General features: G+C 44.8%; 1 protein-coding gene and 1 non-coding gene across 3 annotated transcripts; one reads left to right on the forward strand and one right to left on the reverse strand.

Annotated features, from left to right (window-relative positions):
* Nucleotides 1-14,690: 14,690 nt before the first annotated feature.
* itprid2 (ITPR interacting domain containing 2) lies at nucleotides 14,691-230,866 on the reverse strand. Of its 2 annotated transcripts, XM_085985960.1 has the most exons (19): nucleotides 230,650-230,865; nucleotides 118,099-118,332; nucleotides 100,936-100,984; nucleotides 95,709-95,758; nucleotides 95,423-95,479; nucleotides 87,247-87,289; nucleotides 87,054-87,152; nucleotides 85,073-85,281; nucleotides 82,655-83,421; nucleotides 76,024-76,108; nucleotides 64,326-64,411; nucleotides 61,074-62,306; nucleotides 60,597-60,674; nucleotides 57,242-57,369; nucleotides 43,971-44,121; nucleotides 41,907-41,966; nucleotides 39,807-40,283; nucleotides 24,373-24,488; nucleotides 14,691-15,717 (listed from the first exon to the last, which is right to left on the reverse strand). In XM_085985960.1, the coding sequence occupies exons 2-18, from the start codon at nucleotides 118,289-118,291 to the stop codon at nucleotides 24,378-24,380; spliced, it is 3,876 nt and encodes a 1,291-aa protein (XP_085842086.1). In that variant the 5' UTR covers nucleotides 118,292-118,332; nucleotides 230,650-230,865; the 3' UTR covers nucleotides 14,691-15,717; nucleotides 24,373-24,377. The 2 variants fall into 2 exon arrangements, with proteins under 2 accessions (XP_085842086.1, XP_085842087.1); XM_085985961.1 differs by lacking the exon at nucleotides 60,597-60,674 and having other exon boundaries at nucleotides 230,650-230,866.
* Nucleotides 178,772-178,874, forward strand: LOC147120287 (U6 spliceosomal RNA). The gene has a single exon (XR_015078238.1). It is a non-coding gene; the product is annotated as a U6 spliceosomal RNA (small nuclear RNA).
* Nucleotides 230,867-288,358: the final 57,492 nt, after the last annotated feature.

Genomic DNA, 288,358 nt, shown 5'->3' on the forward strand with positions numbered 1-288,358 from the left:
GGAGCCGGCTACCGACTGCTTCACGCCTCCTCTCCCTGTCGCTGTCGGGGCGAGGCGCTAAGGCAGGGGGCGATACTCAATTTGGCAGATTGGGCGCCCAGTGAGCGTCGCACGCTCACTGATGTCACGATCTGCCTGGCGTTGTAGTCCCCGGCACTAACTCGTGGCGGCGGCGCTACGGGGGCGGGGGGGGGAATTTGGCGTGCAGCGCTGGATTCACCTCGCTGCGCGCTACTACCTTAGCGCCCCATTTGGCGCCCCCGTCAGGAGCTAACCAACCAAATTTCTCCCCCAATAAGTTATGTCATGAGTGATTGAGGAAGAATGTACTACCTTGACTGCTCTGCTTTCCAAGTGGAGGAAATGTATATGAATAAAGAGGTAGAGTTTCCGTGAGTTTATGCTAGTTTTATCAGCGCAATCCGGGTGAAATCAGCTGAACCAGCCCAAAAGATCTGGGAATTTTAAACATAAATTATGTCACATGTAAATTGAGTTTCCGTAATCTTTAACGCTGGTTTAAAAATATTTTCTCCAGAAGCCGTCCCCACCCACAAAACTGGCCACGACCTCAGGTCGAAAAAACAAGCATGGCGAGTTTCCGCCGATTGCGGCCGTTCTTCAAATTGAGCTCCTTTTCTGAGGTGCACAGGCACTAGTAGGCATGTTTTAAAAGTTTTTACATGTTAAAAAAATAATTAATTTACTGAAAAACTGACTAGTGTACACTATTGGTTCAGTATAGTTTTTTAAAGTAATTTTCAGTGATTCAATGGTTACACACAGGTGGAGGACTAGACACTCTTATTAAAAATGCTTATTTTTTGTGATGAACTCATTTTCAGCTGTGTTAATAAAACTGCAGCAGGTTACCATTGCTTTAAAAAATATTCCTTGATATATTGAACAAAGAAAAAAAGTAAACGATTACGATCTATTACGCTACCCGATTGTGCTGGTTCATGGAAGATTTTACGTTTGTGATTATGCTAATGATTTTTAGCGGAAAACTTGAACTGTAACCTAACCAGCGCAATTTCATTGGGAATTGGCACCAATTAGAAAATCATACTGGTACCCATCAATTAGGAACTGGTTCACAAGTATCAAAGATCCATAACTCACTCAACACAGCCCCAAAGAGACCAATCTTAGCTATGACAAACTGACAATGTGCTAATTGTTTTTAATTCTATTTCAATCTACATATAGACTGGGCAAACCAAATTTGCAGTAATAGTATAGAGGATGAATTCATGGAATATATACAAGATAGTTTTCTAGATCAGTATGTTGAGGAACCAACTAGGGAACAGGCTATTTTAGATCTAGTATTGTGCAATGAGAAAGGGTTAATTAATAATTTTGTAGTAAAGGGGCCTTTAGTGAAGAGTGGCCATAATATGATAGAATTTTATATTGAATTTGAAAGTGATTTAGTTAAATCTGAAACTAGGGCCTTAAATCTAAACAAAGCAAACTACATAGGTATGAGGGGCGAGTTGGCTAAGATAGATTGGGAAAATACATTAAAAGGTATGACGGTAGACAAGCAATGGCTAGCATTTAAAGAATTAATACATAATTTACAACAAATATATATTCCTTTAAGGCACAAAAACCCCACAGAAAAAGTGGTCCAACTGTGGCTAACAAGAGAAGTTAAAGATAATATTAGATCAAAGGAAGAGACTTATAATGTTTCCAAAAAGAGTAGTAAGCCTAAGGATTGGGAAGATTTTAGAATTCAGCAAAGGAGGACCAAGATATTGACAAAGAAAGGGAAAATAGAATGAGAGTAAATTAGCAAGAGACATAAAAACAGACTGTAAAATCTTCTTTAGGTATGTAAAAAGGAAAAGATTACTGAAAGTAAACATGGGTCCCTTAGAGGCTGAGACAGGAGAAATTATAACGTGGAATAAGGAAATAGCAGAGAAATTAAACAAATACTTTGGCCGCAATCTTACCTTTCGGTGTGAGTTGGGAGCGGGTCAGCTGACTTGCGGGTTCCAATCCCGCCCCCAACGACGCCCGAATGTAATTTTATGTCAATTGGCCTTGTTAAGCCCGCCCTGCGGGCTTGCTGGCCAATTAAGAGAACGCAGGTGTCAGATGACGTCATCTATCGGTTTTCTTAAAGCTCTTTTTTTTTTTGACAGCTGATTTTTCAGCGTTTGACAGCATTGAGGTGTTGCAAACACTGCCAATCACTTAACAAAGGTGAGCCCTTGCACCCAGGCTCTCCAGAGACTCTCGCCTTAGGATAAAACAGATGGCAGCTGCAGGTGAGGTTACAGAAGCAATCTGTCACTGGTGAGAGAGGTTCTCCCAATGAGGTGGGACTACACAAACACTTCAAACCTTGTTACCTACAGAAAAGTATAAAGACATTAAAAATGATTTTCCCAACATTTTCTTACCTCAGAAACTCACCAGTGTACCATTGGATCCTTCACACCACCTCTGCAGCTGTCATCAATGCACAAACCTTACAGGAGTCCCACAGCACACCACACTTACCCTGGCGTGGTGTCCGGATGTCGGGAAGCTCACAGTCGACCTGGCAAAATTGATAAAAGCCTCTTAACTGCCTGTAACAGGCAGTTAAGTGCTTATAATCTTCTTCATGCCGCTAGGTGTCGGGTCCCTGCACAAACTGGGGACCCGACACTTGGGAAGATTGTATGGAGGCGGGTTGACAGCGGGTTTGGGATCCGCTGTCAATCTTTGCAATTTTGCCAGCAGTCCCGCCTCCAAATCCATCCCGAGCGCTGGCAAAATTCCCCCCTTTGTCTCTGTCTTCACAGAAGATGATGCAAAAAACTTCCCAGAAATAGCGGAGAAACAAGGTTCTAGCGAGAATGAGGAACTGAAAGAAATCAATTTTAGTAAAAAAAAAAAAAAAAAGAGTACTGGAGAAATTAATGGGACTGAAAGCCGATAAATCCCCTCGACCTGATGGGCTACATCCTAGGGTTTTCAAAGAGGTGGCTATAGAGATAGTGGATGCATTGGTTATCATTTTCCAAAATTCCATAGATTCTAGAATGGTTCCCACGGATTGGAAGTAGCAAATGTAACCCCACTATTTAAGAAAGGAGGAAGAGAGAAAACGGGGAACTACATACCAGTTAGCCTGACATCAGTAGTAGGGAAAATGCTAGAATCAATTATTAAGGACGTGGTAACAGGGCACTTAGAAAATAATAATAGGATTGGGCAGAACTAACACGGATTTATGAAAGGGAAGTCATGTTTGACAAATCTGTCAGGGTTTTTTGAGGTTGTAACCAGCAGAATAGATAAGGGGGAACCAGTGGATGTGATGTATTTGGATTTTCAGAAGGCATTTGATAAGGTGCCACACAAGAGGTTATTAAACAAAATTAGGGCTCATTATACAAGCACGGATTGAGAATTGGTTAACGGACAGAAAAAAGAGAGTAGGAATAAATGGGTCATTTTCGGGTTGGCAGGCTGTAACTAGTGGGGTACCGCAAGGATCAGTGCTTGGGCCTCAGCTGATTTGGATGAGGGGACCAAATGTAATATATCCAAGTTTGCTGATGATACAAAGCTAGGTGGGAATGTAAGTTGTGAGGAGGATGCAAGGAGGCTTCAAGGGGATATAGACAGGCTAAGTGAGTGGGCAAGAACATGGCAAATGGAATATAATGTGGAGAAATGTAAAGTTACCCACTTTGGTAGGAAAATAGAAAAGCAGAGTATTTTTTAAATGGTGAAAGATTGGGAAATGTTGATGTTCAGAGGGACCTGGGTGTCCTTTTACACGAATCACTGAAAGTTAACATGCAGGCAATTAGGAAAGCAAATGGTATGTTGGCCTTTATTACATGAGGATTTGAGTATAAGAGTAAAGACGTCTTACTGCAATTATATAGGGCCCTGGTGAGACTACACCTGGAGTATTGTGTACATACTTGCCATAGAGGGAGTGCAATGAAGGTTCACCAGACTGGCTCCTGAGATGGGAGGATTGTCCTATGAGGAGAGATTGAGTAGACTAGGCCTATATTCTCTAGAGTTTAGAAGAATGAGAGGTGATCTCATTGAAACATACAACATTCTTACAGGGCTTGACAGGGTAGATGCAAGGAGGATGTTTCCCCTGGCAGGGGAGTCTAGAACCAGGGGTCACAGTCTCAGAACAAGGGATCGGCCATTTAGGACTGAGATGAGGAGAAATTTCTTCACTCAGAGGGTGATGAATCTTTGGAATCCTCAACCCCAGAGAGCTGTGGAGACTCAGTCGTTAATATAGTCAAGTCAGAGATGGATAGATTTTTGAATATTAAGGGAATCAAAGGATATGGTAATAGTACAGGGAAGTGGAGTTGAGGTAGAAGATCAGCCATGATCTTATTGAATGGCGGAGCAGGCTCGAAGGGCCAAATAGCCTACTCCAGCTCCTATTTCTTATGTTCTTATGGTCACATGAAGCAATGTTTGCACTCTGAACTTTTGAGGGTTTTTTTAAATATAGAAATGATAGCTGAAACTGAAATGAAAATTTCATGAGCAGTGAAGATAATTCAATTCCTGTTGCATTATTAGGGCAATGATGGTCTTTCGCCTAAACTTCAATCTTTATTTGGGTTAACATCAAAGGGAAAATAAGCTGGAGATGAACCCATCAGTCAACTGTGCTTTCTTTATGGGTGTCTCATGGAGATATATCGCAACTAAAGGAAAGTCAATGTTAGTTTTCATTTTCTGTGCCTTTTGTAAAATACTGAAGACGAACATTCGAAAAATCAGTGATTCTTGTAATATTGCTGTAGCCAGTGTTTTAGCAAATCTAACGTCATTATGTTAACTTATTTAACATATCATCACAGAATGAATGGCACTTGAACAGTGCTGACACAAAAGAAAGTGATAAGTGAAGGGATTCAAACCAGAAGCGTCTTTTAAGAAGGATTCTTTGTCCATAATCTATTAGTCAGCAACATTGGTCACTTCAATTCTTGAGAAAGATTTTTTACCATTAGTAAAATATAACTTCCCAGCTTTTCATGTGCAGATGGGAAGAAACTTGCAGACAGTCAGACAGCTAAAATTTACAGATGTGCTTGCAAAGCTTTAATTTGGGTCCTAATTTTTATGAAGGGTTATTGGTCAGATTGCCTGAAGTAATGCCTTAGTTTTGATAAATTAATCTATTTAAAACTGGAATGTTCTGGTATACAGAATAGTAAAGCAACAGTAGGGTTAGATAAGTTTATGAGGAAAAGTAAATAAAAGACCTGTTTTAAAAAATCATCAGTAAACCAGAAAGAGTGACAATTGTGGACAGCTCACCAAAAATATACTCCAGAACTAGCATACCACAGAGAGAGACTGAATTATTCCAATACACCAGTTAATATGCTACTGCAAGCAAGTTTTCCTTTATTTTGTACGTTTTGTGTTCACTAAGGTAAGGGACTTTTGCCACAGGATGCCAGCACCACGCACTTCCATATCAGGAGTACTATAGGCCAGCGCTAAAGTATGTTCCTTCTGCACTGCTCGCAAAACATAACCCCAATATCAGAAGAATACGGAACTTTAATTCTCCACTCCACTCCCACTCACCGTCCTCGGTCTCTTACACTGTTCCAATGAAGCTCAACGTAAGCTCGAGGAACAGCACCTCATCTTTCGATTAGGCACTTTACAGCCTTCTGGACTCAACATAGAGTTCAACAATTTCAGACCATAACCTCTGCCCCTATCCTTTTTTTTCCATTTATTTTATTTAATTTTTTTATATATTTTTTTAAATATATTTTTTTCCCCTCTCTTCCACATGGCACCTGTCTTTCATTCTGCCAGTGCCATTTACACTTCATCTAGAGCCATCTTTTGTTTCTTAACTTGTCCCATTACCATCTCCTTTTGCCTTGCACCATCTCTTAATCTCTCCTGCCTTTCATCCTATCACAGACCTTCCCTTTTGTTCTTTCCTCCCCTCCGCCCTTTTCCTGCCCCTGCACTTGTTTAAAAACCTGTTCGATCTCCAGCTTTTTCCAGTTCTGACGAAGGGTCATCGACCCGAAACGTTAACTCGGTTTCTCTCTCCACAGATGCTGCCTGACCTGCAGAGTATTTCCAGCATTTTCTGTTTTTATTTCAGATTTCCAGCATCCGCAGTATTTTGCTTTTGTATCAGAAGAATACCTCTCTGCTGAACCAACATATGCTCCATATTGTTGGTGTTTATGTGCTTTCTGACTGACATTCTTAACTTGTGATAAATTCTGGAAGTTTGGTGCGATGGACTCCTGTCCCTTGGAATTGGGCTGAGACCGTCAACTAACATTTCATGGAAGGCCTTTGCAATCTGAAAGGGAGGACTGTGGCAGAGCCACCAGGCGACTCTGATCTAATGTACATAATTATCTTTAACAAATTATTAGCTACAGAATGAATCGGTATCTTTGTTCATATTATTGCATGTACAAAGCGCGGTCCCTTTAAGAATGAGACCAAACGCGCTGACGTCATCATGTTGATCACGTGATCCTCCAGCAGCGGGAAAACGTGATGACATCATGACGTCAGGCTGGGGAGCCGCCCTAGCCAGTCCTCGTGGAGCCAGCTAAGAGTACAGACCTGTAATTTAGTTCTCCTGTGTTTTCGTGTCAAACTCTGTTGAATAGTATTAAACATCGTTTGTTTGATAGACCGACTCGACCTCAGTCCTTTAGTTAGGAATCTAGCCATTCCTACAGTGGTGACCCCGAATTTTCGTGAACAATTTTCACAGAAGAAGCGAAGCGAAACGAAACATGGAAGCGAACTCCGTGGCTTTGAAGCTCCCACAGTTTTGGGGACAACAGGCGGCCTCCTGGTTCGTACAAGCAGAAGCACAATTCGAACTCCGAAACATCGTTGCGGATCAGACCTGTTACCTTTACGTGGTCTCTGCACTCGACAGCTCCACGGCCTCACGGATCATCATCCTGCTCGAAAACCCCCCGGTTGACAGCAAGCATGATACTCTTAAAGCGCGGTTAATACAGGTCTTCGGGCTCACGAAGGCGGAGCGGGCCTGCCGACTGCTCGCTATGCCCGGGCTTGGCGATTCCAAGCCATCTGAGTTAATGAGCCAGATGCTCACGCTCCTTGGCTCTGAACCACAATGTTTCCTCTTTCGGGAGTTATTCCTGAGTCAACTACCCGAGCAGGTTTAGGCTGCCCTCGCCAGATCGGAAGCCACAGATTGCGCAGCACTTGCTGCAGAAGCAGATACGATTTATGCGGTCACGCAGCAACACTGCGCCGCACCGAGGCACCCCTCCCCCACGAACACCGCCCCGACGCCTCCATCCCCCGGCTTGTGCTTTTACCACGCCCGTTTTGGCGCGAATGCCAGAGGCTGCCGCCCTCCCTGCAGTTTTGCGCCTAAAAAAAACCCAACACCAACAGCAACTCCAGAAAAGGAGGACCGAGTCTGAGGGACGTTCCGCGGCCGCGATGGCGATTGGAAACTCCGGGAAGCTCTTCTACATTACAGATTCCCTTTCGGGCCGGCGCTTTTTATGCGACACTGGGGCATTGTGTAGCATCCTTCCTGCTCAGTGCTCCCTTTGGACTGTTCGAGTTTCTACAGATGCCATTTGGGCTCAAGAACGCTGCACAGGCTTTTCAGCGACTAATGGACTCGGTCCTGCGGGATCTTAAGTTTTTATTTGTCTACCTCGACGACATCCTGATAGCCAGCTCTACCAAAGGGGAACACGTCTCCCATCTATGCACCCTCTTTCGGCGCCTCAGCCAACATGGCCTCATAATCAACTCGGCCAAGTGTCAGTTCGGCCTACAGCAGATTGACTTCTTGGGCCACCGCATTACTTCGGAGGGCGCAATTCCGCTGCAATCAAAGGTCGAAGCAATTACGGCATTCCCAAGGCCGCAGCCCACCAAGGCTCTTCAAGAATTCCTGGGCATGGTGAATTTCTACCACCGCTTTGTACCGAAGGCAGCACAACTTATGCAGCCCCTCTACGAGGCCCTCAAAGGCATGGCTGGAAAGGATACAATAGCCTGGACGGTCGAAATGGACAACGCTTTCAACAACACAAAAACCGCTCTAGCCAATGCAACTATGTTGGCGCACCCTCTGCCAGGTGCCACCATCGCCCTTACCACCGACGCTTCCGACTATGCCATACAGGAACAGTGGGTCAATGGGACGTGGCAACCACTGGCGTTTTTCAGCCGCCAACTCCGGCGCAATGAACGCAAACACAGCACTTTCAACCGGGAGTTGCTGGCGCTGTTCCTGGCTATCCGCCATTTCCGTTTTTTGTTAGAAGGACGTCCCTTCACTGCGTTTGTAGATCACAAACCACTGACCTTCGCCATGGCCAAGACCGCCGAACCGTGGTCGGCTCGACAGCAGCGACAGCTAACTTCCATTTCAGAATTCACGACAGACATCCAACACGTAGCTGGCAAGGACAACTTGGTAGCTGATTGCCTTTCTCGCGCGACCGTACGGGCGGTCCAGCTGGGCATCGATTATGCCCTCAGCCACCGATCAGGCATCCAACCCTGAAACACAGGCGTATCGCACCGACACCTCTAGCCTCCAACCGGCCGATGTGCAATTCCACGCAGCAGGCACCTCGTTACTCTGCGATGTCTCCATGGGAGATCCCCGCCCGATCGTTCCAGTTGCCTGGTGCCGCAAAGTTTTTGACGCCATACATGGGCTTTCCCATCCTGGCGTGAAGGCATCTCAAAAATTAATGTCGGCTAAGTTCGTCTGGAGAGGAATGCGTAAGGATATCCGCGACTGGGCTAACACCTGCGTTGTCTGTCAAAAGTCTAAGGTCCAACATCACGTCAAGGCCCCATTGGCCACGTTCGCAGTACCAGAACGTCGATTCGACCATGTCAACGTGGACCTCGTCGGGCTGCTCCCACCATCACAGGGCTTTACACATATCCTCACCATGGTCGATCGTACTACTAGATGGCCAGAGGCAGTTCCTTTGGCATCTACTACGTCCGCTGATGTCGCCAGTGCATTCCTCTCCTCGTGGGTCACACGTTTCGGCATTCCGGCGGACACTTCTTCAGACCGCGGTCCACAGTTCTCTTCCGAGCTCTGGAACGCTGTGGCCCAGGGTCTCGGCATCAAGCTTCACCGCACCACGGCCTATCACCCGCAGGCAAACGGTTTGTGTGAACGTTTCCACAGATCGTTAAAGGCATCACTGAGGGCCAGCCTCCAAGGCGCCGGATGGGTGGATACGCTTCCGTGGGTCATGTTGGGTCTTTGCACGGCACCCAAAGAGGACCTGCAATCGTCCGCCGTGGAGCTCGTGTACGGCCAGCCACTCTGCGTACCGGGAGATTTCCTGCCGCTTCCAACTGAGCCGCGGTCCGCAGCTGACCAACTCAGCAACCACCGGGAAACGGCCAAGGCTTTTGCGCCTATCCCAACTTCGCATCGTGGCCTTCCATCTTCACACGTACCAGCGGAGCTAAAGAATGCTGAATTTGTATTCATTCATCATGATGCCCTTAGGGATCCGCTCAAGGCCCCTTACACAGGCCCTTTCCGCATACTGGAGACAGGCGACAAGAGTTTCTCCGTAGACATCGGTGGTAAACCCGACCACATATCCATTGATCGTCTCAAACCGGCAGACCTGGACATCGACCGGCCAGTAGAGACCACACAGCCACCACAACGTGGTCAACCTCCCACTGCATCCACGCCAGACCCAAGGCTTCCATCCACCAGCCCGCCAGCTGTTCAACAATGTCCACTCCAAGAATACAGGAGTCGCTCTGACAGGCTTGTCAGACCTCCTAGTCGATTGACTTTTACTGTTAAAGACATTTCTAGGGGGGGGGGCGCATGTGGCAGAGCCACCAGGGACTCTGATCTAATGTACATAATTATCTTTAACAAATTATTAGCTACAGAATGAATCGGTATCTTTGTTCATATTATTGCATGTACATAGCGTGGTCCCTTTAAGAATGAGACCAAACACGATGACGTCATCACGTTGATCACGTGATCCTCCAGCGGCGGGAAAACGTGATGACGTGATGACGTCAGGCTGGGGAGCCGCCCTAGCCAGTCCTCGTGGAGCCAGCTAAGAGTACAGACCTGTAATTTAGTTCTCCTGTGTTTTTGTGTCAAACTCTGTTGAATAGTATTAAACATCGTTTGTTTGATAGACTGACTTGACCTCAGTCCTTTAGTTAGGAATCTAGCCATTCCTACAAGACTTTCATTCCCTCAGTCTCAGCTCTTTTTGTCACATCAGGCACCAGTGTGACTTTGAGATGTTTGAGTTGTTTGCTGTCACAACTTGCTATAGCTGATTGTAACCTGGAAATCAGAACCAATAGCAAAGGTAGAGTCAGCGAGACAGTGTCCACCATTTTCTGTTGCAACAACTTTGCAACACTTCAATCCTATGCTTAGTAATGGCTCATCCTTACATTACCAGGCAATGTATAGATGCTCACAATTCCTCCAGAGTGTTACAAGTGAAACATGCATCTGCAACCTAAAACCCATAAGATTAAAGGCAACAACAGCATGTCTATTTACAAGGGAAAAGATAAATTGGAGACGTCAGTGGTGTCATTTAACCCCATCCCCTTCCAGTAACTATCCCACTAAAGCAAAGTCTTTCCATAAATCATCATCATATAGAATAAAAATACTGACTCCAATTGATTACTGTAGTAGTAAGGTTTCTCGAGGGGCCACGCGATTGGCCCTCAGGTTGCAGAAGTGATCTCAAGTGTATTGTAATCATTGCAGCTCAAGGTCATTTCTGTAACCTGAGGGGCAATCATTTACCCATAATAGTCCCACATCTGCAGTTAATATATCCTGAAGTTGAATTTTTAAAACAGGAAATATTTGCACCCATTTTGAACCAGCTATAATCCCCACTTCAGACCATTAGTGGTCAATAGTTTTGATCTATTGCCTTTTAAAATCATTAATTTGTGACCAGTGCATGCTGATGTCAATCACCAAACAGCAGTAAAATCTATTTTCCCACACATAGGAATATGTCCTTCAGACATTCTGATTGAGAGTTTTAGTTTCAGGAAATAAAGTGTATAGTTTCAGGCCATGACTTCAATTCAATTCACACTTCAGTTCAAACTTGAAATAGTGTGACTTTAATGGATGTCATACGAGTCGCTTAGATGTCTAGTTAAAAATAAGTCAGTGCATCAAAACTATTTGAAAACAAATATTATCACACAATAAGTTAAAACTTAGAATGGGGTTCCCCCAATGGCTCAGCATTATTGGCTAATGAGTAGCTTTGCATTAAGAAAGAACCTGCATTTACATAGCACCTTTCACATCCTTAGGAGAGCCCAAAATACTTCACAGCTAATTAATTACTTTTGATGTCTGGTTACAGCTGTTGTGTTGGTGAACACAGCAACCAAAATGCACATAGCAAGATCCCACAAATAGCAATGTGATAGATGACCAGTTAATCTGTTTTTTTCTTTTGGTGGTTGGTTGAGGGATAAATGTTGTCCAGGATACTGGGAGAAGTCCCCTACTCTCCTTTGAATAGTGCCATGTGATCTTCTATGCCCACTTGAACAGGCAGACCAAGGTTCTTGGTTTAAAAACTCACCAGAAAGAGCACACCTCCCTCAGTACTGCACTCAATTATCAGCCCAGATTATGCACTTCTTCATGGAATGGGGCTTGAACCCACAACCTTCTAACACAGAAGCAAGATGCTACCACTGAGCCAAGCGGACACTTATGCACACATGGAAGATGGTGTGGGTACTAACATTTGCCTCAGCACCCCTGGGTTGAGGAGGGGGAAATGGGCTAGAGCTCTTGCTTCTGATTGTAGCCAGTGACTCTTATTGGACGTGGACAGATGTGGATGTCAGGTGAGGGCAGGATCAGTACAGCTGCAATGCCTCCCCCCACCTGTACCTCACCACAGTTAAACAAACTTATTAATTTATTTACACACAATGAACCAAGCCGCTCAGTTGATGATGCACAATGCCACAGGACACTCCTATTGGCACACTGATCCAACACAGCTGCATTCACATCTGATCTTCGTGCCCCTAAACTTACTTTCCCCTCGAGCACTTCCCGTTTTTTCCTTTGGAATAACCTTGGCTGAAACACAGCTCTATGTTCCCACCCACACTGGGTACCTCTGTTGGCTGGTTGACACATATGTGAAAAAGGAGGAGGGCATCAAGTTTTTCCCCTCCTCATCTTAAGGCACTGGGGTACAGTTTGATTGGCACCAGTCACCCTGCAGTACCTTAACCAAATGTCGATTATTCTGTGAGCCTCGACAGTGAATGTTGGTAGCCTCTGACTGTGATTAGGGCATCCTATCAGAGTTCCTATTCTCACTCAGTATCCACACGAGTGCACTTATATTGGGATATATTCAAGAGAAAGAATCCTGGCCAATTTTTCCCTCTGATTGGAGTGATCCTGCAGCTGCTCTGGCTGAAAACAGCTAACTTTGCAGAAGCCATGATTCAACCTATACTTTTCATTTTCCCATCTCTCAGGATTTACTGGAAGAGTGACAGGGGATGCCAGAAATATCAGATGGCACATAGCCAGACTGCCCACATCCACCGTTTTGTCAGCAACCATATTTATGGGCCCATGTACAGCCACCTGGCAATATTAGAGAATAACTGCTTCCACAGGCTTAGTTTCAGCAATGAGGCAACTACAGAACTGTGCCATCTTCTTGAAAGAAGCTTGGGTGATCGGGGATGAGGAGGAGGATGGGGGTCAGGAGCAGTGGTAATCGGGAAGGGGGGTTAAATGTGGGGTCAGGAAGAGCAGTCCTGTTCTGCCCAGCTCCACATTCAGGTAAGTAATTTACCTTCTTTGTTGCAGGTGATTCCTAAGGCTGGTTTCTCTCAGTGCAGCCTGCAATGGTGCTGGCTGCCTCAGGGCAAACCAATCTTAGAGAGGGGATCTCCACAGGCATTAGGTCCTTGGCATATGCAACTAATTGGGCCTAACGTCTGGGTCAGGCATGGGTAAAGGACGCCTCTTGTTTGTTCTTACCCAATATGGCGGTCGGTGCATTCCATCTGGAAGTGTGTGCATGCTTCCTCCCGTCATTTTGGGGCCTTAGGTATGATGCAATTTCTAGGCCAATCACCCATTCCAGGCTTATTTGAAGGTAAAGATCTACTGAAAGCACGGCTCCATGGAGACCAAGACCATCCTTTTCAGCTACCAGGATCATTGTAAAGCATACACTGGCAGCTTGAGCTATTCTTCATTTGCATAGACAAATCAGTACAATACAACCCCCCAAGGTCTCCAAGATCATTGTCTGTTGCATAGCTTTGCAATGCAAAGGCGGCTTACCATGTGGCATGCAGAAGCCGACGAGGAATGTTGCTGTGGAAACACGAGTGCAGCTAGGGAGACTTGTGCATCACCATACCAAGAAAGTGGCTCCACACATTTTCTTCCAGTTATTCTCGGGAAGTGGGTGTTGCTGGCAAGGCCGGCATTTATTGCCCATTCCTGGTTGCCCTCGAGAAGGTGGTGGTGGCCCTTTATCTTGAACTGTTACAGTCTGTGTGATTAAGGTGCTCCCAAAGTGCTGTTAGGAAGGGAGTTCCAGGATTTTGATCCAGCGACAATGAAGGAAAGACGATATCAGGATGGTGTGCGACTTGGAGGGGAACTTGGAGGTAACGGTATTCCCATGCACTTGCTGCCCTTGTACTTCTAGGTGCTGGAGGTTGCGGGTTTGGTGGTTGTCGCTGTAGTGCATCCTATACATAGGATACACTGTAGCTATGATACGCCAGTGGTGGAGTGGACGTTTCGGCTTCTGGATGAGGTGCCAATCAAGCGGGCTGCTTTGTCCTGGATGGTGTCAAGTTTCTTGAGTGTTGTTACGGCTACACATATCCAGGCAAGTGGAGAGTATTCCATCACACTCCTGACTTGTGCCTTGTAGATGGTGAAAAGGCTTTGGGGTGTCAAGAGGTGAGACACTCGCCGCAGCATAATCTGCCTCTGACCTGCTCTAGCAGCCACAACATTTATGTGGCTGGTCCAGTTGAGTTTCTGGTCAATGGTGATCCCACAGGATGCTGATAGTAGGGACTCGACGATGGTTATGCCGTTGAATGTCAATGAGAGGTGGGTTAGGCGCTCTCTTGTTAGACATTTGTGTGGCCCATAATACTGCTGATAAGCATTCCTGAATGTGAGGAAACAGAGTTAGCAGCAGCGACAGTAAACGCGGTAGGCAGAGTACAACTTAATTTGAATCATATTTCCCTGCTATCCCTCCCTCCAGAAACGTGTAGTTTAAGTGTGCGCAGAAGTCAGTTTGAATGATGTACAGCCTATGCCTAGAAATGATAAACACTCAGCAGTCTAGACATCGTTCCAGCAGGGCCACACAGCAGGCCCACATCACATCCCTGCACAGGGTGCAAAAGGCAAGATAGGAGCACACTACTACCTCCCACCCTTCCCTCCTTCTCCGCATCCTTCTCTCCTAATCCCCCCTCACCCCCTTTCCTACACTCTTCTTCCTCTCTGCCCACCTCCCCCTCCTTCTCTCCTCTCCTTCCTTACTCACAGTATGCAAATTATAATAGAATGGGTTTTACAAAAATCACATTCAGAAAGAGCCTTTTATATTTAAAATAAATATTTATTAGTGATTTCAATATATTCCACATGCATCCCAAGTTAAACATTTGTACAATTTCCTTTAGCATACATTCCATATACAAGAACCATAGCACACTTTTAGTAAATGTATGTATCATAATATATGTATCAAGTACAAATTAGAAAAAGCTTTAGGCACTTAAGTACTTTTGCATCCCAACCGCTGTTACTGCACCCTATTCAAAATTACCAAATAAATTCAAAATTATCAAATGAATTAAATACTTAAGGCTTATAAAATACAGTGTAAGACTGCCCCTAAACCAGTTTGTAGCACTCAGATAGAAGCCCTCCAATCATCTTTAAATTCTCATTTTTTTAAACCTAATGACAAGCATTTTTTTCTCTAAAAATAAAATGCAGTAGACTGACTGTTTCACAGATATTAAGAGTGATGTGATTACAAACAGTAGTAAAGATGCATTTGTCAATTCAAGTTTGCCATGTAGAACAGTATTGCACAGGGAATACCTCAGAGAGGTCAGTGCTTCAAGAAGGGAATGTTAAACAAATTTCCACACAAGTGTTACAGCACGTGTATCTGACTTTAACTAAAAGTGGAATTTCAAGTTTTAACCTTACCACATACATATATATGAGGTAAGTTTCTAACAGCAAGACACTAACAAATATTAGAACAAATTTAAGTCTTTTACATGCTAACAAGGGACTGTTACATTTGAGTTAACCACTTTTAAAACACTTTTAGCTAGTAGGTGAAGCACTTAATCAAATACATAAAGTACAACTGAGGGTTTGTATATAAGGTGTTGTGAAAGTTGACAGGATAAAGGCAACCCATCTCAGCAGCAATAGCGTCTCCTGAAGCACTGGATATCTAAGTTGAATGCGTTTGATAGGTAAGTTCCACCAGCATAAGCGGTTAGAAGCCAGTATTCCAAGGAACAAAAATGAATTGTGTTTGTCTGTGTTAAGGAGACTCTTCTGAAACCAGGCCACAACCAAGAAATTCATCCTCGAAAATACTGAAAGAAAAGCAAAACAGATTAAATTCAAACTGAAAATCAAATGGGGTATGATCAGACAGACAATAAATAAAATTATCTCTGCACCTTATTCAAGTAATACTGTTTATAACTATTTACAAATTTGGGTCTACCATACATGCTTTCTTAGGTTCAGTGGCACTGATTACTCCTTTAAACAGTCTCAGCATCTTACTTTTATGGCAGTTGACTCTCACTGACCTATATCTACATATCTGATAGCATAACCTAGGAATAGGACAATAGCATTCACCTTGTGATCGGGACCAGATACTTTCAGATGTCTTTCACACATATTTTTTCAGTCTCTCAAAAGTAGACCAAGTGACTTGACTTCAGATGAATTATTATGCTGCTTTATTTCCCACCAGGTGAACGTACAAAATCAAGTTATGATCGTATTCACTTACTTCTATCAATGTAACTTGTACTTGCTTAATATAAAAATAATCAAATTGCTATGTTACCCCACTTCAGTGGATTGTTTGCTTGACTTAAAGCAAATTCTTTAACTCCTCTCTCCTGTATACAATCCTTCTCACAGCCCTTTGTTCCATGACTGCCTCTAGCTTTTTGCAGCTGGAGAGAGTCAGGGAGGAAAGGGCCATGAGAAAAATCTTGAATCCAGTGTCAGCTTTTAGTCAAACTTCTTTAGTGCCTCATACACCAGTGACATGAAGTATCTTGGCATGATTTACATCAAATTAGGGATTTGTAATTTGTACTTATTAGGGATAACAATGGCAGTAGAAAAAAGTGACGCAGATATCAGCAAGACAAAAATAGAATCCATACGGATAGAGATAAAAGATAATAAAGGATCAATCACATGAAAAGATGCAGTCTACAGACCACCTAATAGTGGAAGGGAGGTGGATGAAGAAATATGCAGACAAATTAGGGAAATGAGTGAAAAACATATAATAATAATAATCATAGGGGATTTCAACTAACCAGATATTAATTGGACAGGCGAGGTAGGTAGAGGGGATAAAGGAATGGAATTCCTACAATGTGTACAGGACTCCTTTCTAACCCAATACGTAAAAAGCCCAACAAGGGAGGATTCGATATTGGATCTAGTAATGGGGAATGAACCAGAGCAGATAAGAGAGGTAAAGGAGGGGAACATATAGGCAATAGTGACCATAATATAATACGATTTAAGATGATAATTGAGAAGTACATAAATATGACAAAAACCAGGTTAATAGATTGGAGAAAAGCTGATTTTGAGGGGCTGAGAATAGAACTGGGGGGGGGGGGGAAATGGGCAACAATATTGGCAAACAATAATGTAGAACAGCAATGGAAACATTTAAAACGGTGTTCAACAGAGTGCAGGAAAAATATATTCCGCTAAAAGGAAATAACAAACTAAATAATAATGAGACACCATGGATGAATAAAGCCATAGGGGAACAATTGAGGGTAAGGAAAGAGGCATACATTAAGTACATAGACAGCAGGGAAGTGCATGATAAGAGAGAATACAAAAAGATTAGGAGAGAAGTCAAAAAAAATTAGGGAGGCAAAGAGGAACTATGAAATTAAATTATCAAGGAACATAAAACAAAAGAGTAAAATATTTTATAGGCACATCAATAAAAAAAAGGTTGGTTGGGATGGGAATAGGGCCATTAAGGGATAGTCAGGATAATATCACAGGTAACGATAGAGAGATGGCAGAAATATTAAATAATTATTTTGCTTCAGTATTTACCAGGGAGATAGAACAGGTGGACATGACATTGGATGATGAGATTAGTAAATGAGATAAGTGCATTTAAAATAAAAAAAGGGGATACATTAAATAAATTAAAATCAAACTCAAAGAGGATAAAACCCCTGGTCTGGATGGATTGCATTCACGCATTTTAAAAGAATCTAGGGAAGAGATAGCAGAGGCATTACTACGCATATTTAATAATTTGTTAGAAAAAGGTATAGTGCCAGAGGACTGGTGGATAGCTAATGTAATACCGATATTTAAGAAGGGGGATAGAACATGTCCAGGGAATTATAGACCAATCAGCTTAACATCGGTGGTAGGAAAAATAGTGGAATCCCTACTAAAGGAGAAAATAGAAGAACATCTAGAAACCAAAAATATAATAATGAATAGTCACCATGGATTTCAATAGGGAAAGCCTTGTTTGACCAACCTCATTGAATTTTTTGAAGAGGTAACAGAGAATGTAGACAATGGTAATGCAGTAGATGTAATTTATCTGGATTTTCAAAAGGCCTTCGATAAGGTACCCCATAATAGACTGATGAATGAACAAGGTCAGCAAATGCAGAGATAGGGGACAAGTAGCAGAATGGATTGCTGGCTGGCTTCAGGACAGAAAGCAGAGAGTAGGAGTAAAAGGTAGCTAGTCACAGTGGCAGAAGGTGGGTAGTGGTGTTCCACAAGGATCAGTGCTGGGACCACTGCTGTTCACAATTTACATCAACGACTTAGAAATCAAAAACACAATTTATAAATTTGCGGATGACACCAAATTGGGGGAGAGAGGAATAGTCAATACTGAGGAGGACTGCAACAAATTGATATACCTATCAATTCATCCAATGAAAAGCGACGAGTTAAGACAGTAACTATAGGTTTTTATTGACTAAATAACAGAGCCCACCCTCGTGGGTGATCGGATCCAACAAGGAGGAATACCAGCCAGTCGACCACCTTTATACCTGGGCAGGTAGGTGGAGCCATGGGCGGAGTCAGCAGTGGTCAGCCCAGGTATAACAGCGTGACAAGAGGCGACCTCGTGTAGTGATACAACAGTGTAAACAGTGATAACCATAGTGTAATGATGTAACAGTGATAACCATAGTGTAACGATAGTGAACGATAAAAGTGGTTTACCACATTCACCCCTTGTTTAGATTTGAGTCCGGCGGGGTGAAGTGTACTACCAGTTCGGGTATGTCAGTCTGTCCGGAGGCCTCGTAAGCCTTTCTGATCGTCGCAGCAGCGGCGGCGGTGATGCAGTATCCAATGTTAATGCTGGTGTCTGCGTAGGCTCGTGGGGTTCCGGCATGCCGTCTACCTGGGCTGGATTTGGGGGGGTGGTGGGGGGTAACGGTGGTGTCTCAGGGATGCCCGAGGGTGCGAGGTCTCGTAAGGAGACTGTGTCCTCCCGCCCGTCTGGGTATGCCACATAGGCGTACTGGGGGTTGGCGTGCAGGAGGTCCACCCTCTCGACCAGGGGGTCCGTTTTATGGGCCCTCGCGTGCTTTCGCAGCAAGACGGGCCCCGGAGAGGTCAGCCAAGTTGGTAGCGTGGTTCCCGTAGTCGACTTCCTGGGGAAAACAAACATTCGTTCATGGGGGGTGGCGTTAATGGCAGTGCAAAGCAGTGACCGGATGGAATGCAGCGCTGCCGGGAGGACTTCCTGCCAGTGAGAGGTTGGGAGGCCCTTGGACTTTAAGGCTAAGAGAACGGCCTTCCAGACGGTCGCGTTCTCTCTTTCCACCTGGCCGTTCCCTCGGGGGTTGTAGCTGGTGGTCCTGCTTGCAGCAATACCTCTCGCTAGTAGGAACTGGCGAAGTTCCTCGCTCATGAAGGAGGAGCCCCGGTCGCTATGTATATAGTTCGGGAACCCGAACACGGCGAAGAGGTCGTTCAGGCATTTGATGACCGTGGTACTGGTCATGTCTGGGCAGGGGAAGGCAAAGTGGAAACGGGAGTACTCGTCAATGATGTTGAGGAAGTACACATTACGGTCAGAGGATGGGAGGGGTCCCTTAAAATCGATGCTCAAGCGCTCGAAGGGGCGGGTGGCCTTGATCAGGCTTGCTCTGTCCGGCCTAAAGAAATGCGGTTTGCATTCGGCACAGGTTTGGCAGTTCATGGTCATGGTCCTGACCTCCTCGATGGAGTAGGGCAGGTTGTGGGCCTTAATGAAGTGGTAAAGTCTGGTGACTCCAGGGTGGCAGAGGTCGTTGTGGAGGGTCTGCAGTCTATCAATTTGCGCGTTGGCGCATGTACTTCGTGATAGAGCATCTGGGGGTTCGTTCAGTTTACCAGGCCGGTACAAGATCTCAATCATAGGTGGAGAGCTCGATTCTCCACCTCAAGATCTTGTCGTTCTTGATTTTGCCCCTCAGCTTGTTATTAAACATAAAAGCGACCGAACGCTGATCGGTGAGGAGGGTAAATAGTTTGCCTGCCAGGTAATGCCTCCAGCGTCGTACAGCCTCCACGATCGCCTGGGCCTCCTTCTCGACCGAGGAGTGTCGGATCTCAGGGCCCTGGAGGGTCCTTGAGAAGAAGGCCACCGGTCTCCCCTCCTGGTTAAGGGTTGCGGCTAGGGCGAAGTCGGATGCATCGCTCTCCACTTGGAAAGGGATAGACTCATCCACCGCGTGCATTGTGGCCTTAGCAATGTCTCCCTTAATGAGGGAGAAGGCTGCGCACGCTTCTGCCGTCAGGGGGAAGGAGGTGGACTTCATGAGGGGTCTGGCTTTGTCCGCATAATTCGGCACCCATTGGGCATAGTAGGCGAAGAGCCCCAGGGTCCTCTTCAGCGCCTTTGGACAGTGGGGGAGGGGAAGCTCCATGAGGGGGCGCATTCTTTCGGGGTCGGGGCCGATGACTCCGTTCTCTACTACGCAGCCAAGGATGGCAAGGCGCGAGGTGTTAAACACACATTTCTCCTTATTGTAGGTGAGGTTCAGCCGTTGGGCCGTACGGAGGAATCTCTCCAGATTAACATCATGGTCCTGCCGGTCGCGGCCGCAGATGGTGACGTTATCTAGATAGGGGAACGTGGCTTGCAGCCCGTTCTGGTCAACCATCCGGTCCATCTCCCTTTGGAAGACCGAAACCCCGTTGGTGACGCTGAAGGGAACCCTAAGGAAGTGGTAGAGGCGGCCATTCGCCTCGAAGGTGGTATACTGGCGGTCCTCAGGGCGGATAGGGAGTTGGTGGTAGGCCGACTTAAGGTCGATGGTAGAGAATACTCGGTACTGTGCAATCTGATTGACCATATCAGATATGCGGGGAAGGGGGTATGCGTCCAGCTGGGTGTACCGGTTTATGGTTTGGCTGTAGTCGATGACTAGGCGGTTTTTATCGCCGGTCTTAACGACTACGACCTGGGCACGACAGGGGCTGTTGCTCCTCTCGATGATGCCTTCTTTCAGGAGACGCTGCACCTCAGAGCTAATAAAAGCTCTGTCCCCGGCGCTGTACCGCCTGCTCTTGGTAGCGACGGGTTTACAGTCGTGGGTGAGGTTGGCGGAACCCTGAGGGTGGATAGGCCGCAGGTGGTGCGCGGTGGGCGGTTTAAAGGCTGTTGGTTGTCGACTGTGAGCGGGGGGAGGGGTCCACCGTATGCCAAAGTGACACTTTGAAGGTGGGATTGGAAATCCAGCCCTAGTAGGACGGCAGCGCAGAGTTGGGGCAGGACGAGAAGTTTAAAATTTTTATACTCCGTGCCCCTAACCGACAGGGTCACAACACAGTATCCGCTGATGTCTGTTGAATGGGAACTCGACGCCATCGAGATCCGGTTGCGCGTTGGCTGGACAGTGAGGTTGTAGTGGCTCACCGTGTCTGGATGGATGAAACTCTCCGTGCTTCCGCTTTCGAACAGGCAGGTCGTGGCGTGGCCGTTTACTTTGATGTCCATCATGGACTTGGACAGGTGATGCGGGCGAGCTTGGTCCAGTGTGACGGAGGCTAGTGTATGGCTGAGCGAGCTGCTGTAGTCTGCGGGTGAGGCTGTGGTCGGGTCTGGAGACAAGGTGGCGGTCGAGTGTGGTGAACAAAATGGCGGTGCCCACGACGTTGCATAAAATGGCGGAGAAGATGGCCGCCCCCACAACTCACATGAGGCACTGCCGGTGTCGGTGGCCTTGATCAAAGATGGCCGCCCCCACGACTCACACGAGGGGATACTGGCATCTGTGGCCTTGATGAAAGATGGCTGCCCCCACAACTCGCATGAGGCACTGCTGGCGTCTGTGGCTTTCCCCCTGCAGGCCTTCGCGAAGTGGCCTTTCTTGTGGCAGTCGGAGCAGGTCGCGTTTCTTGCAGGGCAGCGCGCCCTCGGGTGTTTCGCCTGGCCACAGAAAAAGCAGCCGGCGGCCCGATCGCGGGGCTCCGATGTCGCAGCCGGTACCGGGGGTGGCGGTCCCGATCGGGTCCGGGACGCCGACGCTGAGGTAGGTCCCAGAGGCGGCGGTGCGAGGGGTATTGCGGTCGGGGTCGGGCCCGAGTCCCAGGGTCGCGCAGCACAGTACCTGGAATACGCCTCGAGGTCCCGATGGGCCACTTCCAGAGAGCGAGCGAGGGCTGCAGCTGTGTTCAGGTCGAGGTCCTTTGATTCGAGCAGTCTTTGCCGTGAGTAGTCAGACCGAAGGCCTTTCACGAAGGCATCGCGGATATTCTCTTCAGTATTTTCTGCAGCCGTTACAGCTTTAAAGTCACAGTCCCTGCCGAGTGTTTGTAGCGCCCGTAAAAATTCATCTACAGACTCTCCTGGCTGTTGCGGGCGGGATCTTAGGAGATGTCTGGCATACATAGAATTTACCGGGCTCCGGTACTGCTCTTTCAGCAGGTTGAGGGCGGCCTCGTATGTAGTAAGGTCCTGGATGAGTGCAAATACTTTAGGGCTCACTTGGGCGGTCAGAACTCTTAGTTTGGATCTCTGAGGCACGCCGGATTCTCCCAGGTAGGATTCGAAACAGCTCAGCCAGTGTTTGAAGTTGAGGGCTGAGTTTGCTGCCTGTGGGTTTAGATCCAGGTATGGCGGTCGGAGGGCTCGCAGCCAGGCCGGCTGCTGTGGCTGTTGTAGCTGGGCGTCTGACTGGTCGTTTGGCTGCTCCGTTAAAGACATTTCAAAATTTAGCCAATAAAATTGATATACCTATCAATTCATCCAATGAAAAGCGACGAGTTAAGACAGTAACTATAGGTTTTTATTGGCTAAATAACAGAGCCCATCCTCGTGGGTGATCGGATCCAACAAGGAGGAATACCAGCCAGTCGACCACCTTTATACCTGGGCAAGTAGGTGGAGCCATGGGCGGAGTCAGCAGTGGTCAGCCCAAGTATAACAGCGTGACAAGAGGCGACCTCGTGTAGTGATACAACAGTGTAAACAGTGATAACCATAGTGTAACGATATAACAGTGATAACCATAGTGTAATGATAGTGAACGATAAAAGTGGTTTACCACACAAGTTACATTAATAAACTTGCAGAATGGGAATATAATTGTCAAATGAAGCTCAACACAGATAAATGTGAGGTATTACATTTTGGTAGGAAGAATAGGGAGGTCACTTATCACTTGGAGGGTGTGAGTCTAGGTGGGGTAGTGGAACAAAAGGATCTTAGAGTACAAATACAAAAGTTGCACCGCAGGTTAGCAAGGCCATAAAAAAAGCAAACCAAGCACTAGGGTTTATTTCTAGAGGGATAGAATTGAAAAGTAGGGAAGTTATGCTAAACCTGTATCGAACCTTGATTAGACCAGATTTAGAGTACTGCGTACAGTTCTGGTCGCCATATTATAAAAAGGATATAGAGATACTGGAGAAGATTTACTAGGATGATACCAGAAATGTGAGTGTATACATATCAGGAAAGGATGAACAGGCTTGGTCTCTTTTCTCTTGAAAAAAGGCTGAGGAGTGACCTAATAGAGGTCTTTAAAATTATGAAAAATTTTGATAAGAGTGGATACAGAGAGAATGTTTCCACTTGTGGGGAAGAGCATAACTGGAGGCCATCAATATAAGATAGTCACCAAGAAATCCAATAGGGAATTCAGAAGAAACTTCTTTACCCAGAGAGTGGTGAAAATGTGGAACTCACGACCACAGGGAGTGGTTGAAGCGAATAGTATAGATGCATTTAAGGTGAGGCTAGACTAGCTTATGAGGGAAAAGGGAATAAGAGGGTTGTGCTGATAGATTTAGATGAGGAAAGACGAAAGGAGGCTCGTGTGGAGTATAAACGCCGGCATGGACTGGTTGGGCCGAATGGCCTGTTTCTGTGCCGTATATCCTATGTAAAATTATGTGGTTATAAACCAATGGAAATTTCTCACTAGCCACCTGTTCATAAAGTAGTGTTTCAGCACAAATAAAATAAATCACATTAGAAGCAGTTTTTAACACTTCAACATTACATAAAATATCAGGAACACAGTGACTATGGGGAGCCTTTTACAATGGCCCTATCTCTCAGACACAAATTAAAAAGTATTGTGACCTGCCACTTTCTCTGTATCTCAGTTTTGTCGTATTTTATTTTCACACATTAAAATCAACCAGAATGCAATTTTATTATCCAAGTCCAGTGAATGGTTGTTTAATCTCTGTGTTCCTTTTTAAATCAATACACAATAAGTTGTGCAGGACAAATGGCTGCCAGTGAAAGTGTCGACAGACCAAAACAGAGAGAGTATTAAAATACTGACAACCAAACCTAGGTAACTAAGGAATTAGAGGAAAAAGAGAAACAGGAAGGAATCAGACAAAACTGCTTTCTAGTTAGATTTACAGAACTTCAAATAACAGAGGAAGGCCAGAATTCAGAAAATAAAACCATTAAACCAGACTTTCTATCTCTCTATTAGCACCAAGACTTCAAGTTAGCACTGGTTACTCACTGGAGTTACAAAAACTCTTCCCTTTGCCCAACAGCAGCTTTACCGGTCGGAGATATCGCAGCTAGAAGTCCATCCACAATTTCTCGCTTTATTTCTCCAACAATTGATTCTCTTATCTGATGGGCACAAAAAAAAATCCTTCAGTGTCACAGCATGCTCACCCAATTGGCATTAAGCTGGAAGCATTTCTGAAATCCCTCCATTTTTCTTCGCATTCTTGGTATCACCAGACCTTGTAGCTCCTGCATGCAAGTGTAGACAGGTGGCTACTCCCAAGGCTCTGGCAGTATTCTTCTTCAGGCAGCTGCTACAAGGTAAGACAGTGGCCCAGCTAGGTCAACCATTCTGCATAATCCTCGCTATGGCAGTGCAGTTGAGATTAGTACTGGAAATGCATAGCACTTAATTGAACACTACTTGATTACAAAGACTTGTATATCTTGGCTCAGCAAGAAAGGAGTTGGGAAATTCACAAGATGCAGATACCCTCCCTACCAGCTCAATCCTAGACTCTTATTCATAGCACGAGAGCTAGGAAAAATGTTTCAAGTTTGTTTTGTTCTCATTCTGTAGCACTTTAAAAATATGTAGTACAGAGTGAGAACAAGCTGATGGTCTAGAATGATCATAAAACCAAACTTCACTATCTATACATTTAATTCATAAAAACATTAAAACTACTTATGGAGACAAGCTCCTCTAGCAGAAGATCGTGTCCACAGGGAATATAAAGTCGATGCCCCATCTAAACAAATATATCAATTAGTAAAACTATTTGGCGCAAAACATCTAAAATATAAACAAAAACTTAGCTGCCAACATTCATGTATAACTTTACAAGCAATGAAACCAAATGTCTAATTCTAAGAGATCTGAAGCCTAGTTCAATTTTTCTAAATACTTTGCATAATTTCTGATGTAAGAAAAAGGAGACTTACCATCAAGTAACTTTAAAGTAAGCTTTAAGTAACTTATAAACACACTATATACACAAGAGAGGTCTTTACCATGCCTCTGGTAGAAGCCTCTTACAATACTGAACAGACCAGTATTTATACCAGTCCAACAGGAAGTGACATATGACAGGAAGTGAGGTATGTACACAGTTCATAGTTCATAGTTCACAGGAAGTGATGACATAACTTCCCGGATGTTATCATTTTTATCACATTCTTCCCTCCTGCAGGATTAGGAGGCTGTGGTCTACCTTTTGGTCCGCAGCCGCCGAACAAGGAAGAGTCGCACCCGTTTGGATTCCCGTCGTAGAGGGTCGCTGGTCCACTTACATGCGGTTGGCCATTGGTCAGAGTCTGTGTGGCCTGGATTGCCCTGTGAAGGGTCGGGGAGATCATGGCTTCGAGTACGAGCCCCAATAGGTTCAAAGTCGGACTGCCTCTGTTCAGAGGGAGGTGCAGAGCTGGTCTGTGGCGGATCAGTACTTTCATGCGCGGTACTGGGAGGGTCGCAACCTTGAGCACGGGGTTCTACCGGCACCAAGCTAGTTGGTGTCCGATCAGGATCCTGGAGAGGGGTACCCGATAGGTCCCAAGAGTTTCCTGGTGAAATGCCATCACCCGATGTCCCACTAGGTCCTGGTGGGCAGGGAGCCAGATCCCGTAATGATACGGTAGATTCTCGGCCGTCGGAATATCGTATGTTTGCATAGGTGGGGTTGGCATCGGTTAGTTCGACCTCATCTACAAGAGGGTCATTTTTAGACGTCCGAACGTATCTTCGGAGTAATACAGGTCCAGGAGTAGTTAGCCATGACGGGAGTGATGTCCCATGAGATGAGCGACGCTGGAATCCAAAGAACCGCTCATGAGGTGTAGTATTTGTGGCTGTAGAAAGCAGGGACCGTATAGAATGCAATGCATCCGGAAGCACTGTTTCCCATTGCTGGTCTGGTAGGCCCCGAGATCTTAAAGCGAGACGTACGGAATTCCAGATGATACCGTTATACCTCTCTACCTGCCCATTTCCGATGGGATGGTATGGTGTTGTTTTGCTTGTAGCAATTCCCCGTTCTGAGAGGTAGTCCTTGAGTTCCCTTGACATAAAGGATGGACCCCGATCTGAGTGAATATAAGCCGGCATGCCAGAGAGAGAAAATACCTGCTCAAGGCAGCAGATTACTGTGGACGCCAGCATATTGGAGCAGGGGAAGGCAAACGGAAAACGTGAATATTCGTCGATCATGGCGAGCAAATACGTGTTCCGAGTTGAAGAGGGCACTGGGCCCTTAAAATCGATGCTAAGTCGTTGCATCGGTTGGGTTGCATGTATGAGTATACCATCTGAGGGGCGGAAGAACTGAGGTTTTAATTCCGCACAAAGCCGGCATTCTGAGCATATTTTCTTTACATCTCCAGTGGAAAAAGGGAGATTCCGTGATCGTACGAAATGTAGCATGCGCGTAACGCCAGGATGACACAAACCATTGTGGACATCCATGAGAGTGGAGGATGACATAGTGGAGCAGAATGCCCGTGTGAGGGTGTCCGGGGCCACATTCTCCTTGCCAGGCCGATAGAGAATGGTATAACCAAAAGAGGCCAGTTCCATCCTCCAAAGTTGTATTTTATTATTCTTAATTTTGGTTCGTTTTCGATTATCGAGCATGAAGGCGACTGATCGTTGGTCCGTGATCAATGTAAAGTGCTGGCGAGCTAGAAAATGGTTCCACTTCCGTACTGCCTCTATGATGGCTGTGGCTTCTTTCTCAACCGGAGGATAATGTAGCTCGGCACCTTGTAAGGTCCTGGACATAAATGCTACAGGACGACCTTCCTGATTCAGAGTAGCCGAGATCGCCACCTCCGAGGCATCACATTCAACCACGAAAGGGAGATTCTCATCAATGGAGTGAAGAGCCGCTTTCTCCAACTGTTTTTTGAGAAGGTTAAAGGTTGCAACAGCCGCTGTTCCCAGTGGAAATGATCTAGCATGCAGCAAGGGTTGGATTTTGTCCGAAAAATGAGGAATCCATTTAGCGTAGTATGCAAACAGACCGAGAGCCCGACGTAAAGAAGCCGGATTCTTAGGTGACGGGAGCTCTTGGAGCGGGCGAAGTCTTTCTGGGTCTGGCTTAATGATACCATTGCCTACGCAGTAGCCAAGGATGTTGATGGTCGGTTGCGACTCAACAGATTTGGATTCATTCAGGGTCAAATTGCGGCGATGGAGGGCATCCCGAAATTTTTGGAGGTTGGAGTCGTGTTCCTGTTGATCGTGACCTGCAATGGTAATGTTATCAAGATAGGGAAAAGTGTCCCTTAGGTTTTCCTGCTTAACCAGGCCATCCATTGCCCGTTGAAAGACAGCCACTCCATTAGTAACCCCGAATGGGAGGCGACGAAATTGGTACAGCCGTCCATTAGCCTCAAAGGCTGTGTACTGCTTATCTGAGACCTTCAAGGGTAACTGATGATAGGCACTTTTTAAATCGTAAGTTGAGAACACTTTGTATTCGGCCAGTTTATTAACCATATCATCAATGCGTGGCAATGGGTAGGCGTCCAAGTCGGTATATTGATTGATGGTTTGCGAATAATCGATGCATAGTCGCTGTTTGTGAGGTTTTAGAGGGTTCTTGACAATGACGACTTGAGCCCGCCAGGGCGACGAACATGGTTCAATGATATCCTCTGCTAGAAGTCGAGAGATTTCAGCCGCAATAAAAGATTGGTCTTCCTGATTAAAGCGCCGCGATTTCGTTATTATCGGTTGGCATTGAGGCGGAATACTGGCAAATAATGAGGGTTCATTAAGTGAAGCTGCTGATAATGCACAAAATGGTAATTTAGATGGTATATTAGAAATAGTAAGTCCAGGTTTGGATCCACCAAACTCAATGGTGAGTTTCTTATGCTGTTTTTGGAAGTCCAGCCCTAAGAGGAGATCACTACATAAGTCTTTGAGCACCGAAAGTCGGGTGGAGGGATACATACGACCATGAAGTGTCATATCAACAACACAAAAGCCGGAGATTCTGGTATTAAGTGATGACTGGGCCATCGCAATTGCCTGGTCCGATGGAAAGACATGTAGTTTCAATTTCGCAACAATCTGTTCCTTAATGAAACTATCAGTACTTCCTGAGTCAATTAAGGCATCTAAGGTATGCCCTTTAATTGAAATTTTTGTGGCTGCCTGAGACAGGTTCTGTGGGCAAGCAGCTGTAATTGGTGTCGTTGCACAGAGAGTGGCTAAAACTCTCGGTGTGCTTCTTCGGGAGAGAGCTCGAGAGGAAGCTTGATAGGTCCTAGCTGGAGCATCTTGATAGGCCCTAATTGGGGCAGTTCGGTAGGCCTTAGCTGGATTGGCCCTCGTAGAGGCCCTTGATAGGCAAACTTTAGCAAAGTGTCCTTTTTTCCCGCAATAACTGCAGATTGCATTGCGAGCAGGGCAGGTTTTCCTGGGGTGAAAAGCATCTCCACAAAAGAAGCATTCCTTCCTAGATTGCCAAGAGGCTGCTAAAGTGGGGTCATCCTCCTCTTCTTCATCAGAATTATCAGAATTAGATTCCCCCATGATAGGGTTCACCTGAGACCGCTTGAATTGTCTGGTTGCAGCTACAGCAGCAGATCGAGATCTGGGCAGCTGATAGAGGTCTGCATTTCTCTTTGCCAAATCCAGTGAACAAGCTAGGTCAAAAGCTTTTTGTAGCTCAAGTGTTTTACTTTCTAGTAGACGCTGGCGTATAAATGGAGAGGCAATCCCGCAGATGAAAGCATCACGAATCATTTCTTGGCGGTACAGCTCAGCTGAGGCTGCCTGAAAGTTACAATCTACGCTGAGCCTGCGAAGTTCTTGCAGGAATTCGTCAATTGATTCCCCTGGCCCTTGTCGGGCTGTGGCCAGTAGATGTCTAGCATAGACCTCATTTGGGGTCTTCGCATACAGTTTCTTAAGTGCCCGAATCACCTCTTCGTAACTATCCCAGTCATCAACATATTCGAACACTTTTGGGGTCACATAATTGACAAGTATCTTCAATTTAGCAGGAGCATCCACTTTACATTCATCCAGAAAATTCTCAAAAGTACGATACCAATGCTTCCATACCCTGCCAGCTGCTGGTGTATTCGGGTCCAAGTCCAGACGAATAGGTCTAAGGATTTTCTCCATGATGGGTGGTTCCCTGGATCCTTAACTTCCGAGTTTGTCTGAAGGTCTAGTATTTGTCAGTGTAAATACTAAGTTACTTAAATTGATGTAAGAAAAAGGAGACTTACCATCAAGTAACTTTAAAGTAAGCTTTAAGTAACTTATAAACACACTATATACACAAGAGAGGTCTTTACCATGCCTCTGGTAGAAGCCTCTTACAATACTGAACAGACCAGTATTTATACCAGTCCAACAGGAAGTGACATATGACAGGAAGTGAGGTATGTACACAGTTCATAGTTCATAGTTCATAGTTCACAGGAAGTGATGACATAACTTCCCGGATGTTATCATTTTTATCACAATTTCTTCACAATTTTTTTCAAGATAACTAAAATATGGAAACAATGCCTCCAAACCTCCGCCAGAGATTTGTAATTGTTTATTACAGCAATTACTAAAAGTGAACAAGAAATGTAATCTCTTGTGGGCACACAGTTTCTTCAGTCAATTAATTTAATACACAGCAGTTTTTTTATGTTTGTGTGGGAGAATTTGGACATATTCTAAGAACTGACTGTGCTGCATTTCTGCTATGTTGACCGTGAATCAGTGTTTGTTAAATGCTAATAGTATTGTTCACACCCTATAGGTTATGACTTTTCAATTTGTCAAACAGAGAGTGAATTTGAAATTTAATATCCAACCTCTTGTATTTAAGTACTAGGATCCGGTTGGAGCCACTGGATGGGAGGAAGGAATTTTTTTTTTTTTTTAGTGTTTTCTTTCTGCTTTTCTCAAATTCTTTCTTTTCTGTCCCTACAAAGTCAACACTATTACTGGTTATGATACACAGAATGCGTGTCTCGCTGTTCATTGTGTGAGTCAGATAAGCTGCTGAAAGGCTCCAAACTATATTACTGCTGTATATTTTTTTAAATTCTACATTTCTGAAGTTGAGAGTTGATATATTAATGAACCATGAACTAATGATAAATGGGCCAGCGATAAGAAATTGTGTCACTAACAATCATTTCTGAATGCCAGGACGGCAATCTTCAGTTAATGAAACCCTTCCTTATACCAAATATGATCAATGGATTTAAATAATAAAGTTTCTAATATTAAATATTTAGCAATTAATTGGACGAACAGCGTAGAAATAGCTAAAAGGTAAAGAGATCTGAGGGCATTCAGAGATTTTCCTTTTAGTATGTCAAGGAATGGTGGAGCAATAATGCTAAATTTGTACAGGGCTCCGGCCAAAATAAACCACATCTTGAATACTGTGTCCAATTTTGGTCAATAAATCACAAGGGAACTATTTAAGAGCTCTAGAGGCAGTATGAAGAGGAGCCACGAGAATGGCCGCCAGCCTCTACAATGCTGATTAAAGAAGCAAGGGTTATTTAGCCTTAAAAGGCAATGGAGGGGGGAGGGGAGAAACATCTTATAGAAGTATACAAGATACTAAATGGGACAGGAAAGGTAAACCTTGAGCATAACTTCAAGATCAGCCAAGAAAATAGGACAAAGGCATCCGTTCAAAGTGGTGAAGAGCTAATTCAAGAAAACGTCGTCAAACAAATAGTAATCTTGTGAATGGTCTAACTTTCACATATTTAAAACCTTATTGAATAAAGAGAACAGAATGATTAGTTTCTTTTTGAGAGACAGCATGACACTGGAAAAATCTACTTTTCTCAAGTATATTTTCCTTCTATGGTTTACCAATCCATTATCAGTTTAAGAACAAGCATAGAAAATGTACATTGATGTCCTTGAAAGAGTTTATTACCAGGTCATATTGAATAATATTCAAACCCAAACCCAGTTTCTAAGTTGTGCAAGGTTATTCACTCTTGGCATTTATGTGATATGATAAATATTCATAAATTGTGTTTCAGAAAAGTCTTTAATAACTCTGGCCCTAAGCATTGATTTATTATTAGTTCTTAGGAGGTTAAGTCAGCAATAGAATGATTTATAAACTTTACTTTTTAAATCTTTGTTTGCAAGGGTTGTTTCTCGAGCTTGGTAAACAACTATTTTGGATAGCGAGAGGGGGAGCAGGCTTTCTAGGGTGATTTCAGCCAAAAAATAAAATCTTTCATGAATCTGAATTCATAAAACAAAGGTTGCCAGTCTGATAAAGGCAGAATTGGCCTAGGTTTTCCCCACAAGTTTTATTTGATACAGATCCCCATTCTGTAGAGCAGACAATTCCCCTCACCTGACCCTCACCCAGTCTGTCTGGCTCTACTCACTGCTACCCAGAATGAATGTTTATAGGCCTCCACAGAGGAACTCTGGAAATGAAGATTAAAATGTCAAGTTTGTAAAAATGTTATTCAAGACAAAAGGAATTATCTAGGGAAGTAACCAGCAGTAGTGGTACTTAGCCAAATTTAAAATCATATTTAAATTAAACACGGGATTTGCACTGAACAATGGTCCAACTTTAGTCCAAACAGTAATGGTAATGTAGGGCACAGTATCAATCAAGAGATCAGAAGTGCATGTAACAAGAGCAATACAGTAATCATGGGGGACTTTAATCTACATATTGACTGGGCAAATCAAATTACCACTAATGGTGTGGAGGTCAAATTCTTGGAATGCATGCAAGATGGTTTCCTGGATCAGTATGTGGAGGAACCAACCAGGGAACAGGCTATTCTGGATCTGGTACTGTGTAATGAGAAAGGGCTAATCAATAATCTTGTGGTAAAGGGGCCTTTAGGGACAAGTGACCATAATATGATTGAATTTTACATTAAGTTTGAGACTGATGTAGTCCAATCTGAAACTAAGGTTTTCAATCTAAACAAAGGAAACTACAAGGGTATGAGGGACAAGTTGGCCATGGTAGATTGGGAGACTACACTAAAAGGTATGAAGGTGGACATACAATGGCTAATATTCAAGGAAATAATGCATAATTTGCAACAAACATATATTCCTCTAGGGCGTAAAAACCCAAGGGAAAAGAGATCCAACTATGACTAACAAAAGAAATTAAAGCTAGTATTAAGTCAAAGGAGGAAGTTTATAAAGTTGTCAGAAAAAGCGGTCAGCCTGAGGATTGGAATCTTTTTAGAAATCAGCAAAGTGGGACCAAGAAATTGATAAAGAAAGGGAAAATGGAATATGGGCACAAACTAACGAAAAATATAAAAACGGACTGTAAAAGCTTCTATAGGTATGTGAAAAGGAAAAGACTGGCGAAGGTAAATGTAGGTCCTTTACAGTCAGAGATGGGGGAATTTATAATGGGGAATCAGGGAATGGCAGAGAAATTAAGTAAATACTTTGGGCTGGATTTTCATTCAGCAGTCGGGAAGGAGGTGGGACTACAACTTGCGGGTTTTAGTCCCGCCTCCATCGACGTCCGGCCAATCGACGCGATTTTCCCTTGATTGACCTTGTTGAGCCCGCCCACCGGGCTCAGCAGGCCAATTAAGGGCCACCCGGCAACAGGTGACGTCACAGACTGAAATTTCATCTGTCAATAGTTTTTGACAGATGAAATATCAGTGTTTCACAGCTGTTTGAAGCTGTCAAACACTGACAGTCTGACTTCTAACCGGAGTCCTTCTACGCAGACTCAGTTAGAACTCTCACCGACACTGAAAGCTGAAGGCTGTCACTTTTGACAGATCACAGCCATTCGGCTTTCAGTGCCGGCTGAGTGATGGACTCCCGACGCCTAGAGGAAGAAAGGCTGTTAAGGTAAGTACAGGTAATTTAAACTTCTTTACACACATTAGACACACCAAACACACTTACCTTTGCACTCATGCACCCATCACTCATCACGACCCCTCCAAGCCCTTCAACCCGACGGCCCGCCTGTTCTAACCTGGCGTGGTTTGGAGCCGTCAGGAATCCCACACGGCACCCTTCAAAATAGGGATTCGGCTAAAAAATTGGCACTAATCCCTTCCCACCTCGGGTCGGTGGGTCCCCGCCTCCTCTGAAACTTACGTGGAGACGGGTTTTGGGCGGGGTGGTGTCGGGACCCCCGAATTCGGGAATTTTGCCCCCCGCACACCTAAAAGCCCGCCTCACTGAAAATCTGGCCCTTTGTTTCTGTCTTCACGGAGGAAGACACAAAAAAACTCCCAGAAATACGAGAAAACCAAGGGTGTGGCGAGAATGAGGAACTTAAAAAAAAATTATTAGTAAAAAAACAGTACTAGCAAAATTAATGGGACTAAGTGTCGATAAATCCCAAGGACCGGATGACCTACAGGAAACTTTGTGATATACAGCACCGACGGGACCGGCGTGTTGCCGATCTATCAAAACTGCCGGACATACAAAGTTAATGTTGAAGCATACGGAGGTTTTCATCTCTGTATCTGACAACAAACACTGTTGCTTAGCAACAGCTTCTAAAGAATCGGCTGCAGCTGCAAGCGTCTCTAGCTGAAGCTGTTGCTGTAGCTACAGACCTTGCGGTGGCTGACTGGGGAAACAAAAAGAATGAGATCTAAAAAAAACTTACAGAAAACGGCTCCTGATTTTTGCCGTTAGATCGAGTATTCCGGACATACAACCTCCGGATAAACCAAAGTTTCCTGTACATCCTAGGGTTTTGAAAGAGGTGGCCATTGGGATAGTGGACGCATTGGTTGTCATCTTCCAAAATTTTATAGATTCTGGAATGGTTCCTGCAGATTGGAGGATAGCAAATGTAACCCCGCTATTTAAGAAAGGAGGGAGAGAGAAAACGGGGAACTACTGACCTGTTAGCCTCGCATCAGTAGTTAGGAAAATGCTGGAATCTATTATAAAGGATAACTGGGCACTTAGAAACTAATAGTAAGATTGGGCAGAGTCAACATGGATTTATGAAAGGGAAATCCTGTTTGACAAACCTATTGGAGTTCTTTGAGGATGTAACTAGTGGAGTAGACAAAGGGGAACCGGCAGATGTGGTGTATTTGGATTTTCAGAAGACCTTCGATAAAGTCCCACACAAGAGGTTGGTGAACAAAATTAGGGCACATGGAATTGGGGGTAATATACTAGCATGGATTGAGAATTGGTTAACAGACAGAAAACAAAGAGTGGGGATAAACGGGTCTTTTTCAGGATGGCAGGCTGTGACTAGTGGGGTACCGCAAGGATCGGTGCTTGGGCCCCAGCTATTCACAATGATTTGGATGAGGGGACTAAATGTAACATTTCCAAATTTGCTGATGATACAAAGCTAGGTGGCAGTGTCAGTTGTGAAGAGGATGTGAAGAGGCTTCACGGGGATCTCGACAGGCTCAGTGAGTGGGTGAGAACATGGCAGATGGAATATAATGTGGATAAATGTGAAGTTAACCACTTTGGTAGAAAAAACAGAAAGGCAGAGTATTTCCTAAATGGTGAAAGATTGGGGAGTGCAGATGCTCAAAAGGACCTGGGTGTCCTTGTACATGAGTCACAAAGTGAATGTGCAGGTGCAGCAAGCCATTAGGAAGGCAAATGGTATGCTGGCCTTCATTACAAGAGGATTTGAGTACAGGAGTAAAGAAGTCTTACTCCAATTATATAGGGCCTTGGTGAGACCACACCTGGAGTACTGTGTACAATTTTGGTCTCCTTTCCTAAGGAAGGATATACTTGCCATAGAGGGAGTGCAACGGAGGTTCATGAGATTGATTCCTGGGATGGCAGGACTGTCGTATTCTCTTGAATTCAGAAGAATAAGAGGGGATCTCATTGAAGCATATAAAATGATTACAGGGCTTGATAGGGTGGATGCTGGGAGAATGTTTCCCTTGGCTGGGGAGTCTAGAACCAGGGGTCACAACCTCAGGATAAAGGGTAGGTGATTCAGGACTGAGATGAAAAGAAATTTCTTCACAGAGGGTGGTGAATCTTTGGAATTCTCTACCCCAGAGGGCTGTGGAGGCTCAGTCATTGGGTATATTCAAAACAGAAGTCGCTAGATTTCTGACTAGTAAGGGCATCAAGGGATATGGCGATAGGGCCGGTGAATGGAATTGAGGCAGATCAGCCATGATCTCATTGAATGGCGGAGCAGGCTCGAAGGGCTGAATGGCCTACTCCTGCTCCTATTTCCTATGTTATCATCTATATCTATATACAGTCGATTCAGAGTTCCTTTTCAACTTTTAAATTCAGCTCAATAAAATAGAACACTAACACTAAGTGTAAAATTGGCTGAATTTCAACTTTCAGCTGAATCCTGGCTAAGATGTTTAAGAATTATGAACATTATTGAAGTCAAGCATTAGTTTGGCTCAGTTGGCTACATTCCTATCTCCAGATCAGAAGATTGTAAGTTCAGGCCCCATTCTAGTTCTTGAGCACATAATTTCTTATTTAATACTGCTGCCACAGGGCTCTGCAGAAAATTAGACTGCTGCTGAATTTTTCTGCCGCCAATCTGCTCCCTCCCTGAACCATCTACATTATTGGGGGTGATAATTAACCAGCCAAACCAGAAAAGAACATATCTAATATGCTGGGAGGCATAGTGACCTGGTATACCTCCTTGCCCAGAAGTAACGGCAATAAAACCATACAGGTGCTATACTTTGTCAAGTTCAAGCTTAACAAACCTTTTCCCTAATATTTTGGGCTAAGTTTCACACCCTTGCATTTATTATATCCTCTACTAGCTGGGGAGCCCCGCGTTGCGAGGGCAATTTTGGGGCGCTTGGTCTCCCTGCCCGTGTGTCCCCCCTCTCCCTGTCATGTCCTCTCCCTGTCCTATCCCTCCCTCCCCTCTCTCCCTCCCCTCCCCTGTCTCCCTCCCCCACACCTACCCTCCCCCAACCCCTCCCCTCGCCCACCCCCTCGATTTCCGGAGGCTCCCCCCGCCCCCGCGATTTCCCGAGGCTCTCCCCCCCCCCCCGCGATTTCCCGAGGCTCTCCCCCCCCCCCCCCGCGATTTCCCGAGGCTCGCCCCCCCCCCGCGATCTCCCGAGGCTGTGTGCTGGCGTCATGGGGGCCGTGCGCATGCGTGCCGGCGTCAAGGCGGCTGCGGAACTGGCGTGACGGGCCGTGCGCATGCGTGGTTTCAAGACCGCCGGCGTGCCCCGTTGCCGGGGTAACGGGGGCCGTGCGAATGTGTGCCGTCGTCAAGGCGGCCGCGCAACTGGCGGCCTCTTTTTTTTAAAAAACTCATCAGCTCTCCCCCCGCGATTTCCCGAGGCTCTCCCCCCCCCCCGCGATTTCCCGAGGCTCTCCCCCCCCACCCCCCCCGCGATTTCCCGAGGCTCTCCCCCCCCGTGATTTCCCGAGGCTCGCCCCCCCAGCGATCTCCCGAGGCTGTGTGCTGGCGTCACGGGGGCCGTGCGCATGCGTGCCGGCGTCAAGGCGGCTGCGGAACTGGCGTGACGGGGTGGCGGGCCGTGCGCATGCGTGGTTTCAAGACCGCCGGCGTGCCCCGTTGCCGGGGTAACGGGGGCCGTGCGAATGCGTGCCGTCGTCAAGGCGGCCGCGCAACTGGCGGCCTCTTCTTTTTTTTTTTTAAAACTCATCAGCTCTCCCCCCCCCCCGCGATTTCCTGAGGCTCTCCCCACCCCCCCCGCGATTTCCCGAGGCTCCCCCCCCCCGCGATTTCCCGAGGCTCTCCCCCCCCCGCGATTTCCCGAGGCTCTCCCCCCCCCCCTATTAAATTGTTATTTAATTCCCTAACACAGCATTAAAATATTTACCTTAGTTCCCTAACACACAGAAAGTGTGGGGGAAAAAATTGTGAAAAATCAAGATGGCGGCCACTCACCTCGGTTCAGAAGGATAAGGCCCGCCCACACGCACCGATTGGTCGACCGGTCAGGTCACCGAAGCATAGGATTGGTCAATCGTCGAGTCACTCGACACTCAACTGCAGGATGGCACGCGCCCGTCCGATTGGTCGACCTCGACGTCACACGGTCGCTAATGAGATGCTAATGAGCGGAATGCTGAATGTTTTTCGGATACCGCGGGCGCGGTTTTTGTCCGGCCGAAACGTAAATACGCCTATGACCGGTCCGGAATCGCAAGCTTTCTTTTGAGGCGACGCGCGCGTCGGTACGCTCTGTAACTTTCAAACGTATAGAACACGGACAGACATCGGGACAGACAGAAGAGCTCTTTTATATATATATAGATATATCCTACCACTTCCATTCAAAGCCGAGACAAAATTCACTTATTGGCCCAGATATTCCTATCGCAGGCCTCTCGCGGGCTGCGATCTGGAAAAATCCGTGCTCCCGGGAGGTGCACAGTTCCATGCTGGGCCTCTCCAAACTGCCGGTGCGCAGGGCTCACGTATCGCAGGGGCGCAGGTAGTTCGCAGCGTCCCTAGGATCACGTGGGCCATAGGGAGCCAATCACAGAAGGGAAGACCTGTCAAATATATGAATGGAAATCACACCCAAAACATAGTAAAACTTCAAATAAATTTTTCAAAAGTCACATTTTTAAAATGACTTGAAATTACGTAAATTAACTATGAAAAAAATAATTAAAGGTTTTAATGGGGCTAAAAATAAACTTACCTTTTTTAAAGTATTTTTAAATGTTAAATCAGTGGAAATTATTATTATTATTATTTTTTTTTTAAAACTTGTTTCAACTCTTATCCTGGTAAAAGCAGGCGCAAGAATTGTAAGTGTTTTCTGCGGGTGGAGGGTCTCCAAAAAGCGGAACTCTCCGCCCGCAGACGCCCTTCTCCAGAGCAGGCGTCCGATCTGTCAAGAGCTTTCTTGACAGATCGGAAATGTCAGTTTCCAGCGCATGCGCAGTGCATGCCTGAAACCGGCATTTCTGATGTCCCTATGGGCAAGTACACAGCGCGTACCCACCCGTAGGGATCAGAATATCCGGCCCAATAGCTCACAGTTTATTTCCTCCTCTACCCAAACAATTTGATAACACTATTTAAACTTTTCTACTTTATCCCCAAATACAAACAGATTTAGATAGATGATATAATTCACAACTTCTCATTTAATGCAATCTGCCTTCAAAATGTTCAATAAGTTATCTATTCTTAACTGCTACGTCAAAGATATTTATATATCCTGTCCTCTTTCTATTAAAAAATCCTATGTCAACAGTCCCAATGGGATTTTCAATGTAAATTGTGTCCTCACCTGGTGACACCTGCCCTGTGTCACATTTTTCATAGGGCTTTTCTTAATCTGACATTGCTGACTATGAATACTTTTATGAATTGTTTTACATGTTCCTTCAGTTCCACATTAAGGACACTGGGTGAAACTGGGAGCACTAGATTCTTCATATCGGCTCCGAATCACCACCAGCTCAGATTTCTAATATGCCAAGTTAGTTTGAAGGTGAGTGCTACCTTTCATCAACTAAACATTTTTGAAAATAATTTTGTTTTTTTTTTTAAACTGTTTAACCTTTTCCCCTTAGGTTATGTTAGGCGATTACTTCCAATCCCATCTTGCTTCCCCGAACTCCATTTCAGCCTCCTCAGGCTTCCCAGATGTGCATTTTGGCCACGTTACAGAAGCTAAAGTTCCACCCACTTGGGCCACTTCAATTCATCTTTTGTGCCACTGGGAATCACTGGTACCTCACATTTTACCCATTGAGGCCTTGGCTGAAATGCTGTGTGTATCTCTCTGTCTCTGTCTGTCTCTCTGATCATATAAACAGAAGAGAAACAAGATGCCAAGCCTCCTCCTTCCAATTAAAAATTGTCCCAAGAAAACAAGAGGAAAAAATATGGGCCCTATAAAATGGAAAGCAACAGGCCCCCCTGTCAGCCAAGATCATATCCCACCCCATTGAGATTTTTTGCTGCCCTCCACTCCCATGTAGGTTCCCTGGTATTGCTCCTCCATCCTATCCTCCACCCTCTCCTCTCCCCTTCCCACATCTTCCTCCCCTTCCCTCCCTCGAACCCTGCTTGACCTGAATACTGCAAATGGTCTTGACTTCCTGTGTGTAACGCCATGCCGATCAATAATATCAGCACAATATTTGGTAGATTCGTTTTGAAATTATATTTTTTGACTGAAATGCAAAGCACAATCCTGAGTTTCCATTGTTGCTCGTTAATTGTAATCAGTGGATAACAGTTTTCAGTGACATCACCTATGATCTGCACAGAACCAGTGAAACTGTTTTCAGTTTAGAAATGGATATTATTCCAGGGTACAGTTAAAGTGCACTAACTGAAGTTTTTGGGCTGCAGGGTAAACTACTGCCCCATGGGTTACAAAAGTGACCACTGGTTTACAAAAAGTGGCACCTCTCCAAACCTCAGGGAACCGTTTATTACTACAGACCTCACCTAGCCCAGCAGGTGTCTTGTATATATAATCACTAACCTCTTGTAGAACACTTTGGAATTCTGGATGGTCTATGATATTGCTTCTTGCTTCTTTAGAGACACGGGCTGCTGTAGCTCCAGTCAGTTCAGACTTTTGGCTTGCTGTCGTTAAGTCCGCAATTCCTGATGAAAATCGGTCTTCTGTAACCTGCTCTCCCTGGTTAACTCGTGCAGGTGGTGAGGGAGTCAGCATAACTGAAGAACGATACACTTGCCTGCTTTGTGGTGATGAGGTAGTTTGGTTCACTGGTTTCCCATGCTGTGCAGCAGTGCTTGGTACACCTTGATGACCATGACCCAAAGAGCTTGGTGCTGAATACCTAGACATCCGGCCTGGGCTAGAACAGCGCGAATTTGACTCTAAGTTAGTGTAGGGTGTATAGTAGGATTGTGGGTACTCATATTCATCTCCTAAAGGTTCAGAGAACCCTAGTTCAGATCGAAGGTATGACTGCTCCCTCAAAAGCTCAGTCACCTGGATTTAAACAAAAATTAAAATAGATAAACCAGTTAACAGCGTGTTGTACTGAAAATAATATATTGCTGAAATTTTCTTCCTCCCAACAGGAGAGAACAAGCCTACTTGATGCACTATTTTATTTTTATTCTGTTTGATCTGTGTCATTTAATAATAATATAATTTAATACAGGTAAATGGAAATGAAATATCAATTGCTTAAAATCTCTAAAATGAGAAATGCTCAGAGTCTATTAGCTGGGAGATATACTTGGAGCACATCAGCTGCCCTAAAATGCCAATAGTTATAGCTACCTTTAATTCATTACTTTCCAACCAGAAGCTAAAGCTTTCAACTGTTAAGACTGTCAAGAATTTGTACACATGTTGACTCACTTTGTGCAGCAGAAAATTGGACTTGTGTATTCTATTTATTATGTTGCTTTATGGTCCTGTTGGGCTTTTCTCAAAGCATCAGTAGTTTACAAACGCCAATTTTAAACCACCTGTTTTACTTTGTTTTCTTATTTTAAGTTCCCTTTTGTGACTTCAATATTCACCGCTCCACAGCTCCTCTCAACATCTGGCTCAAATATATTTTACAGCGGAACTAAGTTCCAGAGCTCGACAATTATAAAACCCACACCACTCGGCTCATTACATGTCAGTAATCTCAGGCATGTATCCTCTATTAATAGTACATTGGGGAATTTGTTGCAATGTCAAAAATATATAATTAGCAATTTAAAAAATCTGAAGACAAAAATGACCGCTTGCGTGCTTGGCCAACACAATAGAATTATAGAATCTTACAGCACAGAATGAAACCACTCAGCCCATTGTGCCTGTGCCGGCTCTTTGAAAGAACTGTCCAATTAGTCCCACTCCCCCTGTTGCTAACTAGTTGCTAACCTAAGTCAGGAAATTTTATTTGTGATGGTCATTAGCAGGTGAGCTAGCTATACCAGATGTTGAAAAATTGCAGAGTTAACTGATATGCTGAGATTGGTCAATAAATCTTTTGATATAAAACTAGTCAACTTAATGTCCTCTGATTACAACATCTAGAATGTCAATTTTTCATCTATTTCATACAGATAGGACCAATGAGACATACTGTCACCACTTACAAGTACTTACCCATCAGTCTTGATAATCCAATAAATAATTAGCATAACTAAACACCCTTGTGCATCTCATTTGGCAAAGGCGTGACATTCAGTAACATTTTGATCAACAAGACAGCACTGCATATATTTAAACCTTTTTCCCCAGGTGTGCTATTAAGTACAATAATGGAAGATGAAAACACTGTGGAAGTAGAAAGATATTGGGAATCTATAATTGACATCATTTGCTGGAGTCTAAGTCAACTTACAGTCTCTAGGATTAATGGAAAATTGTAGCATTCAGTGATGCAGGTAATAAAGTACATTGATCGACTGCAGAATGCACAGGCTAGGGTGTTGATCACAGGAAGTTATAAATTCACAAATGTAGTAAGAAGCCAATCACATTGGGTGCATACACTTAATATTTAGTATATATAATATAGAGATAGGAGGGTTTCCGCTTCATCTAATTGTGTGCTTCAGTGCATTTTGTATTTATCACCATTCAGGGAAAGTCCAACTTACTTACCGGTTCCATTACATTGAGAGAGGAGGAAGACATGGTATCTATGTTATTAGTGAATGTCTCCTGTAATACACAAGCACCAGAAAATCAGCACTTTAAAATATGTAGAATGTAAATGCCATTCAGCAAATAGACTGCCTTTTCCAGTTCTACCAAATTCTAAAGTAAAATAATAATTACTAGCTTGAGGACAAAATCATGGAATTCCAAGCATCAGGCACATTCCCCTTTCCTTTTAATCGAGTTCCATTTTCTAATACATTTCCTTTATAGCCAGAGTACTGCTCATTTATTATTTCCCTAATACTGATAGCTCTTGAGAAAAGCCCGGGGATGTGCAGTGGTCAGCAAGACGTGAGGGAAGAAAAAGCACACTCCTGTGAGAGTGAAAGAATACCCCAGAGTGAGAGAGAAGAACATACATACGAATTAGGAGGAGTAGGCCACCAGGCCCTTTGAGCCTGCTCCGCCATGCAATAAGATCATGGCTGATCCGATTACTCCACATTCCCGCCTACCCCCGATAACTTTTCACCCCTTGTTTACCAAGAATCTATCTATCTCTGCCTTAAAAATATTCAAAGGCTCTGCTTCCACTGCCCTCTGAGGAAGACTCACGACCCTCTGAGAAAAAAATTCTCCTCATCTCTGTCTTAAATGGGTGACCCCTTATTTTTAAACAGTGACTCCTAGTTCTAGATTCTCCCACAAGAGGAAACATCCTCTCCACATCCACCCTGTCCAGACCCATCAGGATCTTATATGTTTCAATCAAGTCACCTCTTACTCTTCTAAACTCCAGCAGATACAAGCCTAGCCTGTCCAACCTTTCCTCATAAGACAACCTGCCCATTCCAGGCATTAGTCTAGTAAACCTTCTCTGAACTGCTTCCAACGCATTTACATCCTTCCTTAAATAAGGAGACCAATACTGTACAGTACTCCAGATGTGGTCTCACCAATGCCCTGTATAACTGAAGCATAACCACCCTACTTTTGTATTCAATTCCCCTCGCAATAAACAATAACATTCTATTTGAGTTTCTTCTCTTGGAAAAGTTATGAGACATAGGAGGCGAGAGGAGAGAAAGACAGATAAACAAGGAAAAAAATGAAGAGGTGTGTGAAAGTGAGAGAGAGAGAACACAGACACAACGATCTAGAGAAAGAACTAAAAAGGGGAAGAATTTCTGTTATTAAATACTTCCATCTGCCGCATGCTATATTCATGTTGATAGAGATTTCAAACCCCATTAGTCTTGGGAGCTTAAATGGTTTCAATCCATGATTTGCCATTAAGGGAATAAAAAACAAATGAAATGATATATGCTACATAGCTTACTAACCTTTTATTTTAATCTTAAAACTTCTCTCTCCCCCCCCCCTCATTATTAATCTTTTGCAAAGCAGAACATAACTAATAAGAAAAATGAAAAACACTGACTTAATCAATCAGGAAGCTAGAACACAGATATTACAATTACAAAAGCTAAACATAGACACTAAAAGTTTTATAATTAGCCTTTAGTGGTGATAGGCTGTTGAAGCTGAAAATCTGCAGTGCCTACTATGGTAGCCCTTTGACAAAACTAAGCACGGGGAAGATTTATTCTTTTCATCAGCAAAAGCTCTGTAGCATTACACTAGTTCTGTTAAACTGAAATGTCTAGAATATGAGAGAGCGGTGGTGTGGAATGGCACTGGGCATTAGCAGGGGCAGTCTCACTCATTCAATTCCAAATTTGAGCTGAATGGAGTGTGAAAGTGCCAAGTAGAGGCTGTGGCATCATTCAGCAGAATAAAATCAGAGGTGAGAGCGATGTCTGGGCAACTCTTTGATTACAAGGGCCTAATGTTGTGGCCTGGGAATGGCCCCTGCAAATGCCCCCTCTCAGCTGCAAAGGTGCTGGGCCAGGCAGAGGAGGAAAAAATTATTACAGGAAAAAGAAAATTAACCAAAAATATCCCTGTGAAAATGGGTGCGTATACACAAATCCTTTGTCTTACTGTGCCATCCAAAACAGTAATTTGGAGGAGGATCAATAGGATTAAGTTCATTCAACTCACAGCACGAGATGGAGGTCTGAACATGGGATACTGGTTTGGGGCTTTGAGCTGCTCCTCCAGAATGAACGATCGCTCCTCCAGCTGCAGTTCCAACTCTTGCAGCTCCATACGCACACAGTTCCGAAGGTTTTGCAGTTGGTCAGCCTCTTGCCTGCAAACAAGAAACAATTCTGGATCTACCTTTTCTACTCAGAATGCTCTTCACATGCATTAAACTACATTACAAGGATTCAGCACAAGACATATGCAGTGGTTTAAAATGTAGATTTACAACTACTTACAAGGCAATGCTAATATTGTCACTCCATTACGAGCTTACAAATGAGCTATTGTTCAGAGTTTGGATTTAGACCTAATTCTGGACATGAAGCCAGACCCAAAGAAACAGTAAAATCCAAAAGTACCAGTTTGACATCTTCATTGAGCTCAGAATTTACACAATTTCTAAAAGAAATGAACAGCTCATATACCAACAGCTTTGAATACAAGACTTCACATAATGCCTTTGTAATATTAATGACATTTAAAAAAGTGAACAGAATATTCAACATGAATGTTGGAATGCAGGTTTTTTGTAATGATTTGAGATGGACTTATTCAGCAGTTATCAGGTCTTCTGAACGCATTACCTCTCACTCTTCCACTGGTTAACAGCAGGAACGAAAGATGGGGGTGGGGGGAATACTTTGCCCTAGGCAAAATGACACATTGGCATATGCGCTCGTGCTCCAAATGAAGTAAGTGGAATATAATGCAAAAACAACTGAATTATAGATGAATAATTCTCTGTCTTAAATAATTGTTTTAAGACTCAACTAAACTAATGTTGATCGTACAGGATAAATATAGTTAGAATTAGGAACTGTGGACTAAATAAATCTATCGGAAGTGGAATAAGGAGGAAAACAAGTGAGGAGTGAAGGGGCTACCGGGGCAAAACATTCAGAGGCCTTTCTAATGGGTGGTAAGAGAGGCAAAGATCTGAAAATAAAAATAACCAAAGGTGCAAAACATAACAGAAAATTCTCTCAGTACAACAGTAGGACAGTCAGAGAAGAGATGAGAGTCCTAAAAGATTAAAAAGACAAGGTTAAAATGGAGGGTGAGCATAAAATAGTTGATAACTAGGCAAGTTTTGAATAACATGCTCTCCATAATCCAATAAAATGATCAACTTTGACATAAATGAAATGAAGAAGCTAGAGAGGGTAAAAAGAAATACACTTCCAGGTAAAGCAGCATTTATACAAGAGTCAAAGGCTGAGTGAGGGTTGACAAACTTGGGCAAATTGATGAATGTTGGGGAGATCCTGCTAGATTAGAAACAGGCAAATGTGGTGCCCATGTTCAAAAAGAGTGACCACACAGACCCAGGCACCTACAGACCCATCAGCCTTACATCACTACTGGGTAAAATAAAGGAATTATCATCATGAGTAAACTTAATTACCTCTCTGATAACTTACGAAATAGCCATAATGGATTTAGAAGGGGGGAGATTCTGCCTGACCACCATACTTGACTTTTTTTTTGTGACATCAGAAATGAACTATAGAAAGCCCCATGGTGTGGTATACCAAAAAGTTTTTAACAAAGTACTAAAAGGATAGCTACTTAAGCTAAAATTAATGGTGATTCAGGGTAAACCTGGAAATGCACAAGACATTGGCTCAAGGATGGGAAGCTATGGGTACCATGTTAGAGGAGTTATGTGGAGATAGGGAGAAGTTCTGGTGGAGTGCCTGGAAATTAGTTTGGACACCATTCACACCTTTGACTGCTGTGATTATCTCTCTGCCGAGGTGTGATTAATGGCAGTTGGAAAGGTTACCTGTAAACATCTGACATGATTCTCTGACTATATAAGCTGTGTCTTTATGCATTTCTCCACTTCACCTGAAGAAGGAGCAGCGCTCCGAAAGCTTGTGATTTCAAATAAAGCTGTTGGACTATAACCTGGTGTTGTGTGACTTCTTACATCTGAGTCAGAAGGTTGTGGGTTCAAATCCCACTCCAGGGACTTGAGCACATAAAGCTAGGCTGACACGCTGAGGGAGTGCTGCACTGTGGGAGGTACCGTCTTTTGGATGAGACATTAAACCGAGGCCCCGTCTGCTTTCTCAGGTGGACGTAAAAGATCCCGTGGCACTATTTTGAAGAAGAGCAGGGGAGTTATCCCCGGTGTCCTGGCCAATATTTATCCCTCAACCAATGTAACAAAAACAGATTATCTGGTCATTATCACATTGCTGTTTGTGGGAGCTTGCTGTGCACAAATTGGCTGCTGCGTTTCCCACATTACAACAGTGACAACACTCCAAAAAGTACTTAATTGACTGTAAAGTGCTTTGAGCTATCCGGTGGTCATGAAAGGCACTCTATAAATGCAAGTCTTTCTTTCTATTAATAACTTGGATCCAGAAGCTCAATGCAAACCAGTCAAATTCACAGATCATACCTAGATGGGGCTGTTGAAGCTGAGGAGGCAGCCTGTGAGCTAAGTCAAGAATTAAACAAAATATTAAGTTGCTGTAACAGTAGATGAAATTTAATACAGACAGATATAAGGCAAGCCACATAGGAAGAAAATATAAGCAGCATGCATAGAAAGAGAGAGAAAAACTTACATTTATATACCGTCTTTCATGGCCTCAGGCTGTCAAAAAGTGCTTCACAGCCAATGAGGTATTTTTAAAGTAGGTTTAAATGACTCAGAGGCAAGAGCACCACCATTGAGGCAAGGCTGAAACTATCCACGAATGGTCTTAAAATAACTATGAATGAAATTGAAAGACATCTAGCAGTCCTCAAACTCAGGCCCAACCAGGGCGGAGCAACAAACAATAAAGCAAATAGAATGCTGAACTATATAGCTGATGTGCCTTCAATAACCACAAAACTAGAAGTTATAGACTTTAACAAGTTGGCTTTTAATCACTAAGATCAGAGCTAACATCTCAACACACTGACTGGCTCACAGGAATGAGTCATACAGATCCTGGGATCTTTATGTAAGAGAAGTCAGGGGCGGAGCCAAGAGCCAAGACCTGGAACCTTCCAGGTTAGTCAGGGAAGAGGAAGTGAAACTATACACCGTGTGGGGGAGGGTAATATACATGAGTGCAAAACGAATACAGGCAAGACAAACAGATTTCATTACATTCACCCCTTCTTTAGATTTAGTCCATCGGGTGATGTTTCTTAAAAGTTGGTATAAGTGAGTCTGTCAGGAGGTTTTGCGGTTCTCAGTGATTGGCGCAAAGCCGGTTGGGGTGCCTCTAGGGGAGTGGATTCTGGTTCCTCCGCTGTCCGGGCCTCCGCAGTGTCTTCCAGGTTATCTGCAGTGTCCTCCAGGTTAAAGTTGGGTATTGATACCTCTGGGCGTCCTGTCTCTTTTTGGTGTAGGTCTTCCTCGGGTAGTCTCTCATCGTTCTCTCCGCTCCCCGAGGGAGCGAGGTCTTTTATGGAAACAGTGTCCTCTCGCCCGTCAGAGTATTCGATATAGGCGTACTGAGGGTTTGCATGGAGGAGCTGTACCTTTTCCACAAGGGGGTCCGTTTTATGGCCTCTCACGTGCTTCCGCAATAGTACTGTCCCCGGAGACGTCAGCCACGCGGGTACAGATATGCCCGAGGTGGATTTCCGGGGGAAAACGAACATCTTTTCGTGAGGGGTAGCGTTAGTGGCTGCACATAACAGAGACCTTATGGAGTGGAGCACGTCTGGGAGGACTTCCTGCCAGCGGGAGGTCGGAAGGCCTTTTGACTTTAAGGCTAACGTGACAGCCTTCCAAACAGTAGCATTCTCCCTTTCCACTTGCCCATTACCCCGGGGGTTGTAGCTAGTGGTTCTGCTAGTGGCTATCCCCTTTGAGAGCAAGAACTGGCGCAGTTCGTCACTCATAAATGACGTCCCCCTATCGCTGTGTATGTAGTTCGGCATGCCAAACATGCAGAATAGATTACAGAGACACTTGATGACCGTGGCACTGGTCATGTCTGGGCAGGGAATGGCGAAGGGGAAGCGGGAATATTCATCGATGATATTGAGGAAGTATACGTTACGGTCGGCAGAGGGAAGGGGTCCCTTGAAGTCCAGACTTAGGCGCTCGAATGGCCGTGTGGCTTTGATAAGGTGTGCACGGTCAGGCCTGTAGAAACGAGGCTTGCATTCCGCACAGATGCGGCAGGCTCTGGTCATTGCCCTGACCTCCTCGATGGAGTGGGGCAGATTGCGGGACTTTATAAAATGGTATAGTCGGGTGACCCCTGGGTGACAGAGGTCGTTGTGGAGACCCTGTAATTTGTCCGTATGAATGCTGGCACACATTCCCCGCGATAGGGCGTCTGGGGGTTCATTAAGGGCTCCCAGCCTGTACATAATATCATAGTCGAACGTGGATAGTTCGATCCTCCACCTGAGTATTTTGTCATTCTTGATTTTCCCCCTTTGTTTGTTATTAAACATGAAAGCCACCGACCGCTGGTCGGTGAGCAGGGTGAAACGTTTGCCGGCTAGGTAGTGTCTCCAGTGCCGCACTGCCTCCACTATAGCCTGTGCCTCCTTCTCGACAGAAGAGTGCCTGATTTCAGGTCCCTGAAGGGTTCGGGAGAAGAAGGCCACAGGTCTTCCAGCCTGATTGAGGGTCGCAGCTAAGGCAAAGTCTGACGCATCGCTTTCGACTTGAAAGGGAATGCTTTCGTCCACTGCACACACTGCAGCCCTTTCAATGTCCTGTTTGATACTGGTGAAAGCCTCCCGAGCTTCAGCTGATAGTGGGAAGGACGTCGATTTAATGAGGGGTCGGGCCTTATCAGAGTAATTGGGCACCCATTGGGCATAATACGAAAAAAATCCCAGGCACCTTTTTAAAGCTTTGGGATTGTGTGGCAGGGGCAGTTCCTTTAGGGGGCGTAATCGGTCAGGGTCCGGTCCAATTACCCCATCTTCCACCACATAGCCGAGGATACAGAGACGGGTTGTGTTGAAGACACATTTGTCTTCGTTGTAGGTTAGATTCAGCTTTAGGGCAGTTTTTAAAAATCTCGCAAGATTTAGATCGTGGTCTTGCTGGTTGTGCCCGCAGATAGTGACATTGTCCAGATAGGGGTAGGTAGCTTGTAGTTTATTCTCGTCAACCATGCGGTCCATCTCACGTTGGAAGACCGAGACCCCATTTGTTACCCCGAAGGGCACTCTGAGAAAATGGTAGAGGCGTCCGTTCGCCTCAAAGGCGGTGTATGGGCGGTCCTCCGTTCTAATGGGGAGCTGGTGATACGCGGATTTGAGGTCAATAGTCGAGAAGACTCGGTATTGCGCAATCTGGTTGACCATTTCTGATATGCGGGGTATAAATATTAACAGTCTGGCTGTAGTCAATTACCATCCGTTTCTTTTCGCTATTTTTAACTATGACTACTTGGGCACGCCACGGGCTGGTACTGCATTCAATAATGCCTTCCCGCAGGAGTCTGTCCACTTCCGCCTTGATAAAGTGTCTGTCTTCCAGACTGTACCGTCTACTTTTGGTCGCTATGGGCCTACAGTTCGGAGCGAGATTAGCGAATAAAGAGGGCGGGCTGATTTTTAAGGTTGATAGGCCACAGACTGTGAGTGGCGGCTGGGACCCGCCATATGCTAGCGTGACACTTTCGTGGTGGCACTGGAAGTCCAGGCCCAAGATTACATTAACACAGAGTTCTGGCATCACGAGGAGTTTAAAATCCTTGTAGTCCGTGCCTTTTACAGTCAGTGTTACCACACAGTAGCCCAAAATGTCCGAAGTGTGGGGCTTAGCAGCCATAGCAATTCTGCTCCGTGTAGGGGTTACCGTTAATGAGTGCCGCCGTACCAGGCTAGGGTGGATAAAACTCTCGGTACTCCCACAGTCAATTAAACATTTCGTTAAATTCCCGTTTACCTGTATGTCCATCATAGATTTTGTCAACAGGTGTGGCCTGGATTGATCCACCGTGATCGAAGCCACTGTTGGGCCCTGGGCGGCCGTTGAGTCGGGAAAAGATGGCGGATCCCAAGATGGCGGCCCGCACGGCACGCACGAGGCGGTGACGGAGTTGGAAATCGGATTCCCCCTGCAGACTTTGCTAAAATGCCCCTTTTTCTTACATTTGAAGCATGTAGCGTCCTTCGCTGGGCATCGTTGTCTGGGGTGCTTGGCCTGGCCGCAGAAGTAGCATTTCGGGCCTCGAGACATTGCCGCTGTAGTAGGACTCCTGGGTGAACTTCTGTGTGGGGACTCCGGCGGTGTAGAGCTGGTCTCAGACCTGGATGGGGAAGATGGCTGATTCCAAGATGGCGGCCCGCTCGAGGCGGTGAGGGCCGCATGGCCGGAAGAATAAGAGTCAGAGTTTTTCTGGACCACGTCCAGCGATCGCGCAGTGGCCACTGCCTTTTTTAAGTCCAGGACCTCCTTCTCCAGCATTCTCTGCCAGATATAATTCGATTTGAGGCCCGTGATGAAGGAATCGCGGACCAATTCGTCAGAGTACGCGTTGGCCGTCACGGCCTTGCAGTTACAGTCCCGGACCAAGTCCTTTAGGCCCTGTAAGAAATCGTCCATTGATTCCTCAGGTCGCTGCCTGCGTGTAGCCAGCAGATGTCTGGCGTACACTTCGTTTACTGGCCTCTGGTATTGGGCCTTCAGGATAGTGATGGCCTCCGTGTAAGAGGTGGCGTCCCGGATGAACGAATAAATCCGATGATTAACGCGAGTAGTCAGTAGACTCAGTTTATCTACCTCGCTAGCGGATGAGGCCCTCGCGAAGAGTTCGAAGCATTTGAGCCAGTGTCCAAATTGATTTGATGCTTCAGCAGAATGTGGATCCAAGTCCAGACGCTCTGGTTTTAGGAGTCGATCCATCCTAGTATTCTTTAGTGATTAAAATTGATGTGCCTTCAATAACCACAAAACTAGAAGTTATGGGCCTAGAAATTCAGTTGGTTGCGCCAGCAGTTAGCGCCTTAAGAGAAGTGAATTTCGGGCACTATGCGTGTAGCGCCCGGCCGCAGTGCAGTTTGCGCCTCGCCCCAAATTAAGTTGACCCTTAGCGCCGGCGCAAAGTTTAGCGCCCGCCCGGCTGCGCGCGCAGAAAATGACGTCACATCCTCGTGCAACGTCCTTTGCGCGCCCTGATTCCAAACTTCAGTCGGACCGCCCCATTGTGCGGCTGGCGGCCAGAGCGTTTGTAAAATGGAACGCAACACAGCCGACGCGGGCCCCAGGGAGCGCAAATTAAAGGGCACGTACCCTGCAGTATAAAGGGCAGCCATTTTGCAGCAAACACTCTTGTGCAACGGATTTCTGGACACACAAGGAGGAAAGCTAACTGGTTTCGTGCAGCAATAGCTCAGGTATTTTTGGACTCAGGCCAAAGCGCTGCAAGTGCCCTGTTGGAAATTTGACTGTTTGCCAGCATTTGATGGGGGTTGCATGGGGTGCCAACGCGGAGTTTCAGCGCCATGTGCGTAGGGCTCGCAGACGCGGGGTCAGAGGGGCAGCCCTGGCTAGAGGCAGAGGGGGCAACAGGCGTCGGCAACATAGGCCTTACCCAGTCAGGGTATACCGCCAGCAGCGCTCCTACCTCACCATGAGTGGCGCGCGATGTGTAAGAAGGCTGAGATTCCGAAAGGAGGTGGTTGCAGAGATCTGCCACCTGCTTCGCAGAGATCTGCGTCCAAAGCTCAGGTGCAGGACGTCTCTGTCGGTGGAAGTGAAGGTGACGGTGGCATTGAACTTCTATGCCACCGGCTCCTTCCAATCCGCTGTTGGGGACATAGCTAACATATCCCAGTTCGGCGTGCATCGCTGCATCCGCCAGGTGACCGATGCCCTTTTCAGAAGGAGACGCCAATTCATCTCCTTCCCCATGGCCCTGGAGAGCCAGCATCAGCGTGCAGTGGGATTTGCAAGACTCGCGGCCTTCCCCTTGGTGCAGGGCGCCATTGACTGTACGCATGTGGCTTTGCGGGCACCTCTGGAGCATGGCGAGCAGTATCACAACCGGAAGGGCTACCATTCTCTCAATGTGCAGCTGGTGTGTGACCACAAGCAGCGCATCCTGGCTGTCAATGCCTGCTTTCCAGGCAGCTGCCACGATGCCTTTATCCTGCGGCAGAGTACTGTGCATGACATGTTCGAGGCATAGCCTCCCCCAAGAGGATGGCTACTCGGGGACAAAGGCTATCCTTTGTGTACCTGGCTCATGACCCCGCTCCGCGCGCCCAGGACCGCTGCTGAAGAGGCATACAACGAGAGCCATCAAAGGAGCAGAAACATCATCGAGCAAACTATTGGGGTCCTCAAGCAGCGGTTCCGCTGCCTTGATCGTTCCGGCGGATCTCTGCAGTATTCGCCGCACCGGGTCTCCCAATTTGTCGTAGTTTGCTGCATGCTACACAACCTGGCTCTCCGCAGGATTCAGGCACTGCCACCTGACGTTGGACCACCACCTCAGGAGGAGGAGCAGGAGGAGGAGGAGTACGTTCCCAGGAGGGAGCGACAAGGTCCAAGGGCCGTCCGTCGCCAGCTTATTGAACGTAACTTCTAAGCCCCCTGTCAGGGAATGCCTTGTGGCCATGAAGCAAGATGAATGCAGCCGCTCCGCAAGCCCTCAGCCGGCGAAGGCAACAAAGACTAACAAGAACAACCATGGACACTGTCTGAATAAAGATAAATTTATATTTGACAAAAATGAAACCCCTTCCCACATGAATCCCAAAAACAATCAACGGCCCCCACAAAAAGTGCAACAAACGACTCACTCCCACAACCTGGGGAGGAGTAACTCCACATTTGAACAAACCAGGCCTCAACCTCGGCCTTAACGCAAAAAACATACCCATAAACAAAACAACCATGGGCAAAATAAAGATGTCCACCGCCATATAAAATGAAAGCTGACCACACCCTCTACTTAGTGGCCCGCGAGGGCAAGACCTTGTCCAGCCTTTTGGCGCCCCTGCCCGGCCTGCTGCTCCTCCGCAAGCTCTGCCCAGTGGCTGCTGCGAGGCTGGGGGAAGGCGCCTGAGGGTCAGATGTCCTTCCGCCAGATGGCCTTGGGGGGCGGCCTACACGGGCTTTGGGCCTCGAGGGGCCGGCTGTTGATTGGCGCACATGTGCATGCCCACCATCAGCTCCAGCCGCTTGCCGTTGACGCTCCACTGGGGGAGTGGCGGCGACGGATGGCGCAATGTGGGCAAGCTGGCGTATTGGAGGCGCTGGCTGGTGATGTCGCACGCTGGCACTCGCCCGGGCACGCACTGCACGATCCACTCCAATCAGCCGAAGGGCAGATCGCTGTGCTGCTGCAGCGCGGCGGGTGTCCTGGCGATGCCTGGCTGAGGCAGCGCGTGTGGCAGCAGTGAGTGCCCCTGTTGCCCTGGTCTGCGCCCGCATCACACCCGCCACTGACTTGACGGCATCAGCCAGCGACTCCATCGCCGGAGGCATCCGTTCCACTACCTCCATCATCATCCGGCCACTCTCGGCATTTGATGCCCCAAACTCCCGCACACTGGTCGCCAGCGACTCGATGGCCTCAGGCATCCGTCCCACCACCTGCATGAGCTCTGTGTGGCGGCGGTCCGAATCCTCGGCCATTTTGTCCAGCTGGCGCGCCTCCTCCGAGGTGAAGGTGGCCGGACTGGAGGCGGGACTCTCCCGCTGGGGAGCAGGGGTCCGAGCTAGGCGACCCTTGGCACGTTGCTGGCGCCGAATGTCCGCAGCAACTGCACTCCCCTCCGACCCTTCCCCCCTCTGGGGGGAAGGCCGCGGCCCACCCGCAGCCCTCCTGGGTGGCTGGACGCCACTGGTCCCAGCAGCTGCACTCCCCTCCGAAAGTTGCTCCAGGCTCTCGTCCAGGGAAGACGTGTCCAACACTTCGCCCTCTGCTGCGGGACCGGAGTCCTCCCCTGATGGTCCGGGTTGCTCTTCCTCCTCCTCCTCCTCCTCCTGTTTGGAGGGGCTGTCACTGGCAGCTTCAGGGAGCTCTTTGTCACCAGCTGAAAGCAGGAAGGCACAAGAGTAGCTTCAGAGTGAGGAGAGGGCGTCAGCGAGGGAGTCATGACTGGTGGCATTCAGCGCATTGGTGGCACAGTGGCAAAGGAGGTAGCTCGGATGCGCAAGTGCGACGAGAGAGGGCCAAAAGGCGAGGTCCTTACCATTGCCGGGCAGCGGAGGGTCGGCTTCTCCGCACGCTCTGGGCACAATCACCCGGCCTCCCATGAGGCCACTCACGCGCTCCTCCAGGGGAGTGAGCTTCTGGAACTTGGCGCGGCCTCCCCCGGTGATGTCGTGGCGCTTGCGATTATTCGCAACTTTAGCCTGCAAGAGAAAGGACGGGCTCTAAGTACGGTGTGTAGCCGTGACGTAGTGTGCACTGCCTCCCATGGTGGAATAGCTTGGCCAGAGTGTAGCCCTGATCTAGTGTGCACTGCCTCCCATGGTGGAATAGCTTGGCCAGTGTGTAAAGTGCAGAATGTGCAATTGATGCTCATGACTGTCCCAAAGCTGCTGGCTGAGGGCTGCCCATTAGGCCTTTCAGGTCCCTTTGCCCATCATGTCAGGTGTACATGCAAGAATGAGGAGGAGAGTGGAAAGGGTACTCACCCTGACAATCCTGGTCAGGTCATTGTATTTCTTCTGACATTGCACCTTGTCCCTGGGGGCATCGCCGTAGGACGACACCCTGGTGGCGATCTCCCTCCAGGCTTTGGTGTAGACGCGGTGGGTGGGATTCCTGCCAGTGTCTGGGAACAAGATCCTGCGCCTCTTCTCCAATGCTGTCAGCATGCTATCCAGATCACGCTCGGAGAAGCGCAGGGCACGCTCACGGGCCTTCTCATGCGTTGCCATGGCTCCTTGGGCTCAGCAGCAGTGTTGAGGCCTAGTTTGAAAGCTGCAGTGTGCAGGGCGTGGCAGCAGACCAAATCGTCCCTTCCCCCTTTAAGAGCCGGCCGGCGCCACGGGGTCTGCTGTCAATCAAAAAATGACCGCACCCGCGCTGCGCCCCGCCTCGGCGCTATCCCTCTGCACCGCCGGCTTAGCGCCTAAAGATAGTCGTGTAACGCCTCTTTTAGCGCTCCAGCAACCTCTTAGGGCGAAGCAACTGAATTTCGGCGAAGGGGGCGCAACTTTGGGGCGGGCGCTAACGTTAGCGCCCCAAAACTGGCAAAACTGAATTTCTAGGCCATAGACTTTAACAAGTTGGCTTTTAATCACGAAGATCAGAGCTAACATCTCAACACACTGACTGGCTCACAGGAATGAGTCACACAGATCCTGGGATCTTTATGTAAGAGAAGTCAGGGGCGGAGCCAAGAGCCAAGACCTGGAACCTTCCAGGTTAGTCAGGGAAGAGGAAGTGAAACTATACACCGTGTGGGGGAGGGTAATATACATGAGTGCAAAACGAATACAGGCAAGACAAACAGATTTCATTACAATAGCCAACAGTAGAGTACAAGTTGGAAAAAGTCATGCTTAAATTGTAGAGTGCTCTGGTCAAATCGCACCCTTGAATCTTGTAACAAAAACAGAAAATGCTGGAAACACTCAGCAGGTCAGGCAGCATATGAGAAGAGAACACACAAGTTAATATTTCAGGTGCAACCCGTTCTTCAAAATGGAAATCATGTCAAAGAGAGGAACACAATTTCTTATAGGAGGGCAGTCCTGGAGAAGTGGCAGTGAATTAAATATAAACACAAAGCAAAAACAAGCTATTTGAATTTTATGTCTAGTCTGACCACCAAGACATGAGAGAGATATTCAAGCCCTGGAGAAGGTGCTGATAGAGATGGTTTGCGGCATGAGTCATAATAAAAGATTGAGTTAAACTAGGACTTTTCATCTTAAAACCAGGTTTATATGATATTAAATTGGCACATTCAAAAAACAAACGGAGAATGGAATGTGGGATCTTGAAGCAGACTGTGCAAGACCTCACTGCACTTGGCCTTTACACCTGTGATCTACCCTACACCCAAACATTATATTTTACTCAATAAATGGTTATTCGTTATTCATGGAGTAAGTATTATATTCCAAAGATCCACACCGACTATATCACATACAACAGACTAGGGCCCCGATTTCCCCCCAGCCGTCGGGCGGGGTTTCAGGCGGGCGGGGGCTGAAAATCCCAAATTTGGGGGTCCCGACACCAACCCGCCCAAAACCCTGCCCCATGTAAGTTTCAGGGGCGGCAGGTACCCGCCCCGCACTGGGACCCGCCGAAACCAGGCGGGAAGGGATTAGTGCCAATTAACTGCCTGTTAACAGGTAGTTAACAGGCAGTTTTTAGCCTAATCCCTATTTTGAGGGGTTCCGTGTGGGTTTCCCGACGGCTCCAAACCACGCCAGGTAGAGCAGGCGGGCCGTCGGGTTGAAGGAGTTGGAGGGGTCGCGATGTCAGTGCTCAGGTGAGTGATGGGTGCATGAGTGTAAAGGTAAGTGTGTTTGGTGTGTCTAAAGTGTGTAAAGAACTTTTACTTACCTATACTTACCTTCACAGCCTTTCTTCCTGTAGCCGCCGGGAGCGCATCACTCAGCCGGAACTGAAAGCTGAACGGCTGCGATCTGTCAAAAGTGACAGCCTTCAGCTTTGAGTGCCGGTAAGAGTTCTAACTGAGTTTGTGCAGAATGACTCATGTCAGAACTCAGACGGTCAGTGTTTGACAGCTTCAAACAGCTGTAAAACACTGATATTTCATCCGTCAAGGACTCTTGACAAATGAAATTTCAGTCTGTGACGTCACCTGTTGCCAGGTGGCCCTTAATTGGCCTGCTGAGCCCGCTGGGTGGGCTCAACAAGGTCAATCAAGGGAAAATCGCGCGGATTGGCCGGACGTCGAAGTAGGCGGGTCAAAAACCCGAAAGGGGAAGTCCCGCCTTCTTCCCAACAGGTTCAGGAAAATCTACCCCTAGGAGTCTGGTCAACTTTCAATTTCACTTTATAAACAGTCTATCTTACTAAACAGCAATGAAATGTAACTAACTGCTTTTTAAAAAATAAACTAGTGAATAGAAGAAAGCTCTTTAGTTTTGCCTGTTCCTCTCGACTCTCTCTTACAATTCTTGGCATTCAAAATGCACAAAACAATCAATTTTGCAGAGACTCTACTCGCCAGATTTGAGCTTTGTTAAAAACCACATGGATCTTTTAAAAATAATTGAGGAAATGTAGTATTGCAAAGGTAAAAGTGAACAAGTATCTCTACTGAAAATGAATGCCAAGGCTATTAAATCTCACCTCTCCTCATCAGTCAAGTGCTGGTACACCATAGTTTGCTGCCTCAGCATAACGAGTTCCAAGTCCATCATCTGTGTTCTAAAAAAGTTCAGCTTCCTTCTCATTATCTGCAGCTCTTGATACGTGGTCTGAAAAAGGTTTTTAGAAAGTATTAATATCCTCTCACAGAAGATGACAAATAAATTGCATTGGCCCAGACTTTGCTGCAGCGGGGCATCTTACAGTGTCTGCCACTAGTTAAGGACTTGTTTGTGCATGTTTAGGCTTCAAAAGTTGCTGAAAGTGCGAGCTGATCGTGCCATGGCGAAGGAAACAGGGCAACCAACAGGGTATCTCCTTAACCAATCAGATTGAAGGGTTGTGAAATAAACAGCGCAAGGACTGAGAAGGAAGTGTAAATTAGAGTGGGTGATTTCAATGTCCAATCAGGCTCAGAAAGAGAAATAGAGAGGGAAAGAAAGACTGGATTCAGAGAGAAAAAGAGACAAAGGAAAAGTAAAAAGATATTAATTTTTTTTTAAATTTGACATTTTTAAAATCTCCAACAACAATACCTGAAGGAATGAGACTCCACACTTGTAATAGTTAATTTTCAGTCTGAGAGAGGTTGATTGGCAGTAATTAACACTTATCACATCGTTAAAAGGGTGCTTATGCTTGTAATGACAAGACTTAATTTACTGTGGCGCGTTTAGTTGGTATTTACTGCACAAATACAGCAACTTCACGCCATTCAATGCATTTCAATGGTGAGGCAGACAGCGAGACGCCGTTTTCGCGAAGCTAACAGTGGAGCGGCGCAACTCAGACAGCAACTTCTGAATATTGCCATTTAACCGCGCATCTGCTCCTAGTCTGAAGTTGCTGTACCATTTGCCAATAAATAATGGAGAGCACCAGTAACCTCGCCGTTATTTTGACAGCAGAATCTGGCCCATCACATTAACATTTAAAAGCTATTTTTAGGAGCAAATGTTCAGCAAAATGTTTTCTGCTTGGTAAAAGAGGAATATGTGCCATTTTCATTGCTGCTTTTTTCATTTATTCTTGGGATTTGGACGATATTGCTTATTCCTAATTACCCTGAGGGTATTAAGAGTCAACCAAATAATGTGTGACTGGAGTCACAGGTAGGTCAGATCAGACAAGTACGGCAGGTTCCTTCCCTGAAGGGCACTAGTGAAGCAACTGGGCTTTTACAACAATCCTGCTTTTCTGGTCATTTTGTTTTTCTGGTGCCAGCCCCAAAATTGGCAGATTTATTAAACTCATTTTCACAACATGCCATGGTGGAATTTCAATTTAAGACCTTTGGGTTGCTAGTCCAGTACTGTATCTTTTTTAGTTTAATGATGATACACTGGCAAGATTTTACATTATTCGTGTGTTCCGAAATAAACTGGAGAGTTTGCTGAACATTTTTTTTTACGGAAGATGGTGTCTGTTTAATAAAGATGTACGTCAGTTTGATGCACAGCTTTGAGGCGTTCACATCTTTCAAAGCACAATTACTTTTTTGTGACATTCACTAAGAACATATGAAAACAATGAACCTAGCACGAGCAATGTGTAAAATCAACCAATTAAAGAACAAAGGGGGCAAATAAAATTGCTCCAAATTTTATTTATGTTGATTTCTCCATTAAACTGAGCACAGCAAAGATTTATGTTGCCAGGTGAGACCTCTGATGGCATCCACCAGCACTGGCATTGTCTCATTTACTTTCACTTCACAGATGGTAACGGCAGGAAAGCAAATGGGTTACAAAAAAGTTCAGCTTCCTTCTCATTATCTGCAGCTCTTGATACGTTGTCTGAAAAAAGTTTTTAGAAAGTATTAATATCCTCTCTCACAGAAAATGACAAATAAATTGCATGGGCCCAGATTTTGCTGTAGTGGGGCATCTTACAGTGTCTGCCACTAGTTAGACTTGTTAGTGCACGTTTAGGCTTCAAAAGTTGCTGAAAGTGCGAGCTGATCACGCCATGGCGAAGGAAACAGGGCACCCGAGACCTGAGTGAACAGGGCAACCAACAGGGTATCTCCTTAACCAATCAGATTGAAGGATTGTGAAATAAATAGCGCAAGGACCAAGAATGAAGTTGCTGTCCGAGTTGCGCTGCTCCACTGTTAGCTTTGCGAAAACGGCGTCTCGCTGTCTGTCTCACCATTGAAATGCATTGAATGGCGTGAAGTTGCTGTATTTGTGCGGTAAATACCAACTAAACTCGCCACAGTAAATTAAGTCTTGTCATTACAAGCATAAGCACCCTTTTAACGATGTGATAAGTGTTAATTACTCCCATCAACCGCTCAGACTGAAAATGAACTATTACAAGTGTGGAGTCTCATTCTTTCAGGTATTGTTGGAGATTTTAAGTGTCAAATTTTAAAAAAGATTAATTTCTTTTTACTTTTCCTTTCTATCTCTTTTTCTCTCTCTGAATCAAATCTTTTTTCCCTCTCTTTATTTCTCTTTCTGAACCTGATTTGACATTGAATTCACCAACTCTAATTCATAGGATAAAGGTCTCCTCTTCCGACGTGTAGGATTCCATGAGTTTGAACCTAATTCCTAATGGGCATGGGTCCACAGCACAAAATGGGAATACTTTGGCACACATTGCACTAATTTAGCATTCTTGCTCAGACAAGCCATGGCATGGTTACTATGGGAAATGGAAAACTTCCCAGTGTTGCAGAAGGGAGTAGCTCTTTGGAAGAGGTCAGGATTAAGCCACATTTTTTGAGCAAAGCAGAGAGAGCTTTACTCTGCATTCAGCTCCTATTTTATCCAAGATTTGGAGTTAAAAAAACTTAATTCATGTGATGCAGGCTTCACTGGCAAGGCCTGCATTTACTGTCCATTCTTAGTTGTCCTTGAGAAGGTGGTGGTGGGCCTTCTTGAACCGCTGCAGTCTGTGTGGTGATGCCGCTCTCACAATGAAGCAGATAAAGGTTCCATTTGGTATATCAATACTCTTCAAAATGCAAACACAAATTCACAAAGCATTTATCATTTCTGATCTTCTCACTTGACCAATGCTTTCCTATAGTGCTATGAATAGAGTAATAGTTCTTTTGCTTATTTAGGATACATCAATTAGAAAAACAATTAAGAACTAATGAAAATAAATCATTGGAACTTGTACAGATGAACCAGTGGTGTGAAGGCCAGTGGTCGTAATGGCTACACTGTCAAGATAATAATAAAATAGGTCTGCAATACAACTTTGCTACAGGCCATTTCCATCCACCAACTAACACTTCCGAAATATTCTAGGGGCGGGGGGGGTGTGAAGAAATACATCAAAAAAGTAACAGATTTTATTTTAGTTTCAGAAGGCAACTTACTTCATAGAAAGGTAAAAGACCTGATCGTGATGAAGTATAGTAAGGGAAGGATTGATCACTCCCCTGAAACAGTGGGATCTGTAAATGTAACAAGTGATTTGATTAGCAAGGAACAGAAATAATTGGGAAGCCAAGGGACAGCTTTAAAATTTGCAGATCATATATAGATTTCAGATTAACAATTAAAGGCAAAACTGCAACAATCATAGTTAAACCTTGTTTCAAATGATTAAAATGTCCATGCCAGGCTAGTAACATGCAACTGCAGGCCCCCCTTCCACCTCCCGTCACATAACAAAAATGAATATTAAATAGTCAACTGTTGTTTATCCCCCAAAATATGCATTTCAGGAATGTGTGGTGTATTCATTACCACTGCATATTGAAGAAAACAGCATGCCATCCACCCCTAAACCTAACCAATAGGCAGAGTAATCTTATTTCCACAAATCTTAAAATAAATTGGTGCTTCATTACCCGAGAAAGATTCTGCACTGTGCCTCTTATCTCAGTCAGGACTCTGCGGAGCTGTGATTCAATAGCAGATGGAGGATTTATTGGAATGTGACGATAAGGGTGTGCCATGGGTCTCTGAGGATACAAATGTCCAAAAGATGCTGCACATGCTGCGCAAGTAGGTTCCAAGAGGTTGGGAATACTGCACGCACTCCTGGTTCTCATGTGATCACACAGAGGTTCTTGCCAATCTGAAGGGGGTGTATGAAGGGAACAGCAAGACTGTGTCAAATGCGATGGCATCGGTAATGATGGTGAGCTCAACCTATGTTGTGACATTTCATCGTGCCTGTTCAAATTGAACTGTTTTCTACTTTCTTTTTTTGCAGATGGGATAAAAAGCATTGATCGGCAAGTTGACTGCTCATCTTCATCATTAGTGGACATCTCCTTTTCCCTCAGAGCAGTATATTTGTAAGTAAAACAGGGTGAACTGCACTGTGGGCCACTGTCTGGCGTCAACTGCACATTTAACGATGACACAACTCGCACTGGACTGAGCAGCGTAGTTGGGAGGGAACTGGACCTTTGAAAAGTGGATCGCTTGATCTTTGTGAGAAATGCATTCTTGGACAAGGACTCCCCCTCTCTCATTATTCGATCGCTTGCTTTGCTCACTGGACGCCTTGCTCTTCCAGAAGTGCTCGAGACAGAATAGGTGTTTGTTTGAGCTCTCTCGAGTGCTGTAGTAATTTTATCGATTGACGAGGAGGAAAAGTTCATTGTTTCAGCAGCAGTAGCATTTAAAGCAGCAGGTGCTGAATACCAGCTTAGGGCAGAATCCATGCTGTCCTGCCTTTGACCAGCCTTACAATGCACAGAGTACATAGAAACATCTGGGTACAGCTCCAGCTCACCTTGCAATGAATATTCCTCATCAATAAAACCCAAAGCCCTCTGTTCACTGGATTGTATGGAATTGTCCACACTAGCAGCTTCCTCGCAGTCATTCTCAACCATTTCTTGTTGCTCATGTGAATCAACCACAGCATCAGAAATTAACTCGGCTTTCAAATCTAAAATTGTGTTTTTAAGATCCAGGGTCATATTTTCCACTGGTGTTTGAAACGGGGTGAAAAATGGTTGGTCACAACTCAGAGGAGTCTTAAGGTCATCGATTAAGGATGTGACTGTTGTCTCACTATCACAGCTGTCAGCACTGCTCCCCATAGCTTGCAGGTAACCATCTGGCCCCTTGGATAGAGCACAAGGATTAAATATGGGAAAAAAAATTCAAATTCAGCTGAAATAATTAAATCAGTCAGTTACTGGTTGCTTAAATGACATGACTTTGTATCCAGTTAGACATTCATAGTCTTCTTTGCATCATTTCAGCAAAAGGAAAAAAAAAAATTCAACATTAGGAAGTGGATAAATAAGGATCACATATAGTGTAACTGGTTACAGACTTCTAACTTGTCTACAAAGCAGAGATCAGTTATATACTATACAGCTGCTGCAATAAAGATCATTTACTTTTCACAACATAACTAACGCTTTAAACCATCGGGCAGAAGAAAAGCGGAACAAGTCGGTCTAATTTCAGTAACTATAGGCTACAAAAAATTCTTATACCTCTATAAATTTTTGGTAAACTAGTTACATTTTCTATCAAATGCTCACTATACCATAACTCTTTCTGCCTTTATTTCACTGGCTCAAGGGAACGCCTTACTGGAATGGAAATTACTGCTGAAATTTTGCAGAAATGATTGATTAAACTGCTCATTTAAGAGAAGTCAGTTACATAGCGGAGATATATAGAGGCGTGTGTTATACCAAAACAACAGTAATGGCAAAATAAAATCCATTTCATTTTGCCTAAATTGCAGGCGACACAAAATATAAATCCTTAAATAACTGGAAAGCCCCCAAAGTTGATCTTAAATAGGATCAGTCTCTAGGAGGTTCTGATGTCTGTCAGCAGTACAATGAAAACACCCTCCTCCGTGGCTGTCGTCACCCTCTCACATAAATACAACTATATAAGATAGATAGATAGATAAAACAGTTGATTTTGGAGACTTCTACATTTCAACTAAATTACCTGAAACTGTTAGTAAAATATTTTTGGACCAATCACCTGTCACAGAAATTTAACATGTAAAATCTAATCTTCTCATTTAAGTAGATGACAGACAGGAAAGCACAATGCATTAAAAGAATACATTAAAGTAAATTGTCTGAAAAGTTTTCTTTCATGGTGGTTAATCGAAAGTAATACGTTAATTGCTATAAAAGGTGAAACGTGTGGGAAAAAAACACAACAGGCATGACTTTAGGAACCAGCAACACCATAACATCAAGTAATCTATTGAAAAGAACAAGAGATCCTAGAATCAAAACATTTGGTACAAAGTAACAAGAGGAGTGAATAACACAAGCTCCACTGAATCTGATTATGACACCAGACGTGCGTCAACATAGCATCTGAGCCACAAGGGATGCAATAGCGAATACAGCTGTCCAATTTAAAAATCAATGTTGATTATTTTACAAATACCAGTACCTCTTCAGCTTTTAAAGTTACTGAATATATGACCTACAGCATCTGCTGGGTCTCAGTCGCCAAAAAGGTCACCAGTATCCCCAGGTATATGTTTCAATTGCAGATAGAACAGATTTATTAGGCATTAAAGATATTCTTAAAAGTCAACAGGACGTGCATTAGAAATCTGATATCCCCCTGACATAGTGTGGCTAATTTAGATGGGTAATTAAAGTGGATACACATTACAGATTAGGACAACTTTAGTAAACAGTGATATTGTGGTATTTTGCTTGTAACAGGCCCTTAAATCTTATTTGTCAATTTGTAAAAGGGACATTTAATTTCAATGAATTGAATACTTGCAGATTTAAAAAAATACTGCAAACATTTGAAAGTCAAAATAAAATAACATACAGAAGATGTTGCATCAGTGTATGCCAGGCTACAAATGGACAATAAATCCTATATTTAGGCAAATTATGTCCTTCTTTCAAGTTTGTTGAAGATTAAATCTGCAGTTTTTCCTCCTTTCATCATTTTTTCCTTCTCCCTCCCTTCAAATGTCATGCAACATTCCAACGCCAAAAGAGAAGGCCTATGACCTGCTCCCTGGTTTCTACCGACTGTCCCTACGTATTCTCCTGAAGACACTACATAAAAAGGTAACTATCAATAAGTAAACTTATGTACAATTTTGTTTTAATAAAGTAAAAATTTACTACCTGAAACTGCCCAGCCAAGTCGGAGGATGGATCTTCTGCAAAGCCACTGCTATCAGAATGTGAACTGCTGGTTCTTGTAAAATGTTCTGAAAAGTACAGTGGCCCTTGTTAAATCTGAATCTAAATTAGCATATATATATATATACGCACACAAAGCAAGAGCTAGAAATGGAAATTGGGGCCGTAGAAGTCATAATGGCAGGATGGAATGCATTGCAACAAACTAGAATCAAACTGGTTTTATCTGGCAGGTCAAAGTTGCATTAATTGTTCCGTTACAGTTTCTATTTTGACGAACTTATATTCGCAATGTAATGTTTCAATTACAGTTTGAGTTAACTTTCTACTTGTAAAGTTGTTAATGACTACTGGTTAGCAAATTCAAAACATCTGATTTATTCTTGGCTTAGATAAACCCTGTGCAGATTTCTCAATTTAAAGGAGAATCACAGGAACCAAAAGTTATCACTTCTTACCTTTGATTGCTGCACATTTATTTTCAACATGCTAGTGATTAATATCTCATTTGACCTCATATGTAACCTATTTCCTACATTGCTAAAGCTGCTCCAAGGCAGCTGGTTTCCTCTTTCATACCATCTTTTACCCTCAGCAATTATTAACACTATAAAACCAAAAGGTCATGCAAGACTAGTTAGTACACTAATCTCATTCCTGCGGAGGTCTAGAACATCTTTTGTACTCATGGCAGGGCACAGGAATAGCCTGCCACCTGATGGGCATCTCTTCCCTTCAACCTCTCACCATCACAATCTTTCTTGTCTTTCTCCATTTTATCAACCTATACTATGGTTGGTGCTCCTCTGAACTTCCCTCTCTTATTTCTTATGAGGGGAAAGTTTAGATATGCTCTTCTACAAACTCTAATCTGCCTGTTTCACCATTTTCTCCTTCCTCTCATGAAAATGCTGGCTCATGCTGAGATACAGCTCGCTTGCGTGCCTTAACCATGTGCCAATTCTGCACATATGGGCAAAACAATGAGTGTTCACGAGTTATTCAATCTTGTAGGGCATCACAGCCAAGCTTGACATCAACACAGTTCCAGTGGGTGACACTGAAAAATATCCAGAGCAGTGACCCGTGTCAATTTTCTCCTTCTTAACATGGGGCACTGAGGTAGATTGTAGCATGCTACCAGCATCCTAGCCAGATCAGCTAACTGACAGGGATTGAACCTGGGACTTTCTTGGTTTGCATGGCTCAGTTATGCGTCACCTGAGGAGAGGCAAATATATCAAATATTTTGTCCAAGTCAAGTTTCAACTTTGTAAAAATGAACACCGAGAAAGTAAATGAATATGGGATGAGAGATACATTTTTGTTACATGATTGTAGCTTTACAGAACCAAATAAAGATGTGTGTATTCCTTTAAATAAAATGATCCATAAAACCAATGAGAAACTAGATCTTAAAAAATTATTTGCAATCATTTTAAGAGCACTTATGACTGCAACACTAACTAGATTTTCCTTATAGGCAATCTTCTCTTATTGGTAACATATGTTGCATTGTAAATTATGGTTATCTAACAGGTTTCTATAAAGCAATTTCTATCAACTGTTGCGATACAATATTTTAAAATTGCTAATGCCCTGAGTAACGAATAATCCTGTTTTCCGATCAAAGTACAATGTGGTGTTATCTGATCAGTTATGGTTATACAGAATGGAAGGAAACCTGTCAATTATCAACTAGGTTGCAAATTCACAATCAACTCTATGCAGCTCCAAAGTTTGCTTTACCTCTTGAACAAAAAAAGGTTGTGCTGTAAGTATTGGACCCATCTGTTAGGATTTTTTTGCATCAAGCAAGTCACTTACAACTCAACAGGCCTAACAGCTTTTGTATTAATGAATGCATCAGTAAATTTTGTTCACGTTCAAAACAGGGAACCAGCAACAGTTACATTAGAACCATTTGATTAACCTAATTTGAAAATGCACAACTTTCATCCTTCAACCATAACCTGCAAGAATCCACTAATATAAATGTTATTATTGCTGAAAATAAAGGTTTATTTACAAAAAAAACTTAGCTGTCACTAAGTACATGTCATGACCTAGGCTTTATTAAAATTGGGTGTGTAAAAAGATCGCAGCCTAGAAATTCTCTTACATCATGCCAGTTTTAAAACAGGTGTAAAACAGGTGCCTAAGCATCCAATAAGGCAGGCGACGTGTACGTGCTCATTTCGCAAGTCCGCCGCCCACCATATTGGAAAAAACTCTGCATAGGCGTCCAGGGTCCACGCGTGAAACAGGTGTTAGGCACTTTCATTATGCAAATAGGGGGCTTAATGCCTGTTTAAGGCCCCCTGTTGCATAATTCATTTGCAACTGACTGCAGCATGCGCCATGCATGTTGCCGTCAGTATTCTTAGGCACTTGGCAGCCAAACCAGCCATCCTTAAAGGAACCCCCAGAGGTTGATGATCACTGCTCGCCCTCCTCCCAATTGCCACCTCCAGTCCGGACTCGACTTACGACCTCAACTGAAATCCAAGTTGGCCAATCTTAGTGTCTCTTGGGACTGGTGACTGCAGCTCGCTGGTAATAAACAAAGGAGGTTCAACAGACCAATTTCCCCATGGTCCTGCCATCGGCCTCAAGTGCATGCAGCATGCTCACTACCAGGATCAAGCCCCGAATCGCGCAACACTATTTTTGGGCCCATATGTTTTGTTGGTAAACTCTTGGAACAAAAACTTGATTTAAACTAAAAAACTTTTGTTAAAACAAATTCTGTTTTCTCTAAAGAAAGAAAGGCTTGCATTTATATAATTTATATTTCACGACCACCAGATGTCTCAAAGCGCTTTACAGCCAATGAAGTACTTTTGTGGTATAGTCACTGTTGTAATGTGGGAAACGTGGCAGCCAATTTGCACACAGCAAGCTCCCACAACAGCAATGTGATAATGACCAACTAAACTGTTTTTGTTATGTTGATTGAGGGATAAATATTGGCCAGGGCACCAGGGATAACTCCCCTGCTCTTCTTTGAAATAGTGCCATGGGATCTTTTACGTCCACCTGATAGAGCAGGCGGGGCCTCCGTTTAACGTCTCATCTGAAAGACAGCACCTCCGACAATGCAGCACTCCCTCAGCACTGCACTGGAGTGTCAGCCTAGCTTCATGTGCTCAAGTTCCTGGAGTGGGACTTGAACCCACAACCTTCGGACTCAGAGGTGAGTGTGCAACCAACTGAGCCACAGCTGAACCACTATAGCAAAATAGTAAATTATTAGACCTCACATACAGTTATTAGTGAACTGGTGGTCTTCATTATGTGTACAAATTGAGTATAAAATAAGCATGTTACCCAGGGACACTTCATGGGGCCAGTAGCATTGTAGGTAGTTTGCCTGACTTAATCTAAAGTCAACAGGGATCTGATGTGGACGATGAGAAGTATTTAGCACACAAGGAATGCACAATCAATAAAGCAAATAAAGGCTACCCTGTGATTGCAGCACAAGTGAACCCCAGATCTTAAAAAAGTCCTGCTCCAGGCACGCAGAGGTAATAAAGATTTTAGTGTACAAAGACAAGCAAGCTTTCGGAGCTACTGGTCAATATTGTGTTCCTGCTGTACAAGTTACAGCAGGCAAAAGACAAGTTAGGGCCACTGACAGTTTAAAGATCAGGGAAGACCCACCTTCAAACCTGGGAATAAAGTCACTTTTGAACTAATAAAATGTAAAACCTTGTGCCCAAATTAGATTTGAAAATAATGGGTTTAAAGTTTCCGCTTTGGACGCAATTGGCAATCTGGGCACAAATTGCGCCAGTTATCGGAAGTGAAGTTCTGGTTCAAGTTTCCGTACAAACTCATTTGCCTAATCACAAGCGTACAATCTGCCATAAACCAGCGCAATCGGGCAGCGTTTTAGAACGCGATTGTTTAATTTTTTTCCCCTTGCATTAAAAAAATTGCTCGATATATTTAAGAGTGGTGACCTGGTGCAGTTTTATTAATACAGCTGAAAATGGGTTTATCACAAAAAATAAGCATTTTTAATGAGTGTCCCGTTCACCACCTGATTTTAAATAACTGAAAAATGATTTAAAAACTATACCGAATAATTTACTACTTTCATTACTGTACAGTAGTCAGTTTCTTAGTAAATTAAATATTTTAGTAGTTTAAATAAAAAAAAATTTAATTTTTTTTTTAATAAAAAGGTTGCCTATTACTGCCCTTGTGCCTAAAGAACAGCTTTATTTTAAGAGCCTCCTCGAAGACCTGCAAACAGATGCATTTAGCGGAAACTCGCCTTGCTGATTAATTCATTCGGGGGCATGGCCAGTTTTGCGGGCGGGGTAATGCTTCTTAAACCAGAGCAAAAGATCGCGGAAACTCAATTATCGCTGGATGTAACTTGTGCTTGAAATTCTATGATCTCTCGTGCTCCTTTGGGAGATTTTGGGTGAATTGCGCTGCCTTGCAGAAACTCTACCCCAATATTCCTAAGTTCTCTGCATTTCTGCTACATCGCCAGCAAGAATTAATTCACCTGTCCTACAAAAAAGTTTATGAGGGATGAACTGACTTGATTTAGGAGTTTTATCACTTAATTTCTTTGGGGGGGGGGGGGGGGGGGGAGAGAAAGAGGGGGTGGGAACGCTACATTTGTGGTTATTTTAATCAGTCCACCATTGGTGGCCATGCTTTCAGCCGCCTAGGCTCTGGAATTCCCTCACTAAACCTCTTCGCTTCTCTACTCCTCCTTTAAGACACTCCTTAAAACCTACTCTTCTGCCCTAATATCTCATGTGGCTCAGTGTCAAATTTTGTTTGATAACGCTCCTGTGATGCGTCTTGGGACATGTTACTACATTAAAGGCACTATATAAATGCAAGTAGTTGTTGTAATTCTTTTCCAAATATTAGTTCATAGAAGAAATTTGCTCAATTATTAGTCAATATGGAACTAATCCAAACATACATAGGAACAGAAGTAAGCCAGTCAACCCCTCGAGCCTATTCCACCATTCAATTAGCTCATGACTAATCTGTACCTCAACTCCATTTACCCACCTTTAATCCATATCTTTGATATCCTTACCTAATATAAATCTGTTGATCTCCATCTTGAAAATTTCAATGGAGCCAACATCCACACCCTTTTGGGGAGTGAATTCCAGATTTCCACTACCCTTTGTGAAAAAGTGCCTCATGGTTTCAGAGCCCTAGTTCTAATTTGAAGATTGTGTCCCCTTATTGTGGATTCTTCCACTAGAGGAAATACAGGTAGACTATCCTTTATCCGCACTTCCGAAAACCGAAAACATCTAAAAACTGAAAGTTTTTTCGTGGAGCGTAAGTCGTGCGCACGACATGACCCGAGTGGTGCCAAACATGACAGGAGTGATCCAGGAGCTCTGCCTTTCCTTGTGAGCAGGGCAGAGGGTCACAGAGTTCCCTCCTGGGTAGGGGATTGCAGGCCGAGCCAGGCAGTGTGAAGGAGGTACCGGGAGAGTAAACCCAACAATACAGCGGCCCGTCCGATAGTCTTTTCTTCCCCCCACCCCCCGACCTGATTTGCGGGCCAGCTTAGTGTAGGAGTCAGCCGATATCCGGCTTTCCCACAACTGGCGGCGGCAGTCGAGCCCCAGACCCCCGCTAAGTCAAGGAATTCAGATACGGAGCAGGGGGAGCCGGAAACCTCGATCTAACGGCAGAAATCAGCAGCCGTTTTGTTAGGTTTTTTTTCTTCCCCAAGCACTTTTTTCTTCCCCTAGCATTTTTTTTTTTTTTTAAACAGTCAGGCTGTGGAAAGAGTCTCTGTAGCTTAGCAACAGCTTCAGAGACGCTTCCAAGGCAGGGCCCGAGTGTTTACAAGCTGTTGCTAAGCAACAGTGTTTGTTGTCAAAACCTTCTGAAATCCGAAAAATTCCGAAAACCGAAACACAGCTGGTCCCAAGGTTTTCGGATAAAGGATAGTCTACCTGTAGTTCAATTCCTAATCACTAACTGGTGACTCCTACTGGAAAATATATGTGTGGGCATTGTGCGAGAACAATTAGCTTTGGCTGTGATACTGCCCACGATGGAATGGGTCGCCTTTTGGGCTCGCACACAAATAAAGCCTATTTGCATGAGGAGGTTCAGGACCCATAGAACTATACCTTACCACGAGTCAAAAGTTTCAGGTGTGAAAGGGAGAAAAATAGATTACAGATCATCAGCCCTTGGTAATGCTAGTATCAGACTGTCACTGATGAGAAAGCTGTACCGCAAGGGAGCAGATTCCAGGTACAGAGCATTACTATCCACCAAAGATTCATTTTGGAAGGCAGTAGCCCACTAGTTTAGATCACTTAGAATTTCTTTGGAGGATTTAAGTAGCACAAGAATTGCCTACTTTGGAGATTAAGAAGCTAGAATTCCCTGAAAGTTTCAAATGTGATTCTGTGAAATAATTGGAGGGGCAGCTGAAGCCCATTTCGAAATCGGTCATGCACCTGTAAATGTTTGCTACAATTTTCAATAATTACTACAAAATGATAAAATTAATTTATATTTTTTAAATGTCTATATAAAAATGGAATTACTACTTAGGCATTTATTCAAATTTCAGGTAAAACATACTTGCCAGCCTGTTGAATTTTTAGGTACAAGTGCAAAATTAAAATTGCATTAAAAAGGGATTGTTTTAAACTATGAAATCAGTCTCAACATTGACACAAATTGCTGATTTCTATACAAGCCATGACTTTTGATGACAACCCTAACTACAGTGCAGCACACTTCTTCACTTCAGCCAAGTGGTGGCAGCATCCACAAGACTATTGAGGCAATATGGTTCTCTGTAAACTTTCATGCCAATAAAGCATTTGAATTGGGTGCACAACAGAACATGGATTCGACTAGTTTGCTTTGGTACACTTTTTATTGTGCAGTAGCCTTAAAGTTCCAATTTTAAATGAATTGAAGATACATTTTTTTAAGAATGAATTAGTGCACATCCCATAAACTGTATTGCTTAGAACTTGGAAAAATATTCTAGACTCCTTCTGAATACTTTTCAGCTACTTTAAACTTCTGTAACTATCCTACAGCCCTAACAGAGAGAATTAATGAAACAATAATTAAGGTAGAATCAATGTAAACTATACAATCATGTAAGGAAATGGTGGAGTGGATATGCAGAACTCCTCTGCATTGAACTCAGAGAAATTAATTAGTGATAAGTTAAAATGCTGAAGAAATCTTGAACTAACAATACTTTTCACTTAAAGCTGTAAGGTTATGGCACCATTTGGCCTTACCGATGTAGATTTTCTTACATTATTCAAAATTCAATAATGCAGTATAAAGTATCTTGGTAGCAAAGCAGTAGGGAACTAATGGTCTGAGTGGGTTTTATAGGAGGACCTAAATATTAGAGGATTAACTGGAAGTGCTGAATGTAATTTTATTATTCCTGCCTCAGTATGTTTTTATAAGTACTTGTTAGCGGATACCAAGAAGCAGATACTCTTTACATATTTCAATTGATAATTTTGAATTAAAGCTTTAAGGCAATTCCTTTGCGATCACACACCCACATAAAATCAGAATATACACGTTGAAGCACAATCCTAAAATAAATGATCCACTACAAAACATAACTCAAACCACATCAAAGCGGATTACTATTTGGTTATGCAATATTCTACAGTAGGAAAGTTCCAGCCTGCAAAATTACTGGTACATTTCATTAGATGTAACATTTCATGGCAATTATCAGATAATTTTTGAGCAATATCACCAAGCATGAACACCTTTGTATTAATGTCAACATACCGCAAGGTTACGCAACATTCTGAAAGGTGCTGCCAGTGCAGACAAAGGCAAAGCAAACACCCATTTATGGTTGAAGTAATAGAACACTTTTTTCAGCCAATGATTTTACCCTCATCAAGGGTCCATGCTAAGAAAATGGAACGTATTCTTGCTTTCTGCATCTAGCATCAGTATAAATACTGATACTTAATAAAGTATCCCAATAGTATTGAATTAAAAAAATTAAATCATAGAATAGTACAGCACAGGAGGCCATTCGACCCATCGAGTCTACGCTGTCTCTTTCAAAGAGCAATCCAGTTAGCCCCACTCCCCTGCTCTTTCCCCATAGCCCTGCAATTTTTTCCTCCATCAAATATTTATTCAATTCCCTTTTGAAGGCTACTATTGAATCTGTATCCACCACCCCATCAGGTACTGCATTCCAAATCCGAATCAGTCATCTCTCCTCATTCTTCCTACTAAAATGTATCACCTCACACTTCTCTGCGTTGAATTTCATCTGCCATGTGACCACCCATTCCACCAGCCTGTCTATGTCTTCTTGATTACTAACTTCCTCACTGTCTACTACACTTCCAAGTTTCGTCTCATCATAGAATCAATCTACAAATTTCAAAATTATGCTCTGTACTCCCAAGTCCAAGTCATTAATGTATATCAAAATGTTAGCGGTTATTTAGTGCAAGCTCTGTTGGCTCATTATTCTGAAGAATCTTGCATTGCAGATTGAGGTACAGTGTGTGACAAAATGGGGTATAATTTGCGGTCAAAGTCATGGTGAGGTTAATGGCACTCACCATTATTTATGTGCAAATGCTACAGCAACTGCAGATGCCCCGTTTCCCTCACTGATGTTATCAGCTCGAACTTTCAGCAAATAATAATGGACCCGAATTTGCGGTTCGAGGCTTCCTGCGGGGAAATGCCTCCGATCCGCAAAAAAAATCTGCGCCTACCTTCTGCCTCGGGATCCATGGAGACTCGCGCTCCTGGGCCTCTACACGTATACACGCGTAGAGGCCCACGTATCCGAGGGGCGCAGGCGGTTCGCAAGTGCCCCTGGGATCATGTGGGCCGGCCCAACCAACGAAAGAAGGAGGATCCCCATTCATGCTTATGGAAATTCCATATATATGGAAACCCCATAAGCATGAATGGGGATCACATGAAAAACACATTTACATACTAAACAAATAAAAAAGACATTTAAAATTAATTAACATACAATTTAATTAAACATTTAAAACAAAAATCTAATTTTTTGAAAAATAAATTTAAATATTTTAAAGGGGCTAAAGATAACCTTAACTTATTTTACAGGTGTTTTAATGTTCAAATAATTGAAATTTTTTTATTTTTACATTCATTTGAACTCTTACACTGGTAAAAGCAGACATTATGCGCAAGAATTCGCTGGGCAGTAGTTCTCCGCCCGCAGCTGCTCTTTTCCCAGGAATGGCCACAATCGGTCAAGAAGATTCTTCACAGATCGCAAGTTCCGGGTTTTCGCGCATGCACTTCGCACGGGAAAAAACGGAACTTGCGGGGCCCTTACGGGTGCACGCACCGGAAAATATGGACCATTGTTATTAGGTTTGGTTTCAGTTTCCAAATACCTAAGCTTCAGAATGTTTTTGAATGGTAAAGGGTACTGTGGTGACTATCAAGGCTTCTAAGGCAAAGTTCCATGGACAGGTGATTAATGGTAGCAGCAAGTCTAAACTAAAGGCCAGGGCATAAATTTGATGGAAGAGAGTTAAAATACAATTCTATCTGCTGCGTTTGTCTTTCTACGAGATGTTGAATTCAATAAATGAACTTCCCTAGTTTCTAGATTTACAGAGCCATACAGATCTCAAATAAAATCCCTGAGCAAGTAATCTATTAATTTATGGTCACATTTTAATTTTAAACCATTAAATAAGAGAAAGTTTCTTAGAATGTTGACTGTAGCAGTGGAATTACAGCACATGCGAATCTCAATATTTCTTATATGTAGAAACAGATAAATAAAAACGTTAAATGGCTTTCAAATCCCAGGAGAAAAATATTTATAACATGAGATTTACAAAGGGGGGGGTTAAAACCATTCATAGATTTCAAGGTACAGGGCGAATTTACTTTGACGTGTTCTATCCCTCTGCTTTGTTGCTGTAATTGTCTTAGTGCCACAACCCAGGAAATGCACTCGAACATCTGGATGTCAAAGCCAAAGGGGGAGAAATTCGGTTGTTAGCGCCACCGATTAATGCCTAAAGAGGCAGAGAAGTGGGGCGCTAGCCAATTTCTGGGCGGGCACAAGGCGCCTAGCGCCTCGCCCCATATTGAGCATGCATTTAGCGCCTGCTCATGGGCGCAGGCTGATTATGACGTCATTTGAGTGTGCAACGCATTTTGGGTGCCCCGGACTGGAAATTCAGTGGCGCCCCCCCCTCCGTAGTGCCTGGCGCTAATAGTGACAGCTTACCTGGACCTTACCAAGTCGCTCTCGGGCTGGAGGAGCGTTATTTAAAGGGGACTGGTGTGTTTTAAAAGCGGCAGCCATTTTTGGAGCACAACTTCCTCGAGAGCTACAAAGAGTTGCTGAGCTGCACACTGACAGCCATTTGACCACTGAGCCAGTGCAGGCAGACAATCTTCAGCCTTCTGACCATCACCTTGCTGTTGGTGAGCCTTGACAAGGGGGAACCTTCCTGTGGGCACTTATTATGGGGGCTGCATTGGAGGCGAACGTCCTGCTGCTGAATCATCTGGAAAGGGCACTGAGACGCTGGGAGAGGGGGGCGGGCATGGCCAGACGGAGGAGGGCCAACAGACGTCGCCACAGCAGACCTTACGCTGGCAGGGTTTTCCGACAGCAGTTTTCCTACATGAACATGCTGGAGGAGCAGTGTGTCAGAAGGCTGCGATTTAGAAAGGAGGTGGTGACTGAGCTGTGCCAGCTGCTTCAGCTAGATCTGCAGCCTCAGATAAGGTGCAGGACATCTCTGTCGGTGGCTGAGAAGATGCCTGCTGGCCTGAACTTCTACGCGAGCAGCTCTTCTTAGGCTGCGCATCAGAGGCTGATCAGAAGTAGCTTCTAGGCCCCTCTCACGGAATGCTTGCTGCCATTCCAAGAAGAGGAATGGAACCGGTCTGATACCCCCAAGCCTGTGAAGGGCATGATGCATGTAAATAGCAGGCATGGCCATTGTAAATGAAGAAAGTGTTTCATTACACAAAATGTGGTTCCTTCAAACATGAGAAAGCTATGGCAACAGAAAGCAAAACTAATACACTGACACATAACTGCCTCTCACACCCGGGAGACTGTCCAAAACATAAATCACATTCCGACCATCTTCCTTGGCCTTGATTCCACTGCGCCAACCAAAGCATCCAATGCCCCATCAGTGAGGTGTTCCGTCCTCTGCCTCACCTTTTCCATGTCTTGCTAGGCTGGTGCGCCAGAGATAGGCTCCCACCGCTTTGAAGGCCTACAAGGCAGTGAGTGTGTCTGGTGATGCCAATTGCCCTGCCCCTTTAAGAGCTGGCCGGCGCCAGTGTGTCTCAGGGAAAGTGATTATTGACAGCACCTTCGCTGCGCCCCGGCGCCGCAAAATTGGGTTGCGCCGCCGGGTTAGCACCTCAAGAGTAGCGTGCAGCGCCTGATTTAGCGCCGCAATCACCTTTAGGGACGCTGCAACCCAATATCGCGCTAGGTGGCGCTAAATTGTGCCTGGCGCTAAACTTTGCGCATCGCCAGGACTAGCACCCCAAACGCGGCTATACCGAATTTCTAGGCCAAAGAGTCATTTTATACTTAAAACAAATTAAAAACTTCTTTAAATCTGGAAAAACAGTGTTTTTAAGTCTTTCAAGTACATATTCTACTTACTTTTACTGGCTGCTGAAACTCTGTCATGTGAAACAGGATTTCTAGTTGCTGCAGCATTTGGTGCTTCACCTTCATTGCTTTGAACCTGTTCAATAAAGTTATAAGCTAAATGTGACCATTTAGATTTTGCAGACAATAAAGTTAGAAAATCCTTTTAAAGAAAAGCAAAATCAGCAGCTAGTCTCAACAGGATATAGCTCTTATTGTTACAATTTAAGCCCCTTTCCTTGTTTGCACGTTGCACTGAATAGTTTACAGTTAATTCCAAATTGAAAACATCTGTAACAACTTACATTTATATAGCGCCTTTAACATCCCAAGGTGCCTCACAAAGGCATAATCAGACAAAAATAAACTCCAAGACAAAGAAGGAGTTGCTAGGAGGGGTGACCAAAAGCTTGGTCAGAGTTGGGTTTTAAGGAGCATTTTAATGGGGGGGAGGGAGCTGGAGAAGTTTAGAGAGAGAATTCCAGAGCATGGGGCCTAGGCAGCTGAACACTGCACCAATGATGGGACAAAGGGGAGGGGGGGATGCTTAGGAGATCAGAGTCAGAGGAATGAAGTTTTAAAGAGGAGAGGTTATAGGGCTAGAGGAGGTTAGAGAGATAGGGTAAGGTCCTGAAGGGATTTAAAGGTGACGATGAAATTTTTTTATTTTTAAGCATTTGAAGAACCAGGAGCTAATGTAGGACTAAAGGAGAGGAGTGATGGGTGATTGTAATTTGGTGTGGGATAGGATACGGGCAGAAGAGTTTTGGATGACCGGAAGCTTACAAAAGTCAGAGAATTGCAACACCTGAGGAGAGGGAATAACTTACAAGGTTAGCTAACATGGGGTACAGGAAGGGAAGCTGGCTGATCAACAGTTTAATGGAATTAGGGTCAAGGAAGTAGGCCGTTTCTCACCGAGATATCTTCCCTCCCTTCAGCCTCTGCACTGAGTAACTTCTCACCCTTGGTGATTTCAATCTTCACCTTAAAACCTACCTCTTTGACCAAGCTTTTGGTCACCTGCCCTAATTTATTCTTATGTGGATCGGTGTCAATTTGTTTGTCTTAAAATACTCCTGTGCAGCACCTTGAGATGTTTTACTATGTTAAAGGTGCTATATAAATACAAGTTGTTGTTGATCTCAGCTCCCATTGCCCTCAACCCACTGAATTCACTGCCCTCCTATATCCCCTAAACCTCTCCCTCCATATAAATTCTCTTACCTGTGCTCACGGGTAGCCCCTAGACCTCGCCATCTCTCTTGGCCTCTGTACTGCCAGACAAGGCTATTTCTAATCACTTCTTCATAATGCTCACCATCCACCTCCCTCCTCTCCCTTCAAACCCCGCTTCCTTCAGTGTCCATGCCTGGGAAAAAAAAAACTCCCCAAATCCCTTACAACTACACAAAAGCCTAGCCTGTGGTCCTCCATTCACCACCACACTCCCACAGCTGCTGATCTGCTTAACCACTATCTCATGTCCACCTTGATGCCCTTGTCTCCAGCAAGACCCTTAATCTCTCCCACTCTGATTCCCCTAGTATGGCCCCAATCCTCTCGCCTTCAAGTTCAAGGGGTGCAATCTTCAGCGAATCTGGTGCACAACTGGTTTAGCCACCCACTGCCAGATCTGGTTGGACCACAAAGAGCCATCAGGCTGCACATTCCTGAGGAAACCACACTCTACTTCGGGATCATCCTAGAATGTGAAGATAACCCCCAGCTTCTTTTCTCCACTACCACTGTCTCCTTAAACCACTCTCCACTCCATCCTCCCCTCCAACAAGTGTGAGGAGCCCATGGACTTCTTCGTCATTAAGATTGAGACCATCCATTCTGCTGCTTCAGCCCCTTCCCCTTGCCCATCATGCCAGACCTCCCTCCAGGCTCCCCCTGCCTGAGGCCTGAAAATATCTGTAGATTATAATAATAATGTTTCTGATCATCTTTAAGCCTTAGACAATTATAATACCTATGTTACACAAACATACACACACAAACAGAAAAGCAGGAGAGATATACACACCAGATTTAAGATTATTCTATGGCCCTTAAATAATTCTAGTAATTAATCATTTTAAGCTGCAAGATAGATCAAGAGCACAAAATGTGCTGAATGGTTTGTTTGAATATAATGTGTTAGAAAACAAGAGTATGCAAAAGGAAGAGAGTAGCAAAAGTAAGCGTTGGTCTCTTAGAGGCGGAGACAGGAGAAATTATAATGGGGAATAAGGAAATGACAGAGACTTTAAATAAATATTTTGTATCCGTCTTCACACAGTAGAAGACACAGAAAGCAGACCTAAAATAGTGGGGAAACAAGGGGCTAATGAGAGTGAGGAACTTAAAGCAATTAAGATCAGTAGAGAAAAAGTGTTTGAGAAACTAGTGGGACTAAAAGCCAACAAATCCCCTGGACCTGATGGCCTACATCCTAGGGTTCTGAAATAGATGGCTGCAGAGATAGTGGATGCATTGGGTGTGATCTTCCAAACTTCCCTAGATTCTAGAACGGTCCCAGCGGATTGAAAGATAGCAAATGTAACCCCGCTATTCAATAAAGGAGGGAAAGAGAAAACAGGGAACGACAGTCCAGCTGTCGGGGAAATGCTGGAATCCATTATTAAGGAACATGGTTTTATGAAAATAAATTTGTTAAACACAATTTCCCCAAGAGTTTTTTGAGGATGTAACTAGCAGGGTGGATAAAGGGAAACCAGTAGATTTCCAAAAGGCATTCAATAAGGTGCCACATAAAAGGCTGTTATGCAAGATATGGGCTCATGGGGTTGGGGATAATATATTAGCATATACATAGAGGATTGGTTAATGGACAGAAAACAGAGAGTAGGGATAAGTGGGTCATTTTTCAGTTGGCAGGCTGTAACTAGTGGGATGCCGCAGGGATCAGTGCTTGGACCTCAGCTATTTACAATATATATTAATGACTTAGATGAAGGGACCAGGTGTAATGTATCCAAGTTTGCTGATGATACAAAGCTAGGTGGGAAAGTAAACTGAGGAGGACACAAAGAGCCTGCAAAGGGATATAGACAGATTAAGTGAGTGGGCAAAAAGCTGGCAGATGGCGTATAATGTGGGGAAATGTGAGGTTATTCACTTTGGTAGGAAGAATAGAAAAACAGAATATTTTTAAATGGCGGGAAACTATTAAATGTTGGTGCTCAGAGAGATTTAGGTGTCCTCGTACAGGAAACACAGAAAGTTAGTGTGCAGGTACAGCAAGGAATTAAGAAGGCAAATGGTATGTTGGCCTTTATTGTAAAGGGGTTGAAGTAGAAAAGTAAGGAAGTCTTGTTACAATTGTACAGGGCTTTGGTGAGACCACACCTGGAGTGTTGTGCACAGTTTTGATCCCCTTATCTGAGGAAGGATATACTTGCTCTAGAGGCAGTGCAACAAAGATTCACTAGATTGATTCCTGGGATGAGAGGGATGTCCTATGAGGAAAGATTAGGTAGATTGAGCCTATATTCTCTGGAGTTTAGAAGAATGAGAGGTGATCTCATTGAAACATATAAGATTCTGAGGGGACATTGACAGGGTAGATGCTGAGAGGTTGTTTCCCATGGCTGGAGAGTCTAGAACTAGGGGACGTAGTCTCAGGATAAGGGGTCGGCCATTTAAGACTGAGATGAGGAGGAATTTCTTCACTTGGGCTTGTGAATATTTGGAATTCTCTACCCAAAGGGCTGTCGCTGCTGAGTCATTGAGTATATTCAAGGCTGAGATAGATAGATTTTTGGACTCTAGGGGAATCAAGGGATATGGAGTTCAGGCGGGAAAGTGGAGTTGAGATCAAAGATCAGCCATGATCTTATTGAATGGCGGAGCAAGCTCGAGGGGCCGTAAGGCCTACTCCTGCTCCTAATTCTTATGTTCTTATGGTGAAAGAAGCGAAACACAATCTGTACTCAAATGGTTTAATGGGAAAATGCAGTCACTGAAATTTTATGGAATGGCAGTTTGGCAAATTCAATACTGGCAATTTTGCAACATATTTTCAGAGATTATATATCACAAAACTCTCAGTATCAGTCATTTTTGTAAGACCTTCAATTATTTATTCACATTACATAACTAAATACTTGGACACATAATTTTACTTTCATATTCATCCCCTCAAGCCTGTTCCACCATTCAATGAGATCATGGCTGATCTGTATCTTAACTCCATCTACCTGCCTTGGTTCCATAGCCCTTAATACACTTACCTAACTAATCTCAGTTTTGAAGTGTTCAATTGACCTAGCCTCAACAGCTTCTTGGGGGACAGGGTTCCAAATTCCCGGAAGAAGTGCTTCCTGACATCACCCCTGAATGGCCTAGCGCTAATTTTAAGATTATGCCCCCTTATTCTGGACTCCCCACCTGAGGAAATAATTTCTCTCCACCTACCCCACCAAACCCTTTAATCACGTGAAACACCTGAATTACATCACGCCTTAATCTTCTATACTCAAGGGAATGCAAGCCTAGTCTATGCAACCTGCTCACATAATTTAACTCTTGAATGCAGAATCCCCTGCCACAAACTTGTTGAAATGAAGTCAATATTTAAAAAATATTAGACAGTTACTTGAAAAAAAGGATTATTAAAGGATGTGGAAAATAGCGAGTACCTTATGTGAAGAAAAACCTGGGCACAAACCCGAGAGGAAAAATGGCCTGTTTCTGAGCGGTAACATTAAACAATTCTAAGCTATCTAAAATGTCCCTTGTGGGCACCTAAAAGGACCCTATGGCATAAAAGTTAAGGACACATGTGACCTTCAATAACTACAGATGGTTGATTGTCCCGACAGTTCTTTGTGCACCAAGTGACATACCTCAGTCACAACCTGCCCGGTGAGCCTGACTCTCTTTATGCACTGCACCTCCACCAGGCCCAGGTGTGTTTCATAGCATCTCAGTTATGGACCTATCTCGTCGTCGTATCTACCATAGTATGTTGGCATTGATTGCTACACACATAATAACCATCAGAAATTGCCAGCACTAATCACTGATCTGCTACTCAAATCTTTGCACTCATTAAAGGCATTTTTGACCTTCTGATAGTCCCCATATTACCATTACCATCAAAACTCATCTTCTGATGTAGAATACTGCAGGAGTTGAGACACGCCCCTTGAGAATTTCAGCTGGCCTTTTTTTCGAGCTTTTAACAAGCTGTGCTCGTACTTGTTTTTAAGGAGCAGGAATGCCCAGGAGATGAGTAATCCACAGCTAATTTCTTCAGTAATTCTATCACTCTATACATGTCCACCTTGTTCACAAAGCAGAGGAATGTCAACTCCCCAAATATTTATCGGCATATCCAGAAGTTCAGGGCCCAGGATATATTATGGTAAACAAAAAATAAATTAAAATTACACCTAATATATACAATCACCATTTCTCATTTTTATCAAGATCATCATTCATGGCGATACACAAATCAGTAAATGATGTGTTCAGTTTAAGCTTGTGATTTTAAGTTTATGGTTGGTCACCAGAACACAAAATGCAGTAATGTTTCTGTTTGACATACCACTAATATGGAATTCAATTATGCAAAATTATTAAAGAAATCAGGTCAGTTATAACTCTTTTTTGTCAAGGACTCAACTGATTGTTGCATAGAACATAACCCAGTATTATATTTGTAAACATAACCCAATACTGTATCCTAAAAACACAAGTGCTTCCTGTAGTCTTACTGAAACCACAAAGGAAGTCTCGACCAATATATATGTAAGATAAATAGAAGGTTAAAAATAAACATTAGAGGGTGCAAATGTTAGAAGATGCACATCGGTTATGGGAATGGCATGGTGTTATTTGTGTTCATACTTGCTCTGACAGCTCCAACAGGTTACTCCCACTCAATTGGCCAACATTCATATGCAAAATGGCATGATACAACAAAAAGACAAAGTCCCAAGGTGGGTTGTTTTACTGCAACCTAACTCTCCAAATCAGTTTGACTGACAGATACACCAGTAAGTCTGTCACATCTGTCACTGTATTATGAAAAAAGGGGTCGAGCTGCTGGTCAACAGAAATGAGCAGCCCCAAAACCCTGCAGTTGTCCACCCTAAAATTATAACACTGAAAGGACCACTCTTGAAATTTTTTTAAATACCTTTAAGAGGAGAGTTAAAATGGGGGGCATAGTGGTTAGCACTGTTGCCTCATAGCGCCAGGGACCCGGGTTCAAATCCGGTCTCGGGTGACTGTGTGGAGTTTGCACATTCTCCCCGTGTTTGCGTGGGTTTTCTCCGGGTGCTCCGGTTTCCTCCCACAGTCCAAAGATGTGCGGGTTAGGTTGATTGGCCATGATAAAAATTGACCCTTAGTGTTAGGGGGGATTAAATATGTGGGGTTACGGGGATAGGGCTTGGGTGGGATGGCTGTCGGTGTAGGGACCGGGTGCTAGGGTTTGGATGATCAGCCATGATCTCGTTGAATGGCGGAGCAGGCTCAAAGGGCCTACTCCTGCTCCTATCTTCTATGTTATGTTTCTATGAAAAGCACCTAACAGTTACAATGGCTGGAGGGCTGCAGATAAATATTGTAAATAAGGTGTTTAGCAAATCCTTTAAAAACACAAAACTGCAAAGTAACGACTTGCCTCTTCCAAATCAAATGAGAATTCCTTCTGCTCCTCTATCAGAGTTTTCACCAGTGGATGCTGAACAGTTGCAGCGGGCTCTTTGTCAGGGGTTGAACATGCTGGTCTTGTGCACACAATTGATGCACTTTCCTGTGAGGGGACAGATGTCTGCTCACTGATGGCTTCAAGTTCCAGGTCTGTGGATGTATTCAAGTCTTTAGTATTAGAAGAATCTGAGATTCCACTCTGGTCATGCAAGCTATTCCCCATACCTTCTTTAGTGGAAGCAGCCCCACTCTGCTTGGATTCTGTATGACCATTTGCTATGTTGGACACAATTTCCTGAGGAATAGATTCTGAGGGGCTAAAAGGACCATCACTTCCACCCAACACTTCTTCAGTTACTGGTTTCAGTGAAGGGTCAGTCAATCTACGCCATTTCTGAATCCTTTCTTTCTTTTGTTTTACCTCCTCTTTCTTCTCAATGTCAGTGATGCTTTTGTTCGTTCCAGAAGATTGTGATGCTTTTGAATTTTCTGGGTCTGGTGAAATTGGTTGATTGCTTGCTTCTGTTGCTTTTACCTGCTGAGCCCCAAGTAAATTGAGTTTTGATATGGTCTTCTTTAGTCTACTAGCTACATTGCTTCCAATTGCAAGAGCTGGACCTGCAGCTGGGACTTCACCCGCACTACCAATCCTTTTTATAGGAGCACCAGAAACTTGAGAATACAGTGAGGAGAATACATTAGCCACTGTGGTGAGAACTTTAATCTGGCGAAACCGGCCTGTAATTGAAGGGAAGAATTTATTATACAAAGGATAACATATATGATAGAGCATATGAAAAGGCAACAAAAGGATTCAATGCCAACATAAGCTATAACAGCATTGCTTGTCATTTCTCTATGTCATCTGAGCAGTAGACATGCTACATTCTTGAAATAGACCCTGCCCTGTATTATTTTCACAACTACTGCATATAACAGTGGAACTCCTGGAGTTCCATGGTGAATAGTAATGGATGGCTGCTGCCCAAAAGCCCATCAAGTTACTTTAGCTGAAGTGCTACCATGCCACATGAACTGCAGTAGATACCTTAAAAGATATTTGTAAAACAATACTGGTTAATCATGTGTTACAGAAAGTAGGTGTGACACTTATAGGAAGTGTGTGCTATATGCAAGATTTTTAATGCATCATAGATGTGTACACATATAATGCTGATAGGCCTTATTGGTTTCTAAAGAAGTTCTCTTCTGCTGTCTCCCAACCCCACTGCATTAGAAACTGCCTCACTGCTATCGGAGGGCTATTCTACAGCTTTTCAGACATTGACAGTCACAACCATTTTCTTTAGCACCAATATATTTCTCAACGGATGAAACAAAAAGACCCTAAAGGCCAGCGTCATGAAAGCACTTCATTGCTTGAACAGAGGTGAGCAGGCACTCAGTCCCCCAACTGCCATGTTTTCTGGGCAATTGTGCTCCCAATGCCGGCGCTACTCGTCATTTAAAGTGAAGGCTGAGGTAGGATTGCTGTCAGAGGCAAGGATGAAAACCATGTATTTTGTAAGTGCTGCTACATTTATCCTAACTAGTGTTGTCAGTAGCTGATTCTTCATCTAGTGTATGAAACAAAGGGATTGTCGAAAGGTAATGAAATAAAAGGTCAGTGTGGACATCAGGAGTACGATACAAAGAACCAGGAAAAGACAATGGGTGTGACCTGCATCAAAATGGAAGGAGAAATAAATGTAAAAGAAAAATTATTTTGCACTGAAGTTACTTCCAACAACTTGAGAATAGTAATTTTCATTCTGATAGCAGCACCATGGAAGGGAATTGTTTAAAATCTCTCCCTTTTCTACTTATACTCTTACACGCCATTACTTTTTTGTGTTTGTTTTGGGAGCGGGGAGAACTTGTGTTCAAAGTGAGGGATTTTATTGCTGGCGAATGGAGAACTTCTCTCATCCAGTGTCAGCATCAAGTACCCTCAGTCTGGTATAGCACTATCAAAAGTAGACTAAAACACTTTTGACACAGCCCCAACTGTGCATCTAAGGCCCAACCTCAAGAGTAGCCAGCCCTTAATGCAGCCAATGTAACAGCTCCCTTATCAGCCAGCCTGTGACATGGAACTGCCAACTTCATGTCACATTAGGAACAATTTTGCACTCTGGTACTTATTCTCCCTGGGAACTAGGCCAAGATTCTCCAAGCATCATGCCACTTGGAACACTTGCAGCCATCAGGGGTAGGAGATTGACTTGTGTTAAAACACAGATCGCTTTGCCTTTTTTAAATGAAAGGGAAGCATGATTATTTCTTCAGAAAATGAATGCATGAGTAAACCATCTGTTTAGGTAATGATGGTCGATGTGAAACACGCCTCCACAGAATATTAATTCATATGAAAAATTAAAAAACCTACTTGTCAGGGCAAAATTTGGATTGTCCAATTCCATACGTTGCATTTGAGCATCTAAAAATAGTTTAAAATCTATTCCTCTTGCAAATGATGAAGCATTAAAAAATCGACTTGGAATTTTAGATGCAAGGTCAGGTTCATCTGTTCCAAATCCAAGATTATACAGGACATCCTCAGGGTCTTCTTCATAAAGGTCCAATAATTCTGAAATACTGAAAGTATTAATAAAAATTAAATCACATTTGCTGCAATGCTAAAATTCAAAAGAATGCAAAAGTGCAGCAAGTAAAAATTGTTTAAATGTTTATCAAACTGACCAGGAAAATGAACAAAAAGACAATTGTGGCTTTATAGTTCAATCATTACATTTGTGATTCTGTTACACAGCAGTATAAATTGCCTTCTCAACTCGGGATGGGGGCTAAATGCCAGCCTTGCCAGTGATATCCACATCCCAGAATGAATAAAACAATTATGCAAATACTAGTCATTAGTCACTAGAATTAGGACTATACCATAATCAAATTTTATTTTCCCTTTTCTTCTGAAGGTACCAACACTTATTGGGGTATGTTTTCATGGGTGACAGCAGCCTTCCATTGCTTCCTTTGAGGGGGTACTTTTTGTATGCGAGCCTGCATTCTACCATGGGGGTATCACAGCTGATTTTTACTTGGCAAGTCACCATCACACCAGGCAACACTGGATAGTGTCAGGAGTAGGAACCTTGGCTGATTTTTCACTTCCTGGCAGGTCAATGGTAGCACCCCTAGTATTGCCCTAACTAAGATTACTAAAGCACTGAGGGCTTGGGATTAAACTTGGAACCTTCCTGGTCTGTATGACTCAGCTATTCAGTGTCTTAACTGGTTGAACCATTGGGGCTGAACCTACTGAAAGCCTAAGATGACACATTAAAGGCTTTCATGTTTTTACATGACGTAGCATTCAACTCTCTCCAATGTGTTTTGCCTGCCATCTTGAAAATCCATTTAAATGGACCTGAAAGTTAGAAACTGGGGTATTATTGATCACGCAATACACAGCCTTACTACTAGTGAATGGTAATAGGGATGGGTTCATACTTTTGTTCAATCCCTGACCAGCCAAGCTTAAAAATGTTTTTAATATCCTAATATCTATAGTCAGCTAGACAGCTAAACTTGGCATAACAAATTGTTAATGTGCACTTCTTCAGTTTTAGAGAATATGTGGAATACAGAAAAAGTGTTCCAACCCTGCAATCGAATAAGTTTAAATAGTTGGCTCTACTTAAAAGACCTGTATTCCATATCTGTGGGATACCAGCAATAGTTAACAGCAAACAATAGAGATATCACAATATGTAAATGATCAGCAAAAATGGAATGTGGATTATAAAAAATAAAAACATTAACACAAGAGTCTTTTTTTTCTCAATACCAGTTTTGCATTGAAAGATTTTGGATTATTTTTGCTGGAGGGGATAGTGAATAGAATAGAAAGCAATGAATATAGTAGATAATGGAGGGCAAATGGTGTCTCCTCCAAAATTAGGAACATTATTATTGGATACACCCTGCTATACAAGGCCACAAAAGTGTTGTCTTATGCGACAAAGGCAGGAAAATTAACAGAACATAAAGCAAAAGTTCACATTTGTCCTAAATAACAAATTACTATTTTAGTGCAATGTAAAACTATATAAAGCATTTGAAAAAAACGCAGAAGTAATTACATTGCTGGGCATACAAAAAATACTTCCACTCATTTTTCACAACGATTATACAATTAACTGTGCTCATCTAATTTATGTGAATCCTATGAAGCATATTTATAACAGCACTGTTTACTCAAGTAAAAGACATACAAAGTTTCTAGAAATCATCGTACAGTATACTCCGTGTATAAGTGCAATACACATTTATGAAGTATTATTATTAGCATATTCCTCAACTATTAACAAAAAGGCTACAGGCCTGCATTTCATTTGACATTCCCTTACCTAGACAGAGTTGTACTGCTCTTGCCAGAGCCAGTAGAGTTCATACTATTTCCCATTTGATAAAACTGCTTCCGCTTTTCCTTGGCTGATGTCCCATGGCTACAAGGCAGACATTATTGATTAGAAACAGAGAGAAAGACTCTTCAGAAATCAAAATGAAGAAATACATTTTTCTGTTGAAGCAGATACTAACCTTGCTGCTGACATAGAGTTACAGCGAGGGTGAAGATAATTAGCTGTGGGTGGAAAGTACAAGACGTGAATGATAGACTTTCTAAGGGCAATAACTTTTAAAATTTAAATACATAACTGGATATACACAGACAACCAGCTTCACAACCCAAAAAACAATAACCACTCATTTACACTCCAGCAGTCAGACGAGTCCGTGCATTAGTCAATAACTACAAATATGGCTGTTCCTTGGCAAGACAGGGCTCAAGCTATTTTACTTCAAGCTCAGCTCCACTTTAAAACATAAATGACAACCTTTACTCACTGCTTATTCAGTTTTCCATGCGTTTCAGCACATCGATGTTTACTTTTTTGTAGAACATGGCAATATACCACAAAGCAAAGACAACCTGCACAAAGGTAAAGTTGACTCTGTATAGACTTGCTAAACCTTTGACTAAACTTAGAAAGATGACATATAAGGGTAAGTTTGTGAAAGCCACAGCCTCCAAGAATGCATATTGGAAATTCCAGGGCATGCTGTGTATTATGATCGGAAAATCGGGCACAGCATGTACGCCAAAATGCATAAGATTACCCACGGAAGCATAAAGTCCGAAAAGTACCCTTATAATGACCAAAATAATCTTGTTTTAATAGGTAAGTGTGAAGTCTTACATTTTGGTAAGAAAAATAAGGTGGTTACATATTACTTGGAAAATAAGAAACTAAATTGGGTAGAGGAGCAAAGGCATCTGTGCGTACAAACACACAAATCACTAAAAGTAATGACACAGCTTAATAAGGTCATAAAAAAACACACCAAGCACTCGGGATTATTTCGAAGGATAGAATTGAAAAGTATAGAAGTTATGCTAAACTTGTATCGAACCTTGGTTAGATGGAGTACTGTGTACAGTTCTGGTCACCACATTATAAAAAGGGTATAGAGGCACTGGAGAGGGTGCAGAGAAGATTTACAAGGATGTTACCAGAAATGCGAGGTTATCCCCATCAAGAAAGGATGAACAGACTGGGTCTCTTTCTCTTGAAAAGGGAAAGGTGACCCAATAGAAGTCGTTAAAATTATGAAAGGTTTTGAGAGAGAGAGAGAGAGCTTCCACTTGTGGGTATGAGAAAAACTAGAGGCCATCAATACAAGATAGTCCCCCAAGAAATCAAATAGGGAATTCAGAAGAAACTTCTTTACCCAGAGAGTGGTGAGAATGTGGAACTCACTACCACAGGGAGTAGTTGAGGTGAATAGTATAGTTACATTTAAGGGGAGGCTAGATAAGTATATGAGGGAGAAGGGAATAGAGGGTTATGTTGATAGAGTTAGATAAGGAAGGATGGGAGGAGGCTCGAGTGGAGCATAAATGCCGGTATGGACTGGTTGGCCCAAATGGTCTGTTTCTGTGCTGTGTATTCTATATAATGCTACTAGCTGAAGTGCCCGGCGGTGCCGAGGCTTTTTCGAGGGCATGTTGTTGTTGGAAGAGAGAGAGCGACTGGGGGGAAGAGAGGGAAGGGAGGGCGGGGAAGGGAGGGCGGGGAAGGGAGGGCGGGGAAGGGAGGGCGGGGCGGGGAAGGGCGGGGCGGGGAAGGGAGGGGGGCAGGGGGGGAGGGAGGGCGGGGGGCACCCCCTCGCGGCCCCCCCCCCCCCCCCCCCGAGGGTCGTGGCCCCCCCGAGGGTCGCGCCCCCCCCCCCAACCGAGGTGAAGACCGCCGATTGCGCGCGCAGCAGGAGCTGAGACGCGGCGTCTCTCTCTGGCTCGGCCGGCGGGCCCGGTTACCAGGGTAACCGTGACGCTGACCAAGCCCCGCCCCCCGGCCGAGCCAGAGAGACGCCGCGTCTCAGCTGCTCCTGCTGCGCGCGCGCCCCCCCCCCCCCCCCGAGGGTCGCGGCCCCTCCCGAGGGTCGCGGCCCCCCCCCCCCCGGAGGGTCGCGGCCCCCCCCGAGGTGAAGACCGCCGATTGCGGCTGTGCGAGACGGCCGGCGGACCCGTTGCCAGGGTAACGCTGGACGCTCAGCAAGCCCCGCCCCCTGGCCGAGCCAGAGAGAGAGACGCCGCGTCTCAGCTCCTGCTGCGCGCGCACCCTAGCGGCGCTGGGCTGAGGCTCGGCCCTCCAGCCTTCGAGTGGGGCCGGGAGGTGCCTAGCTCGGGCGTGGGTGCAGAGGAGACGCCGAGGCTTCTAGGCCTACCTGGAAAAACGGGGAAAGGTAGGAAAATTAATGAGATTAGATAAGTTAATTACTTTCTAAATCATTTTTTAAAAAAACAATATGTGTTTTAAAAGCAACGTATTTTTTAAGACGCAGAAAGCGGGAAAAAGAAAGGAAAAGTTTGGAATCAAGATGGCGGCGACTCACCTCGGTTCAGAAGGATAAGGCCCGGCCACACACGCACCGATTGGCCCGGCGGCACACGCCAGCAACCCGGCGTACGATTGGTCGAGCTCGAGGTCACTCTGTCGCTAATGAGCGGATAATGAGATGCTAATGAGCAGAATGTTAAGGTTTTTGGGATACCGCAGGCGCGATTTTAGCCCGGCTGAAACGTAAATACGCTTAAAACCGTCTCGGAAGCGTAAGCTTTCTTTGGAGGCAACGAGCGCGTAGGTACGCCCTGTAACTTTCGAGCGCATACCCCCCAGACGCACACGCGATGACAGAAGTACCGATTTATATATATAGACTAGCTGGGGAGCCCCGCATTGCGAGGGCAATTGTGGGGCGCTTGGTCTCCCTGCCCCTGTGTGTCCCCCCTCTCCCTGTCATGTCCTCTCCCTGTCCTATCCCTCCCTCCCCTCCTCTCCCTCCCCTCCCCTGTCTCCCTCCCCTCCCCCACCCTCCCCTCTGTCCCTCTCTCCGGCCCCTCCCCCTGCCTAGCGCCTGAGGTCCGGTGCCGTTCCGATAGCGGGAATGCTGAGCGGCGGCCGGCGCCGGGAGCGGGCTCTCGCGGGCGGCGCATGCGCGGTCAGTGCGGGCGGCGCGAGCCCCCTGCGATTTCCCGAGGCTCGCCCCCCCCTGCGATTTCCCGAGGCTCTCCCCGCCCCACCCCGCGATTTCCCGAGGCTCTTCCCCCCCCCCCCCCCCGCGATTTCCCGAGGCTCTCCCCCCCGCGATTTCCCGAGGCTCCCCCCCCACCCTGCGATTTCCAGAGGCTCTCCCCCCCGCCACCTCCCCCCCGGCGATTTCCCGAAGCTCTACCCCCCGCTATTAAATTGTTATTTAATTCCCTAACACATCATTAAAATATTTACCTTAGTTCCCTAACACACAGAAAGTGTGGGGGGAAAAATTGTGAAAAATCAAGATGGCGGCCACTCACCTCGGTTCAGAAGGATAAGGCCCGCCCACACACGCACTGATCGGTTGACCGGTCAGGTCACCGAAGCGTAGGATTGGTCAATGGTCGAGTCACTCGACACTCAACTGTAGGAAGGAACCCGCCGTCCGATTGGTGGACCTCGACGTCACACGGTCGCTAATGAGATGCTAATGAGCGGAACGCTGAACGTTTTTGGGATACCGCGGGCGGGATTTTTGTCCGGCCGAAACGTAAATACGCCTATGACCGGTCCGGAATCGCAAGCTTTCTTTTGAGGTGACGCGCGCGTCGGTACGCTCTGTAACTTTCAAACGTATAGAGAACAGACAGACAGACAGACATCGGGACAGACAGAAGAGCCGCTTTATATATATAGATGAAGCCTTTTTCTTCCCATTTCCAAAATATAGCAGGTATAGAAAGTATAAATTATTCAACATATAATTTATACTAAACTATTATGTTGCATGAATAAAAATCTTGCAAGACATCTGAACTCTAAATATACATCATTCCAATCTGCCTTGAAGGCCTGAAGGGATAAAGGCAACACCCAATATATTACTAAGCTATACAGAGCAAAAGATTCCAGGTTAAATCTTTAATTCTGTGCGGATTTAGTCAGGAAAACAGTTGTGGTGCCGCACCTAGCCTCAAGGCTGTTGGCTGGGCAGAAAAAAGTAAACAAGCAGAATTCCCCCTCTTGACCATTTTCCATGCTGAAAAGAGTGCACATGTAAAATGACAGGTGAGAATAGATTAGAGCTTGGTTGCAATAGCTACAATGGACAAACAGAACGCTCACTAATCAAGCTCACATGATCACTAATCAAGCTCACATGAAGAACTGCTGGGCGGCTTCATCCACATTTAGCCAATGACATCCAGCTCGATCACTCCACCACTTCTCTCAATCCTTCCACTGCTTTTGTTCTGCCAAACTATCTGTTTGACATCCAGCCTTGCCAGCGAGCCCACATCCCATAAAACAAATTTATAAAAAGTATTGGATGAGCCACAATTTCCCCCAGCTAAACATTGGGAAGCTATTATCTTCGGCTCCTGAAAAAATCTCCTCGCCACCAACTCCATCCTCCTCTCCAGCCATTTTCCCAGACTGCTTGCAACCATGGCATCCCATTTGACCCCAAGCAAAGTTTCCAACCCCATATCCCCAATCACAAATATTGCCTACTTCCACCTCATCATCATGCAACTCCACCATCGTCCATGCACTTGTCAATCCAGACTTACTTATTCCAGTGCTCACCTTGCTAGCCTCCCCATCCTTCACCCTCCATAAACTTCAGCTCATCCAAAGCTCGGCTGCCCATACCACACCCTATAACAAGCTGCTGGCCGCCCCTCCGAATATCTCCTTTCTTAGCTCAGCATCCATTTGTTTTGATTATGCCTCTGTAAAATGCTTTGGGACAGTAAAGGCAGTATACAAATGCAAGTTGTTGTCGCTCATTGTGAGGAGCTGCTAAGGGCTGCTGCAGCTGTGGAACGGTGGCCCAACAATAGTTAGCATCTTCAGGAGCGGAGTGGAGGCAAGTACATTTGATTGCAAAAATATAATACAACTAATGGATCTCCCATGGTGTTGTTGGTGGGTATTCTTGGGTCTGGAGCACAGTTGTGATGTTTAACTACTAATCTGACCTGTACCTTTTACTGAAGATTGTTTTGCATTTGTGTGACCATCTGGTATGTAATGGTTGTGAGCTGGGTGCAAGGCAAAGTGGGTCATCTGGTATGTGATGGACATGTTCTGGGTGCAAGAAACAATGTGACATCTGATGCATGATGGACATGTGCTAGGTGCAGGATTGATAATTATAAACTGCCATGTTTAGAGATTTCCACCTAGATGGCCTGGAAGGAATTTTTACTTTTAAGTTATAATTTGTTTTGATATAAAGTCAGGTTCAGGATACAAATGCTTATTTTCCCCAGAGGTCCAGCATTCTTTTCTGACTTGTTAGCAAAAAGCCTGAAGCCACTAAAACAAAGGGCAGTTAGGAGTTTGATGAACCCTCCCAAAGAGAAATTGATTCGCCATTAAAAGCAATGATGCACATCAGTTTGTGCATTCCAACATCTCCAGAGGAATTCGCACCTTTTGGGAGTGGTTTCATCGTCAGAGGCAAGGTGGTGTCTTAGCTGAAAAGGCAATGTAGGTGCCATGTGTGGTTCTTGATTTGAGGTGGCAGTTTTTATTAGCAGCGCAATGAGTCAATCCTCAACACAGAGGGTTAGGAGAAAGGTAGAGATCAGGCTTGGTTTCATCCCCTCTCTCTGTCTTTCTCTCTCCCTTTGGATTCTGACGAAGGGGCATAGAGCTCTTGCGTTCTAATCAGCCAATGAGTTCAGTCAATCCAGGCTAAGATAAGAACAGACATGTCCTTTAAGAGAAAGGTTAGTGTTGGCTAGTTACAGGGATTGCTAGCTTGTCAAGGGAGAATAGTACATTAACATGCATATTTTGTTTATTTTTCATGTTATGAGGAGTGTTGCGAAATAAATTGAATTTCACTGAAATCATATTGAATCATATATTTCATGTAAAATAAACCAGTTTGTCGGTTTACAATTGACCTCATCTCACTGGAGTGCTCATCAGTCTGCTGACAAAAGGCAAGAGGAATGCTCTGAGGCACATGAGCGATCAGAGAATCCAGCACTTATTATTACGGCCTATTTCTGTCAAAGGGAGATTGTATCAATTTAGTACAATGCGCTATAATTTTACATTTGATTAATAAGCCAATAGCCTTAACTAAGATTGTTACAAATTAAACCCACTGTAACTGAATATGTTGAATTTTAAAGATCTTAAACAGTTCTGTAATGCGTGTTCTAATATCTAGTGCTGATCCAAAATTTGTAACACAGGCACACCGCTCTAGTAATAGAAACTCCATTGCCAAGGGTCACAAGTTCAAATCTCAGTTTCAGTCATATAAACTAGCTTACTCTTGCTTCATAAAAAAAACCTTGGAAAACCAGCAGAAACCCTTTTTTCCAAAAGAAACTCTTCATTTTACGTTTATTTTATGCCACAGACATCCCCTGTTGTAGCAGCTTTGTTCAAGCCTGATTAATCCTGTTTGTCACACAGAATTGTGAGGAAAATATCATTGACAAACATTAATCAGAAAATTGAATGTGATTAATTCCCATAAATGATTGAAGCAGACTGCTTTTTATGCATTTACAAACTCAGTTGCTTTGTATAAGTGGTTAAAATGTAATTTTCATCTCATACAGGAATCAAGTAAAGCCTTAAACACAAGGCACTTCCTCTTCGAACAAACCCTTCAATTGTATAAGAAAACTGCGTATTAATCAGGAGGTGGGTAACTTTTAATGACACAGCCACACGAACAGGACAGCTTTTAGATTCTGTTCCTGTAGCTCTGTCTGTAGCATTTTTTCTTGGCAAGACTTCCTTAACTTGTCAAACCACGTAAATATTTTAGGCACAAAAACGTAATGTTTAACCAACCATTTGTAGACAAGGTCTACATCCTAATAATAAATTCCACTGCGTTTTAATTCCTACAATGCATACATGGTACTAAACTAAAATTGGCCAACTGTTTGCCGAGCAAGAAAATCATTTTGCAGTTTGAACAATCCAGTTGTAGCATTGAGGCAGCATAAACATACCTTGAAGATCATATTACTTCACGGGTAACAACTCCATTCTCTGTACATTCAAATCCAGACAGTCAAAAATAAGATTGGAAAACAATCATGTATGGGCGGGACAATCAGTTTTTACTTTTGCGCTCCAGACAGTTGGCAAGCAGTCTTAAAACAGCTCTTAGAGATGGTGATGCACCACATTGGAGGATCCACACGTGGCATTACAGAGCAGTGGGACATGGATTCTCTCTTGTAATTTCCCCCATATCACAGCTTCTGATGTTAAGATATAGTATTATGGAGAAGGGGAAAGATAAATATTCACTAGACAGTCCTTTCATCCTGGGCTTGAATTGGAATCCAGCTCAAACTTATGGGATGAAAATCTTCTCTCTGCAGATACGTAAAGGCCCTTAAATTAAACCCATTTCTTAGTTGGCATAAGCCCACAGTACACAACTGACCCTAATCTGGCAACTTCACTCAGATGTCAAGGGTGCCTGATGTGTAAATTGGAACGGTCAGCTGAGAACCAAAGGATGATCATTTAGGGTTGGGATGAAGGTGAACTGTCAAGACAGAGCAAAGTGAGCTTTAATCTGCACCAAGCTTAGTCTGTCCACAACCTAGAGTGCTCATTGCTGACAAAGGTACTAAAAGTGAGATGGTAGCTCACTTGTGTACACATGGATCTTCACCTTAAATGATGGAAAAAAATTGAAGGAAAAACCATCGCGGGTCACACTCCCACATCAACTAACTGCGGTTTCACAATGGCACAGGCAAAGGCTTGAAAATAGATTGAACATTTCCCTAAATGCAGCATGGCACAAGATGGCTGTGGAAAGAAGGATTGATATCCTTCTAAACTTCAAACCTATCTAAAGTAAGTAGCAGAAAATGCCCAAATGATATTTCAGTGAGAGTTCTGGAACTTTTCCTTCTGCAAAAATTAGCATTTCCCACTTTACAAATTCCAGTATTCATGCCACGGCTAGACAGGTGTCAACTCCGAGGTGTTAAGGAAACCTAATGAACAGCAGTGTTTCTGAGCAACACTTCAGAAACAACTCACAATTAAATAGGCAGAAGGTACAAATGACAATTCTTTTTAAATGGTAACTCACAGAATTAACAAGCTAACAGAATACAAGAGAGGCCTGATGAAAATATTATTGCATATCCTCCATCACAAAACATACCCACCTTCTGCACCCAGCGACAGGTCATCCTCAAAGCTACATCCATTTTTTGTAATTGCGCCTGTTGAAACAGTCATAAGCTGAAGTGAGTGTAAACCTTTTATGTTTAACTTCCATTTCTTAAAATGCCTTTATTTATATCAAAATTCTTCTACATAAGTTACATTTTAAGCTTTGATTCTGAAATATAAAATTACAAAAGCAAAAAAATCACACCTATTAAATATCTACAAACAGGACACCTTTTCTACCAATCCAAAATAACATCCATTGGTAAGAAACAAACTTACCCTTCAACGGTAGAGGGCTTTGTTCATCCAAAGATGCCCCCAATGGTGTTCTGCAAGTATACAATAAAAGTTTAATAAGTTTGTCTTTTAATATGTATAAATGCATACTCGGCCTACAAATAAACAAAAAGACAAGCAGGTGAAAGAATGGTTACTGTGCCAACAGCTTCTGCTTTACAATTAAGAAACAGCTTTGGAGGAGGGGCAGGATCCCAGGATAAGTATATAATTGGCTAACTGTGGCTCCTCTTACCAGTGGTTTTTGATAAGCAGTAAATTTACCACCTACTACAACACACAAGACCTGTTGCCTTAAAAATTGTTCACTTTATTTAAACCAAACATTACAACAGTGACTACACTTCAAAAGTAGTTCATTGTCTGTAAGGCGCTTTTGGACATCCTGAAGTTGTGAAAGGCACTATATAAATGAAAGTCTCTCTTTTCTTTCAAAAAAGGGAGCAATAAAAAGCTGCTGGATAATGGAATACTTCTGTCTTGTGCATTGTGCTACATCAGGTAAGATTTTACTTGCATTCCAATAACAACTCAGTAGCCTCCTCATGCACCAATGCAGCACGTTTAATGGAAGAAACAAAGAATTGTGACAATAACTTGGGAGGAGCTAAAAAATATTATTGCTTTGCATTGCAGCCATGTCATTGCAAAGAAAACTGTGTGAAGGTCTCCTGAAATCAAGGCAGCCCCACTTTAAATTTTCCTCATTTCCTGCCAACTATATAGTGCTCACCATAGAAAATCCTCAACATTCTTTAATCCAGGGGCCATGGTAATTAACCATATTTCATGCAATACTTAATATTTATTTCCATGCTAGTCTGGTTGGTTTCTCTTGCACAATTGATGCAGAAATGGTTGAATTATTGTATGATAACTGTACAAACACAATGTTTCCTCTATGTAATATTCTCCAAATATCTGCATATTATAGGAAAGTTTAGGAATTTTTTACTAACCGAGTTATTCCATCTAGTCAAAGTTGTGCTTTAAATGCACACATTATGGGATGTATTCTGAAACAAATTTATTTTGTTTTTGTTACTGAGGAAGTTTTTTGGTTTATTACCCCAAAACTTATCTTCATCCAAAAATAATTCTGACATTTGGGTAACCAAAGTTTACAGTGTGAAAATTCTATAATCTAAACAATACTTCGTTTTAGGAAAGCCTATGAAGTTCAGAGATTAGTTTATATTATCTTGATAATCAGTGCAATGCTCTCCTTGGGAGAACAGTGGAAGGGAAAGGGCAATATACTGCAGTACTTCTTCATATTTCTATTGCCTACTCTAAAAGGACAACATTAAGGTTTTATTAGACCCTCAAGATGTATGCTCTCTCCAATAAAAGAAAAAAAAGACTTGCATTTATGTAGCGACTGTCACAACACAGCCAATGAAATATTCACTGTTGTATGAAACGTGGCAGCCAATTTGCGCACAGCAAGGTCCCACAAACAGCAATGAAATAATTGACCAGTTATTGGCCTAGAAATTGGGTTTTGGCGCAGCGACGGCTTTAGCGCCGGAAGTTAGTGCCGGAGCTAAGTCGCGCTGGGCGGGCCAAAAATTCACTACTTCTGCGCCCAAACGGCTGCCGGCGCTGCTGAAAGCTGTTAGCGCCTGAAAACTGGCGCTATGCGCTGAATTTCGGCGCTATTCCGGCGCTGGGGCGCCCGCTGCGGTGCGGCAGGTTCGGGAAGTGCAGGCCTCCTCCTTCCCTTAAGGAGGAGCTGCCTGCACCCGGCCGCGGCCCGCGATAATCTTTTTAAAAATGAGCCCGGCACCTCGGACAAGTGCCGGGCTTGCTTCTGTTCCGGGGGGGGGGGGGGGGGGGGGAAGTCCGGGGAGGGAGCTGCGGCCAGGCGGGCGGCGGGAAAGCGGCCGGCCGCCGCGGGGCCTTTAATGCGCCGGCGCAACGTTCTGTAAGGCACCTCTGCCAGAACGTTGCTTGCGGCTGCCACGGGCGAGGCGGCCGCAACTCAATTTCCGAGTTCGGGCGGGTTACCATGGCAACCGGGACGCTGCGCACACCGATGACGTCATCGGTGCCGGCGCAGCGCTACCGGCCTAACGCCGATTTAGGGCCCCTGTCAATTTCAAAACTGGCCATAACTTCGCCGCTAGGCCCTCTAGCGCCTCAAAAGCGGCGCTAAGGCCAGTGAATTTCTAGGCCATTCTGTTTTAGGTGTTAGCTGAGAGACAAATATTGGCCAGGACACCAGGAGAACTTTGCTCCACTTTGAATAATGTCCACCCGAGAGAGCAGATGGGGCCTCGATTTAACTTCTCATCTGAAAGACAGCACCGCTGACAGTGCAGCACTCCCTCAGTATGGCCCTGAAATGCCAGCCTATATTATGTTCTCAAATCTCGGGAGAGACTTGAACGTACAATCTTCTGACTCAGAGACGAGAATGCTACCACTGAGACAAAGCGGATGTGTGCATTGGCAAAAGCTTTATGGAAAAAAAGCAGCCGACAGCCAAAGGCTCTGCATATTTCCCATTGACTCAAAGGAGACATAATGCAGATTACCTCTACTATTTCATCTTCAGCAAGCTTGCCGACTTCAACTGTGATTACACTATTTAAAGGATGCACATCTTTGAACAGGTAATAGTTCTGGAATGAGTAAACTACTGCTTTTAGGAACTCTGCTCTTGTGGATCACAAGCTTTTACAGAGATTTACCATTTTAACAGCAAATTGTTTTCATTCTGAGTGCAAGGAAATTTGCAGAGTGTAACTGCATATATTCTACCAATTGAGTGCTTTTTCTGGAGCAAGAGCATTTTTACAGCCTGAAGGGTTGTACACATAAACCCATCACTTCACTATATATCTCAAATTTCATACAAAAAATTCCTGATAGTATTTTTGATTCTCTCAGGTTCCCCAGGAAACTAACATTTTATTTCTGAGCATGTCCCTCACAGACTTCTGTTTAAACCTTTAAGCAGCCAATCTCACTTATAAATATCCTCTTGTGGAGCGAAATCATAGGAGACCCACTCGTACAACATAAATAACCACCATGCATGCAAATGTTCAATAAGTGTGTATTAAAGCTAAATTTGTGTAATATGAATACTGTTGTAAAAGTACATGTTGTAGAATACCAATGTAAACTCAATTTATATTCAAGATGGAACAAATGGCTGGACCTCAAAGTGTAATGGATGACTAAGGAATTATTATTACAGAACTGTTTGTACAGAAAGCTATAATCATTTTAAAAAGTATTTTCCATGTACAAATGCAAATGGGTTTCGTATTTCCTGCTAAAAGGAAAGTTGGAATCTAAAACTTGCTACAACCCTTTTACCTCCCAAATATAGTTTTCACATTTTCTTCCTTGAATCACATGTCATGCAACTTGCAAAGAAAATAACAAAATACTTGGATTAGTTAACTGAAAGGTTAGATATGACATATCTGGGATGTTCAGGAGGATTTTTTTTTAATTGAATTCCCAGAGTTCACTTCATTTGTCACTTAAACTTATGCATGTGACAGCATTTAGAGGGCTTGGTTTAGATGTGCCAGAATTATTTGTACATTAGGCATATGGTGAGGTGATTACATTTTCAGTATTTAAGTGCCCACTGATTTATAATGCAGTATATCTGAATCCATTTTAAACATTATGTAGAAGCTTGTTAATTCTCAGGTGAAACACTTCATCAGAAAGGGGAGGGGAGCATAGATGGAGGAAAAGCTCAGAACGAGTCATCCTGCAGGAGTGCACCTTCTGTTGCAGCCATTCATAGAACAACATTAACTGCTGCTGTGAAGAGATGGATGTGGAAGACCTTTCTACCCTGCTTGCTGGAAGAGTAAGAAGCCCGACAGTGGGTCGACTGAAATAAATATTTGAATGCATAAAGGGGGAGGCAAGTTGAGGGTACTTCTGCTATTTTATAGTAAAAATACTCGAGAATTTTATTTGCAATTCTTGTAAAACTGTCACTTGTGGAATTTTAAGATAGGTCTCGCTTCCTGCTAGAACATTCTACTGACGTCACTGATGAGTGTCTCTTGCACATCTTGGAGCAGCTCCATAAGAAAATGGTGGGGGAGGAGGAAGATAAGGAGGGCCTTGACTACGGAGTGGTGCAAGAACAGAATCAAAGCCACAGGATCCCAGGACAACACGCCATACACTGCATTCCCAAATTATAACATAGTTTCCCTAGGATTCCTCGGTTCCAGAGCGAATCTGAGCCAGGCAGATGTTGTGGCCCGTTTCCTATGTAGCCACTCTGGGACACTCTCCATCAATGACATCGCCACCCTTGAGGGTCTCCGCATGCCAATAATAAAACTGATGATTTTAGAAATACAGTAAATTCTCAAGTATTTTTCTATAAAATGCAGAGTTCTATTCTTAGACCTACTTTTCCCTTCAAGCAAAACTATACATCGAGTCATAGAGTGCTCTAAGGAAACTAAACATAAATGAAGCCATGTTATGGAAAGATTAATTGTATAAGTAAAGCATGTGACCCTATCTTTTCTTGGAACTCTTCTAAAATCCTCAGGGTAGGAGAATTCCACATTACACTGCATATCAGGAAATTGCTTTGACCTTAAAACCATTTGCTTATTTCTGAATAGTCTTTGTCCTGTGGTCTAAAAATGGAATAGTATAAATATAGAAAGGCATTTGTACTAAAACAAAACTTCACAAAATTAATTAAAATCAGTGTTAATTGTTTGGTGTGCATTACTGTTCAAATTTAGAGATATATTAGACACAGTAGTAAGAAAATTACAATAGAATAAAGCTGCCACAATTGCTGCACCTTTCTGGATTTAGTGACTTCTAAATAGTTTATAACATTAAGGGGGCATAATCTCAGGATAAGGGGTCGGCCATTTAAGGCCGAGATGAGGAGGAATTTCTTCACTCAGAGGGTTGTGAATCTTTGGAATTCTCTGCCCCAGACGGCTGTGAATGCTGAGTCTTTGAGTATATTCAAGGCTGAGATAGATAGATTGTTGGACTCTAGGGGGAATCAAGGGATATGGAGATCGGGCGGGAAAGTGGAGTTGAGGCCGATGATCAGCCATGATCTTATTGAATGGTAGAGCAGACTCGACTGGCCGTATGGCCTACTCCTATTTCTTATGTTATAATTAAACATGTTTTTATTAAAAAAAGATCACCATATGCTCTGTTCCCCCAACAGAAACAGACTTACCCACAATCTTGAAGCCAAATTTCAATCTTCTTATTTGATATGCCATTTTCTGTCAAAGGAAATTATATCAGTTTAGTGCAATGTGTTATCATTTTACATTTAATTCACAAGCTATCAGCCATAACTAAGATTGTTAGAAATTAAAGCCACTGTAAAGTTGGAATCAGACTGAATATGTTGGGCTTTAAAGATCTTTAACAGTTCTGTAATGACTGTTGTAGCCACAAGCAATCAAGAACATGCTGCTTTTCAAAATACACAGAATGTTCAAAGTTCCAGCACATATTAAGTGCATCTCCACATTGAGTTACGAGTCCAATGATTTCACCAGATCATCACATCTTAGGAACTTCCTCAAGCGCAAATGTAGCAAGATGCAGGAGATCAAGCTAATTCAGCTGCTTCTGCAAATTTTGTTGATGTTCATTACAAAGCCATGAACTGAAATCTAGAATGACAACCAGGCAGCAAAATAATTTCCTTTTTTAACCTGCCACACTTGAAAAATAACATTTATTCGGTTATATTTATTTTAGTAAACTTTTCTTATCTGACTCTGAGGTACAGGGTATTTGGTTTACAGCATCAGGAAGCTGCAGTGCAAAAACATTATTGGGCCAGAAATTGCTGAACGGGGCTTGCAGCCCCGTTTTTGCACTTACCCCGCGCTCCTGCCAATCAGCTCCAGGGACGCCTGCACTTGCTAAAACAGAAAGAAGAATCCCGGGCAGCGTATGACGTCACGCCGCCCAGGAGCCAGGAGCGTGCAGTGCAAGTGAGACACGCCCCTTGAGGTCTCAGTTTCACTGGACACGCCCCCAATGTTTCTGTCAAGCTGCTAAGCATTTTTACATGCAAAGCAGCAGTTTAAATAGGTTTTTGGAAGTTTTTTGAAGATTTTGGTAACTTTTATAAACTTTTTAAAATGTTTACATTATTTTGAGTAATCTGAAGTAGTTTTAAAGAGAATTAAAGCAATTTAAAGACTTTTAAAAGCCCTAAAAGAATTTTTTTAATTCCATTTATTTATTTAGCAATGTCGTCGTCATACGTGTCTTCACACTGTTCCCTTTGGGGAACTGTATGAAGTGGTGGAAGGATTTATGGCCATGATTAACGCTCATTCCGTGACCGTAACCATCTTTGAACCAGCCATTAGGGCGGTTAGTCCTATGGCGGGAGGGTTTTACGGGCTCCCACAAGCTATACAAGGAGGGGGGGCCACCCACACCCACGGACGCAAATATCCCACTGGATGTCAACCCAGAATTTAGAGCCGGAGCTCCGACTTCACTTGCCGGGACTGTCTGGAGCGGGGTTCGAAACCCTACCCTGATCTGGCCCAGCGGCGGGGATCCTACCGCTATGACAAAGGCCCAATCCGATTAGCAACGTGAAATGGCAGCATAGGGCTCCAGTCACGGGGAGGGAAAAGGCGCAGGAAACGTATGGGTGTCACCTTTTGTGCGGAGTGGGTGGGCCTTTTGCGTAGCAGTAAGCATCCCCGCCGCTGGGCCAGAAGGAGTAGGGTTTTGAACCCCACTCCAGACAGTCCCGGCAAGTGGAGTCGGAGCTCCAACTTTAAATTCTGGGTGGACATCCAGCGGGATACTTGCGTCCGTGGGTGTTGGTGGCCCCCCCCCCTCAGATGGGTTGTGGGAGCCCGTAAAACCCTCCCGCCATAGAACTAACCACCCTAATGGCTGGTTCAAAGATGGTTACGGTCACGGAATGAGCGTTAATCACGGCCATAAATCCTTCCACCACTTCATACAGTTCCCCAAAGGGAACAGTGTGAGGATACGTACGATGATGACCTCTTGCGCAATGCACCTCCTTGGACCCTCAGTCGCAGATGCGAGGGGGCAAGTCGTGCAATTGTTAAATTTTTCATTTTATTGACATGTAAAATGTTGGCCCAGTAATTCCCTTCCAAATGCGCGAGTACGGTCGGGGTACTTGCGCATCTGGCTGGATGAAATGCCGGTTTTCAGCATGCACAGTGCATGTGGGGAAAACCGGCATTTCCTGTCCTCTGAACGAAGGGGTTCAGAGGCAGAATGCGTGCGACTGCACAGGCAGCGCGTGCGCAGTATAATTCGCCGCTTTCATTAATGCTTTCAGTGAGGTCAAGTCATTACAACTTACACATGAAAAAAGCATGGGTACAGTTGCTCCAGAGGCTGCGGAGGAAGATATTTATTATCGTGGAGCTTCTGAAAGTATGTATGTCTGTATATATTCCTTTGCGTGTTATGTATATATTCCTTTACTTATGTGTATGAATGTATTATTTAATTATGACTTTGAGAAAGTAACTTATTGGAAAATCATAATTAAAAACATTCATACACATTAGTAAAGGAATATAAAACATACATACATATACGTAAAGGAATATATGTGGACATACATACATAACTCATTCTCACATTCCATTCACACAGCCACAATTGCTCCTTCTACCTACCGTTCTGAAAACCCTTTTTAAAAAAAGAAAAAAATTAACTTTAAAACTTACTTAAAATTTCTTAAAATAACTTCCCTCCCTTTCCCAAACAAAAATATTGCATTTCAGAAGCTCCACGATAAAATATATCTTCCTCCGCAGCCAATGAACAACTTTACACTTGCTTTTTTCAAGTGTAACTTCTAAGGACTTACCCTCACTGAATCCATCATTGAAATCCACAAAGTTCACTGCGCAAGCGCTGCCTGTGCAGTCGCACGCGCTGTGAATAGACCTCGGGTCTGGAAATGCCGGCGTTCCCCGCATGCGCTGTTCCTGCTGAACGCCGGCATTTCCAACGGCCAGATGCGTGAGTACCCCGACCGTACTCACGCTTCTGGCCGCGAATTTCTGGCCCATTAGAATTTTGGAGTTTCTTGCCCCACCCCATCACTTCAGAAATTTCAACCAGGACAACAAATATTTACATGCAAGAAAAGATTCCAGAAAATTAGGTAATCTAAAAGTGAGAGTTAAGTGCCCAATGCAGTCAACAGAGCAGTTACAGGGGCCAAACATTATGCCATCTCGCCATGTTATGAAGAGCGAGTTGGCTTGTTTTTGTGCATGGCAATCATGGAAAGGATTTCAACCTCGCAATCGTCCCATTGGGGGAGGAGGGGAGTGGGTGGACAAGAATCAACTTAGGAAATTGATGGCGAGATGACAACTGTTATAAATCTCATCATCATGAAGAAATGACTCATGAAGTAACGCTGGACGGCCAGCTGGTGGCGCCGTCCAAGGAGTATAAATACTCGGGCGTGGGCCCAGCTTGCCCAGGGACATTTTGTAAGACAGGAACTAGTGAAGTACAACTAGACCTCCATGTTTTGAAACAAGTTGATTAAAGCCTTGCTTTATACTCGAACCAAGTGTGTAGTGAGTTTTATTACGTCAATTTAATCAACTTGATATCGACTCCACGCTCAGTGATTTCGGGAACAGCCAGCTACGACTTCAACTGCAGAAGGGAACTCCGGCGTAGTAATCATGGACAAACTACTCAGACCCGCCTGTCTTGACCTGGACCCGAATTCACCTACAACTGCTAAGGTATGGAAACACTGGTATCGTACCTTCAGCAACTTCCTCAGGGTGTGTGGTGAGAATGTTCCTGGTAAATTAGAGATACTTGGCAATTATGTATCTCATGTGTTTGACTATATCGAAGACTGTGTAGACTATGACTCCGCTATCCTAATATTACAGTGACTATATGTAAGGCTCCAAACGAAATTTTTGCTCGGCATCTACTGGCCACAACTCGACAACAACCCGGGGAATCACTTGACGAATTCCTTCACAAACTTCGCAGGCTCAGCAAGGATTGTAATCTTAAAGCTGTCAGAGCTGAGCAATACCAGGAGGAGTTAATTTGTGATTCCTTTATTAATGGGATTGCGTCTCCCTTCATACGCCAGTGTCTGTTGGAGAATAAAACTCTCTCGAGTTACAGGCTGCCTATGACCAGGCATGTTCCCTGGACTTAGCAAAGAGGAATGCAGATACCTATCTTTTACCTCGTGCACGGGCTGCTGCTATCACTTTTAATGACTCCTTCGATAGGTCTCGGGTGGAAGCCCTCACTGATGATGACTCTAACTTAGTGGATGACAACCCTACCCTAGAAGCCTTCACTGGTGACAACCCCGCCCTAGCGGCATCTTGGCAATCTGGAAGTGTTTCTTCTGTGGAGGTGCGTTCCATTATAGGAAATGTTGTCCTGCTCGTAACGCAACCTGCAATCATTGCAGCAAGAAAGGCCACTTTTCTAAGGTATACCGGTCGAGAGCTCCTGTTAGTTTTGCAGCTACTATCTGTAAAACTGCTCCTCCCCCAAGAACCACGACTAAGATTACAGCTGTCAAGGGTAAAACTGCCACTCCTTCCATCACAGCTGCTTTTCCCCAATGTCTGTTCCATGCAGCCACAAAGGTTTCGGTAAATGGACACATTTTGAGCGCACTAATCGACTCATGCAGCTCTGACAGCTTCATTAGTGAGCGGGCTGTCAGTAAGTTAAAACTGTGTATTTACCCCTCGGACAAGGAAATTGCAATGGCTCTGACGACACTGACCACCAATTCTTCCGGCTTTTGTCTTGTCGACCTTATTCTCAATGGCCGCACTTATTTCTCCACCCGGCTCGGGGTGCTCAAAAACCTATGCAGTGATGTGCTCCTGGGACAGGATTTCCAGAAACAACACAAAAGACTCACTTTCGAGTTTGGAGGGTCAAAGCCGGAGCTTACTATTTCCAAAGTACCATTCTGTGCACTTTTGGCGGCTTCGCTCGACGAGCCCTCCTTGTTTGCCAATCTTTCCCCCCCGATGTAAGCCCATAGTCACTAAATCACGACGTTTCAGCCAAGATGATTGATCCTTTATCGAGGCAGAAATCTCTCGCCTTCTAGCTGATGATCATTGAGCCATGTTCATCTTCCTGGCGGGCTCAAGTCGTCGTTGTTAAAAATCCTCTGAAGCAACACAAGAAACGTCTTTGCATCGATTGCTCGCAAAGTATTAACCAGTATACCAACCTAGAAGCCTACCCACTACCACACATCGATGATATGGTCAATAACCTTGCCAACTACAAGGTATTTACAACTTTTGATTTAAAGAGTGCATATCATCAAGTACCTTTAAAGGACTCTGACAAAAAAGTATACGGCCTTTGAGGCCAATGGTCGGCTTTAACAGTTTTGTCACCTTCCATTTGGGGTCACCAATGGGGTGGCCGTCTTTCAACAGGCGATGGATAGCCTAGTCAAACAGGAGAACTTAACGGACACTTTTCCATATCTAGATAATATCACCATTGCTGGTCATGACCAGAAGGAGCATGATGCCAATCTCCAGAAATTTTTTGACGTTCTCCGTCGTCGCAACCTAACCGTAAATGAGTCCAAATCTGTGAAATCAGTACCAAATCTGTGAAATCAGTACCATCAGTCAACATCCTTGGCTACTAGGTGGGCAACGGTGTCATCAAACCGGATCCGGAGAGACTTCGTCCACTTCAGGAGCTCCCTCCCCCTACGAATCTCGGCTCTCTTCGGATTTCTGGAGGATGGAATTGGCCGCCTTTGGATACACCATACATTATCGACCCGGCAAAGAGACTGTGGCCCCGGATACCCTCACATGGGCATTCTGCTCTTCTATGTCAACTTCGACGGATCTTCATACTGACTTATGCCATCCTGGCGTTACCCGTATGTTGCACTTTGTGCGATCTAAAAATCTCCCATTTTCTACGGAAGATATGAAAAGAACATGCTCTTCCTGTAGAATTTGTGCGGAATTAAAACCGCAATTCTTCCGTCCATCGGATGGCTCGCTCATACACGCTATGCAGCGACTCAGCATTGACTTTAAAGGGCCATTGCCTTCCTCAACGCGAAACACCTACTTTCACCACAAGTAAAATGACACCATACCATCCCATCAGTAACGGACAGGTTGAGAGATATAACGCTATCATTTGGAACGCTGTTCGACTTGCACTGAGGTCACGCAATCTACCAGACCAGCAGTGGGAAACTATGCTCCCTGGCGTGTTGCATTCCATCAGGGCTCTTCTTTCTATGTCCACCAATGTCATGCCTCACAAGCGATTCTTCAGGTTCCAGTATCGCTCCACTCATGGGACATCCCTACCATCATGGTTGGCAGCTCCCGGCCCCGTGCTGCTCCGAAGATTCGTCCGCTCTTCCAAAAACGATCCCCTAGTCGACGAGGTGGAACTCACAGATGTTAATCCCACGTACGCGCACGTGCGGTACCCTGATGGCCGGGAGTCCACAGTTTCGCTCCGAGATCTGGCTCCCTGTCCAACCGGTCCCACGGACCCAACTGATAGAGGGACCCACGGTAATGATGCCGACCCTCTGCGCTCCATTGAAGATGTCGCCCTACCTGGGACATCAAGAGATCTGCTGGCTACCCCACTGGATCCACTCAGGGAGCCGAGCGCTCCCCGTGGGATGGCCACCCGAAGCCAGGACGCCGGTCAATCCCCGGCTATCAAACAAGATGAAGCCAGCTCTGCGCCTGTGGGGTCCCGCGCCCGGAGTCATGATCTCCTCAGTCTCCCTCAGGTCGATCAAGGCGACACGGGCCCGGTCGATCTACCAGTACGGATCAAGCGGCCCAGGGACCAAGACACAGTCCGGGGAGACGTGCCTTCCAGCCATAAACAAAGATCTAAAAGACTGCGGCTATTCGTGGTCCGCCTAATCCGTTAGGAGGAAGTCGTCGGACTTCCAAAACTTTTAGGCAGGAAGAATGTTATAAATCTCATCATCATGAAGAAACGATTCATGAAATAACACTGGATGGCCAGCTGGTGGCACCGTCCAAGAAGTATAAATACTCGGGCGTAGGCCCAGCTTGCCCGGGGACATTTTGTAAGACAGGAACTAGTGAAGTACAACTAGACCGCCATGTTCTGAAACAAGTTGATTAAAGCCTTGCTTTATACTCGAACCAAGTGCGTAGTGAGTTTTATTACGTCAACAACAACTCCTTTGGCATAGGGAGATGGAACAAATGAGAAAAATGTAAGTTAATAAGAATTAAGGTGACTGTGATCTAGAGCAATAGTACTGGCGACATGTACCATTCAAAAATGGCCATGCTAAGCACCATCAGTGCAATTCATTATTGCCATCACATATATTCTATCTTACACAGGATCCTTCATCTTAGCCTTTGCAGTAGACTTGGCAAGTGGCTTCCTTTCATCAACCACTTAGTTCTTCTTAGCATTTCCATTTTTAAAATAACACAAGCACCTGAATGGGAGGTAACTTATGAAAATCCAGTAAAGGAGAACATAAACAGATCAGTGGAAGACCTCAGTTTATTCCAGGAGTGAAGATCAGTTCCTTAGTGAAAACAATGGGGGAGGGAAAGAAAGAGAAAGAATAAACTGAACAGGTAAAAGATATTTCCACAAATTTGCATAGTCCCAATTTGAAATAATCACAATTAATTCTATTTACAATTGTACATCTTATTTTAAAATGGCTTCCATGCTGAAAATGGCACTTGGTTCCAAGCAGCCCAAAAATTCAAAAAGATTGCTTTATACCTAAAAATGACATTTACGAGATTATTTTAAACTCAAGAGTGGGGTGGGACAGGGGAAGGGGTGGTTCGGGTCGACAGTCAATGGAGAGTTAAATCGGGCGGGGTGTAAAATGGGCATCCGTCCCGAAGCTGCCAGTTTCCCGCCTGGCGGGTTAGGTTAAAATTATCCCCTTAAAATGGTCCAGACATTGTTGTGAAGCAATTAAAAATGCTAATAAAATTCAAGAATATCAAGCCAGCAGCAGAATACAAATCTACACAAGTATGCCAAGGCTTTGTAAGCCTTAGTCAGACCATACACAGAATACTGTATTCTTTTTTGGTCCCTAGGACACAAGATGGGCTACAGAAGTACTGCACTGAAGTGTTAGCCTAGATTATGTGCTCAAGTGCCTGTGAACCCACAACCTTCTGACTCAGAGCTGAGAATGGTACCACTGAGTCAAAGCTGATGTTAAAAAAGTTGTTTTATTTTACCAAAATCTTTTAAATGTGCAGCCATTGTTTGAAATTTTTCTGTCAGATGGACAGATCTGCCAACAAGGTGCAAATTGATATCCTTCATATATAGGACATAGTTTTTGGCTTGAGTGTGCATTTCAATGCCTGAAGATACTTTTAACAGTTGGCATAAAAACTCCTTCTATTAAATGGAGAATAAAGCAAGCCAAACTCAAGACTTGCAAACCTAAGATTATGCACTTAACAATACAAAACATTCCAACTAATTTCAATATATATAACTCAAAACAGAAAGGAAATATAATACTGCCTATTTTAAAGCCCCTAATATACTAGACCAACAATCATTCACTTTGCTTCCAATTTCCACCCTTCCCTCACCTTCACATGGTCCATCTCGTACTCTACCCTTCCCTTCCTCGACGTCTCTGTCTCCGTGTCTGGGGATGGGCTATCGGCAAACATCCACTATAAACAAAGCAACTCCCACAGCTACCTGGGTTACACTTCCTCCCACCCCGCTTCCTGTAAGGAATCTATTCCATTCTCCCAGTTTGTCCGTCTCCGTCGCATCTGTTCTGATGATGCCACCTTCCATACCAGTGCTTCAGATAGGTCTTCCTTTTTCCTCAACTGAGGATTCCCCTCTACCGTGGTTGACATGGCTCTCGAGCATGTCCATTCCATTTCCTGCACTTTTGCTCTCACCCCTTCCCCTCCCTCCCAGAACCATGATAGGGTTCCTCTTGTCCTCCCATTTCACCCCACCAACCTCCACATTCAACAGGCCATCCACCGCCATTTCTCCCAATTCTAGTATGATCCCTCCCCTCCCCTTTCAGCATTCTGAAGGGACCGCTCCCTCCGCGACACCCTGGTCCACTCCTCATGGAATGTGTGCAAGATAGTTTTCTACATCAGTATGTTGAGGAACCAACTAGGGAACAGGCTATTTTAGATGCAGCATTGTGCAATGAGAAAGGGTTAATTAATAACCTTGTAGTAAAGGGGCCCTTAGGGAATAGAGACCATAATATGATAGAATGTTATATTAAGTTTGAAAGTGATTTAGTTAAATCCAAAACTAGGGTCTTAAATCTAAACAAAGCAAACTACATAGGTATGAGGAGTGAGTTGGCTAAGGTAGATTGGGAAACTACATTAAAAGGTATGATGGTAGACAAACAAAGGCTAGCATTTAAAGAATTAATGCATAATTTACAACAAATATACATTCCTTTAAGGCACAAAAACCCCACAGGAAAAGTGGTCCAACCGTGGCTAACAAGAGAAGTTAAAGAAAGTATTAGATCAAAGGAAGATGCTTATAATGTTAACAAAAAGAGCAGTAAGCCCGAGGATTGGGAGGATTTTAGAATTCAGCAAAGGAGGACCAAAAAATTGATAAAGAAATGGAAAGTAATATGAGAGTAAACTAGCAAGACATAAAAACAGACTGTAAAAGCTTCTATAGGTATGTAAAAAGGAAACGATTAGCAAAAGTAAATGTAGGTCCCTTACAGGCTGTGACAGGAGAAATTATAATGGGGAATAAGGAAATGACAGGGAAATTCAACAAATACTTTGTTCCTGTCTTCAGGGAAGACGACGCAAAAAACATCCCGGAAATAGTGGAGAACCAAGCCTCTAGCGAGAATGAGGAACTGAAAGAAATTAGTAAAGAAAAATAGTAATGGAGAAATTAATGGGACTGAAAGCCGATAAATTCCCTGGACCCGATGGCCTACATCCTAGGGTTTTGAAAGAGGTGGCTACAGAGATAGTGTCATCTTCCAAAATTCCATAGATTCTAGAACGGTTCCTGTGAATTGGAAGGTAGCAAATGTAACCCCACTATTTAAGAAAGGAGGGAGAGAGAAAACAGGGAATTACAGACCAGTTAGCCTGACATCAGTAGTCAAGAAAATGTTAGACTCTATTGTTAAGCACGAAGTAACAGGACACTTAGAGAATAATAATAGGATTAGCAGAGTCAACAAGGATTTATGAAAGGGAAATCATGTTTGATGAATCAGAGTTTTCTGAGGTTGTAACTAACAGAATAGATAAGGGAGAACCAGTGGATGTGGTCTATTTGGATTTTCAGAAGGCATTCGATAAGGTGCTACAAAAGAGGTTATTAAACAAAATTAGGGCTCATGGGATTGGGGGTAATATGCTAGCATGGATTGAGGATTGGTTAATGGACAGAAAACAGAGTAGGAATAAACGGGTCATTTTCAGGTTGGCAGGCTGTAACTAGTGGGGTGCCACAAGGATCAGTGCTTGGGCCTCAGCTATTCACACTCTACATCAATGATTTGGATGAGGGGACCAAAGGTAATATATCCAAGTTTGCTGATGATACAAAGCTAGGTGGGAATGTAAGCTGTGAGGAGGATGCAAAGAGGCCTCAAGGGGATATAGACAGGCTAAGTGAGTGGATAAGAACATAGCAAATGGAATATAATGTAGAGAAATGTGAAGTTATCTACTTTGGTAGGAAAAATAGAAAAGCAGAGTATTTTTTAAATGGTGAGAGATTGGGAAATGTTAGTGTTCAGAGGGACCTGGGTGTCCGTATACACAAATCACTGAAAGTTAACGTGCAGGTAAAGCAAGCAACTAAGAAAGCAAATGGTATGTTGGCCTTTATTACAAGAGTAAAGACATCTTACTGCAATTATATCAGGCCCTGATGAGACCACACCTGGAGTATTGTGTACAGTTTTGGTCTCTTTACCCAAGGAAGGATATACTTTCCAAAGAGGGTGTGCAACGAAAGTTCACCAGACTGATTCCTGGGATGGGGGGGATTGTCCTATGAGGAGAGATTGAGTAGACTAGGCTTGTATTCTCTGGAGTTTAGAAGAATGAGAGGTGATCTCATTGAAACATACAACATTCTTACAGGGCTTGACAGGGTAAATGCAGGGAGGATGTTTCCCCTGGCTGGGGAGTCTAGAACCAGGGGTCACAGTCTCAGAATAAAGAGTCGGCCATTTAGGACTGAGATAAGGAGAAATTTCTTCACTGAGGGTGGTGAATCTTTGGAATTCTCTACCCCAGAGGGCTGTGGAGGCTCAGGCGTTGAGTATATTCAAGACAGAGATGGATAGATTTTTGGATATTAAGGGAATCAAGGGATATGGGGAGGGTGCAGGAAAGTGGAGTTGAGGCAGAAGGGCAGCCATGATCTTATTGAATGGCGGAACAGGCTCAAGGGGACGAATGGCCTACTCCTGCTCCTATTTCTTATGTTCTCCTCCCTTCCCACTGTCCAGGGCCCCATTCACTCCTTCCATGTGAAACAGTGATTTACTTGTACTTCTTGCAATTTAGTATACTGTATTCGCTGCTCACGATGTAGTCTCCTCTATTCGGGAGACTGCTTTGCGGAACACCTCCGTTCAGTCCGTAACCGTGTCCCTGAGCTTCCGGTCGCCTGTCACTTTAATTCCCCGCTCCATTCTCACTCTGACATCTCCGACCTTGGCCTCTTACACTGTTGCAAGAAGCTCAACATAAACTCGAGGAACAGCACCTCATCTTTTGATGAGGCACTTTCCAGTCTTCTGGACTCAACATCAAGTTCAATGATTTCAGACTATAACCTCTGCCCTATTTTTTCCAGATGGCAGTTGTTGATGATTCTGCTATACCCATTTACACCTCTTCTAGACCCATCTTTTGTTTCTTTACTTGTTCCATTACCACCCCATTTTGCCTTGCACCATCATCCCCTTTGTCATTTAAATCACTCCTGCCTTCCACCCTATCACAGACCTTCGCTTTTGTTCTTTCCTCCCATCCCCCCTTTCCCTGAAACTTTAACACTGTTTCTCTCTCCACAGATGCTGCCTGACCTGCTGAGTATTTCCAGCATTTTCTGTTTTTATTTCAGATTTCCAGCATCTGCAGTATTTTGCTTTTGTATAAATATTAAGGACTCCTTACCAATAGAATGACTGTTGTATGGCTCCCAAAGCCAGCTTTATTAATCAGTTCTACTGTAATTCATCAAGTCTTCAGGCCATTTAGCATCTGGCACAACACTGCTTAATTTGTGGCACTTTAAGTTTTATTCTACAGTGTTGTCACTAGGATGTCAATAAAGCATAATGGTGTGTGTGAAATTTTCATACTATGTCCACTTAATTTGTGAAAAACACTTAGCTGTACAATAATAGATTTTGTACTTTGTGTCTGAGCTACACTAGGTGGTACTCATAGTTACAGGCCTGTACTGATGGTGGTAGCGGTGGAAACAATTTGAGGCTATGAAGAGTATCCCACAACATTAAACATATTAGTTTAAGTGAGATGTTGGCACCAATACACTAAATAGCCTGATGACAATACTGCTTTCTGCACAGTTGTATAAAAGTGTGAGAACTGAATTATTTAGAATTCTCCAAAATGTGTTTTACCTTTTTACTGCTTTATATGATTCAGCTCCAACTCTCAACTGTTCCACTGCCTCTGTCCTGTCAAACTGCTTATCTAACAGAGTCCTGAATGTGCCACAACTGCCACCAACTAAACATTGGAAAGACCAAAGCCATCACCTTCTGCCCCTGCCACAAACTCCATACCCTTGCCACCAACTCCATCCTTCATTCTGGCCACTGTCTCAGGCTGAACCAAACTGTTTGCATCCTCAGTGTCCTATTTAACCGAGCTGAGCTTCTGGCTCCATATTCGTTCCAGTACAAAGATGACCTACTTCCACCTCTAACATCGCTCTCTTCCACCCCTACCTCAGCCAGTTTGCCTCAAACTCTCATCCATGCCTTTGTCACCATTAATCTCGATTACTCCAGTGGTCTCCAGGTTGCCTCTCATCCTCCAATCTCTGTCAAATTCAGCTCATCCATCAACCTTCTGCTCATACTTATTTCACACCAAGGCCTGCTTGTTCTCACTGGCCTACATTGGCTCCTGATTGCTTAAAGCTTGAAATTTAAAATTTAAAATTCTCATTCTTGTGTTTAAATCCCTCCATGCCCTCACCCTCCCCTATTTCTGCAGCATTATAAACCCCCACCCTCTGAACTGTACATTCCTCGGACTCCAGCTTCTTGTACATACCCTACTATTGGTGGCTGTGCTTTCAGCCACCGTATTCTGGAATTTCCTCCCTAAACTGCTTCCCCTCACTCTCCTCCTTTAAGCCCATCTTTAAATGCCATCTCTTTGATCAAGCTTTTGGTCACCCTCTTCATATCTCCTCCTTTGGCTCAGCATCCGATTTTTCTTTCTGTCTCTGTGAAACATCTTGGAACATTTGTCTATGTTAGAGGAGTTATATAAATGCAGGTGGTTGTTGCTGAAAGCAAGAGGGAAATACAAATGTTAAAGAAGCAAAATTGCTGCAGTTCAAAGATGGTCCAGAGCATGTCTATCCGAATATTTAGAATTGATATTAAAATGATGCACTCTAATTTTAACAATCTCAAAATTGATAGATTTTTATTAAGAAAAAAAGGAAAAAACAAAAAGTGACATTGGATTTAACAGAAACCAGACCATCACTTCTCCCAAAGTTAACTCAAATATCATTCTCCTACCTCCAACTCCCATTACCCCAGTTCATAGACACACTGCACAACATCGAACTCCCTACATTTCCACATAGACACACTTCATTTAACCTTCCTGGTTCATTCTGGTACTCTTCTCCCCTTCCCCCCTGAATTCAAACGGGCATTCTTCTTCCACCTCCAACCCAGTTGAAGTTGACAGCCTTATTCCACCCCACTTCAAGCTGCTGCTTTTTTGCTTTCTCATTCAAACTGGCACTCTTCTTTTGCCGCCCAATTGAAACTAGCATTCTCTCTCCCTCTCAATTCAAATTGTATTCTTCCCCTGCACCCCCAGTTATGATGGCACTCTTCCCCCACCTTTAGTTAATGCTGGCACACTCCTTCACCCATCCAAAGAGCCACTACCAGCTTCTCCACTCTTTCCTTACCAACAAAACATTGCTCCCAACTTCTGTTCCCTTTATTAACCCTTCATTGCCATCTGTTTCCCACTTCCATGCAATTCTCCCATTCCTTCTACTTCATTCCTATCCATTTACTTCCTTCCCTCTCTCCTTCATTGCCAGCCATTTCCCTTTATCACTTTCACTTCATCATCCATTCCATCTTGCCCACTCCCTTTTAATGCCATCCATTTCCCTCTCCTCACTCCCTTCATTGCCATCCACTTCCCCATTCCCTGTCTCCTTCATTGTCACCCATTTCCTCTTAGCTTCGCTGCCATCCATTTTCCTCTCTTCTTCCCTCCTCCTTTCATTTCTGGTTATGGTACTGCAGTAGTAACCTAGAGGTCATGCATTCAACTCCCACCATGGCAGGTTGTGAAACAGATTTCCATAAATCTTGTAGGCTAGCATCTGAAAAAATAACCATGAAAATAGCCAGTCATAAAAAACCAACTGGTTAACTGATGTCTGGCAGCAAAGGTCACACCAACCCATTGGCCTATGCATGACAACTATAGTCCAGACTGTGATGGATTGTTAATGCTCTTTGATGTGGCTTAGAAAGCCACTCTATTGTACAATCACTTTAAAATATCATCTGATACAGCCTAGCAACCCTCTGTTATACAAACAATTGCTATAGCAGGCCCATGACCTTTATCTCAGGACAACTGAGAATGGGCAATAAATGCAGCCTAGAATTCAAGAACAAATACATTAAGAAAATTCCTTTCTTCCCTCTCAGCTTCATTGCCATAAATTTCCCCCTTCATTGTTATTCATTTGCCCCATTCCTCTCTCCTTCTCCCCCTCCATGGGTCACTCTTACCGGAGTCTTGCATAGTATTTACAGCACAGAAACAGGTCCATGGCAGTGTTTATGCTCCATATGAGCCTCCTTCCACCCTTCTTCATTTAACCCCATCAATATATCCTTCTATTCCTTTCTCTCGCATGTGTTTCCCTAGATTCCCTTAAATGCATCTATGCTATTCGCCTCAACTACTACTTGTGGTAGTGAGTTCCACATTCTAACCACACTCCGGGTAAAGAAGTTTCTCCTGAATTCCCTATTGGATTTATCAGTGACTATCTTATATTTATGGCCCCTAGTTCTGTTCTCACCCGCAAGTGGAAACATCATCTTTACGTCTACTCTATCAAACCCTTTCATAATATTAAAAGACATCTATCAGGTTACCCCTTAATCTTTTTTCTAGAGAAAAGAGCCCTAGCTTGTTCAATTTTTTCTGATAGGTATAACCTCTCAGCTCTGGTATTATTCTAGTAAATCTTTTTTGCACCTTCTCTAGTGCCTCTATATCCCTTTTATAATATGAAGGCCAGAGCTGTTCATAGTACAAGAAACTTTTTTTTTATCCGGCACCGACGGGACGCCAGTTCATCAAAAATTCCGGATAACCGAGAGCTATAGTAAAAGATATGGAGAGCTGAGAGCTCCGTATAAAGCAACAAACACTGTTGCTTAGCAACAGGTGCAGAACAATGGTCACAAGTTCCAAGTGTCTCTGTAGCTTAACAACAGCTGCAGCCACACCCAATTGCACAGCAACAGAGTGAGGAAGGCAAGTAATATGAAGTAAAACTTACCTGAACCTACTCCTGAATTTTGCCGGTTAACCGAGATTTCCGGTTATTTAGGTGCCGGTAAATCGAAAGTTTCCTGTACTCTTAAGTGTGGTCTAACCAAGGTGCTGTACAAGTTTAACATAACTTCTCTGCTTTTCAATTCTATCCCTCTAGAAATGAACCCCAATGCATTGTTTGTCTTTTTTATGGCCTTATTAACCTGTGTTGCTACTTTTAGTGATTTGTCTATCTGTACCCCCAGATCCCTCTGCTCCTCTACCCCATTTAGTCACTTATTTTCCAAGGAGTATGTGGCCTCCTTATTCTTAGTACCAAAATGTACCACCTCACACTTATCTATATTGAAGTTAATTTACCAATTACAGGCCCATTCTGTGTTTATAAATGTCTTCCTGTATTTTGTCGCAGTCTTCCTCTGTATTAACTACACCCCCCAATTTGGTGTCATCCACAAATTTTGAAATTGTACTTCTGATTCCAGAGTCCAAATCATTTATGTAAATAGTGGTCCCAGCACCGATCCTTGCGGAACACCACTTCCCACCTTTTGCCAGTCTGAGTAACTACCTTTAACCGCTACACTGTTTTGTAGCCAGCTTCTTGCTATCCATTCTGCTACTTGTCCCCTGACTTCACATGTTTTGACTTTAGTCATCAGTCTACTATGCAGTACCTTATCAAAGGCCTTTTGGAAATCCAAATACATTATGTCTGCTACATTACCCTTATCTATCCTTTCTGCTATTTCTTCAAAGAATTCATTAAGGTTGGTCAAGCATGACCTTCCCTTTAGAATCCATGTTGACTATTCTTCAGTATATTTTCAGTTTCTAGATTTTTTTCTATTACATCTTTGAGTAAGGATTCCATTATCTTTCCTACCACCGATGTTAAGCTAATTGGTCTATCGTTCTACCTCCCTTTTTAAATACAGGAATCACATTAGCTGTCCGCCAGTTCTCTGGAACCATTCCCGTTCTACTGCTGCTTTAAGTGATTCCAATTGCTGGATAATATAGGTGGCAATTCCCATCCACAGTATACAGCAATCAGGATCCCTTCCATTGCAGGCAGGGGGGTCCAATTCACATTGGCTTTCATCAACAAACAGTACCTTGCTGACTGGACCCACAAAAAGCTGATGGTTGTCACGCATTTTTTCTAAATTCATGTGTGTGTCGCTGGCAAGGTCAGCATTTATAGCCCCGAGTTTGATACAACTGAGTGGCTTGCTAGGCCACTTCTGAGAGCAGTTGAGAGTCAACCACATTGGTGTGGGACTAGATGCTTAAGGTTACAATGAGACGCATGTGCACACATCCATGCAGGTAATTCCTGACAACTAGTTGAAGAATTTTTTTTTTTTTTAATTGGTAATTAGGCTACACAAGAACAATTTCAAACCTATTAGCCACCAAAGTCGTATTCTTAATCATTCATCAAACTTGCATACAAATCTTTTGCATGCTAAGCATCAGAAAAGTCCTACCTTCAGTTGATGTTTCAGATAGTTCTAGATTTGCCGAACTGTTGTCTTCTGATAGCAGAGTGGTCTCCGTGGCAGCACACCTGTCGTCTGCCTCAGAGATTTGCCAAGAGTCTCTACTTTTTGCCCAAGCCTTCCGTTTATCTTTGGCATTTCTCCAGCTATGTGCCCGTCCGGATAGCACTGCCTCTTCCATAGCTACAATTACACTTCTTTTATTTCAGTGAAAATATCAACCTGCAAGTCCATAGCAAAGAATAACCATTAATACCAGCGCATTAGAAAGACAAGAAAAATCACACATTTTATTTTAAGCAGCTGACTCTCAGTGGTAAATGGGGATTGCAGGTAGAACCCATGTCCCATCTGTGAGGCCACATATCGATGGGCCAACTCAGCAGTTTTAGCCAAAAAGATTCCAGATTCATCCCCATTCCAGGTCTTGAACACATAATAAGCTGACGAGATTGGGAGAGATGTTAAACTGAAGCCCCATCTGACTGTTCTTGTGATTCAGATGAACATTGAGGAACTCATGCCACTATTTGAACTATTCTACTTTCAAATAACAACTCTACTGGTCTTTCCTCTCATTGCTGTTTGTGAGATCTTGCTGTGAACAAAATGGCTGTTGCACTTGCCTACTACATAAAAGCAGGCATTACTACAAAGTAATTTATTGTATGTGAAGTGCTTTGAGTGGTTTCTTAGAGATGTGATTAGCATCAGATAAATGCAAGTTAGTCATTTTTCTTTTCAGCTACCCCAGGGTTTCATACAATTTTTGTATAGTTAAAAACTGCCAATTGTTGAATTATCAGCTGCCTGTTCTCATGTAGTGGTGTTTGAAGTGCAGGCATTCTCATTACCTGTACCTTAAAGCGGTAGTCTCATTGTCAGACCACTTTTAAAAATTGAAACTTGGAAAGGATTGCTTTATCCTGTTTATTTTGGCATACTGGATAAGATTAGACATAGTCTGGGTATTAATGCCATAATTGGTTCTATTGCCTCTGGTAAGTTATTGAAAGAACTAAATTAACACTTAATACTGTTGTTATGGACATTCTTGTTTGACTGCAATACCTTTGCCTTAGTATCTTGGCATCTACTGAAGAAGCAAGTCCCAATTTCAGAAGCACCGGTCTATGGCACGCATAGCAAAAATAAGCAAAAACTACTGTATTGGTTATACAGAAAACATCGATGGAGAAGGCCTACACCTTTTATGTACATACCACATGTTCACATTTGACCAGCACAGTAAATGCTTTAGAAATCTAGCACACATGTCCACATTTGCAGATATAATTCAGCACACAGGCCCCACCCCACCCCCCGCATGCTGCTCCAAGGTTCCTGCCCAAGTCCTGTTGTTACTGCTACTGTAAAGCAAAGTGATTGAAAACAGCTGTTTACTGTAGGCACAAATTCTTGAGATCAGGAATTCCCACCCACAATGTGCAGATATATTTAACCACTTTGACTTACAGCAGCAGCCACAAGAAGAATCCAGTACAACAAGATTCCAGTAGAAGCCCTGGAATAATGCCAAGGTCAAGAGAAAGAGGGTGTGGAGCTGAGAGAGGTGCAGGGAGCAGAAAGGAGGCGGTTGCAAGCAGGGAGGAGAATGCCAACATGAACTGGGGAATGGGAGGGAATACTATGGGTGGGGGTGGGGGAGGGGGAGAAGAGTGCCAGATTGAGGTGGGAGAGGAGGGGGAGAGATCACCAGGATGACAGGGAAGGAGGAGAGGGAAACAAGAGAGTGCCAGTTTGAACTGGTGGTGTGTGGAGGAGGGGGTGAAGAGTGCTAGGTTCAACTGAGGAGGAAAGAACAGAGAGCACTGGTGGTTTGGAGGAAGAAAGAGTGCCTCGATAATGTCGGGGTGGGTGAAGTGTTTCTAAACAAGTCCAAATGGGGTAGAATATCACTCTGTGCTGGAGGGAGGAGGAGGAGTGGGGGGGGGGGAAGTGCCTGTTGAAGTCGTTTTTGGGGAAGTAATGGCTTGTTTGGTCTGTTGACAAACCAAATATTGCATAATATCCCATTTCTTTTAAGGTTAAAAATCTATCATCATTTGTGAAGTATTAAAATATATAACATTATCAAGAATGCACAATTTTTAATGTAAGCATTCAAACTTACCAGGAGCAAGACCCCAGAATTATGCAAACAGTTGCCGTGAGGGGGTGGGGAGAACACGTGGAAGGTATGTGCACAAATCAGAATATGCTGCCTACAGACCCAACTGAAATGGGCAGGAAGACTAAGCTTGAATTGCTTATTTTAAATGGGTTCCCCCCCCCCCCCCCCCCCCCCCAATAATAGGTTATCTGCTGCTACTGGAAGAAAAAGGTTTTAAAATATAAAGAAACATCATTAATTCCCAAATGGCAAATACAGAGTAGTTATCTTGTGTCTCCAACTCTTGTAGAGCCTTTCAAACTTTCATGTACTTATGTTTTTATTTCCCAATACAATTGAAGGAATTCTGGTTATACCTACAGCTTAAGTCCCAAGGCCAAACTCAAGTCCCACTGCACTTCCAATGTCATTACTTGATTTATTTTAAAGTTGTCAGCTTTTGTTTGTTTTCTAGGTTGGCACATTTGCTTTTATGTTGCTCCCATTGGAGATACTAGATAAGAGAATAGAAGCTTCGCCATTGTATACACAAGACCGTCAAATGCTCTCAAATATGACGTGGTGGGCATAAACATCCATAAATCATACAGAAGCATACAGTACTAGACATGAGTGAATGGGCAGCTTTTATTCACTATGCAATGTACCAAGAGTAGAAGCCTAAAATGCCTTCAATATGTTTCACACCTGAATGGAAACACATTTTTGAAAGGTTTTAACTTCAAGTGTAGTATCCCATCCTACTTCATACAGTACCAAACAAAACTGATAAATGGTTTATCACTACAATTACAAACATCTGACATTACAATCACTTGCTTATAGTCAAGATTGTAAACTGGTTATTTTCCACAGAGGTGACTTTTAGAATTCCTAGCCATTTATTTGCATATTTGACTACAGTTTATTTCTGGTTAAATTCAGAAGTGAGCCAAGAAACCTCTATTGCTCGGAAAGACATGCAACCAGAACACAGAGCTAGGAGAAAGTGGTTAAAACATTCCCAAAGTCAGTTTTTAAAACAGAGAGCTGTTGCAAATTGTATCAGCACTTCTGAACTATTTTCCTCTTATTCTTTTGAAACTGTAGCCCAAATGCAGAACAGTAAATGGATATAATAAATTAGAGACGGATCCTCATTTCAGTGCAGCTGCCTATAATTCTTGCACAGAAGCTCAAAATATGATGGCAACTATATCATTGGAGAGATGCCAATCCAAATATCTTTAAGAAACAGCCATACATGTGGCTAAATATTCATGGCTCTATTTTAACTGTTTCCGCAGACCACCAAACCTTTAGATACACCGTGTTTAGTTTCCCAACAGCAATTCCAATGGGGCTTTATATTTTAAAATGTAATTATTTTGTCTTTTAGCTATAACTTGTAATACATCAAATGGCTAACCTGACCTTACCATTTATAGTCTCTAATTATATACAGTTTAACAATTATGGTGATGCTATGCTTACAAGTTCTAATACATCTCTTTCCAATGTCAAAACGGTTTACAGTAGATCAGGAAAGATGTCAAATACTTTTTCTCTCTTGCAGCTACTGAAGGGTGGACATTCAAGAAGGTTCTCAATTCGGGCTACATCCTGGCTATTTCAATCAAGATTCAGACGTCATGGGGCAGGCGGAAATGGTTGACCTTTTGTATTGTTAGCTACTTAGAAACTTCCTGCTTTTCTGATTCACTTTCCTTAACCCTTTCAAATCTGATAAACGCCTCTTGGAGAGAAAAAAAATTACCATAAGACTTTTCTAAAACCAGTCGGCATTTCTAGGAAACTACCACCACAAAATTGAGGTACGTATCTTCCTAACCTACAAAATGCACCATGGAGCGCCACATCATCAGCTAATAATACAGAAAAACAATTTAACTCATTTATTAAAGCAAAACACTGCAGATTCTGGAAATCTGAAATAAAAACAGAAAATGCTGAAAATACTGCTGAGTATTTCCAGCATTTGTTGTTTTTATAACTGATTTATTAGTTATGTTTGTACTTCAATAGTAACATGTTGCATATACAGTACAGTACCATCAGGGAGAAAAGATACTACCTTCCTATATACTTAAAAATAAGGAAGCTGCTTTAACAATGAACTGAAATAAGCTTACAAGCTCTCCTTCTAAAGCAGGGCAATGGGTTAAAATACTACACTGAGGTACGGCAATAGAGCTCCATAACTATAAGGAAATGCTACACGGTTAGCTTTTCAATATGAAAGTACAAGTTTTTAAAATCAACCACCAATATCAGAAATGGGTTCAAAGAAACTTTAATATTTACACTATCTACTTAATATTTGTTTATGCCCCATGCAACACAGATTCCTTCCAGTTGAAATATCTAAAAAATATCTAATCCCAGAAAGTTAAAGATGTTTTTAAATAGTTTTAGCATTAAAATGAAAAAAGTTTCCCTCTTCTTTCAGGTGTCTCCACACAAGATAGCAGGCAGGCAATTTGCTTCCAGCTCTCGACAATATCCCTCAGGCAGACCACTGGGAGGTAGAGAACACCAGCTAGAAATGAGTTCCCAGATTCTCTATGTTTTTTTTTAATTCATTGATGGGATGTGGGCGTCGCTGGCTAGGCCTGCATTTAGTGCCCATCCCTAATTGCCCTTGAGAAGATGGTGGTGAGCCGCCTTCTTGAACCGCTGCAGTCCATATGGTGTAGGTACACCCACAATGCTGTTAGGAAGGGAGTTCCAGGATTTTGGCCCAGCGACAGTGAAGGAACGGTGATACAGGTCCAAGTCAGGATGGTGTGTGGCTTGGAGGGGAACTTGTAGGTGGTGATGTTCCCATGTGTCTGCTGCCCTTGTCCTTCTAAGTGGTAGAGGTCGCAGGTTTGGAAGGTGCTGTTGAAGGAGCTTTGGCGAGTTGCTGCAGTGCATCTTGCAGATGGTACACACTGCAGCCACAGTGCGCCGGTGGTGGAGGGAGTGAATGTTGAAGGTGGTGGATGGAGTGCCAATCAAGCGGGCTGCTTTATCCTGAATGGTGTCGAGCTTCTTGAGTGTTGTTGGAGCTTCACTCATCCAGGCAAGTGGAGAGTATTCCATCACACTCCTGACTTGTGCCTTGTAGATGGTGGAAAGGCTTTGGGGAGTCAGGAGGTGAGACACTCGCCGCAGAATTCCCAGCCTCTGGCCTGCTCTTGTAGCCACAGTATTTATATGGCTGGTCCAGTTCAGTTTCTGATCAATGGTAACCCCCAGGATGTTGATAGTGGGGGATTCAGCAATGGTAATGCCATTGAATGTCAAGGGGAGATGGTTAGAGTCTCTCTTGTTGGAGATGCACCTGGGCCTCCACTCAGCATGTTGCCCTGATTCTAACATTTTCCCCAGTGAAGTCAAACAGACATGACCTGCTCCAGACCAATGAACTGACCAAGTGTCTCACTGGAGATGGCTTCTAGGAAGGGTGTGTATGGCAATGGATTGGGGGGAAGGGGGGACAATTAAAAATGTTTTTGTATATATTAAATATAAAGTAGTCATATAGCTCAATTTAAATCATTATCTTTTTGTCAAGAAGTTTTGGTTTCACAGTTTAAAAAAACACAATGAACATATTACTGTACACAACCGTACGTTTGAATTGTTCCTTACAACAATGCAAAATTATCCTCACCACAAAAAAATTCCACAATTGAGGGAGGACTGAGTTACAAAAATAAGAGTTTGGGATTACATTCAGGAATGAAAAAAACGCCAACAGAGGGGCTCAAAAACCGAGCCTGTGACCGATATTATTCAAGTGGCTCTGACAACTTCTTAACCAAATAGGTCAGGTCTCTACATTAAAACCAGGTTTTAAAGAAAAACACTTCTCTTGTGTTTTTTTAAAGAGACCTTTTTCATTAAAAAAAAAATCACTGCAAGTACTTACCCTGGCCTGACACTAATGTTGTACTGCACAAGGTCAGGAAAAGAATTAATGAAAAGGATCAAGGTGTAAAGCTATTGACAGAAACCACCAGCAGCCTGCTCACATGCCACATCATCAAGTTTGCAGATGACACCACGGTAGTAGGCCAGATCACCAACAACGATGAGTCAGCCTACAGGGAGGAGGTCCAGCATCTCGTGAAGTGGTGCGCCGACAACAACCTGGCCCTTAACACCAAGAAAACAAAGGAAATAATCGTGGACTTCAGGAAGTCCAAAGGCGGAAGTCGCACCCCCATCCACATCAATGGGGCAGAGGTGGAAAGGGTGGCCAGCTTTAAGTTCCTCGGAGTCCACATCACGGAAGACCTCTCCTGGTCCCTCAACACCTCCTCTCTGGTGAAGAAGGCCCAGCAGCGCCTATATTTCTTGAGGAGGCTGAAGGGATGTAATCTGTCACCCCCGATCCTCTCTAACTTCTACCGCTGCACTATAGAGAGCATCCTGACAAACTGTATCACAGTATGGTACGGCAGCTGTAGCTCCCATGACTGGAAAGCCCTGCAGTGGGTAGTCAAAACTGCCCAACGCATTACCGGCACCCGGCTACCGACCATAGAACATACATATCAGAAACGCTGCCTACGGAGGGCACGGTCCATCATCAAAGACCCTACCCACCCCAGCCACAGTCTGTTCGCCCTCCTACCATCTGGAAGACACTACAGATGCATTCGCACCCGTACGACCAGATTTAGGAACAACTTCTTCCCCAGGGCTGTCATCCGACTGAACTCCACAAATAAACACTAAAGCCTGCACATCTGCCGATGCACTTTATTATGGTCATATTTATGCTAATATATATGTACAAATGTATGTTGAAATGTTTAAGTGTCCTAATCCAAATTGTACACTCTCGGGAGCCGCAAGCCTACATTTCGTTGTACTGCACTTGTGCACTAACAATGACAATAAAAGTTGATTTGATTTGATTTGATTTGACATGATCTATTGAAACAACTCCTGACTGGAAGAGGCAAACCTTTCAAAATGGGAGAGGGAGCTGGGCACGTTAATTTGGGGCACAGGTTTGTGCCTTAAATGGCAAGAAATCTAAGGAATCGTGTTGCCATATTATAAATTGAAAAGCATTATTGTGCAGTGGCTAAGAGACCCTTCTTAGCACTTTAAAATCTTGTCGCCTTCCTCCATAAGGAAATGGACACTCTTAGCCATTGATAGTTAAGTGGAAGTGTGCTCTAGCTTGTTCTCAAGAAGATGCTTCAATCTCAACAAAGTAGCAACCCACAATAGTCACACATACATGTCAACCACCAGATTCATGCGGAGACTCAACATTTTAGGAGCTCGATCAGCATTTGCTGACAAAAATCAGCACAAAGCAGACGCCTCTCCCTTTGTGCCACTTCTACCCCGACTGCTAATATACTGGACCGGTCCCTCTCCTCCACACCACTGCTAATGCTGGAGCAGGGATTACTGCCTGTGTCTACTGTAGGCAGGAACTCTAACTAGAGCAGGAATTCTCAGCAATAGTGTACAGAGGCTGCACTCGCTGCTTTGGTGCAGGGAATAGCATGGAGAGGGGAGTAATTTGGTCCACTACATTATAATAGTGCCTACACTTCAAAAGTACCTCAATGGCTGTAAAGTACTTTGGGACATCCGACGGTCGTGAAAGGCGTTATATAAATGCAAGTCTTTCTTTCTTTCACATAAGAGATTAGCTTGCAAAATTAAGGCACATGGGATTGGGGGCAAGGTATTGACTTGGATAGAGGACTGGTTGGCAGATAGAAAGCAAAGAGTTGGAATAAACGGGTCGTATTCCGAGTGGCAGGCAGTGACTAGTGGGGTACCACAAGGATCGGTCCTAGGACCCCAGCTGTTCACAATATATATTAAGGATCTGGATGAGGGAATTGGATGTAGTATCTCCAAATTTGCAGACGACACAAAGCTGGGTGGGAGGGTATGCTGTGAGGAGGATGTTGGTAAACTCCAGTACGATTTGGACAGGTTGGGTGATTGGGCAGAAACATGGCAAATGCACTATAATGTGGATAAATGTGAGGTTATCCACTTTGGTGGCAAAAACAGGAAGGCAGATTATTATTTGAATGGCAATAGATTGGGAGAAGGGGAAGTGCAAAGAGACCTGGGTGTTCTTGTGCACCAGTCGCTGAAGGTAAGCATGCAGGTGCAGCAGGCGGTTAAAAAGGCAAATGGTATGTTGGCCTTCGTAGCAAGAGGGTTCGAGTACAGGAACAAGGATGTCGTGCTGCAGTTGTACAGGGCCTTGGCGAGACCACATCTTGAGTATTGTGTGCAGTTTTGGCCACCTTATCTGAGGAAGGATGTTCTTGCCATGGAAGGAGTGCAGCGAAGATTCACCAGGCTGATACCTGGGATGGCAGGAATGACGTATGAGGAGAGATTGTGTCGATTGGGCTTGTACTCACTGAAGTTTAGAAGATTAAGAGGGGATCTCATCGAAACCTATAAAATTCTGTCAGGCCTGGATAGACTAGATGCAGGAAGGATGTTCCCGATGGCCGGGGAGTCCAGAACTAGGAGTCATAGTCTAAGGATAAGGGGTAAGCCATTGAGGACTGAGATGAGGAGGAATTTCTTCACCCAGGGAGTGGTGATCCTGTGGAATTCTCTGCCACAGAGGGCGGTGGAGGCCAGTTCATTAAATATATTCAAGAAGGAGTTGGATATATTTCTTAAGGCTAAAGGGATCAAGGGATATGGGGAGAAAGCAGGGACAGGGTACTGAATTTGGATGATCAGCCATGATCTCATTGAATGGCGGAGCAGGCTCGAGGGGCCGAATGGCCTACTCCTGCTCCTATCTTCTATGTTTTTATGTTAACAGCTGGACTGAGTGGGACACAGGAGCCAAATGGAAATTAATCGAAGGAGGAAATGCATGCAATGAAGGGGAAAGAGAAATGGGGAAATGAAAGGGAGGGGGGAAAAGGGGAAAGTAAGGGGAGTCAGAAATGTGTAGTAATACAGGAAACTCTCGTTTAAACGGCACCTAAATATCCGGAATTCTCTATTAACCAGCAAAATTCATACTCCGAAAACAACACCTCAATAACCGGAAATGTGTCCGAGTCTGAGTCTCCCGCGGTGGCCGAGTTAGTCAGTGGGGGTAGTTCTCCAAACTGCCACTACTCAGCTTCTTGGCGCTGTCAGAAGTCCTCAATAACAGGAGGCTGACTCTCCCGCGCTGTATACAGTCGTTTACTGTATAAGTTTTGTTTTACTGTTAAGTAATTAAAGAGTTATGGATTACCCTCAACTGGCAGTACTGTACTTAATCAAGAATCTTCCACCATCCATTTAACACAACATTCTGTAGGTGAGTACCCAATTACTGTATACTGCACATTTCTTGATTTTTTAAATTTTTGTTTGTTAAAAATAGCCTCAGTAGATAGCTCTCTCCGTCATCCGGAATTTTTAATCAACCGGCACCATCCCGGTCCCGTCGGTGCCGGATACCGAAGAGTTTCCTGTAGAAGGAAGGTGGCAGAAGCTGGGAGTGATGTTTAAAGGTGGGAGAGAAAAACAAACGACAGCACTGAGAGAGAGAGTTGGGGGCAGAATTAAGAGAAGGAACCCCTTAGAAATGCAACAACAACTTGTATTTATATAGCACCTTTAACGTAGTAAAACATCCCAAGGCACTTCACAGGAGTATTTTAAGATTTAAAAATTTGACACCGAGTCACATAAGGATAAATTAGGGCAGGTGACCAAAAGCTTGGTCAAAGAGGTAGGTTTTAAGGAGCATCTTAAAGGAGCAAAGAGAGGCGGCGAGGTTCAGGGAGGAAATTCCAGAGCTTAGGGCCTAGGCAACAGAAAGCACGGCCCCCAATGGTTGGGCGATTATAATCAGGGATGCTCAAGAGGGCAGAATTAGAGGAGTGCAGATATCTCGGGGGGTTGTGGGGCTGAAGGAGATTACAGAGATAGGGAGGGGCGAGGCCATGGAGGGATTTGAAAACAAAGGATGAGAATTTTGTAATTGAGGCGTTGCTTAACCGGGAGCCAATGTAGGTCAGTGAGCACAGGGGAGATGGGCGAACGGAACTTGGTGCGAGTTAGGACACGGGCAGCCGAGTTTTGGATGACCTCAAGTTTACGTAGGGCAGAATGTGGGAGGCCAGCCAGCAGTGCATTGGAATAGTCAAGTCTAGAGGTAACAAAGGCCTTTTGTGCTGTAAACATTTGGATTTCCCCCTCAGGTTTTTATGTACTTGCGTTGTTTTCCTCTGTTAGAAACCAAGGATGCCTAAAAATGTATATGGCTACACAAATAATACTGTGTTTAAATGGTAAGTTTCGTTTTCCTGGAAAACTTGCATTAGAATTTGAGACAGTCTTTTTAATCAGTTAGATTAGGTGAAACAAACATTCCACACGAGGGCCCACAGGATGGCCCTGTCAGGCTAGTTATCTGTTGTTTGTAAGTTCGGGCTTTGACTTTGTTAATGTATCTTTAATTTGGCCAGTGAAGGCCCAACCTATATTTCTTCCATTATTACTAATAACCAAATTATAATTTCTACAGATAGAATTTGGAGTTTGTTTAGCAGAACTGATTGCGAAGATAATTAAAAGTTAATTCGGAAAAGACAGAGAATGAAAGGAATTTGAGGAGGCTTAGGTATCCATCTTAGAATGGGCCATTTGCTAGATGAAGATGAGCTAGTGACTGGCTAACGTGTGACAGCTCTGGCTGGGGCCATGATTAAGAGGGACGGGGTTGGGCCTTGTACTTGCTGGGTCAAGGAGGATCGAGACAAGAAAGATAAGACACGAATTCTAAAGGAAGAACCTTCAGAAAGATTAAATAAGACAAACTGAATGAGGTAATGAGACCCCCTTTTGGGGAGGGCTTTCATCCAAGAACCAAGACAAAGAACTCGAGCTGTCATTGGTTGATGAGGTTTTAGAGGAACCTCTATAGGTTAAATGGTCTTGTCAATAACTTGGCCTCAGGCCCACCTCTAAAAAGAGAATAAAAATGACACCCCGAGTGCTTGCCCATACAGACGGTGGAGGGGAGAGCCGAGCCGAAGTTGCGCTGGTCGAACGCTCTTTTGAGTGATCCCACGCTCACCATCAGAGGAGAGAGAGAGAGAGAGAGAGAGAGAGAGGCCGGAAGCCAGCAAACTGTTCACGCATGCCAGCCGTCTGTCCGATCGGGCAAGTTATATTCCGTTTTAAACTCTGATTAAACACAATATACCCACCATATTGGTTTGCAGTCGATCCTGATTATTTGAAAGACTAGAGATAAGCTACTAATTGGCCAAATCTCTACACCTCCGGTACAAGTGAAGGAACTTTGAGTCTATTTACTGCTCAAGGTTCAAAGCCTGTGTAAATACTTGATTTCATGTCAGGTCTATTTCATGACAGCTTTTCGGAAGCGATTGATCAACCTATTCTAGTCTTCCAGCTCGGCCTTCGAGCTACAGAGTCAGATACATTTTATTCCCAACACTCTCATGTGGACTTACTTATGAGTACAGAATGTAGTGGGGGAGGTAGATGTCAGAGGGATATATATGCAAAGCATTAATATTTAACATGGTGCAGGGTGCATTTTGCTCAACAGTAAATATTAAGTTTCAGTGTTAATTGGTGCTGTAGATTTTCACCTACTAGGAATTTGACTCATTTTTCATAGGGCCAATACAGCTGACAGATGAGGCTTTCAAGCCACTAGTCTGGGCTGGATTCAAACTCAAGTGGCTAATCCACTATATTATTCTTTGATTTCTCAGTAGAGAGCCATAGGATAGAATCAGAATGCGCATATTCCATTCCAATATAATTTTTTTTTTTTTAATCTATCAATTAGGTAATCTATCTATTAGGTAAGCCACAGCAGAATGTTTTAAAAATTCATTCTTGGGATGTGGGTGTTGCTGGCAAAGCCATTATTTATTGCCCCTCTCTAGTTTCTCTGAGAAGGTGGTGGTGGGCCTTCTTCATAGCGGTTTGATACAACTGAGTGACTTGCTAGGCCACTTCAGAAGACGGTTAAGAGTCAACCACATTGGGGTAGGATTGGAATAACATACAGGCCAGACTGGGTAAGGACAGCAGGTTTCGTTCCCTAAAAAGGACATTATTGAATGAGTTGTTTTTTTTTTTTTAAATGCAACAATCTGACACCTTCATGGTCACTTTTACTGATACCAACACTTATTTCCAGATTTTTTAAACTAAATTCAAATTCTCACACTGCCACAGTGAGATTTGAACTTGCGTTCTTTGGATTATTAGTCCAGGCCTCTGGATTACTAGTCCAGTAACAAGGACTGCGTTCCTCTTCAAAGTGCTACAATTTTGTACAATTTTGCTGTTGCAGTACAGCATTATGCTTAAGAAATAAAACACAATTTACTATATGGATGTTTTGACATATAATTCAAACTACCATTTCTTTTTTTTTAATATGTACTGGCTGTGAAATGCATCTATCTTAACTCCTAATAAATCGCCCACTTTTGCAGCTCCTGAGAGTGTACATTTGGATTAAGACATTTAAACATTCAACATACATTTGGCTTGTAGTATATCACAGTATGGTATGGCAGCTGTAGCTACTATGACTGGAAAGCCCTGCAGCGGGTAGTCAAAACTGCCCAACGCATTACCGGCACCCGGCTACCGACCATAGAGCACATATACCAGAAACGCTGTCTACGGAGGTCACGGTCCATCATCAAAGACCCTACCCACCCCAGCCACAGTCTGTTCGCCCTCCTGCCATCTGGGAGACTCTACAGATGCATTCGCACCCGTACGACCAGATTTAGGAACAGCTTCTTTCCCAGGGCTGTCATCCTACTGAACTCCACAAATAAACTCTAAAGCCTGCACATCTGCCAATGCACTTTATTATGGTTACGTTATGTTAATATACTACAAGCCAAATGTATGTTGAATGTTTAAATGTCTTAATCCAAATGTACACTCTCGGGAGCCGCAAGCCTACATTTCGTTGTACTGCACTTGTGCACTAACAATGACAATAAAAGTTGATTTGATTTGATTGATTTGACTTTTCAAGATACATTTGCAACAACTTACAATTATACAGTGCCTTTAACATAGTAAAATGTCCGATACAGGCTTCTCTGGGTTAGCAACCAAAGCTAACAATAGCATTGCATCTCTCGTTACAAACACAGCTGACATTTTTTTTTTAAACTAGCAGTAAAAAGATCAAGGTTAGGCAACACTACATAAAACAAAAAGTGGTTACACAAACATGCTGTATGCAAAGCTCTAAATAGAACACTTAGCTTAGTTGTTAATGTCACTAGACCCTTGTTTCAGATTTTTTCATGTTGAGTTATATTGACCATTCATTCGTTCTAATCTGCAGTTCATTCTCTCTACAGATGGGTGTTAAGCGAATGTGTATTTATATATTGCGCACATTACATTTTTTATGTAAATACATAACAATTGGAACTTTCTTTAACCTTCTCCTTTCTCGTCCTCTCCTGCCCAGCCAAAAATATATATGGACTGGAATTTGCTGCAAACTTGCAAATTATTAGCAAATTCCAAGCCTATAATACGGCATCTGTGGTGCAGAAATTCCAGGAAATGATGGCGCGAGTGACTTATGCCATAATTTCCTAGGACTTTCGCGCTACTTCACAAAGACCCTCGCCAAAATAGCTGAACAGCTAATTATCATAGCACCACCCTCATTGAAATCAATGGTTGAGTTTGCTGAATTAAAGGCACTGTGATCGCCAGAGCCACTTAGATCATTACAAAATGGTGCCAAAAGTGCTCAGTACATTTGGTGCAATTGCAGGAATCATAGCTTACTGTTTAAGTTAAGAAATAATTTTCTTGTCCTCATTCAATGCTTTTTTGTTATTGTTCAGTAGTGCTCTTCTGACATTGTCTATGGTCACAGAGCAAAGTGCAAAGCAAACAAAATTATTAGGACCAGAATTTGCTGTCAAAATAATGGTGAGGATAATGGCACTCGCTGCTATTTATTCATAAATAGTACAGCAACTTCAGGCAAACGGCAGATGCGCGGTTAAATGCCAATATCCAAAATTTGCTGTCCAAGTTGCGTAACTCCGCCGTTAGCTTAGCGAAAATGGCATCTCGCCATCTGCCTCACCAGTGACATGCATTGAATGTCATGAAGTTGCTGTATTTGTGCGGTAGATACAAACTAAATTCGCCACAGAAAGTTAAATCTTATTATTTCAAGCACAAATAACCTTTTAACGATGTGATAATTGTTAATTACTACCAATCAACCTCTGGCACTGAAAATTAACTATTACAATTGTGGAGTCTCATTCCTTCAGGTATTAATTGTTGTTGGAGATTTTTTAAATGTCAAATTTTAAATCTTTTTACTTTTCCTCTGTCTCTTTCTCTCTCTGAATCCAGTCTTTCTTTCCCTCTCTATTTCTCTTTCTGAACCTGATTGGACATTGAATTCCCCCACTCTAATTTACACGTCCTTCTCAGTCCTTGTGCTGTTTATTTCTCAATCTTTCAATCTGATTGGTTAAGGAGATACCCTGTTGGTTGCCCTATTCACTCAGGTCCCTCACTGCGTCATTATCAGCTCGCACTTTCAGCAACTTTGAGGGCAAAAATATTTTGAGCTGAAGGGTGCAGAGGCAAGTCTTACTAACAGCAGATGCTGTCAGATGTGCTGCTACAGCAAAATCTGGCCATATATATCTGGTGGGAGTGGATTGCCAGTTTTCAGCCTTTAAAGTACAATTCGAATGTGACCTTTTTTTAATATGTAATTTGGATCGTTAATCTTACGCGCTGTAAATGTGGTCATTAGTGATCACAATGTGCCCATTTACACCTTATTAAAATCTAAATAGTAAATCAGAAATAGCACTGGGATTACAAATTGCTTGTGGAATTGAACACGAAAAGCCTCTGGTTTTGGTGTAGTTTGTACAATCTCAATGGGAAAAGGTGGGGGCGAGATAGGCACTGGAAGGATAGAGCGGGGGAATGGGACTGACTGGATTGCTCTACAGAGAGCCGGCACAGACATGATAGGCCGAATGGCCTCCTTCTGTGCCACTATGACCATGACTCATTATTGCCGCAAACAAATATGAAGCTCGAGATTATATTTTCAAGGCTGGATGAAAAATCGCTTTAGCTTTTAATCTGAAATAGTAATCCACTTTTGTCTGCTTTTACAGTTATACCATTTTTACAATAGGCATAAAACACCATTAAATGGTTAAGCTCAAATTGTGGCTCCACCTCTCGAAAACAAGAAACAGTGACGCAAGTATCTCAGTCTATTGTTGCAGTCTCCACTGCTGCTGGATGCAGTCCAGCAGCCTGTACTACAATTCCATATAAGCATACACTACGGTTCAATATTGCATCCAACTACCCCAGCTAACACTACAGCAAATGCCGAACCATGTAATAATTTACATTTCTAATGTATATGGAACAAATACGATCAGTTAAAAGGGACAGAATCACTATACAGTATTGAGGAGTTTTTAAGACAGTTCAGTTGACACAAGGGCCTGCTTCACTGCAGAGCAGCCATCCTAACATATAGAGTTCCAAGTGCATCAAACATATCTGCTGCAGCACCAACTTCAATAGTTAGGGGTTTTCACTAAAATTTATTAGTGAAATGGAAATTGGTATCACACTGTCATTGCATCATGGCACACTTGCAAAACATTGGTGCTTTTATACAGCACAATTGCTGCCAGGGCTCAGCACACCACAGGTGTAAGCTAACTGGAAAATTGATGGGACTCTCTATGACTGGTGGCCTGGATGGCCCACCAACAGCCGCACCAGATGTTTAATGGCCTGAAGACTTGAGTTACAGTACAGACTATTTACACAGCTGACTTTGGAACACATAGAACAGTGTTAAAGATAAGGGCCTAGAAATTCGGTATAGCCGCATTTGGGGCGCTAGTCCTGGCGATGTGCAAAGTGTAGCGCCAGGCGCAATATAGCGCCACCTAGCGCGATATTGGGTTGCAGCGCCCCTAAAGGTGATTGCGGCGCTAAATCAGGCGCTGCACGCTACTCTTGAGGTGCTAACCCGGCGGCCCAACCCAATTTCGCGGCGGTGGGGTGCAGCGAGGGTGCTTTCAATAATCACTTTCCCTGAGACACAGTGGCGCCGGCCAGCTCTTAAAGGGGCAGGTCAATTGGCATCACCAGACACACACACTGCCTTGTAGGCCTTCAAAGTGGTGGGAGCCTACCTGTGGCGCACCAGCCTAGCAAGACATGGAAAGGGTGAGGCAGAGGGCAGAACGCCTCACTGATGGGGCATTGGATGCTTTGGTTGGCGCAGTGGAATCAAGGCCAAGGAAGATGGTCGGAATGTGATTTATGTTTTGGACAGTCTCCTGGGTGTGAGAGTCAGTTATGTGTCAGTGTATTAGTTTTGCTTTCTGTTGCCATAGCTTTCTCATGTTTGAAGGAACCACATTTTGTGTAATGAAACTCTTTCTTCATTTACAATGGCCATGCCTGCTATTTACATGCATCTTGCCCTTCACAGGCTTGGGGGGTATCAGACCGGTTCCATTCCTGTTCTTGGAATGGCAGCAAGCATTCCGTGAGAAAGGCCTAGAAGCTACTTCTGATCAGCCTCTGACGCGCAGCCTGAGAAGAGCCGCTCGCGTAGAAGTTCAGGCCAGCAGCCATCTTCTCAGCCGCTGACAGAGATGTCCTGCACCTTATCTGAGGCTGCAGATCTGGCTGAAGCAGCTGGCACAGCTCAGTCACCACCTCCTTTCTAAATCGCATCCTTCTGACACACTGCTCCTCCGGCATGTTCATGTAGGAAAACTGCTGTCGGATAACTCTGCCAGCATAAGGTCTGCTGTGGCGACGTCTGTTGGCTCTCCTCCGTCTGGCCATGCCCGCCCCCCTCTCCCAGCGTCTCAGTGCCCTTTCCAGATGATTCAGCAGCAGGACGTTCCCCTCCAATGCAGCCCCCATAATAAGTGCCCACAGGAAGGTTCCCCATTGTCAAGACTCACCAACAGCAAGGTGATGGTCAGAAGGCTGAAGATCGTCTGCCTGCGCTGGCTCAGTGGTCAAATGGCTCTCAGCGTGCAGCTCAGCAACTCTTTGCAGCTCTCAAGGAAGTTGTGATCCAAAAATGGCTGCCGCTTTTAAACCACACCAGTCCCCTTTAAATAACGCTCCTCCAGCCCGAGGGCAACTTGGTAAGGCCCAGGTAAGCTGTCACTATTAGCGCCAGGCGCTACGGAGGGGGGCGCCACTGAATTTCCGGTCCGGGGCGCCCAAAAGGCGTTGCACACTCAAATGACGTCATAATCAGCCTGCGCCCATGAGCGGGCGCTAAGATTTAGCGCCGGCGCTAAATGCATGCTCAATATGGGGCGAGGCGCTAGCCGCCTTGCGCCCGCCCGGAAATTGGCTAGCGCCCCACTTCTCGGCCTCTTTAGGCGTTAATCGGTGGTGCTAACAACCGGATTTCTCCCCCATGGTTTTAAATTTGGGTTCTCCATTGGTAAGAAATCTCTAACATGTTTTGAGCAAGAAATTCTCAATTGGTGTTATAACCAAGGTCTGGTATAACAGGGGTTTTGAAATAGATATTCTTTTCTGGTGCGCAAGTTGTATACTAGTTAGAGATTGATATTTGTTACAGAGCAGCCAAGTTAGATTAATTCCGTGCTCCACAGGTTCAATGCTGTACTTAGAAATATTTCCTGCTGTTAAAAGCATGTATCCCGCTGTGCAATTTTTTTGGTTATAAATCATGTTGATTTTTAAGCATACATTGGTTAGCATGAACCAGGTTCTCACATTCAAGAGAAACCTTAGAGATTTGTATATCCCATCACATGTGGGGTGAAAAGCACTGGATTCATTTTCTGTCATAACTATTGATAATTTCCAAGATTCATGCAACAAAGTTAGTTAAATATTTTGACTACACATAGAAATAGGCTGAAACATTTGTTTTTAAAAGAAACACAGTCACCTTGAACGTCGATCCCCTCATTCCCATAATACGCAATGTACGATGGGACTCTAACTATTGGCAATTGAATCTCCCGGCCTGAGTGCACCAAATGCCAGCAGTTTATTTTTCCAAGGAAAATACCAAGTCCATTATGTTTCAAATTTACAAATTATTCAAAATGAATTAATACTGGTACTATAACTATTAGTAATGGACTTATTTTTTAAACGACATTTAAGGCAACACACTTCAGCACCATGTATTATGTTTCTTGTGTGGTATTCCTAGTTTATCAACTCAAACTGCTTCCCCTACCAAACCATCAGTGAGAGACCGGTAACCACCACTAGTCATCCTGTGCTGTTAAGCTCAAAATGTTTCTTCAGGGACAACCTATTTGCAATGACAGAATCTATAACTGGAGGGCTAGGTGCCAACATGTTACTGTACAATGCTTACACTTTTAATAGCTCTATGAATTTTATTGTGGTTAAATACGAGATAATGGACACAAACAGAACATGTGAAACATATATGCACTGTGAAAAGCATTCCAACAGTGAAGGTGGAAAGTATCCAGTAAACAAAGCAGTTGTCAACAAGGCTAATCAAGTAGAATAGTATTTCTCAAGGGTATCTGATAAGTCAAAACAAGTTGTTTTAACCTTGTATAACTCACTGCTAAATCCACATTTAGAAGTGTGCAAACGTTTTGGTATCATAGAAAAATAGGAGGAGTAGGCCATTCGGCCCTTTGAGCCTGCTCCGCCATTCAATATGATCATGGCTGATCCTCTATCTCAATACCATATTCCCGCTCTCTCCCCATACCCCTTGATGCCTTTTGTGTCTAGAAATCTATCTATCTCCTTCTTAAATATATTCAGTGAATTCGCCTCCACAGCATTCTGTGGTAGAGAATTCCACAGGTTCACCACCCGCTGAGTGAAGAAATTTCTCCTCATCTCAGTCCTAAATGTCCTACCCCATATCCTGAGACTGTGACCCCTCATTCTAGACCCCCCAGCCAGGGGAAACTTCCTGGCACCATGGGTGGTTCTGCTGCACAGGACGGGAGGAAAAAGAGCGGGAGAGCTATAGTGATAGGGGATTCTACTGTAAGGGGACTAGATAGGCGTTTCTGCGGTTGCAAACGAGACTCCAGGATGGTATGTTGCCTCCCTGGTGCAAGGGTCAAGGATGTCTCTGAGCGGCTGCAGGCCATTCTGGAGGGGGAGGGTGAACAGCCAGTTCTCGTGGTTCACATAGGTACCAACGATATAGGTAAAAAACAGGGTGAGGTCCTAAAAGCTGAATATAGGGAGTTAGGAGGTAAATTAAAAAATAGGACCTCAAAAAGGTAGTAATCTCAGGATTGCTACCAGTGCCACATGCTAGTCAGAGTAGGAATAGAAGGATATTTCAGATGAATACGTGGCGAGAGGAATGGTGCAAGGGGAGAGGGATTCAAATTCCTGGGACATTGGAACCAGTTCTGGGGGAGGTGGGACCAGTACAAACTGGACAGTTTGCACCTGGGCAGGACTCGGACTGATGTCCTGGGTGAGTGTTTGCTAGTGCTGTTGGGGAGGGTTTAAACTAAAATGGCAGGGTGTTGGGAACCTGTGCAGGGAGACAGAGGAAAGGGAAGCAAGGGTAGAAGCAAAAGACAGGAAGGAGAAAAGCAAAAGTGGAAGGCAGAGAAATCAAGGGTGTAAATCAAACAGGGCCACATTAAATAATAATTCTAAAAGGATTAAGAGTGTTAAAAAAACAAGCCTGAAGGCTTTGTGTCTTAATGCGAGGAGCATTTGTAATAAGGTGGATGAAATAGCTGCGCAAATAGATGTAAACGGATATGATATAATTGGGATACGGAGACACGGCTCCAGGGTAGCCAAGTCTGGGAATTCAACATCCAGGGGTATTCAATATTCAGGAAAGACAGGCAAAAAGGAAGAGGAGGTGGGGTAGCATTGCTGGTTAAAAAGGAAATTAACACAATAGTAAGGAAGGATATTAGCTCTGATGATGTGGAATCTGTACAGGTAGAGCTGAGAAATACCATGCGGCAGAAAACATTAGTGGGAGTTGTTTACAGACCCCCAAACAGTAATGCTGAGGTTGGGGATGGCATTAAACGGGAAATTAGAGATGCGTGCAATAATGGCACAGCAGTTATCATGGGTGACTTTAATCTACATATAGATTGGGCTAACCAAATTAGTAACAATACTGTGGAGGAGGAATTCCTAGAGTGTATACGGGATGGTTTCCTGGACCAATATGTTGAGGAACCAACTAGAGATCAGGCCGTCTTAGACTGGGTATTATGTAATGAGAGGATTAATTAGCAATGTTGTTGTGCGAGGTTCCTTGGGGAGGAGCAATCATAATATGATAGAATTCTTCATTAAGATGGAGAGTGAAGTAGTTGACTCCGAGACTAGGGTCCTGAATTTAAATAAAGGAAACTACGATGGTATGAGGCACGAGTTGGCTAGGATGGACTGGGGAATGTTACTCAAAGGGTTGACGGTGGATAGGCAATGGCAAACATTTAAAGATCGCATGGATGAACGACAGAATTTGTTCATCCCTGTCTGGCATAAAAATAAAATAAAAAAGGGGGCTCAACCGTGGCTAACAAGGGAAATTAGGGAAAGCATAAGATCCAAGGAGAGGACATATAAATTGGCCAGAAAAAGCAGCATACCTGAGGATTGGGAGCAGTTTAGGATTCAGCAAAGGAGGACAAAGGGATTAATTAAGAGGGGGAAAATAGGGTATGAGAGTAAGCTTTCAGGGAACATAAAAACTGACTGTAAAAGGTTCTGTAGATATGTGAAGAGAAAAAGATTGGTGAAGTCAAGCGTAGGTCCCTTGCAGTCAGAATCAGGGAAATTATAATGAGGAACAAAGAAATGGCAGACCAATTAAATACATACTTTGGTTCTGTCTTCACAAAGGAGGACACAAATAACCTCCCAGAGATGTCAGGGAACATAGGGTCTAATGAGAGAGAGAGGAATTGAATGAAATCAGTATTTGTAGGGAAATGGTGTTAGGGAAATTGACGGGATTGAAGGCCGATAAATCCCTAGGGCCTGATAATCTACATCCTAGGGTACTTAAGGGAAGTGGCCCTAGAAATAGTAGGTGCATTACTGGTCATCTTCCAAAATTCTATAGAATCTGGAACAGTTCCCATGGATTGGAGGGTAGCTAATGTAACCCCACTATTTAAAAAAGGTGGTAGAGAGAAAACGGGGAATTATAGACTGGTAAGCCTGACATCGGTAGTGGGGAAAATGCTAGAGTCGATTATAAAAAGATGTAATAGCAGAGCACTTGGAAAACAGCAACAGGATCGGACAAAGTCAACGTGGATTTACAAAAGGTAAATCATGCTTGACTAATCTACTGGAATTTTTGAGGATGTGCCTGGTAGAATAGACAAGCGAGAACCAGTAGATGTGGTGTATTTGGACGTTCAGAAGGCTTTCAATAAGGTCCCGCATAAGAGATTAGCGTGCAAAGTTAAAGCACATGGGATTGGGGGTAAGGTACTGACTTGGATAGAGAACTGGTTGGCAGACAGGAAGCAAAGAATTGGAATAAACGGGTCTTTTTCCGAGTGGCAGGCAGTGACTAGTGGGGTACCGCAGGGATCGGTGCTAGGACCCCAGCTGTTCACAATATATATTAATGATCTAGACGAGGGAACTAGATGTAATATCACCAAGTTTGCAGACGACACAAAGCTGGGTGGGCGTGTGTGCTGTGGAGGATGCAGAGAAACTCCAGTACGATTTGGACAGGGTGATTATACTGCATCTGCCATGCATCTTCCCAATGTGGATAAATGCGAGGTTATCCACTTCGGTGGCAAAAACAGGAAGGCAGATTATTATCTGAACTGCAATAGATTGGGAAAAGGGGAAGTGCAACGAGGCCTGGGTGTCCTTGTGCACCAGTCGCTGAAGGTAAGCATGCAGGTGCAGCAGGCGGTTAAGAAGGCAAATGGTATGTTGGCCTTCATAGCGAGCGGATTCGAGTACCGGAGCAAGGATGTTTTGCTGCAGTTGTACAGGGCCTTGGTGAGACCACACCTTGAGTACTGTGTGCAGTTTTGGTTGCCTTATCTGAGGAAGGATGTTCTTGCCATGGAGGGAGTGCAGCGAAGATTCACCAGACTGATGCCTGGGATGGCAGGAATGATGTATAATGAGAGATTGGGTCGATTGGGCTTGTATTCGCTAGAGTTTAGAAGAATGAGAGGGGATCTCATTGAAACTTAAAAATTCTAACAGGACTAGACAGACTAGATGCAGAAAGGATGTTCCTGATGGCGGGGGAGTCCAAAACCAGGGGTCACAGTCTAAGGATAAGGGGTAAGCCATTTAGGACTGAGATGAGGAGGAATTTCTTCACCCAGAGAGTGGTGAACCTGTGGAATTCTCTACCACAGAAGGCAGTTGAGGCCAATTCATTAAATATATCCAAGAAAAAGAGTTAGATATATTTCTTAAGGCTAAATGGATCAAGGGACAGGGTACTGAATTTGGCTGATCAGCCATGATCTCATTAAATGGCGGTGCAGGCTCGAGGGGCTGAATGGCCTTCTCCTATCTTCTATGTTAACATCCTCCCTGCATCCAGTCCGTCTAGCCCTGTCAGAATTTTATATGTTTCAATGAGATCCCCTCTCATTCTTCTAAACTCTAGTGAATACAGGCCTAGTCAACCCAATCTCTCCTCATACGACAGTCCTGCCATCCCAGGAATCAGTCTGGTGAACCTTCACTGCACTCCCTCTATGGCAAGTATATCCTTTCTTAGGTAAGGAGAGCAAAACTGCACACGCTACTCCAGGTGTGCCCTCACCAAGGCCCTGTATAACTGTAATAAGACATCGTTGGTCCTGTACTCAAATCCTCTTGCAATGAAGGCCAACATACCATTTGCCTTCTTAACTGCTTGCTGCACCTGCATGTTTGCTTTCAGTGATTGGTGTACAAGGACACCCAGGTCCCTTTGTACATCAACATTTCCCAATCTATTACCATTTAAATAATACTCTGCCTTTCTGTTTTTCCTACCGAAGTGGATAACTTCACATTTATCCACGTTATACTGCATCTGCCATGTATTTTCCCCACTCACTCAACTTGTCTAAATCACCTTGAAGCCTCTTTGCATCCTCCTCACAACTCTCAATCCCACCTAGTTTCGTGTCTTCAGCAAACTTGGAAATATTACATTTGGTTCCCTCATCCAAATCATTGATATATATTGTGAATAGCTGGGGCCCAAGCACTGATCCCTGCAGTACACCACTAGTCACCGCCTGCCACCCCGAAAGAGACCTATTTATTCCTACTCTTTTTCCTGTCTGTTAACCAATTTTCAATCCATGCCAGTATATTACCCCCAATCCCATGCGCTTTCATTTTGCACACTAAGCTCTTATGTGGGACTTTATCAAAGGCCTTCTGAAAATCCAAATACATCACATCCACTGGTTCTTATCTACTCTATCAGTTACATCCTCAAAAAACTCCTGTAGATTTGTCAAACATGATTTCCCTTTCATAAATCCATGTTGACTTTGTCTAATCCCGTTGATATTTTCCTAAGTATCCTATTGTCACATCCTTTATAATAGATTCTAGCATTTTCCCTACTACCGATGTTAGGCTAACCAGTCTGTAGTTCCCTGTTTTCTCTCTCCCTCCTTTTTAAAAATAGTGGGGTTACATTTACCACCCTCCAATCTGTAGGAACTGTTCCGTAATCTATAGAATTTTGGAAGATGACAAACAATGCATCCACTATTTCCATGGCTACCTCTTTTAGTACTGTGGGATGCAGATCATCAGCTTTCAGTCCCATTAACTTCTCTTGCACTATTTTTTTACTAATACTAATTTCCTTTAATTCCGCCTTCTCACTAGACCCTTGGTTCCCTAGCATTTCTGGGCAGTTATTTGTGTCCTCTTCCGTGAAGACAGAACCAAAATATTTGTTTAATTGCTCTGCCATTTCCTTGTCCCCCATTATAAATTCTCCCGTTTCTGACTGTAAGGGACCTACATTTGTCTTCACTAATCTTTTTCTTTTTACATACTTGTCGAAGTTTTTACAGTCCACTTTTATGTTCCTTGCAAGTTTACTCTCATACTCTATTTTTCCCCTCTTAATCAATCTCTTGGTCCTTTTTTGTTGAATTCTAAGCTGCTCCCAAACCTCAAGCTTGCTACTTTTTCTGGCAACTTTATATGACTCCTCTTTGGATCTAATACTATCAATTTCTTTTGTTAGCCATGGTTGGGCCGCTTTTCCTTTTGTGTTTTTGCACCAGAAAGGAATGTATAACTGTTACAATTCATGCATTTGTTCCTTAAATGTTAGTCATTGCCTATCTTCTAAAGGGCATTGACACATTGGAGAGCACAAACAGGTTGGTTCTGGGAGTTAGCACCAAGTTAGAAGGGACTCACAGAAGAGAACTTCTTTTCATGAAGGCAAAAACCAAGTGGGGAAATCCTGAGACACATGGATATTATAGATGCAAGCCAGCACTTGCATAACTGGAGGATACAAATATAAAATTAAAAAGTCAGAAGCAGGATTCAAGATTAGAAGAGCTTCTCCTTTGTCACAGAACAACATGTTTGGGGACGGGACTACCAGTTAAATTAGTCACTGTGGTGTCACCTATTATTTTGTTTGAAAATGATGGATCAATGTCTGATTGGGAATGTGATTAAAGCTTCGAGAGATAGGCATGTAGAACTCCAAGGTTATTCTACAGCTGGATCCATGGAAGTGGCATCTGTGAAATCTAACCGATTGTCAAATACTTTGGATTCTACTGTTAAATGGATTTCCTGGAATTGCCACCTGATCATCTTTAGGAGTTAGAGGCGTTTTACCAAGCTATTTCATTTAAATATCTTACTTGTGGGTGTTTGCATTCCTCAAGAGATTAAGTGAACTGGTACAATACACAGTCTGTAGAAGGAATGAGCTTAACCAGCTGAATGGATTTTCATATTTCATACTTATTCTTTTATTCTGGAATACCAAGGCTTCCTGATTAATACATTATCCAGACAGCCTCACTTGTGAAGAAATGTAAAAATGTTTCACAGCTAGCAATGGCATATTCGCCTATTTAGAGTTTTACCTTCAATCGTCCCACAATTGTCTTCTTTTTCTCCATCTACTTCCCCTCTCCATAAAAAATGCTCTCCTGCATGTTTAACCCTTAGGTTGTACAGTTTGCATGGTCCTAGTGGGATGAACATAGTGTACAGTTCTTCTTCATCAAACTGAACAAGTAAACCAGTTTTTCGCACCTAATTCTCTCCCCTTCGCCCTCTTTTCCCGAAGGCAATAACCCATGATGCAGCAGTTTTACACAGGCACCTACACATTCTTCAGTAACTTGCCCAAAGGGCCGTTCTTCAAGTTCAAGCATGGACAATGAACACAAGGCTATTTTACCATGGAGGCATCGTCAGCAAATCCAATCCTACGCTCTCTAGATGATTGACTCCTATAGGAAGTTTGTGTGTACAATGAATCACAAACAGAAGCGGGAACCTTGACCAATTTTTCTTGCTCCTCTGTCTAGGGATGCTGAGGCCAACTGCACCAACCCTACTCAGATCACTTAACTCAGCACAAACCAGTGATCTCCCTAGTCTGTATGGCTCAGTATCATATCACGCAATGCAATTCCTGACTGAACTATACCGCTTTTGCATGAAGGCAATGCCTTTTTTTTAAATGCTAGCCACATGCCTGTGCTCCTACCTTTGAAAATCCATGGAGTCTTCTTTTGAGCAGATGGTCACAGGATAATGAATAATAATATTTTAAGAAGATCTCCTCCACTACTGACATTTATCATTTCTGGACAAAATTATCAACTGATCTGTGACCATCTGCTCAGAGGAGAGTATGTAACAGCAATCTCAAATAATCCAGCAGCAGAATCATCAAAAACCTTGAGAACAGCAGCTACTTTGAAACTATACAGAACCTTTGAACAATGTGGTCATTTTCATCCCAGTTAGTGGGACCCTTGTTTTATTATTCTCTTGATTGTAATATGTTATCATGAAGATAGCCTCCATTTATCAATTACAGAAATTCACACAGAATTCACAGAAACCCCACAGTGCAGATAGAGGCCATTTCGGCCCATCGAGCCTGCACCGACACATATCCCACCCGATCCCCGTAATCCCTACACCAACACATATCCCACCCTATCCCCGTAACCCCACGTATTTAATCCCCCTAGCAGTAAGGGTCAATTTTATCATAGCCAATCAACCTAACCCACACATCTTTGGACTGTGGGAGGAAACCGGAGCACCCGGAGGAAACCCACGCAAACACGGGGAGAATGTGCAAACTCCACACAGACATGTTCGAAGTGCTGCAGCAAACAAAGAACAGATCAGTTACAATAATTGTATGGCACATTACGTTACTACAGAAAGAGAAAGAAACTTATTCCACATCAGCTAAACCCGTTAACCTCGTACATGTGCAACATACAGCCAAAAATGTCAGGCTGAAAGAATTGATCCATTCAGCTAACCATAGGCTGAAGGGTCACTCTGTTAAACTGGAGTCAGTGGAACAGAACATAATTAATCTGACAAATTGGACTTCTAAGATAATTATTTGAAAGAACAGTGTTCCAGATTTTCCTCCTTTCACTAGTAGAAAAGTCGATCCAAGAATAAAAGTAAAATTCTCCACTTTATATTCACTCATTAAAATTAGTGATTGGAGGGGAGCCTAAAGTCCCAACAAACTTTCTCATGAGATTTTAATCACTTTTCCAGGAAAGTGCTTAAAATTAATCACAATTACTGTTGAAATACAATTTAAGTATTAACAGCTTTGTACTGTAGTACCCAAAACCAAGTTTGGATGGCACCACAGCCAATATTCCTCCCAATTTTTTTGGGGTGCGCAGCCCCTTCGCGGCCCATTCACAGTTTCGTGCATACGCGAAACTTAACATTGAAAAAGCCGGTACCGGGCTGCATGGGCCTAGCGCGCAGCCTAGAGGGAACGTTGATCTCAGTCCTGTGACAATCGCGCCGATAACGTCACAATTCTGCACACACTTAAATTTAATCCCGTTTAAAAAGTTTGTAATCTAGAAGGATTTTTATACACTCCACGCTCCCCTCACCACAACCCCACCCCCCCGCCCCTGCAACTGAAGTTGGAATCGTAAAATAAATAGACGTTAGATTAATGAGATATATTTATCTGCCGTTAAAGGTAATGATTGAATGAAAACTACTGTATAACCAGTAAATTGTTTCATATGCCAAAGATTATTAACTATTCTCTGAATTATTAACCAGTAGGCCAAATTGTCAGAAGCAAAACTTTGAATAAATATACGTAATTGGCTGTACAACAAACAACTGTTAATGTCAGATTGCCCATATCATTTCCAGCCAGATAAAGCAAAGCCAATAATATTCCAGTTTGCAACTAGCCCCTGCAGCTGAGAGAAATCACATCTGCATATAGAAAATATTCTGAAACAGGCTTACCCACTGTGGAAGAGCATTCAGCGGTTGTTCTGAATTTACACATGATATAAATCAAGGAAATATTTGGGTATCAGGTCTTCAAGGAAATACTTGGGTATTAGGTCTTCCAGGAAATATTTGGGTATTAGGTCTTCCACAAAACAGGAATGCAGAATTCTCAAAATAAATACCATCCCTTCAGTTACATAGAACTTTACAGCACAGCAACAGGCCTTTCAGGCCCAACAGGTCTATGGCAGTATTTATGCACCACACGTGCCTCCTCCCACCCTACTTTATTTCACACTACCATCATATCCTTCTATTTCTTTCTCCCTCATGTATTTATCCAGCTTCCTCTTAAATGCATCCATGTTATTCACCTCAACCATTCCATGTGAGTGAGTTCCACATTCTCACCACTCTCCGAGTAAAGAAGTTTCTTTTGAATTTTCCTAATTGGATTTTAGTGACTACGGCCCCTAGTTTTGGACTCCAAACAAATGGAAACATCCTCTCCACATCTACCCCATCAAACCCCTTCATCATTTTAAAGATCTCTATCAGGTCACTGCTCACTCTTCTCTTTTCTTTACATTACAGTAAAGACACAGATACTCATGAAGGCAAATCAAGTTAGTCGTCAAGTTTATTTCAAAAAACTGTTTCCTGCTTAAATTCAAAATACTGTAATACAATTAGATCTGAATTCACAACCTTTTCATTAACATTTGACATCCAATTAAAAAGTGCTCAATGTTCTTGCAAAGTAGTGTTCTAATCTGTCACAAGCCAACATCTTGACATTAAAGATGGTAAAGGTCTTCGAAAAAAAGAATTTAGTTCATTACTAAATTCTCCTCATTGAGAATGTGACACCTGGTTTAATTGCCTCATGTGGCAAACATTGAAAAAACAGGTCTGACAAACCACAGTGATTTGATGACACAAATTGTGTTGCAAAAACATTAGTGCGTCACTTCTGCATGATATGATGACAGGCAAAGCATGGCTGTTCTGCTGTTGCTTTTCCCTGGTGACCACAGCAGTGCCTGTCCAATATTGTACAAGTACTTTACACATGTAATGTTGCCTTTTTACACTTGAAAACATTAAACACAAACACTGTTGTGTCAAGACCACCTTCTTCTTTGTGTACACTATGCATTCACGCATGGAACACATGCATTATTAACCCATATTCCAAAACTTTTCAATTTGGCTGCTTTAAATTTGTAATCATAGCTACTATTCTACTGAAACAATTTCATATAATCATAAGAAACATTACTAAAAATATAGAACACAACTTAATACACAATGATGCACTAAAACTAACCAACAGTATCAAAACACATCTTATTTTCTGTGCACATAATGCCTATGTAACAGCAACAACTGCACTTCAAAAGTAAATCATTGGTTGCGAAGCGCTTTGGAATTTGATTCTGAAAACATGACAATGCATTTCATAAATGCAAGTTCCTTCCAATTGTATTCTTCAGTAAACAAAGCAAACATACCTGATTTCAAACACATTATTAACCATGGAGGCACCAACCTCCATACTTAATGATGAGAAACCACCATGTGGCAAATTTCAGAATGCACACGCCACAAGACCACTTAAATATACACAGCAGATTTTAATACCAAATTCTCTGTACATCCAAACTGACAGATCAAAATGGAGATTTCTCATTCTGTGCTTGAGGTAATAGTAGTACATCACAAAGCTAAAACTTTCATAGCATTTACGACTTACTGGTGAAAATTTAGCAGTAAGACAGCACTGTGAATGTAGTATCTGAACAGAAACTCAGTGGATTTTCCAAGATGATAGACAGCTGCACTGATTGTGGGAGGGACAAAAAGGTAGGGAGAAGAGACAAGTACCAACAAGCACGCTCCACACTTCAGGTTAAAGAATTTGTTGGAGAGGGTTAACCTGCAACACAGAAGTTGCATATGATTAACTTTATTTAACTGTGCCCGAATGCATTAATTTAAGTCAAAAGATGAAACATACCACTTGGCACATATTTAGTGTATCATGGCCTTTCTCCAGTCCTTCGTGCACACTGAGAATAAGACAAAACCCCAGTTCATCATATGCAATCCTCAGTAAACCTTCACTAACAAGCCTACAAGTTCACCTCCATTTCAAAATGAAATGAAAAGTACTTTTTTGAAAAAACAAAATCTATTAGAACAAGTGGCAACATGTTTCCCTATTTTCTATACATACATAAGCTGGTGATGCAGCAACAAAACTACTTGTAGACTAAAAAAGGAATATTCTGCACCATTTGTCAATACTGTACAAAGACTAAGCTATAGCTTAAGATACAATACAGAGTTCCTGGCTTAGAGACAGCCAAACCTCAGAATTCAGTACAACCTTGACCTAGTCACAAACAAAGCAATTTTATTGTTTGAGATTTCTAGTTGCAATTTTAAGTCAGAAATTGCATCTTTGGTTACTGGCATTATCTTGTCAAGATATTCCATGTAACTGTTATTTGACAGGAAGGTGTTTTACCATGTTTTTATGCTAGATCAGGGTTATAATGGAGTCCAGTGACAGTATTATAGAATTTATTTTAACAAACAATACTCTTACTGCGTGTATACACACGTTTGTTTGTGTGTGCAGACATGTGTACATGTACACACACACACACACACACACACACACACACTTTCTGTAGCCTTATTCAAGGGGCCTGCCCGGACTACAGCAAAACCTATTTGCAAGTAAATTCAAATGCTTAGACAATATAGATTCTGGGAGAGGACTCTGCACACTTGTGCTTGCATGCCTGCACAGGGCTCTCTCCCAAGCAGCAGAACTGAAGTTTCAGCTGAGCAGTGTATTGGCTTCAGACGAGTAGCTGTGACTAAATGCACCCTAAATGCATGTAATGTATTGATATTACACACCATAGCACTTCAGAGTTAGGCACACCCTGCAGTGCCATGATGTCTGTAATGTGGAGGTTCCATCATACATAGAAATATCCAAACCTCAGAATTCAGTACAAGCACCTGTGGCAATCCTCCTTCGAAGCTACTGTCACTACACTATTGCTGCTTACAGTACCTTTTGATTTGCATCTGCTGGGAGAAACACTGCCACTATTGAAACAAGAAGCCTTTTAAAGTAAATTAATAAGCTGTTAAATATAATTAGATACATTTATTACTCCAATCAAAACCCTATTGAGATCAACATTTTAAATGTAGTTTCAGCCCCATAGGATCAAATGCAGTTAAGATCACAAGGGCTCCACTGGACTAGATACCCTGCAGCAAATGAAATGATTACATTTGGAGTTCCAGATCAGCGATGTTGCACAGCAGTACGCGAAGAATAAAACCCACGCACATATTCCATTGAAAACAGTTGTCAATATAAAAGTCAACGTTGATTGGTAAAATACGCTGGTTATAAGACGTCATCAAGTTTGCACAATAAAGAACTGCAACATTTCATGATTCAATATGGTGATATAATCACCAGTAGGGCCTGCACGATGAAATTATACAAGAACCACACTCACTGCAAGAAGTTCTCACTGCGACAGATATAATTCCATCACAGACATGCCTCACCATCAAATGGGTAATAAAATGTCAAAATTTCATAAACCATTTTCTACTTGGCTCCAGGATTATGAGGTCATGGCATCACTTGAGCTAATTTAACTTCTTACATGCACACACTCAACAATTCTCAACAGTTAATAATCCTCCACACCAGCTTTTGGGAAAGAAGCCCAAAATTAGTGGACTTCAGAGCATGGAGAATCAATTCTTTAAAAGACAGATACTAACTGTAGCAAACATTTCTTGCAAACTGTAATGTTTGGGGCATAGCAATCATGAGCTGAATACGCACACAGAGGGAAAAATAGGATCAAAATATTCAATATGAGTAGTTGTACCCACCCTTCCTGTATACAAAGCTTCTCACCATAATAATTCCTCAAAGATAATCATTTAAATAATTTAAAAACGATATGCACAAACCTATCAAAAGATCCTAGCAGTCCCAACCAAATTGAAGCAAATACCCAGGGAGTTATTTAAACACAAGAACTGTAGAAGAGTGGTTCTCAAACTTTTTTGGTTCAAGGGACCCTTTTCAAATGGATTAGTAATCACACCCCTGTGGCGGAGCCACTAAGGGACTCCAATCAATTGTATATAATTCCCTTTAATAATATGTTGGCTACAGCCTGAGTCTGTATCTTTGTTTTCACTGTTTACATGTACAGAGCGCGATCACTTTAATAGCGCGGGTAAACGCGATGACGTCATGCCGTTCATCACGTGATCCCCCACCGGCGGGAAAAACGTGATTGACGTCAACCATGGGACCGCCCTAGCAGTCCTCGTGGAGCCTCCGAACTGACTAGACCTATATTCGTTGTTCTCTTGTAGTTATCTGTTACTTTTCATTAAACCTCGTTTATTTGATCGCCTGAGTGGATCTCAGTCTTTTGGATAGGAACTAGACATTCCTACACCCCCATCTAAATTATAATGCTAATATAATACTCATATAATATGAAAGTGCTGCATGTAAAGAGTGTTTTAATAATGCTTTTAAGAAAACAGGTATTTACTTAGATATCAGCGCGATGGGTGTGCCTGCTTCTCACTGCAGAGTCTGTCTATCCATGGAGATGTTTGACCGTGACAAATTTGAACACCTATGTTAGATTCCTGCCACCACCACCCCCTTAATCTTCTCTGTTCCAGTAAAAATGTCCGAAACTTTTAAGCCTTTCTTCATAACTAGAATCATGCTAGTTAATTTTAGTTGCAGTATTCCTATGGCTTTAAATTATTTCCTATAATGGGGTCCCCAAAACGGCACACAATCCTCAATGGTAATTCAGTTGTGTATGGGGTGGCACTGGGATAAGAAAGGAGAAAATGAGAGCTGCAAATAAGTAAAGCCGAGCAGCAAAAAGAAATACAGAAACAACTGAGGAAAAAAACAATTGAGAAACACAAACGAGAGATTAAAATGCACAAATTCTGCAAGGATAACTATTTGACAAGTGACATTTGGTGAACTTAATAAACCTCCAAAAATGCATTTTATTTCAAAACTGTACTGGCTACATGAATTCTGAAATGTGCTTGCTCACTTTGATTTCATAATAAACATTTGCATCAATGCTGGAAGGAGATGGCACCTAACTGGTGCCTTTTGTTTCGCTGTCTTTGGAAGTGATCTATGATCATTTTTATATTGCACATTTCAATAATGAGGTTTTAGAGATCGTTATTTCTCACCTTTCGCTTCACGGGGGGTCAGGAATTTGCTTACTGAGCATAAGTGTTCTGATCAGATTACCAATGAAATGAAGTAGTTTGACATCACACATCTGAAGCAATCCCAGCACGTAATTTGCTTTTGTCCAGTATCTGCAATCAGCAACCAATTCCCAAGTCCCGAATATATATTTGCGCAGTGCCACTTTGTTCAAAGGACGATCAGTGTTGTGTCTGTACCTTTTTACCTAGACACAATTAGGACTCAATACCCAGAGATTCAAACATGAGGTTACTTTATTCAAAAAGGTGGTGGTTCTGGAGAGTATAGAACAAAGAGAACAAAAACCCAACCAAGAGAACAAACCCAACCATTTATCTGCTGTGACAGCGCCAGCACAGGTGGGAGGAGAACACATAATACATAACATATTCCTTTCCTCTTATATGAAATGTCCACATTATTCCTCAACAGGTAAGTTACTTTCAATGCACTCAACTAACCAAGGGTAGAGGTAGACTGCCTCAAACCCTGACTTTACCCTGGGGTTTTTCTGCCCCAGTCTTGTAAGTAAGTCACTAAGCCTACAGATCCATGCGTATTGGAGGCCGCCGCTCTCTGACAGGATACCGGCGGTCATCGCTGGCTTCCACAGCAGTAGGCATTGCCACAGGCCTAGATAGAGAAGGTGCCTGTGTCAGTCGAAATTCAGGAGTTTGCACAGGTGGAACAGTCTCTTCGACTTCCTATGTTGAAGAGCAGCACTGTGGCAAAGGATGCTGGTTTGCGGTATCATCCGGAAACAGTTCAGGCCAACCAGCTGTTGGAGCCTCTGTGGCTGTCTCTGCTCCTAGCAACAGTTGATCAGTGTCTCTTCTCCAGACGATGTCCTCAGCGGTCTCAACCGCGTAAGACACAGGGCCCGTCTGCGCGATCACCATAGCAGGAACCCATTTCGGTCCAGTGTTGTAGTTTCGAGCTAGGACGTGCTCTCCAGGGTGAAACCGTCTCTCCTTGGCTCTTTTCTCTCTCTTTTCAACTTGAGCTTGTTGTTGACAATGGACAACCTGCTCTGCCCTTGGAGGTTTGAGTAAGTCAAAACTTGTCCACAACTGCCTCTTCATCATGAGCGACGCGGGGGAAGTTTTGGTTGTGGCATGCGGCTCGTTCCTGTAGGACAACAGGAAGCTGTTCAGATGTTGGTGGATTGAGCCCTGACCTTGCGATGCCTTCAGGGCGTGCTTCAAAGTTTGCACGAACCTTTCTGCCAGGCCGTTAGTAGAGGGATGATAGGGCGCAGACCTGATGTGTTGGACACCACTCACTTGCAGGAAGGTTGCAAACTCCTGTGATACAAATTGTGGACCGTTGTCACTTATGAGTTGTTCTAGTGAGCCATAATGGCTGAACATCTCACCAAGTTTCTCAATTGTTTTCTCTGCCGTGGTAGACCTCATCACAGCGACCTCCGGCTACTTGCTATGAGCGTCCTCAACCACCATAAACATCTTCTCTTCTAAAGGACCGGCGAAGTCCACATGTACTCGCTGTCACACTTCTTCAGGCCAATCCCAGGGGTGTAGGGTTGCCAGCTGTGGAACATTCCGGACCCTTTGACATGGGGAACATGTTTTGGCTTTCTCCTCAATGTTTCCATCGAGACCTGGCCACCAGAAGTAGCTTCTTGCCATTTCCTTCATCCGAACCATCCCACTGTGGCCTGTATGAAGTTGTTGCAGTATAGGTTCCCTCAGAGGTGGCGGAATGATAACATGGCATCCCCAGAGAAGACAACCTGCCTGGACAGAGAGCTCATTTCTTTTTGAAACGTAAGGTTTCAAACTAGGAGAATCTCCTATAGCTCTCCCTCGAATGACATCGTCCATTACCTCAGACAGGACTGGATCGTTGCAGGTGTACCTTCGCACCTGAACTGCAGTGACAGGTGCTCCCTCCACTTGTCTAAAGTAGAAGATGTCTATCTGACGAGGCTCTGGGGGAGTAACAGGCAAGGGCAGCCTTGAGAGACCGTCTGCATTGCTGTGCAAGTCAGATTTGCGATATTTGATGTCGTATGTTTGTCCCGACAACAGTAAAGCCCACCTTTGCATCCTGCTTGCAGCAAGAGACGGAATTCCGGTGTGGGGCCCGAAGATTGAAGTCAATGGACAGTGGTCCGTCAGGAGTGTGAACCTTCTCCCAAACAGGTACTGATGAAATTTTTGAATTCCAAAAACGACTCCCAAGGCCTCGTGCTCAATCTTGTTCAAGGTGCGTGATGCGAAGGCGATAGGTTTCTCTTCGCCAGAAGGCATGATGTGGGATATGACTGCTCCCACACCATATGGTGATGCATCACATGCTAGCTGCACAGGTAGCTTTGGGTCGAAGTGTGTCAAGACCTCCGACTTCAGCAATGCTTTCTTTGCTTGGACGAAAGCTTCGTTGCACAGTTCAGTCCATTTCCATGTTTTGCCTTGACATAGCAACTGATGTAGCAGCTTCAGCAATGTTGCCAAGTCTGGAATAAACTTTCCATAGTTGTTAAGTAGCCCCAAGAATGAACGTAACTGGCTCACATTCTGGGGTGCTGGGGCCTCCACGATCACCTTGAGCTTTGACGGCACCTTATGCAGGCCAGTAGCGTCAATCACATGCCCCAGGTACTCAACTGAAGACTGAAAGAATTCACATTTGTCCTTACGAACTCGGAGTCCGTACTCTTTCAGTCGCTGTAGTGTCGCATCCAAGTTCAGAAGATGATCCTCCTCATTTGTCCCAGCGACAAGGAGGTCGTCCAGGTAGCACTGGACTCCTGGCAGTCCACTCAAAATCTGATCCATTGCCCTTTGGAATAGAGCAGGGACAGACGTAATTCCAAACGGAAGGCAGCAGTACCTGTATAGCCCATTGTGTGTCACAATTGTCAGTAACTCCTTTGATTTGTCATCGACATGCATTTGTAGATAAGCCTGGCATAAGTCTATTTTGCTGAACTTTTGCCCTCCGGCCAGGCCTGTAAAAAGATCACCAATGAGGGGAAGAGGGTACTGTTCCACAGACAGCACCGGGTTAATAGTCACTTTAAAATCCCCGCAGATTCGAATAGATCCATCTTTTTCAGGACAGGAACAATGGGTGTGGCCCATTTGCTCACGCTCACAGGCTCCAGGACTCCACTCTCGACTAAGGCCTCCAAGTTAGCCTCAACTTTTGGCCTAATTGCATAGGGTACAGGTCGGGCCTCGTGAAACTTCGGCTTGCTGTCAGGTTTAATGTTCAGTCTCACGCTGATCTTTTTCATGCTCCCAAGTTCACCACCGAAGAGTTCTGCATGTTTGTTTAAAACTGCAGTCAGACCGGACTCCCCTTTTGACATCATGCGGACTGCAGGCCAGTCGAGCATGATTTTCTCTAGCCACGCACGTCCCAGTAGAGATGGGCAATTTAACTGTCACCTCAATGGCACCTCTCATGGCCACAGGTTCGCCGGTATACGTCTTTAGCACAATGTTTGTTGGCTGAAGGGCAAGATGCTTTAGCATTTTGTTGTAGACAGTGTCTGAAACAAGGGACACAGCCGCGCCTGTGTCCACCTCCATCCGCACTGATTGTCCCTCCACCAGTGGTGACACCCAGTAGCCATTTGGACCACCTGCAACCGTCAGTATGTGCACCTCTTCCTCCTCAGAGATGTCGCTCCCCTATGTTTTGCTTGTTCCATCATACTGCACTGAATGAACACTCCTTTTCCTCTCTTGTCCAAATACAGACATTTTGCTTTCATGCTTCCCAGCTCTGTCTGTTCTTTTTTTTACCTCTACAGGCACGTTCAATGTGACCCGTTTTGCCACAATTTCGGCATTCCAGCTCCGTACACCAGCAGTCATTAGCATGATGGCCCGTTTTCCCACAACGGTAACATGTGCCGTTCCACGCACCTTTAGGCTCAGACGACACCTTGTGAACTCTCCCTGTTGAACTAAACTGGTGAGCCTCCTTTTCCGCCATCTCCATGGAGACACTAACTTCAATGGCCTTTTCAAGAGTAAGGTTGTCCTCAGTAAGAAGGCGCTTCTGTGTGGCTGCACTTTGCAGACCACACACAAGTCTGTCTCTAATGGTGTCATTCAGCACCTCCTTGAACTCGCAGTGTTCTGACAACCTTTTTAAAGCAGCAACAAACATAGTCACTGTTTCCCCCTCCTCTTGATTCCGTTTGTGAAATCTAAATCTCTCAGTAATAACCAGAGGTTTCGGTGAAAAATGTGCTCCAAGAATTTCCACTAGTTGTTTATATGTTTTAGTTCCTGGCTTAACTGGCTGTACAAGGCTTCGCAGTAAATTGAATGTCTTTGCTCCCAGTATACTCAAAAAGGTAGGCACGACCTTATCGTTTGCCACCGCATTCGCCAAAACAAAAGAGTCAAAATGTTGCATATAAGCGCTCCATTGCTCCACATTTTCATCAAAAATCACCGATGTTTCCGAATATAGTAGCCATCTCACGTTTCAAATTTTAATTTCTGTTTACTCACTACACCCGTCACTGTTCCGAGAGTTTTGTAATCGAAAACAAGAAAGTTCCCACAACATAGATTCATCCAATCCTCGTCGCCACTTTGTTGTGTCTGTACCTTTCTACCTAGACACAATTAGGACCCAATACCCAGAGATTCAAACATGAGGTTACTTTATTCAAAAAGGTGGTTCTGGAGAGTATAGAACAAAGAGAACAAAAACCCAACCAAGAGAACAAACCCAACCATTTATCTGCTGTGACAGCGCCACCGCAGGTGGGAGGAGAATACATAACAATCAGCACTTTTGAGTACTTAGATTCTCGGGAAGGCTGGGATTAGTACACGCGCGGGAATGGGTGAAATCTTTGCTTAATGTTGGTTGCAGGAGTCTGTCAACATGCTGCAGGAGATCCAAGCTGCCAATCCTCCGGATCAGTCCTATTAAAAATTGCCCTTTAGATAAATCCCCTGCTCGGTAAGCACTTTCATATTATTTTTGAGGACCCCCTGGAAAGTCTCTAAGGACCCCCAGGTTGAGAGCCACTACTGCAGAAAACCAAATTTATGATCTACATATCTACCAGTAGATTGCACACACTGTGCTGGATTTTGCAGATTCTGATCCTCCAGGAGCAGGGGGGGTGGCGCGCAGGGGTCCGATCCCCTACCCCGGGGGTCAGTCTTTGTACAGGGTGGGTTGCCGGTGAGTGAACTTGGGGGGAGACAGACCAGGAAGAAGCACTCCTGCTCCTCCCGGCCCAAAAGGATTGCTCCCCAAGACTGTGCTCGCCTCATTGCAGCTATCGGGAATCCCGAGCCCCGGGATCCACAACCAGCCCCAGTAAAACCGGCACTGCAGGTTAAAGCAGAGGTATCAGGGCCTCCGTCCTGCCCAAGTAAAAGTTGAAAGTGGGTGGGTTGAAGGCGGAATTTAGATTATTAAAACTTTAACTCCCCCCTCCAACCCACCTGTTTTTTCCATGTTAAAATTCCCCCCATTGAGTTGGGGGTTACACTGTGTGTGGTTTGGGGGGGGGGGGGGGGAAAAGAGAGAGGAGTGCAGATTACTGCTAAAAAGATTTATGAAGAACATACAAAATTGACAGGTAGGAAAAGATCAGCTGGTCCATCAAGCCTGTTCCACACCATGATGGCCGGAGCATCTGGGATATTTAGTATTGGTTTAATCCACACCACATACCCAAATACAAAACATACAATCTGCCTGACAAGCTTTACAGCCACCCATTTACACATTGATATTGGCCCAGATTTTGCGGTGAGTGATGATGATGAACTGTCAGCATTCGCTGTCATTACCCCTCTGAAACTGACCGTAACTTCAGGATGTAGCATATGTGCATCTAAACGCAGAAATCCTGAAGTTGCGGTCAATCATTCACTGTTCCACCACATCCGTACTGTGGACCCCCACCTCCCTCCCATAGCTGGCAATCAATAAAATCAGTGGAACTGACAAAAATTTAAACTTTTCCGCACTAACAACGCTGTTAAACACCTCAATAAATGTTAAGCCTCGTTGGAATAGGTGTAACTGGGGTTTTAACAGTGTATGGACTGCTGAACAACCATTCTGGCCCTGAAGAACTAATTTTATATTTTTGGATTGTCAAATTTTTCCACTATGAATAAAATTACTAGTTTTTTTTTAAACATTTTTAAAGTGTGTTCATCATATTTCAGTTTCTACCTTAACATGCGTATGTTCCAATCTTTATTTTGCTCTCTAACATTTTTTAAAAAGTACAGATAATCAGTGCATTTTATTTCCTGGTTTGCTGTCTAAGAATTCTTCAATGTAATTGGCTGCTTAGACAGCTTGATGACATCACTGCTGCTGTTCACTAGAGTTCCCCTTTTGACAACACTATGATCATTTTACACATCGAGGAAGCTAAAGTTCTTGCCACAGAAATCGCAAGATCTCTATGGGCAGCTTTCGTCGAGGTCAACGGCTATCGCCCTCGCTTCGCAGCTGACTGTAAATTACTGGCCATTAGCTCCACTATCTCAAGGACTAGTCAAGAGGTAGGAAGTTACATAGGATTACATGGGATATACGGCACAGAAACAGGCCATTCAGCCCAACTAGTCCATGCCAGCCTTTATGCTTCACACGAGCTTCCTCCCATCTTTCCTCATTTAAATCTATCAGCATAACCCTCTATTCCCTTCTCCATCATATGCTTGTCTAGCCTCCCCTTAAATGCATCTATACTATTCGCTTCAACCACTCCCTGTGGTAGTGAGTTCCACATTCTCACCACTCTGGGTAAAGAAGTTTCTTCTGAATTCCCTATTGGATTTCTTGGTAACTATCTTATATTGATGGCCTCCAGTTATGCTCTTCCCCACAAGTGGAAACATTCTCTCGGTATCCACTCTATCAAAATCTTTCATAATTTTAAAGACCTCTATTAGGTCACCCCTCGGCCTTTTTTCAAGAGAAAAGAGACCCAGCCTGTTCATCCTTTCCTGATAATGTATACCCTCACATTTCTGGTGTTATCCTTGTAAATCTTCTCTGCACCTTCTCCAGTGTCTCTATATCCTTTTTATAATACGACGACCAGAACTGTATGCAGTACTCCAAGTGTTGTCTAACCAAGGTTCGATACAGGTTTAGCATAACTTCCCTACTTTTCAATTCTATCCCTCTAGAAATAAACCCTAGTGCTTGGTTTGCTTTTTTATGGCCTTGCTAACCAGTGTCGCAACTTTCAGTGATGTGTGTATTTGTACTAAAAGATCCCTTTGTTCCTCTACCCCACCTAAACTCGCACCCTCCAAGTGATTAAGTGACCTCAACTAAGTAACTAAAATACAACATATAGAATGCAGATTTCTTTGCTCTTCTGAATTATGGGGTATAAGCGTGATCATAAAAATATCCATGAACTTACTCCCTCATTCTCCCCCATAGGGTTGCGAAGGGGTGGAAAGTTCCCGGTAAATTTCCAAAAATTTTCCACGGGAAGTTTAGCTTGGGAATTTTGCCCAAAAAAAGCACATGCTAGCATAATGTTTTTTGTTTTTCTTTGTATTTCTTTCATTTGTTTTCCACAGGTCCTCTCTTAAAATTACTAACAGAGATGGAATCTTAATTAAGGAATTTCTTAATCAATATATGTTTATCTTCTTACTTGGCTTGTTTTAATAGTTTTGTGTGTGACTGTGAACAAATGTGTCCTGATTGGTTGGATGACTGGATGAGCGATTAGCTCCCTCTGTTGGTGATGTAGCGTCGTGCGTGCACAGGTCATGCTTCCATCACATGGAGCATAAGGAAAAATTTACTCACCCCGTTGCAATCGTGCTGATCGACTGTAGTTCGACACAGAGACGAATGCCCTTTAGTTCTCTGCATAGAACAATTCCACGTTTACCGTCAGATGTGTGGAAGCATTTTACCCCAGGCATTAAAGATGGAAAGACATGTGCAAACACTGTACAAAGCCATATGTAAAGAATGCCACAAAGATGCAGCAGCATTTATCCAAATGCAACAACTTCACTCAAAGCATACAGCAGTCAGCCCAGAGTTCCTCTGCTTCCATTTCAAGAAGATGATGGTTCACATTCCGCATCAGGCTCCTTATCATCAGCAACTCCTGACCCACTTGGAAGGTTCTTTGATACAATGGATAGCCATAGCCAGAAGAATGCAGATGAGTGGCTTGCTCGAGCTGTATATGCGACAGGCTCACCTCTCATGCTCACAGCCAATGTGTACTGGAAGAGATTTTTCAATGTTATTTGCCCTGCATATACTGTCTTCCCACCAGACATGCTTTGTCTACTTATTTGCTGGAGGTGGAGTTTAACAGAGTCCAAGGAAAGCTCAAAGAAACGATAGATTGTTGCAGTTATCTCAGATGGGTGGTCAAATGTACGAGGGGAGGGCATCATAAACTACATCGCCTCCACTCCTCTCCCAGTGTTCTTCAAGAGCACAGACACGAAGGACAACAGACACACAGGTACATACATTGCTGATGAGCTGAAAGCAGTCATCAGCGATCTTGGATCACAAAAGGTCTTTGCAGTAGATACTGACAATGCTGCAAATATGAAGGCTGCTTGGGCTCAAGTGGAGGAGGCCTACCCTCATATTACATCTATTGGGTGCGCAGCTCATGGGCTCAATCTGCTACTCAAGGACATCATGGGTTTGAGAACCATGGAAACACTGTACAAGAGAGCCAAGCAAGTTGTTAAGTAGGTCAGGGGAAAACAGGTAGTTGCAGCAACCTACAACTCCAAGCAAAGGACAAAGAACAAGAACACCACACTGAAGCTGCCCAGCAACACTAGATGGAGTGGCTTTGTCATAATGTACAACAGCCTTCTGGAGGGTAAGGAGTCGCTGCAAGAAATGGCAATATCCCAGTCTGGGGATATGGAAACCACCATCAAGAAAATACTGCTGGTTGATGTGTTTTGGGAGAGAGTGGTAAGCAGCCTTAAACTACTCTCACCAGTAGCATCTGCAATTGCTCAGGCTGAAGGAGGTGACGCTGTTTTGTCAACTGTTCTCAGGCATTTTGCTGATTTAAAAGAACAAATCAGCATTGCCCTACCCACACCCCTGCTGCTCAAAGCAGAGGAGAAGGCAATTGTTCAATTCATACAGACGCGTCAAGAATTTTATGTCAAGCTGATTCATGCTGCAGCATACACGCTGGACCCAAAGCATGTTGGGAGACCAATACTTTCTGGAGAACAGATCAACAGCGTTTACAGTGTGATTTCTACCCTCTCATGCCACCTCAATCTGGACGTGGGCAAAGTTCTGGGAAGTCTGGCAAAGTTCTCTGCCAAGCAAGGTGTTTGGAATGGGGATGGGATATGGGAATCATGCAAGCATATCAGTGCACATACCTGGTGGAAGGGACTTTGTGCATCTGAGGCCCTGTCACCCATTGCATCAGCGATACTCCAAATCCCATCTTCATCAGCGGCCTCTGAACGAAACTGGTCACTTTTTGGGAATACGCATACAAAGGTGTGCAACAGGCTGACTGAGTGGAGAAACTGGTGACTATCCGGGCGAACCTACAACTTACTGAGCCAGATACAGAAGTGTCCACCACATAGCTAGACAGTGACACAGAGGAGGAAATGGACATGTCAGAGCCAGAGTCAGAGAATCAGGAGGAGCAATGATGAATAGAAGACTCAAACGGACAAAATAAAGGACAAATTACAGGCTAAAGAAGCTGACGCTCTTTTTATTTTATTTTAGATGGGTTTTTTTGTGGGGGTTCAATAAAGTTCAAAATTATAACCTAAATAAAGTTTTGAAAGCCTGTTTTTATTTGTATGGAACAGTATGTCTATTTTGATGACAAAGATAATATATGGGTCAGAGACAAAAACCATCAGTGTGCAAAAAAACTCAAAATTCCCATAAATTCCCTAAATTCCCATGGAAAGTTTCCTCTTTTAAAAATTCACGGAATTTTGCAACCCTACTCCCCCATGAACTTTAAAAAATGTTATTCTGTATATTTTTGCTATTGCACCCTCCTAGCAAATGTCCCATTGCATTGCTTATGATGGTGCAGTGGTTTATCGTGACGGGACTGTTATACCATGTAATACACACTGTTCCGTGGCTGAGCTCAAGCTGTGTTTAGCCTCTCCTGTTTCTTTAAAAGCACAGAATTCAATTGCTGTAAATAGGCACACCCTGAATTCAATTAGAGGTCAATTGCAGTTGATGAGTGAAGCTTGCTGATTGGCAGGTACTTGTAAATCCTGGCTCCAGTTCATGAAATAACTGCCCAGCTTTCTTCTTTCTTATACTTACAGATGGGGGAAAAGTACCACACTGATATTCTCTGTAAGGTGCTGCTGTATTAGGTCTCCCTTAAGGAAGCTATTAAAGGATAATTATAATTTGTATCAGCACTCCCTCTTATAAGCCTAACTAGCCAGGCTTCCCGTGCCCAGAGACTTCAGGTAGCACCAGAATCATATTTAACACTTTGCACAGTTACACTGGGAATCAGAATCCACATCTCAAAACACGCACGCACATGCACAATATGTCATACATTGTATCCCACAACATATTCTGGAAAACAAACCAGTTAGTCAAACAGTAGCTGGATCTGGACACTCGCCAGTACTGTAAACCGTGAAACCTGGACAAGTTCAGGAACAATCCAAGGTAGTTAGATTAGACTGTCAGAACCAGATTTCAGCTAAATTCAAAGACTCTCCAGTTCACGTAGATTATAAACGAAGTATGTAACTGATATTTCACATTCCTATCTCCCAAGTTCTCTCCTTATTGATAATGCTACTTTAACTTTGTTGAGCTCTTTCCCTCCACAACCCCCTATGCTTTTTCTGTCTCTCACCATCTTCCATTATTTGACTATCAACCACTCTTATTTCAGTGGCATTTTCATTAACCCAGCATTGCCAAACATCAGGACAGCTCGAACAGTACTTTATATAAACTTCCTGGATGTTTGAGGATTTTTTATAGATCTATGGACACTCTAATTGCACAAATGAGCCAGGGTAGATATCAAATGTAAACAAATTCTGGTAACTGTACCTTCCCGCTTCTGACATGATGCATTAGACTGGGACCCTTTGTACAATGAGATACACTGGGCTCTTTTTTTCTCTCCCCATTAAAAGGGACCCTACACTGGCCTTCCTATTCTCCCCAATAATTTAAAGGTGCTTTCAAAAGTGTTTTTGACAAACCTTTTCTCATTTGTTTGTGAACTGCAATGACATCAACTGGGTTAAAGTGCATCATTGTTTGATGGGGAAAAAAGAGGTTTTCTCCTTTAAAACTCCACAGGTAGGCAACTTTCATTATTTGTAGAGTGAAAGAAATTGGTAATTGTCCTCTTGCTTACTTTTCTGGCAATATGATGAAACATTAGAATGTGGACACTGAGTCTTACAGGCGTCTATATAGAGCAGCCCACAGGCCACCCCCAGTAAAATTGTGATACTTGCAGGTTAGATTTTAAACTGTGGACTTAAAATGTTGCATGCCAGGTTTAAAGCGATCGTCACTGCCTCAGTTAAACAGTATTGGGATTATGCAGAGAAAACCTGATCGAGCAGTACAAGTAATGTGCATAGAATCTGCTAGTCACTGAAGGCCATTTCTTGAAATTAAGTTTCCATTTCATGATGACCCATTAATTTGCCAGCATGAGGTTTATAGCAGATAAAATTAAAGCTTACAAAGCTGCCTTGGGGAAAAGTCTAATGGTTTATTTTGCATTCAAGGGCTCGGCAGGCATTTCCTGAACATTATCACAGTTCCTGCACTTGCACAGCACTGTACATTAAAGTATCCATGCTCCAGTAGATATAATTTTCTACAGAACTATGGTAAATATAACGTAGTCACCAATTAAAATACATATTTTCAGCTAATAAAATATAGTGCAATGCAAGACACTACTCAGATATGTTAAATTATATAACCCCCAATATTGCGTCCATGACTTCAATTTTTAATAATATTCTAATATACTATACAAATTAAAATAATTAAAAAGTGTTTGGAAAGGAAAAAGGTTTTTTCCCCACATAATCTTTTTTGCCCATAAAACAATGATGCACTTCAATCCATTTGATGTTGTTGCATTTCGTGTTCACAAACAAATGAGAAAAGGTTTGTCAAACACTTCTGAAAGCTCCTCTAAATTATCGGGGAGGGGGATAGAAAGGCCAGTGTAAGGTCTCTTTAATGGGGAGGGAGAAAAGAGCCCAATGTATCTCCTCATTGTACAAAGGGTCCCAGTCTAATGCATGATGTCATAAGGGGTAGGGTACAAAGTTACCAGAATTTGTTTCCATTTGATATGTATTTTTATTGAAAATGGGAGCACTTTGCCATAAGAATTACCTGTAGTTCACAGCAATCAATAACTAAAAGATTAATTAAGAAAGGGAAGATAGATTATGAAAGTAAACTAGCAAAAAATATAAAAACAGATAGCAAGAGTTTCTACAGCTATATAAAAAGAAAATGGGTGGCTAAAGTGAACGTTGGTCCCTTAGAGGATGAGACCGGGAAATGTAGGAGTTCGCAAAATCCCCATAATCCCTGAAGATCGGAAAATATTGGTCCACATCGTGGATGAAGAATTGTGTGATTTGAATTGTCTTTGGGTTGGACAAGGTTTTAAAACATGCCCAGAACCGCAAAAGGCTGCGTTGAGATGGACAGCACGTGGACAACACCGGAATCGAGGAACTTCGTGGAAAAATTCGCACACTTTAAGACAGTACACTTTATTAATAAAATTGTTCCCTGGAGTTTGGTAATTGTAAAGGGGTTTAAAAAATGGCCGTCAGAAAGCATAGCCAAAAAGGACAAAAGAAGCCGCTCGCAGCTCGTGGATGTCTGTGTAAGTGGGAGGATCAAGCAGTGGCAATCAGACCTGCCAATCAAATGGAGTTTCCCTTCTCAGAAGCAATCGATGTTTGTTTATTGACTTAAGGGGTTATCCACTTGAGCAGTAACCGGAGAACAATCGGTTTCTGTTTACACAGTAATCCAGCCCCATTCAAACCTCTTACACACACTGAGGCACATTGAAACTCCGGAAAATGACTTTTGAAAGAGAACAGTTTGGATTGAATGGGTTTTTGAATCACCCATCACTGAACAATAGGGCAGTTGGATTTCCTTTAGTTTTAGCCCAGGTGAACTCCGGATGTGGGCGGGTACACTTCAGCCCCAGAAGGTAGACACATCCAAACCACTCCAACCACTTTGAATCAGCCAATCACAGCCTTTCTCTTGTGTATTCAGACTTTTGGGCGCGAATTTTGCACAGAGCTTTTCAGCGCCAAACAGCAGGAGTTGGCAGGATATAAAGGTAGCTCCTGAGAAGCTATCTCTCTCTTACTTCCTTGGACCACGGGTGAGCAGGTTTCTGACTCCTCAGCAAGGCAACCTAGTAAGCAGTTAGGGGGTGGTAATTTAGGGGAAATTGCTAAGATTGTTTAATTAACATTGTAGCCATTAATCCCTGGTTTTTGCCATCTGCCTTCTCCCATTTAAGCAATTTTACTGTAATTACTGTGTTCGTGTGGTATAGTTTAAAATTTGATTATAGTTTCTTTAGTTTAATAAAAGTTGACTTTCTCACATCCAGATCAGTTGTCTGTTTTTAATATATCATTAATTATAAGTTCCTCCAGTCAGAACTGGAAGGTGGGGTAGCGATTCGAAACCACTGTTTAAATTGGTTACAGTGTAGCAGCAAAAGGCTGCCTGACCAGGTGAATTACCGTAGACCAGGTGAATTACCGTAAACCAGGTAAAAGGTTGGAATTGGTCAGAGTGCAGACAAAGGCTGCTGACCAGGTAAATTACCGTAAACCACGGAAAAGATGCCCCCCTACAGAAACTAGTGGTGGGGAACATGGAGATGGCAAAGACGCTGAACAAATATTTTGTATGTCTTTACAGTAGAGGACACTAAAAATATCCCAACACTGGACAAACAGGAGGCAATGTGGGGTGGGGGGGGGGGGGGGGCGGGGGAGCTAAACACGATTAAAATCACTAAGGAGATGGTACTCAGTAAAATAATGGGACTTAAGGCGGATAAATCCCCCAGACCTGATGGCCTACATCCTAGGGTCTTGGGAGAAGCGGCGGTAGGGATTGTGGATGCATTGGTGGTTATTTTCCAAAACTCCCTGGACTCAGGAAAGGTCCCGGCAGATTGGAAAACTGCTAATGTAACACCCTTATTTAAGAAGGGAAGTAGACAAAAAGCTGGAAACTATAGACCAGTTAGCCTAACATCTGTGGTTGGCAAAATGTTGGAGTCCATTATTAAAGAAACAGTAACAGAGCATTTGGATAAACATAATTTAATAGGACAGAGTCAGCATGGTTTTATGAAGGGGAAGTCATGTTTGACAAATTTGCTCGAATTCTTTGAGGACGTAACATACAGGGTGGATAAAGGGGAACCAGTGGATGTAGTGTATTTGGACTTCCAAAAAGGCATTTGACATGGTTCCACACAAAAGATTACTGATCAAGATTTTTAAAAATCACAGGATTGGGGGTAATATACTGGCATGGGTGGAAGATTGGCTATCTAACAGAAAACAAAGAGTTGGGATAAATGGTTCGTTCTCGGGCTGGCAATCAGTAACTAGTGGTGTTCCGCAGGAGTCAGTGCTGGGACCCCAACTCTTTACAATCTATATTAACGATTTGGAGGAAGGGACCAAGTGCAACATATCCAAGTTTGCCAACGATACAAAGATGGGAGGGAAAGCAGTGAGTGAGGACATAAAAAACCTGCAAAAGGACATAGACAGGCTAAATGAGTGGGCAGAAATTTGGCAGATGGAATATAATGTTGGAAAGTGTGAGGTTGTGCACTTTGGCAGAAAAAAATCAAAGAGCAAGTTATTATCTAAATGGAGAGAAACTGCAAAGTGCTACAGTACAAAGGGATCTGGGGGTCCTGGTGCATGAAACACAAAAAGTTAGTATGCAGGTGCAGCAGGTGATCAGGAAGGCCAATGGAATCTTGGCTTTTATTGCAAGAGGGATGGAGTATAAAAACAGGGAAGTCTTGCTGCAGTTATACAGGGTATTGGTGAGGCCACACCTGGAATACTGCGTGCAGTTTTGGTTTCCATATTTAAGAAAAGATATACTTGCTCTCGAGGCGGTTCAGAGAAGGTTCACTCGGTTGATTCCAAAGATGAGGGGGTTGACGTATGAGGAAAGGTTGAGTAGGTTGGGCCTCTACTCATTGGAGTTCAGAAGAATGAGAGGCGATCTTATCGAAACATAGAAGATTGTGAGGGGGCTTGATCGGGTGGATGCGGTGAGGATGTTTCCACTGATGGGTGAGACTAGAACTAGGGGGCATAATCTTAAAATAAGGGGCTGCCCTTTCAAAACTGAGATGAGGAGAAACTTCTTCACTCAGAGGGTAGTAAATCTATGGAATTTGCTACCCCAGAGAGCTGCGGAAGCTGCAACATTAAATAAATGTAAAATGGAGATAGACAGTTTCCTAGCAGATAAGGGAATTAGGGGTTACAGGGAGAGGGCAGGGAAGTGGACATGAGTCTAGATTCGGATCAACCATGATCCTATTGAATGGTGGAACAGGCTTGAGGGGCTGAATGGCCTACTCCAGTTGCTATCTTCCTAATACAGCTGTACATTCAAGGTGATCAGTCAAACATGTGCGTTTGCAAAAAGAAAACTGTAGTCAATGTAAAGCTAATAGTCTATTTCCGTTAATTCAAAGTCACTTAATTTGAATTATCCAAGCACTTTTTTTTAAGCACTGAATTCCCACTCTGCTGCTATTTATTTAATTCAAATTATTGGATAATTCAGGGTTTTTTAGCGTAAAAACGCAACTTTGAATTATCAGGAGCATACTGTAGTCTTAGAATTTGTAAAGGCAGCTCTAAAAGAAACAATTAATCCTATCGAATATCTCATCCAATCGGAGTTGTAACAATAGTTGACCTGCATAGAATTAACAAATAAATATTACACAGCACCTACAGATCATTTAGATGGTGGACATTGCACTGACGCATACTTTTAAACAATTGCAACAGGGTGTAGATCCTCAGTAATGTAGCGGTTACCGCATTCAACAAAACCAAACAAACTCTAGCCAACTGTGTAAACAGTGATTTAGGTCACATTACTCCTTCCATTCAGGGGTGTATGTCTACACAGTTGCTCATATGTGAAAAAGCATAAAGTTACTTAATTTACTATCAAGTCTTCCTCATTCGAGTTGAAAAATATTACCAATTTTGTCATATCTTAGACAATAATAAGCATCCCTCACCATGTGTAAATGGATTTGCAATCGGTTTTACTCTTTTGATCATAAATCTCATCTCTAATATTTCCCCGATGTTGACAGCTGTTAGCCACACACAGACACAAAAAAGTGTGGTCACTAGACTTACTTAATGTGCTGGTACCAATGAGCAGTTAGGGGAAAAAAATCATTTAGTTACTGTAATAGGCTTCTCGAGGGAATACTCTTACAATCACCAGTAATAGGATCCTAACCATTGGTATTTTACCCTCTTATATAACTCAAAATGCTCTCTTTAGGTATAACCAAAAATTGTAAAGCAAATACTGAATTTGTGCTCTTGGTTGTTTTCAGTGCAAGTGGACTTGGTATTGAATTTTCACACATCCATCATTACACTTTACTTAAATCTTAGTGATGACATAAAATTGAAACCCTACTGCAATAGAGACCAGTTTCACATCATACAATAGATTATCCAGGATTTTCAGACATGCAATCTGGTTTGCATTACAACTCCCAATGTTGACTAAATTAATGTGTCAGCAGTAAATTACAATTTGAATGAGACCCTCAAGAACATACCAGCTCGGAACCAAGGAGTTTCCAGTTGGGCCATTAACCATCTGTTATTTTAGAAAATGCACACAATTTTCAGTAGCAGAAATTATAAATTTAAATAAAATGACCGGGGTAACATTGAGATGACCAAATCTTTAGTAGCAACAAAAAAGGACAGGACATTTTTTTAAAATGTGGGAATCGCTGGCAAGGTCAACATTCATTGCGCGTCCTTAGATGCCTTTGAGAAGGGGGTGGTGGGAATCTTCTTGAACCGCTGTAGTCCATGTGGTTGATGTTCTTTGAGCATATTCTGAGAAAATAATGTGCATTCTCACACTGAACAACTTGCAGATTAAAGGATGTATCATTTTCAGATCACGTAAAGAAGATAACCATCTTCCACATACTATACAATGAAATGGTGCAACATTTCACCTTCAAGAAACTACAACTATGAAAATTAATGTTGTTTTAGGTTTCTCAGACCATGGCACCTTGTAGTGCCAGGACAGACTGTGCAGTGATGCTCATCCATCATCACTTAATCAATAGACTAATTGAAGTTCTCCAAATACTGTGACTGAAAATTCTAAAACACAATTGACTAAATAGAAGGAGCAATTAAGCTGCAGTGTTGCTAAAATAAAACTACTCCCAGTGCTGAATATTTAACAGAACTGCGCAAACTATCGAAACACTGCCAGTTTGGAACGGGACTGGCAGATACCTTAAGGGACAAGTTTGTGGGTGGGCTTCAAAGTGAAGGAACCCAGAAACGGCTTTTATCTGAAAAGGACCTTACGCGGGACAAGGCTTTCAGCATTGCGGTATCATATGAAGCAGCAGCACGGGGCGCTGCAGAGATACAACACAGACCGCAAGAATATGGCACAAACGAAATGTCATACAGAACAGAGAAGTGCTATCGCTGCGGCAGAACAACACACGACCACAATGATTGCTGGTTCAAAGACAAAGTGTGCAGACAGTGTGGAAAAGTAGGACACATAGCACGAGTCTGCAGGTCGGGAAAGAAAACCAGCAAGAAGAAATCTCCAAAAGAAAAGTACAAGAAGGTACATAAGGTGACGGAGAATAGTTCAGATGAACAAAAGAGTGATACCGACTCCGAAAGCAGGGAGCCGAGTTGTCTGAAACTACATAATGTGATCAAAACGGAAGATCACTGAACCATTTGGATCACTCTCAAGATAGCAGGAGTCCAGGTAAAAATGGAATTGGACACAGGATCAGCCCTAACAGTCATAAACCGACGGGACTACGAGCGGCTATTCTCACACATACCCTTGAGAGAGACAAAAATTATTTTGAAGACGTACACGGGGCAAGAAGTCTACCCCAAAGGAAAAATAAGGGTGACCGTTATATATAACGGTAAGGAAACACCAAAACTAGACCTGTATGTATTGCAAGATGGAGGACCACCATTACTGGGACGTGAATGGATCCGGAAAATACAGCTGGATTGGCATTCCATACAAGCACTGACTGTGGCTGCCAAAAAGGATGACGACGTCACACCTGGGCGACTGTCAAAGATCCTAACCGACGTGCAAGAAGTGTTCCAGCAAGGACTCGGAACACTAAAAGGCATGACAGCAACAATTAAAATCGAAGAAAACGCAAGCCCCAAATTTTTTTTAAGGCCAGACCGGTACCTTATGCGATCCGCCCAGCCGTCGAAGCAGAGCTGGAGAGTTTGGAACGTTCAGGAGTACTGTCCAAGGTAGACTGGAGCGAGTGGGCTACACCCATCGTCCCTGCGATGAAAAAGTCGTTGAGCAGCACGCCTGGGGAACCAAGGAAGGTTCGCATCTGTGGGGACTTTAAGGTAACAGTGAACCCAGTCCTTCACACCATGCAATATCCACTTCTGCAGATTGAAGATATTTTCGCCTCGCTATCTGGAGGGAAACGCTTCACTAAGATTGATCTGGCCCAGGCATATCTGCAAATGGAGGTAGAAGAAGCATCAAAAAAATACCTCACAATCAACACCCATAAAGGTCTCTACCAATACAACCGGCTGGTATTCGGGGTAGCATCAGCTCCGGCTATTTGGCAAAGGACAATGGAACAAGTCCTGCAAGGGATCCCAGGGACCCAGTGTTATTTGGACGACATCCTGGTCACAGGCGAAAATGACAGTGATCACCTCGCCAACCTGGAGTAGGTGCTCACTAGATTGAAAGAATATGGGCTCCGAGCTAACCACCCCAAATGCGAGTTTTTTAAAAAACAGATCTCGTATTGTGGCCACGTTATCGATAAAGAGGGGTTACATAAGTCCCCAGAAAAGATTGAGGCAGTAGTCAAGGTTCCAGCACCGGAAAACGTTTGATATTTGATTGTTAAATGAGTGTTATGGTACTGTTAATCTAAAAGGGGAGGAATTGTAATGTATGTACCTTTAAGGGGGGGAACTACTTTTTACAGCTCATGTATACTGCAGTACCGGCAGTGACCACACCTGTATATAGCACTGAGTAGTAATCTGTACAGTTCAGTTCCAGAGTGAGCCATGTTGAGTAAACACCTGTTGTACCGTTCTCCTGCAGTCTGTGTCTTACTACTGACGGACACAACACCCAGGTGCTGAATGATGAGACTACAGACAAAGTAATTTGCCCACATGGGAGCAGCCTCAGCAGAGTACACCATCCAGTTGTGCAATTTAGTATTTTGTAAATTTTAAAATACTAATTTGTTCTCTCTATGAATATCTTTTAGTTGTTGTTATTGATGGGAAGTATTCCTGGTATTCCACTTATTTTTGATGGTTTAAATTAGCATATTATACACCTGAATGCTCTATGTGAATTGAGAGAGAGAGTTGGGCTCTGTAGATGGAATCAGAATCAGCAATTCACACAATGAATGATTCTGAAATGTGGGTACTGTCGTGTAGGCAAAGTGCTTTTCAGGTTGACAGCACAAGACTGCCCACAATTCAGTATCAAGTGCGACTAAGTTACTAATCTCACTCAGGGAAGCTATGAGGATGGTTGTTGAGGGAGATAGAAAATTCACAATGGTGAAATTGGCAGTCCTCTTCTGAATTTGCATAAAGGCACATAGTTAGGCAGTTGGGCCTACACGACAGTACCCACATTTCAGAATCATTAATTGTGTGAATTGCTGATTCTGATTCCATCTGGTATAGACTTTTAAAAACTACAAAGCCCAACTCTCTCTCAATTCACATAGAGCATTCAGGTGTATAATATGCTAATTGAAACTATCAAAAATAAGTGGAATACCAGCTCCTGTATCTTTACAGTACAGGTAGACTATCCTTTATCCGAAAACCTCGGGACCAGCCGTGTTTCGGTTTTCGGAAAATTTCAGATTTCGGAAGGTATTTTATAAGACTGGGAAATTTGTCGGGGGTGGGTCGGCGGGAGTGGGGGTCGGCGGGAGTGGGGGTCGGCGGGGGGGGGGGTTGGGGTCGTGCGCCACTCTGGTCATGTCGTGCGCACGACTTACGCTGAACGAAAAAACCGTCGGTTTTTAGAGGGTTTCGGTTTTCGGAAGTTCGGATAAAAGGTAGTCTACCTGTAATGACAATAAATGATTTGGCAAAAATACACAACAGATCAAACTTCAGATGCTGAGATTCTCTCTGAAGTCTAAAAAACAGCCAGTTGCCTCCCTCTGGAAATATGTTATACAAGATAGAGGAGACCTGAAAATAAATTCCTACATTACATCGCAATCAATTTGATGCTCATGTTTTGAGTGACATGCAAGGTGAAGGGAATGGTTGACTTGATATTGGATATGCTTCTTAACTACCGACACACAGAAATTATCTGGTACACATAGCAAAGACTAGTTCTATACATTAGAAGGAGTTAGCACGCACAAAAATACTACATTCACTACAGCAGCAATTCCCAAAAAGGGATAGTGCACCAAAGTTATCAGAAGGCAGGGGGTGGGGGGTGGGGGGAAAGGGGTTGCCAGGGAGCAAGGAGATTGGGCTGGCCAAGAATAATAGCAACCAATGCAACCTCGTACAGCCAGAGGACGTGAACAGATCCAATCAGAGCAGCTTCTGGTGCAGCAGCAATCAGTTGCTATACACCAGAAGCAGCTTTGATAGGTCCAATGACCGCTTCTAGAAAGGGCTCTTGGGCGGCAGCTGTGCCTCAGTCAGTAGCACTCTCACCTCGGAATCAGAAGTCATGGGTTCAAGTCCCACTCCAGGGACTTGAGCACATAATCTAGGCTGACACTTCAATGCAGTACTGAGTGAGTGGTGCACATTCAGAGGTAACGTTAAACCAAGGCCACGTCTACCCTCTCAGATGAACATAAAAGATCCCACAGTTCTATTTTTGAAGAGCAGGGGAGCTCTCCCCCATGTCCTAGCTAATATTTATCCCTCAACAAACAGATGACCGCTTGCTCTTTCTGGGATCTTACTATGTGCAAATTTTCTATATTACAACAGTGACTATATTTCAAAAAGTACTTCATTGGTTGTAAAGTACTTTAGGATGTTCTGGGGTCATGAAAGGTGCTATATAAATGCAAGTCTTTCTTCTTTCTAGAAATCTGCACGGATTCGAGCAACCTGGTTATATTGTGACCGCCCCTTAATGCACCTCCTCTGGCTGTGCGAGTCTGCCCCACTTAAAGTGAAAGACATTTCTGTGGCATCTCTGGATTGCTGCATGAAAGTAGAATTGGCTATTTGAGGCACACAAATCCTACATCACTGAAGGCAGGATGAGCATTTTCAACTTCTCTCAAATTTTTTCCCCAATTTTTGAAACAATTAGGATTGAAGTTTAGGGACTACACTGTTTCTTAGGAAAAGTGGATGGGGTCTGATTGGAACATCAGCAAAACAAATTTGGAAATCTTTGCACTAGAGGAACAGTAAGTTTACAGAGACTGAGACATTTAGCAGAGTTCCAATATGCATCAATCATAATCCAAGTGGCAGCTCTAATATCCACTTAATTTTGTGTTTAATTTTTCATGCCAGTCTATTTTTATGGGTTTTTTTTGGATCCTCTGTACTATATGCATAAAAATACTAGAACTTAAGATTCTCAAACTACAGTACTCTTTCTGGTTTCAAACATCTACAACTGAAAAATGTCAAGGTTTGTTTTAAAATTTCCACTCTGAAAACTATAAAAGAATATCTAGCCTAGTTGCATCATAAAAAGAATATTTAGAATTATTCTGTAGCCTCACAATAACTTATTCACTCACCAGCACCACCTTGCCCAGGTTACAAAACATAGGCACAGGAAGGATATCATCTCAAATGCTCAAACCAGCAACTCAAGTACTGTCCCAACTCCAAAAATATAGGCCTAGAGCTTCCACTAGGCTGAGTGGTCTTTCAGCCCAATTTGCTCGAAATCGGCCAAACCAGCATAAAAGATCACAGAACTTCAAGTACTATCTTTTGCGCCAATTTAAAAAATATCACGCTGGAAACCGGCACTGCCCACAAAACTGACCACGCCCCCCAGATTGAAATAATCACCATTGGGAGTTTGCTAATTGCGCCCGCATGCGGGCCTTCGAGGAGGCTCTTAAAATTAAGTTGGTTCTTTTGGGCGCAAGAACACTAATAGGCATGTTATAAAAGCTTTTGAATATAATTTTTTTTTATTACTAAGAAACTGACGACTGTACCCCACTATAACTCGCAAATGGTTCAGTATATATATATATATATATATATATTTTTTTTTTTTTTTTTTAAACATTAGGGTAACTATACATCTCCGTTTTCCAAGGACAGTCCCCAGATGAGGTACTGTGTCCCCGGCAAACAATATCCCTGGAAGTGTCCCCGGTTCATGAAACTCGTCTCCGAATAGACTAGAGCCACATTCATTGGAATATATGCATATCATACCGTTAGACATAATCACAGTTTTAGGTCAATGGACCGAACAGTGTTACTGTATTATTTATAAACAAACAGTGTCTGAATGCGCTTCACTAGTGTGACGTCACATCTGTGGTAATTATATACACATTTGTTTTGCACGTTTGTAGTGTATTTGTATATGTGCAACTGTTAAAATATAGGCTAACAAATCTTGCCTCGGTATGTGGCGCAACCTACATTTTCAGTCTTGTTTACTTTCTTGTGCTCCCACCCTGTGTGTCCCCAGATTCGGTTTAGAAAATATGGTCACCCTATTACATATGAACATGGAGCAGGAGTAGGCCACTCGACCCCTCGAACCTGCCCCGCTATTCAATAAGATCATGGCTGATCTGATTACTCCACATTCCCGCCTACCTCCGATAACCTTTCACCCCCTTACTTATCAAGAATCTATCTACCTCTACCTTAAAAATATTCAAAGACTCTTCTTCCACCGCCCTCTGAGGAAGAGAGTTCCCAAGACTCACAACCCTCAGAGAAAAAATGTCTCCTCATCTCGGTCTTAAATGGGTGACCCCTTATTTTTAAACATTGACCCCCCCTAGTTCTAGATTCTCCCACAAAAGGAAAAATCCTTTCCACAGCCACCCTGTCAAGACCCCTCAGGATCTTATATGTTTCAATCAAGTCACCTCTTACTCTTCTAAACTCCAGCAGATACAAGCCTAGTCTGTCCAACTTATCCTCATAAACCCGCCCATTCCAGGTATTAGTCTAGTAAACCTTCTCTGAACTGCTTCCAACGCATTTACATCCTTCCTTAAATAAGGAGACCAATACTGTAAACAGTACTCCAGATGTGGTCTCACTAATGCCCTGTATAACTGAAGCACAACATTTGATGGAATCTGGAACAGTACCCATGGATTGGAGGGTAGCTAATGTTACCCCACTATTCAAAAAAAGGTGGTAGAGAGAAAACGGGGAATTACAGACCGGTAAGCCTGACATCGGTAGTGGGGAAAATGCTAGAGTCCATTATAAAAGTTGTAATAGCAGAGCACTTGGAAAACAGTGACAGGATTGGACAAAGTCAACATGGATTTACAAAAGGTAAATCTTGCTTGACTAATCTACTGGAATTTTTTGAGGATGTAACTGGTAAAATAGATAAGGGAGAACCAGTGGATGTGGTGTATTTGGACTTTCAGAAGGCTTTCAATAAGGTCCCGCATAAGAGATTAGCATGTAAAGTTATGGCACATGGGATTGGGGGCAAGGTATTGACTTGGATAGAGAACTGGTTGGCAGACAAAATGCAAAGAGTTGGAATAAACGGGTCTTTTTCCGAGTGGCAGGCAGTGACTAGCACGGTACCACAGGGATCGGTCCTTGGACCCCAGCTATTCACAATATATATTATGATCTAGACAAGGGAACTAGATGTAATATCTCCAAATTTGCAGACGACACAAAGCTGGGTGGGCGTGTGTGCTGTGAGGAGGATGCCGAGAAACTCCAGGATGATTTGGACAGGTTGGGTGATTGGGCAAAAGCATGGCAGATGCAATACAACGTGGATAAATGTGAGATTATCCACTTTGGTGGCAAAAATAGGAAGGCAGATTATCTGAATGGCAATAGATTGGGAGAAGGGGAAGTGCAAGCAACGAGACCTGGGTGTCCTTGTGCACCAGTCGCTGAAGGTAAGCATGCAGGTGCAGCAGGCAGTTAAGAAGGCAAATGGTATGTTGGCCTTCGTAGCGAGAGGGTTTGAGTACAGGAACAAGGATGTCTTGCTGCAGTTGTACAGGGCCTTGGTGAGACCACACCTTGCGTATTGTGTGCAGTTTTGGTCGCCTTATCTGAGGAAGAATGTTCTTGTCATGGAAGGAGTTCAGCGAAGATTCACCAGGCTGATACCTGGGATGGCAGGAATGACGTATGAGGAGAGATTGGGACGATTGGGCTTGTACTCGCTGGAGTTTAGAAGATTGAGAGGGGATCTCATTGAAACTTATAAAATTCTGACAGGACTGGACAGACTAGATGCAGGAAGGATGTTCCTGATGGTCGGGGGAGTCCAGAACCAGGGGTCACAGTCTAAGGATAAGGGGTAAGCCATTTAGGACAGAAATTAGGAGGAATTTCTTCACCCAGAGAGTGGTGAACCTGTGGAATTCTCTACCACAGAAGGCAGTACAGGCCAATTCATTAAATATATTCAAGAAGGAGTTGGATATATTTCTTAAGGCTAAAGGGATCAAGGGGTATGGGGAGAAAGCAGGGACCGGCTACTGAAATTGGATAATCAGCCATGATCGCATTGAATGGCGCAGCAGGCTCGAGGGGCCGAATGGCCTACTCCTGCTCCTATCTTCTATGTTCTATGTTTCTATAACCTCTCTACTTTTGTATTCAATTCCCCTCGCAATAAACAATAACATTCTATTAGCTTTCCTAATTACTTGCTGTACCTGCATAGTCACCATTTAGATTCTTTTTTATTCCTGCAAAATTGGACAATTTCGCATTTTCCCACATTATACTCCAATTGCCAGATCTTTGCCCACTCACTTAACCTATCTATATTCCTTTGTAGCCTCCTTATGTCCTCTTCACAATTTACTTTCCTACCTATCTTTGTGTCATCAGCAAATTTAACAACCATACCTTCGGTCCCTTCATCCAAGTCATTTATATAAATTGTAAAAAGTTGAGGCCCCAGCACTGAGCCCTGTGGCACACCACTCATTACATCTTGCCAACCAGAAAATGACCCATTTATGCCTAATCTCTGTTTCCTGTTAGCTAGCTAATCTTCTATCCATACCAATATGTTACCCCCTACACCATGAGCTTTTATTTTCTGCAATAACCTTTGATGTGGCACCTTATCAAATGCCTTCTGGAAATCTAAGTACAGTACATCCACCGGTTCCCCTTTATCCACATGTTACTTCCTCAAATAACTCCAATAAATTGGTTAAATATGATTTCCCTTTCACAAAACCATGTTGACTCTGCCTGATTACCTTGAACTTTTCTAAGTGCCCTGCTATAACGTCTTTAATAATAGCTTCTAACATCTTCCCTATGACAGATGTTAAGCTAACTGGCCTGTAGTTTCCGGCTTTCTGTCTCCCTCCTTTTTTGAATAGAGGAGTTACATTCGCTATTTTCCAATCTAATGGAACCTTCCCCGAATCTAGGGAATTTTGGAAAATTAAAACCAACGCATCAACTATCTCACTAGCCACTTCTTTTAAGACCCTAGGATGAAGATTTTAAAGTAATTTTAAAGTAATTTTCAATTATTTAAAATCGGGTTACTCACAGGTGGTGGACTAGAAACTCTGATTAAAAATGGATCGCCGATTGCACCCAAAGCGGAAAGTCTACCCCATAATTTTTATGAAGTCAAATGGAGTACAATAGGTATAACTGCAAGAACACTTTGGTTAATTCAGCAACACAAGTCTCATTGCCTCAAGTACAATGGCTACAATTTATGAGAAAGACCTTTCAAGTTTATGGCACTTCTAAAATTATGGGCTTCACATTTCATACAATAAACCCATCAATGCAATGCTACTAAGCAATAAGAAACTTAACTGGACCAGCCACATAAATACTGTGGCAACAACACTCAAGAAGCTCGACACCATCCAAGACAAAGCAGCCTGCATCCACCACCTTAAACATTCACTCCCTCCGCCTCCGGCGCACCGTGGCTACAGTGTGCACCAGCTACAAGATGCACTGCAGCAACTCGCCAAGGCTTCTTCGGCAGCACCTCCCAAACCCGCGACCTCTACCACCTAGAAGGACAAGGGCAGCAGGCGCATGGGAACACCACCACCTCCAAGTCACACACCATCCTGACTTGGAAGTATATCACCGATCCTTCATCGTCAAAATCCTGAAACTCCCTACCTAACAGCACTGTGGGAGTACCTTCAACACAGACTGCAGCGGTTCAAGAAGGCGGCTCACCACCACCTTCTCAAGGGCAACTAGGGATGGGCAATAAATGCTGGCCTTGCCAGCGACGCCCATATCACATGAACAAATAAAAAAAAAGCCACTTACTTTCAAGTTGTATCTGCATAAAACTAACAATTCCTAATTGAGAAAAATCCCATTATTTTCATCAGTCTCAGATCCCCGTTGTGTTATTGCACCAATGAAATTACACTCTCAACCTCATTCGTACACATTCAGGAAAAGAGGTTCTACTCAGTGCATGTTACTCATATGGACCCAAAAAGTTTCTGTAATTTCCACATAATAATCTATTTGCTTTATTGAAGGTACTTCTGCTTTTAGTTAAAAAGAAAACCAAGAAAAATACAGGTGGGTAGCCACCAGGAAATGGAGTGTTTTGGCAGAGGACAGTGGTTACAGGGACAAACATTACAGAATACAGTACATTACAAATGCCAGGTGAATGGTTGTAATCTGAGCTAGTGTCATGTAGTGAAATTCTATTGGGCACAGTTGTGTAGATGTTAGCTTATGAATTTCCTTGTATATAATCCCTTCACCTGCCTTTTTTGTTGTGTTTTTTTTAAATATAAAAAACTTGCAAGAAAGTCCTATTCGTGGTTGATAAAAAATGAGAATCTCTCCAGAAACAGAATCGTACAATAAAACTAGTAAAGATCCACAATAGAAACTTGCTTTTCATGCTCCATGTTAAGTGTCTCAGAAAGCTACACCTGCAAGAGGAATATTGTAAAGATGGAATGGAGACTGGTCTGTAGGTTTTAGAGATATTAACATTAAATGGCTAACCTACATCAACATAAAATGGCTGATACAATGTGCATTATGGGAAAGAGAAATAATACTAAACTAGCTCAATTTGGCAGTACATATACTAAAATTAGAATGATAGAGAAGATTAGCATGGTCCCTGCGCAAGGATGACATGTAAATTTTTGAAGTGTTCTATATTTTAGCCATCCGGTGTGGAGGGGGTCGGGCAATCTGAGGACCTCCTTGTGGGTCTGCCCCTGAGCTTGGCCAAGGTGGCCATCCACAGGTCCAGGTTAGATGCGGCAAGTGGGGGTGTTCGCTCTGGCTGCCTGTCTCTCTCCCACGTCTATGTCCACGCCCGGGTGGCACTGGAGTAGCACGCGGTGTCCACCGGTACGCTTGAGATGATCCGCGACCGGTAGGAACATAGGAACAGGAGTAGAGGCCATTCAGCCCCTCAAGCCTGTTCCACCATTCACTGAGATCATGGCTGATCTGCGACCTAACTCCATATACCCACCTTCATCCCATATCCCTTAGCTTTTTGTTAACCAAAAGTTGTATCAATCCCCGATTAAAAATTAACAATTGATCTAGCATCAATTGCCGTTTGTGGAAGAGCGTTCCAAACTTCTACCTCCCTTTGTGTGCAGAAGTGTTTCCTAATTTCACTCCTGAAAGGTCTGGCTCTAATTTTTAGACTATGCCCCCTAGTCCTAGAATCCCCAACCAACGAAAATCGGAAATAGTTTCTCACTACCTACCCTATTTGTTCCCCTTAATATATTGAAAGCTTCAAACAGATCACCCTTTAACCTTCTAAATTCTAGGCAATACAACCCTAATTTGTGTAATCTCTCCTCGTAACTTAACCCTTGAAGTCCGGGCACTGGAGAGACTGGAGTGCATAATCATTGTAAAAAATAGCATTCTTATTAAATTTGATAAATTCTTTGTTTTTTATGATTTTTTTTCTATTGTTTGTGCCCGCTAAAAAGGTGCCACTTTTGTTATTTTGTTTGATGACATTGGGGCAACCAGTGTCGTCCTGATTGGCCAGATAAAAAAAAAAGTAGAAACTCAGACAGGCACTTCACTGCAGACAGGTTGCCAAGGCAACATTGATAGAACACCAATACAAAAGCAAAATGCTGTGGATGCTGTGAAACGGTCCTCAGAATTGGCTAGCTGAAACCTAGAACGAGAGAAGGAGGAAGAGAAATAGGATGGATTACATTATAACATGCAATATTTATACCTACGATTGTGAAACATAAGAAATTAAATAATTAAAAGTAGACCCGTAGATGGGAATTGTATCATTACTTTAGGAGTGTTTAAGTTTAAAAGTTAAGCGAGGTTACCATGAATACAGGAGTTAGCAGGAAAGATCTGAACAGAGCAACCTTGAAGAGATGAGAGGTGAGGCCTACTGTGTGTTTCTGCAGAACCGGACAAAACCAATTTCTACCAATTTTCAGATAAAGGGAATAGTACAAGGTGCTGCCGTTATATTATATCCTGTGACCAAAAGTAGGCGTGGTATAGAAGGGGGTATAAAAAGCGAGGGCATACTGGTGCACGGTGTACAGCTTGGATCAAGGACACCGGAGTTCAATCTCAGGGTGTCTACAGTTCAATCCAGCGGGTTGACCTCAAATAACGCGAGCGTGTGACACTTATGTGTTTACTATGATTGATGCATCAATACAAGATAAGGCAGTAGCTAAATTTTGCATTTCTTAATAAAGCATTACATTTGCTGCAACCAGACTCAACTAGACGCATTAATTAATAAGTTTAGCTGGAACGCCTATAATCTGACAGTCAATAATGTGTGGCACATTAAACTTTTGTAATTGCTTATGTGGTAAAAGCCCTTTCACACTTTTTATTTAGTGCAATCTGAATTGCCACGGGTTTATAAAATCCGATCAATATCCAATTTATGGGGAGACATATTGCTAGAAGGAAACTGTGACGAAATAAGGAGAATTCTTTAGCTATTTCAGAAATATATAAAATAGTTAATCATTCCTGTTCCTTTGTAGCTACCCAATGACCTAGGTGTTACATGATAAGTTGACTTAATGTACAGAAATACTATACATCCAAACTCATCATTTAACTACTCCTCCTCAATAGGCCTTAATCGCTGCCTTTTGTTCTATGTTCTGTCTTGAGGTTAACTGAACAGATCTGAACAGGCCTGTACTGATGTACTGCCTTCTTTCCACAGAAAACACCCTCAGTGTTCGTGATTTGCATGCACAAAAGGGCGTCTATTTTCATTCTGCCCCTGCAGCGACTTGGTGCAATGTGTATTTGCCAGGGCTCTGAATGTAACTGTGATTATTTTATTCTATATATTTATATGGCTGTGGCAATATTATGAGGCAAGTCAATGTCCAGAAGGAAGTTAAGGATTAAAGCACAGTAGCTCAAACTGGCCACTGGAATCAAAGACCAGGCTCCTCTCGCCACATCCCATTCTGATCCAATGCATGTTACCAGGGAGTCAGAACATAGTGAACTATCACTACTGGTCAATGGAGCATTTCATAGAGTCATAGAGTTATACAGCACAGAAAGAGGCCCTTCGGCCCATCGTGTCTGCGCCGTCCATCAATCCCTGTCCAGTCTAATCCCATTTTCCAGCATTTGGCCCATAGCCTTGTATGCAATGGCATTTCAAGTGCTCATCCAAATGCTTCTTGAATGTTGAGAGGGTTCCTGCCTCTACCACCCTTTCAGGCAGTGAGTTCCAGATTCCAACCACCCTCTGGGTGAAAAAGTTCCTCCTCAAATCCCCTCTAAACCTCCTGCCCCTTACCTTGAATCTATGCCCCCTTGTTATTGACCCCCCTACTAAGGGGAAAAGTTCCTCTTTATCTACTCTATCTATGCCCCTCATCATTTTGTACACCTCAATCAGGTCCCCCCTCAGCCTTCTTTGCTCCAAGGAAAACAACCCCAGCCTGTTTAGTCTTTCTTCATAGCTGAGGCGCTCCATCCCAGGTAACATCCTGGTGAATCTTCTCTGCACCCTCTCCAAAGCAATCACATCCTTCCTATAGTGAGGCGACCAGAACTGCACACAGTACTCCAGCTGTGGCCTCACCGGCGTTTTGTACAGCTCCATCATAACCTCCCTGCTCTTATATTCTATGCCTCGGCTAATGAAGGCAAGTATCCCATATGACTTTTTAACCACCTTATCTACCTGTTGCGCTGCCTTCAGGGATCTATGTACATGTACACCAAGGTCCCTCTGACCCTCTGTACTTCCTAGGGTCCTACCACTCATTGTGTATTCCCTTGCCTTATTTGTCCGTCCAAAATGCATCACCTCGCACTTTTCAGGGTTAAATTCCATTTGCCACTTTTCCGCCCATCTGACCAACCCATTTATATCGTCCTGTAGCCTGAGGCTTTCCTCCTCGCAATTTACCACCCCACCAATTTTCGTGTCATCTGCAAACTTACTGATCATACCTTTTACATTCTCATCCAAATCATTTATGTAGATCACATCCAAATCATTTATGTAGATCACAAACAGCAAGGGACCCAGCACCAATCCCTGAGGTACCCCACTGGACACAGGCTTCCAGTCACAAAAGCAACCTTCGACCATCACCCTCTGCCTCCTGCCACTCAGCCAGTTTAGGATCCAACGCGCCAAGGCACCCTGGATCCCATGGGCTCTTACCTTCTTGACCAGTCTCCTATGCGGGACTTTGTCAAAAGCTTTACTGAAGTCCACGTAAACCACATCCACAGCATTTCCCTCATCCACACACCTAGTCACCCCCTCGAAAAATTCAATCAGATTGGTCAGACATGATTTACCCTTGACAAAGCCATGCTGACTATCCCCGATTAATCCTTGCCTCTCCAAGTGGAGACTAATTTTGTCCCTCAGAATTTTTTCCAATAATTTCCCTACCACAGATGTTAGGCTCACTGGCCTGTAATTCCCTGGTTTATCCCTGCTACCCTTCTTGAATAATGGTACTACGTTAGCTGTTCTCCAGTCCTCTGGTACATCCCCTGTGGCCAGAGAGGTTCTGAAAATTTGTGTCAGAGCCCCTGCAATCTCCTCCTTTGCCTCACACAACAGCCTGGGATACATCTCGTCCAGGCCTGGGGGTTTATCCACTTTTTGGCCTGCTAAAACCGCTAGTACCTCCTCCCTCTCGATGCTAATATGTTCAAGTATGTCACAGTCCCCTTGCCCGATTTCTATGTCTACATCGTCTTTCTCCATAGTGAACACAGATGCAAAAAATTCATTTAAAACCCCGCCTACATCATCTGGCTCTACACACAGATACTTTGGTCCCTAATGGGCCCTACCCTTTCCCTGGTTATCCTCTTGCCCTTAATATACTTATAAAACATCTTAGGATTTTCCTTTATTTTGCTCGCCAGTGTTATTTCATGGCCCCTCCTCGCCCTCCTAATTTCTTTTTTTTAAGTATGCCCCTGCACTTTTTATACTCCTCTAGGGCTTCCTCCGTCTTTAGTCTTTTGTAACTGCCAAAAGCCCCCCTTTTTTTCCCTAATGCATTTTAGTATATCCCTTGTCATCCAAGGTTCCTTTTCCTTGTCGGTCCCACCCTTGACCTTTACAGGAACATGTTGGCGTTGTACTCTCTCTATTTCCCTTCTGAAGGTCTCCCACTGCTTTGGTGTGGATTTTCCTATAAGTAGCTGCTCCCAGTCCACTTTGGCCAGATCCTGCCTTATCATATTAAAATCGGCCTTCCCCCAATTTAGAACCCTTATTTCCGGGCCGTCTTTGTCTTTTTCCATGACCACCTTAAATCTCACCGAATTATGGTCACTGTCGCCAAAATGCTCTCCTACTGACACTTCCACCACTTGCCCGGCTACATTCCCTAGAATTAGGTCCAGTACCGCCCCCTCTCTTGTAGGACTTTCTACATGTTGGCTCAAAAAGCTCTCCTGGGTGCACTTTAAGAATTCTGCACCCTCTAAGCCTTTCACACTCTGACTATCCCAATTAATATTGGGGAAGTTGAAATCCCCCACTATTATTACCCTATTATTTTCACACTTCTCGGAGATTTGCCTACATATCTGTTCCTCTAGCTCCCCCTGACTGTTTGGGGGCCTATAATACACTCCCAGCAAAGTGCTTGCCCCCTTTTTGTTTTTAAGTTCTACCCATATGGCCTCATTAGAGGAACCCGCTAATATATCATCCCTCCTTACAGCAGTAATTGGCTCCTTAATTAATATTGCAACACCCCCTCCCCTTTTACACCCCCCTCTGTCTCGCCTGAAGATTCTATACCCCGGAATATTGAGCTGCCAGTCCTGACCCTCCCTCAACCATGTCTCCGTGATAGCAACAATATCGTACTCCCATGTGTTCAACAACAACTTCAGTTCATCCACCTTATTTGCAAGACTCCTTGCATTAAAATAAATGCCTTCCAGCCTTGCCATATTCCCTTTTGCCTTCACATATTTGCTCTGCCTTCCCAGCTGACTTGTTTTTTCCTCCGTATTTGGCTGTAAATCACCCCCTACTATAGCTCCACTCTGTATCCCATCCCCCTGCCAAGTTAGTTTAAACCCCCCCCCAGCAGTGCTAGCAAACCTCCCCGCAAGGATATTGGTCCCCCTCTGGTTCAGGTGTAAACCGTCCGACTTGTACAAGTCCCACCTTTCCCAGAAGCAGACCCAGTGATCCAGGAAACTAAAGCCCTCCCTCCTGCACCATCCCTTTAGCCACGCATTCATCTGTTCTATCTTCCTATTCCTATACTCACTAGCACGTGGCACCGGGAGTAATCCAGAGATTACAACCTTTGAGGTCCTGCTCTTTAATCTTCCACCTAGCTCCCTAAATTCTTGCTGCAGGACCTCATCCCTCTCTTTACCTATGTCGTTGGTACCAATGTGGACCACGACCTCTGGCTGTTCACCCTCCCCTTCCAGAATGCCCTGCAGCCGCTCAGTGACATCCTTGACCCTGGCACCAGGGAGGCAACAAACCATCCTGGATTCACGTCTACGGCCACAGAAACGCCTATCTGTTCCCCTTACTATAGGATCCCCTACCACTATTGCTCTCCCACACTTTTTCCTCCCTTCCTGGGCAGCAGGAGCACCCCCAGTGCCAGGAAGTTGGCTGCTGCTGCCTTCCCCTGGTGAGTCATCCCCCTCAACAGTATCTAAATCGGTATACCTGTTTGAGGGGGGAATGGTCACAGGTGTCTCCTGCACTACCTGCCTGCTTCTATTGCTCCGCCTGGTGGTCACCCATTTTCTTTCTTCCTGTGCAGCCCTTACCTGCAGTGTGACCAACTCACTAAACGTGTTATCCACGTCCCTCTCAGCATCGTGAATGCTCCACAACCCATCCACCCGCAGCTCCAGCGCCTCAATGCGGTCTGCTAGTAGCCGCAGCTGGATGCATTTCCGGCACACGTGGTCATCAGGGGCACCGGCAGTGTCCTTGAATTCCCACATAGAGCAAGAGGAGCATAACACGGGGCTGGGCTCTCCTGGCATGACTTACCCTTTAATTAATTTAAATTAATTCACCTATCACCAATTAAAGATATCTCTAAGGCGCTTGTATAGTCTACCAACAGTCCCTGCTACACCAGAAAAGACCCTAGTAACTATAAACTACAGAGTTAAAGATTTGTTTGTCTTAACCTCCCATACACAGAGTCATGAATCCTAATGCATAATTCCAGTTGATGGATTATTCCAGCTCAGAAAGTGGAATCTGTCAATGTATAACATACAACCCAGCAGCTAATCACGGTGCTGAAGCAGCACTAGTTGAACATGTCTGGGTAGAAATGATTCTTTATGGAATAAGGAACAGTTGAATTGACAATATCACTGGAGTATTCAGCATTAAATAAACCAGCTCCCTCACAGTGGCTAGACGCAACAATTTGTTTTGAAGTTAAGAAAGACTGCACGTACGGCAGGTCACCCTCTCCGCAGCCCATTTCGCTCTCACTGCTGCTGAGGAGTAGTTTTGCACAGCTGTTGTAGACTCCAAGAAGTTCCCCATGTACACTTTTAGAAACAAAAACAAAACCCAGAAAACAAACATTCCCAGCAGGCAGAGATCAGAGGCTAAAATCTGTGGCTATAAATAAAAGCAGAGAACTGGCACAGAATGATCCCTCTCCACTGCAAACACAAACTTTTCCCTTTAACTTTAACTGCACTTCTGTGAAAACTATAATAGACCCATCTGAACACACTGGGAAAAGAGAACCAGCTACTGTACAGAGCAAGGACATCTATCTTTAATTAAGCCTAAACTGCTGTTAGTTCAGGAGTATGATTTACACCAATTCTTCTTCTTAGGCAGTCCCTCGGAACCGAGGATGACTTACTTCCACATTAAAAATGAGTTTGCAGGTGACTGGTGAGCCCAATGTGGGACCTACAGTCTCTGTCACAGGTGGAGCAGACGCTGGCTGAAGGGGCGGGTGGGTGGGGTACTTGGATTGACGTGCACTCCTTCCGCTGTTTGCGCTTGCTCCCAGCGAAGTGACTCGAGGTGTTTGGCCCCTTCCCGGATGCTTCTCCTCCACTTTGTGCGGTCTTGGGCCAGGGATTCCCAGGTGTCAGTGGGGATGTTGCACTTTTTCAAGGAGGCTTTGAGGGCGTCCTTGAAGACGATGTGGCCCATCCATCGGAGCTGATCAAGCGTGGTCAAAGCTTCAATGCTGGGGATGTTGGCCTGAGCGAGAACACGGACGTTGGTGCGCCTATCCTGCAGAGGCAATGCTGGTGGTATCTCTCCAGTGCTTTGTGGTGCCTGCTGTACATGGTCCATGTCTCTGAGGCATACAAGAGGGCGGGTATCACTGTTGCTCTGTAGACCATGAGCTTCGTGCCGGGTTTGAGGTCCTGGTCTTCAAACACACTCTTCCTCAGGTGACCGAAGGATGCACTGGCACACTGTAGGTGGTGGTGTTGGACTTCGTCATCGATGTCTGCCCTTGTTGACAGTAGGCTCCCGAGGTATGGAAAGTGGTCCATGTTGTCCAAGTCCATACACCAATTACTGAGTAATTCAGTATATGGATTTAACAATATTGGTAGTCAAGTCTACTTTTTGAAAAGCAGATTGACCTCAGATAAGAGTGATGACGTTATGGTGTTCGGTCACTCCTATTGGATCACCACGAGGGAAATTGAGTCACGAGGAGGTAAGTTAAGCAGACAGAAAGATGTTGTAAGGGAGCGGCAGTAATTCTGAAGATTGTTTTTAGTGTAACAGAACATTATTAATAGGCAACATGTAAAATAAAAATTAAATGGCTAGCAAACTGATCACAGTTAAAAAGAGCTTTCCTTCATTGGCACTATCTTTGCTAGCTAACCTAGCACTTTTATTTTTTTTTGTGAGGGATGTTACATCTTGGTGAATGGGACATTTTATTTTAGGTACTCAGGCACACAGTAGCTGCTTTTATACAAGGTGACACAGACTCACGGGTCTCATGCAGGCAGAAAAGAAACTGCTCCTGGCAGCTGGCTGTGACCTGTGGGTAAAGATCTGGTGGTGATGACGCAGTCCCAAAAGCGGCTACATAGAGTGACACCACTGTTTACGGCCAGACTGGAGATGATTGGGTAATTCCCCCGCCAATCACGTCTGGAGACCACACTGCTATAAAGTGACTGGGGTTGCTTTTATGCACATAATTTGTATGTAACTATCCTCCACTCACTGCATTTTGCTGGAGAAATCACCCTGCTTTATCGGAGAAGTTGCTGCTGGAGTTCTGTTGTTGCAGCAGTTTGTAGCGCCTCTTTTTAAATAGACTTTGTTTTGTTCGCTGGTAAATACTGTTTGGCTGTAAATCCTGCCCCACCTTCACTCATTGGCTGACACAGTGCAACTCACTGGTTGACAGTGATGTCAATAGACACTTTGCCCAAAAGCTGCTAGTGTCAACAGTAAGCACTCCCAGAACATGTCAGATGCTGAGCAACACTCCCTTTACTCAGCCCGATAATGTGCCTCACTCTCAACCTGTAAAGCAACCCCTAGTACACAAGTGTGGCTATCCTGTGGTATCCAAGTAAAGGGTCTGCAGGGCTTCCTACACCACACGTTAGCAAACTGCGCTCATGTTAATTCATACCCAACCTTGGACTATGCACCAGGAAAATTCTTTGCTTCAGCAACATTATGCAACCCATAAAGATAACAAACTTTGATGAAATTAACCACCATATAAGCCATAAGCTGCTCTCACCACCATCTTGTAGCTTTCCCACAAGGCAAGCCTCTGCTCCCCTTGATGATAGTGATAAATTTCCACCTTTATTGAATATTTTTACAAAATTTGGGTCACTTGAGTAAAATGCTCAGTTTCTGCCTGAAGTGTTATTGTGTTTCTGTCAATCAGCCAGTGTAACTGCAGCACAGTCCAATTGATTCTAACAAGGATGTCAACATAGCCTCTACTTTCTGACTAGATATGGAGAAATGGACGAGATCACCTGAGGTACATATTGAGACATGCAGAATAATAAAACTGCCTTTTTTTAAATGTTCTGACAATGCCACAAATCTGTTGGGTTCACCATAATGCCAAGTAACTCCACATGTTCTCACTAATTCCACTCCCATCCCTGCACCCCCCTCCACCCCAACAGTCACTACAAGATTAAAGTCTTCACCTATCTGAAGGATGCCCCTTCCAATCCTATTCACTATAAGTTCACTCGTTCTTAAACTGCTTTTCAGGTTCAATACCTAAACGTTCAGTGGGGGATACTCTCCCAAATTCCCACTACACTTAACGTTTAGGGATCCTTTGATTGTGTGGGATTTTGATAGCGGGAAATGTCTGTCCAGACCACATCCATTGCAAGTATATAGTTTCTTAAAATTCCTTTTGAAGATGTGAGTGTCATGAGCAAGGCCGGCATTTATTGCCATTCCTTGTTGCCCTCTAGAAGGTGGTGGTGAGCTTTCTTGAACCGCTGCAGTCCATGTGGTGAAGGTGCTCCTACAATGCTAGCCGGGAAGGAGTTCCAGGAGTTTGACCCAGCAACAATGAAGGAATCACGATATATGACCATCTCAGGATGGTGTGCGACTTGGATGGGAACGTGGGAGGTGGTGGTGTTCCCGTGCAACTGTAGTCCTTGTCCTTCTAGATGGTAGAAGTCGCGGGTTTGGGAGGTTCTGTCGAAGAAGCCTTGGCAAGTTGCTGCAGTGCATCCTGTAGACAGTACACACTGCAGTCACGGTACACCAGTGATGGAGGGAGTGGATGTGCCAAATAATGGCATGCCAATCATTGGGCTGCTTTGTCCTGGATGGTGTCAAGCTTCTTGAGTGTTGTTGGAGCTGCAATCAAACAAACAAGTGCAGAGTATTCCATCAGACTCCAGACTTGTGCCTTGTAGGTGGTAGCGAGGCTTTGGGAAACCAATTTCTTCATGAGAAACCAATTCCTCATTGAAATCATTGGGAGGTTACTGCAACTTATCTAATGACCAATAAAACTGGGTTACATACATTCCAGGAGAACACAGTAATTCTGCCCATATTACTCACTATGGTTACTGTGAAATGTTATGTATATCTTTCTGCCCACATCATATTCCAATCAGCAACAACAACTTGCATTTATATAGCACCTTTATCATAGTAAATACTTCACAAGACGCTTCACAGGTGCATTTCTAGACAAATTTTGACACCAAGCCACAGAGATATTAGGACAAAAGCTCGGTCAAATAGGTATGTTTTAAAGAGCGACTTAAAGGAGGAAAGAGAGGGGAAAGAGAGGTGGAGAGGTTTAGGGAGGGAATTCCAGAGTTTAGGCCTAGGCAACTTAAGTCACGGCTGCCAATTGTGGAGCGGTGAAAATCAGGGATGCGCAAGAGGCCAGCATTGGAGGAGCGCAGCGATCTCGGAGGGATATCGGGCTGGAGGAGGTTATAATTTGATTCTCCAGAGCCCTAAAAATGTATATCAGAACTGTTTAAACAAATGATTGAATTCTGAAAGAGAAAATGCTGACAACATACAGATCAGATAGCATCTGAAAGAGAATCGGGTTAACATTTTAAGTGGGACCCTTCAGGGTCTATTCCAATACTGATTGACCTACTGCACAGTGCCACCATTTTCTATTTTTATTGCATCGTACCAGATCTTGAGGGGCATAAAGCACAAGTAAAAAAATGATAAATTTGTACAAAAAACTGGTTATGCTAAAGTTAGAGCTGTGTGTGCAGTTTGGGTGCCTAATTACAGAAAGGATATTGAAGCCATAGAGAACCTATAGCATAGATGCACCAGGATGATGCCAGGGATGGGAAACTATAATTACATAGAGACTCTTCATATATTGGGGCTATTTCCACTGGAGCACAGAAGGCTAAGAAAAGATTAAAGAGATGTTTTTTAATTATGCAGGGACTGGATAGAGTGAATAGGGAGACTATTTTCTTTGGTTGGAGAGTCAGCGACGACAGGTCATCAATATAAAATTATCGGGAGTTAGGAGAAATTTCTTTATGCAGAGGGTGGCTGGGGCATGGATTGTTTCACCAGAGACCATTGCAACTTTTAAAGAGAAAACTGGCTAAGTATTAGAAGCAGAGGGAAATGAAGGACTCTAGGGAGAGGGCAGGGCAGTGGGATTAGTTTGGAAACAACAAGAAGTACAAGTAAATAAAAATGTACTTCTTGCAATCTAGTATACTGTATTCACTGCTCACGATATGGTCTTCTCTACACTGGGGAGACCAAACACAGACTGGGTGACCGCTTTGTGGAACACCTCCGTTCAGTCCGTAAGGATGACCCCGGGCTTCCGGTCACCTGTCATTTTAATTCACCGCCCCATTCCCACTCGGACCTCGCTGTACTCGGGCTCTTGCATTGTTCCACGGAAGCTCAGCGTAAACTCGAGGAACAGCACCTCATCTTCCAATTAGGCACTTTACAGCCTTCCGGACTCAATATCGAGTTCAACAATTTCAGATCATAACCTCGGCCCCCATTACATTTTTACTTATTTTTTATCCACACCTTTGTTTTGGCCCTTTCCCCCCCACCCTTTTTTTTTTCTCTCTCCCACATGGCAGCTGTCTCCCATTCTGCCAACGCATTTCACACCTAATCTAGAGCCATCTATTGTCTCCACTAGTCCTATCACCATCTCGTCTCGTTTTGAACACCTCTTAATGTCTCTTCACTTCTCTTTTGTTCTCTCCCAGCCTGGCCTTTTAATCTATTTCATTTCCTGTGCTTTTCTAGTCTTGACAAAGGGTTTGACCCGAAACGTTGACTCTATTTTCTCTCTATGGATGTTGCCTGGCCTGCTGAGTTTTTCCAGCATTTTCTGTTGTTATTTCGGATTTCCTGCATCTGCAGTATTTTGCTATCGGGATTAGTTTGGAATTGCTCTTCCAAAGAGCCAGCACAGACAGAACAGCCTCCCTCTGTGCTGCAGACTTGTTTATTGTTGGGGGAAGGTTGTGGTTATTGTGTGGTAAATGTCAGACAGTGGGTGTGTCTTGAGGAAGGACACTGGGGCAGTGTTTAGTTGTGTGTTATTTTCAAAAGGAGATAGGATCATGTTGGAATTTGTTTTGCGAGTGTGAAGTTGGATGTCCACTGGGCACAGGGGAAGGTTAGAAAACTTGGGTTCAGTAGTGGGGAGATATAAAACTCCTTGGGGAAGGAGGAGGGGAAAAGATTACAAATGCAGAGAGGTTGGTGGTGGCAAAGTGGGAATTTGGGTTGGATTACCACCGGCGTACCGTGGCTGCAGTGTACCATCTACAAGATGCACTGTAGCAACTCGCCAAGGCTTCTTCGGCAGCACCTCCCAAACCCGCGACCTCTTCCACCTAGAAGGACAAGTGCAGCAGGTGCATGGGAACACCACCACCTCCAAGTTCCCCTCCAAGTCACACACCATCCGGACTTTGAAGTATATCGCCGATCCTTCATCATCGCTGGGTCAAAATCCTGGAACTCCCTACCTAACGGCACTGTGGGAGTACCTTCACCACACGGACTGCAGCGGTTCAAGAAGGCAGCTCACCACCACCTTCTCAAGGGCAATTAGGGATGGGCAATAAATGTTGGCCTTGCCAGCGACGCCTACATCCCATAAATGAATTTTTTAAAAATTGAGGAGTGCTGAATGGTTAGAGGAGGACAACTAGGGGTTGCAGAGAGCTTGCTGGCAGTGAGCATGAAGAGAATGGTGATGGAAAAGGTAGAATTCTGTTTTTATAAACATAGATTTTTTAATTATATTGGGGGTGTTTCAGAGTTTGTGCAAATCTGGAAGGTGTTTGCATGTGGGAGAAGTGAGGAAGGCATATGGGAGAATTTGGCCAGTCTCCAGTATATATGCGTAGTGAGTGGGGGGCGGGGGGGGGGAAAGAGAGGGGTTCCTGAATTTGGGAGCAGTGTTTGAGATGTGGCAGTCATGGGAGGGTGATGCCAGTTTGAGGAAGAAGTGGAAGTGTTCTTGTGGGATCTAGGAATTGTGGAAGTAGTTTTGTGATGTGGGAATATTGAAGAGACTTTGAGGCTAGTGGAAGAGGCTGAGGTTTTAAAGTATTGGAGACAGACTCACATGGGTTTGATGGAATAGGGGGCAAGAACTGTGCAATCCTAGAATGAAGACCCTAATGTATAAGAACAATGGAAAAAGGTACCATGGTACACTAGGATCGAAAAGCATGCTGGGGTTTGCGAGGGAGGGGGGGAAATGTTAGAGTCTCTGAGGACATGGACATGGACTCTTGGGTGTAGCTGGACTGGTGGCAGAATGGGAAGAGGTCACCAGGTACAAGAGGTCCTAGGGCTTTGGAGGATTGGGGAGAGATGTCTCGAGGTTTCGAAACATGGCAGGGGAGAGCATTGAAGGTGTCAGTGAGTGACTTTTATGGGGCGGGGGGGGGGGGGCGGGGGAAGGGGGACTGGTTGTATTGAGCGGAGAGAAGGCCTCAGGAGAATGTAGGCTGAGCTTTATTGGGCCCTTTTGGAGTGGTTAGCTGCTGTGGTACAGTGCTGGCACCAGTGTGACTTTCTACCCATAGGTGCAGAGCCTGCAAAGTGTCCCCCAACCTCTGGGTTCGCAGCCATCAGTCAGGTATAATGTAAATTGTCCAATGCGCTCTTTGTCTGCCAGCCAGCCTGTCTGCCCCAAGTTCAAAACAGTGTAAACTTTAAAGGCCTCAGCTGGTGACACAGCATTCCCCTGCTTGGGAATAACAAAGGTTAAGAACTAATCTCACGAGAAGAATGAGCCTATCAGAGCTAAGCAATAGAAATAGTATTAAAAATAGCGACTTTAAACTTGCCATCACGCTGCCCTGTTAAGCTGTATGGTAAGTGTGACACTTTACAGGAAGTGTGCACTAAATGCAAAACACTACTAATCACATCTCTCTCCACAAAACAAATACACATACCACCTGTTATGTCTTCTAGCGCTCGTAGTGCTTTGTAAAGACGCCTCTGGACTCGGTAGTTTGTAATTATAAACTACTGTTTTATTTGAGTTGTAATGGCTGCCTGCCGCATGGTGCGGGGTGATATTTCCAAGTTCACTGTGCGGCGCCTGCGCACTACTTTCCCAGCATCGTAGTGCTGCTACACTTGATTTGAGTGTTAGTACACTTGTACAATGTAGTCCCAACATAACTATGTAACATCCCTCTTTCCCAACAAAACTAATCACATCCATTTTTCTATTTTACAATGTTTCCAGTTGAATAACATTAACAAAATACAGAACGTGAGCTTTCTTTGCTCAATTTATATACAGAATATATTAGTCCATGTTGTTTTACTGTTCTGTGCAAATTATAATTGTCTTTATAATTATTCGCGATACCGCTCAGGTAGTTGTATGTTACTCCTCCATCTTGTGGACTTGGCTGTATCTATTCATTTCTGTGGTGTTTTGGTGTGTTCATTTCTTGTTATAGTGTGTGCTCCCCGTAGCTTGTGTTTCCATCAGCTTCTGCCGAACGTCCTCTTGGTCCTGGGGAGGATATATCTTTGCTGGTAGAGTTGTTTTGTATTTTCTACCGTTTAGTAGTTCTGCTGGGGATTTCGAGTCTGCTCTCAAAGGTGTCGATCTGATTGCCAAAAGGGCGAGGTCTTGGTCATCTCCCATCTCCTTGCTTTTAATGAGAGCTCTTTTGACTGTTTGGATCTGTCTTTCAATAAATCCGTGTCCCCTTGGGTAATGTGGGGATGAGGTAATTATTTTAAATCCATATTTTCCAGCCAGTGCTCTGAATTCGCTGGAGGTGAATTGTGTCCCATTGTCGCAGATGACCTTCTCTGGGATGCCCTGATCTGCGAATAAGTTTTTCACAATTTTTGTGATTGTTGTGGCTCTCATGTCGTTTATCCTTCTGACAAAAGGAAATTTTGAATAGTAGTCTGCTACTATGATGTACCACTCCTGGTTGCACAGGGACAGATCTGTTCTGACCGTGTGCCATGGTCTCGGGAGTACTTCCATTTGAATCATCTCCTCCTTCTGCTGTGTGCTTCGGTATTTCTGGCATATGCAGCATGTGAAGACCATTTGTTCTATGCTTTTGTACATGCCTATCCAGTACACAGCTGATCTGGCTCTTAGTTTACATTTCTCCATCCCCATATGGCCTTGGTGTATTAAGCGGAGAAGTTCCGTTTGCATCGTTTTTGGTATTATGATTCTTGAGCCAGCAAGGAGAACACCGTCCTCCACCGAGATGTCGTCTGATTGTCCAGTACTGTCGGATTTGGTTTTGGACCTGCTGGATCTTCTCCGGCCACCCCTGTATTACCTGTTGCATGAGTCGTAGCAACTCCTCTTCTTTACCAGTCTCCTCTTGAATTTGGCTAAGCTTTGTGGGAGTAACATTTACGAGGTGGTGTATTTTTACTGTCAGGCCCTTCATCTCGTGTTTTTCGTGTAGTGACAATCGAGACGATACATCTGCCAGTGCCATTTCTTTTCCTGGCCGGTATTTTAATTCGAAGTCGTAACTTTGGAGTCTTAACTGTAACCTTTGCAGTCTTGCTGGGGCCTTGCTTAGGTTTTTCTTGTAAATTTGTTCGAGTGGACAATGGTCACTCTCTACCTCGAATTTTCTTCCATATTAGTAGGTGTGGAACTTTTCGCATCGTATACTACTGCCAATAGCTCTCTTTCGATGTTTGCGTATCTTGTCTCTGTTGATGTCAATGCCTTCGATGCGAAAGCTATTGGTTTTCCTTCCTGCACGAGGGCTGCCCCTAGCCCCCTGGTAGAGGCATCTACCTGTAGGGTGACAGGTTTTTTTCTATCATAATAAGACAGGCTGGTTTCTTTACATAATCATTTCTTTAGGTGTTTGAAGTTCCTCTCCTGGGATTCTGACCATTGGTATTCAGTGTCTTCGTTTAGTAATTCTCTTAGGTTCGCTGTGTAGTCCAACATGTTCGGGATGAAAGAGCTCATATACTGGACCAAGCCAAGGTAGCTTCTCAACTCCTTGTCGTTTGGAGGTGTCATCTCTGCTATCGCCTCGACCTTTGCGGGATTAGGCTTGACACCCTCCGGTGTGTAGATCATGCCAAAAAATTTGCATTTCGTACTTTTAACGATGCGCTTCTCGGCGTTCAGCTTGATGCCAGCCATTCTGGTGCGCTCCATGGCCTCGTGCAAGTGCACGTCGTGGTCTCTTTCATTTGTTCCGTAAACTTGGATGTCATCAGCGATTCCAATGGCTCCTTCACAGCCTTTGTATGTTTCATCGATCTTTTGTTGGAAGATGTCTTGGCTGACTTTCAACCCAAATGGCAGCCGCAGGAATTTATAACGCCCCAATGGTGTATTAAAAGTCGTCAGGTTAGTTGATTCTTCGTCCAGTTTTACGTTCCAGTAGCCGTTTCTGGCATCCAGTTTGGAGAAGACTTTGGCTCCTGCCAGTGCTGGTGTGATTTCTTCTTAATGTTGGTGTCGGGTAGTGGTCCCGCTTTATGTCTTTGGGGTCCAGATAGATTCTGAGCCGCCCGTTCGGCTTTTCCCGTACCACAATCGAGTTTACCCAGTCTGTGGGTTCAGTGACCTTTGCGATTATTTCTTTCTCTTCCATTTCTTTTAGTTCGGTGTATAATTTTTCTTTTAGCTCGATGGGTATTTTTCTTGGAGCGTGGATGATGGGTTTTACCTCTGGATCTATTGTTATATGGTACTTGAACTCCCCGAAGCATCCTACAGTGTCATCAAAACACTCTGGATACATGTCCATCAAATGTTTCGTGTCCATGATTTGTGGACGATTTTCCAGTGGGGTGTTGCTGTCGACTTTCAGTGATGTTTTTGTTAGTTCGTGGTTTACCGAGATTAACCCCAGCTTCTCGCAGCTGTTTAATCCCAGGATCGCCGGTCCCTCGGAGTCGGTCACATAAAACATGCAGTTGATGTTTCTGCTTTTGTGTGTTCCTTTTATATAGGTTGTTCCGAGTTGTCTGATCTCGCTCCCCACATACGCTGTCAGCGTGACATTGTTTGCTTTTAAACATCCTCTTTTCGGGTATCTATCTATCTTCGCCCAAGTTTTCGGGGAAGATCCTCTGGTATAGCCTCAGTGAAAGGATGTTGCTCTGAGCTCCTGTGTCCAACATTACGTTTAGATTGACGGTTGTGGGCTGTCCTTCGATCCTCTTTTTAATCTGGATGATAGTGTGCCATTCTTTCTTTGGGGTGCTTTCCGCTCTGGACGTTTCGTGTAAGAGAACCTTTATGGTTTCAATGTTCAGAGCTTTGTCGTACCCGCAGCGTCATCTTGCTCACCCATGGTATGGATTTTGTTTTTCTTTTGTTGGTTCTGCTGTCCCTCTCTTTTAGCTCTGCACATCTTTTGCCAGTGGTTTGCTTTACCACATGTGCTGCAGCTTGTTCCATACGCTGGGCATTTTCTTCTGTCTGTGTAGTCGTGTTGTCTTCCGCATTTTCTACACATATTCTTCCCGCTGTCATATACTTGTTTTTGTGTGCTGTGCTTTTCGCGCACTGCATCTACTCTGTGATCCGGTTCGGGAGTTGTCCGCACGTCAGCCGTATGAGTAGTCAGCGTTTTCATCTGTTGTTTTGTGGCTTCGTGAGCCCTCGCTGTATCTATGGCTTCTGATATTCCGAGCTTTTCTTTTCCTATTAGTTCTTTTTGCACTTCTGTATGTGCTGATCCCCATATTAGTTGGTCTACCAGCCTTTCTTCTAGTTCCGTAAACTTGCATTTGCTGGCTTCGTTTTTTAATCTCGTCAGGAAATTGTCAGCCGTTTCACCAGGTTCCTGTCTTAAGCTTTGGAATTTATACCTGTGTATGTGGTGGTTTGATTTAGGCTCAAGATGGTTACTGAACTTTTCATAAATCTCCGTAGGGTTCGTTTTATCCTCTTCGGATAAACTCCAGCTGTTAGAGATCTAAGCCTTTTTCTCCCGCCCACAGTAGAATGTAGCTGACTTTTTCCTCATCGGAGGAGCCTTTCAGGAAACTTTTAAATGTAAGCTCGCATTTTTGCTTAAATTTCCGGAAAGATTCCATGATATCGTCGGCTTCCCAGTTCATGATGGGGAGCATATTCGCGGTCACTGCATTGGACGCTGCCATTTTAGCTGCCCGTACGATTCGCGGTTAAAACGCTGCAGAGTTTACTTTTAAATTTCTTTCTTCAATCTGATATCGGGCCAGAAATTCGCGGCCAAAGGCGTGAGTGCGCTCGGGGTACTCACGCATCTGGCCGTTGGAAATGCCGGCGTTCAGCATGAACAGCGCATGCGGGGAACGCCGGCATTTCCAGACCTCGAGCGCGTGCGACTGCACAGGCAGCGCTTGCGCAGTGAACTTCGTAGATTTCATTCATGAAATCCGTGAGGGTAAGTCCTCAGAATTTACACTTGAAAAAAGCAAGTGTAAAGTGGTTCATTGGCTGCGGAGGAAGAAACATTTTATCGTGGAGCTTCTGAAATGCAATATTTTTGTTTGGGAAAGGGAGGGAAGTTATTTTAAGAAATTTTAAGTAAGTTTTAAAGTTAAAATTTTTTTTTTTTTTTTTTTTTTTAAAAAAGGGTTTTCAGAACGGTAGGTCGAAGGAGCAATTGTGGCTGTGTGAATGGAATGTGAGAATGAGTTATGTATGTATGTCCACATATATTCCTTTACTAATGTGTATGAATGTATGTTTTTAATTATGATTTTCCAATAAGTTACTTTCTCTGAAAGTCATAATTAAATAATACATTCATACACATAAGTAAAGGAATATATACATAACACGCAAAGGAATATATACAGACATACATACTTTCAGAAGCTCCACGATAATAAATATCTTCCTCCGCAGCCTCTGGAGCAACTGTACCCATGCTTTTTTCATGTGTCAGTTGTAATGACTTGACCTCACTGAAAGCATTAATGAAAGCGGCGAATTATACTGCGCACGCGCTGCCTGTGCAGTCGCACACGTTCTGCCTCTGAACCCCTTCGTTCAGAGGACAGGAAATGCCGGTTTTCCCCACATGCACTGTGCATGCTGAAAACCGGCATTTCATCCAGCCAGATGCGCAAGTACCCCGACCGTACTCGCGCATTTGGAAGGGAATTACTGGGCCAACATTTTACATGTCAATAAAAATGAAAAATTTAACAATTGCACGACTTGCCCCCTCGCATCTGCGACTGAGGGTCCAAGGAGGTGCATTGCGCAAGAGGTCATCATCGTACGTATCCTCACACTGTTCCCTTTGGGGAACTGTATGAAGTGGTGGAAGGATTTATGGCCGTGATTAACGCTCATTCTGTGACCGTAACCATCTTTGAACCAGCCATTAGGGTGGTTAGTCCTATGGCGGGAGGGTTTTACGGGCTCCCACAACCCATCTGAGGGGGGGGGGGCCACCAACACCCACAGACGCAAGTATCCCGCTGGATGTCCACCCAGAATTTAAAGTTGGAACTCCGACTCCACTTGCCGGGACTGTCTGGAGTGGGGTTCAAAACCCTACTCCTTCTGGCCCAGCGGCGGGTATGCTTACTGCTACGCAAAAGGCCCACTCTGCACAAAAGGTGACACCCATACGTTTCCTGCGCCTTTTCCCTCCCCGTGACTGGAGCCCTATGCTGCCATTTCACGTTGCTAATCGGATTGGGCCTTTGTCATAGCGGTAGGATCCCCGCCGCTGGGCCAGATCAGGGTAGGGTTTCGAACCCCGCTCCAGACAGTCCCGGCAAGTGGAGTCGGAGCTCCGGCTCTAAATTCTGGGTTGACATCCAGTGGGATATTTGCGTCCGTGGGTGTGGGTGGTCCCCCCTCCTTGTATAGCTTGTGGGAGCCCGTAAAACCCTCCCGCCATAGGACTAACCGCCCTAATGCCTGGTTCAAAGATGGTTACGGTCACGGAATGAGCGTTAATCATGGCCATAAATCCTTCCACCACTTCATACAGTTCCCCAAAGGGAACAGTGTGAAGACACGTATGACGACGACATTGCTAAATAAATAAATGGAATTAAAAAAATTCTTTTAGGGCTTTTAAAAGTCTTTAAATTGCTTTAATTCTGTTTAAAACTACTTCAGATTACTCAAAATAATGTAAACATTTAAAAAAGTTTATAAAAGTTACCAAAATCTTCAAAAAACTTCCAAAAACCTATTTAAACTGCTGCTTTGCATGTAAAAATGGTTAGCAGCTTGACAGAAACATTGGGGGCGTGTCCAGTGAAACTGAGACCTCAAGGGGCGTGTCTCACTTGCACTGCACGCTCCTGGCTTCGCGCTGGCTGCACTCCTGGGCGGCGTGACGTCATACGCTGCCCGGGATTCTTCTTCTGGAAACACCAATTCCAGGCGTCCCTGGAGCTGATCGGCAGTAGCGCGGGGTAAGTGTAAATACGGGGCTTGCACGCGCTGCAAGCCCCGTTCTGGAATTTCTGGGCCATTATTTTTATTTGCGTAAGTTTTACTCACTTATACCGCTGCCACCATGTTATGTCTTCTAGCGCTCGTAGTGCTTTGTAAAGATGCCTCTGGACTCGGTAGTTTGTAATTATAAACTACTGTTTTATTTGAGTTGTAATGGCTGCCTGCCGCATGGTGCGGGGTGATATTTCCAAGTTCACTGTGCGGCGCCTGCGCACTACTTTCCCAGCATCGTAGTGCTGCTACACTTGATTTGAGTGTTAGTACACTTGTACAATGTAGTCCCAACATAACTATGTAACACCACCTTACTTACTCTGCTTTCTCCCCAAAAGCCTTGTTACATTAGCCCCACATGCTCTCCACACAGTTCATGCTCCTTAACAAAATGTATAAATTTCTTTTTAAAACCTGAACTAATGTAATCACACTAACTGGGTACAGTAGCACAGTGACAGCTGGGGAATTTAAATTCAATTAATTAAATAAATCTGGAATAAAAAGCTAGTATCAGTGACCATGAAACTACCGGATTCTCGTAAAAACCCATCTGGTTCACTAATGTCCTTTAGGGAAGGAAATCTGCTGTCCTTACCAGGTCTGGCCTCGATGTGACTCCAAAACACACAGCAATGTGGTTGCCTTTTAACTGCCTTCTGAAATGGCCCAGCATGCCACTCAGTTGTACAAAACCGTCATGGACTGCAACGGTTCAAGGCAGCGGCTCACCACCACCTGCTCAAGGGCAATAAATGCTGGCCTTGCCAGCGACATTCACATCCCATGAAGGAATAAAAAAAATACAAGGAAGTTGCTGCAATGGCACGCATCACCTGAAAAGATGGAAACTGTTTCCGTAAATAATTTTAAAAGGGAGTTGGGCAGGTACATGAGGATGAGGAACTTAACAGGGTTACAGACCAAAGGTGGGGATGTGGGACTAAGCACGACTGCTCTTTCAAAGAGCCAGCACAGGCTCGACGGGCTGAATGGCCTCCTTCTGTGTTGTAAGTTATTATGATTCTATGAAAATACTCAAAGGTAATTGCTTCAAAATTTCTGGAATTACAGGTTGAGCATCCAAAATCCAGAGTTCCGGAATCCAGGCCGATTGGTGGCAGGGTCATCCAGAATCTGTAAAATGTTCCGGAATCTGGAACTCCGGATTTTGGATGCTCAACCTGTACTTCAAAAAGCCATTAACTTTTGTTGTCTTTTTTTGAAAAATCCTATGAAAAATGTGAGTGATGCAATAAAACTTTAGTGTTGTGTTTTACCCTCCTTAATCTGCATAGCTCCACTAAGTGTTTCTGCCAGGCTGTGGCCATGGCACCACGCCGCCCTGGTGGCCTAGTGTGGGCCATCAGATGCTCTGCAGAGCTCGCAGCGTCCCTCCCCTTTAACAGCGCTACGCGGAGCGGCCCAGGCATTTCCAGACTCGGAATGTGCTTCTGATGTCCGAAGTCCGGAAACACTAGAGCCCAGGTTGCGATATTTCCGGACATCAGAAACACGTTCCGAAGTCCGGAAAAACACGAAAACCGGCTCGGCCTCAGTCCCAAGGTTGCCGGAGAGAGACTGGGCAGATTGGGTTTGTTTTCCTTGGAGCAGAGGAGGCTGAGGGGGGACATGATTGAGGTGTACAAAATTATGAGGGGCATAGATAGGATGGATGCGGAGGAGCTTTTTCCCTTAGTAGAGGGGTCAATAACTAGGGGGCATAGATTCAAGGTAAAGGGCAGGAGGTTTAGAGGGGATTTGAGAAAGAACTTTTTCACCCAGAGGGTGGTTGGAGTCTGGAACTCACTGCCTGAAAGGGTTGTGGAGGCAGAAACCCTCACAACATTTAAGAAGCATTTGGATGAGCACTTGAAATGCCATAGCATACAAGGCTACGGGCCAAATGCTGGAATATGGGATTAGATTAGACAGGGCTTGATGGCCGGCGCGGACACGATGGGCCGAAGGGCCTCTATCCGTGCTGTATTACTCTATGACTCTATGACTTGTTTGGCATTTATTCTGTTGCTGATGGCAATCATTGCAGACATAGATCAGCTCTAATCATAACTCAATAAATTTTATGTATATGCACACAGCCCATTAAATTTATAATCAGAAAGTTTGTTGTTCCCCCACCCCCATGCTTGATAGAAACAGCTGATCTTGTTTTACATGAACACGAAAAGGATGTTTGTCAACTAAGCAGATGCCACGTAGGACATTCCTAAAGGAGTTACTGACTCATTGCTACAAAATGTCAAAAGCCCAATGACAAATCCAGTTCTCAGGAACTGCTTCTGCATGTGCTTACTTTAGGCCAAATAGTTATGCTAAACAGACATGAACACAAACAATTAACAAGTGAAAGCCTCATCATTAGGCACACCTGAAATGTTACATACTAGCAGGAATCTTCATTACACACACACACACAGCATATATTTCTTAAATGCAGAAAAAGAGTGTCGAGGCAGTTATCCAGTCAGCTCACTTTGCTTTGCCATATTTTTCACCCTATTCAGTACTGATCAATAATGGCCTGGATTTTGCGGTGGGTATGACAGCGTACTCTCAGATTACGCCATCATACTTCCATTGAAATCCACCATAAGTTCGGGGTGCGCATTCGCTAAATCCCAAACATGCAATCTGTCAACATACGCATCGACAGGCCATCCGCACGGCCAAAGAAAAAACAATTGCTGGCACAGAGTTGGGCTATTTAAGAACATAAGACATAAGAGCAGGAGTAGGTCATTTGGCCCCTCGAGCCTGCTCCACCATTCAGTAAGATCCTGGCTGATCTGATCTTGGCCTCAACTCCACTTCCCTGCCCACTCCCCATAACCCTTGGCCTCTTGTACTGTTCCACAGAAGCTCAACGTAAACTCGAGGAACAGCACCTCATCTTCCGATTAGGCACTCTGCAGCCTTCCGGTCTCAATATCGAGTTCAACAATTTCAGATCATAACCTCGGCCCCTATTTCATTTTCACTTATATTTTTCCACTCCTTTCCTTCCCCCCCCCCCCCTTTCCTTTTGTTTCTCTCTCACACCTGGCAGCTATCTTTTGCCCTGCCAGTACACTTTACACCTAATCACAGCCTATTACCATCTCGTCTAGCTTCTAATCTCTTTTACTTCTTTTGGTTCTTTTATTCTTTTGTCCGATCGCAGCCCTGCCTTCGATCTAGTTCCTTTTCTCTCCAGTTTTGAAGAAGGGTCAAACCCGAAACGTCAACTCAAATTTCTCTCCACGGATGTTGCCTGACTTGCTGAGTTTTTCCAGCATTTTCTGTTGTTATTTCCCCATAACCCTTGGCTCCCTTACCATTCAAAAATCTGTCTATCTCCACCTTAAATATATTCAATGACCCAGCCTCCACAGCTCTCTGGGGAAGAGAATTCCAAAGATTCACAACCCTCAGAGAAGAAATTCCTCCTCATTTCCGTTTTAAATGGGTGACCCCTTATTCTGAAATTATGCCCCCTAGTTCTAGATTCCATGAGGGGAAACATCCTCTCTGCATCTACCCTGTCAAACCCCTTCAGAATCTTCTATGTGTCAATAAGATCCCCTCTCATTCTTCTAAACTCCAATGAGTATAGGCCCAACCTGCTCAACCTTTCTTCATAAGACAACCCCTTCATCTCCGGAATCAACCTAGTGAACCTTCTCTGAGCTGCCTCCAATGCAAGTATATCCTTCCTTAAATAAGGAGACCAAAGCTGTACGCAGTACTCCAGGTGTGGTCTCACCAACGCCCTGTACAGTTGTAACAGGACTTCCCTGCTTTTATACTCCATTCCCTTTGCAATAAAGGCCAACACTCCATTTGCCTTCCTAATTACAATAGCAAAATACTGCAGATGCTGGAAATCTGAAACAACGGCAGAAAATGTTGGACACACTCAGCAGGCCAGGCAGCATCCGCTTCAGGTCTGTGACCCTTCGTCAGAACGTTCTATTGAAGGGTCACAGACCTGAAACGTTAACTCTGTTTCTCTCTCCATGGATGCTGCCTGGCCTGCCGAGTGATTCTAGTATTTTCTGTTGCCTTCCTAATTACTTGCTGTATCTGCATGCTAACTTTTTGTGATTCATGTACAAGGACCCCTAGATCCCTCTGTACCTCAGCATTTTGTAATCTCTCCCCATTTAAATAATAATTTGCTTTTTTATTTTTACTACCAAAGTGGATAACCTCACATTTTCCCACATTATACTCCATCTGCCAGATTCCTGCCCACTCACTTAGCCTATCTATATCCCTTTGGAGATTCTTTGCATCCTCCACACAATTTGCTTTCCCACCTATCTTTGTATCATCAGCAAATTTGGCTACATTACACTCGGTCCCTTCATCCAAGTCATTAATATAGATTGTAAATAGTTGAGGCCCCAGCACTGATCCCTGCGGCACCCCACTAGTTACAGTTTGCCAACCTGAAAATGACCCATTTATCCCGACTTTCTATTTTCTGTCAGTTAGCCAATCCTCTATCCATGCTAATATATTACCCCCAACCCAGTGAGCTCTTATCTTGTGTAGTAACCTTTTATGTGGCACCTTATCGAATGCCTTCTGGAAATCCAAATACACGACATCTACTGGTTCCCCTTTATCCACCCTGCTCATTATATCCTCAAAGAACTCCAGCAAATTTGTCAAACATGATTTCCCTTTCATAAAACCATGCTGACTCTGCTTGACTATATTATGATTTTCTAAATGTCCTGCTACTTCTTCCTTAATAATGTAAGAACCTCGTAACTATTGGACAAGAGCAAGGGCTGAGGCTCCTCCATCACTACCTCCTGTGTCCCCATACCTGCCTCGCTCGTAGTCACACCCACCTGTTCTTGACCACGGACCAAATTTGAATGCATTAATCCAAGGGGTGTGACTGCATCCTGGAACACAGCAGCCAGGTAACTCTCCCCCTCCCTGATGTGTCTCAGTATTTGAAGCTCGGACTCCAGCTCATCAACACGGAGCCGAAGTTCCTCGAGCAACCAACACTTACTGCAAATGTGGTCGCTATGGACCTCAATGGTGTCCACCAGCTCCCATATGTTGCAGCAGTAACACATCGCCTGCCCTGCCATCTCTAATGTATTTAATTAATTAAGTGTTTAAGTTTTGAACGTTTAGTTTATAATCCCGGCTCTTAATTTAAACCAATGTCCAAGAAAAAGAGAGAAATACTGACCAACCAATCGCTTCCCTGCTTTCCTGTGACGTCACTCCTTGTTTTCTGTTGTTCTTTAAATCGCTTGTTCCCTCACAGCTCCCGCTGCTGCTCCCAATAGCTCACCAACTGCCTAGCAATTGCATATGAAAATTTTATGGTTGATGCAAACAGGCCCATCAGGCGCAGGGCCTATTTGCATCAATGTAAGGGGATACAATTTTCATCTCAGAAATCGGATAGTTTAATTGTAACAAATGAGTTTCTGCAAAGAATGTAGTTTTAATGATGTCGATAATTATCAGCTAAAATAACATTTTTACTAACAGAACTACGATGTAGTGAAGTTGGTGGAATGAAGTTAATTAGGAATTAAATTCCAATCCTGTAAACTGTAATTAAATCTGATTACGGGATTCCATTAAATCTGATTATGGGATTCCCTTCCAAAATGTAAAATCTAATTCTGTTTCCTGATTAGAGGACCAGGCCCACGTGATCCCAGGTACACTTCCGCACAGGCTGCGTCCCTGTGATCCATGGGCCATTACGTTGCCCTCCTACTCGCAACGTCAGAGTGCAAGTTCTCACAGGAGGGTCGCCTTCAGGTAGGTGTGCATTCTCTTCGCAGGTCAGCGACATACTCGAGGTATGCCGCCGACTGCAATTTTTGCCCCAATAGGTTTGATAACTTGATAAGAACATAGAACATAAGAAATAGGAGCAGGAGTAGGCCATTTGGCCCTTCAAGACTGCTCCGCCATTCAATATCATGGCTGATCTTCTACCTCATCTCCACTTCCCTGCGCTATCCCCATATCCCTTGATTACCTGAATATTCAAAAACCTATCAACCTCTGTCTTGAATATACTCAACGACTGAGCCTCCACAGCCCTCTGGGCTAACAATTCCAAAGATTCACCACCCTCTGAGTGAAGAAATGTCTCCTTATCTCAGTCCTAAATGGCCGACCCCTTATTCTGAGACTGTGACCCCTGGTTCTAGACTCCCCAACCAGGGAAAACATCCTCCCTGCATCTACCCTGTCAAGCCCTGTAAGAATTTTGTATGTTTCAAAGAGATCACCTCTCATTCTTCTAAACGCTAGAGAATATAGGCCTAGTCTACTCAATCTCTCCTCATAGGACAACTCCCATCCCAGGAATCAGTCTGGTGAACCTTTGTTACACTCCCTCTATGGTAACTATATCCTTCCTTAGGTAAGGAGACCAAAACTGTACACAATACTCCAGGTGTTGTCTCACCAGGGCCCTATATAATTGCAGTAAGACATCTTTACTCTTATATTATACTCAAATTCTCTTGTAATAAAGGCCAACATACCATTTACTTTCCTAATTGCTTGCTGTACCTGCATGTTAACTTTCAGTGATTCATGTACAAGGACACCCAGGTCCCTCTGAACACCAACATTTCAAAAATACTCTGCTTTTGTATTTTTCCTACCAAAAAGTGGATAACTTCACTTTTCTCCACATTATATTCCATTTGCCATGTTCTTGCCCACTCACTTAGCCTGTCTATATCCCCTTGAGGCCTCTTTGCATCTTCCTCACAGCTTACATTCCCACCTAGCTTTGTATCATCAGCAAACTTGGATATATTACATTTGGTTCCTTCATCCAAATCATTGATGTAGATTGTGAATAGCTGAGGCCCAAGCACTGATCCTTGTGGCACCCCACTAGTTACAGCCTGCCAACCTGAAAATGACCCGTTTATTCCTACTCTGTTTTCTGTCCATTAACCAATCCTCAATCCATGCTAGCATATTACCCCCAATCCCATGAGCCCTAATTTTGTTTAATAACCTCTTGTGTGGCACCTTATCAAATGCCTTCTGAAAATCCTGAAAATTTGTATTTTTGAAACTTATAAAATTCTGACAGGACTAGACAGACTAGATGCAGGAAGGATGTTCCCGATGGTCAGGGAGTCCAGAACCAGGGGTCACAGTCTAAGGATAAGGGGTAAGCCATCTAGGACAGAAATGAGGAGGAATTTCTTCACCCAGAGAGTGGTGAACCTGTGGAATTCTCTACCACAGAAGGCAGTAGAGGCCAATTCATTAAATATATTCAAGAAGGAGCTGGATATATTTCTTAAGGCTAAAGGGATCAAGGGATATGGGGAGAAAGCAGGGACAGGGTACTGAATTTGGATGATCAGCCATGATCGCATTGAATGGCGGAGCAGGCTCGAGCGGCCGAATGGCCTACTCCTGCTCCTATCTTCTATGTTCCTATGTTTCTATCCAAATACACCACATCCACTGGTTCTCCCTTATCTATTCTACTAGTTACAACCTCAAAAAACTAACAGATTCGTCAAACATGATTTCCCTTTCATAAATCCTTGTTGACTCTGCTAATCCTATTAATATTCTATAAGTGTCCTGTTACTTCGTGCTTAATAATAGATTCTAGCATTTTCTCGACTACCGACGTCAGGCTAACTGGTCTGTAATTCCCCGTTTTCTTTCTTCCTCCTTTCTTAAATAGTGGGGTTACATTTGCTACCTTCCAATTCACAGGAACTGTTCTGGAATCTATGGAATTTTGGAAGATGACAATCAATGCATCCACTATCTCTGTAGCCATCTCTTTCAAAACCCTAGGATGTAGGCCATCAGGTCCAGGGAATTTATCAGCTTTCAGTCCCATTAATTTCTCCAGTACTATTTTTTTTTACAAATTTCTTTCAGTTCCTCATTCTCGCTAGAGCCTTGGTTCTCCACTATTTCCGGGATTTTTTTTTTGCGTCGTCTTCCCTGAAGACAGGAACAAAGTATTTGTTTAATTTCTCCGCCATTTCCTTATTCCCCATTATAATTTCTCCTGTCTCAGCCTGTAAGGGACCCACATTTACTTTCACTAATCTTTTCCTTTTTACATACCTATAGAAGCTTTTACAGTCTGTTATTATGTCTCTCGCTAGTTTACTCTCATATTACTTTCCATTTCTTTGGTCCTCCTTTTGCACACAAAAGTGAGGCATATTAATGTTCAGGAATGGAACTCCAGTGTTAGCATCAAGCATTCCCAGATTAGGTCTAGCAAAGTTAGATGCAGAGTAATTGTCTCTCTACCCAACTCAATAATGAACCTCAGAGCAATTCCAACTGCAGTTAAGCCTTTATTGCACCATTATGGAATTTCTCATTTCCCAAACCAGACATCTTGTGCCCCTTTGAATGAGACTGCCAATTTAGTGCCAACTAAATTCCTGATTAAGACTGATCAAACACAAGTGAATGACATTTTACAGCCAGATAGAGGAAATATTTCATACTATCATTCTTGGCTGAATTTGAACCTAAAGGCAAAAGTTCAGCATCAAATCCACTATACCAGCATCACCCAATTTTCAAGTTCTTTTCCCATCCCCTGAGCAGTGGTGGCAAAGCTCAGCAGGAACAAAAATCAATAGCACAAAACTGTCCAGAATGTCATAATCTTCAGAAGCCATTGTTGAAAATAGAGGCACTGCATTGGTACAATAGGGGACACTCTTTCAAGGTCAGGCCAAAGATATGTTTGGTTAATAAAAGAGTGAGTTTCACCATTTCATTTCTTGCTATAAAAAGGGACATTAGGTAGAAAACAGTCAAAGAATTCCACTTCTAAGCACAAACATTTTTCACCTTAAAATGAGAAAAAAAGCAACTTAAAATATTGATAATTTGAACTGCACAGTTCAAAGTCCTTTCACGTTACATTACGCACACCTATGTTGCATGCAAGTGCAATCAACTTTATTCAATGTAATCTATTTGAGATACTGTAGTTTTCAATGAAAACAAATCCCTTCCAGACAAACAAAACACACCCTTACACATTCATTTCAAAGTGGTTTTGTACTATTAGTTCTGAAGATCTAAAGACAACATTGTTTTCCAACAAACATAAAGAATGGAATGTTAGCAAGAGCTAACTAAATGCTTCTCCACCGCTGTGCGGCCATGATTACTTGCCAATGTGGAGACAGAAGTGGTTTTTGTAGAATTAGAAATGACAACCGATATCATATTCCTGGATTCTAGTAATAATCTATTAAACCAAGAATTACTAAAGGAAGTCTCTGTCTACTTTGAGAAATTGTGTCCATGATGTATAATGTTCTGCATTTCAAACAGATTTTTTAATCTTCAAAATCTGGTTATATACATAATTCAATGTACTGAAAGATTGTTATCCAAAATCATCAAAACTGCTCCCCTCAAATCTTGCCTTGGTGGTTTTTGCTCTATGTTGCCTTTTCAATTATAAAAAAGGTAGCTGTGGAAGCTTCTCTAGTGGTTTATTTGGTAAATATACCAGAGTAACTGTGGAGCATTCACACCAGGAAGGTTCCAAGCTTGATCAGATTCCCAATTAGATCTCAACCGTGGTGCCGTGAGGGCTGGGTGAAAAAAAAAAGTTAAGCAGGTTCCCACTTCCCATCACTATCCAGAAACAACTGTTAGAAAATACACATGGGGGATGTCATGACAAGACTGGGCTTTGCTGAGTCAGTCCCCACGGTTTAATAGCCTGCCAGCACTCATAGTCGGAGTTCATTTATGAGGAATGGCCACTTGAATGAGGTACCCAAGGACTTTGTGTTAGCAAACCATTCAATATCAGCAGAACTATTTGCCAGCAAGCAAGAAGAGAAAAATTAAGACAGATTTATTTATTTTGAGTCAAGTGCACGTTCCCAACATGTTCCAGGTCTGAACATTTCTTTCCACAAACACATTACACGCCACTTATTAAAAAAGAACATTTGGTCACTTTATGGGATATCAGCATGCACATTAATGCTCAGCCCCACCCTGAATCCACACCAATAAGTCAGCACAAATACAAGCAGAACTACTAAGTAAAAGTAATCCAAAAATTCAAAACTAAAATATTGGGAAAAAAAGTTAAACACATTTTATTTCTAAAAGTGAAGTTTGCACAGAGGATAAGTGATTACACAAATGAAACCTCTTATACCATAACTACCCACATTAATTCATGCTTCATACTCGTGAATTTTGTAAACAGAAACCAAAGTGGTTTAGTTCTGCATAAAACACAGCTCCTGGCATGTACATGTAGACAGACACACACACACTGGCCCGGAATTTTCAGTCAGCGGCAGGGTTAAGGAGTACGCCGCCGACATCCGAACAAAATCCCCACTTACCTCGTGTGAAGCCCACTTGGAAAAGTTGCTTTGAAATGCTGCGGAGTTACATGCAGCGTAATGGCCCACAGATCCCAGGGGCGCACCATTGTGCGTATGTGTACCTGGGATCGCATGGGACGAGCCTCCTTTTACTTTGATTCTTAGGATTCTTAGTAGAGGCCAATACATTAAATATATTCAAGAAGGAGTTGGATATATTTCTCAAGGCTAAAGGGATCAAGGGGTATGGGGAGAAGGCAGGGACAGGGTACTGAGTTTGGATGATCAGCCATGATCGCATTGAATGGTGGAGCAGGCTCAAGGGGCCGAATGGCCTACTCCGGCTCCTATCTTCTATGTTTCTATGAAACATAGAAAACTCCGATAGGACAGCATTAAGCTTTGCAGACAGTCCATCCCCCGCTGTCTCCAACTGATTTTTTTTATATTTGTTTATGCGATGTGGGTGTTACTGACAAGGCCAGCATTTATTGCCCATCCCTAATTGCCCTCGAGAAGGTGGTGGCGAGCCGCCTTCTTGAACCGCTGCAGTCTGTGTGGTGAAGGTACTCCCAGGATTTTGGCCCAGCGACGATGTACTTCTAAGTCAGGATGGTGTGTGACTTGGAGAGGAACTTGGAGGTGGTGGTGGTGTTCCCATGCGCCTGCTGCCCTTGCCCTTGCCCTTCTAGGTGGAAGAGGTCGCGGGTTTGGGAGGTCCTGCCGAAGAAGCCTTTGAGTTGCTGCAGTGCATCTTGTAGATGGTACACACTGCAGCCACGGTACACCGGTGGTGGAGGGAGTGAATGAGTTTGGCTGAAAGGTATGATTCTGTGTCAGGTTGTTGCTTGACTAAACTGTGGGACAGCTCTCCCAATTTTGGCACAAGTCCCCAGATGTTGGTGAGGAGGACTTTGCAGGGCCGACTGGATTATGTGTGCCAGGTGGTCCATCCAGTTTCATTCTTATTATATTTCGTAGCGGTTAGTTACAACTGAGTGACTTGCTAGGCCATTCAGAGGGCAGTTAAGAGTCACATATTAGGCCAGACCAGGTAAGGACGGCAGATTTCCTTCCCTAAAAGGACATTAGTGAACCAGATTGGTTTTTACGACAATCCGACAGTTTCATGGTTACCATTACTGACACTAGCTTTTATTCCAGATTTATTTAATTAACTGAATTCCCATTCCCCAGCTGCCATGGTGGGATTCTCACGTCTCTGGATCAATAGGTCAGGCCTCTGGATTACTAGCCCAGTGACATTACCACTATGCTACCGTTCCCTCGTTCCTTAGTTTGTGGGTATGCATGACTTTCTGCATGATATTAAACATTCATATTTTCATTTAATAATGTGCATTGTGAATCACAAAAGAAGTGAATGTGATTAGTAAACGCAAATTATATGCATTTTGTTAATTGCTGACTATTAAAAAACACAAGTCATTTTAAATAAAAAGGACTGGTAAGATGAACAGTCTAAAGTTTTACCTAACATTAAATTGAAGTTACTTTGATTTGCACAGTTTAACCTAAATGTATAGATATTAAAAGTAATTATTAATACTTTAGTGCACTTTAGCAGATAGTTAAATGTTTCTAGCCTCTGGATAGGAACCATAATACTTGATTAGCATCCTTTTTATGGATTGTAGCATAAACCTAGCTCACAATTAATACAATTTTCTCATCTACCCACCCCACCACCCTCCGCGCATACAGTTAATTGGTTCTAACCAAAAGAGGACCACCCCCCACGCCGTGCAACTTCAAATCCACGGGAGTCAGATTAATTCTCTATTTGTGTAATGGTATTTTTAACCCCCTTTAATTACCTCTATTTCCTGTAGGATGTAATGCAGTAACATTTACTCACTTACTAAACATTGTGTAAAATCAACATATTTCCATATATTGGAGGCATCATTAAATATTGCAGGCCAGGCTACATTGGTTCAAATGAACATCTGCAGAATAACTGCATTTGCTGATACAGTAATACATTTGGTGCAAACTGCCAATGATTGGTCAAGTTATTAGGAAACATTAACATTTAATTCAGCACAACCATCTGGTATTTCATCCAACAACAAAAATAATGTGCACAAGGACATTTTGGGTAAACATGACACAGCTGGGGAACATCCACTGGTTTTACCTTACTGAAAGGATATTGAACAAAAATGACTGTGCGCTAATGTAAATACTCTCTTTTTAAAAGGAACTCCTTGCATCAAATTTGAGAGTCTACTCAAATTTCAAAGCATCTGAGCCATTATTAACCGTGCACAAAGGGAAAGCATCATAACAAGTCATCTAATTCCACAGCTTAGAGATTCCTGGGAAAATACTCCACTTTACATTTCTGATGAAGTGAAAGCTTCACTGCCAAGAAACCTTTATGCTAAATCCTGCTGTTCTAGCCCTTCCAGCACTTTTATTCAAGTCAGTGCACACCCCACTGCTACATGTCTAACTCTGCCACTTACAAAATGCACTTCCTCTTTCTATTGCTCCATCTAATGTTCACTTTATTAGTTCAACATACATAACCATGAAACTGCAACTATATCCCAGGTGAAATACCCAATCACCTTATTTTGATTCATTCACATCACACAAGGCTGCAAAATATTATCTGACAGAGTGCATAGGTTGATGTTATTTACACAGCAATCTTTGAGTTTAGAGGTTGAATGTTAACTCTCCACAGTATGATGCATTGTGCAACAAGCAATGGAAATAAACTACAGATCTGACTGCCCAAAGCATTCCAAAATGCTTTTCAACCAACTTGTCCTTTGACATATTATTTCATTTTAAGATAAACTTCAAATACAGTACTGTTAACAATAGTTTAATTGTGAAATTTCAAAAATTACAAGTGAAGGAGTGGCACTTGACTTAGCACATTCGCTATGCTTCAAACCCGGGTTCAAATCCAATCTAGAATCTCTTGAGCATTCTACATGAAACAAGTTTGGCCAATCTTAACCTTGTCCTTCATTGTCATGGGTCCCACAGAACAACCCTGTCCATAATCTAGTACAAATTAGTGCTTTCCTACAGTAAACGGTTGAAACACATTTTTAAACAATACAGCTTTTCACTCTGCATTGCTTGTGTAACACCTAGTGTGAATGCTGGCACAGTAGACTAGGCCTATATTCTCTAGAATTTAGAAGAATAAAAAGTGATCTCATTGAAACATACAAATTCTTACAGGGCTTGACAGGGTAGATGCAGGGAGGATGTTTCCCCTGGCTGGGGAGTCTAGAACCAGGGGTCACAGTCTCAGAATAAGGGGTCGGCCATTTAGGACTGAGATAAGGAGAAATTTCTTCACTCAGTGGGTGGTGAATCTTTGGAATTCTCTACCCCAAAGGGCTGTGGAGGCTCAGTCGTTGAGTATATTCAAGATAGAGAGCGATAGATTTTTGAATATTAAGGGAATCAAGGGATATGGGGATAGTGCAGGAAAGTGGGGATGAGGTAGAAGATCAGTCATGATCTTATTGAATGGCAGAGCAGACTCAAAGGGCCAAATGGCCTACTCCTGCTCCTATTTCTTATGTTCTAATGCACCCCATTCCCCCTCAATGACATCTTCACATTCACAAACACAAAAAAAATCACCAGGATAAATTTCTAAATTTCCCCATGTTAAAGGTAAATTAATCGCAAGATACAGTTCTACAGATAGCACCAGTCCTTCAATACCTCACCCAAGTGGCTAGCCTTAATCTGTTAGCCTGGACAGTTAGTATCGGCGTACTATTCAACTGTGGGACCATCAAACCCACGCCTGACCCTGTCCTCACCCAGCATCCACAAACGAGAGTGTTTTATGTTGCCACTCATCACCTCAGCTTAATTAATTGTGACCCTCTGACTGCTTTCCTGGTTGAGAGTGATCTTAGTAAGGACAAGCAATTGAACCAGACAACTCTCTGGCATCTGTATGACTCTGTACTACACCATGCAGTATATTTACCCACTGAGCCAAACACAAAAATATTAACCAATTATCCTTTTTTTTAATAATTAGTCATTCTAACAGGTGCACTCAAGTTATATAAATTTAAAGATAGTTCAGCAGCCTTTTACTATATACTCATATTTCAAACAGATCGAGCCAATAGGCAAGCAATGCCTACCCTGCAAGAATACCTCAGATTGTCAAAGAACATAATGTCCAAGTTGACATGGTTCTGCTGCTTGCTCAAACATCAACACACATCACTAGAAAACAACTGGGTACAAAAATTGTTCCCACAATACGGAGTTCCTCATCTAATTTCATGTGGCTTGAGGGAGAGAATACTCCAAGGAGAAGCCTTTCCTCACAGGGGAAGGGATTCAGCACCGAGTTGCTCTCCAATGGCTACCTCAAGAGATGCATTAGCAGTGGTTTAACAGCAGGCAGACCACCCCAACATCTGCTCCACAGGAGGTACATGACCCAGATTGAGAGGGGAAAGCAACTGGACATGAAATGTGGCACTCACACACCTCCACAAGAGGAGAACGGAAGCAAACCTGCAAAACATGCAACAATTACGGAGCTACATTTTAAAAACTCAAAACCTTATTGTGCTCATCTCTCCCCCTACCACTCCCCAAATTATTTAATCTATAAAAATTAGAGAAATATTACAGTAATAATTTACAAGTGATTTTGAAATACTGAAACAAACCTACAAATTTATCCAAGGTTCTAATCATTTTGATCCTATCAAATATGACATGCTTATGATCTTACTAAAACTCTCATGTATTTGAGCAGCTGTTTGTTAAAAATGAGGATTAAGTGGAATTTAATTTTATTTCCACCTGAAAATTCTTACCCCCGTAAGTCTTTTTCAGTTTCACTGAAACGTAGTCAGAAGCTATCTGGCAAATCAGAAGCAGGCACTGTTGTCCAAATATCAATCAATCAGTCAGAGACTGAAGATGAAGGAAGCGAGTTGAAATGTTCGGACAGAATTCCCCCAACACCAAACACAATAATAAGGCAGAAATCCAAAACAATTAATTTGCATATAACACTGACACAGAGAGGCACCAAGCCAACAGGATTGGATGGCAAGTGTCATCAGTCTATTAATTAACTGTACTGTGTGTGGATGGAAACCAGACAGTTACACGAAGCAGTAAGAAATTACAACTTCCCAAACCACTGCATGATTCAGTTGTGGATTAACAGATCAGCATTTTTAAACTTGACTTCTCTTTTGCCAGCTACAGCAGATGCTACCAAGAGTATGCGAAAATATACATGGAGGGAATCAAAAGGCAGACAGCAAAATACATGCATATATGAGCAAAAACTAGCAGCAAGTATAAAATAAAAACCCATAGCAGAATGTGGAATGCCACAAAGTATATTGATAGATGCAGTGGAGACTGGAATCTTACAAAAAATATATAGAAACTAACAGTGCAAGCTCAATCAGGCCACAACACTAAGATTACAAACCTCCAAATCTACAGAAATACATTATTTAAATGGGGAGAAAGGAAAAAAAACCCACAGCAAATGACCACCACTGAATATTAAAAACAAAAATGGCCTCGAGTCTCTGCTAGGTTGCGCTGTTTTTTCAGCGCAATTCACCCAAAATCGGCCAAACCAGCGCAAAAGATCACGGAATTTTAAGCATAAATTATGTTCAGTGCAAATTTGAGTTTCCGCGATCTTTTGCGCTGGTTTTGTTAAAAAAAAAACGCACTGGAAGCTGGGCCCGCACACAAAACTGGCCACGCCCCCTTAGGATGAATTAATCACCATTTGGAGTTTCCGCTAATTGCGCCCGTTTGTGGGCTTTCGAGGAGGCTCTTAAAATTAAGCTTTGATTTTAGACACAAGGACACTTATAGTCAAGTTTCAAAAGCTTTTGAATATAATTTTTTTAAATTTACTAAGAAACTGACTACTGTACACCAATGTAACTAGTAAATGGTTCTGTATACAGGAAACTCTTTGGTATCCGGCACCGACGGGACCGGCATGGTGCCGGTTTATCAAAAAGTCCGGATTACAGAGAGGTATAGTTAAAAGTTACGAGAGCTCCGTACACAGCAACAAATCCAGGCTTCCCTGTTGCTTAGCAACATGTGCAGGAACTCCGGCCACAGACCAAGCGTCCCTGTATAGGAGCCCCAGTTACACAGATCCAGGAACTGCCACTAATATGAAGTAAAACTTACCTGAACCTACTCCTGAATTTTGCCGGTTAACAGAGATTTCCAGTTATTTAGATGCCGGTAAATCGAGAGTTTCCTGTAGTTTTTTTAAGTCACTTTCAGTTATTTAAAAATCAGGTTACTCACCAGCCACTCTGATTAAAAATGCTAATTTTTTGTGATAAACCCATTTTCAGCTGTATTTATCAAACTGCATGAAGTTACCACTCTTAAATATATCAAGGAATCATTTTTAAAACAAATTTTAAAAAAAATTACATTCTAAAATGCTGCCCAATTGTGTGGGTTCATGGCAAATTTTATGTTCGATGATATGCAAATGAGTTTGAGCGGAAAGCTGAGGGGGGGAAAAAAACACTTCTGAAACTTTGGGCGTAATTGCGCCCAGATCGCCGATTGCACCCAAAGCGGAAACTCTACCCCAATGTAATCAAACGAGTATTTAAATCAAAAATCATGAAAAGAATCTTCACAGCCTCAGTTTAAAACAAGCAGTCTGTTCAATTCTACCAGGCAACATCCCTGAACAACTGGCTGGTTCAGCACCAGTATAATCAATAGACTGAATATTGAACCAACCTGTTTGCCTCATTGTGTCCAAACTACCTGCATGCCCTGACTTACGCATATTGTTATTGTACAGTTACAGTAAAGCACTGTAACATTCACTTTTTCAGTGCCCAAATCCTTAGCATTCTGGAGCTTTGAACTCCTAACCACCGTGTCCCTGTTCTCTGAGCAATCCTATGTCCTGAACCTTGTAAGAAAGGAGCCTTGTGATGGGGATTTCCTTCCTGTACATCAACTGGGCCCTGTTGTGTTCCACAGTTGTTTATAATGAAACCATCAAATTATGGCTTCCGGAGTCCTCTTCTATGATAGGTTCAACCGTTTGGGAACAGCAGAATATCTGTGAAGATACCAACAGAATTTAAATGCCACACTTTTAAATGCTTTTAGCACTGACAATATTTTCCAAGTTTGAATTTATGGAATGTAAATACAGGCAGGCAATTACCATTACAAGACTTTCAAGAAAATACTATGTTAACTGTTAAAGATCTGTGTGGCATTAATCTATTTTACATGTATTGTAAATTAACTTACCAGAATCAAAGGAAATCATTTGATTATATCTTACTTCCCTCAAAATGTGATCTATTCTGATGTGATCAGTTTTTTTTAAAGCTCTTTTTCTTCCTGTCTTATACACTGTGTAGTCACTTTCTCAAGGTATTGAACCTCTTCTTGCCATCTCTGCCTGTATCAACATTCATTAAATGTTCTGCAAGACTGGAAAGGCAACAAACTGCAAAACTCTTCAAAATATGAAACAAAAAGCATGACCAGGAATTTGTTTCTAAATTTTAAATGTCAGCACATTACAAAAAATAGCAAGTTGCACAAAGCATCATTTATGCAAGAACCTGAAATTTGCTGAAGTTGCACTAACACAAGTCCAACAAACTATATTGTTCAACTTTGTTAGAGAATGCAATACTAAATATCTCATGTGATCTGAACTGATCATCTAACAAAATAGACATTATACTCCTCTGTGAACTGAAGAGAGAGATGTAGCGAGGGTCTCAGTGTTTTTTGTATATAGTACCCTCTGCAAAGAAGTTAGTCCTCCAAGTTGCATGTTAATACTACTGAAGTTCTAGATCTACCGAAATAAAAATAAGCTGGAATTCATTGTGTTGCACTAAGCCATTATAAAAAAAACTACAAAAATAATTATACTGCAAGTATTTATGCAAGATATGGTACCAGAAATTGTAAAGCTAGTCTTTGCAACTAGCTTTAAGAATTGTTAAGGATGCCCAACAAGTTCTATTCAGTAAAGGGAAAGGGAATAAAACTCCATTTCAAACCTAGCAGATTAAATAAAGGTCGCACATACACATATTAAAAGGATTTATACTGCAAGTAACTGCAGTTATTCATTCTGGAAGCTATTTTAACCAAAAGTACAAGCTATGTATGTGAAATGATTCACTTATACATTGTGTTACTGTAATGTTTAACAGAACATTTTCTTCACGTAACTAATGTAAAAGATGTGTGAAAAATAGTTTTCAGTGGAATGCACCAATGCACATAAAAGGAGAATGGAAAATGAGTCACACCTCCCCAGGCCTCCCTGGAATAAGAAATCTGAAACTCCTGATTTACCAACAGGTGACCGTTTATTGCACAACCTGGAACTCTTTCTGCCCAGAATTTCTGGAGCTACAACTAGTTCAAGCAGCTGGACTTTTGGGCAGGAAGCAGTTAAGGGAATAGGAAGTAAAAATTCGAGGGGGAAGAAAGAAGAAGAAGGAGCCGCCTCTCCATTCAAAACACTGTAAATGTTTAGTTTTCCCCCCCCCATAAGATCAGGCAGTGTGGCTTGATTGTTCTGTAAAGGTGCTATATAAATACAAGCTGTTGTTGTAGATTTATATCTGTTAAATCTGTGAGTTGTTCAAGTAATTAATACTCAGACTTAATCAGTAACAATAAAACAGGTCTTTACTGGTTGGAGGTAGGGACTATACGTAGGTCTTTACTTCATGCCCACAGGCAGGAACTGAGGGGAGATCAGTACCCACAGTACTATTTATACCCCTATGGCCAGGAGTGGTACTGCGTATCACTACGCCCAACAAGTAGTGCAGTCCTGTCCATAGGTTCAAAGTAGCACACATATTACATACACAACATTCCTCCCTTCCTAGCTTTACAGTCATCTCCCCATTTAACATAACGTAATAACATATATACATATATAACTTCAGGTTTACATAACAGAATAACATAGATACATAGATAACTTCATGTCAAAACAGATCACAGATTCAGTCTCTGCGGAAAACACTTCACAGATTCAATCTCTGTGGTGGAGTCGGTTCACGTTGCTGGAGTGACTCATTCAATAGTCCTTCCATGGATTTAACAGTTTGAACTTCCGAACTGAATTGGCTCCATTCGGAGGGACCACGTGTGTGATCTGGTAGAGGTAATAATGGTTCAGATGGGTCATCTTCTGTTTCGACTTTTCCTTTTCTGCTTCTTGGAGACTCTCTGGGCTCCACTGTCAGCTGCCAGCTGCATGCGCAGTTCCTCCTTCTCTCCCTCCTTTTTCCGTAGTAGAGCCACCTTCTCCCGATGTTCCGTAGACTTTCGGTGCTCCTCCATGATTTCTGTATGGTGGGAGTCGAAGTTACAAGTTGGGCAGGACAGGACATAGTAATATTCGGTGTCGTCCTGATCTAGGCCAGCGAGAGGGTCTTCTATTTCCTCCATACCCAGCTGGGCGTTAGCCAGCTTTTGTTCCAAGTCCAGACATCTTTCCTGAAGAGACTTCTTCATGCGTACCTCTTCATCCAGCTTTTTCTGGGCTTTCAGCAAGTCGTTTACTAATGACCTCATTTGAGATTTTACTACTTCAACTTCTTTTGGAGATTGATTGATCGGACTATTCAATCCCTCTACCGGAGCAGCTGTTTCAGCGGTCTGTTGTTCTACGTTGACGTGAGTCAGCGTACTTTTGGCATCCAAGGGCTGCTCTGTTGCAGTCATCTCAGTCTATGTTGCCACCTCAGCTCTTCCAATAACCTTTGAGAGCTCCGAACCCCTTTCGTTTGAATATTGAAGTTCGTGTTCAAGTTTTTCCCATTTCAGAGTCCTGTCCTTCAGCATATGCAGGAGTTGGCTGACCGTTAACTCCTCTGACATCAGACGTTTTGTGTGCTCCTGCTCCATTTTCTCCATCAGCTGCTTCTGTTGTCTTTCCAGATTCTCCAACTCTATATCAAAGAACTCTTTCGTTGCATTCAACTCTTGCTCACAACGGCGAAGCATTTGTTCTAATTGCTGTTGTAGTTTGAAATGGAGTTGAGTTCGAGCCCGGTGTCCCTCAGAAATGGGCACATCAGTAGACTTGCCAGACTCAGAATCCACAGTTAAACTATGTTGTTGTTGCGCAGTGGAATTCTGTGCTGAAACTTTGTCTTTTGCACCTGAGTTGGGCTTACCATCATCCGTTCCAGAGTCTGGGCCGACTATCTTCACCGAGTTCTCACTCGTTATTGTTTGTAGGAAATGCCAGTCCATATTCATTTTCCTAATCCACTCCCGTCCTAGTAGTGGAGAACCTCCTTCAGATATCACATATAAGTCCATTATTTGACTGTCTTCGCCCTTGTGGACCACTGCAACCTCTATTTTCCCGATGGGGTACACTCTTTGCCCCGTGTATGTTTTCAATATAATCCCCGTATCCTGTAGGGGAATATGTTGGAATAACTTTCCGTAATCTTTCTTATTTATGACCGTCAATGCCGATCCAGTGTCCAATTCCAGTTTTACTTGGACTCCTTCTATCTGAAGAGTGACCCAAATTGTCTGGAGGTCTGCACCCTTACCAGCGTTGAGTACTCTTAAGCTAGCCAGTTCATTACAGCTTAAGCTAGCCAGTTCATTACTGCTAGCGTCTGAATCGGACTCCTGTTCGGTCACCTTGTGTACCTTTGCGTATTTTCCTTGCGGTGACTTCTTGTTGCTGGTCTTCTTCCCTGACCTGCATACTCTAGCTATATGTCCAAGCCTACCACAAGTTCTACATTCTTGGTTTTTAAACCAACACTGGTTCTGATCATGCGTTGTCTTTCCACAACGATAACATTTGCCAGAATTCACACCCAATTTGTGTGCACTGAGCTCCGGTGACCGTAGCTGCATTACTGCCGTGCCTCTCGCTGCGGCTTCGTGTGCTGCTGCCACAGTGACCGCCTTCTCAAGCGTCAGCTCATTCTCCTCGAGCAGTCGCTTTTGTGTATCCTGTTTAAATAAACCACACACAAATTTGTCTCGTAGTGCATCTGTCAGTCCCGTTCCAAACTGGCAATATTTCGCTAATTTACGCAATTCCAGCAAATATTCAGCATTGCTTTCATGCTGTAGCTGCCTTCTGTCGTAAAATTTAAATCGTTCCGCTAGCATCAGCGGCGTGGGGTTTAGATGATCTTTCAGGACAGTAACAATCTCATCGAACGTCTTATCCGCCGGTTCATCTGGTGATAACAGGTGTTTCAATTGCCCGTATGTCTTCGCACCCATTAAATTTAATAATGTTAGAGCTTTATCTTGGTCACGAATTTTATTGGCCTTACAATAATTTTTTACTCTTTCAACATATATGGCCCAATCTTCGAGGTCACTATCAAAGGTGCTAATATTCCCGTGTTTAGGCATTGTAGATTTGCAATTCCTCAGATTTTTTTTTTTTTTTTACTGCTATCCAAGATGGCGGCTTCCCGCTCTTGCCGTCGTCCTCCGCCCACAAAATGGCGGTTTTCCCGCGCTTGGCGGTCTTCACCCGTCCCCCAACGCCGTCTCCCTTCAGCCCCCGAGTGCGGCCCTTATCTTCGCCGCGATCGCCCGAGTGCGGCCCTTATCAGCGGATGCGATCGCTGGATCGCGAAGCGGCTCTCGGCTCTTATCAGGAGATGCGATCGCTCTGTTGAAACGCCTCCCGCTCGAAGCGGCTCTCGCGCCCTATTCCTCCAGCTCCCCCAGCCCCGTTCGTGCGGCCAACGCGGTCGACTGCCTGTCGCGTCGCTGCCCGGCTCAGACAACGGCTTACCCACCACCAAGCTGGAGAAGAAGCTGACGGTCGCCGATGGAGGCTCCGAGGTCAGGATGTCTTCCAGTGGGGTGGAGAGGGTGGAAACCTCTCTGCAACGTCCTGGCTGTGGACGAAGCTGCCGTGGAGTGACTGCCGCAGGGTCCGAATCAGACTCGTCGCCAGTGTTAAATCTGTGAGTTGTTCAAGTAATTAATACTCAGACTTAATCAGTAACAATAAAACAGGTCTTTACTGGTTGGAGGTAGGGACTATACGTAGGTCTTTACTTCATGCCCACAGGCGGGAACTGAGGGGAGATCAGTACCCACAGTACTATTTATACCCCTATGGCCAGGAGTGGTACTGCGTATCGCTACGCCCAACAAGTAGTGCAGTCCTGTCCATAGGTTCAAAGTAGCACACATATTACATACACAACAATATCCCTAACTACTTATCTACTTATGAGAATAAATACACAAAGGCGGTTGAATGCTTCATATTAATACTTTTTAAAATATTTTATTTATTTCAAAATTAAATCGGTTATAGGATTTTGAAGCAAAAATGGAATTAAATTATCTAAATTATTTCCCAGAATAAGAGTCAAACAATTGTTCAATCTTAAGGATGTTTTTTCAAACTCTTGGCTTGCACACTGTCATCTACAAAAGTCATATCAGATATTATTAAAACTACCCTGATTACAATCATTTAAAGTGAAATTATAGCATGGCACAAACAAAGGACTGCTCTTGGTCAGCAGTGCAAGATTTTAATACATCTTAAGGCAAACAATAGCTTGCGAGCGATCTCACAAGCAGATATATTTTCACCTCAGAGCGGAGGCTGACATATTAAGATTTATAACATTTCTATGTTTTCAGTTTAATAAGATGTTTTCTAAACATTTCTAATCTAAGGAGAAAAATAAACTGAAATTGCTTATTGCTGCACAAGACTGCAAGGTTGAGTCATTTTAAAATGAATGGAATAGGTAGAAAAACCCCAGTGAACAGAACCAAAACTAAACACATACAATGTAGTTTTATAAGATTTTAATCTTCAGTCTCTTAATCATTATTATACTTTATACCATTCATATTTCACAGAGGTGGCATCTCAATGGAGAACAGAGAGCACAGAAAAACAAAATTAGAGGACATTACCACCATGACTCAGCAATCCATGGATCAATACAGTCCTACAAAATATACATCACACTTTCATTGTAAAACTACAGGTATTTACCTAATATAAGGATCCACAAGATACAATCTCTATTTAAACAATGCTAAGGCTTTTAGACTTGCTACAAAAGCATTTTTGCCTGGAATAATTGAATTCTGCGACCACACAAGACTAAATGAGCCAACAGTTAATCAATGATTCCTGTGGGCCATTCCCGTGTACCTTGCCATACAAGGAATCTTCTTGCTCTGCTACCAAGACAACTGCACCCTCAAAAAATGATGGATAGAGGTGTCATTGGAGCGTCAGAGTTACTCTTCCACTCTCCTTCACATGGAGCTTCTGAACTAGATATATTTATGCCCTACATCACAAAAATAAACACTTGGGTTTTCTATTCACTGCATGGTCTACAAAAGGATATTAATCTACAGGCTATTTATCCAACTAATAAACCAGGTGTTATTACACACTCGGAACCTGATTACTAGTGCAGTCTTTTATCAAGTCAACTTATTAACATCACAGGATTTCAGTATGCAAGGAGGCCATTTGGTCTGTGTCAGTACTAGTTCCTTATCAGAACTATCTATTTTAGCCCGGTTCTCTACATAACCATTAATAATCGTCTTTAAGTGTTTATCCAATAGCGATTGACACAGCTTCAATAACCGGTCGAGGTAAAGTATGCCAAATCTTTTAACCTTTTGCATAAAAAAGTTAATTCTAACCTCCCCTTGATGAGTAAATATGATATTCAATGTGCCTTCCAAAGTGATTTCTCAAATTCTAAAATGGATGGAGAAGTACCAGTGGAAACCAGATTTTTATTTCAGTTGGTACAATATCAGTAAATGACAAAGTAGTTTCACTTGATCTTATGTTACAAAACAAATCGGAAACAAAATTAAGTTTAAAAAAAATGTTGTGGCCAACAGTGAGACAAGATCCACACGGAGAGCTGGCCATAATCACTGGTGCTTTTTATGCTGCAGTGATACTTTAGGCAGCAGTTTGACACCAGTACCTGGTCTGAGAGTGCTTCAAGGGGACAGCACCGAGTTATACTGGCCCCACTCTGTGCTCAGGCAAAGCAGAGCTGTATTGTGTATTGCAATCAACATTCAAAGTTCTGTTCACTGGTATCCCAGTGCTGACATGTTTTAATGTTTAAAGGCAACTAAATAGTTTCATCCAATCAAACTTTAAAAAAGATACGAGAATGCTTTCCAAAGTTAAAAGTTGAAATAGTTAGCTTCAGAAACACTGATCTTGTACTGCAACTATTAGGAAGTTGAAACAGTGGAAGAATACTGCCTTGAAGAGGTCTTGCACCACTTCTAGGAAAGTCAATTTATACTCGGTTCTCATGACTCAAGCTGCAGTTATACTCGGACTCTGTTCCTGAGCTTTGAAAATCAACTTACATCAAATATATTTGAAGCCATACTCAATTAAAGCCTCACACAGCAGTGCCCAAATAAGCTCAGCACTTGTCCCAACAAGCTGAATGTCATTTTATTCCAGAATCTGTGGACAACCACAATCCACAAAAATTTTGTACAATATAGTTCTATTAATAAATCACTCCCCAGCTTCTCCACATGATCCTCACCAATACAAATGTTTACTGTCACATTACTGTACTTTTATTTAAAACCACTGAAGTGTAAAAGCTTGAACTTCAGTGCAGTATGGTCAAGATAACAAAGGGTGTTAAAAACTTTCTAAAGCTTTGGCGTAAAATTTTCTAAAGTTTGGCAAAACACTCTGCACAGCTTTGATGTGTGGTTTTCAAACCTACACTGAAATTTCAAAACTACAGAGTGAAATTACTCACTAGTTTCCTAATCTATATTTTCACTCTGCACAGACAAGCCTATTGTTCCCCTCTGCCCTCCTATCATGCTATGCACTTTTACAGTGCAGGAGTCCAGGTCACTGCAGATGGATGGCTATGATCCCAAGTATAAATAGCCAGATCTACAGGAAATGGACAGCCTTTGGGTACCACTAAAATACAAATCTATGAATTAAGAACCTCCTGTTCAAGCAAAGTGAACACGGGGATTCAGTTTGCACTCCAGACCTCCAAGTCATGCAGTGAAGCTGACCTTGTATTTAGAAGCACCAGATAGTGAAGACTGGCACAGGGAAATTTATTTCCCAAGACAGGAATAAAAACACTTTCAATCTATTTTTTTCTTCCTTTGTCTTCTTGTGCCATTTACTTTCCTCCTACACTAGTCCTCTCTCTCTCTCTCCTGCAGCCTTCCCTCTCTCTCTTCCTTGCCTTTGCAGTCTCCATCCAGATTCATTCCCCCACCCTGTGATCTATGACCTTCTCCCCAGCTTTCTTTATCTCTCCCGTTTTCTCTTTCCCCATCCCCTCAGTTTTCTCTTTCCCCTCATCAATTGTCTCGCTTACTCTCATTGTACTTCTCTCAACTCTCATCCAAGTTATCTTTCCGTTTTCTCTTCTGACAGTTATCTCTCTATCCTCTGCTCAGCCCTCTTCACACTAACCTTACTTTCTTCCCCTTTCCCCTCCCTTCCTATCTTTTCTCTTCTATCTTCCCAATTTTCTGAGTTTTTCCTCTTCCCTCTCTCCTCTTACATTTTTTATCCCTCTGTTCCCCAGAATTATTTCTGTTACCCACACAACCCCACCTTCCCCCCCCCCCCCCCCCCCCCCCCCGCAATCCCATTTTCTCTTTCCCTCTCCAACTCTTCCTAAGTTATCATCTTTGGCCCCTGGCACAAACACCATACCCTCACTAGCAACTCCACTCCCTTCCATAGCCACTATTCTTCAGCTGACCCAGATTGTTGACAACCTCGGCATCCCATTCAACCCTGAACTGAGCTTCTGATCCCATGTGCTCTCTATCACAAAGACCATCCACTTCCATTCCCAAAGCATCCACCCCTACTTCAGGCCCATCTGCCAATGAAACCCTCATTCATGCTTTGGTCATCTTAAGACTCGACTATTCCAATGCTCTCTGGTCAGCTTCCCGCTCACCGCCCTCCTTAAACTTTAGCTCATCCAAATCTCTGGTTCCCATATCCCTACATAAAATCCTTCCCTGAAACCAGCATTCCTCGGACTCCAACCTCCCTCCCCCATCAGTTTTCTCTTTACTATCTCCACTTCCCAGTTTTCCCTCTCCCCAGTTTGCTCTCTCCCATTCCAGTTTTTTTCTCTGCCCCATTTATCAGTTGACTCCCGCTCCATCCTCTCTGCCCAACTCTTTCTTGCCACTTTTCTCTCACTCTCACCTCCCTGTGTTCTTCTCACACTGTCTCCGATTGCAGTGGTCTCTCTCTTCCCCCTCCCTCTCCCTGCCCTTTTCTCAGTTCTTCCCTTCCCATTTCTCTCGCCTATCTTCCCAGTTTTCACTGTCCTCTAACTTCCCAGTTTTGTCTTCTCCCCTTACCCAGTTTCTTTCTCTTTATCCCCTCTTCCCAGTTCTCTCTCAATTTTCCAGCTTTCTTTCCCATCTCATTTTTCTATTCCCATTCACTCTCCCCCTTGCTTCCCAGTTTTTCCCCCTCTGTCCCTTCCCAGATTTTCATCTCCTCTGTTTACTCTCCCTCTACACATTTCTCAGTTCTTCGCTGCCCAGTTTCTCCTTCTCTCTGCCCTATTCTCTCTCCTTCCCTGCCTTGTTTTTCTCACTCTTCACAGCCTCTACCTTCCTTGCTCACACACACTCACTCACACACACACTCATAGAATCATAGAAAGTTACAGCACGGAAGGAGGCCATTTTGGCCCATCGTGTCCGTGCCGGCCAACAAAGAGTTATCCAGCCTAATCCCACTTCCCAGCTCTTGGTCCGTAGCCCGGCAGATTACAGCAGCCCAAGTGCACATCCAAGTACTTTTTAAATGTGGGTAGAGTTCCTGCCTCTACCACCCTTTCAGGCAGTGAGTTCCAGACCCCCACAACCCTCTGGGTGAAGAAATTTCCCCTCAAATCCCCTCTAAACCTTCCACCAATTACTTTAAATCTGTGCCGCCTGGTTTTTGACCCCTCTGCGAAGGGAAATAGGTCCTTTCTTTCCACTTATCTATGCCCCTCATAATTTTATACCCCTCAGCCTCCTCTGTTCAAAGGAGAACAGACCCAGCCTATCCAGTCTTTCCTCATAGCTAAGATTCTCTACTCCTGGCAACATCCTTGTAAATCTCCTCTGTACCCTCTCTAGTGCACTCACATCTTTCCTGTAATGTGGTGACTAGAACTGCACGCAGTACTCTAGCTGAGGCCTAACTAGTGTTTTATACAGTTGAAGCATAAACCCCCTGCTCTTGTATTCTATGCCACGGCTAATAAAGGCAAACATTCCGTATGCCTTCTTAACCACCTTATCTACTTGACCTGCTACCTTCAGGGATTTGTGGACATGCACTCCAAGGTCCCTACTCGGTGTCCTACCATTTAATGTGTATTCCCTTTCCTTGTTAGCCCTCACCAGGTGCATTACCTCACACGTCTCCGGGTTAAATTCCATTTGCCACTGTTCTGCCTACCTGACCAATTTATTGATATCTTCCTGCAGCTTCCTTCTTCAGTATCAACCACACAGCCGATTTTAGTATCATCTGCAAACTTCTTAATCATACCCACTATATTCAAGTCAAGATCGTTGATATATACCACAAAAAGCAAGGGACCTAGTACTGAGCCCTGCAGAACCCCACTGGAAACAGCCTTCCAGTCACAAAAACACCCATCAATCATTACCCTCTGCTTCCTGTCTCCGAGCCAGTTTTGAATCCAACTTGACACTTTGCCCTGGCTCCCATGGGCTTTTAACTTTGTGACCAGTCTGCCATGTGGAACCTTATCAAAAGCTTTGCTAAAGTCCATATACACTACATCAAATGCACTACCCTCATCCACCCTCCTTGTTACCTCCTCAAAAAACTCAATCATGTTTGTCAGACACGACCTTCTCTTACCAAATCCGTGCTGACTATCCTTGATTAATCCGTGTCTTTCTAAATTAAGATTTATCCTGTCCTTCAGAATTCTTTCCAATAATTTTCCCACCACCGAGGTTAGGCTGACTGACCTGTAATTACTCAGTCTATCCTTTGCTCCCTTTTTAAACAAGGGTACCACATTAGCAGTCCTCCGGCACCACACCTGAAGCCAGAGAGGATTGAAAAATGATGGTCAGGGCCGATACTATTTCCTCTTTTGCTTCGCTTAACAGCCTGGGATACATTTCATCCGGGCCTGGGGATTTATCCACTTTTAAAGCTGCTAAACCCCTTAATACTTCCTCTCTCACTATGTTTATTTCATCTAATATTTCACACTCCTCCCACCCGATAGCAATGTCTGCTTCGCCCCTCTCCTTTGTGAAAACAGAACCAAAGTATTAATTAAGAACCCTACTGACATCTCCCGCCTCCACACACAGATTACCCTCATGATCTCTAATAGGCCCTACCCTTTCTTTAGTTATCCTCTTTCTCTTAATATATTTATAAAACATCTTTGGGTTTTCCTTGATTTTACTTGCCAAGAATTTTTCATGTTCTCTCTTTGCTTTCCTAATATCATTTTTAATTGCACCCCTGCACTTCCTGTACTCCTCTAAAGATTCTGAAGTATTTAGCCCTCGGTTTCTGTCATACGCCTCCCTTTTTTTCTTTATCCTACCCTGTATGTCTCTAGACATCCAAGGGGCTCTAGATTTGTTAGTCCCACCTTTTTTCTTTAAGGGCACATGTTTGGTCTGAACCCTCCGGATCTCCTCCTTGAATGCCTCCCACTGCTCTGACACTGAGTTACCTTCAAGTTGCTGTTTCCAGTCCACTATGGCTAAATCCCCTCTGAGCTTAGCAAAATTTGCTTTTCCCCCAATTTAGAATTTTTATTCCTGGTCTATCCTTGTCCTTTTTCCATAACTACCTTAAACCTAACAGAATTATGGTCACCAGCACCAAAATGCTCCCCCACTGATATGCCTTCTACCTGCCCAGCTTCATTCCCTAAAACTAAGTCCAGAACCACCCCCTTCCTTGTTGGGCTTGCTACATACTGACTAAAAAAGTTCTCCTTAAGAACATAAGAAATAGGAGCCGGAGTTGGCCCTTCGGCCCTTCAAGCCTGCTCCACCATTCAATGAGATCATGGCTGATCTTCTGCCTCAACTCCATTCACCGGCCCTGGATGCATTTTAGGAATTCCGCACCTTCTATACCCTTCACACTAATTTCATCCGTTAATATTGGGGTAGTTGAAATCCCCTACTATTACTGCCCTATAGTTTTTGCACTTCTCAGAAATGTGTCTACATATTTGTTCTTCTATCTCCCTCTCACTGTTTGGGGGTCTGTAGTACACTCCCAGCAGTGTAATCGCCCCTTTTTTGTTTTTCAATTCGACCCATATGGTCTCGTTTGATGATCCCTCCAACATATCATCCCTCCTCGCAGCTGTAATAGTTTCTTTAATCAATACCGCAACCGCCCCCTCCCTTTTTACCTCCCTCTCTATCCCATCTGAAAATCCTGTAACCAGGAATGTTGAGCTGCCATACCTGCCCCTCTTTCAGCCACGTCTCTGTAATAGCTTTAATATCATAGTCCCAAGTATCTACCTGTGCCCTCAGCTCATCTGCCTTGTTCGCTATACTCCTTGCATTGAAGTATATACCATTTAGTACAGGCAAACCTCCATGTTGACTACTGTTTAGCCCTTGATTCCTCTGTCCTTCCAATTTACTTTCTACATTTTTGTTTTCCCAATTCCAGTTCTTCTTCCCTCCCTATTGACTCTATACTTAGGTTCCCATCCCCTTGCCAAGCTAGTTTAAACCCTCCCAACAGCACTAGCAAACCCTTCCGCGAGGATATTGGTCCTGTTCCCGTTGAGGTGCAACCCGTCTGGCTTGTAGAGGTCCCACCTCCCCCAGAAACATTTCCAATTCCTCAGGAATCTAAAGCCCTCCCTCCTACACCATCTCTCCAGCCACGTATTCATCTGCTCTATCTTCCTATTTCTGAACTCACTAGCACGTGGCACTGGTAGTAATCCGGAGATTACTACCTTTGATGTCCTGCTTTTTAACCACTTTTCTAGCTCCCTAAACTCTGCCTGCAGGACCTCATCCTTCTTCCTACCTATGTAGTTGGTACTGATATGGACCACTATCTCTGGCTGTTCACCCTCCCCCCTCAGAATGTCCTGCAGCTGTTCAGTGACATCCTTGACACTGGAACCAGGGAAGTAACATACCATCCTGGAGTCACGTCTACTCTCTCTCTCTCTCTCTCTCTCACACACACACTCACACTCACTCTCTCACACACACACACACTCACTCTCACACGCACACTCTCTCTCTCTCTCTCACACTCACACACACTCACTCTCTCTCTCACACACACACTCTCACTCACTCTCTCTCACACACACACACTCTCACTCACTCACACTCTCTCTCTCTCTCTCTCTCTCTGGTGTCTGTAAGCGCCCCTATCAGTACAATCCCAGCGGCTCTGCCACTCCGGCACCTCCTCCAACTTCACACACAGCCCATTCGGTAGTAACTAACAAAAGAAACACGGAAAATGCGATCTTCCTACCGCATCGGGCCGGGCTGAGCCTCGCACCGTCTTCGGTGGGAAATTCACAATCGAACTGACTTAACTTGCCCAACTTATTGGAGTACTTCCGCTTCCGCTTTTTTTCTGTTCAAACACTCCCTAAAACGAAGCTTCCCGAGCCGGCTGCTCCTCCACCCACAGGATCAGCTTCAGTCTCACACCCGCTCCTCACAATGGGCAGAAACAGTGCTCAATGGGACAAATGATGTCTCAATAAATGTCCTGTGTTGAAGGATTGATGCACAGTTATTTCAAACTTTTTGCCATGATTAAAAAAGTTACTTGTGACAGAATGTTGACATGTTTTAGCCTTTAACCCAATTTCCGAAAATTATTTTTACAGTTTGAATGACAGGAAAAAAGATCTGGAGTTTATGTAGTAGACGTGTCTTCTGAAAAATGCAAATAATGTTTCGTTTCTTAAAAGATCAATTTACAAGGACATTTTCTGATACAGAGGGTAAATTGTAAGAGAAAAAGTAAACCTGGTGTGCAACTTATATAATGAATGATATATGTTTAAATATGATAACAATTAATACTGAGTCACCATATGTTTACTTTTCATGTAAGTTTCACATGTTGCAATCAAATAATATTGATACTGGCTAAGTGGTGTTTTAGTCCCTGTTTCTTCTTCTGTTTAGATGTATGTTCACTGTACTGGATTGTGATTTGTTACATTAATGCTGCGTTGACGGCTGCTATCTCGTGGTTCACATTTGGTTTCCTCACTTTATACCCACCCGTGTGCTGCCGAGAATGGTGAATTTTGAGAATATTGAAACAGTAAAGATCGACTGAGAACAATAAAAGATTCTGTGCGCTCGGGATAAGAAATATAAACATGTTTTCCCAACAACTAGAAATCCAAAACCTGCAATCGATTGATGTACTAAATTTAACCCGATCCTAAATTACACTTCAAAAGCTGTACATCTATCTATAACGTTGTGATATACCAACTAACTGTGAAGTGTGTATTCATTTTAAAAGACAATCTGTTTAAAAATCAGGTCCTCTGATACATTCAAACAGTGCACCTTAAAGCACAACAAAGTATGGTGCGAAAAAAAATATTCAACTCACCCAGCCCGGTGTCCAGAATAAAGAAGGATCAAGAAGGGCAGATCTGTCAACGTGAAAAGGTGCAGAAATAAAGGCAAAGGTTCAGATCGCTTTTCATTTGGTCATTTGATTACATTTTATCTCCATTTTAATTGGCAAACACTTGTTTGAGAAGTGGACGAATTATTAAAACATTATATTGAAACGTCTTCAGGAAGTTTACTGCCCAGGTCTTTCTGTGAACAGCAGGACTACTGTGAGTGGGGAGCTTGTCATATCTTTTTTAAAGATTCTTCAGGAATAACGTGAACATTTGTGCTGATTAAAGGGTTATATTGTTTCGGAAAAATAAGATTCAGAAGGGTCTCGTTGCCCTTATATCTGGTCACGGGCTCGCACAACCCACGGGGGGTTAACAGGATTGACTTCGCTTTCCAGCCAATGGGAACGGGCTGTTTGATCTCAAGTGCGATTGTTTCTGCTAAATACAGAAACATTTACAACAAGTTAGCCGTGGGGAGTTCGATACTCAATCTGCACTTTATATATCCTTATAAACATTCTTTAAAGTAAAAAGAAATATGTCACTATGTGGATCTCTTTATTTATTTTGCTTTGTCAACACATTTATATGTTGAACAGATTCTTCTTCAGAGCGCCTGTCGAAGAGTTTAGATTAGAAACACTGCAGTCTGGACCTTCATAGAGGTAAACAGAATCCGCTTATTATATAAACGGTTATATAAATGATTAATTATGGGGTTGGCCGCCAGGGAAAATCACATCTGTTCAATTTTAAAATTTGCTACAACTTTTCATTTGTGCCATATTAAATTGAATTCCCAAACTCGTCTTTAAAATTCATTGAATCGCATTAATTCTGATATGTTTATTTTAATTAAAAGCTAAAAATGAAAAATATTACTGTATTTCAATAAAAGCATTTAATATGATAATTATCAGAGGTGTGATTAAAAACAATTACTCAGCTTCAAAGGACGTATCTTACTTTGTCAAAGCAAGTTTGTGCATAGGAATTTAAACCCTGTTGCCAAAAGGCTACTGAACATCAATCTGCTTTTCTATTGGGTGAAGTACCATGCTGGCTCCGATCCCATGGGTTTTGCCACTTTTCCTGGTGGGCAGCTTTAGTGACTCAGGCAAGTTTATTTCGGGGGTTGCCAGCAGCTGTACAAGGCCCACACATGAGGAGCCATGAGCACCAGTCACAGGTCTCAAAGGATATTAAAGGAGCTTCAGACTGTTAATTGTACTGTAGGCTGTGCCGGTCTGAGATTAGTTGCCAGGAGAAATCCCTGCACGTGTGTATTTACATGGCAGCTACTTTTTAAGGCGAGCTTGGACTTTCCCATAGAATGAAAGGACTCAATGCTCAGTTTAGAAAGTGTTTTGGAGATCCAACAGACAGCCTGAATACCTTATAACACTGGCTTCATACTAAACTGGAATTATACTGCATCTGGTGCCAAACCCAAATGATACAGAACAGATATTAAAACAAATATTTGATAACTCCTTGCTATTAAGTAATTAACAGGAAATATCCAAATTTATTGAGTAGTAGCCTCAGTGTCTGTAAAAGAAATGGACAGAACTGGCAGAGTTCTAGGGGTGAGCAGAACACAAGAAATGTTGTGGAAATAGCCACTGTCATTGCTGGAGGAAAAGCAGAAGTAGCAGGAAGGAGAGTTAAGGGCAGAGGAAGCAGACCATCAGTGCTTACTATTATCTAAATGAATGTGCCAGATACCTGGATCTCAGCAAACAACAGTGTGCACAGAGGCTGTACTTCGCTGGGAACAGAGCAATGAATTATAATCAGGCCTCCAGCGAAGGAGCAACTTTTAGGCAACAGGACGAGTGAAAGTGAACTTTACACTAAACATCCATTCTGCTGAATCATTCCAGACACCAGACAAAGACATCACAGTTCACTCTAAGAGGACTCTGAATCCCTCTCTGATGGCCGACTTGACTGCGTCTCAAAACACATCAAAGTCAGTCTTATTTGAGTCTTGGATTTTGGACTCCAACTCCTCAATACCTACAGTGGGAACAGTACTGAGAGATGTTAAGGTAAATTTTTGTCCTCACTGCCTGGGTGGTAATCTTGAAGTATCCTCCATTCCATAGCTGGCCCAACAAGATCACAAGACAACTCAGCAGCAATGAGCCCTTCTTCGGCCATCCCATTTACACCTTTTGCGCCGATGATGTGTTTCATCCCATGCTCCCTTCTCAAACTCACTCATACCCTTTGAAGTGCCTACGTCACAGAAGGTATATGCTTTAATTGCTATGCTTTGCAGTAGAGCATAAGCACTGTTTTAATCTTATGATGATTGTCAAAATCATTGCCGCAGTGAAGGGATATGGTTTTCATTGTACAATCCAGAGCAGTAACATCTCCATAAATCCTAGTATGAAACCTAGCAGAAAAGGGTGAACAGGCTGGGTCTCTTTTCTCTTGAAAAGAGAAGGCTGAGGATTGACCGAATAGACGTCTTTAAAATTATGAAAGGTTTTGATAGAGTAGATACACAGAGAGCGTTTCTACTTGTGGGGAAGAGCAAAACTAGAGGCTATCAATATAAGATAATCACCAAGAAATCAAACAGGGAATTCAGAAGAAACTTCTTTACCCAGAGAGTGGTGAGAATGTGGAACTCGCTACCACAGGGAGTAGTTGAGGTGAATAGTATAGATGCATTTAAGGGGAGGCTAGACAAGCATATGATGGAGAAGGGGATAGAGGGTTATGCTGACAGAGTTAGATGAGGAAAGATGGGAGGAGGCTCGAGTGGAGCATAAATGCCGGCATGGACTGGTTGGGCTGAATGGCCTGTTTCTGGTCTGTATATTCTATGTAATCCTATGTAGCATCCTCCATGCTCTGTATAGCTTCTCAGTGCATGATAGCTATGATGGCCTCTAGTAGCAATTGGGGGTTATTATTAGTGAAGTCTCACCACCAGTCCTCACATGCGTTACCTGTTCTTCTACAAATAAAAGAACACTGTGCAATGCATGAGAGGGGATTTTGCAGAGCGAAGGGAAGGCTGTATTACATTGTGTATGTTGTTAGACATTCTAAAGTGAAATGTTAAGTACCTATATCTTGATAGTGGAGTAGCTGAACTTCAAAAGGCAAAGTGACTAATTTCATACTGTCAGTTCTATTTGTGCATAACAATAGTCAATCATTAATCACTCTCACTTGCAGCTCCACATGTTTCCCTTTTATACTTCTAAAACTCCTGAAATATTTTCATTACTTCTCTTCAGTGCTGCACTTCCGCAGGTTATTAAATAAATGCAAGTTAACGGTGCTCTTTATAAAAAGATATTCAGGCAAATGTGTCTGATATCCATGGGCTCCTTAGATAGCCATATTTAGCTATGTAAAATAATTGAAAGTTGTTCTCATTACTTACTTTGCACTTTATCTCAAATTGGACAAATTCTTGTGTACATCCTTCCATATGCATCATATAGGAGGCACTGCATTCAGCATCCATTCAATAAATAGCCTTCCATGGGTACAGGGTACTGAATTTGGATGATCAGCCATGATCTCATTGAATGGCGGAGCAGGCGCGAGGGGCCGAATGGCCTACTCCTGCTCCTATCTTCTATGTTTCTATGTTTCTATGACCGCTGGACCCTGAATGTATTTGTAGACTGTTATTCAATGTTAAAGATGGCATTTTGCCATTCCTTCATGTTGTCTAACAATAATCTGCAAAGCTTTGTCAGTGAAGTAGGCTTTTTGTAATCAGAGAGTTCGCTCTATGAAATCTCAAATTTGTGTACTCGCTATCCAATATCCTGGTTACATTCCTATTCAGATGGTGAATTCAATATTTAGAGGGATTATTGTAAGTGTGGTCTGTTTGGTTCATCAGCTATGCATTTTTTGTAACACACCAGACCTCAGAAAAAGACACTGAGTAAATTCCTGCCAGCTAGTCATCATGTTATCTCATCTACATCGAGTTATTCCATATTGGTGCAATGACAATCTGTGCATATGCTGGCCCCAATGATCTTCTGTTATCCATTCTATTCCTTGTTCTTTCTGGTTTCAGTAGTTCTTATTCATATTCATATATAGCTCAAACTACTCTTACATTACATTTTTGACAATGTAGCAATTTGTTCCTAATATACAGGTTCTAGGCGCAAACTTCAGTCTACAAATAAACTTTCTTATGTTATTTTCTTAATAGCGAAAGACAAGAAACTGTAGAGGAACAAATAGATTTTGATGTCCAGGTACATAAATCACTAAAAGCTAGTGCACAGGTAAAAAAGGTTAATGGAATGTTGGCCTTTATCTCAAGGGGTTTGGAATACAAAGGGGAGGAAGTGATGCTGTATTTGTACAGAGCCTTGGTCAGACCCCATTTGGAGTATTGCATTCACTTTTGGCTACGGCACCTCAGGAAGGATATATTGACCTTGGAGGAACTTCAGTGCAGATTCGCCAGAATAATGCCAGGGCTTAGAGTGTTAAATTATGAGAATAGGTTGCTTAAACTTGGGTTCTATTCCCTTGAGTTTAGAAGGTTGAGGGGTGATCTAATTGAGGTGTTTATAATGATTAAAAGGATTTGATCGAGTAGATACAGAGAAGCTATTTCCTCTGGTGGGGGAATCCAGAACAAGTGGGCACAATCTTAAAATTAGAGCTGGGCCATTTAGGAGTGAAATCAGGGAGCACGTTTTCACAAAGGGTAGTGGAAGTGTCGAATTCACTCCCCCCAAAAGACTGGATGCTGGATCAATTGAAATTTTCAAGACTGAGATCAACATATTTTTATTAGGTAAGGGTATCAAGGGATATTGATCAAAGGTGGGTAAATGGAGTTGAGGTGCAGATCAGCCATGAACTAATTGAATGGCAGATCAGGCTCAAAGGGTTGAATGGCCCACTCCTGTCATTTTGTTTCAAGTTGCAACAAGTGCTTAAAATCATAGAGCAAATAAGAAAAGAACAGAACCATTTTCTCCTAAAATAGGTGTGAATTTATGCCGCATGTAAGCTTTATAATGTGTAAGATATATTGCTAATTTCACTTACACAAGGAAACGAGTGAAAATTGTCACTTTGAATACTGCACTGCCTATGTCTTAACTCTTTAAAGTGGTTTTCACTTAAGAATCATAAATCAGAAATGCTGTTACTTTAGCTGGAAGATGTGCCATTCATGAGTTGTCCTGTGATTGGATGAGAAAGGCTAAAAGATTCCCAAAGGATCAGCACATGTCTAAAGTCAAGATGCAGCTGTTTGAGGTGAAGCCATGTCATAGCATTACACATTAACAAGGTATATTCAAACTACACTTATCTTGGCAAATATCCTCAACTGTTAAACTTTATTCATATTTGCACATAAATGATGTTCGCCTGTTCTCCCACCTCTTCTTAGGCAGCCCGGACAGCAGACTTCAGAGGAAGGTGCTCCTCTGGGCCAAAGCTGGCTACTCTTCTTTGCTGCACCTCCCTTAATAGCATCTCCAAGATTCTCAGTAAAATGGGTAGTCCTCCCTCTTCTCTGGATCCTCGCACTGCCCTCAGTTATCATAGCAATCCAGGGAACTGAATTCCTGCAGTGTACTTCCAAACAGCAAAATGTTGCATCCCCTTTAAGGCATAGCAACAGCTCTTTAAATCTGCTACTGCACTAAATATGTGCAGCAATCTTACTCCTTGTCCATGGTAGTGTTGATTAATAAGAAGACTTCAAAAATCTTGCAAAGGCCCACTCCATGTGTTATGATGTAAGATGTGCTTGAGCACTTCCAGGCCACTCTGCCCTGAATGGAAAATTGATCCTTGTATCTAAATGAAGATTCCCAGCTAAATTACTAATGGCAAAGACTTTGACCTAGAAATCGGATAAGGCACGAAAACGGGCACGGCTAATTAAAATGATTGCAGCGGTAAGGAAGCACTAAAAGCACTGTTCATTGGCTTAGCACCTCAGCGGGGGTTTCTGCAAGGCTAGCACCAATTAAAACTGGCCTGCACTTCTTAAAGGCAGCCTCTTAAAGGAGAGGTGCATTCTGGCTTCAGCTGGCGGTGGAAGTGGCTGGGAAACAGAATGAGGAGCAAGAAAACTGAATGATGGTGCAACATGGCAGAGAGAAAGCTCCAAAATTTTCAGACGCTGCAGTGCCATCTCACCCTTACACATTTACCACTGCTGCAAGCCTCACACCTATATCTCACAGCTTGCATACACTGCCAATTATTCAACCAAGACACCCAAGCAGATTGCACGACACTCACTAACACACTTCCCTTTCTCTTGCAGGACAAGGTGGCGCACAATCATAGGGAGCAGCAGCTAACTGGAGGGGGACAGGCGTGCCTCCATATCCATATCCTGGCTCGAGGAGATGGTGCTTGTCATAATTGGAGTGACTATAACTGAGGCCATGGCCAGCAGCGACGATAAAACTCTTGAACATGACGGTATGCTCATACCTAATCCTCCTTCTCACATCCCACTTCCCCCTCATCCCACAATCTCTTCTAATTTACAAGCTGTAGATGGTGTAAGCATGCACCTCTTGCTACCCCTCCCCACCCCCATCACAGCCCTACCCTTGTGCCTTTCTCATTTCAGACACCCAAGAAATCCAGCCAGTGGCGCAAGAACAAGTGAGAGAGGGGAGTGATGATGAAGACGAACGCTGTCATTCGATCTGACACTCACAGCCACCAGCTCAGATACTGACACTGCGCAGACTTTAGAGGGTAGCTTAGAGACGGGATCTGCACGAGGTGAGTCACCGGGCATGAGTGGGCTGCAGCCAGAATAGGGGGAAAGGGTAGCACAGGTAAAAACTCCCCGGAGGGCGAGGTTGCACACAAGTTCTGCTGCACAGGACTCAGATGAGGACTTCGATGGGGTGACCTTCAGAACAAAGCTGATTGGTGTGCACAACAAAATGCTTGTGTACAATTTTGGTCTCCTTATTTAAGGAGGGATATACTTGCATTGAAGGCAGTTCAGAGAAGGTTCACTAGGTTAATTCTGGAGATGAAGGGGTTGTCTTATGAAGAAAGGTTGAGCAGGTTGGGCCTATACTCATTAGAGCTTAGAAGAATGAGAGGTGATCTTATTGAAACGTATAAGATTCTGAGGGGGCTTGACAGGGTAGATGCAGAGAGGATGTTTCCCCTTGTGGGGGAATCTAGAATTAGGGGGCATAGTTTCAGAATAAGGGTCGCCCATTTAAAACGGAGATGAGGAGGAATTTCTTCTCTCAGAGGGTCGTGAATGTTTGGAATTTTCTACCCCAGAGAGCTGTGGCGGCTGGGTCATTGAATATATTTAAGGTGGGGATAGACAGATTTTTGAATGATAAGGGAGTCGAGGGTTATGGGAAGCGGGCAGGAAAGTGGAGTTGAGGCCAAGATCAGATCAGCCATGATCTTATTGAATGGCGGAGCAGGCTCGAGGGGCCAAATGGCCTAATCCTGCTCCTATTTCTTATGTTCTTATGTTCTTTGCTGAGGTTGAGGTAGGAGTGAATTTCAGTGTTCTTCATTGCATTAACCTATGCAAACCATGACATCATCCAGAACAGTCCATTGGAAACTGTTCACACAAAAAGAGTGACATAATTTTGGAAATAACACAGGAAAAGTAGATCTAGGATTTGTCGATTATAAACATTGGCTTTTACTGAGGACCCATTAACTGATAGAAAGTGTACCTCTGTGCAGATTTCATGCAAGTTCCCAGACCCTGAAGCGATTCAAATTAGCAGGCTACGGCCCCCAGCATACATTTTTGTGTACAACTTCTAGACATTTTTATGAATGACTGAAAAAGTAGCTATTTACAGAGCATGCCATAACTTTCTGTTCCCAATTCACGTACGGACCGGGGTCAAACAAGGCTGTGTCATCGCACCAACGCTCTTCTCAAATTTCCTGGCTGCAATGCTCCATCTCACCCTCAGTAAGCTCCCTGCTGGAGTGAAGCTAATCTACAGGACAAACAGGAAACTGTTCAACCTCCGTCGCCTCCAGTCCAGATCCAAGGTCGTCCCATCCTCTGTCGTTGAATTACAGTATGCAGACGATGCTTGCATCTGCGCACACACTGATGTCGAACTCCAAACCATCGTTAGCACCTTCACCGAAGTGTACGAGAGCATGAGCCTTACACTAAACATCCGTAAGACAAAAGTCCTCTACCAAACAGCCCCCGCCACACAGTACCGCTCCCTGATTATCAAAATCCATGACGAGGCCTTGGACAACATGGACCACTTTCCGTACCTCGGGAGCCTACTGTCAACAAGGGCAGACATCGATGACGAAGTCCAACACCGCCTTCAGTGTGCCAGTGCAGCCTTCGGTCGCTGAGGAAGAGAGTGTTTGAAGACCAGGACCTCAAACCCAGCACCAAGCTCATGGTCTACAGAGCAGTAGTGATACCTGCCCTCCTATATACTTCAGAGACATGGGCCATGTAGAGCAGGCACCTCAAAGCACTGGAGAGGTACCACCAACGCTGCCTCCGCAAGATCCTGCAAATCCATTGGCAAGATAGGCGCACCAATGTCAGTGTTCTTGCTCAGGCCAACATCCCCAGCATCGAAACTTTGACCACGCTCGATCAGCTCCGATGGACGGGCCACATCGTCCGCATGCCCGATACAAGACTCCCAAAACAAGCACTGTATTCGGAGCTCTGACACGGCAAGAGAGCTCCAGGTGGGCAGAGGAAATGCTTCAAGGACACCCTCAAAGCCTCCTTGAAAAAGTGCAACATCCCCACCGACACCTGGGAATCCCTGGCCCAAGACCTCACAAAGTGGAGGAGAAGCATCCGGGAAGGCGCCGAACATCTCAAGTCTCTTCGCCGGGAGCAAGCGGAAGCCAAGCGCAAGCAGTGGAAGAAGTGCACGTCAACCCAAGCACCCCACCCACCGTCTGCCCCACCTGTGACAGAGACTGTAGGTCCCGCATTGGACTCATCAGTCACCTGAGAACTCATTTTTAGTGTGGAAGCAAGTCATCCTCAGTTCCAAGGGACTGCCTAAGACTATCTGTATTGATAGAATGTGATAGCAGATGAAACATTGCATTGCCTCCTTCCCAGGAGAAACTATTGTTAGAAGCAGTTCAGGTCATTTGAATTTGTTTTCTTTGTATACAAGACATCAAATAAGGTAAAGAATGAACGTTTTTATGAGATAACTTTATTAGTAAAAACACATCTTATGTATTAGTTGATCTCCATTAAATACAGTCAGCAAGTATGAAGCAACACAGATAAAGCTGAGGAGAAAACTGCTGAGTGCAGAACAAGCAGCTCTTTATGTTTTGCAATGTACAGGTATAAATGGTTACAGAAACTGTCTTTTACTTGTATTGATACTGAGAACTCAAAAACAGTGGTTGTTCATATAAACAGCAGCAAGTTCTGCAAGGACTGTACCATTATTAAAGCTTGGAAGGAAGTTCCCAATAAAAGTCCTAATTTAAACATGCATATTTAAGGAACCAATTTTTTTTAACACTAACTACTATTGCAGTGATAGCTGGTAAAGGAAAGATGCAAATTAGTTTACATTTTTTCTTAAGTTCTATATATTTCTTGGTGTTCGCTATAAAAAACCTAAACAGATGGACAGTAAAGGTAATGAGCTGCTTCCCTGTATTACATCCAAACATTGATTTATGCAATTGTGTTATTTATTTACTTATGTATCTGCAATGGGTAAATTGAACACCATACCAATCAAAAGACACTGGTACCATCACTAAGGAGGATCCTGAAAATCAATAAGGTGGTGCATCGCGATATATATGTCAAGATGTGCCCACCCAGACCTTTGTTACTGACCCCATCAATGGGAATGTCCTGCAGTTTGCCTGCCTTCAGAGGGCTAAGGTTGCATCTGGAATGCCCTCCACACCTCCTCTCCACCTTCTGTACCAAAGAGGCCAGAAAGTCAAGTCAATAAATCCTAGCCAGAGCTAGCCTAGCTGGTTCCACACTGAAGAAAACCATAGGTGCCCCAGCCCCATGGGACCCTTTACAAAAGGGGCTGCCTCAAAAATGTAAAGGAAAAAATTGTGAGTAAATGTAGATGGGGAGGCAGGACCCAGCAACCTAACCAATTTTCCTACCTGAATTTGATCCCAGCCTGGACCCCCAGGTGGGTCTCATAACCACCAGTGTGTTGGGCGGTACTTCTGGTGTGACCAAGTGTACCTGGACTGACTCTACATGGGGCCCAAAGAAGACTCCGCCCCTGGCTTCTCCCCTCTTACATTGATTGCCTTATAAGGAGTGAACAGAGTCTCCACTCACATAAGACTACCTTGGGAACATTCGCAAAACCAGTTCCTGCCCTAGCTTCTGTTCGTTCCAGTGGACTACAGTCAAAGTTATAGCAGGAGTCTGCTGGAACGACAACGGAATTTCAAGGCCAAGATCTCTTACAAAGTGCTTTCCAAATTCTTTCAGTGGAGATGTGCGCCCATCCATGGCTTTCACATCCCAGCACCCCCTTATGACTTACTGTGAGTATTGGGTTGCTAGTATTTGAAATAAATTGAATCATTTATGAGAAATGTATTCAAATAGGGAAGTCTACAACTACATATCCTATTATACGATGACTTGAGATATTTTCTAATTATGTATATAATTTTTAAAAGAGAAAAATGCAATTTGCAAAAGAATTCATTCTCTATAATGGTGTAATGGAAATGAGACATTTTGGTAAATAAACATGAGCAAATACATTCAGGCACATCTCTATTTAGCTATATTGTCTGACAGTTGCTTGTTGTATTCTGTTATTGTTTCAAGCAGACAGTTAAAAGGATGTAAATAAAAGGATTTAATCAAATCCTTCAGTTTAAATGATATCACAAACAGGTTTTAACTGTCTTTCAAATATTTTAAGAAATATTTATCTGCTGAATAGTATTTTTTTTAAATGTTCATTTTCATTTTGGTCTCGCAAGTGTCTTGGCCCTCTGGTACCTTGCCCAAGTGACCATTCTTCATATGTGAATCTGGACAACAAGTGTTAGTGGACTGTGGTGACATCGCAACTGAACCTAACCTTGTCCTCAATGAGGAGACACATAAGTACACTTCCAGCATGAGTTGCTGGAGGATAATCAAAAGTAGGAACCTCATCTAGTTTTTTTCTCTCCCTAGCTAGGAACACTGAGCAGAACTGTTGCCTCTGCAGCTACTACCAGCCTGACTAAGATAGTTTGTTTCTGCATTGACTGGGGATTAGAATCTGCTATAGTACCACATAATGCAATGTATGTATCCTCTAAGCAATTGGGAAACTGAGATGTTCATCTTTGACTTTGGTGATAGGATATACTTAGTGCAATTGAGAAGTGCAGGAGACATGACAGAGAAGAAATAGTATCCAAGCTGATTGTGGTGCTTGGGTTGGGGGAATTACAGCACCATTTGTGAAGTATCACAATGTATTTTTCTGGCTGCAGTTTAATATTAATGTGCTATAATACCATAGCATTAAGCAACACTGTATTTACTGTAATGTAATATATGCTGGATGTGCAAATCCTTTTAATTAGATCGGAAGTGTTTTTTGTAATTGCATATTAATGTTGTCACAAGTACCTTTGATGCATCTTTGGAATCAACATAATAATTTTTTCATTCAATACAGAAATCAGCAAGGGATCTGAAAACAGCAAGACGCCTAAAAAAAATTATAGTATTAAAATGATTACCTCAAAAATACTATCTTTTCTTAATAACAGAAATTATAGTTACAGCAGATCCTGTTTTACTGATCAAGTTTTCAATAGCCAGGGAATCACAATGTATTACAAAACAAAAGAAGAAACAATTGCTGATCAGAATGGTTGGATTTTCTTCCACTCACCCCAGTAGGGAGGGTACCAGACATCCATTCGCTGCCCTGTCATGTGTAAATGATGGAAGGGAGTCAGGACCCAGCAACCCCATCAATTTCCCTGTCTTCCATAACTGCCACCATCCAAATACGTACTCACCCCCTCAACTGCCCACTGCCCTCAATACACACCCCTCAACTATTCATTACCCCTAAATGCTAACTATCCGCAGTTACTCAGTACCCAAATTCTCACCAACCCAAATTCTAACCATCCATGCAAGTGCTCACTATTCCAACCCCCTCAAATACTCACTGCCCCAAAGCTTTCTACCACCTTGACTACTTGCCATCTCTTCCTGCCCCTTTGCTACTCACTTCTCTACTCCACGTACCTACTGCATGTAAATCCTTACATTTCCTCGTCTAACTATTTATTATTGTCCCCAAAATACTCACCATCGCCTCATAACTGCTCACTCCCCCAGCCCTGTAAGATTTTAAAACCCTGAAAGGGACCTATGGAGGAGCTTAGCTGCAGATCTGGTTTCAGCAAAGGATTCATTGACGGCAGCCCTTGCAAGTCACAGCCTCCACCGACAGTGGGGGTATGCACTCATCTGCCTATATATTCTGGTGTGAGGGTATCAGCACTGCTGGTTCAGCTTGGCTTGCCTTCCACTTCCTGTTTTCCTTTTCTTCCAAAAAAACTGAGCGAAAAGGGAATTTTCAGGGGAACCTCATTGTAACACTATGGAATCAAAGAAAGGCAGTACCATGGGAATTAGCACAAAGTTTCTTGACAGCTCTCTGTGGCAATGAGACAGAAACAAAAGCAAAACATTCAGCTATGGCTTTACAAAGCCTCTTTAATCTGATTTCTATATGGCGCTCGGTGCCTAGCAATCCTGAACGCCTAGTTTATACAAATAGTAAAGGAATCAGTGTGAAATGATGGAACCTGCATAAAATTGTCTGAATGATATCAACATATCATTATGTACCTATTTGCATGTACCGACTGACAAACTAGCAGGTGCTTCCTCCAAAATTGAAATGGACACTAAATTGGTGGAGAACTAATGTAATACACCTCCACCTAATTTTTCAATCAGGAACGCCCACTTTATATCTGAAATTCAGGAGTTCCTGATCAGAAAACCTACCTATTGTCTCCAAGATTTAGAACACTTTAATTGGATAGAGTCATTTTTATACTTCACTGCCTGGGCAGTAATCTAGTGGAGGAGATCACCATGCCACTGTACAACCTGCCCAATTTTCATTCTATTGACTTCAGGTCAGCGCCCACCCAGGTGGTGAAGGAGAAAACTTACCCCATGTGACATGAGTTCTGTTAGCAGGCGCTGTGCCACCTTATTCACAAATTTTAAATCTGCAAATTGAGTGGACTGTAGTAACTACTGGTCTAATATTTACAGAGTCTTCAAGATTACAAGAACATATCCTTATCTATTCCCAACACACAATGATTTTGAACAGAATCTTTTAATCCTGTTTGACTGATTAATGTAGGTTGACTCCCTCAGCTGATTCTTAGAGGTATGGTGAATTTCCAGAACAGTGTTTTAATTCCTAGAAATGCGTAAATTCCCAAAAGTTACCTATTTTTTGACAGTTTTTGGCACTTTGGACTGTGAGCTTTGGTTGTGATTGGGCTGTTGAGGAGCTTCTCTCTACACTGTGATTCAGATAACAAGATAAATTTAATTCCGACAGGCTTGTTCATTACCTAAATATTCGATGGAGCCTGCTTGAAGAAACAAGGAAATAAATGGAATTTATAACCTTTCTCTGTCTGAGATTTCAGTTTACCATCTTGTGTCATATTTTGTAATATATCTCAGCCAGTAAAGTAAATCATAATACCGTTGCTTGGCTCATCATGCAATCATGTATCACTGTCGATCTGTGACAACTTCCAGCAAAAAACTAATAATAGATATATAAGAATAACATACTGGGAAATAAATTCCGAGACACCAACCTACCCTAGGGTTACAATCCCATTGATAAGTTGCTAAAGTTTTGTTTATGATGTTACCACAGCCCCTTCAATGAATTATTATGTTGCAGAACACTCCATTTATATACTAGTAGATTGGAAGCAGACCAAAATGGTGCTTATATTTAAAAAGGATGACAAAGCACAGACAACTACGGACCCATTAGTCTTATTTTAATCTCGTATAGAATGATTTAATCATTGCTCAGGAGTACATTTGTGCATTTTCTGTATAATAATAACAGGAAACAGCAGTCAACATGGATTCAGAAAGGGGAGAGCCTTCCTGGCCAAGCTTCTTGAATTCTTTGAGGAAGTGACATGCCAAGTGGTCTGTCGTATGTTATACATAAACTTCCAGAAGGCATTTGACAAAAATTCCATACAAATGTCTTTTAGTTAAACTCAACGAGTTAGGGATTCTGGTTAGACAGCAGGAATGGATAAGAAGTTTGCTGAAGGGTAGAAAAAATGGGCTCTTTTTAGAGGACTTTTGTCAGGGTGAGGGAAAGTACCAGGCCCTCATGTTGGAACCACTACTGATTCTAAGTTACATCAATGACTTGAAACCAACTGGGAGGGTCTGTGGAATTGAAGGAGGCAGCTCAGAAATTACAACAACAACAATGTGCATTTATATAGCACCGTTAATGTAGTAAAATGTTCCAAGGCGCTTCACAGGAGTATTATAAGACAAAAATTTGACACCAAGCCACATAAGCAAAAATTAGGGCAGATGACCAAAAGCCTGGTCAAAGAGGTGGGTTTTAAGGAGTGTCTTAAAGGAGGAAAGAGAGGTAGAGAGGTGGAGAGGTTTAGACAGGAAATTCCAGAGCTTAGGGCTTAGGCAGCTGAAGGCACGGCCACCAGTGGTCGAGCGATTATAATCAGGGATGCTCAAGAGGGTAGAATTAGAGGAGCGCAGATATCTCGGGGGGTTGTGGGGCTGAAGGAGATTACAGTGATAGGAAGAAACAAGACCATGGAGGGACTTGAAAACAAGGGTGAGAATTTCAAAATCAAGGCATTGCTTAACCGGGAGCCAATGTAGGTCAGCGAGCACAGGAGTGATGGGTGAATGGGACTTGGTTCAAGTTAGGACACGGGCAGCCAAATTTTGGATGACCTCAAGTTTATGTAGGGTAGAATGTGGGAGGCTAGCCAGGAGTGTGTTGGAATAGTCAAGTCTAGAGGTAACAAATGCATGGATGAGGGTTTCAGCAGCGGATGAGCTGAGGCGGGGCAGAGACGGGTAATGTTACGGAGATGGAAGTAGGCGGTCTTAGTTATGCCGCGGAAATGTGGTCGGAAGGTTATTTCAAAAAGACACCAAAGTTGTGAACAATGTGGTTCAGCCTCATACAGATGTTAGGGAGAGGGATGGAGTCAGTGGCTAGGGAACAGAGGTCTTAAAGGAGGAAAGAGAGCTAGAGAGGCGGAGAGGTTGGGGACCGAAAACAATGGCTTCGGTCTTCCCAATATTTAATTGGAGAAAATTTCTGCTCATGCAGTATTGGATGTCGGACAAGCAGTCTGACAATTTAGAGACCGTGGAGGGGTCAAGGGAAGTGGTGGTGAGGTAGAGCTGGGTGTAGTCCACATACATGTGGCAACTGAATCTGTGTTTTCAGATGATGTTGCCAAGGGGCAGCATATAGATGAGAAATAGGAGGGGGCCAAGGATAGATCCTTGGGGGATCCCAGAGGTAATGATGCGGGAGCGGGAAGAGAAGCCATTGCAGGTGATTCTCTGGCTACAATTAGATAGATAAGAATGGAACCAGGCGAGTGCAGTCCCACCCAGCTGGACGACAGTGGAGAAGCGATGGAGGAGGATGGAGTGGTCAACCGTGTCAAAGGCTGCAGACAAGTCGAAAAGGACGAGGAGGGATAGTTTACCTTTGTCACAGTCATATAGGATGTCATTTGTGACTTTGATGAGAGACATTTTGGTACTGTGGCAGGGGCAAAAACCTGATTGGATGGATTCAAACACGGAATTACAGAATGAGTTGAACAAAATATGTCAGTGGGCAGAACAATTGCAGATGAAATTTAATGCAAACTAATGTAGAGTATTGTACTGCACAAAGGAAGGAAAAATGTGTGACTCAGGTGCTCTATGAATGGTGGTGACAGTGGCATTGAAAGAGACCTGGGGGGAGAAATTCGGTATCGGCCCGTTTGGGGCGCAATTATCGGCCGGGCGCAAAGTTTAGCATCTGGCACAAATTTTCGCCTCCGACTGCAAACTTGGCTTCTATTGCCCCTGGAGGTGATTGGAGCACTAAATCAGACACTTCACACCTCTCTTAAGGCGCCAAGGAGCGAGGCACTAACTCAGAGCGCTGGCGAAGCTCGTGTGATGTCAGTTAGCAATGGAACACAGACACACTGGCGCAGCCAGTTCTTAAAGGGGAGGGTCAATCTTGCTCTCCAGCCACACCCTGCTCATTGCAGCCTTGAATCTCGGCCTGGACAGACCTCAACCTCAAATCTGCTGCAAAGAACAATGGAGAGGCCCAGGGAATGAGATCAGCGCTTCAGCGACTGGGCCTTGGTAGCTCTGGTTGGCGCAGTGGAGCTTCGAAGGTCAATACTCTACCCACAGAGCGGCAAGAGGCCATTGCCCCACGATTATAGAAGAGTGTGGACGGAGGTGGCTCATCACGTCTCCTCCAGGAGCATGGTGCCCAGGACCCACACACAATGTCGGAAGAAGTTCAACGACCTCACTCGGGTGGTCAGGGTGAGTGGCTGCTTTTCAATACCTCTACATCCCTCCATCTCAACCTCACTCTGTGGCCAGAGGGTTTAAAAATCCCAAATGCCCAACACTCATCCAAGACCTATGGCCATCTCATAAAACACACACGCACATTCCACACCTTGCATACATTAAGGGCTATTCAACTATGGGAGGCACATCAGGCAAACACATGGCTGCACATTTACTCAGACGCCATCCTTTTTCTTGAGGCCAAGCTATCTCACAACAAGTGCCAGCAGCAATGGACGGGTGGAGGGCCGGCTGAGCTGCAGACACTCAGCGATTTGGAGGCGCTCGTGCACAGGATCGTTACCAGCCAGGTGATAGGTCCCGTCGCCGCTGGAGAGGTCGACCCCCTTGGGGACAGCAATGGTAAGTTCATCAGCTTTCTCTCCTCTCTCATTCCACTTGTCCCTCACAATACCAGCCTTTTACACTTTCAATCCAACTTACTAAATCTCTCCAGTCCTTCCTCCCTTACTGCCTGACGTAATAAAACTCACTACGCACTTGGTTTGAGTATAAAGCAAGGCTTTAATCAACTTGTTTCAGAACATGGAGGTCTAGTTGTACTTCACTAGTTCCTGTCTTACAAAATGTCCCTGGCAAGCTGGGCCCACGCCCAAGTATTTATACTCCTTGGACGGTGCCACCAGCTGGCTGTCCAGCATTATTTCATGAGTAGTTTCTTTACGATGATGAGATTTATAACATTCTTCCTGCCTAAAAGATTTGGAAGTCCGACGACTTCCTCTTAACGGATTAGGTGGACCACGAATAGCCGCAGTCTTTTAGATCTTTGTTTATGGCTAGAAGGCACGTCTTGGTCCCTGGGCCGCTTGATCCGTGCCGGTGGATCGACAGGGCCCATGTTGCCCTGATCGACCCGAGGGAGGCTGGGGAGATCGTGACTCCGGGTGCGGGTCCCCACAGGTGCAGAGCTGGCTTCATCCTGTTTGATAGCCGGGGATTGATCGGCGTCCTGGCCTCGGGTGGCCATCCCACGGGGAGCGCTCGGCTTCCCGAGTGGATCCGGTGGGGCAGCTGGCAGATCTCTCGATGTCCCAGGTAGGGCGTCATCTTCGAGGGAGTGCAGAGTGTCGGCATCATCACCGTGGGTCCCTCTATCAGTTGGGTCCGTGGAACCGGCTGGATAGGGAGCCAGGTCCCGGAGCGAAACAGTGGACTCCCGGCCATCAGGGTACCGCACATGCGCGTACATGGGATTGACATCCGTGAGTTCTACCTCGTCGATGAGGGGATCGTTTTTAGAAGATCGGACGAATCTTTGGAGCAGTACGGGGCCGGGAGCTGCCAACCATGACGGTAGTGACGTCCCATAAGTGGAGCGACGCTGGAAGCTGAAGAATCGCTCGTGAGGTGTGACATTAGTGGACGTAGAAAGAAGAGACCTGACGGAATGCAACACGTCAGGGAGCATAGTTTCCCACTGCTGGTCTGGTAGGTTGCGTGACCTCAGTGCAAGACGAACAGCATTCCAAATGATAGCGTTGTATCTCTCAACCTGTCCGTTACCGATGGGATGGTACGGTGTAGTTTTACTTGTGGCGATTCCCCGTTGGGAAAGATAACTTTTGAGTTCGCTTGACATGAAGGAGGGTCCCCGATCAGAGTGGATGAAATTGGCCGTACCGCAAAGGGAAAAGACTTGATCAAGGCATTTGATCACTGTGGAAGTAAGCATATTGGGACAGGGGAAAGCAAAGGGAAAGCGTGAATATTCGTCCACCATAGTAAGTAAGTAGGCGTTTCGCGTTGAGGAAGTCAGTGGTCCTTTAAAGTCAATGCTGTGTTGCTCTATAGGCTGCATAGCGTGTATGAGCGAGCCATCTGATGGATGGAAGAATTGTAGTTTTAATTCCGCACAAATTCTACAGGAGGAGCATGTTCTTTTCACATCTTCCGTAGAAAATGGGAAATTTTTAGATCGCACAAAGTGCAACATATGGGCAACGCCAGGATGGCATAAGTCAGTATGAAGATTCGCAAGAGTCGAAGTTGACATAGAAGAGCAGAATGCCCGCGTGAGGGTATCCGGGGCCACATTCTCTTTGCCGGGTCGATAATGTATGGTGTATCCAAAGGCAGCCAATTCCATCCTCCAGAGTTGTATTTTGTTATTCTTGATCTTAGTGCGTTTCCGGTTATCCAGCATAAAGGCCATGGAGCGCTGATCGGTTATAAGTGTGAAATGGCGATGGTCGAGAAAATGATTCCATTTACATACAGCTTTGATGATGGCCGTAGCCTCCTTCTCGACAGGAGGATAATGGAGCTCGCTACCCTGCAAAGTTCTGGACAGAAATGCAACGGGTCGACCACCTTGATTCAAGGTAGCAGAGATCGTCACATCCGATGCATCGCACTCGACCACGAAAGGAAGATTTTCATCAATGGAACAAAACGTGGCTTTTTCCAGTTGTCGCTTGAGGAGGTTGAAAGCTGAAATAGCCGTTGCCTCCAATGGAAAAGACTTCGCGTGAAGCAGAGGCTGGATCTTGTCGGAGAAGTGGGGTATCCATTTCGCATAATAGGCGAACATGCCGAGTACCCGACGAAGAGAGCTGAGATTCATAGGGGGATGGAGCTCCTGAAGCGGACGAAGTCGCTCCAGATCCGGTTTGATGACACCGTTGCCCACCCAGTAGACAAGGATGTTGACTGATGGTACTGATTTCACAGATTTGGACTCATTTAAGGTTAAGTTGTGACGACGGAGAACGTCAAAAAATTTCTGGAGATTGGCATCATGCTCCTTCTGGTCATGACCAGCAATGGTGATATTATCCAGATATGGAAAAGTGTCCATTAAATCTCCTGTTTGACTAGACTATCCATTGCCCATTGAAAGACGGCCACCCCATTGGTGGCCCCAAATGGAAGGCGACAAAACTGGTAAAGCCGACCATTGGCCTCAAAGGCCGTATACTTTTTGTCAGAGTCCTTTAACGGCACTTGATGATATGCGCTCTTTAAATCAAAAGTTGAAAATACCGTGTAGTTGGCAAGGTTATTGACCATGTCATCAATGCGTGGTAGTGGGTAGGCATCCAGGTCAGTTTACTGGTTAATAGTTTGCGAGTAATCGATGCAAAGACGTTTCTTGTGTTGCTTCAGAGGATTTTTAACAACGACGACTTGAGCCCGCCAGGAAGATGAACATGGCTCAATGATACCGTCAGCAAGAAGGCGAGAGATTTCTGCCTCGATAAAGGATCGATCATCTTGGCTGAAACATCGTGATTTAGTGACTATGGGCTTACATCGGGGGGAAAGATTGGCAACAAGGAGGGCTCGTCGAGCAAAGCCGCCGAAAGCGCACAAAACGGTACTTTGGAAATAGTAAGCTCCGGTTTTGACCCTCCAAACTCAAAAGTGAGTCTTTTCTGTTGTTTCTGGAAATCCTGTCCCAGGAGCACATCACTGCATAGGTTTTTGAGCACCCCGAGCCGGGTGGAGAAATAAGTGCGGCTATTGAGAATAAGGTCGACAAGACAAAAGCCGGAAGAATTGGTGGTCAGTGTCATCAGAGCCATTGCAATTTCCCTGTCCGAGGGCTAAATATGCAGTTTTAACTTACTGACAGCCTGCTCACTAATGAAACTGTCAGAGCTGCATGAGTCAATTAGTGCGCTCAAAATGTGTCCAATCTACCAAAACCTTCGTGGCTGCATGGGACAGATTTTGGGGAAAAACAACTGTGATGGGAGGAGGGGCAATTTTACCCTTGGCAGCTGTAACCTTAGCAGTGGATCTTGGGGGAGGAGTAGTTTCATAGATAGCAGCTGTAACCTTAGTAGTGGCTCTTGGGGGAGGAGCAGTTTTATAGATAGTAGCTGCAAAACTAACAGGAGCTCTCGACCGGTATATCTTAGAAAGGTGGCCTTTCTTACTAACAGAGGCTCTTGACTGGCATACCTTAGAAAAGTGACCTTTCTTGCTGCAATGATTGCAGGTTGCGTTACGAGCAGGACAACATTTCCTATGATGGAACGCCCCTCCACAGAAGAAACACTTCCTTCCAGATTGCCAAGATGCCGCTAGGGCGGGGTTGTCATCAGTGAAGGCTTCTAGGGTAGGGTTATCATCCGCTAAGTTAGAGTCATCATCAGTGAGGGCTTCCGCCCGAGACCTATTGAAGGAGTCATTAAAAGTGATAGCAGCAGCCCATGCACGAGGTAAAAGATAGGTATCTGCATTCCTCTTTGCTAAGTCCAGGGAACACACCTGGTCATAGACAGCCTGTAACTCGAGGGTTTTATTCTCCAACAGATGCTGGCGTATGAAGGGTGACGTAATTCCATTAATAAAGGAATCGCGAATTAGCTCCTTCTGGTACTGCTCATCTGTGACAGCTTTAAGGTTACAATCCTTGCTGAGCCAGCGAAGCTTTTGAAGGAATTCGTCAAGTGGTTCCCCGGGTTGTTGTCGAGTTGTGGCCAATAGATGCCAAGCAAAAATTTTGTTTGGGGCCTTAACATATAGTCGCTGTAATATTAGGATAGCGGAGTCATAGTCTACACAGTCTTCGATATAGTCAAACACAAGAGGAGATACATAATTGGCAAGTATCTCTAATTTATCAGGAACATTCTCACCACACACACTGAGGAAGTTGCTGAAGGTACGATACCAGTGTTTCCATACCTTAGCAGTTGTAGGTGAATTTGGGTCCAGGTCAAGACGGGCGGGTCTTAGTAGTTTGTCCATGATGGATTGGTTTCTACACCGGAGTTCCCTCCTACAGTTGAAGTTGTAGCTGGCTGTTCCCAAAATCCCTCAGAGCGTGGAGTCGATATCAAGTTGATTAAATTGACGTAATAAAACTCACTACGCACTTGGTTTGAGTATAAAGCAAGGCTTTAATCAACTTGTTTCAGAACATGGAGGTCTAGTTGTACTTCACTAGTTCCTGTCTTACAAAATGTCCCTGGCAAGCTGGGCCCACGCCCGAGTATTTATACTCCTTGGACGGCGCCACCAGCTGGCCGTCCAGTGTTATTTCATGAGTAGTTTCTTTGCGATGATGAGATTTATAACACTGCCCCCCTGTCCTGACACTAAAGCCACTCTTGTACCTCCCTGTTTTCAGATAGTGAACCACCCGCTGACCAGCCTGACCCTCAAGCAAGCAGTGGGAGCGACAGCCCAGGTGAGGAGGAAGAGGAAGCCGGAGCCTCAGCACCACCCTCTCCCGAGGGAGCCCATGCCCACACTGGGACCACGTCTTCCCTGGAGGGGAGCAGGGGGGAAGGGTCTGATGAGGATGAAGCTCTGGGATCCAGCGGGCTGCAGCAACGCCATGGGGGTATGGAAGCTCGGGGGCCTTCTCCCCGGAGGGAGAGTAGGCAAGCGAGTCCTGCTGCACTGGACGCAGAGGAGGAGCGGCTCATCATGGAAGTGAACACCCAGGCGGTGAACATGCACACTCAGCTCATGGGTGCAATGGGAAGGGTGCCCGAAAGCATTGATGGACTGGCAAGGAATGCGGAGCACTTCGCTGCTGCACAGGCCGATGCAACGCCATGGCTTAGTGCTGCAATTCAGTCACTGGCTGTTGCGATCCAATCTCAGACTGGTCTGATGCAGTCTCAGATTGAGGCAACGCATGCACTGACTGCTGCCATCGTTGCTGGTTTGGCCACATTGCCCTGGGGCTCTCACGGATTGCTCCGGATGCTGAGGCGCTGCCCCGTGGGAGTGCCAGTGTGTCGGTTGAACAGGGAGGTGCTGTCCTCTCTCAGGTTGACAGCATTCCTGCTCCCACCACTGGCATTTCCCCACTGTGCTTGCCACCGCCTGCAACACAGCCAGCCCACACTGCTGCTGTCCATGCAGAGTTGGTGCAGTCTGCAGCCGAGGCCTCCAGTCCCAGAGCTTGTCGAGGCTGTCCTGAACTCACTGCCTGAAAGGGTGGTAGAGGCAGGAACCCTACCCACATTTAAAAAGTACTTGGATGTGCACTTGGGCTGCTGTAACCTGCAGGGCTACGGACCAAGAGCTGGGAAGTGGGATTAGACTGGATAGCTCTTTGTTGGCCGGCGCGGACACGATGAGCCAAAATGGCCTCCTTCCATGCTGTAACTTTCTATGATTCAAGGGCATCTGCAGTCTCAGCATCTGACATTCAGCAGCCTTCCACCAGCCTTGCTGCAGCCACTGGGGCCCCATTACGTAGGAGCAGTAGGGTGGAAGTGCGCAAGGGATGGAGATCACCCTCGAAGGGCAAACAGCAGGAGGTCTAAATAAATGGTGGGAATGTTTTTAGTAAAGGTCGAGGTTCGTCTGATAACTTTTGTTTAGTGTTTTGGCGTCTATCTCCAGCTTGTGAGAACCAGTTCTGTTAATTAATGATGTGTTGTGTTTGTTTCTATTAGTTTGTCCTGAATAAATGACACACAGTGTTTGTTAAAAAAAAAGTTGCTATATTCAAAATGTACATGTTTGGCCTTTGGAATCATTGCTGCCTTGGCCGGCTATAGGGGTTGCGAGTTGCTTTCCATGATGTTGTTCTCCATGCCAGAAGCCATCTTCTGAGTAGGGGCCTAGAAGCGGCTTGTTATCAACTGTTGCAGTGGCAACATTTTGGGCCTCCATCCCACCTTGCTGCTGCTGCTGATCCTCCTCCTCCTCTTCCTCCTCCTCCTCCTCCCCCGGTGGTGCACCAATCCCTGGTGGCATTGGCTGGGTCCTGAGAATTGCCAGGTTGTGAAGCATGCAGCACACAACTATGAAGAGGGAGACTCGCTCAGGAGAGTACTGCAGGGTTCCTCCTGAGTGGTCCAGACAGCGGAACCATTGCTTGAGCACGCTGATCGCCTGCTCAATTATGTTCCTGGTGGCGCTATGGCTCTCATTATACTGCAGCTCGGCAGGGGTGTTGAGGTTACGGTGCAATGTCATCAGCCAGGTGCAGAGTGGATAACCCTTGTTCCCGAGGAGCCATCCACTTGGGTGATGCGGTGCCTGGAAAAGGTTTGGCACACCAGTCTGGCACAGGATGAAAGCATCGTGGCTGCTGCCAGGATAGCGGGCATTGACGGAGTGTATCACCTGTCTATGGTCACAGACCAACTGGACAATTAAAGAGTGGTAGCCCTTGCGGTTTCGGAAAACCTCTGCATTTTCAGGCGATGCCCGCAATGCCACATGCGTGTAATCAATGGCACCCTGCACCATGAGGAAGCCCGCTATCCTAGCAAAGCCACATGCGCGTTCATGCTGTTTGGCCCGGGACATGGGGAAAGAGATGTACTGGCGTCTCCTTTTATAGAGGGCATTTGTCACCTCCCGGATACAGCAATGGACAGCGAACTGGGAGAAATTGGCGATGTCCCCAGTAGCTGCTTGAAAGGAGCCGACGTCATAAAATTTCAGAGCAACTGTCACCTTCACTGCCACCGACAGAGATGTCCTGGTCCTCAGTTGAAGCTGCAGATCTGGTTGCAGCAGGTGGCAGAGCTCAGTGACCACCTCCTTGCTGAAGCGCAGCCTGCACAAACACTGCTCCTCAGACAAATGAATGTAGGAGAATTGTTCCTGGAATACCCTGTGAGGGTAAGGTCTCCTGTGCAGAGGCCTGTTGGCCCTCCTCCCTCTGGCCATGTTTGCCACTCTCTGCGTCTCTGATGCCTCTGATTCTGCAGGTGCAGGACGTCGCCCTGAATCAGTGTAGCCCCCATTGTCAGGGTTGGGGAGCCACGGGGCCGTATAAATACGAGGCCGTGCTCTCCGGGCGAGGTAGGTTCTGGACCCAAGTGCAGAAACCAAACAAGAGACACATATACAGTACTTTGTTTGAACTTTACTAGATTCACACATAACTAGATTAACACAGCAATATACATAAGAACTAGAGACAAGAGAACTCGAGACAGAAACATAAGAACTAGAGACAAGTTACAAGACAGCTAGTCAAGATAGGAACTCAGGACAGCTTCCATGAGGAAGCCCACTTGTCTATACTGAGCTTGCGACAAGCTACCACAAGGGGCAACCGGCTTGCTGAGGCTAAACTCCAGACAAGCTACCCCAAGGGTAATCGGCTTACCAATGCAAAGCTCAAGACAAGATCCCAACGGCTCCCACATAGCAACACGCTAGTCCAAACAGCACCTTACCAAGACAAGCAACTCAACAGAGCAAGACTTAAATACATCTTAAATCCAGAGACAAGAACACAGACTTAGATACATAGCTCAAGAGAACTAGAACACAAACTTAGGTACATAGCTCGAAAGAACTAGAACACAGACTTAGATACATAGCTCGAGAGAACTAGAACACAGACTTAGATACATAGCTCAAGAGAACTATGGCAGCCAGCTTGTGAAGGCAAGCTGCCATAGAGGAAAGGCTAGTCACACAGAGCACCTAGTCAAGACAAGGAACATTGTCAAGACTAACTCCCTGGTTCACCCTAGTGAGGACTGAGCACTGAGTGAAACAACAACAGAACTTATATACCAAGAAAACCAGGTGCCACCCATAAACAGCTAACAGGCTGTTTAAAAACTAACACAGGGTTAGGAACAATTAACACCAGAGACGAGGACAATTAGAGCTCATTCTCTTCCAGCTCTGAGTGGAGAAGGCTGTGCTGGTGCAGAGCTCCTGCTGCTGTGGGGAGAGAGTGTGTGGTTGCCTTGGCCTGGGAGTAGAGTGGAAGGAAGGAGTGACCCCAGGCCACCACTACCAGCAACCTACCTACAACCAACTAACATCATCTACAGAGGTGCCTGGAGAGGGAGGAGTAGAGGACAGAGGAGGAGGCCAGCTTTACAACTGGAGAGGCCTTCCATCACTGCCTCCCATTTGGCCTCCAGCCCAGGAGAGGGAGAGAGGGAGAGAATACCACTCCATTACAACTCGGAAGGAGGGGAGGAGCTGCTGCTGCATCTTTAACATCTGCAGGTGGGTGTCTTAGTGCATTCCCCCTTAAAGACTTTGCATTCCAGGCGGGGGGAGAAAAGAAGACAGGCCGGAAGCCTGGCCTGGGTTGGCTGGAGCCTGCCCAGGTGAAGCTTGTTTCCTTGTTTCCAGCGCATCGAGAAGACCTGGTGTGGGCTGAGCCTGGGCTTTTTCCAGTCTGCCCAGGTGAAGACGTCTTCTCCCCCTGCCCGAAGACCTGCTTAAGACTTTGTTTATTCCATCGGGGGAGTGCACCCAGCCGACGCCCACCCACCGACCAACACCTTAAGTGGGGACCCTGCCTTTGCGGCCCCCCCTCCTTCCCATCCCCCTCTTTCTCTCTCCTTGTCCTCTCTCTGCCTCTCCAAAAGGCACCTCTTTTATTATTTCCTAATTACCCATTGAGCAGAGGGAAGGAAGGGCCCTCTCCCAATTGACACCATTGAGGGGAGAGGCTGCCCAGTTAATTTACACTCCCTCTGCTCTGGGAAAGACATATTTACTGAGGCCATTAACATCTTGGGGCCTGTGACTTTTGGGGTGTGTGTAGCTCTTCCTTAAGAACCGCCCCACGATGGCGAGCACTTCTTCGGCGGTGACGGGGCCAGCGATGACCTATGCGGCGGCGGCGGCCAAAGCCTCGGCTGCTCCCGCTGCTGCTGCTGCCCCGTCGCCGTTCCGGTTGATGACGATGAAGCTCGGGGTGAAGAGCTACACCCACCCCGACATGACTCTTGAGGCGTGCGTGAAGGCTATGGCCGGGGTTGTCGGCCCTCCGGCCATAGTCGCCGCCTCAAAAATGTACGGGAAGGCTGTCTTTTTCCTGGCGTCCGAGCGGGCGGTGGCCCTGGCCATCGCCCAGGGGCTCACCGTGGGCGGGACTTTCCTGCCGGTGGACCCGCTGGAGGCCACCGCGCAGAGGGTTGTCCTGTCAAACGTCCCGCCCTATATCGCCGGTGAGCTCCTCCTCCCCCACCTACGTCAACTGGGGGAGGTGAGGTCGGGGATTTCCCCGATCCCGCTCGGGCTCCGGGAAAGCAGCCTTCGCCATGTCTTCTCCTTCCGGCGCCAGGCTTTCGTTCAGCTGGCGCGGGAGGGGGAGACGGACGGGGCTTTCACGGTCCTCCACGGGGGGACCCCGCACCGCGTCTTCTGGACGACGGACGGCGTGCGGTGCCACGCCTGTAGGGAGGTGGGGCACGTGCGCAAAAACTGCCCCGCCTCCAAGGCCGCCAAGTCATCTGGCGTGGCCAAGGCTGGCGCCGCCGCCGCTCCTCCCTCCGGGTCTAGCCGCGCCCCCGCTCGATCCAACGCTACCGGGGCGCGGTCGTCGTCGGAGGTCGATGCCATCCTGGCCTCCGGCGGGGGGGAGGAGGGAGGTCCGGTCCGAAAGAAGGCGCGGGACAAGACGCGAAACCGTGGGGTGGGTCCCCCCGCGGAGGGCGTCCCCCACGATATGGAGCCCCTGACGCCGGAGAGCGTCGCCGCGCTAATCGCGGAGTGCGGAGGGGGGGGGGCCCTCGTGGCCGAGCCTGTGGCCGTGACCGCCGAGGCGGTAATGCCAGAACCTACGGCCGGGCTCGGGCCCGGGGGACCCAAAGAACTCGCTCCTCCAGAAGGAGCAGGGGAGGCCCCTGAAGAAATGGAGGCCTCCCTTTACCCCTCCGCGCTTAAAAGAAGGCGCGACCCCCTGGATGAGGAGGAGGACCGGGAGGAGGAAGGTCCCTCCGGTCAGGGGGAGTTGTCGCCCGCCGCGGGCGCTGCGCCCCACCCCACCGCTAACACCATTACGGGCGAACGGCAGGGGTCGCCTGTCCCTGAGGAGGCTGAGGCAGAAGCGTCTGCCCAGCTCGTGCCTCCCGGGGATGGGGACGAGACCCTGCCCGTGGGGGGGGTCGCGGAACAACCCGCGGCGGGAATGGATCCATTGCTGGTGGCTTTGCCCCTCGACGGGTCGGGCGGCCAGGGGACCGGGTCGGGCGGGTCGTCTGAGGACGAGCTCGCCCAGAGCGACCCGGATTTTTCCCAGGTGCTGCTCGACCTCGTCGAGGTCTGTCAAAATTTCACCCCGTCTGCTGGGTCAGAGGCCGGTGGCGTCGCAGAGGAGGGCCCTCGGTCTGTGTCTCCGGCGCCGGGCGACTTGGAGGAGGCCCGGTTTTCGTATTCTCCGGTCTCTCCGGCCTCTCCGGTCGTTACGGCGCCTGGGGCGGAGGGGGTCTCCGAACCGCCGCCGCCTGCTGGCCCGGCCCCCCTAGAGGAGCCCGGGGGGGGAATCCTCCGCTACCGATCCTGGGGGTGGGATCCGGGCGGAGGCGGGGCTGGCTGTCGCGGCCGGGCCGCCCGATGCGCACTGCGTGGCGGACGGTTCGGCCGCCGGTGGCGACCCCCCGGAGGAGGACGGGGACTCGGTGGTGGGGGCGGAGGAGGACTTAGAGTCCGTCGCCGACGAGGCGATGGATGACCTCGCGCCCCTCGCCGGGTCCCCCCTCGTTCTCATTCCCATCAGGGAGCTCCGGGAATTTGTGGCCACGAGCCAGGGTCGCCGCAGGACCCAGCGGGCCCTCGACAGCTGGTCGGGGCTGGCGCTGCTCGTCGGGTCGGCCCGCGTCGCCTATAAGACCATGGGTGCGGACGCGTGCGTGAGCCCGTCCGAGCTGTGTCGGTTCCGGGCATTCCTCACCGGGCTGCTAAGGGAGTGGCGGTCGACTAGCGGCCGCCCTCCCTTCCCCCGTTAGGTTTAAGTCGGGGTTGGTTGTGCTTCTGAAATGAAGATAACCATAGCCAGCCTCAACGTCAACGGCAGCAGGGAAGCTAGCCGCAGGTTTAATAACTTTTCGGTCCTTCGGGACGGGAAGTATGCGGTGTGCTTCCTGCAAGAAACCCACACCGTTCCGGGAGACGAGGCCACGTGGCTCCTGGAGTGGCAAGGAGGGGTCAACATGAGTCACCTCTCCAGTGTTTCCAGTGGGGTGGCTATCTTGTTGGCCCCGCATTTTCAGCCGGAGATCTTGGGGGTCAAGGAGCTCGTGCCGGGCCGCTTGCTCCAGGTCACTGTTCGCCTGGGGGGCGTGCCGTTCCATCTAGTGAACGTGTACGCCCCCGGGGCCGGTGCGCAGCAAGCGCGCTTCTTTGAAGAAGTGTCCACTCTTTTGGGCTCCATCGACGCGGGCGAGTGCGTCGTCCTCGGGGGGAATTTTAATTGTACCCTCGAGGCGAGGGACCGTACGGGTACCCGGCGGAGCCCGGCGTCGTTGGGGAAGTTGAGGGACCTGGTCGGGTCCCTCGACTTGGTGGACGTCTGGCGTAATCTCCATCCCGACTCCAGCGCCTTCACTTTTGTGAGGTCTGGGGGAGGAGCGTCCAGGATCGACCGCCTCTACATTTCCCGGGCGTACGTCTCCTGCGTTCCGACGGCTTCCGTGCGGCCGGTGCCGTGCACGGACCACCACCTGGTGTGGGCGGAGCTCGTGCCGCCACGCGCCGGGGGGGGTCCGCGTACTGGCACTTTAACAACCTGCTGCTGGAGGACGCGCGGTTCCGGGATTCGTTCGGTCGGTTCTGGGCCGGCTGGAGAAGGAAGCAGGGGGGCTTCCCCTCCTTGAGGCTATGGTGGGATGTGGGCAAGGCTCACATCCGTCTCTTCTGTCAGGAGTACGCGAAGGGGTCGACCAAGAGGCGGGAGGCCCGGGTCGGGCAGTTGGAGGAGGAGGTGCTCGACCTGGAGTCCCGTCTCGGTCAAGTCGCCGAGGACCCGGCCCTGCGGCTGGCGTACGAAGAGAAGAAGGGCGCGCTGAAGGACCTGCGGCTCGTCGGGTTCCGAGGCGCGTACGTGAGGTCGCGGATCCAGCTCCTGCGGGACCTGGACCGCGGCTCCCCCTTCTTCTACTCGCTGGAAAAAAGACGGGGGGTCCGTAAGCAGCTTTTGGAGCTGCTGGCTGACGACGGATCTCCGGTCTCGGATCCGGAGGGAATCCGCGCGGAGACCCGCGCCTATTACGGGGCTCTGTTCTCTCCGGATCCGTCCAGCGAGGACGCGCGCGGAGTTTTGTGGGAGGACCTGCCGAAGGTCGGCCTGGAGGACGCCGAAAAATTGGACGCTCCTCTGAGTTTGGAGGAGCTGTCCGGCGCCCTCCGCCAGCTCTCTAGGGGGAAGTCCCCGGGGCTGGACGGGCTGACCGCGGAGTTCCACAGGGCGTTCTGGGGCGTCCTGGGGGGCGACTACGTGCGGGCCCTGGGGGAATGTTTGGCGACCGGGGAGATGCCCCTCTCGTGACGCAGGGCGGTGATCGTCCTGCTGCCTAAGAGGGGTGATCTCCGCCTCCTTAAGAACTGGCGCCCGGTCTCCCTCCTCCGCACGGATTACAAAATCTTTGCCAGGGCCATGTCCGTTCGCCTTGGCACCGTGCTGGCCCGCATGATCCATCCCGACCAGTCCTATACGGTCCCGGGCCGGACCATTCACGATAACATCCATCTGGTCCGGGACCTGGTCCACCATTCCCAGAGGGCTGGTCTGTCGGTCGCCTTCCTTTCCCTGGATCAGGAGAAGGCGTTCGACAGGGTGGATCACGAGTATCTTTTCGGGACTCTGCGCGCTTTCGGGTTCGGGACGCATTTTGTCGCCCGGATCCGACTTCTGTACGCTGCCGCGGAGTGTCTGATTAAAGTTAACGGGTCCTTGACGGCGCCCCTTCGCTTCGGGAGGGGGGTGCGTCAGGGATGCCCCATGTCCGGCCAGTTATACGCCATTTGCGTGGAGCCTTTCCTGCGCCTCTTGCGGAAGAGGTTGGCGGGATTGGCTCTGCAAGGGCCGGGCGTGGAGGTGGTCCTCTCGGCTTACGCCGATGACGTGCTCCTCGTGGTCACGGATCCCGTTGACTTGCGGAGGATGCGGGAATGCCAGCAGATTTACTCGGACGCATCCTCCGCCAGGATCAACTGGGGGAAATGTTCTGGACTCCTGGTGGGTCAGTGGCAGGTGGACTCTCTGCCGGAGGAGTTCAGGCCCTTCGCCTGGAGTACTACGCACCTCCTCTACTTGGGAGTCTACCTCAGCCCGGCCGAGGACGCCTGGCCGGCGAACTGGCACGAGCTGGAGGCCAAAGTCACCGCTCGCTTAGGACGCTGGACAGGACTGCTCCGAGTGTTGTCCTACAGGGGTCGGGCGTTGGTCATAAACCAACTGGTGGCCGCCATGTTGTGGTACCGGTTGGTTACTCTGATCCCCCCCCCCTGCGTTTGTCGCCAGGATACAGAAGAAGCTCGTCGACTTCTTCTGGAACAACAGGAAGCACTGGGTCGCTGCCGCGGTTCTGAGTCTCCCGCTTAGGGAGGGCGGTCAGGCGTTAGTGTGCCTCCGCACCCAGGCTGCGACTTTCCGTCTTCGGACGCTGCAGAGATACCTGCTCGTCGAGAATCCTCCAAGATGGTGTGCGCTGGCGACGTATTTTTTCCGCCAGCTGCACGGCCTCAATTACGACACGCAGCTCCTGTTTTTGGAGGTGAGCGGCAGGCGTGAGAGCCTGCGGGAGCTGCCTGTCTTTTACCAGGAACTACTATGGGTTTGGAATCACGTCGCCTCCAGGCGGAGCTCTCCCCCGTCAGGAGCGGCGGCCGTCCTCCGGGAGCCGCTGTTCAGGAATCCGCACCTCCACGTCCGCGAGTTCGGGTGGCTGGCGGAACGCAGGGCTGTGCCTGGCAGGGTGACTAGAGTCGGGGACCTACTCGATGGCGGAGGAGCGGGCTGGATGGCGCCAGAGGAGCTGGCGCGGCGCATGTCGTGGGACGACGTCCGGCTCGCGGTCGATGCCATCGGGGCGGTGAAAGCGATGCTGCCCCCCGGCGCCACAAGGTGCGTCGAGGCGGCTCGGGCACGTGGGGAGATCCCGTCCGAGCTTACTCCCGTTCGGATGGAATTCCTTATCGGCGCCTTGCCCCGAGACTCCCCTCGGGGATCGGCGCCTCACAACTTGAGCCGTCTCGAGGAAATACCCTCCGTGCTTTTTCACTCTGCGCGGAGGGGTTTCCTGTACGGGCTGCTCTTGCACACCTTCCACTTTGCCATCTTCGCCTGCCGTCCGGACACGCCGTGGCGTGCCGTTTTACCTCCGGACGGAGGCGGAGGTCCCCAATGGGGGGCTCTCTATGCGGGAGTCCTCCCTTGTTCTATCGGGGATTTGGCCTGGAGGGTGTTGCACAGAGCAGTTCCGTGCAATAGATTTTTAAGTAGGTTTACGGACTCCCAGACCGCCTGTTTGTTTTGCGGTCTGGAGGAGTCCGTCTTTCACGTTTACACGGGGTGTGAGAGGTTGCAGCCCCTCTTCCATTTTTTGAGGGGGCTGCTCCTCAAATTTTGGTTGCACTTCAGTCCCACGCTCCTGATCTACGGTCACCCCGTGCGGAGGGGAGCGGGCGGGTCGGAGGACCTCCTCGTGGGCCTGCTCCTGGGCCTGGCCAAGAAAGCCATCAATTGGTCCTGGCAGCGGGCGAGCGAGGGGGTCGTCCGACCGGATTGCCTCCCCCTCTTCCGTGGCCATGTTCGCGCCCGGGTGGCCCTAGAGATGGAGCACGCGGTGTCCGCCGGCACGCTCGAGCTTTTTCGTGACCGGTGGGCGCCGCGGGGACTGGAGTGCATAATTAATCTGGACGACCAAATTTTAATTTGATTGGTGGAGGGCTGGTTAAAAGGGTTATTGGGTATTTGTGAACCTGTTTTTTTTGTTTTTGGTCGAATGAAAAGAGAGGGTTAGGAACAATTAACACCAGAGACGAGGACAATTAGAGCTCATTCTCTTCCAGCTCTGAGTGGAGAAGGCTGTGCTGGTGCAGAGCTCCTGCTGCTGTGGCGAGCACCACCACAACTACCGGGTGCCTGGAGAGGACGGAGGAGAGGACAGAGGAGGAGGCCAGCCCTACTACAACAAGAGGCCAACTTCCATCACTGCCTCCAACTTGGCCTCCAGTGAGGGAGAGAGGGAGAGAATACCACTCCATTACAACTTGGAAGGAGGGGAGGAGCTGCTGCTGCATCTTTAACATCTGCAGGTGGGTGTCTTTGTGCATTCCCCCTTAAAGACTTTGCATTCCAGGCGGGGGGAGAAAAGAAGACAGGCCGGAAGCCTGGCCTGGGTTGGCTGGAGCCTGCCCAGGTGAAGCTTGTTTCCATTGCATCAAGAAGACCTGGTGTGGGCTGAGCCTGGGCTTTTTCCAGCCTGCCCAGGTGAAGACGTCTTCTCCCCCTGCCCGAAGACCTGCTTAAGACTTTGTGTTCCATCGGGGGAGTGCATCCAGCTGACACCCACCCACCGAACAACACCCTGAGTGGGGACCCTGCCTTTGCGGCTCCCCCCTCCTTCCCATCCCCCTCTTTCTCTCTCCTTGTCCTCTCTCTGCCTCTCCAAAAGGCACCTCTTTTATTATTTTTTCTAATTACCCATTGAGCAGAGGGAAGGAAGGGCCCCCCTCCCAATTAATACCATCAGGGGGAGAGGCGGGCCAGTTAATTTACACTCCCTCTGCTCTGGGAAAGACTTACTTACTGAGGCCATTAACATCTTGGGGCCTGTGACTTTTGGGGTGTGTGTAGCTCTTCCTTAAAAACCGCCCCACGATGGCGAGCACTTCTTCGGCGGTGACGGGGCCAGCGATGACCTATGCGGCGGCGGCGGCCAAAGCCTCGGCTGCTCCCGCTGCTGCTGCTGCCCCGTCGCCGTTCCGGTTGATGACGATGAAGCTCGGGGTGAAGAGCTACACCCACCCCGACATGACTATTGAGGCGTGCGTGAAGGCTATGGCCGGGGTTGTCGGCCCTCCGGCCATAGTCGCCGCCTCAAAAATGTATGGGAAGGCTGTCATTTTCCTGGAGTCCGAGCGGGCGGTGGCCCTGGCCATCGCCCAGGGGCTCACCGTGGGCGGGACTTTCCTGCCGGTGGACCCGCTGGAGGCCACCGCGCAGAGGGTTGTCCTGTCAAACGTCCCGCCCTATATCGCCGGTGAGCTCCTCCTCCCCCACCTACGTCAACTTGGGGAGGTGAGGTCGGGGATTTCCCCCATCCCGCTCGGGCTCCGGGAAAGCAGCCTTCGCCATGTCTTCTCCTTCCGGCGCCAGGCTTTCGTCCAGCTGGCGCGGGAGGGGGAGACGGACGGGGCTTTCACGGTCCTCCACGGGGGGACCCCGCACCGCGTCTTCTGGACGGCGGACGGCGTGCGGTGCCACGCCTGTAGGGAGGTGGGGCACGTGCGCAAAAACTGCCCCGCCTCCAAGGCCGCCAAGTCATCTGGCGTTGCCGAGGCTGGCGCCGCCGCCGCTCCTCCCTCCGGGTCTAGCCGCGCCCCCTCCCGAACAAAAGCTAACGGGGCGCGGTCGTCGTCGGAGGCCATCGTCGTCCAGGCCTCCGGCGGGGGGGAGGAGGGAGGTCCGGTCTGAAAGAAGGCGCGGGACAAGACGCGAAACCGTAGGGTGGGTCCCCCCGCGGAGGGCGTCCCCCACGATATGGAGCCCCTGACGCCGGAGAGCGTCGCCGCGATAATCGCGGAGTGCGGAGGGGGGGGGCCCTCGTGGCCGAGCCTGTGGCCGCGGCTGCCGAGGCGGTAATGCCAGAACCTGCGGCCGGGCTTGGGCCCGGGGGACCCAAAGAACTCGCTCCTCCAGAAGGAGCAGGGGAGGCCCCTGAAGAAATGGAGGCCTCCCTTTACCCCTCCGCGCTTAAAAGAAGGCGCGACCCCCTGGATGAGGAGGAGGACCGGGAGGAGGAAGGTCCCTCCGGGCAGGGGGAGTCGTCGCCCGCCGCGGGCACTGCGCCCCACCCCACCGCTAATACCATTACGGGCGAACGGCAGGGGTCGCCTGTCCCTGAGGAGGCTGAGGCAGAAGCGTCTGCCCAGCTCGTGCCTCCCGGGGATGGGGACGAGACCCTGCCCGTGGGGGGGGTCGCGGAACAACCTGCGGCGGGAATGGATCCATTGCTGGTGGCTTTGCCCCTCGACGGGTCGGGCGGCCAGGGGACTGGGCCGGGCGAGTCGTCTGATGATGAGCTCGCCCAGAGCGGCCCGGACCTTTCCCAGGTGCTGCTCGACTTCGTCGAGGTTTGCCAAAATTTTTCCCCGTCTGATGGGTCGGAGGCCGGGGGCGTTGCGGAGGAGGGCCCTCTGTCTGTGTCTCCGGCGCCGGGCGACTTGGAGGGGGCCGGGTTTTCGTTTTCTCCGGTCTCTCCGGTCGTTCCGGCGCCTGGGGCGGAGGGGATCTCCGAACCGCCGCCGCCTGCTGGCCCGGCCCCCCAAGAGGAGCCCGGGGGGGAATCCTCCGCTACCGATCCTGGGGGTGGGATCCGGGCGGAGGCGGGGCCGGCTGTTGCGGCCGGGCCGCCCGACGCGCACTGCGTGGCGGACGGTTCGGCCGCCGGTGGCGACCCCCCGGAGGAGGACGGGGACTCGGTGGTGGGGGCGGAGGAAGACTTAGAGTCCATCGCCGACGAGGCGATGGATGACCTCGCGCCCCTCGCCGGGTCCCCCCTCGTTCTTATTCCCATCAGGGAGCTCCGGGAATTTGTGGCCACGAGCTAGGGTCGCCGCAGGACCCAGCAGGCCCTCGACAGATGGTCGGGGCTGGCGCTGCTCATCGGGTCGGCCCGCGTCGCCTATAAGTCCATGGGCGCGGACGCGGGCGTGAGCCTGTCCGAGCTGCGTCGGTTCCGGACATTCCTCACCGGGCTGCTAAGGGAGTGGCGGTTGATTAGCGGCCGCCCTCCCTTCCCCTGTTAGGTTTAAGTAGGGGTTGGTTGTGCTTCTGAAATGAAGATAACCATAGCCAGCCTCAACGTCAACGGCAGCAGGGAAGCTAGCCGCAGGTTTAATAACTTTTCGGTCCTTCGGGACGGGAAGTATGCGGTGTGCTTCCTGCAAGAAACCCACACCGTTCCGGGAGACGAGGCCACGTGGCTCCTGGAGTGGCAAGGAGGGGTCAACATGAGTCACCTCTCCAGTGTTTCCAGTGGGGTGGCTATCTTGTTGGCCCCGCATTTTCAGCCGGAGATCTTGGGGGTCAAGGAGCTCGTGCCGGGCCGCTTGCTCTAGGTCACTGTTCACCTGGGGGGCGTGCCGTTCCATCTTGTGAACATGTACGCCCCCGGGGCCGGTGCGCAGCAAGCGCGCTTCTTTGAAGAAGTGTCCACTCTTTTGGGCTCCATCGACGCGGGCGAGTGCGTCGTCCTCGGGGGGGATTTTAATTGTACCCTCGAGGCGAGGGACCGTACGGGTACCCAGCGGAGCCCGGCGTCGGTGGGGAAGTTGAGGGACCTGGTCGGGTCCCTCGACTTGGTGGACGTCTGGCGTAATCTCCATCCCGACTCCAGCGCCTTCACTTTTGTGAGGTCTGGGGGAGGAGCGTGCAGGATCGACCGCCTCTACATTTCCCGGGCGTACGTCTCCTGCGTTCCGACGGCTTCCGTGCGGCCGGTGCCGTGCACGGACCACCACCTGGTGTGGGCGGAGCTCGTGCCGCCGCGCGCCGGGGGGGGGGTCCGCGTACTGGCACTTTAACAACCTGCTGCTGGAGGACGCGCGGTTCCGGGATTCGTTCGGTCGGTTCTGGGCCGGCTGGAGAAGGAAGCAGGGGGGCTTCCCCTCCTTGAGGCTATGGTGGGATGTGGGCAAGGCTCACATCCGTCTCTTCTGTCAGGAGTACGCGAAGGGGTCGACCAAGAGGCGGGAGGCCCGGGTCGGGCAGTTGGAGAAGGAGGTGCTCGACCTGGAGTCCCGTCTCGGTCAAGTCGCCGAGGACCCGGCCCTGCGGCTGGCGTACGAAGAGAAGAAGGGCGCGCTGAAGGACCTGCGGCTCGTCGGGTCCCGAGGCGTGTACGTGAGGTCGCGGATCCAGCTCCTGCGGGACCTGGACCGCGGCTCCCCCTTCTTCTACTCGCTGGAAAAAAGACGGGGGGTCCGTAAGCAGCTTTTGGAGCTGCTGGCCGACGACGGATCTCCGGTCTCGGATCCGGAGGGAATCCGCGCGGAGACCCGCGCCTATTACGGGGCTCTGTTCTCTCCGGATCCGTCCAGCGAGGACGCGCGCGGAGTTTTGTGGGAGGACCTGCCGAAGGTCGGCCTGGAGGACGCCGAAAAATTGGACACTCCTCTGAGTTTGGAGGAGCTGTCCGGCGCCCTCCGCCAGCTCTCTAGGGGGAAGTCCCCGGGGCTGGACGGGCTGACCGCGGAGTTCCACAGGGCGTTCTGGGGCGTCCTGGGGGGCGACTACGTGCGGGTCCTGGGGGAATGTTTGGCGACCGGGGAGATGCCCCTCTCGTGGCGCAGGGCGGTGATCGTCCTGCTGCCTAAGAGGGGTGATCTCCGCCTCCTTAAGAACTGGCGCCCGGTCTCCCTCCTCAGCACGGATTACAAAATCTTTGCCAGGGCCATGTCGGTTCGCCTTGGCACCGTGCTGGCCCACATGATCCATCCCGACCAGTCCTATACGGTCCCGGGCCGGACCATTCACGATAACATCCATCTGGTCCGGGACCTGGTCCACCATTCCCAGAGGGCTGGTCTGTCGGTCGCCTTCCTTTCCCTGGATCAGGAGAAGGCGTTCGACAGGGTGGATCACGAGTATCTTTTCGGGACTCTGCGCGCTTTCGGGTTCGGGACGCATTTTGTCGCCCGGATCCGACTTCTGTATGCTGCCGCGGAGTGTCTGATTAAAGTTAACGGGTCCTTGACGGCGCCCCTTCGCTTCGGGAGGGTGGTGCGTCAGGGATGCCCCATGTCCGGCCAGTTATACGCCATTTGCGTGGAGCCTTTCCTGCGCCTCTTGCGGAAGAGGTTGGCGGGATTGGCTCTGCAAGGGCCGGGCGTGGAGGTGGTCCTCTCGGCTTACGCCGATGACGTGCTCCTCGTGGTCACGGATCCCGTTGACTTGCGGAGGATGCGGGAATGCCAGCAGATTTACTCGGACGCATCCTCCGCCAGGATCAACTGGGGGAAATGTTCTGGACTCCTGGTGGGTCAGTGGCAGGTGGACTCTCTGCCGGAGGAGTTCAGGCCCTTCGCCTGGAGTACTACGCACCTCCTCTACTTGGGAGTCTACCTCAGCCCGGCCGAGGACGCCTGGCCGGCGAACTGGCACGAGCTGGAGGCCAAAGTCACCGCTCGCTTAGGACGCTGGACAGGACTGCTCCGAGTGTTGTCCTACAGGGGTCGGGCGTTGGTCATAAACCAACTGGTGGCCGCCATGTTGTGGTACCGGTTGGTTACTCTGATCCCCCCCCCTGCGTTTGTCGCCAGGATACAGAAGAAGCTCGTCGACTTCTTCTGGAACAACAGGAAGCACTGGGTCGCTGCCGCGGTTCTGAGTCTCCCGCTTAGGGAGGGCGGTCAGGCGTTGGTGTGCCTCCGCACCCAGGCTGCGACTTTCCGTCTTCGGACGCTGCAGAGATACCTGCTCGTCGAGAATCCTCCAAGATGGTGTGCGCTGGCGACGTATTTTTTCCGCCAGCTGCACGGCCTCAATTACGACACGCAGCTCCTGTTTTTGGAGGTGAGCGGCAGGCGTGAGAGCCTGCGGGAGCTGCCTGTCTTTTACCAGGAACTACTATGGGTTTGGAATCACGTCGCCTCCAGGCGGAGCTCTCCCCCGTCAGGAGCGGCGGCCGTCCTCCGGGAGCCGCTGTTCAGGAATCCGCACCTCCACGTCCGCGAGTTCGGGTGGCTGGCGGAACGCAGGGCTGTGCCTGGCAGGGTGACTAGAGTCGGGGACCTACTCGATGGCGGAGGAGCGGGCTGGATGGCGCCAGAGGAGCTGGCGCGGCGCATGTCGTGGGACGACGTCCGGCTCGCGGTCGATGCCATCGGGGCGGTGAAAGCGATGCTGCCCCCCGGCGCCACAAGGTGCGTCGAGGCGGCTCGGGCACGTGGGGAGATCCCGTCCGAGCTTACTCCCGTTCGGATGGAATTCCTTATCGGCGCCTTGCCCCGAGACTCCCCTCGGGGATCGGCGCCGCACAACTTGAGCCGTCTCGAGGAAATACCCTCCGTGCTTTTTCACTCTGCGCGGAGGGGTTTCCTGTACGGGCTGCTCTTGCACACCTTCCACTTTGCCATCTTCGCCTGCCGTCCGGACACGCCGTGGCGTGCCGTTTTACCTCCGGACGGAGGCGGAGGTCCCCAATGGGGGGCTCTCTATGCGGGAGTCCTCCCTTGTTCTATCGGGGATTTGGCCTGGAGGGTGTTGCACAGAGCAGTTCCGTGCAATAGATTTTTAAGTAGGTTTACGGACTCCCAGACCGCCTGTTTGTTTTGCGGTCTGGAGGAGTCCGTCTTTCACGTTTACACGGGGTGTGAGAGGTTGCAGCCCCTCTTCCATTTTTTGAGGGGGCTGCTCCTCAAATTTTGGTTGCACTTCAGTCCCACGCTCCTGATCTACGGTCACCCCGTGCGGAGGGGAGCGGGCGGGTCGGAGGACCTCCTCGTGGGCCTGCTCCTGGGCCTGGCCAAGAAAGCCATCAATTGGTCCTGGCAGCGGGCGAGCGAGGGGGTCGTCCGACCGGATTGCCTCCCCCTCTTCCGTGGCCATGTTCGCGCCCGGGTGGCCCTAGAGATGGAGCACGCGGTGTCCGCCGGCACGCTCGAGCTTTTTCGTGACCGGTGGGCGCCGCGGGGACTGGAGTGCATAATTAATCGGGACGACCAAATTTTAATTTGATTGGTGGAGGGCTGTTTAAAAGGGTTATTGGGTTTTTGTCACTTTATGTGTGAACTTGTTTTTTGGTCGAATTAAAAGAGAGGACAATTAACAAAGGAACAACACAAGTGAAGGTGCCATCTAGAGGTTACAAAAAGGAACTGACTGGCACCCTCACACCCATCGTCTCTTCTAAATCGATGCAAGGAAGGTCAAATCAAAAAGAATCTGCAAAGTGCTGCTCAGTACCCAAAACTCCTTCACACAGCGTTGAATCTCTCCAGAAGTCTCTCTCTCTGTCAGAATCTCTCTCTCTCAGAATGTGTGGTGCAAAAATGTCTCCGACAAAAAAAGGCAGCCAGAGGCAGTCTTTAAATAGCGCTGCCTCAGCCCCTTCCTGACTGCAAAACGTTCCCCTCTACCTGTCGTTGCTAGCGGCAGGTGGAAAGGAAGGGGGCGCCACTCAATATCTGGTCCGGGGTGCTACTGGGGTGTTGCACGCTCGACTGACATCACGATCTGCCGGCGCAGGAGATCGTGGCGGTAGAGTTTAGTGCCGCCGCAAAAACTCTGGTCAATTTCGCAAGCAGCACAAACATCACTGCGCCCGGGCGCTAGTTGCTTTGCGCCCCATTAGCGCCTTCTTAGGCTGCATATGGGAGGCACTAATCAACCGAATTTTTCCCCCCTGGTAGTTTCCTTAGGCCTTACGCTCAATGAGGGTAATTTCAACTTTACTGCGTGGGTGGTAAACTGGCAGAGTGCATCGTCCCTACTCATTGTGGGTGATCCACAGCACCAGTTTACTGCCCAAGTGGTGAAAGTGAAAATGACCCCCAGTATGTCCAATCAATACAGAGCGGCAAAGAACAAAGCCAATAGACTGTTGATCAAATAGCCAAACCTGTAGAATACAAGTCAGAGGAAATCATTCTCAAACTGCACAGTGCTGTGCTCAGATTGAACCCTGAGCAATTTGTCCATTTCTGGTCAACAATACACAAGAAAGTCTTTCAAATGTTGGAGACAATGCAGACAAGAGGCTGATCCCTAGTATTAATGGTCTGAGTTGTGAGGCAAGACTGGAGAACCTTGGGCCTTGAAAATAATTGCCTAAGAGCTGATTTATAGAATTAATATAAGATTGTGAATAGTGCGGAGAGGTGCATCCAGAAAATTACTTTAAATTAAATTGTGAAAGCAGGACAAAAGCACACAAGTTCAAACCAGTGAAAGACAAACTTAGGAGCGATCTCAGAGAGTTCTTCTTCTCACAGAGTGATCAATATATGGAATTGACTCCTGGATAACATAGTAGAGGCAAAAGCCCTGTAATCATTTAAGAAACAATTGAATGTTGCAGTGGGTCATTCTGGATGCATGAGCTGAAATGGGCTGAATTACCTTCCTCATTCGTAAAGATCCTGTGATCTTGTGATTGATGTACCAACATCCTCTAATGTGTTTTGTTGATGTAACTGAGATCTATTTAACCTCTTTTCACTTTTATAATATGCTTTTTGTGAGCTCCCAAAGAAGATGTTTAAAACGGCAGGGGGCCATCTTTATTTTTCTTATATTCTCTATGTTCAGGATAATACATGTTGGGTTATGTTTCATTTGTGGCTGGCTGTGTGTATGTGGGTGTGTGCGTACACTTGTGCATATGTCTGTGCGCATGTGCTGTTTGTGCATATGTAAGCGGTGTTTGGCTTGTTTGCTATAAAACTACTTAGCATTTAAATTTTTAAAAAGCGTTGAAGTAATTATTAATAGAGCACCACCTACTGGCAGTGATAAAAAATGAGCTCTGTGTTTTGCACAATACAGTAAAAGATAAATGCTTTGCAATACCTTTTAATCTGCATATGAAAACAACAGTCTAACTGATTGATTTCTGTTTCATTCCTGTATCAACCACTTTTTTGTGGATGAGACAAAATCTGTGGATGACAGATTGTTTATCATTTCAAATTAATACATAATGAAATGTTCCAAGCCTTGGAAAGCACACAGCTGAGATAAAATTAACAATTTTAAATCACAGAGTCTCATAACACTTGTGATGACAACTTAAAGAAACACTCTATTAATGGCCCAGAAATTCGGGTCTCCACGGGTGAGTACGCGCTGGGTACTCACCCGTGGGCCCGATGGAAGTGCCGGTTTCCTGCATGCACTGCGCATGCGCGGGAAACCGGCACTTCTGTCCCTCTGAACGAAGAGGTTCAGAGGTCGAACGCATGCGCAGGGGAGGCTGCGTGTGCGCATCAAACTTAGGTTTTTTTTTACAGGTTTTCCCGGGAGGGTAAGCCTGCAGAATTTACACATTTAAAAAGCAGGCGTAAGGCCTGCTTTTTACAAGGTAATTGGTGAATTAATTAAAATTAAAACATTTTTTCCACAGGTTTATTATTTTTAAATACTTTAAAGCAAGGTAAGTTTATTTTTAGCCCCGTTAGAATATAAAATTATTTTTTTCAAAAATTTAAATTATTGTTTAAAATAGTTATTTAATGTAATTTATAGTTTATTTTAAAAATGTGATGTTTTTAAAAAATTTATTTGAAGGTTTAGTGCTATTTTGGGGCCGTAGTATTTATAAGTCTTGACAGCACTTCCTGTCAAGACTTATGAATGGAGCATTCCCTGCTCTGATTGGCTGCCCATGGCCCACGTGATCCCAGGGGACGCATCGAACTAACTGCACCCCTGGGATAAGCAACCACAGCGCGCCGGCAGCTGGACCAGGCCCCAGATCGGAATTCCACGGGGCCCTACAGCTCAACGGCCGGCGCGCAAGGTAAGTGCAGGTCGGGGGCTTGCACCCGCGGGAAGCCCCCGACCCGAATTTCTGGGCCATTGTCATCACATTCAAAAAACTCAGTTTCTCCATTCTCGCCATGTAACTGAAGTCTTTCATCCCTGATACCATTCTGGTAAATTTCCTCTGCACCCTCTCCAAGCCTTGACATCCTTCCTAAAGTGTGGTGCCCAGAATTGGCCACACTACTCCAGCTGGGGCCTAACCAATGTTTTATAAAGGTTGATTTTGTACTCTATGCCTCTATTATAAAGCCAAGGATCCCGTATGCCTTTTCAACAGCCTTCTCAACTTGTCCTGCCACCTTCAAAGATGCGTACACCCTCTAGGTCTCTCTGTTCCTGCACCCCCATTACAATTGTACCATTTAGTTTGTATTGCCTCTCCTCATTCTTCCTACCAAAATGAATCACTTCACACTTATCTACATTACATTTCATCTGCCATGTGACTGCCCATTTCACCAGTCTATGTCCTCCTGAAGTCTGTTCCTATCCTTCTCACTGTTTACTACATTTCTGAGTTACCCATGACCAGGTCATTAATATATATCATGGTCTAAGTAAAATCCTTGCTTCTCCCAGCTAGCCATTATATCCTAATCCTGAGCCTCAACATCAGCACATCACTTGTTCCCCATTGTCATACACGAGAACCAAACACCAAGCAGTCTTTACATCAAATATTTTAGTAATTTATTACAATTACAATTGGAATACAAAGAGGATGAAGTAATGCTTCAGCTTTGGTCAGACCCCACCGGGAGTACTGCATTCGGGTTTAGGCACCGCACCTCAGGTAGGATATATTGGCCTTGGAGGGAGTACAGCGCAGATTCACCAGAATGTTAACGGGGCTTAAAAAGTTAAATTATGAGGACAGGTTGCATAAACTTGGGTTATATTCCTTTGAGTTCAGAAAGTTGAAGGGTGATCTAATCAAGGTCTTTAAAATAATAAAAGGATTCGACAGATTAAATACAGAGAAATTCTCTGGTGTGGAAATCCAGAACAAAGGGCTACAAACTTAAAATTAGAGCTAGGTCATTCAGGAGTGAAATCAGGGAGCACTTTTTCACACAAAGGGTAGTCAAAGTCTGAGCCCCAAAAGGCTATGTATGCTGGGTCAATTGAAAATGTCAAGACTGAATTGAATAGATTTTTATTAGATAAGGGTATCAAGGGATAATGGAGCAAAGACGCATAAATGGATTTGAGGTACAGATCAGCCCTGATCTAATTGAGAGGCTGAATGGCCTACAGCTGTTCCTAAGTTCCTACTACTATTTACAAAAAGATCATTTGGTTTGTCACCGTGCATACTCCTGGCAACCACACAAGCTTTTTGCTGACCTATTCTTGTGCTACCTGAAGACCTGGGGTCTGAGATGTAGATGGCTGCTGTAAAATACTATGAATCTTTTGAGATGGAGCTGGCACTTCTCTCATGGTCCCCAAGTCCTGGGATGGACATAGGAGAGATGACTCCTTGTTATGGGCTCCTTAGCAGCCTGGATCTGCAAAGATGAAGGTTTCTGTGGGAGTCAGTGGAGTGTTCCTTTATGCTGCTGTGAGGGAAGCAGCCTCTTAGGCAAGCACACCAACATCTTTACTGATACTGGGAACAGGATTCTGGTTACCAGCGATCAGTGGGAGTACGGACCTCTCGGAATCAGAAGGATCCTTAAATCCCTGAGAGACACTCAACCTAATATCCTTTAGTCCCTCTGACATGTATACGTCACAATCCAATTGATATTGACCTCTCCAGATGGTCTCTGAAGACCTGCAGTCCTTCATTCAATGCCTTCACATTGAATTGACTGACTTGCTTGGATCTCTCATGAAGTGGGAAAAGGTCTGCAGATGCTCTCACAGCTATCCCTTTCTCCAGGCTGCCCTGCAATAAGTTGATCCTCACTCACACAACAGGTCAGTGGACTCCACCAGTATCCCTGCCATTTGCTGCATATCTTGTGGCATGCCATGCAGAACCTACATATTTGTTTGATGCTCTGCTAGCACCCTTCTCTTCATAACAAGGCCCTGAGAACCTCATTTGTTTGCTCTTCGACTTAGACCTCCACTCAACTACCTCCACATCTGTATCCTTTGGTTTCTTTGTGTTCTGTGTCTCACCATGTGCCAAGTCCTCATCTACACAATTCGTACCCCCTCGAATTAACATTGCTGGGCTTTGGAGTGCAAGGGAGAGGGTGAATGATGGGTGTTATGTTCATTAATAACTAGACATTTTTATTTTGAACACAGCTAGCTTTTGCTAGTTACTTTATTGAGCCATGTGGACTTGGTACAGTATCTGTAGAGATGCAGCCTTGTGCTCCTGTGTGCAGGCTGCCATCTTGACTGTTGCCTTGTGGGTAGCCTAGCCTCATGGGTAATGTAGTCTTAATATCTATACAGCTGGGTAGTGTAGTTTTATACATACAGTTCTATACAGCTCTGCTGCTCCACCTAGTGTCCACCACAGAATGACATGTTATTGATCACTACAATGGGGTGGGTGAGTGGTCACCAGTGTTGCCAGAGGTAGAAAGGACTGCAAGGTCTTGCTCTTCAGCAATCTTCTCTGCTATCTCCTGGCTTGCAGTCTCTGGAGGAAAAAAAAGTCATGTTAACTTTGGTGTGCTTGAGCAGTATTCTATCTTAATCAGATACTTTGGGGATCGCTTATGAAATAAGTGGTAGCTCGTAAAGAGATTAAAAAATCAAATAAGGAAAGATATACATTTACCCACTGATGACATTGAGATTCCCACATCTCCATCCCAAACTACTGAGGCAGACTTGAAATCAATTGTGTCCATTGCTTCCTCTCCATGTGCTGTTAAATGCTGAATGTTGGTATGTCCTCCTCCAGTAGCTTGGAATTCCCTGACATTGTGTGCTGTTTTCATCTACAAGAGGAATGCATATTGTTAACTGGCTGCTGAGTCTCCTGATCCTGCAGTCACAATCAGTCAGGATTCATATATGACAATAATGGTAGGTGTCAGGCAGCAGTGACCTAAGTTGTGAGACTTAGTACATAACAGGGATCTTCTCTATTGTGGCGGAGCCACTAAAGGACTCAGATCATTTGTATATAATTCCCTTTAACAACATGTTAGCTACAGCCTGAGTCTGTATCTTTTATACTGTTTACTTGTACAGAGCGTGATTACTTTAACAGCGCGGGTAAACGCGATAATGTCACACCGTTCATCACGTGATCCCCCACTGGCGGGAAGAACGTGATGACATCATGACGTCAACCACGGGACCACCCTGTAATGATCAATAACATGTCATTTTATAGTGGACACTAGGTGGAGCCGTAGAGCTGTATATAGCTGTATGTATAAGACTACACTACCCAGCTGTATGTAGATTAAGACTACATTACCCATGAGGCACTAGGCTACCCACAAGGCAGTAGTCAAGATGGAAGCCTCTAGAAAGAAGCTGTAGAAGTCCTCATGTACTGAAGTTCTCATATACTAATAAAGTGACTAGCTAAGAAGCTAGCTGTGTTCTTAATAAAAACTACTAGTTATTAATGAACATAAGATGGTACCAGGATGGTGAAGATCTGCTAAAAATTGTGAAAAGCGACATGGAGAATTTGAAGCCACCAGAGCGTTTGAAACTCACAGGAAAAATCGACTACAATTGGCCGACTTTTAAACAACAATTCGAACTCTACATTGCTGCCATCGGATTCGGTACGAAGCCAGACGCAAGAAAAATAGCGTTGCTGCTTACGATTGCAGGCCCACAGGCGATAGAGGTATTTAATACATTTGTATTTAATCCAGAGGAGAACAGAGAAAAATTAGAAGATGTGCTAAAAAAATTTGATGCACATTGCTCTCCCAAAAAGAATGAGACGTATGAAAAATACATCTTCCGTTCTCGGACACAGCAACAAAATGAGACTTTTGATAGCTTTATAACCGATCTGAAACTGAAAGCACAGACATGTAATTTCTCTGAGCTGAAATCATCCATGATTCGTGACCAGATTGTGTTTGGTATTCATGATAAAAAAGTCAGGGAACGTCTGTTGAGAGAAACCGAACTAAATTTGGAAAATGCAGTGAAAATATGCCAAGCCAGCGAGCTAGCTTGAAAGCACGTGAAGACTTTCAGTGAAATCAATAATGATGCGATTGTAATGAGTAATAATGCTGCTGTCGGTGCTGTGTCCTACAAGGCGAAGAAACGTGGGCAGAACAGAAATGAAAAGCAATCGGAGGATGAAATTTTTAATTGTAAACGCTGTGGTTACAAACACCAGTTAAGACAATGCCCAGCGTTTGGAAAAATGTGCACAAAGTGTAATGGAAAGAATCACTTTGCCAAACAATACTTTTCAAAAGTAAAAACTAAGAAAGGGCAACGAGTTAATGTAATTGAGGACACTGATTTAAATGAGACAATTTTTGTACGAATGGTATCATGTGACGATATCAAAAAGAATACAGAAAATGTGCAGCCCTCAGAAATAGACAATGCTGAACATAAAGTTAATGCAGTAAAAGTGGACAAATGGATGATCCCACTGCAGGTAAATGGAGCATTAGTTACCTTGAAACTAGACACTGGGGCAAAAGCAAACTTAATCAGTATGAGTGACATTAACAATATGAAAGAAAAGCCCAAAATACAGAAAAAGTCAGTACTACTGAAGAACTATAATGGACAGAAAATAGATAGCTTAGGTGTATGCAGACTTAAAGTGACAGTCAAAGACAAAGTGCATCATCTCATGTTTTCTGTTGTGGCTGAAAGACTTGATTCGATACTAGGTGACAAAGCTTGTGAAGACTAAGAACTGGTCAAGAGAGTCTACCGTATAAACTGTGCCATAAGCAGACCAGATGACTCAGGTGATGAAGCAGAGAGCCCATCAAGGATGAAAAGGCCAAAGGGTATCCATGTCTTCAAAAAGCCTAGTTTCTCCAAGAAGAAAGAAAAAGACTTTAAGGTCAAAGAGAAGCCAAAGGAAGAAAAGCACAAAGAGGAAAAACACAAGGAGAAAAAGTCCAAAGATATAACCGCAGCAGATGTTGTTAAGCAGTGGAAAGAGAAAAAGAAAAAGAAGAAGCCTGCACCAGAGCAGGAAGCAGTTCCGGTGCATACTCCTTCTTCCCTCAGGCCAATCTTTGGTGTTCCATTAGCCGAGGCTGCTGAGAGGACTATGCTGTATGATGGGATCCAGCTGCCAGCAGTTTTTCGAGAGTGCATTGACTACATTGAGAGTTATGGCATGAAGAGTGAAGGAAACACTGAAACCCTCTCCAAGCAAAGATCGCAAGGAGACCTTGATCTATTCAAGACCAGATTGATGACAATGCTGCAACTGCATCTTGTCATTCACCGCCAGAACAATCTCATGAAGACACATCAGACTTACCCGTGTTGAGAAGATCCACACGTGAAGTAAAAGAGCCTGATAGACTTAATCTTTGAGTACAATGTAAAGCTTTGAAAATGTGTTGACTGTTTTGAAAATGTTTATGTTTATAGAGCACTAACAAAAGTGTTACTGATATTATCTTTATTGTTTTCTTGAAAGTTGATATTGATTTTGTTAAACCTCAAAGAAAGGAGGATGTAATGATCAATAACATGTCATTCTATAGTGGACACTAGGTGGAGCCATAGAGCTGTATATAGCTGTATGTATAAGACTACACTACCCAGCTGTATGTAGATTAAGATTACATTACCCATGAGGCACTAGGCTACCCACAAGGCAGTAGTCAAGATGGAAGCCGCTAGAAAGAAGCTGTAGAAGTCCTCATGTACTGACGTTCTCATATACTAATAAAGTGACTAGCTAAGAAGCTAGCTGTGTTCTTAATAAAAACTACTAGTTATTAATGAACATAAGACATCCAAGCAGTCCTCGTGGAGCCTCTGAAGCACTTCTGCCATTTGCGCACCCTCTTTACATGCCTCAGTCAACACGGTTTGATTATCAACCCGGCCAAGTTCCAGTTCGGCCTGCAGCGGATTGATTTCTTGGGCCACCGCATCACATCAGACGGCGCAATTCCCTTACAGACGAAGGTCGAGGCGGTTACATCTTTCCCGCGCCCGCAGACCGTCAAATCCCTACAAGAGTTCCTCGGGATGGTACGAGGCCCTCAAGGCCAAGTCCGGTCAGGATCCAATCAGCTGGATGGCCGAGATGGACCGGGCGTTCGTCGACACCAAAGGCGCCGTGGCCAATGCAACCATGCTGGCGCACCCGCTTCCAGGTGCCACCATTGCCCTTACCACCGACGCATCGGACTACGCAATCGGCGCAGTGCAGGAACAGTGGGTGAATGGGACGTGGCAACCGCTGGCGTTTTTCAGCCGTCAACTACGGCAAAACGAAAGAAAGTACAGCACTTTCGGCCGGGAGTTGCTGGCCCTTTTTCTAGCCATCCGCCATTTCCGGTTCTTACTAGAGGGACGTCCGTTCACGGCTTTTGTAGACCACAAGCCACTAACATTCGTTATGGCCAAGACCGCCGAATCGTGGTCAGCTCGGCAACAACGTCACCTGACGTTCATTTCAGAATTCACCACGGACATTCAGCATTTGTCCGGTAAAGACAACCTGGTGGCGGATTACCTCTCCCGCGCGACTGTTCACGCAGTCCAACTCGGAATCGACTATGCCCTAATGGCTGCGGATCAAGCCTCGGACCCAGAGGTCCAATCATACAGAACCAGCCCCTCTAGCTTCCAAGCGGCCGATGTCAAATTCCATGCCGCAGGCACCATGCTACTTTGCGACGTCTCCATGGGAGCTCCCCGCCCTATCGTACCAGTCGCCTGGTGCCGAAGAGTGTTCGACGCCATACACGGGTTGTCACACCCTGGCATGAAGGCCTCGCAAAGGCTGATGTCGTCAAAATTCGTCTGGAGGGGTATGCACATGGATGTCCACGACTGGGCCAACACCTGCGTGGTCTGCCAAAAGGCCAAGGTACAGCATCATGTAAAAGCTCCATTGGCCACTTTCGCTGTTCCGGAGCGTCGGTTCGACCACGTGAATGTGGACCTCGTGGGGCCGCTTCCACCTTCTCATGGTTTTACACACATCCTCACAATGGTAGACCGCACCACTAGATGGCCAGAGGCAGTTCCTTTGGTTTCCACTACTTCGGCAGACGTAGCCAGAGCTTTCATCTCCTCTTGGGTTGCTCATTTCGGGGTACCAGCGGACATCTCTTCCAATCATGGACTGCAGTTTTCCTCTGAGCTCTGGAACGCTGTGGCTCAGGGGCTCGGCACCAAACTACATCGCACCACCGCCTATCAACCACAGGCGAACGGCCTGTGCGAGCAATTCCACAGGTCGCTCAAAGCCGCTCTGCGGGCCAGTCTTCAAGGCGCGGGATGGGTGGACAGACTTCCATGGGTCCTTTTGGGTCTTCGTACGGCGCCCAAAGAAGATTTGCAATCATCCTCGGCGGAACTCTTATATGGCCAGCCACTATGAGTACCAGGGGATTTCCTCCCGTCTCCAACAGAGCCATGGTCCACATCCCAGCAACTCGTCAGCCACCAGGAGGCAGCCAGATGTTTCGCTCCAGTGCCTACATCGCATCACGGCTTACAGAGCTCCCATGTCCCAGCTGAGCTGAAGAGCGCCGAGTACATGTTTATCCGCCACGACGCTCACCGGGATCCGCTCAAGCCTCCTTACACTGGTCCCTTCCGTGTCATAGAGCCGGGAGACAAAACCTTTTCAGTCGATATCGGAGGTAAACCGGACCACATTTTGGTCGACCGGTTGAAGCCGGCACACTTAGACCTGGACCGCCCAGTCGAGATCGCTCAACCGCCAAAACGTGGCCGACCGCCCACAGTCGCCATGCCAGATCAAACGCAACCGCCCGCTAGCTCGCCCGCCATCCATCAGCTTTCACTTCAGGGTTACAGAAGTCGCTCAGACAGGCTTGTCAGGCCTCCTCGCCGTCTCACTTTTGCTGTTAAAGACAATTCTGGGGGGGCGCATGTGGCGGAGCCACTAAAGGACTCAGATCGTTTGTATATAATTCCCTTTAACAACATGTTAGCTACAGCCTGAGTCTGTATCTTTATTTATACTGTTTACTTGTACAGAGCATGATTACTTTAATAGCGCGGGTAAATGCGATGATGTCACGCCGTTCATCACGTGATCCCCCACTGGCGGGAAGAACGTGATGACGTCATGACGTCAACCACGGGACCACCCGAGCAGTCCTCGTGGAGCCTCTGAACTGAGCAGACCTACACTCGATGTTCTCCTGTAGTTACTTGTTTAAACCTGTTAGTTTCCATTAAACTTCGTTTTGTTTGATCGCCTGAGTGGAACTCAGTCTTTGGATAGGAACTAGACATTCCTACACTATATGGCTTTAGTGCTAAACCAGATGGTGCCTTTACTCACTAGGCCATCAAGAGAGCATTCTCTCTTTTTTTTAACCTGATGGGCAGATATAGTTGTTGATGCTGTCTAACCTTTCCAGAACTTTCATCTTTTCTGCTCTTCTGATATTCTGGATATGCATGCAAATCCCCCTGCACCTTCCACGTTCCCTTTAGTAATGCCATTTAAAATATTCATTTGGAACTGCTCCCAGGAATACTTAAGGTTTGTCGTCATAAAGCAGTGGTACTCATTACATGGCCTGAGGGCGATTTGTGGCATGCCTCACCTTCATCTGTGGCCCTCAGCAGCTCCATATGCCTTTGGGTCCTCACTCATGGCCTGCCCAGCTGTGGAATGTTGACTAAACTGGGTCAATACTGTTCTCTTTCCTCCAGTAAAAGAAGGTAAGGGAATGTTATTGGGAGGCAAGTTTACTCCAGCACCCAAAGAACAAGTGAAAGGGCCCTATTAAAATAAAAATATTTAACAGAACTATTTGTCCTATAGATTCATTTATCTTTTCTTCCTGTGGGTAATTAGATATTATTTCCAATTACTCAGGAAGATCAATTAGGGGTTTATTAATCTCCCTATTCTGACACCAAAATTGCCTACGCAACTTAGATGAGCATCTTGTTTATATAAGCGATGTGAATTCTTATCAATCATTCGGATTAGTGAAAAACTGAGATTTGAGACAGAACCATTAATTAATACCAGGGTTTGTCATTATTCATCTGTACATTTGTCACTCGTACAGGAGTTGTCTAGTTTCTACAGTGCATACATTGACTATTTCTCAGCACATCTATGCCAAATATCAACTCTCAGTACCCAAATCCAAATAAAATGCTTAAAGACATTAATGCAAATGAGATACATTTGTACATTTGTAATCTAAAAGAACATTAAGTAAAAATATTTTGGAATGTTTAATAGATTTTAATACAATAACTGATTTTGCTTAAACTGATTACTGTTTTCCATATTCACCACCATAGGGAAATTCAATCTCAAACAAAAGAACCAGATTATTTCCAAAGGATAGTATACTCAACATTCAATTGAAGTACTTCCAAACCATTCATATATGGATAGAGCTGGGACAGTATAACAATTAGTGAGAGATTCCACTGTCATTGGCACGCACAGGCCCGGATGAAATGTATCCCAGGCTGTTAAGTGAAGCAAAAGAGGAAATAGCAGAGGCCCTGACCATCATTTTTCAATCCTCTCTGGCTTCAGGTGTGGTGCCAGAGGACTGGAGGACTGCTAATGTGGTACCCTTGTTTAAAAAGGGAGAAAAGGATAGATCGAGTAATTACAGGCCAGTCAGCCTAACCTCGGTGATGGGAAAATTATTGGAAAGAATTCTGAAGGACAGGATAAATCTTTATTTAGAAAGACATAGATTAATCAAGGATAGTCAGCACGGATTTGTTAAGGGACGGTCGTGTCTGACAAACTTGATTGAATTTTTTGAGGAAGTAACAAGGAGGGTAGATGAGGGTAGTGCGTTTGATGTAGTTTATATGGACGAAGTTAAAAGCCCATGGGATCCAGGGCAAAGTGTCAAGTTGGATTCAATACTGGCTCAGAGACAGGAAGCAGAGGTTGATGGGTGTTTTTGTGACTAGAAGGCTGTTTCCAGTGGGGTTCTGTCTTGTTTTACACACTTTATATAAAAATAATAAATTGCAGGACAACGGAGTATTACAGTTTAACTCTTTTATATATATATAGATTAGGTCTGTGTTCTTACTCATAGCAGCACCAGAGGGCAAAGCCTGGCATTAGGACCCCTAGCCTAGGTCTTCAAAACAATAGTAGTCCTTACAGATATCTGCAGGCCAATGACAACTCAGCATGTGATCACATGTGAATATAATACGTATTCCTTACAGATGCCTGCGGACCAATGATAATTCAATATGCAAATGTTACAGGTTCCACAGGGCTCAGTACTAGATCCCTTGCTTTTTGTTGTATATATCAATGATCTAGACTTGAATATAGGAGGTATGATTAAGAAGTTTGCAGATGACACTAAAATCGTCTGTGTGGTTGATACTGAAGAAGGAAGCTGTAGACTGCAGGAAGATATTGTGGGGGACTACGGTCTCCCGCATAAAGAAATAGGCAACACAGCGAGCTACAAGAAATAGGTCTTTACTCCAACTCTCACAATACAGTACTGAATTCGTGAAGCCCGCGAACCTGTGATGACTCACGGATTGGTCACCTGCTGGAACCTGATTGGCTTTCCTTCTATCAGCAGCAGGCAAGTCTGAACGTGCCTTATTCCTCTCAGCTTGCAACTGTCTTGCGGGGGGAGGGGAATACAGCAGTTAAAAGGGGATTATACAGGTTTATCTACATACACACAGTGTTTCCCCAATGTGGCAACGCCACATACGCCCCCCCAGAATCCTCGTTAACTGTAAAAGTCAGTCTCTGCGGAGGTTTGACCAAGCGGCCGTAGTGGCTGTAGTAGCCATCTGGCGTGTGAGGAGGGCTGTCTGGGAGGTCGGCCGGTTGGTTCGTCGGCTGGTCTGGCGGCTGGTCTGCCGGTGGGCTGGCTGGACGGGCTGCCGGCGAAGGTGGAGCGGCGGCCGGAAAGTAAGGTTCTGGCGTGTCTTGGTCCTCTTGTGGGGCCGCCGCCAATGCGGGAGGTCTGCCCCGCCGTGGGGGAAGAGCCGGCCGAAACGGGAAGCTGAGGTCCAGGTGCGCCGAGGCGGTCTACTGAAATAAGGTCCGGCTTCCCGCCGACATCGATAAGAAAAGCTTTGTCCCCCATCTCCAATAATGGGAAGGGGGAGGTGTATGGTGCCTGCAGCGGGCCTCTGTGCGCGTCCCGGCGCACGAAGACGAACTCCGCATGTCGTAAGTCTCGAGGCACGTAGGATGGCTGCGGGCCGTGTTGCGAAGTGGGCACTGGACGGAATTGCTGGGCCACGTCCTGGTGCAGGGAAAGCTGTCTGGCGGCCGACCACGGCTCCGTTGTCAGGGGGAGGAAGTCGCCTGGTACTCTGAGTGGTTGGCCGTAGACCATCTCGGCCGCAGAGGCGCGGAGGTCCTCTTTGGGCGTGGTACGCAATCCCAGGAGAACCCAGGGTAGTTTGTCGATCCAGCTGGTATCGACCAGGCTGGCGCGGAGAGAGGCTTTCAAAGAACGATGAAAGCGCTCACAGAGCCCGTTGGCCTGCGGGTGGTAGGCTGTTGTCCTGTGCAACTTGGTGCTGAGGCCGGCGATGATGGCATTCCACAAGTGGGAGGTGAACTGGGGGCCTCTGTCCGAGGATATGTCGGTCGGCACGCCGAACCGGGCCACCCATGTCGAGATGAATGCTCGCGCGACGTCGGTCGTGGTGGTGGAGGCGAGGGGAACCACCTCGGGCCATCTGGTGGTGCGGTCGACGATCGTGAGCAGGTGTGTAAAACCGTGCGACGGCGACAAGGGGCCTACCAGATCGACATGGACGTGGTCGAAACGCCTCTCGGGCACCGGGAAACACTCCAATGGCGCCTTGGTGTGCTGCTGGACCTTAGCGCGCTGACACGGCACGCATGTGTTGGTCCAGTCTCTCACATCCTTGTGGAGTCCAGGCCACATGAACTTGGCGGACATAAGTTTCTGAGACGCACGCATCCCTGGATGTGAGAGGCCGTGGATGATGTCAAAAACTCGCTTGCGCCAGGCGGATGGAACGACCGGCCTAGGCGAAGGGACTGAGACGTCGCACAGGAGGGTTGTGCCGGCTGCGTGGAAGTGGATATCGGCCAGGGTGAGACTGGTAGTTGACGTCCTGAGGGCCTGGATCTCCGCATCGGCAGCCTGGTCTCTCGCCATGCTGGCGTAGTCGACGTCCAGGTGCACTGCGTGGAGCGAGGGTCTTGAGAGGCAGTCGGCCACCAAATTATCCTTGCCGGCGACGTGGCGGATATCTGTGGTGAACTCCGAGATGAAGTTGAGTTGGCGCTGTTGGCGCGCGGACCAGGGTTCGGTTACTTTGGCCATGGCGAAAGTGAGCGGCTTGTGGTCCACGAATGCGGTGAACGGCCGGCCTTCCAGAAGGAAATGGAAGTGCCGGATTGCCAGGAACAGGGCCAGGAGCTCTCTGTTGAAAGTGCTGTAAGCCTGCTCGTTCTTGCGCAGCTGTCGGCTGAAAAATGCCAGTGGCTGCCACGCGCCTTCGATCCACTGTTGCTGGACGGCACCGACAGCGTAATCCGAGGCGTCCATGGTGAGGGCGGTCTTGGCGCCCGGGATGGGGTGGGCCAGTAGTGTGGCGTTGGCCAAGGCGCTTTTGGTCTGGTGGAAGGCTGACGCCATCTCGCTGGACCAGGTGAGTTGCTCTTTGCCCGTTTTGCCCCTGGTGGCTTCGTAGAGGGGGCGCATGAGTGCGGCGGCCTTGGGCATGAACCGATGATAGAAATTGACCATCCCCAAAAATTCCTGCAGCGCCTTAACCGAGGTGGGCTGGGGAAAGTCCGCCACCGCCTGCACCTTGGAAGGTAGGGGAATGGCTCCCCTTGGCGAGATTCTGTGGCCGAGAAAGTTAATTTGGGCTGCTCCGAACTGGCATTTGGCCGGGTTGATGATTAGCCCGTGTTGGCTGAGGCGCTGGAAAAGGGAGCGCAAGTGCGCGATGTGCTCGGCCTTGCTGGTACTGGCCACGAGGATATCGTCGAGATAGATGAACAGGAAGCTCAGGTCCCGTAGGACGGAGTCCATGAGCCGTTGGAAGGCCTGCACGGCGTTCTTAAGCCCGAAGGGCATGCGCAGGAACTCGAACAGTCCGAAGGGGGTGATGACCGCCGTCTTCTGGACGCCTGCGTGGTGGACAGGGACCTGATGGTAGCCGCGAATCAGGTCGACCTTGGAAAAGACGGACTTTCCTGCTAAGTGTGCTGAGAAGTCTTGGATGTGCGGAATGGGGTATCTATCGGGCGTGGTGGCATCGTTGAGCCGTCTGTAGTCGCTGCAGGGGCGCCAGCCACCGCCCGGCTTGGGCACAATATGGAGGGGGGACGACCAAGGGCTGTACGAGCGGCGGATGATGCCCAGTTTTTCCATCATGGCGAATTCTTCCTTGGCCACCGCCATCTTGGCTGGGTCCAGGCGTCTGGCTCGAGCGAACACTGGTGGTCCCGTAGTGGCGATGTGGTGCTCGACCCCATGCTTGGCTGCCACGGCTGAGAAGGTTGGTTGTGTGAGCCTCGGGAAATCTGCGAGTAGGCGGGCGTAGTCGTCATGCGCCGGGGCAGAGCAGGACCCGACGAGGGCCGGGCTGTTGCTCTGCCGGCAGGCCAGTGAAGCGAAAGTCACTGCGTCGATCAGGCGCCTGTCGCGGACGTCGACCAGGAGTCCGTGGGCGCAAAGAAAATCGGCGCTCAGCAAAGGATGTGCCACCGAGGCCGTCACGAAATCCCACATAAATCGCTGGCCGTTGAAACAAACCTCGGCCCGTCGCTTTCCGAAAGTAGCGATGGCTGCGCCATTTGCCGCCACGAGGGGTGGGCCGCTGCGGCCTGCCTGGATGTCGAGCTGGGAGGCAGGAATTATGCTGCATTGGGCTCCGGTGTCGCAAAGGAATCTGCACCCTGAAAGAGAGTCGGTTATGTACAGCAGTTTACCTGTGGTGCCAATGGCCATCGTGGCGGCGGTGGTGCAGTCAAGTGGGCCTAGGCGGCGGCGCGGGGCTGGTGCGTTGGGCCGGGCGGCCATCTTGGTTTGATCGAAAGAGCAGGGTGCTCTGCAGCGTTGGGCCTTGTGGCCGAAACGCGCGTGGTAGTAGCATAGTTCTGCGGCCTGGCGTGGCGGCGCGCGCTCGGTGGTGTCGGGGAGCCTCGCGGCTGCACAGCCGAGTTGGGCGACGGCGAAAACTTTGTCCGCGGCGGCTGCCAGTTGTACGCAGTCCGTGATCGGGGACCCCGCGAGGGCAGTCTGTACCTGCTGAGGAAGCAGGCTGAGGAAAAGGGCCCGAAACAAAAAGCACTGCGGTTCAGAGCCCAGGAGCGCAAGCATCCGGCTCATCAACTGGGTCGGGGTAGAATCGCCGAGGCCTG

The sequence above is a fragment of the Somniosus microcephalus genome, chromosome 4 (assembly GCF_052327205.1).
Source record: "Somniosus microcephalus isolate GS21.2 chromosome 4, FLI_Smic_1.0, whole genome shotgun sequence".
NCBI lineage: Eukaryota > Metazoa > Chordata > Chondrichthyes > Squaliformes > Somniosidae > Somniosus > Somniosus microcephalus.

What these genes read in the sequence shown, in the direction of transcription:
- itprid2 (XM_085985960.1), bottom strand. Translation starts at nt 118,291, where the DNA reads ATGGAAGAGGCAGTGCTATCCGGACGGGCACATAGCTGGAGAAATGCC. An exon ending in ATCTGAAACATCAACTGAAG is followed by an intron (nt 100,985 to 118,098) that starts GTAGGACTTTTC and finishes TTCCTTTGACAG; the next exon opens with AAAATGGCATATCAAATAAG. An exon ending in AACTCTATGTCAGCAGCAAG is followed by an intron (nt 87,153 to 87,246) that starts GTTAGTATCTGC and finishes TCTGCCTTGTAG; the next exon opens with CCATGGGACATCAGCCAAGG.